At 35.5% G+C, this 263,475-nt stretch overlaps 5 protein-coding genes across 5 annotated transcripts in view; 3 read left to right on the forward strand and 2 right to left on the reverse strand.

Moving 5' to 3' along the window:
- Positions 1-11,482, forward strand: part of LOC142350464 (uncharacterized) — a 61,685-nt gene extending 50,203 nt beyond the window's left edge. The window contains exons 3-7 of the mRNA XM_075402313.1: positions 2,972-3,161; positions 6,090-6,243; positions 6,791-6,797; positions 7,850-8,018; positions 11,209-11,482. Coding sequence (XP_075258428.1) covers positions 2,972-3,161; positions 6,090-6,243; positions 6,791-6,797; positions 7,850-8,018; positions 11,209-11,482 — 794 coding nt within the window. The remainder of the gene's footprint in view (positions 1-2,971; positions 3,162-6,089; positions 6,244-6,790; positions 6,798-7,849; positions 8,019-11,208) is intronic.
- Positions 11,483-27,662: 16,180 nt separating this feature from the next.
- LOC142350925 (uncharacterized) lies at positions 27,663-41,154 on the forward strand. Its single transcript, XM_075402946.1, has 3 exons — positions 27,663-27,845; positions 34,545-34,791; positions 40,870-41,154. Exons 1-3 carry the CDS (start codon positions 27,695-27,697, stop codon positions 41,111-41,113), a joined length of 642 nt encoding a protein of 213 aa, XP_075259061.1. The 5' UTR covers positions 27,663-27,694; the 3' UTR covers positions 41,114-41,154.
- A 20,461-nt stretch (positions 41,155-61,615) lies between these two features.
- LOC142351230 (uncharacterized) lies at positions 61,616-162,591 on the reverse strand. The gene is made up of 19 exons (XM_075403366.1): positions 161,872-162,591; positions 147,043-147,207; positions 144,540-144,692; positions 144,183-144,368; positions 140,130-140,231; positions 139,550-139,691; positions 125,813-125,959; positions 124,846-125,030; positions 109,016-119,126; positions 103,315-103,475; positions 100,426-100,614; positions 78,238-78,465; positions 74,496-74,546; positions 73,815-73,952; positions 73,340-73,545; positions 72,935-73,052; positions 69,672-69,832; positions 61,987-62,077; positions 61,616-61,784 (listed from the first exon to the last, which is right to left on the reverse strand). Exons 1-19 carry the CDS (start codon positions 161,950-161,952, stop codon positions 61,683-61,685), a joined length of 12,717 nt encoding a protein of 4,238 aa, XP_075259481.1. The 5' UTR covers positions 161,953-162,591; the 3' UTR covers positions 61,616-61,682.
- Positions 84,699-100,209, forward strand: LOC142351231 (S-methyl-5'-thioadenosine phosphorylase-like). The gene is made up of 5 exons (XM_075403367.1): positions 84,699-84,848; positions 86,051-86,150; positions 86,485-86,645; positions 96,322-96,549; positions 99,121-100,209. The coding sequence occupies exons 1-5, from the start codon at positions 84,702-84,704 to the stop codon at positions 99,355-99,357; spliced, it is 873 nt and encodes a 290-aa protein (XP_075259482.1). The 5' UTR covers positions 84,699-84,701; the 3' UTR covers positions 99,358-100,209.
- Positions 162,592-182,227: 19,636 nt separating the features above from the next.
- On the reverse strand, positions 182,228-215,163 carry LOC142351134 (transmembrane 9 superfamily member 1-like). Its single transcript, XM_075403230.1, has 12 exons — positions 215,035-215,163; positions 214,376-214,526; positions 210,585-210,689; positions 209,772-209,890; positions 208,869-209,042; positions 195,152-195,223; positions 194,268-194,454; positions 193,169-193,294; positions 192,440-192,643; positions 186,470-186,632; positions 185,962-186,153; positions 182,228-183,053 (listed from the first exon to the last, which is right to left on the reverse strand). Exons 1-12 carry the CDS (start codon positions 215,155-215,157, stop codon positions 182,852-182,854), a joined length of 1,818 nt encoding a protein of 605 aa, XP_075259345.1. The 5' UTR covers positions 215,158-215,163; the 3' UTR covers positions 182,228-182,851.
- Positions 215,164-263,475: the final 48,312 nt, after the last annotated feature.

Raw genomic sequence — 263,475 nt, forward strand, 5'->3', positions numbered from 1 at the left:
TTTGAGAAGTTTCATAGAATGAACAGAGTTTTACCTAAAATGGAAAATGAATGATCTAAGAAAAATCTTTAGAAGAAAAAAAGATCAAAATATTATAAAAACAGTAAAAATCATTGTTAAAATGCCCCACGTGATTACAAAAGACACCAGATAGAAAATAAATTTTCGTTCAAACAACGTATTCTTCCTCTGCTTTAATAATAGTGAACAAATGTTACACAGCAAAGCCGCCTTTTGTGTTGCTCAACTTCAAATTTCAAAATCACGACTTCAATTTGAGATCTTAAATCAGTAAAATGTGTGAACAAATTTTATGAAAACAAACAAGGAAAATTCTCAAATTAAAATTAAAAGAAATGATTGAAAAACTTAAAAATATTCTAACTGAACGGCAGAAAAAAAAACGATGCCCGTCTTTTAGTCTAAAAAATTTTTAACGAACCGAGTTTTAAAAATATAGATGAAAATCAATTTATCGAACTAATTAAAATCAATATCCAGGCATACGTCTTGAATGAAATTACTGACCTCTAAACTCTAAACCACCCAGTGACACAATTTCAATGGTGAAATTATATCATTGGCTTCTAAAGTTGAGAAATCTCAAAAAAATATTAAAAAATTGATTTGTCTCGAGGTCTTTAAAATCAAAACAATTACTTTCTAGGTGAAAAGTTTCGAATAATGCATCTGCAAGACCTTAAAAAATTTCATTTGCCACTTTCGTTCGAAAAACCACAGAAACTTTTAGAATATTGCCAATTTTGTTTTGAGTTTGTGAAACACCTGATATAAATGTCTTCTTGATAAAAACTAGTACAACTTCTTGCGAATTTCTCCACTAACTAGTCTTCAAATAATTCATTTTAAACTGAAAAAATACCAAAAATGATACCAGAAAACTGGACAAAATATCTTTGACTCTGGAAGCCAACAAATTGTCCAGTTCTAAGCCCTAAAAGTTCTGTAATATCTAAGCCAGTTCTAAGACTTAAAATAACAACAAGACATTGGTAACATCATCAGCCTCATAAACAATAAGATGTCTCTGCAAAGTTTTCAGTTACCCATCTAATTGCCCCCAAAAACATTTATAGGCTCAAAAAAGTCGAAAAATTTTGAAAATGATATATTGACAAAAATTGTAATATTAATATCACTATAAACAATAAACAGTCTCCACAGACCATCTGAAAAATCAACTTAATGACATAGTCAATTACATTAACACCTAGAGATCATATATTGTACAGCAAGTTTTAAAAAGTGTTAAGTTTGCTGATATAAATATCCTCAAAGCTATTTCAATTTCTTGCGTTGTAACATTATGTGACCGCAAATGTTGTTCACAACAACAAAATTAAGATCATGCTTCCCAACCATTAAAAAATCTATGATAAAATCTGAATCTCACGCGATGTGTATAAAATGTTATTATGGATTCGGATCAAAATAAGTTGTTAACACAGGCTGGCATGTTACTACTAAGAAACAAGAACTTGAAACAAATTATTCAAAGAAAGGTGAGGACCGTGCTGGATATGGCGGTTCAACAATTAGCTTTGATTTATAAAACCTGGACTCCCGTCCCAGAGTTAAAAACCATGTGAAAATCAAAACTAGATACATCAGTGAGTTGAAATCGGGGCTGAAGAGGCACAAACGCTGAAGAGGCGGATGGAATAGTTTTCTGGAATTAATGGAATGGTTATCATTATTTTAACCACTCCAGCTTTAGCAATTTCTTGGTAATTTGTAATTTTTTTCAAGCTTTCGTTAAATTATTATCATGTTCCAAGTTTATGGATCTTTATGAGGCAGTGAAACTATTTAGAGCTTGAAATAGGGATACTGGATAGTCTCTTGCAACATGGTTTTGAAATGTTTTGAAGATTTCAACGTCTTGAACTTGTTACAATTTGTTTTCAAAATAAAAATATTTTGCAAATTTTTAAAATATCACTTTATTATTTTTTTTACTAACAAGGCCAGAAAAATAAAAGTTGCAGAGTTGAATCAAGCTAAAGCTAACGTCACTAAACCGTGGCTAGCTACTGACGGCGCCAACCGCTCGCCGGACGTTTGAGAGCAATTCGCCCGACGTCAGTCGGTTATGTTTTGATGTGTTTGACTGTGTATAAGCAAAGTTTGATGCAATTCTGGATCTCTTCTCCAATTGCAATAGGGTATTGCTGTCTATGGAAAAATCTCCTCTGGTACGGTGTCTGCCTCTTGCTCAAAGTTCCAGGAGTTTCAAGTTGTAGCCCCTTAAAGACTTCTGTCGTTCACATCAGACTAGGACCAGTTTGAAACACTTTCTCTCGCAAATTCCAGGTTAACTTTCGTTAAAAACTGTCAATCTTTCGAAAATTGGAAATAGAAGTTAAATTCTTCGTCGTCACTTTCTATTGCCTGAGTTTTTTTTTAAAAAAAAGTGTTCTTGAGGATTTGTAATAATAAATTTGAAATTCCTCAAGTTTTTTTCTATGTAGTGCTCATGGTCCACTAAGATCTTGCCTTTTTGTCTGTCTGATTCCTCAGACCAAGAATTTTTGAAATCTACACCTGCCTTTCATCAGAATGATAGCTTCTACCGCCTTCTTGTTGTCAGCAAGATAAGAAGATACACGTAAAATATATGTAAGTTAGCACAAAATACTAGATAAAATGACAAGAAATCCTGTTAAACCTACAAACCCAACTTGGAGTTTCATAGAGTTCCTTATTCGTTTCAGGAATTATTTTAATGTTTCTATATTCCTACTCCTGTTCCTATAACAGTTTAAAGTTTGAAATGAATTGACACAGTTTACATTGAACCCAAACCTTTTTATTGCAAAATTAAAACTTTAGTTGTTCATTTTGAACTAAGAGAGAGAATTTGTTCCAATTTTTTTTTACAAAATTAGAAGTTTGAAAAAATTTTAACAATAAAGTTGAGATATCAGTGCTTTTCTGTTGTACATCCAAGGTCTAATAAATCCTTATGGTAATGAAAAGGATATCATGGCCTACGCATCACCCTCTTTCCCTCACTACATTTTTCCATGCTTCAAAAATTTGAAGTACCGCACAAATTTTACGATGAAGATACACGTGGAATTGCATAAACATGAAGACTTCTTCATTCTGAGTGGATACGAAAACAAATATTCCAAAAGGTGGAGTGGTCATCGGATTCTATTTTTAAAACAATGATTATCATTCTTGAATTTACTCCCGAAAATATTATTAAAGGATTGAGATTACTAAATAATTAAATATTACTAAATAATTTCTTACAATCTAATGGCATGCTTTTGCAAGCCTTAATAAATCATGAGAGCTTCAGAAAACTACGTGTTAAGAGTTTGTCATTGTCTAAATTTTTCTTAAGTTTTCATTATTCAAACTTTAACTTTATGAGTTACCTCCGGGTAAAAGTAAAATTTTTCAAATTATCTTAAATCAGATGATTTTAAGTCCTTGCAAGCTGTTAAGGTTTCTTGTGAAAGCAGAAGTCCACTTTAAGCCACTTTTCAGAAGCGAAAGAAAATTTCTGACAGCTTTGTCGCCTCTGTTTTTGAAATGGTTTTGAATATTTGAATGTCTTGAATTTTAGCAAGATTTTGTTACAATTTGTTTTCCAAATTGAAAATATTTTGAAGTAAAATTTTTTAAGTTATCTTAAGTCAGATGATTTTTAAGTCCTTGCAAGCTGTTAAGGTTTCTTGTGAAAGCACAAGTCCACTTTAAGCCACAAGTTTTCAGAAGCGAAAAAAAATTTCTGACAGCTTTCTCGCCTCTGTTTGTCACTTTACTGGCTACAAAAACGTTAAAGATACAAATTAAACCGCAGTAAATATTTCGTCGATTTTTTCTTCGATTCTGATCAAACCGCGACCTTTCAACAGAGACAGACAGGGTTAGCTACGGTCTGGAAAGTCTGATCGCGGCCCAATCCAGAGTCTGCAATGTCTGATTAGCGCAATACCTACTGTCTGAAAAGTCTGATGAGAACCGGCCCAGACTCTGGATAGTCTGATCTAAACGTAGTCTAAAGTCTAAGTAATTTCGTGCTATGATCTGTATAGTCTCAAAAGTTCCAGAGTCAGTACAGTCTAACCAAGAAAATGAGAAGTCCCCGAAAAATTAAGAGATAATTAAACCACCAAGGGACTGTTTTTTTGGATAGTTCTTCCCAATTATACGTGATGCCACGCTACAGAATTAGTTTTGATAATTGCTGTAAAGTTGATTTTTTTTTGTCTGAAAATGACATTTTATACTGCAGAGCTCAAAAACTATATGCATGAAATGACTATAATTTTTTCTGAAAACGATAAATTACAGCAATGATTACTACAACTCCAATACTTAAACGTTCAAAAGTGTGAGTCGGGGTATCCACAGTGCGGTCGGTATATTGTAGTATTTTTTTATGCGATTTACAGTTGGAACAATTTTTTATCTGACACTTTAACTTTGCGTCCTCAAAAACGGTATAAACAGGTAAAACCCGGGGGGCATATAGTGTATGAGCAGCTCTATTAGAGTTTTCCACCCTAGCAGTGCGCCTAAAAATATGTAATCCACCGAAACTTATTGGAAAAGACAATTTCAAGGTTTGAAGCGCAGTTTTTCTAAATTTTGACCTCATCAGTCAGCCCTACCCTTACTCATCCCTATGCCCCAGCTGGCTACTACAAAAGTCAACCAATCACCGGTCATTTTAGCTCAATTCGACCTATTTTTGTTTGTCGATTTTTAATGGTTCAAGATTTTAGCCGTTAGTTTATTAGACTTTGGCATTATTTGTTCTCAAAAACATATTTGCAAACTTATCGGTTTTGATTGTTGTTTTGCTCACAAAAATTGATGTTCATTACGTGGCCAGTGTCTAAAAAATTGAGTACAGATTCTCGATTTTTTGAGTGTGTGGAAAAGATTGAGACAAGGCCTACATTTAGCTTAAATTTGCTTTAAATTAACCCATTCGGAAGCTGTATCTAATTACTGAAATGAATGAAAGTGTCTAATTGGTGATTAAAATCAGAAATGTCTATTTGGATGCTAGTTATGGATAATGGTTTTTAAATTACCCATAACAGTGTTCACTTACTAATAAAATTCGGTCAATAAAATTTCAGGCTAAATACCTGCTCAAAATATTTTTGTTTACATGAAACGCAAAATTTATTGGCCACATTTATTGGCTTTTTGGACATAATGCTGCTGAAAAAATGGTGCTTTTATTAGTCAATTGTTGATGACAATATTTAAATCAATTCTCTGGACTGCAGATCAGACTTTATTTTCTTAATTCGTTTTGGTAAAAGTATTATTTTAGTATTAATAAGTTTATTGGCTATTTTTGGCAATATGCGGCCAACTGTTTCAAAAATTTGTTTAAGAAAACAGTTTATTGAAAATCCTTTGAGGATTTTTGGTAAATTTTTGGGATTTTGGAAAATCAAAAAGCGGAGACAAAGTAAATAATGAAGCGCATCCAGAAACATTAAAAACGAATTATTTTGATTCCTGGTTGGAGCATGCCGTCAATTAATAAAACGGCAATTGAAATGTACGAAATTAAAATTGATAGAAAACAGTAATTGTACTCAAATGTCAGTTTCCTAGAAAAGTATACTAAAATATTTTTTTAAAATGAGTTCCTGCAGGTTGTTAAAAATAACATTGTGCGAATCAAAATTGCAGAATTAAACTTCCTAAAGCCGAAACTTTATGTATCGTGTCTAAATACGAATTTGGGAACACTCTACGCCACGCATAGTATCCTGGAACATTTTTTTTTCTCTTTTATGATTTATTCCAGACCATCAATTGATTTTTGCATGGAGAATACCCGGAGTATAATCCAAGCGCAAAGATTTTTAATCTTTGTGATTATTAAAAGTCATAGCAAATTGATGTGCACCATTATTTCATCAGTAAAACATATGATAATGTGATCCAGTCTGTAAATACTGATACCAAAATATCGGTTGCATCAGTACTTACCATAGAATAGACTGATCTATTACTGAATGATAATGTTGCTATAGTCTAAATACAGATAAATTTGATAATCACTCCGAACTATCTCGCAGCAAACACTGGCGAAGCTTCGAGTTCCACACTGGCTACACAACCCCTTCTTCGATCAACTTTGCTGTGCTTGAGAAGAAGAAATGGGTTCTGTTCCACTCCATCAAGTACGCATTTCATCACCAAATTGAGTTTTGGGGCAGATCGATTGACAAGGTCAGATTCACAGCTATTATCGACAATGAGACCAAGATACATCTTCAAGGAACTTATATTTATTTCTCTCCTATTTTAGCGAGATTTCGTTACAAAATGATGTACTAATTGAGATGAATTGAGATGAAAAACTTTTTATGTTGTGGTGAAGCTTTTTCACCAATGAAAATGCTTTTAACAGTACTAAAAAAAATCACAGCCCGCGCAGAAAGCGGTGAAAAAAGTAGAAAAAAGTAGAAAAAAAAGTTTTGTTTAACTTATGTATACCCCAGGGAAGCAAATTGTTATTAATAGCCGCAAAACGATAGCTGAGGCTATTATTGGCTTTCTGTTGGATTTTGTTTACAATCCAAAACTTGGATTGTATTGGTGTGTTGTCCACACTTTTTTCGGTTTCATCACGTCAATGAGTAGCCAAAATAGACAAGGTGAAATTAGTCACATTTAAGTAGAAAACGAAGCAAAAATTTGACTAGGTGTTAGGCGTGTTTTTTTGCGAACGACTTTTAAAGTGGAGTGAGAAATTGATGTTTGAAAAATTTTTCAGTATTTCAGTTAGAATTTTTTTCCGCGTGGGTCAATTTCACTTGTTTTCATCTCAAAATTTTTGCTTAAAGGTTCACTGGTCTTTTTACCTGTTTTAGTTTGATATTGCTGTAAAAAATGTTAACTGTCAGGTCATTAGTTAATTCAAATCTTTGGATTGTAATTCAGGCTATGTCCTGCTATGTCTTCTAAATTCATTAGCAAGATTTTAGATACGAAAATATGACGCCACAATCACTTCAAATCTACTTTTTGTTCATTCGCTCATGTAATTTGAACTGAATTGCGTGCGTGGCGTCATTTTCATTCTTAGTGGAGAAAGTTTTTTGTTTATTTGTGTGATTCAATTTTTGGTCACACGTGACTTACCTCACACTCAAAAATGACCTCTTCACTCTGAAATTGACTTAAAATAAAGCGAGTAGGTGTCACTCTAATTGAAGGGTATTTGAGGGCAGCTGTTTGAAACAGCTTTAAGTTAAAAAGATTCTCAATAAATAATATCTCAACGTTCAACAAAAGCATTTTTTTATCTGTTTTTTGCGATCTTTTTGAAACTTCAAATCCCCAAAGCAATTGTGGCTACTTTCTGGCAATCCGCCAGCTATTTCCCAGGTATTTTCTTTTCAATTATGGGGTATTTTTCAACCGGAGACACCGAAAATTTAATACACACACACACACACTCACACACACACACACACACACACATATATATATATATATATATATATATATATATATATATATATATATATATACATATATATATATATATATATATATATATATATATATATATACATATATATATATATATATATATATATATATATATAATCTAAAAAGTGGTACTAAATATGGTGCGTTCAACACCTCCATCAAGTTTTTTTCGCCTCTACTCTAGTAAGTTTTACAGCACAGACAGACACTTTGTGCGTGTGTGTTAATGTGGGTCTGCGTGCGTTTTTATTTGTTTTTGCGTGACTTAGTCTAAGGGAGAGAACTGAAAAAGCCTAGTTTTCAGATTTTATCAAATTCACAATTGGATATTGCGAAGCGCTTCTCGACTCAGAGCTGGAACGAGAAAAGACAATAATTCTGTTCACACATGATGGCAAAGGATCCCATTCGACTCCTGGTTTCATTACTATCAACTCAACCAGTACGCGCCAAGAAGTAATACGAATGGTAATTCACGGAATTATTCATCAATGGATTGGAGGAAGGTATGTTCCATTGTGCTTCCGTGGTATGTTCCGTGTTTCATATCTGGATTGATACTGACAAGTGCAAAAAGTGACAGAATCATATTTCTGATTATGAAATTAAATGAGACTTGTAATAAGATGTGACCCGTGCTGAACTTGGTTAGGCATTACGCCCGGGTAATGACCAAACTTGAACACCAAAAGTAAGTTAGCACACATTCTACAAGGTAAAAATCCAGTTTTTGAAGAAAAAATTATATCTGGTCAAATTTTGAAAAAGTTTTTGCCAATGGTCCTCCACGCTCGTAGTTTTCCTTATATCATGTGGGTATGATACATTATTGAGTTAACAAGCCTATATATTTTTATGAAATATGTAAACAAAATTATTTTAATCAAATTGCTGTAAGAGTCAAAGTAAACGCCGGTAAACAATTTAAAAAAATGAAATGCAGGTAAGAATAATTGAGTCACTTTATTTCCTAATTCAGAAGTAACCCTAAAGTGCTTTGGCATTAAATACTTTGAGAAATTGTGAGTGTGTACGCCCCCTTTGGTACTTCTTCTTATCAAAAATGACAGTTTTCATTAGCTCTTAAAAAGATTTGAATTTACTTAATGCTTTCATCGATCTTAACACACACCACTTGTTCTCAAAAAACATGATTGTTTTTTAAAGTTTTGCGTTCGTTGTTCTTGTTGTTTTGTTGATTATTCGCAGTAATGACAATTGTCATAAATTCTGGGGAACAAATGGAGCTTATTCATTTCATCATTTGTAGCTAATTGATGTAAACTCTTAGTTTATTAGTTTTTTAGGTTTTATAGAAAACAAAATTATTCAGAAGTGATTCTGTTTGTTAATCTAAAAAAATTCAAAATTTAAACATAATTTTTACTTTGTTTTCACTTTATAACAATTTCAATCAAATGCTGATTGCTGCACTCCATCAGTTCTTGCATTTGTTAAGTATTCCATTCGTGGTATTCGTGAAATTTTTAATATATTTTTGTTTGATAGATATGAATGAGACTTAGATACAACTTTTAATGACTTTGACCTCATTTTTTTCAAACACACGAGGGGAATAAAAAACATCGACATTTTTAATTGCTCTTGAACAAAACTCGTAGCAATTATTGTAAACGTGCGTGTCTTTTTTTCTTGCAACTTTTTCGCTTGACCATTTTGCAGTTTTCTTCTAGAAAACTCTTTGACTTCTCAACTGACTTTTTCGCGCTTTCGTTCTTCGCTTTTGAGTGATCTCTATTGCTCTGAAGTAAAGCTTGTTGCTAATATAAAATTGGTTGCAGCATGGCATTCGTAGCGCAGTGGTTAGTGTGCGTGGCCGTGGAGCAGGAGGTCAGTGGTTACAGTCTCGGCAGGGAAAGATTTTTTGCACCCTTACAGAAAAGTTGATCTAGGCTACAGTCCCTGAATTAAATTGCCTCACCTGTCGTTCAAGAGCAATTCTTCCGACATTTGTGGGTTTATGTTTTAAATTGTTGTCGTACGAGGCTTGTATCACTTATATAAGTCCTGTTGGTCTTTTTTTAGGTCACTAATCTCCAAACATGCGATTCACAGAAACTGTTTTGGAAAACTATACTTATGGTGTGAAGGGCGGTTCTCGAAGTTGACCCCACCCCCCACACTAACCCCCAATACCAACCCCTGCACATCGTTAAAGCCGCAAGCGCCCCGTACAGCCAATGACCCCCTCCCATTGTTGCCTCACGCATCCCTGCCCACCCCCCACCCATCTCAAGTTCAGAGCCCCCCTCTGCGTTGACCTCACGCCCCTTCAATTAAACTAAAGCTGGAAAAACTAAACCGTGGCTAGTTACTGACAAATCCAACCGCTCGCTGGTCGTTTGAGAGCAATTTGTCTATAATAGTTGGTTTTGGTTATCTGTTGTTCTTTTATTTTTCTCTACAGAAATCGGGTTTATTGCGTTCATTCTCATATTTTGACCATGTTACGAAATTGGTTTTTGGTTTCCATGACACTCACGTCAATACTTTTATATTTGTGAAAAATTATTTTTCTTGGGTTTTTTGGTGTGTGTACTGCTACATGTTTTGTTGACTGTCGAATATTGTTCTTCTGTTCTTGCTGTTTTGTTAGTTTGTAAGTCAACGATTTATTTTGCTTACAAAATTAACTTTTCAGCTTCTGCTACTTTTTTGTAGATCTTAAATTAGCTAGTTTTTTCTTTGATCAATTCCCTCAATCATCATAAAGTGTACCGTTACTCGGCCAAACAAACTGAAAAGAAGGGAATGTGAAAAGACAAAATAATAAAAGAAACTGAACAAACCCCCTGAAGCCCATTTTTAGATGTCAATTACCTTAGTTTCGTTTTAATGCTATTTGACTTTCATATTAGTTCTTTTATCTTCAAATATGGAAGCAGGAGGAGAAAAACTGAATACCACGACAATATATTCGATCAAAATATCAAGTACGTTTCAGTTCCTTATTAGAAAACAACCAATTTTATTCTGTTTTTTTACTTTTGTGTTATTTTTGTTTTAGTGAAAAACTTTTTCGTCAAATTAAAGTTCAATTTTTCCGAAGTTTGTTCTGATAAAATGAAAAGACAAAATTGTATTATTTTAATTATTGTTATTTTAATTTTTTTAATTATTTAAAAAAAATTGTACGAAAAAATGTTGGCTTGTACTATTTTTTCGCGGAGGTTGAACTTCAAAAACCAGTTACTTCAGAATGGGTTTTCTGAAATTGACAGACTGTTCATTGCGGTTATTTAATAGTTTGGACCGCTTCTTGAGCGACGTCAATATCACTTGTTGAACTTAATACATAGATTTGATTGACAAAAAGAGTCAAATAATTGAACTACCCAATAACACCACAAAAAAACCAAATTAAAAGTCATGTGCATCTGTAAATTCAAAAATTATCACAATAATAAGAACTGCACGTTTAAACTGCTCAATGTTAGTAGGCAATATTACCTAAGTGAGAATTTCCGATAATTTTAACATGTTTCATTATTGTATTTTTGTGAGGTAAAAATTTTCGAACGAGAGGAGAGAAATCCTGGTTTTCAAATACACACAAACCAGAGTCACGAACGCTATTGGGGAGCACAGGGAATGTTAGTACAACTTTTTGGCAGAATAGAAACTGCCTTCAGTTTAGGAATAACATTGTATTAATTTTGAACATTTTTTGTTCAGACTCGCAGCTTCAGATGCAGACAACGATTGGATCATAGAGGGGCTGACGACATTCATACACATGAAAATAAACACCCTCAGTATTGGTTGGGAGAGGGATGGGTTTAATCCTCGAGGTGGCTGGATCATCATTCAAGCCAGCGAAGATGGATCAATTCTCGACTGGTTTTCAATGCACGGGAGTCCGGCTGACCGTTTCTTCTACCCATACGCAGCTGCAACTTACGAACTTCTAGATCAGCAAATGGATCAGGCAACTGCTTCTGATTCTTAGAATTTGTAACTTTGTTGGAAAGTAAAAACTTGCGGGTTCCGAAAATGAAACAGCACTTTTAGTAGGTAATTGAAACCATTTTTATAAAACAAAATGCAGGTCAAGGAATAATAAAATATGTTGAAAATGACACCCATCAAAAAATTCCGATCAACCTTCCGACATACGGGAAGTGGGGAAATGGGGAAATGGCAATAATTGCTTTCCACCACTCATAGATTTAAAACTACCTACAAAAGAAAAACAGGTAAACGTTAAGAGGCCAGGAGTTATAAATGGGCGACGAGAGATCAAAAGCCATCACTTGATCAACGCCGACCAATGAAATCAGCCCAAAATTTCGTATGCTCATCCTCAAATCCTGTCATTATAACCACCTGGTACATTATAACCAATACTGTCATTCGACCATTGTTTTTTTTTAATAAAACGAGGTCTGAACTCGAGTTTTTTTAATCTCTATTGAATGAGGTTTAAAGCAATTATTGTAAATGTGTGCGTCTTTTAGGGCTCGAAGAGGAGTTCTGGTTTTTATATACGTTTTTGTTTAGCTCGCGCGCATTTTTTTAACTAGACCCCGTCTTCGCAAACCATTTCTTCCGAAACTGTGAAGTTTCTTGGTTTTGCTTATCCAAATTACCGTATACCAAATTTGTTTTGGATTCTAAACTAAAATAAGAAATTTCAACATGACGTTTAACTATTTTACCCGGTTTCCTGTAAATTGGTTGTATTAAAATTAGCCATAAAATTTAGTAATACACTGGAGCAAGTTTTAAATAGTCATTTTGGTTGTTTGCAGTTTAAGTAAAATTGGGCGTAACGTCCCCCCCCGGTTCACGAATATGCTCTCATGCTGATTTAATTAATAAAAAATAAGTGTTTATTATTAGTAAAAGTAATGTAATTACTGATACACACCTTATTATTAGTAAAGTGTGTATTATTAGTAAAAAATTGATAGTGCTTAATTGCCCTCAAGCTCAATTTTCAGCAATTATATTAGTCCTGTCATCTTTTTAATGCAATTTTTTGCTTGACAGATTTTTAGTCTGACCCTTTCACTTTTTTACAATTCAAAGAATTTGAATTGTACTGGTGCGCTGTGTTTTTTTAAGATGTGTTCACCCATTTTTCAATGACTTTGATCTTTCGAAACTGGATAAACAGGTAAATCCCCAGCGGGCATTAAGTTTCATTAGAAGCCCAAAGTGAACTTTAGTAGGCTTTCAAGTGCTTAGAGTGGTGCAGCTGCTGGGATAGCCCTAATTTAAGGTAAAAGGTTTTACGATTAGGATTTATTTGGGCTCAAAATGGTGCAATTTTTCATAGGTCTTAGTCTTAGGTTGAAGTTTTTAAAAATTGATGAAGGCTTTTTGCGAGACAGAATTGCTTGCTATGGCCATTTTATGAGCTATATGTTTTGGTACTACAAACACAAACACGCAAAATTATACTAATTTTTGCATTTTTGTTTTCAGGTTTTTTTGAAAATTTTTGTCATTTTTTTGAGTTTTTTTAGCCCTAGTTTTCTAGAAACCACCTCTAGGGTTAGATAAAGGGTTTGATGATTGGTTATTCCATAGTTTATAGTGGCAATGGAATGGTTTTCAACTTTTTTCCATCAAGAATTTTTTTATATTATTTTTCTTATTTTTATATATGTCTCTGTTTCCTTCAGCAACATTTCCTTATAATTTGCAATTGATTTCTTTTTTTTCTTAATTTTTTGATCATTTTCGAGTTAATCGATCTTCAAGGGCCAATGAGTTTTTTTCAGGTCTTGCAGATATAATACTGGACCGATTTCAAAAAAATGGTTTTGAACATATTTTTAAAATAGATATTTTTAAATGGATAAAATTTTGCCTTATGTTTAAAAACTTCAAGAGCTTTAGCAATGAGTATATTTTTGTTTAATTTTGATTCGTTTAGTTACACAATTTTTTTAGATGATTTTTTTGTGCTCTGGCTCTGTCTGTCATTGCTCAATTGATCTGCTGGTCATGTAGAGTACGTCTGAGTTTTTCATTCAATTCTTTGAATTTTTTTTCAGGAATTGTCCTGCTATGTTTTTTTTCCAAAACCGGTAAACCCCGAAAGGCATTAAGTGGCTGACCAGCTCTCTCAGAGCCTTACGTCTTACTAGTCTCTAAGTTTGCGTGTCACAACAACTGTTTAGAGGAGACATTTTTATGTTTTTCATGTCAGTTCTTAATCCTAAAAGTTCGAACACTTCCGCAGCCAATCCCCCCAGTCAGCCCCTCCCCAACACTCTACCCGTCCGCCCTATTCCAACCCCTCTCGTCCAGCCCTCCCAACCCTACCCCGCTTGAACCCCCGTTCTACTGACCCCCTACTGCTATATTCTCTAAGCCCCAGCAGTTTAATACCAAAGCCAACTGGTCACTGGTTGTTTGAGAGAAATTCGTCCGACGTCATTTTTTAAACTGTTTGTCAGTTTTCTGAGGTTACCGGGTAATTTGTATTATTTCGTTCTCTATTTTAATATCAACCATCTCTTAGTTTGTCATTTTTGCTAATAACCAAATTTGATTGAGTAAAAAAATGATGCCATAGAAAAATTGTTTTGTAAATAAATTTTCTTATTATCAAAAGTTTGTGGCCTTTGACGACATCTGGCGATTACAGTTGCCGTTTTGCCTCAAATAACGTTAGGTTTGTTTTCGAATGTCAAGCTTGAATCTATTAAAGTTCTGTAAAATTGGCAGTTTTGTGAAGATTTTTTTTGATGTGCTTCAAAATGCTTATCTTGTCTATTAATACTGAAAAATAGCAATATTAATCAGTAACATCTAGGTTCTATATTTATTTTTACTTCGTAAATTATTGGATCTGTATCTTAATTTTCAAGAGTCTTTGAGTTGTTTTCAGTATTCTACATGTTATGTGTTTAATGATGCAAAATTTTTCACTTCACCGTTTAGCTTTTTAGCAAGAACAATCTAGAACATTTTTCCGGTCGTTTGAATAATGGATGTTGACTTTCCTTCAAAAACAAGATAAACTGGTAGAGCCAGAAGGCGTTGAGTATCTGGGCAGGTCTCCTCGAGCTTTTGTGTACTCCAAGTGTACTCCAAGGGTACAGTACCTAACGGAGGTTTGTAACCCAACTCCTTCTCAACACCACTTTCTGCTACCCCCCCCCCCCAAACGCACTGCGACTGGGCCTAAGATTAAGATAGCTGCAACCAAAAAACCAAACCCTGTTCTATCGTTCGAGAGTAATTCACGATTTGTCGGTTTATGTTTTACCTGTTCTTTGAAGAGTTGAATGTCATAAATTGAACTAACGTATGATAATTTTTCTATAAAATGAAACAGTTGCTCGCTTGTAAACAGAAATTGTTAATGTGTGTGGGTCACATTATGAAATACTATCGACAAGTCACAATAGATTCTGAGATGTTCCAAAAGAACCTCAGCGAATGTCCGTTCACTCAACGCGTGAATGTGAACAACTTCATAAATTTTTGGATGTTGCAGAGAAATATTCCAGTCTTCAGGTTGGTAAAACTATTTTAATAATTTCCTAAAGTATGCGTAAACAAGTTATTAAAGAATGGAGTGCAATTTCTAAAGGTATACGGTGACCATTTCATAAAACATATAAACATTTATTAAAATTATCTCGCAATTATCGAGTGCTCGAGAATGGTTGACAGGTAAAGAGCCCACAACAATAATTCCGAGGAAAATTTGTTGACTTCTCATCTGAAATGTAGGAACCTTGTTGTAAAAGCAGTAAGCGACTGTCGAGGGGTAACTAATGTAAGAATTTATGCTTGCGGTGAAATGATTAGATAAAAAAAACAAAGTTGATCAAAGGAGACTCATATTGGCACGCAACTTTGCCGCGTTTTTAACTAATCTCGAACGAATCTTCAAGCAATAGTGATAGTCGTGCAAGCCTTTTTAGAGCAGAATTTTCACTTTACTATTTTGCTTGTCGAGTGATCTAATTGTTCTAAATTGTTCCCGCAATCACACATGTAAGCAGCTGAAGTCAATTGGCGATAATTTACTGCTAAAAACTAAATAAAAAGTGCGCCGAAATTGGTTTTGTTTTTACTTCATATCCTAATACAACGATCCAAAATAAAAAACTATACAAAAGTCTTTCAAAAAGAACTCTAAATAACTAAATAATCAAAAAAATTTAAAAATTCAAAAATTTTAGTTTTAGTTCAGTGGGGCTGACCTACCAACCCATAATAATGCTGCAACCAAAACCAACCCCATGGATGTCGTTAGAGAACAAGTCTTCCTCTGACGGTTTATGATAGCATTTTAGTTGATGTTCGCCTACGAAAAGGCGTTTAATTCATCTAAAAAGAAATTTTTAACAATTATTGGATCTTTTCCGTTTGTGCCCACCAGCTTAGTGGGAGCATATTACTTGCACCCACAGACGCACACGCTATATCTTTACATAATAATTTACTATGTAATGTCACGTGCTCTGTAACTGGGGTGCGCATAACGTACTAGGGGGGGGGGCACTAACAAAAAAGATCCCGATTATTATTTTTCAGCTGGTCTTTTTTATGCAACTTTTATAATACCATTTTTAAGGGTTCGGGAAAATTTGGCGTATTGAATCCCCATCCCTACTTTAAATTATTCTCTCACTCCATAACCCTTACTCTAACCCCTCCTCCAGTGACCAAACTTAGACCATAAAAATTTTTTGTTTTGGATACTCCTTTCTCTTTAGACATTAAGAACGTTGATGGGACATCCGTTCACAGAACTTTAGCAGCATTTTGGTAATTTTGGAAGTTTTTTCAATTTTTTGCCGTTTTGTTTCTGTTTTTTTTAAAGTCTTTAGTAAAATATCCTGAAGAAAACTTTTTGAGCATAGTGTCGTTTTTAACTCTACAGCTTTGTTTTTGAGCACATTAGACACTGACGATAAGCATCTCTAGTGAACCTTAAGTTTTTATTTTTTTAATGGTTAGTTGTTTTTGATGTTAATCAATTTAGCCCCTGCTTCTGCTTGCCTCTTATGTATCGTGCAAGTTTTTTTGTCAATTCTACATTTTCTGTTATTTTTTCATTTTCTGATGAATATTGATTGACAAATTTGTCATTCAACACGCTGATACGATTAATCTACGCATTTTGGATGTGAAAATTTTTTTCGTTTTCACTATTTACTGTTGAATTCTGCTTTTCTGCTTGGCTAATGTCAAATGGATCTAATGTTTAGGTAGAAGAGTAATTAATTGATCATATATTACTTTGCATTGTATATCAGGAATTCGCATGCCGTGTTTCTTACTTCCTCAATCGAAGATTTCTTTCGCTCCTTTGCAGCTTTGTCGACATTTTTTACGTGAATAATTTTGACTTCTCCAGACTTGTGTCAATCTTCGGTCATTCCGCTCAACGTGTTTTTGATCAACAGTTTTGCCTCAAAGCAATCAAAACTGATTTCTTTTGTATAAAAACACGAAAAAAAAACGAAATCAAATATTCTGAATTAACAGGTTTAAGGTTTATTGGCAACGACGCCAGCTCCTGTATATTCTCATCTAGAAACATAATTACCATATCATTTTTGTCAAGCAATACTTTTTTCTCTTCTTGTCTTTTCATCTTCCCGCAACCTACTGGGTTTGCCTTAATCTTCCTGAAAATGAATGTTTTGCTGATAAGTTCAAATGTCAAAGCATCTCTATCAAGTTCAAGAGAATTGAGAAAGCTTAATGCTACTTTCTGCCGTTTTGTTCAAATGGGATGTTGTCTGAAAGACTCCAGCTATTTGAAAGAGAAAAAGTCTAACCCACGCCCCCGAACACGATATGGCACATTCGCCAATGGTGATAAATTCAAATAAATGCCGGTCTAAAAATAAAAATTGTTTCTTCACAGGAGACGTTTCTTTGAGCATTAAAGAGCAGAAAAAAATTGCAATCATGCAATTGTTTCAATTGTCAGCAAGATTTCCGCTAATGGGATGATACAGCCGGCTCTCATTTTGAAACTAATAAGATGGCAAGAAGGCTTCCATGAAACCCATACATCAAGTATATGCATCCTCATCTTTTTTATAAGGATGTTTAATAGCCGCCCTCATCTTCTCAGCCGGCTATTATAGCGCTCCTGTTTTTTTACAATTCAAAGAATTTGAATTGTATTGGGGCGCTGTTTTTTTTAAGATGTGTTCACACATTTTTCAATGACTTTGATCTTTCAAAACGGGATAAACAGGTAAAGCCAAGCGGGCATTAAGTTTCATTAGAGCCCCAACGTGGGCTTTAGTAGTCCTTCAAGTGCTTAGAATGGTGCAGCTGCTGGGATGGCCTTAATTGAAGGTTAAAAGGTCGTTTTTAGGAGTTTTTGGGCTCAAAATGCTGCAATTTTTCATGTTTTTTTGTGATTTTTTGAGTTTTTGTTTGATTAGTCTTAGGCTGAAGTTTTTAAAAGTTGACCAAGGCTTTTTTCGAGACAAATTTTCTTTTTATGACTATTTTATGAGAAATATGTTTTGGTACTATAAACAGAAACAAGCAAAATGATACCAATTTTTGCAATTTTTTTCAAATTTTTTGAAAATTTTTGTCATTTTTTGAGTTTTTCGAGCTTCAGGGGCCAAGGAATCTCCTTTGAGGTTTGATAATAGGGCACTGCATAGTTTCTAGTAACAACAGATTTGTTTTCAACATTTCAATGTCTCAAATTTTAGCACATTTTTGAGAAAATTTGCAATTTTTTTCAAGGTTTTCTAAAGTTTTTGTCAGTTTTTTGTATTTGTCCATTCTCAAGTACCAAAAACCTATTCTGGTCTGATGAAAGTTACTGCATGGTTGTTAGTTTCAATGGATTTGTTTTCAACAAATTAACCTTTCGAATGTTAGAAATTTCTTGATAAAATTTGCATTTTTAAAAGTTTTTCAAGAACATTTGTCTTTTAGTCAGTTTTTCTCACCTCAATAGCCAGCCAACCTCATCCAAAGTTTGATAGTATGTTATTAAATAGTTGCTAGGGGAAGTGAATGGTTTTCTATATTTTAATTGAAAGAATTTCTATTTTTTGAAATTTGAAAAATTTTCTGAAAATTTTTGCCTATCGCTCTTTGAGCCCATGAATTTTTGAAGGCTTGGAATTGGGTTACCGGATGGCGTCTAATAGCCTCTAGATACACAGAAACGATTCTGAAGATTTTAATATCATGATTTTCAGCCACATTTCATTAAAGTTTGCATTTAATTACATTTCTTAATTTTTGTCATTTACTGAGTTAATCGATGTTCAAGGGCCAATGAATTTTTTTCAGGTGTTGCAGATATAATCCTGGACCGATTTCTGAGACAAAAAATTTTGAAAATATTTTTGAGTTAGTATGTTTACAGGGATCAAATTGTGCCTTCGTGGTAAAAGCTTCAAGAGTTTTAGCAATGAGTATATTTTTGTGTATAATGAGTATAATATCACGATTTTCCGTAATCTTTCATTAAAATTTAAAATTGATTTCTTTTTTTGAATTTTTCGGTCATTTTCGAGTTAATCGATCTGCAAGGGCCTATGAATTTCTTTCAGTTATTGCAGATATAATAGAGGACAGAAACAAAAATTGGTTTTGAACATATTTTTGAAATAGGTATAATTAAAGAGATCAAATTTTGCCTTAGGGGTAAAAACTTGCTAAAGTTTTAGCAATGAGTGTATTTTTGTTCAGTTTTTTATTGTTTTAATTTCTCAGTTTTTGGGAGATAATTTTGTTTCCGTTTTTGCTGGCATTGTTCACGTGATCTGCTGGTCAGTTAGACTACTTCTAAGTTCTTCATTCAATTCTTTGAATTGTATTTCAGGACTTGTCCTGCTATGTTTTTATACTTCGTTGAATAAAAAAATGTTTCGCTTTACCTCAGTTTGCCGCTTTTTCAACATTTTGCGTGAAATCTTTTTGACTTCTCTAGGCTAGTTTCTCTCTTCTCTCTTTCTGCTAAAAGTGATTTTGAACATCAGTTGCTCTGCAAAACAATTGAAAATGAACAGAGTCAGTATAAAAAATTGAAGTCAGAAGTAGAAACGGGATAAACCCAAAAAGCCCAATTTTAGATGCCCGCTATTTGAACGTCGTTCCTATAAGTCTTAGTGACCATCTCTAATGCTTATTGGTATTGATAGTAGCCCCTGTAGCCTCTCTCTAAGAAACAGAAGTACGTTATGTTCAACTACGAAATGCCATAAAAATAAATCGGACTTAAAAAATGTTTTTGTACAAAATTTTTTTTTTCAATATCTTCTATTCTTTCAATCTCAATCATGTTTTTTGAAATCAACGGCGGCTATTTTCCGGCAATCTGCCGGGTATGTTTTTAATTGCTCTCGAACGAAGTTCATAGCAATTATTGTAAACGTGTGTGTCTTTTTTATGCAAAATTTGTGCTTGACAATTTTGACTTTTCGAGTGACTTTTACGCCCTTGACTTTTTGCGATTCGCGTGATCTAAATTCCTCTCTCAATCACAATTTCAAGCTGTTGAACTCAATTGGCGGCAAATTAATACTAAAATTCAAATGAAAAGTGCGCCAAAACTGGTGCCATTTTTTACTTTAAATCCCAATAGTGGTATATGTCAACCTCTAATGTGGTTATTTGAAGCCCACTATTAAACTCCTTAGTCCCATTTAAGCTCCTCTTCCCTCCCCCCCCCCGATTGAAGCAGGTTGCAATTGATTAGAGCTCCCCCTAGTCGTTCGAGAGCAATTCTTCCGACGTTTAGTCGGTTATGTTTGCAAACAAGCAAAACATTAAGAAAGCCCTGCACGTTGTTACCTGAATTCCTCAAAACGCTTAATTCTGACTCAAAACTTCGTTGGTTAAATGAAGATAGATTTTAAAAGTTTCTCTGCTTCCGGCTATTCACTTGACACTTTCAATTGCTCGATAAGTTTCACCTTCAAGAACGGTAGAAACATAGGTACGTTCCACAAGACATCAAATTGAGTCAGAACCACTTTAACTTGGTCACAGTAAATTTCTAAGTTCTCCCAAATTGATGGGACAGCATAAATACATACGATAGAAAAAGATCGATAACTTTTTGAATTTTCTGAGCTTCTTCCAGATTTTTTCAGTTTACCTCATCTTCTCAGCTGGCTATTACAATGGCCTATTTTCTATTATATGAACGAATAAATATTGGTTTCGCTTCACCGTAATTTATGTGTTGTTAAACATTTGCGTGAATTCTGCTTCTGCTTCACTTCTTAAGCTGGTTTGATTGTTCACTTATTCTGCTCATAGTGCTTATAAACAGCAATTGCTCAGCAAAACAATATAAGAGGAACAGAATCAGAATCAAAATACGGAATCAAAAATAGAAACAGGATAAACCCGTAAAAGCCAATTTCAGATTCCCACTATTTGAAAATTTTGCTCTTAAGTCTTAGCTACCGTCTCTAATGTTTATTGTTATTTATGTGAACCCCAGCATCCCCTCATTTAGAAACAAGAGAAAGCATATATATGGAGTGAACTAAAAAAAATGGAAATCAGAATATTTTTGTTTAAAAAATGAATTTTACGCTTTTACTTCTAATCTTCTAATCCCTATCAAGATTATGAGAATCAAGTGCGGCTTTTTCCGGCAATCTGACAAATACGGAATTTTATAAAATGGCTTTTCATTTGTTGTTTTTCAAAGTTTTTCTTGGTCTTTTGCAGGCAAAGTCTTTCTCTTATATCTGTTTTTTCAATTATTTATAATCGCCTCAGCTTCTCAGCAAGCTATTATTGCGCTCCTAAATTTCTTACTTCGAACTAAAATCTTTCGTGTTACTTCAGTTCATAGGTTGTTCAACATTTTGCGTGAAAACTTTTTGACTTCTCTAGGCTAGTTTCGCTTTTCGCTCATCCTGCTAAAAGTGTTTTCAGACAGCAATTGCGCAGCGAAGCAATTCAAAAGGAAAAGAGTCAGCATCAAAAAACAAAATGAGAAGTCGAAACGGGATAAACCCATGAAGCCCAGTTTTAGATGCCTGTTACTCGAACTATGTTCTTATGAATCTTAGTTACCATCTTTAATGCTCATTGGTATTGATACTGGCTCTTTTATTGTCTCACTATGAAACAGGAGTTTGATCAACTGCAAATTGACATCAAAATAGTTCGCAATTTGAAATTTTTTTCCTACAATAATTTTTTTCATTATTTTTTCTTTTCTTTCAATCCCAATCGTGGTTATGGGAATCAACGGCGGCTATTTTCCGGCAATCTGCAGCGTATGTTATTTTCTGATAGTGCAAATTCCGACTGAAAAAAAGCTGCGTCTTTTGCAATATTTCAAGTTTTTTGATGGACTAAGAAGGATTTTTTCAACGCTTACGCTTAAGATGTAAGGAAGACTAGTTTTGATTGCTCAAAACTGTTACTGGCCTCCTTAGCTTATTTAAATCTTGATGTAATTTTTAAGGTTCATTGTTGAAAGAAATTGGTTTGAATCAAAGGCTCTTAGTTGACCATTGTATGTTAATCGCAATTTTTGGGAAAACCTAAATACAGGGGGATAAAAACCGACCACATTTCGATTTAGAGTTAGCGAAAATCGATCACGCATGACAAATAACACTATCTCTAACCACAGAAAATTGTTCATTTTATCTTCAAAATGTTTACAAACAATTTTTTTTGATTAATAGCCTCACAGTGATAGCTGGGGCTATTCTTGGCCTTCTCTCGGTTTTCTACAATTCAAAGAATTTGAATCGTATTGGGGCGCTGTCTTTTTTTTTAAGATCTGTTCACACATTTTCATTTTTTTTTGAAGTCAAATTGGAGTAGTGATTTTGGTCACGCCGAAACAAGAAGTGGAGCGAAAATGCGAGTGGTTTTGCGACATGAAATTTTTTCACTTTAAATTTAAAGTAGAGTGAGAAAACGGTGTTTGAACAAAAATTCGCTTTCTCGCTAGTTTTTTGTTGTTCACATGCGGCAATTTCACTTTGATTTTTACAGTTTTTTTTTCAATTTTTTGGAACGGATTTTTTTCTGAATGGTTTTTCCAATCCATTCATAGTCCATTTTAGTTCTAGTTTTCTTTTTAGTCAATGAAAATTTTTTGAATTGTACGTCAGGATTTGTCCTGCTATGTTTTTTTTTATTTCGTTGTCACGATTATTGTTACGACCATATGACGTCACAACCACTTCAATTCTGCTTTTTGTTCATTCGTTAATGCAATTTCAACTGAAATACCTGCGTGACATCATTTTTCGCTCTTAGTGGAGCGAGTTTTTTTGTTCATTCGCGTGATTAAATTTTTGGTCACACTTGACTTACCTCACTCTCAAAATGACTTCCTCAATTTGAATTTGACTTTTGTTTACTTTATTTGAAAGAGATAAGGTCAAATGGATGTGTGTCACTCTACATGAAAGTTATCTGAGAGCAGCTAATAGAGGCGGCAAAAACTGATACAGATTTTAAAACAAAATCTAACATATCAGCCTTCAATGAAAAGACCATTTTTTTGGTCTGTCTTTTTTACTGTTTTTTTTGGGAATGCAGATCTACGAAGCTATTGCGGTTATTTTCGGGCAATCTGCCATCTATGTTATCTTTAGTTTGATTTTTGCCTCTGTTGGTCTCTTATATGGTCCTATTTTCTACAGCAAATTAATTGGAATTGCTTTTTTTGTAGCAAAAATTATTTTAAGTATTGGAGAAAAGAAATCGAATTAGCAATCATTTATACCACATCTTCAGGTTTTTGAAAACATTTTTCGCTGATTTCTACATTACTATGACAATTTAGAAGACGCTAATTTTATAAAATGTTGTGTTTTGACCAATGTTGTCGTTTTTGCTTGTTTTTCTTTTACTTGTCGAATTTTATTTTATATCCCATGCTTTTTTCATTTTCTCTTGCGTTAGTGATAGGAAGCATTGATTATCAATACTTTAACATCATATTAATTGTTCCGACCACACTTGCGGAAGGAGGAACTATATACTCAAATGGGTTTTTTTTTCTTCAGACAATTTTGAACGATCGATGTATTCATCGTAGAGAAAAGGGAGTGTTATTCATTAAAAAAATCGTCCAGCGTAGAATTCGAAATTGAAAAGATTCGTTGAAATTTGTTTGGAGGAGTTGTGGAGGATTGAACTTTTAAGTGAACACGGGATATTGGGCATGATTTTGTTCACTTTTAGTGTAATTTTTCTGAAAATTAAGAAATTTCTACAAAAATATTAAATTCAAAATTATATTTCACGCCACAAAATAATTCAATTTTGTTTTCCTAATAGACGAAAGATAAAGACTAGTTCTGGTGTCAGCGGGAAGTTTACTATAAAAAATTCGATTTATATTTGGGAGCTCTTTTTTTAGAAATTTTTTTGGTTTTTTTTTAATTCACATAGAGACTAGTCACTTTTCATATCCTCATATCATATCATAGCCTCATATCATATCATATCCACACATATCAGATCATATAACCTCATATCATATCGAGGTTTTATTAATTACAACGCTCATTTACATTCAAATGAAGTCCAATGAACAAAAAATTTGTTTTCAAGGATTCGCTCTTGTTTTTTTTTGTATTCGACTCTCAGTTTTTGTAATTTTAAATGATATTTTGATTTTTTAAGGTTCTACTAAATTTGTGAAGTTCTATGGCGTAAACTGGTTGACTAAAAAGGCAATAAGTATCGTAAGGAGCAATAAGTGAACCTATCTAGTGCTTGAATCAACAGCTAATGGCTATTAGGACTTTGAAAATAAATTTTTAATTTTTATTTTGATTTTAATTTTTATTTTAATAATCATAAACTTATTTTCGTGAACTGTAAGTCAGCCTCAGGAATGCCAGGAACCCCTTTTTTTAACTTATGCCAAAAAGAATCTGTTTAACGGTTTTATATTCTAACTATTTATTATAAGATTTCAATGCAAAAAGATTTCAAAATTTTTTTTATAAATTTTTGAACGCTTCGTATTTTTGGTTCCTTTTGAATTCTCATCACTTTATTCTAATGCTGATGGCTCCAATTGGCTTATGGAAGGCGTTCAATGGATCACAGATAAAAGTTTCGGAGAAAAACTTATGGTTTTAATCGCTTCGACACCTTCTCGCATTTTTCTAGTGAATTTTTAGATTTTGACTGTTTTTGTTGTTGTTGTTTTCATAGTCAATAACTTGTTTTAATGTTTTATCGGTGATTTAAGAATGACAAACATCCTTATTGTTGCCTCCAGGCTTAATTTAGCGTTTTAATGGCTTCCGTTGAAAGCTATTGAATTTTATGGCGTTGATACTGCGGGTTTTCTCAAAAACTTCGTAGTTTTAATTTGTTTCATATTTGTTGTCTTTTAAGTCAAACAACACAATTCCATTGCCTTTAAAAAACTCATTGAAAATTGGAAAGTTTTCACTAAAGAGTTAGTTCTCTAATGTCTTTGACACTTTTCTCGCATATTTTTTTGTGAATTTGCTGTTCTGCCTGTTTTTTTATTCTTCAGGTAGCCGTAAAATGACCGGTCTGATAAGCTTGTAATTGAATATTAAAAGAATGATGTTACTGGAAGCTGTCAATTATAGCGAATCGTCTTAAAGTTTATGATATTATACGTTTATAAAGATTTTTCAAGATTTTCAGTTTTGTGAAGTTCTTTTCTTCAACTTGTAAATTATTTTCATCATTGAGAGGTCCTATCCAATTCCTTGAATTTCCAAAAAAACATGTTTGCTGATGTTATTTTGCAACTGATTTTTTGCTTGTTGGACAATATGCGTTTTCATGCAAGTTTTTTGAGTGGTGTTTTTGTGTTTCCATTTTTTTCTTCTTTTGGCACATTCGGCTACTAAAAGATCCCAACGATTTTCAAACGGGGCCCAAATGAATTAACTTATTCTTGCAGTATATTTTTAGCTGAATTAGTGTAAATAAAAACTGAAAAAAATACACAATATTCAGATAATAGCTAATGTTTTTAATGGCTTCAATAATTCGTGTTTTCGCAAACTGTTTGTAATTTTTTGAGAATTTCTGCGTCTTTTGTCCGTTCCTGTGGCTAAGTCTAACCAAAGACAGGTCCCAGTGATTCCATGAAAAATTTTTAGTAATTTTATGAGGATATGTTTTGTTATAAGCTTTTGATTTTTTAGACTTTTGAATATATCTGTTTTAAAAATTGTTGATTGATTCTTGAATTTCGCCTAACTTTTTCTTCTTGTCGACTTGTTATCTAATCTCATTAAGGAAAACTTCCATCTGAAGTAGTTATAAAAAAAGTTAGTTTATGTAGGTAAGCTTTTATCTGATTGCATTTTGGCGTTGTTAATAGGTTCTTTTAAATTTAGATATTGAGTTCTTGCCGTGAAATTTTTGTTTTTGCTTATTTTGTTGCTTGTTTTTTTTTCTCGTAGTCTTATTAAAAGCAGACCTTTTGAGCGCTGTAATGAGGGATGGCATTATGTAACTTAATTAGTAGTTAAGTTTTGTAACGATTTTTTTTTACTCGAACATCTATTTTTGTTATCGCTTCATTTGGTTGACAATTGAGTCAAAAATGTAGATGAGCTCGGGTCGGTAAATCATGCGCAAACGGACATTAACGAAACTCTTTGTCAGAACTTGTTTTCATTCCTTAGAAGCGTCAAGTTTATATGTTTGTTTGGCTTGCAATGTTCAATTGATCTGCTGCTCAAATCAAAAGTTCTTAAGTTCTTAACTTTTGAATGATTATTGCTTTTTATCTTGCTTTGGTTTTTATTTAGTCGTCTGACGTTATTCTCGTTCTATTTTTGATTAAACAACAGAGAAGCAGAAAAAGTTTAATTTTTCGAATAACTTTGTTTTCACTCTAACACCATTGCTCGAGTTCAATCACTCGCTCTCTCCTTTCTTGGAAGAGGTTTTAGGTCATTTGCATGACTAAATTTTGATCATACTAGACATTTTTTTTTCAACAAAATAAATTTAACACTTTAAAATTTATGTTAGTTAGAGGTCAAAGAAACTCATTTGTGTAATGAAGGTTTCTATTAAAAAAGCTGCACTATAGGGTGAGTAAACAATGAAAAAGTCATATCAACTTATCTATGAATGTTTCCTCCAAAGTTTATGAGGCGGCATTAATGATTTCGTCAGCTAGTATCTCTATCTGTTCTACCTGTATTTAACGGCCCGCATGTCTTTTTTGCAGCTATTTCGGAAATCTGTCGGCTTTAGTTTTCAATATAAATCGCTGCAGAGATTTATAATAGGCTTTATTACCATAAGCGAAGTTGTCCCCCAATATATAAAGCTACAATCAGACCTCTCCGACTGAAAACGAGCCCAGCTGTTGTTTGACAACAATTCATTTGACATTTGTCAGTTAAGTTTGAAGTTTTCTTTTTTCTAACTTTAGGTTGTTACATTTCGATACAACAGCGCATGGAAACGCTTCTCTTTACTACGAATTGAAACAATTGTGCGATGTTTCTACGTTATACGAAGACTCATGCCCTAATGTGGTTAATCACGACACACTTGGGTTTCCCGAAACATTCAGAGTGCAGTTTCGATCATTCCAAAACGAGACAGGAATCCATCTCGGCTTCTTTTCCCTCTTATAGAACTTTAAGTTTTACATAAAACGGTTTGAAAGGTGTTTGAAAGTGCAATCACTTGTATATTGTTGGTACAATAAAGCGTGGGATAGATTAAATAGAAGCCCTACTTGTTGAAAAAATCTTGGCCTGAAAGATGAAGTATTGGAAAAACAAGTTTAAACGTCAGTTCGAGAGTTTATAAAGTTTGGTGTAATATTGTGGGAGACTAGGACTGCAAGTTTTTGGTCCCAAGTCCATATAAGAGATATACAAGTGTATGTTAGAAGTATATATATATATATATATATATAGATTTATTTGCGGCTTTCGTTGCAAGGGCATCGCATCGATTATCTTCAGTTTTTGTCGATCAAATTTCCGGCCTTTGAAGAAGAAAACTAACGCTTTTTAGGTTCAAAATTGACAAAAACCACTGAAACCTGCGAAACATAGATAAGGGCGTTGATCGGTTTGGAGAACAGACAAAAATTGACGATTTCTTACGTTTATTTTAGTTGCAACTCGGGTAGTGTATTAATTTTAATAGCTGACAAAAAGGGAAGAGAAAAATTGCCTGTCCAACAGTCTTCGCGGAACTGGAGGTTGAGCGAAAACCAGGAAAACAGAAAATGGAGGTGAAGAGTTTGAAAAGGGGTTACTTCGAAGATCTCTTCTACATGACATTCACAGGACTCGATGGACACTATGCAATCCCTTCATACGCTACTGAGAACTACGATCGCATGATTAGGACACTTAGAGAGTTGCAACACGAAAGCAGTAAGAAAATGCTCTCTTTGTTTATGTATAGGTTACGTGACTCTGATGAAGTTACTAAAACGTTCTACAATTAATTGAGAGCCGCTTGGTGGTTCTAGAAGGAAGTTGCCACTGCTGGGATCTGGCTTTTTAAATAATGCACGTTCGTGTAGCAAGAGTTCATTAACAAATATATTCTTTCTAGGTTGATATCGCAAACCAAAAACAATTGTGATAAAACGATTTCAAAACCGAAATGTCACCTGGTAAGGTTGTGTCAGGCCATTATGACTTTTGATAAGACCGTTTCAGGACAAAATAAGCACTGATCGACCCTTCTTCAGCATAATCCATCAGTAACAAGACTCAAAAAAATATTTGCCCGGGTCGAGAAAAAAATGGGGGGGGGGGTGTCAGATAAGCAGTGAAAAGTTGTTTTTTTCTCCGCTAAATTCGTACATATTTTTGCGGTGAAATGCGGCGAAATTATGTAATTTCACTGCTAGAGTAAGCAGTGAACTTACAAAAACCCACCACAGTTCACCCCTTACTACAAATTACATGGCCAACACGGATTCCAACCTCTCACCTGCTGGATGTCACCCACTGCGCCACCTCTCATTAAACTCTCATATCCATATTTGTTTTGAATTTAAATAAATTTCTCTACTTTCTGTAAAACATGTGCGTTGATTTTTCGTAAATTCCAAAACTTACGTGAAATTTACAAAACATTTCGTGAAATTACAAAACTTAGAAGTGAAATGTGGTGATTTTTTGTAAGTTCACCGCTTACTCTAGTGATGAAATTGCATAAACTCACAGCTTAAAAAAGTTTCAAAAAGATGTATCATTATTCGTGGGTAAATTTTCCGTTCATCTTTTAATAAATGTATCTTAACTTCTTTGGATAAAAACAATTCGAAGCGCTTCACTGATTCGAATTGTTTTTTAACACGTTTTTCAACACATTTTTCTAAGCGATGAATTATATAATTTCACCACTAATTTAGGCGGCGAATTTGTTTAATTTCACTGCATTCACCGCATATCTCACATAATTTAGACACTTTTTTCAAAGTTGTGAATTTACGTAATTTCACCGCTAAAATCAGCGCTGAAATTATGTATTTTCATCGCTAACAGGCGATAAAGTTTTTTTCACCTCATTCACCGCCTGATTTATGCAATTTCAACGCATTCACCGCTTATCCTACGAAATTTTCCACATTCTCCGCTTATCTTACATAATTTTGCGTTGAATGGCCATGACACCTTGAACTGGGTGATAAGTGAGCAATGCAATCAGTTTTTTTCAATAATATACGCTTCCAATGATCAGGTTTAAGTGCAGAAATACCAAATACTCTTTTGAAGTTGGTACAAATTCTTTTGTTGGGGACGTTGCCCCGAACTTTGTTTCCTCTGAGCAACCCTGGGGTAAAAAAAAAACTGCCAAACCTTTTTTTAGTTCGACTTAACAACCTGGTTATTAGAGCTGCGAAGCTGTTAATTGCCCGGAAGTGAAACTCAGTGTGAATTATCACATGAACAGAGTACTAGCCATCCCAGAAAACAGAATATTTTTAGACTGATTTGACGCTGATTCGCTCTGACACCAATCTCCGGGTGAGCGTAACTATATTGCTGTGCTCCTGTTTTTTTTTAAATCAAAGAGTTTGAATTGTAATCGGCGTTGTCTTTTCTCAAAGACCTGTTCACACATTTTTATAATTTTTGAAGTGAAATTGAAGTGATGATGTTGGTCTCGCCGAAACAGGAAGCGGAGCGATTAAGCGCGTGGAGCGTAGGAGATTAGGCGAAAACTGTGTAAGATTTTGCTTATTTTTGTTGCCGTTAGGCAAAAGTTCTCAATAAATTAAAACCAATTAAAACACTTAACAAAGGTACTGCAATATTTACTACACGTTACTAAGTACTCAAGGACCCCTGAACATTGATGAAAAAGGATTTTAGCTTATAAAAATACAAGAAAGGATTTTTTCTATAGTAAATTTGCAGTCAGTTTAGCTCTGTCCCACAGTTATGACCGCATTTTTTGAAGTTAACCTTGTCATATTTGCTCGAAACTAATTGAACACTGACTTCAAAAAAATGAGACGATAAGATACATGCGCAAAATGATCTTTTTTACATCTTTTTACATCTTTTTACAACCAACAATAATATTGAAAAGACAATTTTGTTGACTGTTACTAACGAAAAAGTGACTCATTTAATTTTTTAAAACAAAAATGGAATTATTTTAAACAGTTCAGAGCTATATGGCAAAGGTAACAACGAAAAAAAATTTTGCTCTAATTGTGGGACATAACTAAACTGAAATGATGCAATTTTGCAATACAAAATATCTTGATATTGTTTTTTCAGAAGCTATTATCACCCTCCGACAATCATTACGGACAACTGAGTACTTTGTAGCGTCAAGCTGATCTTAAAGTAACGTCTCTTAAAACGTTTTTGCTAATTTTCTAGAAAGGGTTAACTGAAATTTTTTGCCTAACGACTATAACGGCTAAAAAAATTGGCTTCGCGTAATCGAGCTTTCGTCTAATACTCCTTCTCCCAAGCTAGTGGAATAGCTGAATATCTTTCATTTTAACTTTAAAGCAGATCCAGAAAATTGTGTTTGAACAAAAATTTTCATTCTTGCTTCTGGTTTTTTGTTCACATGCATCGATTTCACCTTAATTTTTATTCTTTTTGATTGCTCTCGAAGAACGTTTGAAGCAATTATTGTAAAGTTTTTGCGACTGTCTTCAAAACAAAATATTCATTTGTCGCTTTTGCGCTTTTGTTCTATATTTTTTTGGACTTTTTGTGACATTTTTGCAATTAAGTTCTTCATTTTTCAGTGATCTTTGTTGCTCTAATTTTGAAATATTGTTCGCTGCTTAAAAGGATTATGAGCGAAAAAAATCCTCTGTAGCTGAGTGAGTAAGATGGCAAGCTGCAAATCTGGAGGTTCACATTTGCACCCCAGTGGTTATTTTTGCTCCCATAAATCATTTACAACCTATGTCCTATCTAAATTAAATTGCTCTTGTCTGTCGCTCGAGAGCAACACATCCTGTTTTAGTCGGTTTATGTTTTCATTTCTGTTTTTGGATAATTTTCTCAGTGGTTTTCACAGTCAATTCATATTTTATTTAATGTCTATAGTCTTTGTTTTATCAATGAAAATTCTTTGAAATGTAGGTACGAACTTTTCCTGCTATATATTTTTTTTATCTTGTCATCGGACGCTTTTTTGTCTTCATTTTTTTGCTCGGGTAAGTTGGAAAAAACATTTTTTTTTCAAATGACACCTTCTTCTCATAGACGACGTTCCCGCTCGATGTGACATTGTTAACTCTCTCTAGTAAAATTTTTAGATCATTTGCGCGATTAGATTTTGATCAAACATGGATTAGATCAAGTTTGGATAAAATTTGGATTTAGGTTCCTGATAAAAATGCTTCTGTTTAATGAAACTTAACATTTCTTATTAAATTATTGCTTAATATTTCTTACATACTCTTTCGGCTTCAATAATTTTTGCAACTTATATCTGTTGTCGGTTTCTCTCTGTTTTATATGGCTCGCAAGTCTATCTGCCAGATATGAATCAAAGCCGTCCTTTTAAAAGAATAATACTTGATCTAAACAGCCGGTTATTGATTGGACGATTGTCTTGGTAATTCATTTTTCCATAGAAAAAAATTGCTCACAATCAAGCATACTTGCAAACTTGTTGTTAAAAAATTTAATCATGGGCCTCAGTTTCCGTCTGCAAAAAGATTCATTTTCTTTTTTTTTCGTTAAAAGATGATTCAAAGATAAGTTTAAAACACTGTCAATATTATTTACTATTCAGACAAATTTTGGACCAAAAATATAAAAATTTAATGGTAAAATGACAAAAAGAAAGCAATAATTCTTTGCCAGCTTTTTTTGTCCAAACAAAATTTTATCTCATTTGCTCTGACTTTGTAGCAACTATTAATTGCTCTCAAACGAAGTTTATAGCAATTATATTAGTCGTGTCGGTCTTTTTTATGCGCATTTTTTACTTGACCAATTTTTGGTCTGACCCATTTGACTTGATGTCCTCAAAAACGAGATAAACAGGTAGCGCCCAGCGGCCCCACCCACTGCGCTCACCTCACACCCCTTCAATAAAGCTAAATCTAGCCTTAATAGACCATGGCTAGCTACTGACAACGCCAACCGCTCGCCGGTCGTTTGAGAGCAATTTGCCCGACGTGAGTCGAATATGTTATTAGTTTTTTAATCTTTTTGCAAAGCGAAGACGAGTATTGGCATTAACAAGGGTTTTTTGACTGAAATAAGTCTAAGAGAAGAATTGTAAATTCTCTCTTTTCGAGCTACTGCCCCTGTTTTTGAACGTTGACTTCTGTTTTCTGAAACTGACCTTCATCAATAGCTTCATTTGTAACGCAAAAAAAAACTGCTGCTAATATTCAAAGTGGAAAGGTCATTTTTGAAAACTTTGGTCCCACATAAATCCTTTATTCATATCTAAACTACAGATCAACTGAATACTAGAAATACCCTGCCTATCACTCCCCCGCACGACCATCTACATACCCCCTACATTCCCACCTCAACAACCCCTACACCTACCCAACAACTACGCCTTACCTGCCTACCCATTGGACCCCAATCTACACGACAACCTGCACCGACCCGTTCCTTAGTCCCCCTCCCCACGCCTACCCCGCCCCACCACCACCACCGCCACCACCACCACCAAACTATCCGTGACCTCCTATGTAACTCCCCTCATACGTACGCCCCCACCCCCACCCCGCCCCCCATATACACCTACCGCCGGATTCTCAATCAAAATTGGTTGTTTTTTACTATAAGTTGCTGTGTTAGTTTTTTTATATTACTGAAATAGATTTTTTTTCTTCATGTGCTTTTATTGAAGACCTCTTCGAACCATTTCCGGTTTTCTTAACATTTTTAAGTGAAATTGGCTTCATCAATTTTCATCTGAACCTTTTGAGTTTTATTCCTCAAGAACGGGATACACAAGTAACGCACGCAAGGTATTAGGCTCTTTTAGATCCTTACGCCTTGCTGGTTTCTGGGAAAGTGATTCATTAAACTATATGAGCAGACAAATTTTCTTTACCTGATTTTAATTTACCTGTCTTATCAAATTTGACAACCTCAGTCACCCCCTTTCGACACCCCCCGCCAATAACTACCACTCACCCACCTTTACCCCCTCTCCCCCCCCCCAAAAAAATATGTCCAGCTCCCTCCATCTCTCCCAACCTTACACCTTCCCCCCTCCCCCCTCTCGTCCAGCTCTCCCAACCTTACCCCGCCCCTCCACCTCTTGACCCTGCTCAAAAGTTTGACCCCCCAATCTACTCCACTCACCCCCTCCCAATACTATCATCCTTAAGATCTAGATAGCTACTATCTAAACCAACTGTGCCATTCGTTTGCGAGCACTTGATCGACGTTATTTGGTTATGTTTATTGTTTCAATGTTTTGTGTTTGGTTAGTCCAACGATTATTCAATAATTTTTATAGAATATTTTGACTTGCAAAAGCTATTTTCATACTTCGCTAAGTCTGCTCAAAATGATTTAAAACAACAGTTGCTCATCAAAGCAACCTAAAATTCCAAATGTTTTTTCCAAAATTTCATTTCTCGCTAGTCCTTTTTTGTTCGCATGTGGCATTTTGACATTGATTTTCTTTTTTTTTTAATTTTTATGTGATTTTTTAGAAATGGTTTTCCCAGTTCACTCATAGTCCGTTCTAGGTCTGGTTGTTTGCTTGAAAATTTTTTGAATTGTACATCAGGACTTGTCCTGCTATGATTTTTTACTTCGTCGAACAAAAAAAAGTGTTTCGCTTTACCTCATTTTGCCGCTTTTTCACCATTTTGCTTGAAAACTTTTTGACTTCTCTAGGCTAGTTTCTCTTTTATTTCGTTCTGCTAAAAGTGAATTTGAACATCAGTTGCTAAGCAAAGCAATTCAAAATGAACAGATTCGGTATAAAAAATTGAAGTCAGAGATAGAAACGGGATAAACCCATGAAGCCCAATTTTAGATGCCCGCTATTTGAACGTCGTTCCTGTAAGTCTTATTTACCATTTCTAATGCTTATTGGTATTGATAGTAGCCCCTGTAGCCTCTCTCTAAGAAACAGAAGTATGTTCGACTACGAAATGCCATCGAAAGAAATCGGACTTAAAAAATGTTTTTGAAAAAAAAATCCTTTTTTTTTCAATATCTTCTATTCTTTCAATTCCAATCATGCTTATTGGAGTCAACGGCGGCTATTTTCCGGCAATCTGTCGGGTATGTTTTGGATTTAAAACAAATTGAGACCAACATTACAGACAAAAAACAACGATAATCGACACTTCTTACGTCAAATACCGACAAAAACGATGATAACCGAGATTTCCTACATAAAAAACCGACGAAATTCAACAAAATTCGACAAAAAAACGACGCTTCTTGCGTCGATTTCGTCGCATTTTTTCAACTCGGCAGGTTTTGATGTCACTCTTCAGTTTTTTTTTATATGCATGACGTCATTTGTTACGTTTAATTGAGTTTTTAATGAATTGATTATTAATTTTTGCGTAAAACGCTTACCTCACTTTTATGAAGGAAGTTCAATTTTATTTAGCTTTATCAGTTTCCTGATTGGTGTTTTAGAAAAAGTTCCCGCTGATTTTCTGCTGAAGTATGCGTTTAAAAGCCGAAACGGACCTCCCGCGACCCTTCTGATGCATCACCTAAAGTTCATATTGGAAATGTTTGAACTTTCTACTGGCAACGCGATTGAAACTAAATATGCGTTTGAATTGCTCCGGCTGCTACATATTATACATTTGATTGAATACGATGCATCGGGAAGAATTGGCCACTTTCCTGTAATGCGACGGATGCACCAATTTCTCAAGTAAGCTTATGAAATAAATACGCTCCACACAAAATGACCATGAGAAGACCATTTTTGACATATGACCATGTAAACACCATGCTTGACACAAAATACCATTGAAAAAAATATTTGTGGCCCAAAATGCCGGTGAAAAGACCATTCTCGACACAAAATGACCATGAAAAGACCATTTTCGACCTAAAATGACCATGACAAGAACATTTTTGACCTAAAATGACCATGAAAAGACCATTTTCGACATAAAATGACCGTGAAAAGACCATTTTCGAAGACCTAAAACGACCATGACAAGACCATTGTCGACATATGACCATGTAAACACCCTGCTTGACACAAAATATCAAGGAAAAAACAATTCGTGGCCCAAAATGACCGTGTAAACACCACGCTTGACACAAAATGCCAATGAAAAAAGTATTTGTGGCCCTAAATGACCATGCTAAACCCAAATTGACCATGAAAAGACAATTTTTGGCATAAAATGACCATGAAAAGACCATTTTCGACCTAAAATGACCATGACAAGCAAATTTTTGACAAAAATGACCATGAAAAGACCATTTTTGACATAAAATGACCATTAAAAAAACCATTTTCGACCTAAAATGACCATTAAAAGACCTTTTTCGAACTAAAATGACCATGACAAGACCATTTATGACCTAAAATGACCATTAAAAGATCATTTTCGACATATGACCATGTAAACACCATGCTTGACACAAAATATCAATGAAAAAACAATTCGTGACCCAAAATGACCGTGTAAACACCATGCTTGACATAAAATATCAATGAAAAAACAATTCGTGGCCCAAAATGACCGTGTAAACACCATGCTTGACACAAAATGCAAATAAAAAATATTTGTGGCCCTAAATGACCGTGAAAGGACCATACTTGACCCAAATTGACCATGAAAAGACCATTTTCGACATAAAATGACCATGAAAAGACCATTTTCTGCCTAAAATGACCATGACAAGACCATTTTTGACATAAAATGACCATGAAAAGACCATTTTTGACATAAAATGGCCACAAAAAGACCATTTTCCACCTAAAATGACCGTGAAGAGACCATTTTCGACGACCTAAAATGACTACGAAAAGACAATTTTCGACCTAAAATGACCGTAAGAAGACCATTTTCGACGAACTAATATGACCACGAAAAGACCATTTTTGGCCTGAAGCGACCATGAAAAGACCATTTTCGACATATGACCAGACTATGATCAGACTCAAGTGCGCTAGAAGAGGCTATGATCAGACCCAGTTGCTCTTGACGCATTTATGGTAGGACCCAGTTGCGCTTGTAGCCATTTATGAATAGACTGAAGCGGATTCAAGAACAGTTCTGATCAGACTCAAGTGCGCTCGAAATATTCTGATCAGAGAAAGATTTTACTTATGAACAAATCTCTTAATTTTGCTATGATATACTAATTTCATAAAAACTGATGTTTGCAGTATTTAATTCATCTAAGGAAAAATCAATTATAAAACTTTTGCTCAAGAAAATGAAACCCAACTGTTGAGAACAAGGTTTATTTAGTGTACCGTTTAGTGTATACTTCTGAATCAAAGGATAAATTTAGACAGCTTTGCATAAAAAACATTGTGGTGTCTAGTTGATCAAAATTCCCTCTGAAGGGGACCGGTGTTTGCTATCAGCTAGACTTCCTTTTTTTGATCAGAGCTATCGGACTTTAGATGAATTATCTGATCAGAACGCTGCTCTATTGTTGCCTCTTGGCAGAGCCAACATCTCTCAGTAAAAAAACAAAAAATGAAATATAAAGCTCGAAATGGTCCCTGATCAGACCCAATTGCGTTCGAAAACAGTTCTGATTAGGTCCAAGTGCTTTCAAAGAGTTTAATGATCAGACCCAATTCCGCTGGATGCCGCCTCTGATCAGACCAAAGTGCGCTCGAAGAGGTAATGATCAGACCCAAATGAGCTCGAATTGGCCTCTGATCAGACCCAAGTGCGCGCGAATTCGCCTATGATCAGACTTTTCAGACCAAAATGACCTCTGATCAGACCATCTCCAGACCATCGACCAGACTGTAGTGCGCTCGAACTACCATCCAGACCCTGTAATTTTGGTCTGAGAACACACGGGTGTGCACTCGACTGGGTCTGATCATAAACCAATTTGGGTCTGGACCTCAACCTGGGTTGCACTCTAAACAGTTCACATAAAGTTACCTGAAAAGTTTAACTGAAAATACCTGAACAGTGAAGGAAGATATGTCTCACCTGAACTCCACCTGAACACCCCTGAATATAAACTACCTGAAAATTTCAGTTATCACGGCCTGAATTATTACCAGAAATTAGCAGAAACCTACTAAGAAAAATTAATTTAACTGTAGCTGTAAAATCTGATGTTCAACACAGATTGAGGTCCAAACCCAAATTGGTTTAAGATTAGACCCAGTCAAGCGCACACCCGTGTGTTTTCTAGACCAAAATTACAGAATTTGGACGGAAATTCGAGCGCACCACAGTCTGGACGATGGTCTGGAAATGGTCTGATCAGAGGTAGTTTTGTTCTGAAAAATCTGATCATAGGCCAATTTGAGCGCACTTGGGTCTGATCATAACCTTTTCGAGCGCACTTGGGTCTGATCAGAAATGTTTTTGAAAGCAATTGGGTCTGATCAAGGACAAATTCGAGCGCCTTATTTTTTCATTTTTTGTTTCTTTTTAACTGAGATGTAAGCTTTGACAGGAGGTAACAATAAAGCAGCGGTCTGATCAGAGACTCATCTAAAGTCCGATAGCTCTGATAAGAAGAAAGGAGTCCCACTGATAGCAAAGGGCGGTCCCCGTTCAGATGAAACTTTGATCAACTGGAGACCACGACGTTTCTTAGGGAAAGCTGTCTAAAATCATCCATTGAATCAGAAAAATACACTAAACGGTACACTAAATAAAATTTGTTCTCAGCAATTGAGTTTTGTTTTCTTTGGCAATATTTTTATTATTGATTTTTCCTTAGATGAATTAAATACTGCAAACATCAGTTTTTATGAATTGAATATATTATAGCAGAATTAAAAGATTCAATCATAAGTAAAATCTTTCTCTGATCAGACTGTTTCGAGCGCACTTGAGTCTGATCATAACCTCTTCGAGAGCACTTGAGTCTGATCATAGTCTGATTGAGGTCTGGGCAATGGTCTGAACTTGAGTCTGGACCATGGTCTGAAGGTGGTCTGATCAGAACGCCTTTGGTCTGAAAAGTCTAATCAGAGACCCTTTGTGTCTAGAAAATCTGATCAGAGGTTTCTTGGGTCTGGAAAGTCTGATCACGGTTAGTTTCCGTTTGGAAAGACTAATCAGAGGTAATTTCGGTCTGCAAAGTCTGATCAGACAAATTTTTTGGGTCTGGACCTCCAGCTGGGAAGTGAAGCGCCCAGAAATTTTCATAGAAATTCAGGCCAAAGCCATATCTTGAAAATTGTCAGAGTTTTGAAACTCACTCCACGCTCAAACGTTTATCAGAATATTCCACGATAAACACACAAATGTCATTAAATGAATTTATATGTTCGAAAAGAAAATATTGGACAGGCGCAGTTGTAGCGAACCAAGTAATTCAAACTAAAAACAACAAAATGATGGATCAGCAACTCTTTCAAGAACCAATGATCCAAAAAGCAAAGACAAAAAACAGAAAAACATTGGTAATGTTGATTTTAGTTGGAACATTGTTAGAAAACTGGTAATGAGGAGTAGACAATTAGTTCAATTTTTTTTAAAAAAAGGCGCAGGCTGTCAATATTAAAATTTACGAATATTAGCAAATTAATATAGCTGTGGTCATGAAATGGGGGGGGGGCAATTTTGCCATATTTTAATAGTAATCTCGGGTTAAATTTTCACTTAATTATATTTTGCAGGTGTTTCCGCCATTTAATTCACGAATGGAAATTCTACTCAGCAGCATGGGCAACTCCAGCTCTAATAGAAAAGTACGAAAAATTCGTCTAAACTAATCCATTGAATCAGAAATATACACTAAACGGTACACTAAATAAAATTTGTTCTCAACAGTTGAGTTTTGTTTTATTTAGCAATATTTTATTAATGATTTTTTTCCTTAGCTGAAATAAATACTGCAAACATCAGTTTTTATGAAATGAATATATTATAGCCTGAATTAAAAGATTCGATCATAAGTAAAATCTTTCTCTGATCAGACTGTTTCGAGCGCACTTGAGTCTGATCATAACCTCTTCTTGCGCACTTGAGTCTGATCATAGTCTGATTGAGGTCTGGGCAATGGTCTGAAGGTGGTCTGATCAGAATGCCTTTGGTCTGAAAACCCTAATCAGAGACCCTTTGTGTCCAGAAAGTCTGATCAGAGGTATCTTGGGTCTGGAAAGTCTGATCAGGGTCAATTTCCGTTTGGAAAGACTGATCAGAGATAATTTCGGTCTGGAAAGTCTGATCAGACGAACTTTCGGGTCTGGACCTCCAGCTGGGAAGTGAAGCGCCCAGAAATTTACATAGAAATGTAGGCCAAAGCCATATTTTGAAAATTGTCAGAGTTTTGAAACTCACTCCACGCTCAAATGTTTATCAGAATATTCCACGATAAACACACAAATGCAATTAAAAGAATTTACATGTTTGAAAAGAAAATATTGGACGGGCGCAGTTGTAGCAAACCATGTAATTCAAACTAAAAACAAAAATGATGGATCAGCAACTCATTCAAGAACCAATGTTCCAAAAACCAAAGACAAAAAACAGAAAAACATTGGTAATGTTGATTTTAGTTGGAACATTGTTAGAAAATTGGTAATGAGGAGTAGACAATTAGTTCAATTTTTTTTTAAAAAAGGCGCAGGCTGTCAATATTAAAATTTACGAATATTAGCAAATTAATATAGCTGTGGTCATGAAATGGGGGGGGGCAATTTTGCCATATTTTAATAGTAATCTCGGGTTAAATTTTCACTTAATTATATTTTGCAGGTGTTTCCGCCATTTAATTCACGAATGGAAATCCTACTCAGCAGCATGGGCAACTCCAGCTCTAATAGAAAAGTACGAAAAATTCGTCTAAACTAATCCATTGAATCAGAAATATACACTAAACGGTACACTAAATAAAAATTGTTCTCAACAGTTGAGTTTTGTTTTATTTAGCAATATTTTATTAATGATTTTTTTCCTTAGCTGAAATAAATACTGCAAACATCAGTTTTTATGAAATGAATATATTATAGCCTGAATTAAAAGATTCGATCATAAGTAAAATCTTTCTCTGATCAGACTGTTTCGAGCGCACTTGAGTCTGATCATAACCTCTTCGAGCGCACTTGAGTGTGATCATAGTCTGATTGAGGTCTGGGCAATGGTCTGAAGGTGGTCTGATCAGAACGCCTTTGGTCTGAAAACCCTAATCAGAGACCCTTTGTGTCCAGAAAGTCTGATCAGAGGTATCTTGGGTCTGGAAAGTCTGATCAGGGTCAATTTCCGTTTGGAAAGACTGATCAGAGATAATTTCGGTCTGGAAAGTCTGATCAGACGAACTTTCGGGTCTGGACCTCCAGCTGGGAAGTGAAGCGCCCAGAAATTTACATAGAAATTCAGGCCAAAGCCATATTTTGAAAATTGTCAGAGTTTTGAAACTCACTCCACGCTCAAATGTTTATCAGAATATTCCACGATAAACACACAAATGCAATTAAAAGAATTTACATGTTTGAAAAGAAAATATTGGACGGGCGCAGTTGTAGCAAACCATGTAATTCAAACTAAAAACAAAAATGATGGATCAGCAACTCATTCAAGAACCAATGTTCCAAAAACCAAAGACAAAAAACAGAAAAACATTGGTAATGTTGATTTTAGTTGGAACATTGTTAGAAAATTGGTAATGAGGAGTAGACAATTAGTTCAATTTTTTTTAAAAAGGCGCTGGCCGTCAATATTGAAATTTACGAATATTAGCAAATTAATATAGCTGTGTTCATAAAATGGGGGGGGGCAATTTTGCCATAATTTAATAGTAATCTCGGGATAACTTTTCACTTAATTATTTTCTGCAGGTGTTTCCGCCATTTAATTCACGAATGGACAGCCTACTCAGCAGCATGGGCAACTCCAGCTCGAATAGAAAAGTACGAGAAATTCGTGTGCGATGTCTACCACGGAGTCTACTGGAAACGTTGCAATGTCACAAATTACATGCTCCCTCAAAACCAAGGCGTGATTTGTGACCGATATCGGAATAAAATGAAGGAAGAACTGTTGGCTAACGAGTTTAACAAGTTCATTGATGCCAATTACTAGCAATGACATGGCTCAAAATTCCGTCGATTTGTGAACCTCCTGCTCTCCCAACCCATAATTATGAACAATTGTTTTGTTTTCATTAGGCTGTGAGAAGAACAAATTAATGAACGTGCTTGTGCTCTAGCGATGAACTTTGCGATATAATAAGAGATAAGCCTTCCAAGACAAGCAAATCACGATAAAAGTGAGAAAAAGGTTTGTTATAGTGAAAATTCGAAAGTCGATAAAGCGAAAAAAAAAAACATTTGTATTAAGTAGCATGTGCCGTTAGCAACATAATCAAGAGAACGGTGAGAGAGCATAAAAAGCAATCTGAACAGGGTAGTTTCAATTTATTTATATTTTTTTCATGGGGGGTGAGAATTGAAAAGAACATGAGATTTTACAAGGGGATTCTATGAGAAGCTATGATTGAGGTGAAGACAAAAAAAATATTTCTTTCATAAAACAAATTCTTTCATAAAACTTTTTCTTCTGTTTCGCTTAACTATTGAATTTATCTGATGTAATTGTCACTTGATTGTTAATTAATTGTTAACTTTATGAGTTCAAACTTTCGGATTCGCTCTGCAAACGAAATTTTGAGCGATTACTGTACTCTTATGTGTCTTTACTATGCAAAATTTCTGATGGAGCGTTTTTATTCTAGAACAATTTTTTGGCTTACTTGTCTCATCGATCAACTCTTTACTCTTAACTTCTTGACCTGTGCTGGATCGAACCTACGCTTATTCAAAATATAAGCAACCAAGTAATGCTGCTCATTTGGTAGTTACTATAATGAAAGCTTATCGAAAAATGAACCAATTTTTCTCACTCAAAAACCTACCATTGGTCTATAATATACCATAATAACATCATTTAGAGCCCAATAGTGAATTTATTCAAGATATTATCACTTGAAAGTAATTCAACCCACGCCAGTCGTTTGAAAGCAATTCTCCTAAAGTTAGTTAATTTATGTTATTAATAGCCGCCGTCAGTTTCTCAACGGCTATTAATTAAGCGCTCTCTTTTTAATTGCTCTCAAACGAAGTTTGTAAGTTTGTAGCAATTATATTAGTCCTGTTGGCCTTTTTATGCGATTTTTCGCTTGACCATTTTTTTGTCTGACGCTTTTAAATTTTCGTCTTAAAAAAACGGGATAAACAGGTAGCGCCCGGCGGGCATTAAGTGCTCTTAGAGCCTTTCAGCCCTGTTTCAGCTCAAACAGTTTTGGAGACTTATACTTATGGTGTGAAGGGCGGTTCTTAGAGGTTGAAGACCCCCCCCCACTGGTGACCGCCCACTATTGCCCCCACACCACACCCGCGCGCTGATACCCCCACACCCACCCTAATGTTGCACCCCCACACCCCCCCCCCCCCCCCCGAATCAGCCCTCGGTGCAAACCCAATTTTGTTACTAACAATTTTTTTGGGACATGGAAAAGTTTTTCAACTTTTTAATGTCACATGTTGCGGATGCAACTTCAAGATGGCTAAATACGGAAGTTAAGATGATTTGCCGCAAAAAACTTGACTTTATGTCCCACATTGCTAACTGTCAGTTACCAAAAACATGGAAACAAAGCATCTGAATTTGACTTTTTCAATGCTAGAAATAAATTTTCACTACATATTAATGGTAACTAACCGACCTTCAACCTTCTGATGTTACAATTACAGACGCTAACGATTACGTGGTTGTGACAAGAGCAGACAACGATCTCCTGCATGGATTTTTTACTGGAATCAGATGTCACCAAGAACAATTTTTTTTGGAAGTTGGGTTTCAGACGTCACCCCTACAAGAGGTTCTAGTTTTTTTACTGGTTTCAGACGTCACCAGCAGAAGTCCGCCCGAGGTCTCAGACGCCACCTCTGATGTCCTGTTCCCCGGTTAGATCGAGCCAAAAATCTCTAATTTTTTCGACAAAAAGCCACCAAAAAATTGAAATTTGTCCCCCAAAAACCTGTTTTCTGCTACTATAACACCTCGATTGATAAACTTTGACTAGTTTTATTTTTCTAATAGCAAGTAAAAGCAATTTAACTACTTTGAAAGGAAAATTTGGCGAGAAAATGGCCAAAAGTCAGAAAAACGGTCGCAAAATCAGAAAAACCAAAAAATCCATTTTGATTTTCTGATTGCATATTCTAAGGAAATACCAAAAAAGCCTTCGAACTATTTTTTTTTTAGCTAGTTTTCAAATAGCGAGAAGGCCATTCTAGTCGATATGTCATACTGGAGTCTTAGAAACAAGAAATGTTAGGAAATTTTTTCTGAAATCAGAAAAATGAAAAAACCCATTTTGATTTTCTGGCACCATATCTTATTGATTCACAAAATAAACTCTTAAACTATCTCTTTGAGTTAGTTTTGCAGTAGCCAGAAAGCTATTTTGGTCGATATTGTATACTGAGTCATCAAAAACGAGAATTGTTAGAAAATTTTTTCTGAAATCAGAAAAATCAAAAAACCCATCTTGATTTTCTGACCCCATATCTTATTGATTCACAAAATAAGCTCTTAAACTATCTCTTTGAATTAGTTTTGCAGTAGCCAGAAGGCTCTTTTGGTCGATATTGTATACTGAGTCATCAAAAACGAGAATTGTCAGAAAATTTTTTCTGAAATCAGAAAAATCAAAAAACCCATTTTGATTTTCTGGCCCCATATCTTATTGATTCACAAAATAAACTCTTAAACTATCTTTGTGAGTTAGTTTTGCAGTAGCCAGAAAGCTATTTTGGTCGATATAGTATACTGAGTCATCAAAAACGAGAATTGTCAGAAAATTGTTTGTGAAATCAGAAAAATCAAAAAACCCATTTTGATTTTCTGACCCCATATCTTATTGATTCACAAAATAAACTCTTAAACTATCTTTGTGAGTTTGTTTTGCAGTAGCCAGAAAGCTATTTTGGTCGATATAGTATACTGAGTCATCAAAAACGAGAATTGTCAGAAAATTGTTTGTGAAATCAGAAAAATCAAAAAACCCATTTTGATTTTCTGACCCAATATCTTATTGATTCACAAAATAAACTCTTAAACTATCTTTTTGAGTTAGTTTTGCAGTAGCCAGAAAGCTATTTTGGTCGATATAGTATACTGAGTCATTAAAAACGAGAATTGTCAGAAAATTGTTTGTGAAATCAGAAAAATCAAAAAACCCATTTTGATTTTCTGACCCCATATCTTATTGATTCACAAAATAAACTCTTAAACTATCTTTGTGAGTTAGTTTTGCAGTAGCCAGAAAGCTATTTTGGTCGATATAGTATACTGAGTCATCAAAAACGAGAATTGTCAGAAAATTTTTTCTGAAATCAGAAAAATCAAAAAAAACCATTTTTATTTTCTGACCCCATATCTTATTGATTCACAAAATAAACTCTTAAACTATCTTTGTGAGTTAGTTTTGCATTAGCCAGAAAGTTGTTTTAGTCGATATAGTACACTGGAATCTCAAAAAATAAGAAAGATCAGGAATTATTTAAAATTTTTTCTGAAGCCAGAAAAATAAAAAAAAAATCCTTTTGATTCCTGACCTTATATACTGTCTATTTGAAGTTTGAACTCTTATGCTAGCCCTGTGAGTTAATTTTACACTGGAAAGAAAGCTATTTAGGTCAGTACATCGAATTGTGATCTCAATAACGCGAATTGCCAAGAAAACTTTTTTGAAATCAGAAAAAAAAAATTCGAAAAATAGTTTATATTTCTGACTACACATCGCCTTGAAAGCAAACCAAGTTGTCAAACTAGCCCCCTGATTTACCGTGCAATTGCCGAAGGTTGATATTTAGTTGATATATGAGTCAGCCTCAGAAAAAAAAAGAGAAGTTAAAAAGGCCTTTCGAAAAAAGAAAAGAAAAACGGTTTCGATTTTTTCGGACTGCACAAAAAAAACCTAAATTGTGAATCAAACAGTCTAACTCATTTTTTGAGTAAGATTTTGAAATTGTCTCAAAATTTTTCTTTTCGAATATATTATATCCGGAGTCTGGAATTAATAAGAGTTACAGAAAAAAGTTCGAAACAGGTTTCTTTAAAAAAAGAAAACACTTATTACAAAATCCCAAGAACACCTCCGATAAAGAAAGCAAAACACATAAAACAACTTCCCAACTAGAATAAAGCTTTGATTTTTTGAAAGATTTGCAAAACGATATATATAAAACATAGCCTTCAGCAGAAAAAAAAGCAAAAAGTTTTCCCCTGTTAACTTTAAGAACCGTTTAATTTTTTCCTTGTCCGCGGTCACAAACGTCACCGAGAAGAAGTCCCTATTCCCCTGCTGGTCTCAGTAGTCACCAATCAGAAGAACAAATTTTGCACGGTTCCAGTAGTTACCGAGAAGAAATCGATAATTTTTACTGGTTTCAGAAGTCACCATTGTGAAATGAGAAGCCTTTTCTTTTTGGTATCAGTAGTCACCCCATTTAGAAGATTTCAATTATTTCAAGAAGAGCAAAACATCTCTCAAGAACCTCAAGCAGTTCTACACAGTAAAGTCTTTAGTGGGTTTTCCTAAATCAACACAGAGACAACTCAACAACCAACGTTTTTTCTTGTAACCCTCGTTGCCTAGTCGCTCCGCAAAAAAAAGAAAAAAAAAGAAAAAAAATAATATATTTTTTTTCAGCAACCTCCTTTTGGGCCTCTCGTAAAAATAAAATAGTAGGAACTAATTGTTTTTGCATACATTCAGGGAGAAAGCACAAACTAACCATTACAGTCATTGTCCGAAGAAAAAAAACTATTTGAAAACAAAAAAGAAAATCTATTCGTAGCAGTTATTTGGTCCTGCAAAAAAAAAGACGATAAACGTTCGAAAGATTTTTTTTTCTTTTTTAGCAAATAAAATCTACTATATTTAGCACCACCACAACCTTAGGATTTTTGTTTTTGAAAATATTTGCGTCGCTGAACTTTTATAGGAAATTTTTGGCTGATTAACCAAATTAGATTTTGACATCAAAAGTTCGTCGCTCCGGTTTTTAGCCGTTTTCATTTTAACCTGAAAGACAAGCATAACAACAACAACAACAGAGATCAAAGATGTCGCAAAGGAACAACGACGAGTGTCAGTTTGCAGTGAACATGTTTAAATCAACGGAAAGTTCTTTGAAAAGCCAGCTTGATTTGTTGCAGAAGGCAATAGACGATAGAAAGAGCTTCCGATCATTAAATCTACTGATAAGCAGAGCCAAAACGCTGCAAACAGAATTGGACAAGAAGACAGAAGCAGTGTTGAGGGCGAAGCCTCACCAGAGTACAACAACTTCGATTCTCGACAGACAGAAAGCCTTAACATCCAGACTGCAGCAATCCGAACTGGAAATTGACACATTGGACGATGATGGTCTATTAAGCCAGTCCTCAACAAGATTTCGCGATGACGTCACAATTCCTTCTCGCCCAAGCAGCCGACGACTGGATTCAGAACGATCAACACCAACACGCAATGTTATCATTGAAGAAACATTTGCCGAGCAAGCAGCCAGTTCACAACCGAACGACACAACAGTCTTCATTAATCCACCGCCCATTCCTCCAAGACCAATCAAGCCATCACTATTCCTGAACAACCAGCAAATCCAGGATCCTCTTATTAGCCATTTGATAAATCAACAACAAAATTTCCATCAACAGAACAGAAACCAGTTTGTTGACTCCAACTCAACACATCATGCTAGTCATTATCACCCAACGGCATCAAACACCCTAGAACAACCCAATGCTAATCATCAGCATGAAACCTTAATTTTGCCGCCTCTCAACATGTCAAACTTGGATCATCAGTTGAACCAAGAACCCAATTTCCTAACGGCAAAGGATTTAGAATTCAGCGGTTCTCAATCCAATCAAAAGCAGTTTGTTAGCCGCTTCAGTTTATCTTTGACCCCTGAAAGTCAGAGAGGCTTCCGAAACGTCAACGTACCTTGTCTAACCCTTCAAGATGAAGGTGGAAACCCATTCCTTGGCAGAGCAATTATTGACAAGCCTCTTAGTCATGGACCTGAACACGTGACAATAGATCAAAACCCTCACTCTTCTAAACAAAACTACGTTCAGCCTATGCATTATTGCTTCACAAACAATCTAAAACCAACAGAAGCTGCAAACGTAGTTTCGGATGTCCAGAGCTATTGTTTTTCAAAAGAACAAGATGTTCAACTCAAACCTCAAAAGCCTGAAAACAGTTTTGTGCAACGTGTCAGTTCTTTCAACATCGGTCCCAATGACCCTGTAAAAAACACAACTTTGACAAACAGCTTCCCAATTCAGGGTTTAGCAGTTCAAAGGCCTCCTGTTTACCCATATACTACCCCAGCGCAAGCAAACATCCAGTCAGTGCAGAGCGATCTACAACTTCTTACAACGCAGCCCACAACCTCTCAAGAAGCGAACAAACCAGTCCATAGCTTCAATCCGGCTACTCAAACCAGTATGGTGGATATTGGTCAGAACAACACAAACGCTTATTTATCATATCCTTTACCCATTAAGAACATGGCAGCTGAACCCGCTGTAAATCAAAGTCATTCAAACGACGAAATTTCGCAGTTGCGACCTCCCCCTCAACCTAATCTTTATCCAACTAACATCTTGCCAACTTCAAGCGTAAGGCAGCATCAGGCTCCAGTGTTTGCTACAGCTGGACAATTTATCCCCTCAATGACCAATAGTGAACTTCAGCCAACATCTGTCGACCTAAAATGCTCGATCAAATTACCGCCATTAAAATTGCAAAATTTTAATGGTAACCCCATGCACTATCACGAGTGGATAAATAATTTTTTCTCAATGGTTCACAATAACATTTCAATTACTGACACACACAGAATAACCTACCTACAGAATTCAGTGTCGGGTAAGGCAAAGGATCTGATACAAGCTTACTCTTGTGATCCATCCTATTATAATACAGCCCTCAACGAGATAATGAGCCGCTTTGGCGACCCTTCAGTTGTTGTCAACGCTTTTATCAACCAATTAGAGAGCTGGAAATGTAACTATTCTTACAACAAGCACTCCTTCATAGCATTCTCTTCATTTCTAAAGAGACTTGTCCAGGCTTTTCAGAACCTAGATTTTCAAGCCGACCTTCAATCGTCTACTTTATTGAGGAAAGCGAAGGAAAAAATTCCCCACAACTTGCTTCTTAAATGGACTGAATACACCCTGACAGAGAATGTTACAACAACTACCCTCGTTGAGTTTCAAAAATGGCTTGATGTTCAAGCAAGGGTTTATGACAAAGTAAACCAGGAAAATAGAACCAGTACCTTCACTCACAACAAAAACGGTAATTATCCTGCTGTGACAGCACAACAATCGGTTCAAGAACAGTTTAAGCAAACAACTGCAAGACAGTCTCAAAGTTACGATTTAGATCAAGGAAAGGTTAATCACAACGGCTCGAAAAATGAGCAACAGTTTGCAAACAAGCAGACAAATTGTGTTCAATGTCACAAACCGCATTTTGTTGCAACTTGTTCAGACTACCATAAATTGTCCCCTGAAGGTCGATTTCAAACTATCCAGAAAAATAGCTTGTGTACAAATTGTTTAAGTAATCAACATCGCAGAGACACTTGTCCCTCCTCGAAGCGTTGTCAAGTGTGTAATGGTTTTCACCATACAACACTACATAATCCAGCTAAACAATTCAGCAGAACACATGCCGCTTTTACTACCAGCAACGTCCAACAGCAAACTAAAACCTCAGGTCAACAAAATTGGCCATCGAAAGACGACAACAACTCACAAACGCAAAAAAGTATTGAAGCAACTCAGAATAAAATAACACAATTCAAACCCAAAAGCAATCTCAGGTATGGAAAAAATTTCGGAAATAATAATAATCAACAGTCATCGAAACGTGCGAATTTGAATGGACCTTCTACCAGCCAAAATTTCAATGTCAACCAAATATCCAGTACACCGAAATATTGGTTTGAGCAGTTACAGCTGCTGCCAGTATCCTTTATCAAAGAAGATAAAGTATTCGACACGTATGCTCTCATTGACCCCGGCAGTCAGTTTACGTTTTTATTAGATGCTGTTTCTGACTACCTGGAACTCCCACGCGAATATCAATCTTCAACTACTGTTCAATATCTAAGCGTTGATTACGAAATGCCCCTATCAAAAATAAAGCAACCAATAACAGTTTGCCCTTTCAATCAGTTTGATGAAAAGTTCCAAATATCCAGAGCCTACAGCACCCCTACATTAAACGTTAATGCAGCCAATGTCACTGAGCTAAACTATGTTTGCGATGCATTCAATGAACTTCGACACATATATTTCCCAGACATTGCCGAAGGTAAGATTGGAGCACTCCTTGGTGTCAATGCTTTTGCCTTTACGCATCTTACTGAAGTAATTCAAGGCACCAAAATCCGCCCCTTCGGAGTAAAGACAAAGCTTGGATGGACACTTGCAGGAGAGTACCTGAACACACTAGGAAACCGCTCTTCAAAATCTTCTAATAAATCGAAATTATTTTTATACCATGTCTGTCGGAAAAGTCCAGAACAACCCTTGGACAATTTGATACAAGAATTTTGGTCAATAGAGAACGATGGTACCAGAAAAGAAGATATCTGGAGGAGACTGGTCCGGGAATACCTACCGACCTTGATAAAGCGACCAAAATGGACCGAAAACGCCGGGAATTCACTCAAAGTCAACGATGTGGTGTGGATCCTGAAAGACTTTACCCCACGTGGTATTTGGCCTCTGGGAAGAGTAGAAGAAGTGTTCCCTGGACGAGATGGTAACAACAGAGTAGTTAAAGTGAAAACGGCTTACGGCACCTTCGTCCGCCCCGTGTCCGGTCTCGCCCGTGTTTTCGCTGATTAGTTTTTTTGTTGATATATTTTGCGCTCCGGTTTTAGGCAAAGGGGGTTGCATATAGTTTTATTCAATTTAATTTGGGTTTATGAATTCTAACTGGAATTGGAAACAATACTTATTTGGTGGATTTATTCGTGTTTTACCCTCTTATTCCTGTTGCCCCCGTGAAGCATGTTGCGGATGCAACTTCAAGATGGCTAAATACGGAAGTTAAGATGATTTGCCGCAAAAAACTTGACTTTATGTCCCACATTGCTAACTGTCAGTTACCAAAAACATGGAAACAAAACATCTGAATTTGACTTTTTCAATGCTAGAAATATGTTTTCACTACATCACAAATTTTAGCAACTTGTTGATAAAACTTGCTTTTTTAAAAAGTGTTGAAAATTTTTTTTCAGGTTTTTCAATCTCAAGAGCCAAAAAATCTCCTCTAGAGTTCAACAATAGGGTTACTGTATCATTTCAAGAGGCAATGGAATATCTTGCAAGATTTTAACATCACAATTTCTAGCATTTTTTGACAATTTCTGCCAATTCTTGACATTTATAGTCATTAGTCAGGTTTTTTCGAGCCTCAAGAAAACCGCCGTTAGCGTTTGATAATAAGTTAGTGGAAACCTTTTTTTGGTCATGGATTAATTTTCAACTTTTTTATATCACAAGTTTAACAGATATAATGGAATGTTTTTCAAGGTTTTATTATCCCGAATTTAATCATTTTTTTTTTGAAAAAATTGGAATTTTTCATGTTTTTGAATTATTCCTGCACCAGGTGTCCTGGAAACTCCAGTATTGTTTGATAATAAAATGCTACGAAGTTCATAGACAGAGTTAATGGGTTGGTGATCAATTGTTGACGACTCCAGTTTCATAATTCTTGTATAAATTTTAAAAAATTAAGTTTTTGGCCAGTTTTCATCATGTTTCAAGTTTATGGACCTCTATGAGCCAATGAAACTATTTCAGGCTTGATTCAACAGAATGAATCTTAAGATAGTATTATTAATAGCCGCCCTCATCTTCTCAGCACCCTATTATAGCGCTCCTATTTTTTTTACTTCGTCGAATAAAAAAATGTTTCGCTTTACCTCATTTTGCAGCTTTTTCAACATTTTGCGTGAAATCTTTTTCAAATTCTCTAGGCTAGTTTCTCTCTTCTCTCATTCTGCTAAAAGTGATTTTGAACATCAGTTGCTCAGAAAAGCAATTCAAAATGAACAGAGTCAGTATAAAAAATTGAAGTCACAAGTAGAAACGGGATAAGCCCAATTTTGGATGCCCGTTATATTAACGTCGTTCCTATAAGTCTTAGTTTTCATCTCTAATGCTTATTGGCATTGATCGTAGCCCTTGTAGCCTCTCTCTAAGAAACAGAAGTACGTTGTGTTCAACTACGAAATGCCATCAAAATAAATCGGACTTAAAAAAATGTTTTTGTACAAAAATCTTTTTTTTTTCAATATCTTCTATTCTTTCAATCACAATCATGCTTATTGGAATCAACGGCGGCTATTTTCCAGCAATCTGCCGGGTATGTTCTTGAATTTGAGCAAGATTTTGTTTCAATTTGCAATTGTTTCCAAAATTTGTCAAAATTTTTTATCCTTTTCCGAGTTTAACAGCCATTACTGGCCGACGAAATTTTTAGGTCTCGAAAATGGATTACTTGAGCAAACTTTTCAGACAAAAATTGGTTTTGCATTTTTTTACTGCAATGTTGAAAACTTTTTTAATTTCGCCTTTTTTCAGTTTTTCCTAAATGATTTAATTACCAACAATGGTAGAGAACTAGAAGTTGTAGAGTTGAATCCCATCGTTGAAAAAATTTCTATTCCTCCTTCTCTCTCTGTCGGTTAAGGTTTCTTTCCTTATCTTTCTCCTTCACGTTTTATCTCTCTCTTTCTCTCTCACTCTCTCACTCTCTCTCTCTCTCTCTCACTCTCTCTCTCTCTCTCTCTCTCTCTCGCTCTCTCTTTGTTGATGCCGCACTTCAGCTGCTATTATGTGGCGTAATGCCATCATCTCTAATCCTCGTTAACAATGAATTGTAGTAGAAAAGTTTTTTGTCTTAAATGACTTAACAGGCACTTTTTGGGAAACCACTGTTAATTGCCCTCAAAAGCACTGTTAAATGCATTTTTTTGATCGGCCAATTTTTCATCTGAAATATTTGACTTTTGTTTTCAGAAAGGGGATAATGAGGAAGGACCCGTTTGCATTAAGTTCTCATAGAGCCGCTCAGCCCACTAGTCTGCAAGTATGCGATTAAAAGAAACTGTGTTGGAGAGTTATACTTATGGCCTGAAGGGCGGTTCTTAGAAATTGATTTCACAACCCACTTACCACCGCCCCCACATCATTCCGCCCAATTCTCTTTTGCATCCCCGCTGCGGTGCATCCCCATTGCGATCAAACTACGCCCCTTTAATTACTCTAAAGCTACCCTCACTGAACCGTGGCTACCTACTGACGAAGCCAACCCCTCGCCGGCCGTTTGAGTGCAATTCGCCCGTCGTTTATCGATTATGTTTTTACAATGCAAAAACTTTTTTTATTTTGAGGAGCTATCGTTTTTCTAAAATTATTTTGAGGAGCTATGGTTTTTCACGACTTGGAGACGAGTATTTGTTTTCACTCGTTTTTTAAACCTGAAAAAATTTATTCAAACGGTTTTTTGACATAAAAGAAAAAGTGAGTTAAATTGTCGGATTTACAAAGTGTACAAATAATTTCTGTTCATTTTTTCTACAATGTCTGTGTTCTCCACGTTCTAGAAAGTAACATTCTAGAGTTATCTATGAAATATATTTATTTCAGCTCTGTTTTCAGTAGTTCCTTAAAAACTAATGGTTTTATTCCTCCTCAGGCTTCATTTTTTTATTTGCAATTGATTTCTTTTGAAGTAATGCGGCACATTTTCGGCTAGATTTATTCTTGTCTCACTTCTTTAATTGCTCTTGAACGAAAATCACTTTTTCTGCTAATTTCTTGCAGATTTTCATTCCTAGTACAAAAAAAGAGAAATTTGATGGCCAAACATGGCTTGACTTTTGCTATGCCAGCAATTTAATTTTTTCAATTGCATCAAATTTTCTAGTGTCTTTCGTGAACTTGTATTACAGGAAGAAGTATTTGTTCTTTTTTAATTAAATTGATCATTTTCTTAGATGTTTTAGTAGGTACCAGTTACTTCGAATGATATTTTGTCTTGCAAAGACGAATCTCAAATTATGATTTTCTAAAGCTGCAAATTGTTCATTTAGTTTTCATTTTTTGTTCTGTTTTCTTGCATTTCGTTTTACTTTTGAAAAGAGTTCGTCAGCATCTATAAAGTTACTTTCACGTGTTTGGGTGCTAAATTCCGAGACATACTCAATAAAGCTTTTAGAGCTCTAAGATAATTCGTCAATTTTTGCGGAGCATCGAAATGTTCGCCTGCAGGAACCACAGTTTCATGTGATTCTAACGCATCCTTCACTGCTCAAAGCTTTGCCCCGGTCGAATAGTCCTATTCCTGCTACAATTAAGGCGATTTCAAGGCGTGCAGATCTCTTTTTTTCCGATTTCGGTATCGTCTTCGACTCTAGCTAGGAGTTTTTTGGTCTCGTTTGGCATTTTCTGCACTTCAATTTTGGCCTATGACTTTTCACCGAGGATCTTTTTGTAGAGCCAGTTAATATTGAATAGGTGCGTTCTCTTGATGTAGTTTACGGTTGACTTTTTTGTTACAAAACATTCCCGGTGTAACCCATTTGGACGTTAGTCCGTTCAGTAAAAACTCTATTTGTTGTCGAACCGTAAGGTTTTGTCGGGGGAACAGTACTAAAAAGCATACATTTATGAGTTTTCGGGTTATAATGATCCTTGATTCTTCGTGAAATGTTAAAACTTGGTCTAGGGAGTCCCCATTTTTGATCGCAATAGCAAAAATTGGTTCAAAAAAGTGACGAACACTGCAGAACAAAGTATTTTTTCCCGCCTTCAGTGCCAACAATCTTTGAAACAAAATATATTACAAATTTTTTGACTGTGTGGCTGATCTAGAACTTCTTCTGAGATTTTTGGTGTTCAACTTATCAAAAATTTAACAAAATCAGGTTTTTGTTTGTTTGTTTCTCAATATGCTAATTGCGAAATTTACCCCAAAATGAAGGGCATGGTGAGATATTGTTCTATTTGACTGAATGTTAACAAAACGGATAGTAATCCGGAAACCAAAAGACACCTAATAGAAAGATATGTAGACGTTATTATTATAATGCAAGTGGTGAACCAGATAATTTGCCCAGAAAAATTAACAACCTTCACATAAAATCGGAAATCACAATGAGGTGGTCAGACAAAAATTTTATTTTAAACTTTTTAGACATGAATATCTATGAAAACAGCTGAAAAGAAGTTAATTGTGGTACAAGACACCAACCGATACGTGAGTTGTATTGAATATCCGTGGATTTGCACTGAACCAACATAAGAAAATATCGTATTAGGGACTGTTCACCGCATTTTTAGAAGCAACTAACTGCAGATGAGAAAATTCTGACAAAGAACAGAAGGAAAATGAAAATATTGTTAAAAAATCAATATCCTGAGGGTTAGACTTTTAGAATCATCAATGATGCTTTAAAAACAATTTTAGTAAACCTCAACTGAAGAAGAGTGGTGAGAAAGTACAACAGAGGGGACAACAATTAAAGCAAAAAAATGTTAAACCATTATTAAAACTGTAACAACAAACTGCAATTGAAACAAAAAATAGAGAAAAAAACGTTCGAAAAGATAACCATATTCCCAACACGTAAACTACGATCACGTTTACCGTCCCCAAAATCTAACTTGATGGCAATCTGAAATCTAATATGGTCTACGAACTCAGATGTTGTGGATGCAATACCACCTATATTGGCCAAACGTGTCAACATTTGACTACGAAAATTTCGGAGCATCAAAATTTGACTCAGCGGTGAGTCAACATGTTGTGGAATGCTGTTGGGCAAAAACAGCTTTAGTTATAAGAGAATAGACAATTGCCAGAATACCGAAAAAATCATGACCATAGAAGCTCTACACATTAGAAGACGCAAGCAGCAACTGAATGCGCGGTACGAGTAGAAAAACCTGGTATGAACATTGAAAAATAAAGTGCGGAAAACATATTCTGCCTATAAACTTTTTCGAACAAGCATATGCGCAAGGTTAAATCGATCACAAAAAATAAAATCTACCTTTGAAAACTTAAAACGAGAAAGACCAACTTTAACAGTTTTAAAGTTATTTTATTAATTTAACAATTTTAATGTGAAAACTTTTTGGAATTTTAGAAAAATTCGAAAATGTATATAGATAATTAAGACAAGTTACTGTATGTATGCATTTTTGTAAAAATTTTACTGAGCTTTTAAGCTCTTGACGAAGCAATTTATTGAGAAAACGTTCTGTTAATTCAACATTCCTCTATCGGTTTTAACTTTATTTAGCAGTATGGTAAATGTTTGTTAGCAGTTCTTAGTTTTCTGGTGTACTCTACTTTTGTTTGTTTGTGGGGAAGTGCAGGTTTATTGATGTTAAGTATAAATATGGTGTTGATTTGTTTGTATAATTTTGTGAAGAATGTATGAAAACCGGTAGAATGCTTGGATGAGGATGAGGTTGGGGTTAAATTACACAACATTGACATGTATCTAGTTTTTCCGACTCTTTGCCCAAAAATTTTGAGTCATGTCGTACAATATTACTAATCTAACAAAAAAACAGACTATTGTGTGTTGCGAGAATGCGTCCAGTTATGATTGAAAGGGGGCAGTCCACTATTCAAAATTAATTCAACCGAATTGCAGAAAAACAAATGATAAAAAAATTTTTGGCAGTTCGATTGGTGTCGGTGGAATGGAGTGGTGGATTTCATGAGTTTGAAATCTCATGTCGTCAACGAACTTAATGTTGTGGATGCAAGTCAACCTATGTCTCCCACAATTAGCGACATTTGACCACAAGAAATTCAGAGCATCAAAGAAGTTGGTTCACCGGTTGGTCCCCGTTTCTTGCCTTACAAAAACTTGAGAGGTTGAACCCTTGTTTCAATCATTTCATATGTAATTCATGTCGTGAACCATCAATTTTGTTTATTAACAAACAAACAACAGTCTCTCATGAAGGTACAACACAACGCGATGCCGATGTACCGAATTGTCATTATCTCTTTATTTGAACTTCGTGACGATTGCGTTACGGTTCAAAAGCGGTATGCAGACGGTGGTTACACTGTCGGCTCTCTTGATCTCCTGAAAAAGATTTTTGAATCATCGATAAAACATGGTCCTGATTTCGGTTACCATCATAGCGATTGCCATATCCTTGAAAAAGCACAGCACATTTTTGAGCATGACAAAGTGGAAATAGTTGACGGTTGTAGAGTACTCGGTAATGTATAGGTTCTTATAATGCAGGAAAAAAATTTATAGAAATATGACAAAGAGAGCAGAAATTGTTTTTCTAAAAGCAGGCTTTTTATGCCAGTGTTTCAGCACAAAATCTTTATAAATCCTTTATTTCATTTGGCGCTGCATCAATTGACCTTCTTAGCTTGTAAAACACTTAATATTGAAGACCTGTTAACAGAATGTGAAGGATCAATCAACGAGGGGCTATTACCTAATCCATTAAAGCACTCGGCCTACAATCAAAAATAACGGAATTTCAGTTCGTTGCCGATAAAAGAGGGTAGCTTTAAACCTGAAGAACATTTGAAGGAATATGAATAATCGGTTCAACTGTCAAAACCCTTATCCCTATCTCTGCCCGAAACCGATCTAAGCAACCAACAAATCATACATGAAAAAAGGAGAAAGAGCTTGTTATCAAATCCAGAAAGACGAGAATTAAGGGCGAACTGAATAAGATAGGGATTTTCTCCTTTGATTTAGCTAGTGAAGCTTGAGCTCCTGTCATTGAAACTATGTCATTTTGGCTTAACAAAAAGCAATACTATCCGTTCACATTGAAAATTTCACTATGGCACTTTCCCTCTACCTTCCGGAAGGTGGATACACCCATATCAGACATTAAAAACTTCGCAATTCGTCTCTGAACTTGCTAAGTAATGTATGTCATGATATCGATATCGAACCTCATCTTTAGCCGTTGTAGGGGACCCTGAATTAACAACAATCATGATGCAAGATTAGATATCAAGGCTATTTGGGAATTGGGAATTGAATTTCCAACAACATATTTGACTTAAATGAATTTCAACTTGCTGGAAAAAAAGTTACCCTGAAAGCATTAGCGAAGCCTACAAGTGCCATGAATCTATTAGAACAAAAATGAGATAAGTTTAATTGATGTTGCGAAAACAACAATTTGTCCACTTGTCTTCGCAATCACTGATGGAGCTCGACCATCAGCTTCAAAAGCACAGAAACAACTGTCATTAAAGCTCTATGCGCGAAAAAAGGATCGAGGCTGACATCATATCGTATCTAAGGACAAAAATCAGCTTTGCTTTCCTAAGAGTTCCATCCTCTGCATTTTTGGCACTAGGGCATTTTAACGGCGCGAAATTTTTGATGATTCAATGGGAGCTGTGGTTTAAGAAGGGAGTCTGTTAGTTTGACTCATAAACTTTGTTATTAATTTTTTGTTTTATAATGATGTCTGTCTTATGTGTGGCTTTCTTCTCAGCTGATGTTTGTATACACTATAAGTTTACTGATAGATTTAACCAACACGAAATGCTTTAGGAAGACGTAGAGCTGGTAGGGCCTGGGCCAAAAAGTATTCACACAGTAATGGGGAGGGGCATTTGTTACTTTACTTTTTTCTGTCTGTTTGTAGATTTGTTGTAGTACTAATCTCATAAGGTGAATATTTATGAAAAAATGTTTTTTTTTCTGTTTTTTTGGTCCTGATTATTAACCAATTTTAATAGCTGCAGAACAACCTTCATTTATTTGGACATTCATCGACATTTTTGTATTTTCCAAGTTTTTGCAGTCTACGGAGATGCGAGAAACATTAGTTTGTCATCTTCGCAGATATCGCAAATTTTTCATTTGATTGTCATCGTTTTTTGATTTTATTTAAAAAATGGATTGTCAAAATATATTTTTTGCCTGTCCATGAAGTTTTCTGCCGATTTCTGTCGTTAATTTTTTTCTGGTTAGCTTTTCAAAACAGTTGGTTTCACAGGTCTTTTATTTAGATTTTGTAAACAAGAGAGGAAAATTTAATTGGCCTGTTTATGTTTGACAATGTTGTGTCTTTTTTCACTTTTGCTTTGTGTATTAATATGTGCAATAGACTGAATAAGTAAAAAAACATGATTTCACAATGATTTTCAAACTTTCTGAAAGGCCGTAGACAGTGTGCCAGGAGATCAATTACTCGCAAAAGCTGAGGAACTGAAGATTGGTGGTAACTTCCTGTGGGTAAAAGCAAACCACTGCACTGACAGAAAACAATTTGTTAAAGGAAGTGAATTTAAACTCCAAATTATCCCATTTCTTATTGTTGCAGAAGGATCACTATTAGGTACTCTATTAGGTACACTATTAGGTTTTTATTATTTATTTGAACGATCTACTAAAGCGGGTGAAAGTGTGCGAAGCTTTTGGATATGCTGATGACCTTATGTTGGCAATAACACAGCCAGCAGATATCCACTTGGATCTTGAAGCCCTAGAATGCTGGTGCAAAGAAAACAAAACAAAACTGAATGAAAACAAATTCTATATTTTACCAGTAAAAGAGCAACAGAAAAACGAGCATCATTTTAACCCGAAATCTTAATTCTTCGAGAGCAAAAATTGAACAGAAAGATCTTGGCGTGACAATGTCTACCCAACTCTCCCGGAAAACAAATAGCCAAAGGCGTTGTCTTTCTTAATGTAGCGCTTCTGTTTTTTCAAAACCTAGGACAAAATTAAAAGATTTGTGGGATTGCATATCAGATACAAGCCACGCCTCAATGGTGTGGTTTGTAAATAAAACTAAATGCAAAGAAACAAAACTTATCCGAAAAAAGACAATGATTGGATTTTAAGTAGTTGGGAGGAGATTTCCAAAAAGAGGCTATCAGAACTCAAGCATCTGCCTTCGAACTCCATGACATACTAACGGTTATAACATTATTGCAGGTTAATAACTTCAAATTCTCAATTAAGTTAAATGAAAATGCAATGACTACACCACAAATTGAGCTCATGGCAATCGCTAATTCTCGCACGATGAAGTCCGATGCGAAGGTTGCGGGTGAGATCCAGCATTCTACTAAATATTATTAGGAAATGCACAAATAGTGCACTATTGGACATTGATAAACAATTCCTAAGAATTGTTTACTGGAATAACTTCAAAAATTGCAACTCAGAGGTCAACTCCTAATACTGGACCCTGCTCTGCAACCTGGAAACTGCAACACTGTTCAGAAAGTGATCCACTCTACCTAACCTTCAATGAAGGGCGCTAAACAGAGAAGCCTAAAATCTCTCACTCACAAACACAGTGTCTTTTCAGAATAATTGTTGGTGAAAGTTGCAATCAGTATAATGTTTGAGTTCCTCGTTATCTATTTCGGCGTTTCGTTGTCTACGAAGTAATTGGTCGATCAAATACTGATGCCAAAGTTTATTTAAAGTCAATTTGGCATTTGTTGTTCCAAGGTGAGTTGTTCCAAGCTGAGTTTTTCCAAGCTGAGCGAAGTGATCGGTCTTATTGCGAATGAAGTTAGAATCAATTAGTGTGAACGTAATTCTTTTTTAAGCAAAATTTTTGCATGGCAGTTTTTGTTCCATTTTTGTGATTTTTACTCCCTTGAACTCAATTGACGACAATTTTCTAAAAGTCAAATGAAAAGAGCGCCAAATTTGGTGTAATTGCTAAAGTTTGTTAGTGGTTTACAATAACCTCTGACGGACGTCATTTAAAACCCACTTAGTGAATTTAGTTACTCCCCCAACCGATTGAGCAGGCTGCAATAGAATTGAGGTCCCACTAGTCGTTCGAGAGCAATCCTGTCGACGTTAATTGGTTTATTTTTTTCGTGCAAATCTAAGTTATGGTTTTTATGTCGAAACATTGAATGATAATAAACAAACACTTTTTCTGGATAATTTTTTGAAGTCTTCTAAATTGTTCTAAAACCAAGTTTGCGGCAATCATCTTAATCCTGAGCTTGACCAATATTTCGTCTCACGCTTTTAAGTTTGAACCCTCAGAACAGGCTAAACCTGGAAACCTCGAGGGCATTAAGTGGTTGAGCAGCTCTATCAGATCCTTACGCCATGGCGATGCATCTGGCGATTTCGTCCCCACTCATCCATTTTCATAGGCATTTATTCGTATAACTGAGTTGGAACTATTCAATTTTACAGTTTATAAACTACATTTTGTGTTCGAATTGCTCTCAAACAAAATTTGATGCAATTATTTTAGTCCGGCTAGTCTTTTTTGTGCAGTTTTTCATGCTACAACTTTTTGTCTGATCGTTTTTCTTTTTTTGTCATATCATTTGATTTTTCGTCCTCAAAAACAGAAACAGGTAAAGCCTGGAGGGCAATCAGTTCTAGGAAGGGAATGGGATTGAATCAGAATTGAAAGATATCCAACAACTACAGATAAGTGCAACAGTGTTTAAAAAAAACTAGGTTGATATAAGAACAGACTGCTAATGCAACAATTGCCGTAGTTTTCATTGTTTTGAGTTTCACGGCCTATTGCTCATAATTGTATAAAAAAAACAAATTTGTGACATGAATATCGCGCACAACGACGAAGATAATCTAAAATAGTATACAGCGAATATCTGATTATATAGTAGAAGGGTTAAAGAAACCCTCAGTCGAGCTTGATTAAAGTTTACTATCTAAACTCTAACATAATTTTCAAAGATCTACAACGTGAATCTTTATCGTGAAACTTTTTGTGGCATTGTGGGAGCTACAAAGTAGGCAACTGAAAGGTGCGAGGGAACTCAAAAACTACAATATAGCTTTTCTGATATTTGAAATTATGAAGTTGTTTGTTTTTATATTTTTTTTAACGGAAGTAAAAATAAATGCATGTAAATTGCTGCCTTAGTCTAGAAATCGTCGTTTTTAAACGTACGAAAAGTGTCGGTATGTTCGTTTTTAGTTAGGCAAAAACGACCAAAACCCTTACGTTTTTTCTTCGGTATGTTTGGTTTTAAACGTCAGATAATCGTTCGTTTCAAACCACATTAAATCATGAGCAATTGACTTATGTACTTGATTTCTCATGATCATATCCAGACTTTATTTGAAACCATTAATATCTGCGTATTCGTGTACCACGTCCCATCTAGAAATTTCAACAAAAAGCTTCAATTTCTGGTGGCATACTGTGGATATTTGTCAGACATGCCCCATTTTTCATCTAAGTTTTGCTTTGCCTCTAAGTCGGAATAGGAAGCATTCGCAACGATGGATACGTTTTGTGTGAAAGTGTTGTGTCAAATGAATACATTTCTTGAGTGAAAGAATTAAATTTTCCTTCTGCGGAAGGTCATTGGAGCTTCCTGTTATTTCACAGCGATGTCGCTAGAAAACATTCAGGTTGGTCTAACGTTCCTAGACCCCAAATAAATTTAGAACATACTAATAGAGCGATTCTCTGTATCCTAAAAAAAGTATTAAAATTGAATTAAAGAGGAATTTGTTAATGACACAATCAACTAGATTTATAAATGCATTCATTTTCGGGTTTGCTTTTCTTGGTCTTCAGACTTTCGGTTTTTTGCTTGCACGTCGTGTCTGGAACCGCCTGTTAGACGCATATATGCGTAGAAATTAGCCTGAAACAGTGTTAGCCTGAAATTGGATCTAAATAAAGTTGATTAAATAGTAATGATCAAACACGGATAGACAATTTAGACATTATTTTATTGTCTATTGTTTTATTGGGTATTTCATATCGGTCCTGAGTAGAGTTAGAGTTTGCGATATTAATTCTGAAGGCACCAAAAGTGAGTTTTGAACTTTCTGGAACATTCTTACCTCAACTTCTTTGATTCTCTGTTGAAGAACTTGGTTGTCCGTGTCTTTCTTCTTCAGCTCATCATTCAAACTGCTCAACGTTCTGTCTTTCCTGAAGGTCAAATTAAGGGTTAATTGTGTTCTGTCACCAAGTTTTCAAGCTTCTAGATGAGCAGTTTAAGTTTGCAGAATTTTTTAAAGGAAATAAATGCCAATTGCGCTACTAAAGTTGTGATGGAAATAGTTCTGTTTCATCATTTTGTTATTATTTCATGACTTCCTCAAAACTAGAACTATTGAGTATACTAAACAAACAAGGATGCTCGATAATGTGCGTTCGCACATGATGTTCCGACTCGAGCTCATCTACACTTTTGACTTAAATGTCAACCTAATGAAGAGATAATAAAAATAGATTTAAACTACATAATGCCATGCCTCATTACAGCGCAGACGAGATCTTTCATTAAAAACTATGAGAAAAAAAAACAAACAACAAAGGAAAGAAAAACAAAAATTTCACGGCAAAAACGAAATATCTAAATTTGAACGCACCAAGTAACAACGCCAAAATACAATCGTATAAAACCTCAACTGCACAAATTTACTTTGTCAATACTATACAGCAGATGGCAATTTTCCTAATGAGACCAGGAAACAAAGCCGACAAAAGGAAATAATAAGGCGAAATTGAAAAATCAATCAATTTTTTAAACCAAATAATTTCTAAAGTCTTAAAAATCATTAGCTTTTAACAAAATAATTCTTAATAGATTTACTAAACATTCATTATGAAACCAATAGGACCTGTCGTTGGTTAGATTAAGCCGTAGGAACGGACTACAGAAGCAGAAAAACTCAAAAAATTAAACAATTTGCTAAAACACAAATTATTAGAGCCTATAAAATCATTAGCTATTATCGGAATACTCTGTATTCTTCCTTCCATTTTCAGTCATACTAATGCAACTAAAATTATACTGAAAGATTAAATGAGTGCATTTGGGCCACATGAGTGCATTTGGGCCAATCATTGGGATCTGTTATTACGCGAATGTGCTAAAAGAAGAGAAAAAGAAACACAAGTACACCACTAAAATTTTTAAACGCATATTGCCCACAAAAAATTATCAGTTACGACAAGATATCATTGGATATTTAAATTTTTCGAATACAAGAAATTGAATTAGACCTCTCAATGATGAGAATAAGCTACAAGTTGACGAAAAAAACAACAAAAACTGAAAAGTTTAAATAATCATTGAAAATGTATAATATCATAACTTTGAGACTATTCTTTACAAAATGACTGCGTCAGGTAACATCAATCCTTATATACTAATTGCAAGCTTTTGAGACTGGTCAGCATTTTGCGCCTACCTAAAGATTTGAAAAATAGGCAACAGCCGCTTATTCAAAAAAAAAATTGGGCGGGAAAAGTGTCGAGGCCATTAAAAAATAACTTTTCGGTAATGACTATCATCCATTAAATTTTTAACAGCATAAGATTGTTTTTAAATAAGACTTCAAAATATCAATAAATATGAACAAATACATTAAAACCACGAAATTGGTGAGAAAACCGGTAGCATCAATGCCATTAAACTGAATTGCTTTCAGCGAAAGGCAATAAAAGCGCTCGATGGGAGCATAAGAGTTATGCCTCGATGAGACGACAAGGATGTTGGTCATTGACAAGTCATCGATACGATAAGACATTGCAATAAGTCATTGACTAAGAAAACAACAACAAATACAGACAAAAACCAAAAATTCAGTAGAAAAGTGCGAGAATGTGTCGAAGCCATTTAAACCACAAGCTTTTCTTTGAAAACTTTATCTATGATCAATTGAACGTCCTTTGTAAGCCAATTGGAACTAACACTAATAGGATTAATATCATGAGATTTCAGAAGAACCAAAAACAAATCCGAAAATCTTCCAAATGTCCGAAAAATTTAAGAAAACTCGCGCATCGATTTTATTAAACCAATAGTTAGAAGATAAAGCCGCAAATAAGATTCTTTGTTGAATCAGGAAAGAAGGAGTTCAGCTAATTACTGAGACGTTCAAACAGTTCACGAAGATAAGTTTACGATTTGTTAATGTTAAAAAAAATTTTTCGAAAAATTTTTGAAGTCTTAACAGCATTAATTTCAATATCTTTCAACAGAAGTCAACAAAATACGCTCAGTCAAGAGTCGATAGACGGACAAAAATAGTTGTCATGCATCTGTAATTAATAAGTTATCACAAAAGGTCTAATGACTATGAGAACAAAAACAAACAACAAAGGAAAGAAAAACAAAAATTTCATGGCAAAAACTAAGTATCTAAATTTGAACGCACCAAGTAACAACGCCAAAATACAATCGTATAAAACCTCAACTGCACAAATTTTTTTTGTCAATACTATACAGCACATGGCATTTTTCCTTAATGAGACCAGGAAACAAAGCCGACAAAAGGAAATAATAAGGCGAAATTGAAAAGTCAATCAATTTTTTTAAACCAAATAATTTCTAAAGTCTTAAAAATTATTAGCTTTTAACCAAATAATTCTTAATAGATTTACTAAACATTCATTATGAAACCAATAGGAACTGTCGTTGGTTAGATTAAGCCGTAGGAACGGACTACAGAAGCAGAAAAACTCAAAAAAATTAAACAATTTGCTAAAACAAATTATTAGAGCCTATAAAATCATTAGCTATTATCGGAATACTCTGTATTCTTCCTTCCATTTTCAGTCATACTAATGCAACTAAAATTATACTGAAAGATTAAATGAGTGCATTTGGGCCACATGAGTGCATTTGGGCCAATCATTGGGATCTGTTATTACGCGAATGTGCTAAAAGAAGAGAAAAAGAAACACAAGTACACCACTAAAATTTTTAAACGCATATTGCCCACAAACAATTATCAGTTACGACAAGATATCATTGGACATTTAAATTTTTCGAATACAGAAAATTGAATTAGACCTCTCAATGATGAGAATAAGCTACAAGTTGACGAAAAAAACAACAAAAACTGAAAAGTTTAAATATTCATTGAAAATGTATAATATCATAAACTTTGAGACTATTCGCTACAAAATGACTGCATCAGGTAACATCAATCCTTATATACTAATTGCAAGCTTTTGAGACCGGTCAGCATTTTGCGCCTACCTAAAGATTTGAAAAATAGGCAACAGCCGCTAATTCAAAAAAAAATTGGGCGAGAAAAGTGTCGAGGCCATTAAAAAATAGCTTTTCGGTAATGACTATCATCCATTAAATTTTTAACAGAATAAGATTGTTTTTAAATATGACTTCAAAATATCAATAAATATGAACAAATACATTAAAACCACAAAATTGGTGAGAAAACCGGTAGTATCAACGCCATTAAACTGAATTGCTTTCAGCGAAAGGCAATAAAAGCGCTCGATGGGAGCATAAGAGTTATGCCTCGATGAGACGACAAGGATGTTGGTCATTGACAAGTCATCGATACGATAAGACATTGCAATAAGTCATTGACTAAGAAAACAACAACAAATACAGACAAAAACCAAAAATTCAGTAGAAAAGTGCGAGAATGTGTCGAAGCCATTTAAACCACAAGCTTTTCTTTGAAAACTTTATCTATGATCAATTGAACGTCCTTTGTAAGCCAATTGGAACTAACACTAATAGGATTAATATCATGAGATTTCAGAAGAACCAAAAACAAATCCGAAAATCTTCCAAATGTCCGAAAAATTTAAGAAAACTCGCGCATCGATTTTATTAAACCAATAGTTAGAAGATAAAGCCGCAAATAAGATTCTTTGTTGAATCAGGAAAGAAGGAGTGCAGCTAATTACTGAGACGTTCGTACAGTTCACGAAGATAAGTTTACGATTTGTTAATGTTAAAAAAAATTTTTCGAAAAATTTTTGAAGTCTTAACAGCATTAATTTCAATATCTTTCAACAGAAGTCAACAAATACGCTCAGTCAAGAGTCTATAGAAGGACAAAATTGGTTGTCATGCATCTGTAATTAATAAGTTATCACAATAGGTCTAATGACTATGAGAACAAAAACAAACAACAAAGGAAAGAAAAACAAAATTTTCATGGCAAAAACTAAGTATCTAAATTTGAACGCACCAAGTAACAACGCCAAAATACAGTCGTATAAAACCTCAACTGCACAAATTTACTTTGTCAATACTATACAGCACATGGCAATTTTCCTCAATGAGACCAGGAAACAAAGCCGACGAAAGGAAATAATAAGGCGAAATTGAAAAATCAATCAATTTTTTTAAACCAAATAATTTCTAAAGTCTTAAAAATCATTAGCTTTTAACATAATAATTCCTAATAAATTTACTAAACATTCATTACGAAACCAATACGACCTGTCGTTGGTTAGATTAAGCCGTAGGAACGGACTACAGAAGCAGAAAAGTTCAAAAAATTAAACAATTTGCTAAAACACATTGTTAAGCCTATAAAATCATTAGCTATTATCTGAATACACTGTATTCTTCCTTCCATTTTCATCATACGAATGCAATTATAATTATAATGAAAGATTAAATGAGTGCATTTGGGCCACATTTGAAAATCATTGGGATCTGTTATTACGCGAATGTGCTAAAAGAAGAGAAAAAGAAACACAAGTACACCACTAAAATTTTTATTTAATCGCATATTGTTCACAAAAAATCATCAGTTACGACAAGATATCATTGGACATTTAAATTTTTCGAATACAAGAAATTGAATGAGACCTCTCAATGATGAGAATAAGCTACAAGTTGACGGAAAAAAACAACAGAAACTGAAAAGTTTAAATATTCATTGAAAATGTATAATATCATAAACTTTGAGACTATTCGCTACAAAATGACTGCATCAGGTAACATCAATCCTTATATACTAATTGCAAGCTTTTGAGACCGGTCAGCATTTTGCGCCTACCTAAAGATTTGAAAAATAGGCAACAGCCGCTAATTCAAAAAAAAATTGGGCGAGAAAAGTGTCGAGGCCATTAAAAAATAGCTTTTCGGTAATGACTATCATCCATTAAATTTTTAACAGAATAAGATTGTTTTTAAATATGACTTCAAAATATCAATAAATATGAACAAATACATTAAAACCACGAAATTGGTGAGAAAACCGGTAGCATCAATGCCATTAAACTGAATTGCTTTCAGCGAAAGGCAATAAAAGCGCTCGATGGGAGCATAAGAGTTATGCCTCGATGAGACGACAAGGATGTTGGTCATTGACAAGTCATCGATACGATAAGACATTGCAATAAGTCATTGACTAAGAAAACAACAACAAATACAGACAAAAACCAAAAATTCAGTAGAAAAGTGCGAGAATGTGTCGAAGCCATTTAAACCATAAGCTTTTCTTTGAAAACTTTATCTATGATCAATTGAACGTCCTTTGTAAGCCAATTGGAACTAACAATAATAGGATAATGTCATGAGATTTCAGAAGAACCAAAAACAAATCCGAAAATTTTCCAAATGTCTGAAAATTTTAAGAAAACTCGCGCATCGGTTTTATCAAACCAATAGTAAGAAGATAAAGCCGCAAATACGATTATTTTTGTTGAGGTAGGAAAGAAGGAGTTCAGGTAATTACTGAGACGTTCGTACAGTTCACGAAGATAAATTTACGATTGGTTAATGTTCAAAAATTTTTCGAAAAATTATTTTTAAAGTCTTAACAGGCATTAATTTCAATAGCTTTCAACAGAAGCCAACAAATACGCTCAGTCATGAGTCGATAGAAGGACAAAAAGGGTCGTCATGCATCTGTAATTAATAAGATATCACAATAGGTTTAATGACTATGAGAACAAAAACAAATACGGAAACCAATAATTCATTAGAAAAGTGCAAGAAAGTGTCGCAGCCATTTAAACCTTATCTTTTCATCTGAAACTTTTGCTATGCTCCATTTAACCTTTTTTTTTCAAAATCAATGACAGCTATCAATAATAGGATATTGAGATAACATTTCAACGGTAACCAAATATACACAAATATCCAAAAATTTAATTTTTGAAATCTTGTGGCATCGAAGCCATAAAACCAGGAGTTAGAAGATAAAACAGACAATAAGTTCAATAGCTGTCAACAGAAGTCAATAAATGCGCTCAGTCATGACTTGGCAAAGATGTGTGTCATGCATGGTTAGTCAATAAGATATCACTATAAATCTTATGACTGTGAAAACAACAAATACAGGCAAAAACTAAAATTAGTAGAAGTGCGAGAAGAAAGTGTCGAAGCCATTTAAACCATAAGTTTTCCTCTGAAGACTTTATCTATGATCCCTTGAATTTCTTCCCTAAACCAACTAGGAGCTATCTAAATTAGGATAATGTGATAAAATTTCAAAAGGATTCACAAATACAAAAATATCCAAAAAATTTTTAAATTTTTTTGAAATCTTGTGGCATCGAAGTCATAAAACCAATAGTTAGAAGATAAAACCGCTAAACAGATTAGTTTTGGTTGCAGTAGAAAGTAAGGGGATCCTTTCAGTACTGAGACCGACTGACAGTTTACAAAAATAAGTTTATGATCGGTTAATATTTATAAAAAAATTTCGAAAATTTATATATAAAGTCTTAAAGTCATTAGCTGTCCAATCAAAGCACTGAATAGCTTCACTAATGCTCATTACGAAACCCATCGCACTTTTAGTGAACGATTCTATACCATAGGGTTCCAAAAATTCAGTAAAGCCCCAAAAAGAAAGTCAATTTCATTAAAAATTACGAAAGCTCAGATTCGAAGCCATAAATAACGTGTGCGATTCCTTGAAAACGTGTTTTTTGTTCATTAGGCGTCATTTTACATTAAATCAGGTTTATCATTAACCAAACATCGATATGAAAAGTGACCAGTCTCTAGGTGACCTAAAAAATATGAAGTTTTCTAAAAAAAAACAGCTCTCAAATAGAATTCGATTTTTTTTTATAGTAAACTTCCCTATGAGACCAGAACTAGTCTTTTTATCACCTTTCGTGTATTAGGAATACAAAATTGATGCCTTTTGTGGCGTGAATTGTAATTTTAAATGAAAAATTTTTAAATAAAAGATCATAATTTGAAGAAAATTTACACTAAAAGTGAACGAAATCATACCAAATATCACGTGTTCACACAAAACTTCAATCCTCGATAACTCCTCGAAAAACACGAAATTCAAAAAAATCTTTTAATTTCAAATTCTAGGCTGGACGAGCTTTTTAATGATACCAATCACATTTCTGTACGATGAATATATCAATCGGCCAAAATTGACTGAACAAAAAAAAGTCATTTGAGTATATAGTTCCTTCCCCCACAAGTGGGGTCGGAGCAATTATGCGAATCGTGGCATTGCATATTTTTTCCGACAGTATCAATATAAAATTGTCCGTTCAAAAATTTTTACTGAGAAATTGTTAAATAAAACGTGCAAACTCGCTTTGTTTTATCAAGATTTTGTTAAAGATTCTTGTGCAGAAGATATGCAATTTGCTAAAATTTTTGGCAATTAATTTCTGAGTAAATGAAAGAGTAGTCTGAAATGTGGTAATAACAAGAAAAAAGGCAGATGAGAACAGGCCGCTGTGGCCTAATGCTGTTCAGCGGCGATTTCGCTAAAAACACGACTACTACTGTGTTGGTGAAAAGGTAATGAGCACTCACGCTTTCAACGTTTTCTGCATCTTGGCGCTTTGTTCTGTAATTGCGTTTAGTTCTGTTTTGAGATGGTCGTTTGCATTTTGTATCTCTTGTTGCAGGTGTTTTTGTCTATCTTCTAAAGTAGCAGCTGCCTTCTTAGCCATGGCCAGTTCTTGACTCTTAATCTACAAGTAGACAGCAGTTATAGTGACATCGTATGAGTTTCAGATTTGTTTTGCGCTTAGTCGAAACAATTTCTGATCCTGACATAGAATTTAAGTCGCACATTTCAATTTGAACCGGATAACATTTCGTAGTACAGTATTTTATCAATGGTCTTTACATAAAAATTATTTAACAAAGCACATGAGAAATTTTTTTGTTTTTTCAAACGGTTTAATCATTTACACTCAGGTAATATTCGGGCTTAAGGTTTTGGCAAAAATAGGTGGGGAAACATAATACATTTTTTCACTGCTCTATTCTAGAGGAAAATTCGAGTGAAATGTTGCTTTACCGGGATACTAGCAAATGTACTAGAGCTAATCTTAACAAAAAAATTGCATCCGCGGATTGGAGTTTCATGTATCAACAAAACAATGCAAACTCAACTTTTGAAAAATTTTCAATTATGTTTGAAAAAATTCTGAATAGTATAGCTCCCATCAAAATAGGAGAGCCATCATCAAAATCAACGAAAAAGAAATGGTTATCCAGAAAAATTCTGAATCTAATCAACGAAAAGCACAGGCTTTTCAATATTTGGAAGATAACAGCAGACGTTGACACATATAACTCATACAAAAGAATAAGAAACCATACAAACAGACTACTTAGAAGAGCGAGTCACAATTATTCACAGAAATTGTTCGTAAGTCTTCCCGATTCAAAACAACAGTGGAAATTCATTAAAACAAAAATAAAACACGAGGATAAAAACGGCGAAATTTCTAGAATTCGGTTCAACCAAGATATCTTAAAAGACAAAAAAGAAACACAATTAATATTTGTTTTTCTAAATTAGGTTTATACGAAGGCGAGACAGAAAAGATTGAGCTACCGGACTTTGCTTTTGACAAAACTGAGTTTTCCTTTAGACATATAACGAGAAAAGAACTGTTTACTGTAATTGAACAATTACCACAAAACAAAGCAGCGGGTCCTGGATTACTTACTACATGGTCCTTCAAGTGTAGCAAAATGTCTATTGGAACACATCTACAGTTTGCAATAAACGAATGTATATCAAAAAACATTTTTCCTGACATATTTAAAAAAGCATATGTAACTCCAATTTACAAAAAAGGGGATCCACTGGAAGCAGGAAACTACAGACCAATTTCAGTTACACCGACTCTTGCGAAAATTTTTGAAAGACTTTTGCTCCAACAAATGCTAGAACATGTTGAAAAGTATAAAATAATCATTAAAAATCAGTTTGGGTTTCTGAAAAGAAAATTTTCGAATGACAGTAATTTCGTTGACAGAATCAGTGAATAGTTTGTTAGAAGAAAACGAAACCGTTGTTAGTATATTCTTGGATTTAGCCAAAGCTTTTAACTCAATATCTCACAAAATTTTTCTCGAAAAAATTACTAAATATGGATTTAGTACGGAATCAATTGCAATGCTAGAATCGTTTTTGTCTAACAGAAAACAATGCGTAAAGAACGGCATAGAATATTCGAACTGGGTGACAATAAATCACGGAGTACCTCAAGGAACAGTTCTCGGACCTTTAATTTTTTTAATGTATATCAACGACTTCCCTGAAAAAATGAAAAAAAGAGGACGTTTTACAGTTTGCAGATGACACATGCATTATTTGTCATTCCAAATCCGATGAAAATCTCTTATGCGAAATTAACAGTGTACTTGAAAGTACTGACAGTTATATGAGGCAAAATATGCTAACTTTAAACAGAGATAAAACAGAAATTGTGGTTTTTTTCAAAAAATGGTGAATCAAAAATTGAACAATTTCATTATAATGGAATTTTCATAGAGCCAAAAACAAGTTGTCGTTATTTAGGTATAATGATTGATAACAATCTAAATTTTGACATTCAGCTGAACAAAACATTAACAAAAATGGCAAATGCTATTAGGTCAATTTACTTAAAAAGACATTTTCTACCACTAAAAGCAAGAATCGTTCTTTTTAAATCACTTGTTTTGTCCCATCTCAATTTCAGTGCAATTTTTTTTTCAATCTTTGTCGGTTATGTCACTTCAAAGAGTTAATAAACAAATAAATTGGGGAATAAAGGTTTGCCACCTGCGTGCGCAAAAAGTTTGACAGTGCAAGAGATCTATTACTGAAAGACAAAATTTTACCAGCAGAGCTTTTCATTAAAAAAGTTTGTCTTCTTAATTTTTTTGACCTCCTCTCACAATATAAACAGAGTAGTCGAGAAACCAAAAACTCCTCTTTCAGGATTCTTGAAAAGTACGAATTGACCAAAAACTGCAGAACTGTCCAGTTTTTTCCAAAGAATAAGTGCCAATCCAAATGGAGTGACAGGTCACTGATCAGAAATTTTTCTAGGAAATGGAATAATTTGCCAATTGAAATCCGAAAAGAGAAAACTAAAAACAAACTTAAGGAAAAACTAAGCAGCGAAATGGTCAAACTGCATGAACGTGTTCCAATAGATAGACAAGTAAGAGGCTTTAGGAAATTTTTCTACTGAAGTATAAAGACCAAACTATTCATATATTTACGAGGCGATTTTGAAAATGTAAATATTTAACCAAACGTTCTTGTTGTGGTTATAACTTTAAATTTACATTTTTGAAGATTAAAAAAAATAATAATTGCTTGGTGGACCTAAACTGAAATGCTGCAAATGCTCAATATTAAAAAAATTGTGATTTTTGGTGTCAGTTGAATTTTGAAGTACTGCTTTTAAATGTTTTAATTACTTTCAATGTTTTAATTGGTTTAATGTCTACAAAACAAGAGTTCAAAATTTTTGCCCAATTAACACAAAAATTCTGTTCGCCTAAGCGAGCTTCGCCCAGCTGAAGCTCTAAAACAATCTGTCTTGTTCTAGTTTTAAGAACATGGTACAAGCGACAACAGTAAGATGCTATTGTTAGTTAGGTATTTACGTTTGAATCGCACTTCGAAATGTGATTCGTAAATTAAAATTGCATGCCTTAAGTTTTTTTTGCCAGGAGCAGAAAATAATTACGTGGATGTAGAAAATTTTATAACCTCTTATCGAGACTTAGCTGTCCGTGATATGGAAACTTGCACAGCATTCGTTGCCTTTTTTACGTACCTGTACTTGTGTTTTTAGCACATTGTTTTCGTGTTTCAGCTCTTCTTTTTCCAAGGATTCAGTTTCGTTTGGCATTTTTGGCGGTAATCTCATTGGCGGCAGAGACGGTACTCTGAAACTGAAACATAAAGTTTATTGAGTAGTCTTAAAAACAGGTATTACAATTCATTGTCATTTATTGTGATAATCGTGAGTTTTCTGGGTTTCGCTAGTTATAACCTAGAGCATCGAATCTGAAGTTTTCAACCATGCATTAAATGGGGAAAATTATCAAAACTGACACAATGTGACTGCACTATTGGGAATAAACAGTAGCAAAAAAATTAGGTCTGTTAGAAGTCCAATATATTTGTAGTGAATCGTGAATTCGAAATTATGTATTGAACAAACATATTTGAGACTCACGTAATAGAATTTGGTTGATCTGAGCCAATTGGGCTCGGAGCATCCCTTTCACTGGGTAAATTGGGTACCCGTGGACTTAATTGAGCTGGGGAATAGGGTCTCGCATTGGCTTTCGGTGCCTGAAGATGTTGGGAATTGTGCAGTTTGTTCAGGTTCTGAATCTGCTTCACTTTTTCTAAGTCTTCTTTCTGAAGTTGTTCGTAGTCCTGAAAATAGTTTTGTCCAGTTGATTTAAACATTGTTTTGTAGAGATAGAAGCTTTTGTTCTAGAGGGAAATAGCATTAGAAGAGTTCTAAACAATTGTCTAAGAATAGTAAATACAGAACATAGTAGAACGCAGAATCCAATTAACAGAAAAGTAAAAATTTCACCTCAAAGTTGTTGCGCGTTGTATATTCTTAGTCTTGTTTTTCTTATTTTTGGTAAGAATAAAATTTGCTTTTGTATTTAGTATCAAAGTCATGAAGAGCTTACTTGTTTGAGTTTATCAGTTTGCACGTCTCGCTCTCTAATCTGATTGGTGAGTTCTCGGTTGAGCCATAACAGTTTGTCCAACTGTCTTCTCAAGTCCCCTTCCGTATTTCTAACTTGCTCCATCTCGTTCACACGTTTCTGAAAATTTAAAAATTCAATAAATGGGCAATCCAAACGCGTTTTCTAGATTTATATGAAAGCTGTTTTTGTCCAATTTATATGTTCAATTTTGTCCAATGTGCCGGCGAAAAAATCAAGATATTATGCAACGAGTATATCGTATTTCCCTGTGTAAATTACCGTTATCCTGTGTAAGTTATCTGTGTTCCCATTCTACCAAGGTGTCTCCTAAAATGTTATATTTCCAGCAGAGAGCGTACTGTTCGATGCCAATATTGTTTATCGTTGCTTAAAATACTAACAGAAAGAAAGTGTTGGGATTCCGGCATCCGACAGCATTTTAAGAGCCAAATTGAAACGGCTAAAAATAATAGGCCTCATCAATAGGGTGGGTTTTCTATTGAAACAATTTCTTTCCAAGAAAGCTATTAACTTTCATTCAATTACAGAAAAGGAAACAATAATTGTTGTCTTCGTGGTAGAAATTATCCACTGATTTCATTAGTCAAATAATGTTGAGCTGTTTTTAGCATGAAAGATTCTGACCAGGTAAGAACGAACCTGAAGTTCCTGATTATGTTGTTTGAGGTTGTTGACTTCCTTGATATCGTTCTAAACAATGAAAAAGGATCAAATGTTGATGAAAATGGCCAAATACTTGTTTTGCAGTTATCCAAAAAGGACTAGAAATTGTTGAAAGGTCACCCAACCTTTTTTAGCCTCAGGAAACGTTCAAAAGCTACTTTTATTCAATTACATAAAAGGAAACAATAATTTGCTGCCTAGTTATTACTATAGGAATTTATAGGAAACAAGGCGGCTCGGTAATGTGCGATGGCACATAAGGTTCCGAACCCGCCCATCCACAATTATGGCATAATTGTCTACCAAATGAGGAACAGATAGAAAAACCCAAAAATTATTTTTTGTGAATCCCGAAAAAGCCCAAGTCTTTTCCAAAAAATTCTGTATGAACGATAAGATAGCCTTCCAAGCAAATAATTCAGTGGAGTAAATATTAATGCATTAGATGGCTGTAATATCTCAATATTAAGAAAGCGAGTCAAGACGAACAGCAAAATCAAACAACAACAACAACAAACATTAATTACATCAAAAAATTTATGTCCCTCTTAAAAACTAAATTTAATAGCAAAGTCAACATACCGTCGGATAAACCTAAAACTAAACAAAAATAACTTATAAATCACCAGAAAACATATGCAACCAGTCCATAAAATGGTTTGGTAACAATTATACAAAAAAGAACAAAAACAGTAGGTAAAAAAATTAACTTATTTTTTTGAAACAGTTAACTTCAAAGTAATAAATTCCATTAGGAATCAATTAAAATTACCACAAATTTATGATTACCACTGCTTCTATAGAAGGGCATTAGGACCTGTCCTTATTCATTTTTTAAAGCGGCTAAAAAGAACAACAAAGAACAAACAAAATTTCAATTGAAACTTGCCGGAAAACGCTGTCAAAACAGTCAAGCCAAATTTTGGCACACAAAATATATTTGATTGCGCCTTCTTCAAACAGCTATAATGTAGTACGTGGCCATTCATTAGTAACACTAGGTAACAAGTAGACAAAAAAAGCGAAGTGCTAAAGTATGTAATACTTTTGATTTTTTTTTCGAAACAAAATTACATTCAATATCATAAAAGGCATTAATTACAAAAGAGCTATTTAAATCGGGTCGTTTATTCGTGAAAAGGAAGCCCTCGAGACCTGTAATTATCCAGAATGTTTCTTGCATCAACAAAAAGAACGTCAAATATGACAAAAATCAAATTAATTTACTTTTTTTGTGAAAAACCGATGTCGAAGCCAGTAAGGTCATAACAAATTCTTTAGAAAAAAGATTTTTGGACACCAATCCCTTTTATTCCCTTGACACCCAAAAGTTATATTTGACCTGTAATTAACTAACGAGATTAGGTAACAAAAAGAAACATAAAAAAAAACAAAATTGCGAAATTGAAAAGTTTTTTTTTTAAATTTTGGAAAACGATTGTTTTCAAAGTCATGAAAGCCATCAGCTATCTATTAATATCAGAATATCGGTTCTTCTATTCTTCCATGAAAAGCCAATGAAAGCTATCACTATACAGGAAATTTCATACGACCGAACCGACAAATCATAAATGACAGTTAGAGACAAAATAAATTTAAAAAGTCGAGGCCGTTAAAACGATGATATATATCTTTCAGGATTTTAATATGTTCAATTGTGCCTAATTTTGAATGCAAATAAGGTGACATGAGAACTGTCAATAATCTGATAATGTGACAAAATTAGAATACGTGAAAAACTGGCAAATATCAAAACAAACAAAAATCTGAAATCTTGTCGTATCAAAGCCAGAAAACAATAACTTCAGGCTTAAAACTGCAACAGAGATTAAATGTTAAATCAGTAGGAAAAAGAAGCAGTCTTTCTTTGCTGACACTAAGCTGGAAGTTGTACAAATTAAGAAAAAAATAGAGGAAAAAATATTTAAGCTATTATTTATTGAAAAGTCAATTATTTTTAAAAAAAGAAACGACCATAAACTTTCAATTAAAAAACTAAATGCATTAGCTTGGAGCTGCTTAGCAAGCGAATTGGTCGGACCTATCACTCCTGAGCTTTGATTTGATATGTTCTGTTCTTTATTATTAAAAAAAGTTTTTAAAAAAAAAGACCGACTGATTACAACCCGATTTTTTTCGGATTGTAACAGTCCAAGAATGGCCCAAAACTAGCACTGTAAATACTTATTGTCAGTTAGGAACAATTGATTTTTCGAATGTTGTAGATATAGATAATTTGTTAGTTGAAAACTCAAAATAAAATCTGCATTTTTGATAATCAACGAGTAAAGTTAGCAAAAAACGGCAAAGTTTTAACTACAGTGCACTCTCAGCGGACTCTGAAGTAGAAATAGCCCCCCTCTGAGTCTACAAAGATTGTATGAGTGTTGTTTGGGGGTTTACTGTCGGCAAATTTAATCAAGTGGACAAAAGTAGCTTATTTCGTGCTGTTTTTGATGAAAAAGGCTAAATTTTGAAATGTTTATCCAGATCTTTTGACCAAAAAAATGAAATCAAAACATTCAACAATGCTTTTTCATCTTCAAAAATAAAATCAACGATACTATTTATAAAAATTATAACAAATTTTAGCAAAATTGACGAAAATTTAGGCAAAAATTCCGGAAAATGTGAATAAAAACAACGTGAATTCACTCTTCTTTTCTCAGAAGTTTAAACCTCGATAACTCCCTGTAGAAAACGAAAATTAAAAAAAACTTTTTAATTCCATATTCTACGCTGGACGAGCTTTCTAATGATACCAGTCTCAACTCTCTACGATGAATATATCGAGCGGCGAAAATTCACGGAACAAAAAAAAACCCAGTTGAGTATATAGTTCCTCCCCCCCTCAAGAGGGTCGGAACAATTAATCACTAAATCAACTGTTAAAGATTTCTCAAAAATTTATTTGAAAGGCTAATCTAAACACGAACCGCAAAACCATTGACTGTAACTTTATCACTGGAGACTGTTTTCAATTTCTAAGGCTGTTTACGCTCTTCGCGCGACCGAGGCATGGAATCTTATCGCCAAAAAATCAATTGCATCAGTAAGAGTAATATCGTTTGTGCCCCTTACTTCGGAGTTCCTAGATTGATTTAAAAGAAACAACCGAGACGATTCGCGTTTATATCAAAAAAGATGCTTAGAGGCTTGAGGTTTATTGCATTCAACTGTATGTTTTAAACCTTTATCCATTGTTGTCTTCATAATTGGGAATGGTGCTCTTGACCAGAGCTCCGTGGATTTTGTAAAACGTTTTATGGCATGCGCCTTTTTTGTTCAAATTTCCTTGCAGCCCTCACACAAGGAGAGGGGGCAAGTACCATTGCATTATATTTTTTTGAAAAGAAGCTTGTCCCACGCAAAGAGTGGTGGGTGTTGAAAAACAGTTGTGCTATAAGCCTTTAAAGAATGAGACGTGTAATTAGAGAAAACGTGAAAACGTATGTGTAATTAGAGAAAACTTCTATCTCAATGTTGGCGAGGTGGAAGAAGAAAGTTGTTTAACAAAAAAAAGTTCGTTCAATTTTGTATTGAGCATAGTTTATTTACTGAAAAGGTTGACATTCGTGCGCCACAAAAAAGACGCATCTTTTTGTGGCAGATGAATGTTAACCTTTTCATCGCGTGCCTAGTTATCCTCAATGCGTAAATTGGAATAATCTTTTCTGATGAACAATTTCTGTTTGATCCGAATTGTACTATTATTTACCTGCATTGCCTCATTTTCTTGCCTTGCTTCTTCCAGCCTCTGAGCTGAAAGTGCCATTGAGTCTATCTCCTGTTCTTCTTTCTCCTTCTCTCTTTCTGTAAACTCATCAATGGCATCTTGTAACGCATCTCTTTCTGTCTCAGTTGTGGCTTGTTTGTCTTTGAGGTCTTTAATTTGTTTTTCTAGGTTTGACTTCATGTCGCCGAGGTTGTTAATGACGTTCCACAGCTGAAATTAAGCAGATAATGATTATTATATAACTTTTCACTAGCCTGGCTTCATCTAAAAATGCTTATAGGCAGGCTGTAACTTTTCTCGTCTGTCTGGTTGCGTACGTGAAATAAAACAGTTGGCCGTTTTTGCTTCTATTTGATAGTTATTTTAGTGCTTTTGGCGGAACTGATATTCAAGGTTGGTTAGAAAGATAAGTGGAGAAAAATGATTTTTTTATCGGTCTTCAATTGATGAGAAAAATGATCGGTGCAATTAGAGTAATACGATCAGTATCGCAAGAATGTGGAACGGATTATTTCGTCTGTGGCGTGATAGCCGAGAGGTAAGGTGTGTGATTCACAAGCCAATGATTGAGAGTTCAATCCCCTGCCTTCGTGAAGCTGTCTGTGTAAGTATGAGCTATTACTGAACCGTAACTTCAGGTTGACCATAGCCTGACTAATGTTGGCTGCAATGATGGTACCACGTGAAAGTTTCAGACGCAAAAAAAAGTGGCCATCGTCACCAAAAAAATTAGCAATGATGCTCATAAAAAGAACAAGTCTGAAATGTGGGGAATAGTAGGAAAAAGGGCAGCTGAGAACAGGCCGCTAATGCTGTTCCGCTGCGATTACGCAGGAACAAATTAATATTATTATTATTATTAACCTTTAGAAGCATGTCTGTGCACTGGTAAGCATATCTGTGCACTGGTAAGAACACAACAATTTAACTTCTGTGAAAAATTTACCAACGGATATTTGTATTCTTTCTCAGAACATTTAATTCCTTCGGAAAACTAATAAGCAAAATCTGAGAACCTTAAATTTCGTGCGTAAAAACGCCAGAACTGTCATTTGGTTCAATTGTCGTGCACTTTTTAAATGTGCCATAAATATAGAAACAGCTGGAAATGATGGATGCGTGTTGTTCTATTGTTTTAATCCATTTTCTTTAGATGTCAAGTTGTAACCATAAGTCGGCAAATTTTGTCCCATGAAAAGGAGTTCTTCCGTTAGAACAAGTATTGCAAAGTTTTCATCACAAGACTTAGATGTTGAAGTGACAAGTTTTTATTTATGCACTGTGAAATTAATTTTGAAAGCTTCAGTGAAACTTCGAGGCAAAGCATTTCTTGATATGGCCTAAAGACAAAATGAACCGAGAAAATCTCAAACCATGAAACAAAATTTAACACTATTCAAAACGATCTGAAGGCTCAATTATGTTCTAACTTAATTTTAAAGTATCAAAACGCCCTGTTCAGGCTACTGTAAAACATGTAGCAACACATGATCGACGAGAGAAAGCAGATTTTTCTACCGTCTCATTTCATTTATGCAATTTTTGTTTAAATTTGTTACGACTACAGTTCAACTTCTCATTTTAAATTAATTTCAATGTTTGTTATTCGTTAGTCCTGAGCAGATCATTGTAGACCATCTCGTCTTGTTATCTCTACTCTTCATGTTACAGTTTCTATAGTGCCAGTCCTTCTTATCGATCTAATATTGATAAGCTACTGCATACTTCCAAGCAGCTGTTTTCATTACGCAAAGCGTTCTTCGTTAAAATTTTTAGGCGAGCTTTTTCATTCTGAATAAAATTTGATCACAAATTACCTCATCTACCAAATTAATGTTGTTAGCCTTGACATCAATCTAATTAAGTAGAAGTGGTTTTTATTATTAAGAGCCGCACAGCGATAGCTGGGGCTCTTATTGGCTTTATCTTGGTTTTTTTACAATTCAAAGAATTTGAATTGTATTGGGGCGCTGTCTTTTTTTAAGATCTGTTCACTCATTTTCACGATTTGTGAAGTCAAGTTGGAGTAGTGATTTTGGTCACGCCGAAACAGGAAGTGGAGCGAAAAAGCGAGTGGTTTTGCGGCGTGAATTTTTTTCGCTCTAATTTTAAAGTAGAGTGCGAAAATGGTGTTTGAACAAAAATTCGGTTTCTCGGTAGTGGTTTTTTGTTCACATGCGGCAATTTCACTCTGATTTTAAATGTTTTTTTCGATTTTTTGGATCAGATTTTTTTCTAAATGGTTTTCACAATCCATTCACAGCTCATTCTAGGCTTAGTTTTTTGTTTGAATTAAAATTTCATTTCTCATTAGTGGTTTTTTCGTTCATATGCGGCATTTTGACATTGATTTTTTGTTTTTTTTTCTTATTTTTTGATCTGATTTTTTACAAATGGTTTTCCCAATTCACTCGTAGTCCGTTCTAGGTCTAATTTTTTCTTTAGTCAATGAAAATTCTTTGAACTGTACGTCAGGACTTGTCCTGCTATGTCTTTTATTTAGTCGTCAAGATTTTTGTTACGGTCATATGACGTCACAACCACTTGAAATCTGCTTTGTGTTCAGTTGCTCATGCAATTTCAACTGAAGTGCGTGTGTCCAGTCATTTTTCACTCTTAGTGGAGCGATTTTTTTTGTTCATTCGCGTGATTAAATTTTTGGTCACACTTGACTTACCTCACTCTCAAAATTGACTTCCTCACTTTGAAATTGACTTGTATTTACTTTAATTCAAACAGATGAGTTCAAATGGGTGTGTGTAAATCTAAATGAAGGTTATTTGAGAGCAGCTAGTAGATGCAGCAAAAACTTATAAATCAAAATATAACATATCAGCCTTGAATGAAAGACGAATTTTTTGGTCTGTCTTTTTTTACTGTTTCTTTTTGAGACTGCAAATCTACGAAGCTATTGCGGATATTTTCTGGCAATTTGCCAACTACGTTCTAAGGTCTTTAAGTTATTGATTCCATTTAAGGCCCAGACAAATTTTACTCAAGACGCCAAGAACCCGTCCAGGACTTCAAAACATTTTTTAAGTTACAGTTTGTAGTTCGTCATTATTATTAGTTTTGTTGTGCTGTAAAACCTGGTGCAGTTCATTTTTGGCAATGTTGTTAGTCGTGTGCTTTTAGCAGTGGTGATCAAGAAAGACGAATTTTTAAGAAGGGGTTAAGTAAAGCCAAAATCTCCGATAAAGCAGTACTATAAATTGTTACTGGTGGGACAGTTGACGTGCTTCACTTGTGTCGGGGCTTGACCGTGATTTTCAAATTACATCCCACAGCGGATGCTTGGCGTGGCTATGGAAAGTGGTCCGGCGAGGCTCGCAACCTCTAGAGATTTAAAAATGATAAAATTTGTTTCTTTGATTCACTCGATTGCATAAATTGCAAATAATATGCGCTGTCTTGGTTGTAACGGTTATTAATGTATTGTTTTGGAAAGATACCGAACTGCTACGTGACACTGGGCTTGCTTTAATGTCGACTCACTTCGCGCTTACTGCGTTTAACTTTGCACCGCATTTTGGGATTTTCACGATGTGCAAAAGTTTACTGAATCTAAAATCATCTTGAGCATGTGATCGCATATTAATAACATTCTCAGCTATTCAACTGATCAACTCAAATGATCCTAATGGACGGAATTTACACCTTTTGCTTTAAATTGATTTGGTGGATTTTTAGGAAAAACAAAAGCTCAAACTTTAAGTAGTACTCTTTAAGAAAGTCTCTTCTTTGGGTCTTGTTGCTTTTTGTTTATGTAAACTTTTCGATCTCTTTCGAGATATTTTTTTCGATCTCTACCTTTCTATAAAGTTATAAAGTGTGCAGTGAACCGTAAAAATGAGGCCCGATAGTTTGCTGTCGAACGTAATGTTGCGACCCCGCTCTTCCACATTCTCGGCTTAAATATTTACCAGATCAATCAGAGATAGGAAAAAGTCAAAATAATAAAGGTTAGATATTGCTGTTATTTAAAAAAATATTGCTGTTATTTAGAATTATAAGTGTTCTAAAGAAGAAAAAACATTTTCTGAAAAATATTTGAGCTCAGGTCCCAAACCAAAATCCAAAGAAAAGGCGTAACTAGTCCCGACTTTTAATTGTTTAAGGTGTCAGGTGTTGATAGTGATCAAAACATAAGAGGCAAAAATGAAGTCGAAGAGAAACAAAAAAAATTTGGATAAGGAAAATTCCATCTTTAAAATATATCGATATTAAATTGATCGAAACAATACATGTAGAACAAGTTTACACTCCCTAACACCAGCAAAATTCACTCTATCCTGCTAAAAACAGCGAGAAAAAAACAACCAAAGGACAAAAAAAGGAATTTCGCTAAGCTCAGAAGGTTTCTGGAAATTAGTTGCTACAAGTTCACGAAAACTGTGTTAATCCATATGAACCACAAATTTAGACCATAAAGTCTATGAAGGTTCATCTATGCCTCATTGGAGAGTCGAATGGTCCCCTCATTAATGCAGCTCAGTAATGAGAGCTCAGACGAAAAAAAATTCGGAACAAAAATATTCGATTAATTTTTACGAAACCGTAAAAGCAGCATAAAAACAGATTAGATTTCGAAGGAAACATTATATAGCTCCTCGTGTGCTATTTTATGTCGTCAATAGGACATTTCGATGTTGAAAACAGGTGAAAAAAGCAATAATAGCAACAATTACAAAACTAAAAATATCAAAATATTTCATTAAATCGTTAAAAAAAACACTGATTTCCGAGCCATATCAACGAGTATACAATTGATGTTAGTCCGGCAGTGTAATTATTTAAATGGATTTATTATTTACATATTACAACAGAAAACTTGAGTTAATTCAAAGTATGTCGCATATCTCAAAATAAAAATTAATTAAGTTTATAATGTCAACCCAACCAGTAAACAGTAGTTCTAAAATTTAAAGTCACGCCTTGTTGAACAAGTAACCTTCCACAAAAAAGGGTTCATTTTGTAAGCTGAGCAGAAGAAAGTTCTAAGTTGCTTGGGGAAACTTTTTTGTCTTATTTGATTTTAATTTCACTTGGTAGTTCATTCCAATCTAGTATCGCTAATCTAACAAAAGAGTTTTGCATTTTGGCAGAGGAAAATTTTTGGTCCCAGAACATTTTTTTGTCCTTATAGACTCATGAAGATTCCAGGTGATTAAGGGACGTCCCGATGTTGGTGAAAAAGCAGGTCGTAACTGTTTTTTTATTTTCCAAGAGTCTCAGCCATAAAGAACTTTTGTTGGCCATTAATCAATTAAAACAGAAGCATATGTGTGCCATCAGAACACAAGTGTCAGCTATAAAACCGTTTACGGAAAGTTATGAAATAGCAGTAGTCGAATTGCCGCACGTGGAAAAATGATCCAAATTCATTTTGAAAAGACTGCGTTCTCAAATGCTCGTTATGTTGCTTTCTTTACTATATAAGCGTTACTGAACTCTTTGCTTGAATTTGATATCTCATTGAAGTTAAAAAGTCGAAAAAATATGAACATCTTAAAGAAAGATGGCGCCCCAATTTAATACAAACCCTTTCGATTGAGAAAACCAAAATGAGACTAATAACAGCCTGTTTTTTGAGTCGGGCGGTTTTGAAGAACACGATTTTGTTGCTAACATTAAAGTAATTAGGCACAAATATCTTATAAATATATATTACTTCAATGTCTATACTTTATCACAATAATACTTGGTCTACAGTTTAGATAGCCTAATATTAGTCTACGTCCGTGCTGTAGGATGTAATCCAAAAATCGCGGTCCAAAAACGAGGTGCGCTCACTGACCCGTTATTCGGACTTTTTTTAAATTTTTATTCCAATTTGGACTTATTTTGTTCCATTTAGTGTAATATACTATACGCATCCGTGGAAAGTTATTTCCCCTTTCTGATTGGTTAACAAATTTCTCGCTTAAATTCTGTTCAAGAAAACCCTCTTGCAGGGGGAAAATTGTGAAAAGATTCCTAGAACATTATTTTGCCAAAGTTTAACATTTCTGATTAATGGAATGTTTGTAATTTGTACCGTTCTTTCTAACTGTCACAATTCAATCGAAACTGTATTTTGAATTACTCTATCGCGACTATTTTCTGACAATCGTCTAACCATGTTGAATTTATCGCGCCGTTTTAGCTCTTGAGTCACTTTATGTCCCCGTAAATAAGTTGTTACAAGACTTTATATTCTGTCTATTGAATATTTATTACATCGTTTTGTAATTTTGAGCCATTGCTCAAAGTAAGAGAGCGTTTGTAGTTTTGATATTTGGCAAATTTGCGTGATTTCTAACGCACAAAATAAAAAGTGCTCTAAGTAACTTGTATCTAGAGTAGTGCCAAGCTCAACCTTGTCTCTTTTTTATAGAAAAAATAATGACGTTAAGTGTACTTGAAGAAAGTGGTGTGAATCTCAGTGGTGTGTTTTCAGACTGATAATGGCTGATACCAAAGTTCATTCTAGTGTGACGAGAATTGGAATTATCGGAGGCAGTGGTTTGGACGATCCAGACATTTTGCAGGATCAAAAGGTTGTGCAAATAGAATCGACTCCGTTTGGCAGGTCATCGGATGGTCAAGTTACTACAGGAAATGTATATATTATGTTCTTGTATATATATGTAATGTAATTGAAAAAAAAATCGATTTGGCCCATTATGCTCATGAACATCAAATATGACATAATTTTTGGACAAACTTTCAAAAAAAGTTCATTTCAAGCTTTAGTGTTACTTGTACAATTACCGAAACAACTGCCTCAAAAAGTCCACACCTAGTGTTCCAGATAAAACAAACAAGACGTAATTGAACGATGCGAACATTGGGTAAAGATCAGTTGCCAAAAAGAAAATTGAAAAAAAAACAGATTTTTGTGTCGGGGGTTTTATTTCTGTGTTTGTTTGTTTGTGTGTGTGTGTGTGTGTGTGTGTTTGTGTGTGTGCACTTGTGTGGATGTATGTATGGGAGTGGGCGTGTGTGTTGTGTGCGTGTAAAAGAGAGAACGAAAGTGTTAGTCCGGAAGAGTTAGTACCTTTAAATGCTAGACACAAATAGAGGCAGATAGTAAAAACTGTCAGAACTAATAAAAATTAGGAAAATTATATGCGTTTCAAATTGGGGCTTCATTTAAGCAAAATTCAATATGTTTTTCACATCTCGCTGGTAATAAATCTGCGAGATTTTAAAAAGTCAATTGTTTCATTATGCTCATGAAATTTCAAAAATGACTTTCAAAGAGTTTATATCAAAATTTAGTGCCAAATTTGCAACGATCAATAAAATTAGCTCAAAAAGTCTATACCTAGTTATTAAGAAAAAGCAACAAAGACCTAAATGAACGGTGACTAATCTTGATTAAAGCTGTTGCCAAAAATTTTTAAAATTTTTGTATTGGAGTTTGTGTGTGGTCTGTGTTAGTGAAATTTGTCGGTTTCTGTGTCTTTCAAATTGTTCTAAACTTATCTTTCTAGAATGTGCCAGAGAGTTTTCATTTTTGTCTGCCGAAAAAAGAAGGCATATTTTTTGGTTCAAACAGTACAAGTAATTTTTTTCGACTCATACAAGTTGCTTTCGGATACTCCCAACTGTTTATCTGTCAGAAATGTATGGTTGTTTTTGCAACCTTGAGATGTATGTCGGAACATACTGTGTTACGCACAGACTGTGCTACGCCATCTTTTTAAAAGTAAATGCTGTATTGTTGGAAACTGACAACATTTTAGTTTTTCATAAGAACAACCCTATTGACCAAAACTGATGAGCATCACAATTGAGTGTTCTTTTCTTAACAGGTGTGATATCTGGAGTTCCATGTGCTCTGCTGGCCAGACACGGGAAGAAGCACGACCTGCAACCCACGAACGTCAACTACAGGGCTAACTTGTATGGTAGGTTTACTTCTAAGAAGTCTCATATTATTGTTGAATCTTTTTTTGGTGGTTCTTAAATAGGCGCTTTACTGCAGTGAAGTAACGTTACACGAGTGGTTTTGTCTGAACAAAATTCAAACTCAAAATCGGTCATAGTTGAAACTCATTAATTAGTGCGTGAAAATCATTTATCTACAGAGTCAAATTATTTGGTTCTTGTTTCAACAAAGCCCAGCAGGCTTACAGCGCACTGTTTTGAAAAGGTTTGAATGTGTCCGGTCCAGAATTTAGAGTGCAATACTAAGGAATTGTTGTTATAGCTTGTCCAAATTTGCAGACGGTCTTTTTTCAGCCCTGAGGCAAGTCGGCTGTTCTCATGTGATAGTGACTACAGCTTGTGGGTCTCTAAGAGAAGAAAATAAACCAGGACATTTGGTGCTTATTGATGACTTCATAGACAGGACTACGAAGCGACCAGTTGCAACATTTTTTGACGCAAAAAGTGCGGCTGAAGTGAGTTGATGTGACATTACTTGGCGAGGGACTTTTTACATAAAAGTCCCTCGCCTTTCTAATTGCAGATTAGCTTTTGGCGTCCTGTGGATACTGAAAAGTTTGGTATCAAAGTTTTGGTCAGTTATTAACAAAACTAGCCAAATCGTGTGTTACGCACTAACTTTAAAGAGGGTTTATGGGTGTTTTTAGCGTTAACATTCGGAATAGTTAACTAGAATAAGCGTCATTTTACAAGCATTTTTGTTTCATAGTGCGTTTTTAGCGGATTTTTTTTTACATGTGATTAGCTAGTAATTGCTTTTTTGTGCGGTTTAAGCTGCGCTTTTATCCGCCTATTGCCTTGTATTGAAAGAATGGTTAGGTGTGAGTTAATACTCTTCTCTTTTATCTAACTTAGGAGAATACGAAGTTTTTTCGCTGACGCAGAGACAAATCTTATAATCGAATAATTAAATTAGAATTAATGGTTGACAACAGTGGCTATTAGCACAAAATTCATCCCTTATTAATTACCCCCCAAATTACCACACTTACATTCATGGTGATCACCTTTAATTTACTACTTTCTTACTTCTCATGACATCCAATCTTTACTAGCATTTTACTCTGATATTTTACATCTTTAAAAGATCAAGGGTCAATAGATCACACATAACAAAATAGAAAGTTGGGGGGGGGGGACGAAGTTGGTATAAGTAGCACGTGTGAGCTTCCTGTTACATTTTCAATTCATAAATAACCAAAATGTAAATCAGGACGTGGGTTGAGGTGGACTGAGGTACGTATAGCCGGCATGCAATAGGTAGGCGAGTAGTTTAGCTCCCATAAACGGCTTTCGACTAAATTCCGAACGAAGTATACTTTTAATGCGAAATGCTTTTTCTTTCCGTAATTCATTGAATTGTTACTAAGGAATACAAGCTTGATTGTCTACAAAAACGTTTACTGGCTGCTAGAGTTCTAAATCTATTTCTCGTAATTTTCCTATTGTCTATTTTGCCCTCCCAATCTGAGTCTGGAATCCTGTCAACTCCAGTTTTTTCACTCTTTCTATAAATGATCCCTTGTAAGTAACGTTAACATTTACTGGCTGCTAGAGTTCTAAATCTATTTCTCTTAATAGGTGTGGTCAATGAACGGCTTCTTAACTTCCTCGACTACCGCGTTAAGCTCAACTTTAGCTGTTAATGTATATACACACTTTTGTAACTTGATAGCCCAACTGATTGCACCTGAACTATTTTTGTGTTTAAAACAATAAACACTTGTAATTTTTCTATTGTCTATTTTGCCTGCCCAATCTGAGTCTGGAATCCTGTCAACTCCAGTTTCTTCACTTTTTCTATAAATGATCTATTAATTTTCCCTTGTAGGTAACGTAAACAACCTTTTGCCGCATTCCATTGTCGCTTTACAGGATCACAAACGTGCGCAATATCTGGTCGAATTGTTAATGCCAGATAGTTCAAGCATCCCACTATACACCTATAATTACATGATTGCATTTCTCTGCTCGTTGCTGCCTATTTACAGTAAATCTTTTTTTGACAGTTTCAGGCTAACATCGAATTGTGTTTCCAGTGTCTTTAAATCGCTCGTGTTAAATTTATCTAGCGGTGTTTCTACATAAGCCTCTTGACTCAGCAGTATTTTGTTTTCTGTTGGCTCAATTTTTATATTTAAGAAAAACTGAGATCTTCGTAACTGCTAACTTGGAATTGCTCACTTCTTTTTTAAAGTTTTCACAAATGTCTTCCCGCAATCCTAATATCACCAAGTCGTCTACCCAAAAGCACACCATTCCCGCTATACCATTGTCATCTTTCTTCATAGGAAGGCACTCATCTTGAATAGCCTGCGCGAAACCTTATTGGCCAAGAAAATATCTGATTGTTAGGTACCAATTTCTACCTCACTGTTTCAATCCATAAAAACTTTTCCTCTTCTTACAAATTAATGGATGTCCTTGCTCGTCAAATTTTTAAAGCCTCCAGGCCGTTGCATGAAGATTTCTTCTTCAATGTCAGCGTTTAAGTATGCTGTTTCGATGTCCAGTGGTTTCAAATCGGTGTCTCTACTTACTGCGTAGCTGATCAGTACTCTAATTGGTGAAAGGCTTGTTGTTGGTGAGTTTGTTTTGTTATAATGCCGATCTCACATAACAAAATGAAAATTTAGAGGGGACAAGTTGTTATGAGTAGCACGTGTTATCTTCCTGTTACATTTTAATTTCATAAATAACCAAAATGTAAATCAGCACGTGTGTTGAGGTACGTATAGCCGGCATGCGATAGGTAGGCGAGTATTTTAGCTCCAATAAACGGCTTTCGACTTAATTCCGAACGAAGTCTACTTTTAATGCAAAATGCTTTTTCTTTCCGTGATTCATTGAATTGTTACTAAGGAATACAAGCTTCATTGTCTACAAAAACGTTTACTGGCTGCTAGAGTTCTAAATCTATTTCTCGTAATAGGTGTGCTCATTGCACAGCTTCTTAACTTCCTCGACTACCGCGGTAAGCTCAGCTTTAGCTGTTGAAGTAGATACACACTTCTGTAACTTAATAGCCCAACTGATTGCACCTGAACTATTCTTGTGTTTAAAACAATAACCACTTGTATTTTTTCTCTTGTCTATGTTGCCAGCGCAATCTGGGTCTGGAAACCCTGTCAACTCCAGTTTCTTCACCTTTTCTAAAAGTCAACTCTTATTTTTTCCCTTTTGGGTAACGTAAACAAACTTCTGCCGCATTCCAATGTCGCTTTCCAGGATCTTAAACAAAAGAACCCAATAAATTAGCTTAGCTCAGTTCGCAATATCAGGTCTAATTGTTAATGCCATATAGTTCAAGCATCCCACTATACACCTATAATTACATGATTTCTTTTCTCTGCTCGTTGCTACCTATTTCCAGTAAATCTAATTTTGACAGTTTCAGGCTAACATCGAATTTTGTTTCCAGTGTCTTTAATCGCTCGTGTTAAATTTATCTAGCGGTTTTTCTACATAAGCCTCTTGACTCAGCAGTATTTTGTTTTTTGTTGGCTCAATTTTTATATTTAAAAAGCAAGTGAGATCTCCGTAACTGCTAATTTGGAATTGCTCACTTCATTTTTTAAAGTTTTCACAAATGTCTTCCTGCAATTTTAATATCACCAAGTCGTCTACCCAAAGGCAGACCATTCCCGCTATACCATTGTCATCTTTCTTTATAGAAAGGAAATCATCTTGAATAGCGTGCGCGAAACCTTATTGGCCAAGAAAATATCTGATTGTTAGCTACCAATTTCTACCTGACTTTCAATCCATAAAAACTTTTCCTCTTCGTACAAGTTAATGGATGTCCTTGCTCGTCAAATTTTTAAAGCCTTCGGGCTGTTACATGAAGATTTCTTCAATGTCAGCGTCTAAGTATGCTGTTTCGATGTCCAATGGTTTCAACTCGTTGTCTCTACTTTCTGCATAGCTGATCAGTACTCTAATTGGTGAAAGGCTTGTTGTTGGGGAGTTTGTTTCGTTATAATGCCGATCTCACATAACAAAATGAAAATTTAGAGGGGGAAAAAGTTGGTATAAGTAGCACGTGTTATCTTCCTGTTACATTTTCATTTCATGAATAACCAAAATGTAAATCAGCACGTGGGTTGAGGGGGTTGAGGTGTATTGAGGTACGTATAGCCGGCATGCGATAGGTAAACGAGTGTTTTAGCTCCAATAAACGGCTTTCAACTAAATTCCGAACGAAGTCTACTTTTAATGCAATAGGCTTTTTTTCGTGATTCATTAAATTGTTACAAAGGAATACAAGCTTGATTGTCTACAAAAACGTTTACTGGCTGCTAGAGTTCTAAATCTATTTCTCGTAATAGGTGTGCTGACTGTACAGCTTCCTAAATTCCTCGACTACCGCATTAAGCTCAGCTTTAGCTGTTGAAGTAAATACACACTTTTGTAACTTAATAGCCCAACTGATTGCACCTGAACTATTTTTGTGTTTAAAACAATAAACACTTGTAATTTTTCTATTGTCTATGTTGCCTGCCCAATCTGGGTCTGAAACCTTGTCAACTCCAGTTTTTTCACTTTTTCTAAAAATCATCTCTTAATTTTCCCTTTAAGTAACGTAAACAACGTTTTGCCGCATTCCAATGTCACTTTCCAGGATCTTAAACAAAAGAACCCAATAAATTAGCTGCGTGCGCAATATCGGGTCTAATTGTTTATGCCAGATAGTTCAAGCTTTTCACTATACACCTATTATTACATGATTGCCTTTCTCTGCTCGTTGCCGCCTTTTTCCGGTAAATCTAATTTTGACAGTTTCAGGCCAACATCTAATTGTTTCCAGTGTCTTTGAATCGCTCATGTTAAATTTAACTAGCAGTTTTTCTACATAAGCTTCTTGACTCAGCAGTATTTCGTTTTCTGTTGGCTCAATTTTTATATTTAAGAACCAACTGAGATCTCCGTAACTGCTAATTTGGAATTGCTCACTTCATTTTTGAAAGTTTTCACAAATGTCTTCCTGCAATCCTAATATCATCAGGTCGTCTACCCAAAGGCACACCATTCCCGCTATTCCATTGTCATCTTTCTTTATAGAAAGGCACTCATCTTGAATAGCCTGCGCGAAACTTTATTGGCCAAGAAAATATCTGATTGTTAGGTACCAATTTCTACCTGACTGTTTCAATGCATATAAACTTTTCCTCTTTTTGAAAATTAATGGATGTGCTTGCTCGTCAAATTTCAAAGCCTTCGGGCTGTTGCATGAAGATTTCTTCAATGTCATCGTTTAAGTATGCTGTTTCGATGTTCAATGGTTTCAACTCGGTGTCTCTACTTACTGCATAGCTGATCAGTACTCTAATTGTTGAATAGCGTGTTGTTGGTGAGTATGTTTCGTTATAATGCCGATCTCGAACTTGGCTAAACATTTTGGCTACGAATCTTGCGTTATACCATATCTCCCCGCTAGGACCAAAATTAAGGGCGATGTTCCAGCGGCTACCAATGTGTTTATTTCCTGTGTTCTCCACCAGTTCCTCACTTTATTGATTAACTAATGAGTTGTGTTCCATTTTCATTGCTTCATACCAATTTTTATCCCTAATGGCTTCTTCAATAGACTTAGGTAGTAATTATTTGTTCACAATTTCTCGAAGAAAGGCAACGCTGTTCAAATCTCTGTCTCCATCAGGCTGATGCTTGTTGACTATTCCCCATTCATTTCTTTGACTTCAATAAACATTTCTTTTTCGTTGAGGGTTACATTCCGAGATTATCTCTCTTTAAAGATTCTTTGTCATTTGGAATAGCTACGAGATAAGTCTTAGTATTGTCTGAATACCCCAAAAGTATTCCTTTTTGAGAAGTTTTAGCATTCTTGCCTCGAAAACTTTTTTCGACAGGAGCAAATCTGAACAAGCAAATACTTGGATAGTGAATTGTTTTGTGTTTTACGTTACCTCAAAAGTTGTCTTCTGAATACCTGAATCGAAACAAAAGTTTTCAATCTCTGACATCTTGAGTGCTTATGACCAATACGCTTTTTCTAGTCTTGACTGCTCTAGAAGACATCTAGCCATTGAATTCTTGTCTAACGCCTTTTCGTCTACATAATTGTTTTGTCATTTGAGACCCTTTCCCCTGATTCATCGCAAATTAAGGTTCCTGGGTGTCCTCTATCGGCAAAGAACTGTTCAACTTTTTCAGTGGCCGCATCCCTTGACCTCAAAATGTTTGATACCTGCTAAAATCATTCACGAACCCTATTGCATACCTGTAGCCATCGAATGCTTCCGGGTGGATGGGCCCTGATATCTCGGTATGGACAATTTCTAGGACTTCACGTGCTCTTGTTCCTGATTCTTTTGGTACTGGTGGTTTCTTTGATTTATTGAGATGACATGATCCACATTTTTTAAATCGTGCTCGCTTAGCTTTAGTCCTATTGCGTGATCTTTTAGTTTATAAATGTCCTCAACATTGTTCTGGCCCAAGCGCTTATGCTGCAAATTAAGGGGATGTCCACTAGCTAAGTTGCACTGCTCTGAGGTTTTCCTGCAGTCAATGTTGTTCCAGATAAAAAACTATCTTTGCTCAAAAGGCAAAATTGTTTCGTTTTTAGTTCGTTTCTAAAGTTCGACCAAAGAAGACCTCATTGCCTGTTGCTCTAAGTTTTGACAATGATAACAGATTCCTTGTATTGTTGGGCACAAGCAACGCATTATTTGATCTTATTTTTGCTCTGAACCATTGGAATCCAAAACTGATTTTAACTGTTCCTTTCCCACTGATTACAATTTGCTGCTGTTTGCATTAGTGATGGTACCAGAATACTCCGTGTCTATATCTACGAATAAACTTTTGTCCTTAATCATAAGACTGGTAGCACCTGAATCCAAAACTAGCTCATTTGCAAGGTTGTTCGAAAGACGGAAGAAAATTCTTTTAAATTCTTGAATTCTGCTCTTCAACTAAACGTTGCGAGCCCCCTTGAGTGGTTCTCCTGCTTTGACTATCAAGTTTTTTTAAGGTTTTTGTTGCTTTCTACGAATTTTGGGTATATGGTTGTGCTCAACACACTTGAAACATTTCATTGGGGAAGCTTTGGTTTGTTCATGAAATGTTTTCTTACGCCTACTGTCTTTTGCATTATGTCCCGTTTTCGGGCAATTGAAACATTTCCGTTCCTTATTAAAGAATGCACTGTCTGTTTTCGTTTTTGCGTTTTCATTATCGAAGTTTACCAGGTCTCGTTTAATTTTTCTTGAGTTTTCTCGTCTTTGCTGTACTTCACGATTGTTGCAAAATTTTCATGTTGCTTTGGAAGCCCTTCTAGAGTTATTGATACGAACATTCTTTTACTGATTACTTCATTCACTAGTGTGAAATTTTATTGATATCATCTGCTCTGGTGAGACTTTTACTATGCTCTCACTTGAAGGCTTTTTAAGGCTCGTTAATTGTGCTATCATTTTATGTAGCTGAGGTCTCTCGAAACTTTGAAGCGTCTACACAGTACATCCCAAGCTCTAGTGCCATCACCTTTTTGTGGTCTAATAAAAAGAAGTGTTTTGTCTAAAGCCTCTGCTAACTAGTACCACAAAGTCCTCTTCTCTTCTAATTCTTCCCGTCCTTTTTCTATAGCTTGCATGCGTTGCTCCTCCGAATTATTTCTAACGGCTTGCTTTTAGTCTAAATAGGTGGCTTCTCCATTAAGAACGTAGCCAAGTTTTACCGAGTGCTTGCGAGCGTCAAAGTGTTCAGCAAAATACAAGAAATCATTCTCACGCCCGCTGAATACTAATCCTTCTGTTTTTGTGCTCATTGTTAGGTCTGCCTTATGTACTGTTAATTTCCGTCTGAAAAACTTAGTCTCTGACTCAAGCTGTCTCTTAACACTAAGTGCTACCTTCTGACCTAACGGTTTATAATCTATTGTTTACACTGTCGCAACTACTCTAATCAGTTTCTCCAGTCTAGTATTGCTCTAGGTAAATGTTGATTTGTAAAAATGGTATCAATGTTAGGGAAAAGAAAAAACACTAATGAAAAAGAATTTGGTCGACTAATTTAATCTAGAAGTTGGTGTTCTGTTTGTTTTCGGTAGTATCATTGACAAATTTAAAAGCCGGACATTGATCCGGAGTATTGCTGCCGCGATTTAGGACGACGAGGATACCAACACCCTCCGAGGATAACGTACACGAACCCTTATCTTACCTCTTTAAGAAATGTTTTAACACCAACTTATGTGTTTTTCGACCAAACTTGCATCTTACCGAAGCACAGCACACATCATTGGAAAAAACAGTTGTTTAGGCTGAGTTGTTCGCAGCTATACGAAGCAATCCTGTTTCCCCGGCGGCTCTGTTACATAACTTTGCCTCCGCACTCCTTATTGATCCCTCACAACAGCTCCGCTCACTCTTGACTCCACAAGCAGGATCCCTTGCCAAGTTACACAAACTTAGCACACCACGATTGAAGTCTCCCAACCGGGTACATGGTCTCTTGACTCCACAGTTTAAGTCCCCCAACCAGCTACACAAGCTTCTCACTCCTCAAATGAAGTCCCCCAACCAGCTACACATGCTTCTCACTCCTCAAATGAAGTCCCCCAACCAGCTACACAAGCTTCCGAGTCCTGCTCCTTCACGAGCTGCGAAGTCGGCCACTTCTTGACTACAAGGCTTGTCTCTCCTTTTCCTCTCTCTCTCTCTCTTCTTCCCCTCTCAGTGATTTCAGCAACCCTCTAATGCAGCAAAGAGTCACAGCGACAATGTTTTTATTTAGGAGCGGGGTTGATTACCTAACTTAGAAAAGCTCTGGGCCCATAACCATTCGGCTGATGGGAATGCAGACAAATCGTGTAATCGAATAATTGCAATGGCGATTAGCTCAAAATTCAGCCCTGTTTTATTCCTCGAATCAACCCACTTTTATATTCATGGTAATCACCTTTAATTTACTACTTCCTTTACTTCTCATGACATCCGATCTTTACGAGCCTTTTGCTCTGATAATTTACATCTTTGAAAGATCAACGGGCAATAGAGCATATCTAAAAAATTTAAAGTTGGGGATAAAGTTGGTGTAAACAGCACATTAGCTTCTTTTTTCATTCACTCATTTCATAAATAACCAAGATGTAAATCAGCACGTGGGTTGAGGTACGTATAAATTTTCATACTTTAAACAGTTTACATTATTCTTTCAATATTTTTAACGTTAGTTCAAGCTACAAAGTTAAACAATTTTAAGGTGAATTTTCTCCGAGATTATTGTCAACTGATCGCTGGCTTCATTCATGGGTTCTGGTGGTCGAAAAAAACTGTACCTCTGGCTCTGGTAATCGATAGTTCTGTACCTCGAGTTGTATTGGCTCTTTGCAAATTTTTACTGATCTTCACTTTGGGAAATTTCCGGTTTTTGTACGTTTCATGGTGTTGTTTAAGTACATATACATTTCCGTTTTAGCACCTACTTTGTCAGCATAATTGCTTCAACTATTTAACTTCTCTTTACAGTTTTTACCATTCAAACAATTTCATTTTTATCGAACCTAAAAAGTTAAATTTTTAGGCTGCTGGGTACGTAATTTTTTTCAGTAATTTGTCATTCTGTTGTTTTCAATAAATTTAAATAACTTAGGGGTTACAGTCCTAGACGGAAATATGGACCAAGTATGGCTATGAAACTGATAAATCTAAGGCCTAAATTAGGACTAATAAATATATTATAGGAATATCGAACCAAACTATGAGGCGCGAAAAAGGGACGCGACTCGATAATTTGGGCTAATTGAAACCTTTTCCGAGAAAAACAGTTACTTTCCCAAAAGGAGCTATTCGCCATGTAAAAGAAACCGTTAGAACATATTTTTTCAAAGTTAAAAGTTCATTGAAGTCGCAGTGAACTCTAAAAATGATAGTTATGTGAGATGTTGTATGGAAGTTTTGTAAAAGACGCTTCATTGTACCAACGAAAGTGTTGGACCCGTATGGAATTTTCACATGCCTACTTCAAAATGAAGTCGAAATTTTCGTTTGTTCCGAATTGCGTAATTTTGTTGATCAAGATATACAGCTACAGTTCAGGCAGACATAAATCATAGATGAAATTGATTTATTAAAGCGAAAAATTTAAAATTAACTATTTGTTTAGACTGATGATGAACGTATAACTCGAGGAGTTTGTCACCTTCCAATGATCAACATATTCAACAGTAGACTACGATCAATACTCCATAACACGTGCAAGGATCTAGGCTACGAATGCCATAATGGAGGAACTATGGTCACTATCGAAGGTCCGAGATTCTCAACTCCCGCTGAGAGCAAAATGTTTAGATTATGGGGTGGGGATGTTATCAATATGTCCACGGTGCCTGAGGTTGGTAGTATATGTAAACGAGATATCTTGGGAAAGAATTCCGATGTTCTGATGTGGACTTCACTTCCTCTAAAATTTTGCGGAAGGGTCATCATTGACTAAAAAGAAGCACGTGGTCAGTCCCCCTAGGTACAATCGAGCGAAATTGTTTGTATCAGTTGAGCTAGAGTCCTGTCAAATGTGATTTTTTCGGTTGCTTTATGACATTTTGTCTAAACTATATCAGAGGGCTGGTTCAATTGGTCGCGTCAATTTTCAAACTTATGTCCAAAATTTTGTTGATTTTTTTCGAAGGAGCTGAGGCTTTTTTAAATCTCAGAAACAATTTTTCGTTTTCAAAACAATTTTTGTGCATCCCATAAATATAAAAGTACCATATGAAGGCAGGCATGTGAAACGTTGGTTTTCAGTTGTTAATAGCCGCAAAGCGATAGCTGAGGCTATTATTGGCTTTCTTTTGGTTTTTTACAAATCAAATAAATTGTATTGGGGAGCGGTCTTAGCATCTGTTCACCCATTTTCATGAATTTTGAAGCCAAATTGGAGTAGTCATTTTGGTCACGCCGAAACAGTAAATGGAGCGAAAAAGCCAGTGGTTTTGCGGCGTGAAATTTTTGCTGCTCTAATTTCAAAGTAGAGTTAATAACGGTGTTTGAAAAAACTCGCTTCCTCGCTAGCGGTTTTTTGTTCACATGCTGCATTTTGACATTGTTTGTACTGTTTTTTTTTCAATTTTTTCAATCTGATTTTCTAGATGGGTTTTCTTATCCATTCGAGGCCTAGATTTTGTTTAATCAATAAGAGTTTTGTCAATTCTATGTTTTTAAATTTCGTCTACAGGATTTTTGGTCTTGGGTCACACCTGACTTACATCGCTCTCAAAATGACTTCCTCACTCTCAAATTGACTTTTCTGTACTTTAATTCAAAGAGACCAGGTCAAGTGAGTGTCAATCTAATTGAAGGGTTTTTGAGGGTAGCTAATTGAAGCAGCAATAAGTAAAACACATTCTTAGTCAAAATAACATCTCTCCATTTTTTAAAAAAAAGTTTATTTTTTGGTCTGTTTCTTTTACTATCTTTTTGGAACTGCAGATCTACAAAGCTATTGCGACTATTTTTTGGCAATCCGCCAGCTATGTTTTTCAGCAATTTTTTTAATGCTAGTTGTACACAATGAGCGAATAATGAAATGAGGAGGTGTGCACGCAAAATGTTGAAAAAGTGGCATACGTAAGTTATACGAAAAAATGGGGGAAGTCGAAATTTGCTCATCCTGAAAGAAAACAAAACCACTCTATTAAAAGAAACCAATCGCAATTCGAACGCCATACCTTCAATCCATACTGAATCAGAAAAAAACGAAGAGAGAGAAAGAAGCAAAACGGAAAAAAATACGAAAAGAATCAAATAGATCGTAAGAAAAATGAAACCTTAGGTTGTCAATTCTAAGCAACAGAATTCGCCTAACTTCCCTAATAACTAATTGAAATTAGAGTGAGAGCCCTACTCTGCAGATAACATATCCCCGAAGGGCTTTAAAAATCCCCGAAGGGCTTTAAAAAAACAAAATGATTTAATTAAGTTTTCACACGAAACTACGTAAAGTTTATACCAATCAAATCAAAAGGTCACCAAAAACACCTAGAAAAATCGAAAAATTTCGAAACGACTACAAAAACTTCAGAAAAACATAGCCGGCAAATTGCCGGAAAATAGGCGCCGTTGACCTGCTTGGCGCACATTAGGATTGAAACAGAAAAGAAAAAAAATACGAGATAGATATTTGACAGAATTTTTCCAAGTGTCAATTTTTTTTATTTGGTGTGCAAATTTGCATATTTGGTTAGATTCTAAAATTACACTTAATTCAGCTTCTAAACTGAACGCTATTAAGCATAATATTAATGCCAGCGAGCAATCGCTTTAATGAACTTTGATAACCTAATGCACAATGACTTAATGACCGGGCTTTATATGCTTATCCTGTTTCTTTTGATCTTTCGACTTTTACCTTTACTTTCTAGCATATGTGATAATTTCCAACCTGGCTAAAAGATAAAAACTAACATTTTTTTCACCTATTAATCTTTTTTAAAACGGAATGATTGAAATCATTACTCTCTTCTCTGCGCTCTTCAATTTTGATCAACAGCAAATGAAGATCAATTGTTCTTCGCGTGTGGCATTTGAATGTGTCCTGTCCAATATCAACGGTCAAAACAAAATATCATCATTGGTGCTCTTCGAGTCATAAAAACAGAAAACCGTAGTGCTTGATCGAGTCGGAAAGAGTAGGCGTGCAATCATAGCCAGACGTGTAGTGTAGCTGTCGCGGCTGTTAAAAAACAAAGATTGAATAAATGCACGGAATGAGAGGTTGAGTTTCAAATTTTTATCCGTTGGGTTCAAAAAAATTTGAAGTGATTTTACTTTCAAAAAGTTTCAAAACACTGTGCTAAGTACAGACTCATACCAGCGTCCATTCTGGTCTTAATTTAAAGTTGAGGCGGTTATACATGCGTTTTGTTTTGCGTTTTTGGCAGTGATGTTAAATGATTGATTTTTTCAGGTTGTGATTGCCAATGAGTTGGGTTTAATCTACGCGAGCATTGCAATGGTGACCGACTACGACTGTTGGCGCGAAGGCGAAGGAGCACCTTCTATAACTGATATCTTGACAACTTTCAAAAACAACGCTCACAAGGCCATAGAGCTGATAAAAACTGTCATTCCAAAAGTTGCTGAGCAAGATTGGACTCATGATATTAAAGAGCTGAAAGAAAGAGTAAATGGTAATATTATGTAATATGTAGTTAACATAACTCCATTGGAATGTAAACGATTGGACTGTGAAAAGGATTTGAGTTGACACCGAACATCATATTTGTTGTGATTACACTCTTTCATTGGTGTATGTGTTTTTCATTTCTTGCTCATCTTGCCAAAAAAATCAAAATCATGCCTTCTTGCGTATTTAAGAATGCTGCTGCTGAATTATCTTGACAAAATTTTGTTTGAAAAACTGATGCATTGAAGCATCTGCTAACTTTGATTCACTTATATTTATTTGTTGGAGGTTTCCGAACTTTATCATCCAGTCTTATTGGGATCTTTTCCGTTTGTCTGCCCGCCCCCCACTAAGCTCACTAAGCGGCGGGGGGGGGGGGGGCAAACAGAAAAGATCCCTTATTTGCCTAAATTCGTAGAACTGTTGTTGGTCATCAAAACATTGAAACTATTGTTTGGTTACTGCTTGGATTTTAATGTCTTTAGGTAAGATCAGTTAAAACGTTGCCAGGTAGGTCAAATTCAGAACTATTTGGATGCTAAAGGGTTGTTACAGTATTAACAATATTTCATTGTTGTACTCAAAATGCGTCCTCGTTCTCTGATAAATCATAAATTTTACTTTAATTTACTTGCGCCATTAATGTACACGCGTCATTCTGATTCCTCGGGCTCTTGTTTGACGGAATTTCTTTTCGTGTTTTTTCAAAGTTGAGATCATTGTGTCCCATGATAGTCTGTTTTGCTTATCTACTGCTGTAATTTGACTTTGCTGGGACCAAAATCAACCTGGTGCTGATTATCACATCACTTTCAATTTATTTCTTGCTTATAATTTATTTCTTGGCTATAATTTATTTCTTGCTTATAATTTTTTCTAAGAATTACGTGATCAGATTCAAAGCCACAGCGTTCGACTCTATTAAGTAAATTAGTATATTAGAGATTCCCCCCAACCACCAGACGCATATTCTAGTTTTTACGCAGTAACGAGTTCAGTATAACATGGCAGAATTACTAACAGCGTCATAAAAAGCTCTGATATGAAAAAGAATAAATCTAAATTTTGTTGTAGAAAAATGTTTACCTGCTGGATTTCCTCCTTGTCTCGGGCGGCTTTGTCCATAGTGCTCATCTTGTTCTTCAGATACTCCAGATCAAACTCAGGTTCTCTGTCTATTAGCTGGAATAGTGTATGTGTGCCCTTGGCCATCAAAACCAGATCCATCATTTCTTCTGCTAAATTCTGCCTGTCTTGCTCCTTCGCTCCTGGTTTCTGAAAATATGTAAAACCTTAGCTAGACCACTAAAAAATTCATTTCTCATAGGGAACATTTTGCCTGCGTTATGTTTTATCAGCCGACGTGATCTGCTCAGTCAGCTATTTTTGCTCTCCTATTCTTATACCGCTATTTTAGAAAGTTTCAGTTTATTGTTTGGTTTTATTTTTTGGCTAATTGATCATTATATGGCTAAGTTTTTTTCTGTTCTCTTGAGTTGTCTATCAGATACTATTTTTTCAAGGCGGCGAGGATGACTCTTTGACTAACGGAATTATTAGAGCTATATTTTTATGAATCAGAGAACAGAGGAGTTATGGAGATCTAATTTTGGTAGTTGTTTAAAAAAAGTTTTCATGTGCTTAAAAAGTGTTTAAAAAATTCGATAACAGTGTTCATGTGCAGCTTTTTGAAAGCAGTCTTTGAAAGTTTCATTTAAGTTTTCGGCCACAGTGGTTTTTTCTCAATTTTTTCGGACTAGAATTAGTAAGAAGGGGTAGGACCATTTTGACGACTGGAGACATAACTTGTGATGCAATTGCGAGATCTTTTGGTAATTTGTACTGAAATAGGTGATAACAATATTTTTTTGCACAGCTTTTTGCTTCTTGCCTTTGTCTTTGAATGTTAATTTGTGTTTTGATTTGTGTTGTGTACATAGTTGTTGATCCTACTGATACGATATGCCAGAAATATTAATTCTAAAAACCGTTTTTAGGACCTTGCAATCCAAATAGTACTTTCAAGTTTTTTGTTCCCTGATTCCTAACTCGGTTTCTTTTCCTCGTCTTTCTATCGAATTCTGTCTGTCATATGGCAAGTAGTTTTTTTTATTAAAAGTTTTTTAAGTGACGAGGTCTGTTTTGAACATAGTTTGTGAGGCGCCATATAGGACTAATTTTCAAGCATATTTTAATTTTATTTCTGCTTTCTTCAAATTGAGTTTTCGACGTAGTAAATAGTATGTTATTTGTTTAGTTAGTTTTCTTATGAGGGAGTAGTTTGTGTGGGCTAACGTCAATTTTGACTTTTTGTTCGGTTCCGTTTTTTAGGACCTTTCAATCCAAAAAGTATTTTGTAAAAGTTTTGTTTTTAATTGCTCTCAAACGAAGGGTAAACAGGTATCGGGCATTAGCTGCTCGTAGAGCCTTTCAGCTCACTAGTTTTTAAGTATGCGATTCACAGAATCTGTTTTGGAGACTTATGCTTATGGTGCGAAGGGCGGTTCTTAGAGATTGACTCCCCCAACCACTGTTGCCACCCCATCAGACCCCCGGCACACCCCCCCCCCTCTGCGCTCACTTACGCCCCTTCAATTAAGCTAAAACTAGCCTCACTAAACCGTGCCCAGCTACTGACGAAGCCTACCGCTCGCCGGTCGTTTGAGAGCAATTCGCTCGCCGTTAGTCGGTTATCTTCAAAATTTTTGTTCCTTGATTACTTAAATGGTTTTTTTCCTCGGTTTTCTGTCGTGTTGTGTCTATCATAGGGCAAGTCATTTTTTGAATAAAAAATTTTTAGGTGACGTGTTTTGCTGCAATTATAGTTTGGATGGCGCGATATAGGACCAATTTTCAAGCAAACTTTTTAATTTTGCTTTTTTCTGTTTTTTCTTCTATTTGAGATTTCAAAATAGAAAATAGTATGTTTTCTGTTTAGTTAGTTTTCCTATTAGCAAGCAGTTTGCGTGGGTTAAAGTCAATTTTGACTTTGTTCGATTCCGGAGCCTTTTTAATTGGAGTTGTTTTAAAACAGGATGTTTGAACATGGTTTTTCTACCTTTTCTGTTTCGTGCCTTTAGAATTTTTTTGTTTAATCGATAATTTGGAGAATCTGTGAGGCTGATATATTTTCCAATGTGCATTCGATTTGTAGGAAGGCCAGTTTTTATTGAAATAATTGAAACATTTTTTTTAATCACGATTTTTTTTAGCTTTTTAAGGGTTGTATATTGTGTTTCTGACGAGTGATGGGTGGTCATTAATTGAGAACATTTTGGAGGTTATGCTCAAAACATTTGGTGCAACGTTACAAAATCTTGTAAAATTTGTTTAAAAAATGTTGTTGGATTTCAAATTTTTGTCATTTTCTTTCCTCGAATTTTATTTCCTCTATCAGGTGGCAGTGGTTCAAAAACTAGGCTTTTTGCGAAAAATTGTTTTGATGTCAGGACTTGTAAGGAACGATCAGTAAATATGGCAGTAGTATTTGCTTTTCACATTTTTTCTCCGTTATTTGTGCAATGATTAGTATAATTAAGTAATAGTATGTTTGGCTAGGTGATTAGTTCCTGATGTTCTGATTGTATTTTTGCTTCAATTAAAATCCAGAGTATTCGGGCTATGTTTTTTATCATCAATCAAATATGTGCTTGTTGATTTCAAATAGGAGTTACTCAGCAAAACGACCTAAAATGAACAGAGTCAGTTTTGAGAAACGAAACCAAGAATGGAAATTGGATAAACCCATGAAGAACAGTTTCAGATGCCCGTTATTCGAACTTTGTTCTAGTGAGTCTTTGTCACCAGGTGTTTATTGGTTTTGATAATATTCACTGGGTTCTTGAAAGATGGAAACTTCTCCAAAAAAACACTAAAGAACGACTCTATGGAAAGACAATACAACTAAAAAACATGATCTAGCTAATCGTAATGTTAATTTCTTTATCATTAAATCTCTCTTTTGCAGTACCGTACCTCTTTTTGTTGGGATTCGGAAAGTCTTCTTGCGCTCTTTCTTTGATCATTCAATTGATCTTTGAGCATCTCCAGTTGTTTCTCAAGCTGTTCCTTTTCTTTCTTAGTGTCGTCTAGATCTCGTTTCATCATCTCCATTTCAAATGGGTCCAAACCACCGCCTGAAAATAAGCATAAACAAGGAACAGCATCCTGACTTTTGTTGTTCATTTTCAGTTACTTGCCATTGCTGCCCGGGTCGTGAATCACCTCCATTCACAGGCACAACAAGTACGAAATTCGGCCATTTCATGAACAAGAAAAACAGTGAATATTGAGAAAATTTGGCCGCTCGTAAACGTTGACCTTACTGATATCGGTTGTTCAATATAGCAGTGATTTTGAATCAACTCCCCGATTTTCTTAAATCTACATATTTTGCGTTGAATGTAACTCGTTTATGAACAGTTATCCCACTTAACAATAATTTGTTCTAAATTCACCGTTAGTCAAATTGATTACTAAAATAGGTAGCAATTAATCACAAAAAATTATTACATCCCCATCAAAACTAGTTCATGGCTAAAAATTACAGAAAATTGCCGGAAAAATACATTTTTTATAAGACAGGGGAGATACGCACCAGCTGTTCCAATCGATTAAAAACTTTTTAATCCAAAATAACCATAAATTATCCGTGATAATTTGAAGTGCAAGTGTAGCACAGCAAAAGTTCATAGTCCGTCAATTCTATTACACACAACTATGATCAAACAATTGAAAGTATGCTTTGCTCTTCGTTTTTTTAAAATAACATCCCATAAAAGCAGGAGTTAGTTACTTTTAACCCTAAATCGGATCCGGAAATCAGAATCGGAATGTAAAAGTAAGTGTTTTGAATATTTTCAAAGCTTAGCAGCTAAAAGTTTTTTTTAAAGGATCAAAGAGACCCAAAGAGCAGTCTCTCAGTTTTGGAGATTGTTTTTTAAGCTACTGGATTCATATCTGCGAAGCTTTTAGTTAAGAGTAGTTACATTTCGGTACTCTTGCTTTTTGTTTCGTCGTGTGATACTTCTTTGGTTCTACCTTAATTCACGCTGCGTTCCTAAAACGAACGGTTCTAATCATGTACTCATGGCACTCTTTGGTTGCTCTTTTGAGCTCCACGTCAGTTGAAACTTCCCCATATAAATACGCATTTTAAACCGCATTGCGCGAGAATTTGTGGTCATAAATGGTTTACCAGACCCAAAATATTGTTCCTATATAAGGCAGCCAATATGGCCTAAAAGTTAAGTAGCTTTAATTTTTCTCAGAAGAATATTTTGAAAAACTGATTTAGGCTTTAAGGGTGGAATCGGTAAATTTGTCAGCTCAAGTCTAGATCTGTTTCTATTCATTTGCAGCTATGTATTTCAGTCTGCCGGTTATGTTCTTTCAAGCTCTTTATTCATCACTGGAGTAAAAAAAATCAAAATTATCTGTCAATAAATTTCTCAAATGGTGTGCCAACGAAAACGTTGCTGAAACCAATGCGACAAACAGTTGCCTTATTCATAATGTTGCGAGGAAATTGGACAACATTAGCGTGATTCGATGAGAGCTACAACGTGTTGATGGTTAAGCAAGCAATTCAGTTTTAGAGATATTTTTATTTCACTTTTTTATCTTTCCGCAAACGATACAGATCAGCCAAAATTAACTTAACAAAAAAGGGCAGCATAAATAAGTTTGGAAGTTTTAACATTTTTGCTAAAAATTTATTTTAAAAAATTTTAGAAAACGGCATTATTTAAACTGTATTTTGTAAAAATAAAATGTAAGAATGTTTTTGAGGAATCCTTCAAGATTATTAATTAAAAACATACTCATAAAAATTTGTGTTTTGAGAAGGTATTCATTTATCAGCATCCGAGTTTGGTAGCTGTCAGTGTCTGTTTTCTAACTGCCTAAAGGTTGCATTCTCAATCCTCAAAACTACAGTTGTTTGAAACAATGATAGAAACATTATTGATTATCAAATTTATTGTGCAGTGTTAGTTTCACCTAAATGATGTTAATTAACGGACTTATGAAAAGTAAGGAAGGTAATCATCGTTGGTGTAATCCGTAAATTAGAAGTTTCTGTTTTTTCTTAAAACAGGAACCATATTATAGAGACATGAATTTTGAAATACGAAAGAACATTTTTTAACATTGATTTGGATATGCTCGCATGTCTTAATATAATAACCTTACGGAGAAGTCACTGAGAACTTCTAGAGTTTATCGAGCACCGCGAAGTGGTTCCCGATATTAAGACAGAATTTCGAAGCGACTGTTGCAGAGTCAGGTAACCTTAAAATACGAAACGCGCACGTTTTAAAAAAACGAAAGTCAACGGAAGTCAACGTCTTGCTAAGTAGGAACTTCTGGGATTTTGACTTTTGGCACTGCAGACTTTCGGCATTTTAAAATGTGCATGTGAGTAATTCATATTTGTCTTCAAATTTTTGTTCATATTGCCTATAAGCCTACAATTGTTCATATGTATTTTCATTGACAACTAACTCAATAGCAACTTGTCAATCTGTAACTCAGTTGCTGTACAGTCTTTTTTAACCAAAAAATTGCTAATGTAAATCGGAGTTATTAGGTCAGGGAGTGTAATAAAGTATCATATTTGATTCGCAATAGTCATATTCTTTTGGTAAAGCATTCAGCAAAACCAGTAAACTTTTTTTTGCAAACTATTTTGTTTGATCCAAAAAGTGCAATAACAGTTATTTTCCCGTGCGAAGTGCTAGAACAGTTTTCTCAACCTTAGATTAAATTAGGTGGACGTCCTAAAGTTTGCAAGTATTTAATATGTGCTATAGGATTGTTGGTGTTCAATCAGTTTTTGTTCCAATCCACTTAGGTCAGGTAGTGTAATAAAGTATCATATTTGTTCGCATTGGCCATATTCTGTTGGTAAAACATTTAGCAAAATCAGTAAATATTTTTTTGCAAACTCTATTGTTTAATCCAATAAGTGCAATGGTATTATTAGAAAATTTGTGAAGCGTATAATACATATTGAAAAGACTTTTCTTCCACTAATTTATTGAGGTTTGAAATTAACTGAAAATTTGACTGATTTCCGTTGTTTTTGTTCACTTTTTTATTTTTACGTTATTTTTATGTCAATTTCGTTAAAATTATGGCAAAAATGTCAAGGACATTGTTATTAGTTTTACCTCTATAGGTGGAAAAGTGTTGTTGAACTGTATGAATTTCGTTGAGTTGAAGATTGGTTCGAATTTCATTTTTTTCCGAGGAAATACGGAGGTTTCGATTTTTGAAACTGTTTTGGCTAAAAGTTATAAGTAAACTTTTGAAAATTAATCATTTCTTTTTTTTTCGCAAAAAAATTCATCAAATATGCCTATTTGGTCGACTTTGTACTTTTGGACGGTAGTGCAGACATAAACCGGTAATACAACCATTGTTTATTCAGATATGGCCTAACTTTCCGGTATTAGTAACTACGGTTTTCTTGAAATATCATTTTTGCTGTCTTTAGCTAATTTAAACCGATATTCACACGAAAAATGCATAATTTAGTTTTGATATAAAAAGATTTGTTAACTAAAAAACTACTAGGCCATTTCTTCACAACAATCATGCTCTTTAACAGCCGTGCAGCGATAGAAAGGCCAGTTTAGGTCTCATAGTTGATTTGCAATGAAAAAAGTTTTGGTTTGTTTTTTCGGCCTGTCCTTCTAAAATTATTTTCTGCAATTTTTTCATTACAACAACAAGAAGTTTAAAAGTTGTTATTTAAAAGTTCAATTAATAAGGGGTTAAATTTAAATTCAAAAAGGGTGCAATGAAAAAACAGTGTGTTTTTCAGTATAGCTCATGGTTTTTGTGGCTCCGACAAATTGTTTTTCAAAGAAATTTTTAAGTTTTGTCATCTTCTGATATTCTTTTTGTAGTCTTATGACTGAGTCTATATAATCAAATTTCTAATTTTGGTATCCAAGGAGATATTTGAGAAATTATTCAATGGTTTCCGTTGATTCATTGTGGTTTTTTTGAAATATAACACAATAAATATCCAAAGTTTGTCGTTTATTTCTGACATAATGACTTTTTAGTCAATTTAGTTGACTCGTTAGCTTGCACACTTTTTTGTTTTGGAAGAAGCAACTAAGACAAGGCCACTTTTGGTTTAGTTTTCGAATTTTATGGTTTAAAAATTATTGAGATTGTTTTTACAATTTTTGTTCTTTTTATGTTAGTTACAGACCAGAATGATTTCAATCAAACCTCAATTATTGACAAATCAAATTTACGAGCAATTGATGTTCATGGAAGAGCCATGATAATTGCAGCATATCGTTTTTTTTACTTCAACAGCATTTGCGTAAAATTGTTTTGTGAAATTTTGAGTTCTGCCTGCATTCGTTGTTAAATTTCAGTCTTTTGAATTTTCTAACTTACGACACGTCCATGTGGCTTCCTGAGCAGTAAAGAGATAATCTTCTTTACCAATTATATCGAGGCTTAGGGTTCTTTTGTTCGAAAATTTAACCAAAAAATAATTGCTTTTTTGAGATTTGCTACCTTGAACCATTTTTCCGCCACCCTTCAGTGTAATCTCAACAAAAAGAGGACGCATTCTTTCCAGACAATTGTTAATGTGTTTTTCCTGCTTTATTCTTAATTAATTGAGGTTTTTTGGCGTTTATACAACGAGTTTTCTTAACTTTTTCTTTTTTGTTTTTTTTTTTTTCAATTTTGAGGATCTCTTGTGACGACTTTTCCAATCACCACATTGATGGCTTTTTAATGTCTGGTCAAATATCACATTAAAAATTTTGAAAGATGGCGCAATTTTCTCTATTCAGTATTTTTAATGAATTGATCGTGATTTTATAGGGGTTGATACCGTTGTATCAATGAAGCCAATGAATGAGTTCAGTTGATAGCTAATGGCTTTCATAACTTTGATTTTAATTGTTTTCGAAAGTTTACATCGTTTTCTCTAAATTGACCCGCTAGTTTACTGTGTACTTGTTAAGTATTCTCAATAAATACATGGCTCATTTTTTTTGTTAAATGCAAGTCATTTGGTTTAGTTTTGACTTTTTCCTTAAGTGTTCCTTAAAAACTAGATAGACATTGAGTTTTTGCCGTAAGTAAGGCTGGTCGTTATATTTGATTTTGTCGTTTGTCTTTTCTCTTACTCTCGTTAATTTCAGGTTGTCATTGGCTCTCTGATGTTTTGTTTATTTGGTATAGTGGTTTGAGCTTAAAGCGGTTTTTCTTAAATCGATACACAAATTATTTTTGAACAATATGTGATTTGTTGAAATTTTTCTACCTTTTCACCATTTGGCGGATAATTAAATCAAAAACGTGGTTGAACGGAGTCGGAACATTATTTGCAAACGCTCATTTCCGAGCCTCCTTGTTTTCATTAGTATCTTATGACATCCTATGCTTTAAAACGATAGGACATCGCTTAAAAAATCTTACAGGAAATGCATTTTAGAAATACAGGAGAATCTCGGTTTTGACCCTATATCAGAAGTTCAAAGGGTTTCATCAACTAATCCAAGTCATACTGAAATGTTAAAAAATATCCAACAACTGAAATTTATAATAGACACCTGATTTTATCCTCAGAAAAATTTGTTCTCTCGATGAGCCTTAGCAAAGACGGAAATTTCATCTCGAGAGAGTTTGTTTTTACCTGCTGATGATTCGAGTTGTTTTGAGTCTCCCTCTGCGAGCAGTAATGGCCCCTCATCCACTATGTCCTCATCATCTGATTGACCTTCTGGCAAATTTATCTTGACCTTCCGACCTTTGGACTTTTTCTTCGATTCTGAGCTTTCGTCGGATTCAATCAAAGCGGATTTCAAAATTTCCTCCAATTGGCTCGCAGGTAAATTGAAGCCGTACTCGGCTAACGGTTTTAGTAATTCCGGTTTTTCAGTAACCAGTTTTTCGACCAAATTCATGTCATTTTGATCTTCAAACGAACTCGGCAAATCTAAGAATGCTTTGAGTAAATCAGGCTTTTCTCTATGTAACTCCAAAATCTTTTCTAGCAATTGGTTGGGGTCAGCTACGTCGTCGAGGGTTAAAATATCTTGTTCTGAAAGTTTTTCATCAATCAACTTTATTAGTTTTTCTTTTTCTGGTGAACGGTTGACCCTCTGTTCTTCTGGTGTCACCAGTTTCTCAAATTCCCTAAAGTCTTCATTGCTCAGGTCCAAAATATCCTTAAATTCTTTCGGCGAACTTTGATTAGAAATTTTTACAAGTTCTGTAAATTGATTGGGAGTCAAGGTGTTGTGCAGTTCGGAAACTTTGTCGATAACTTCAGGGTCAAATAATTTGGAGTCCATCAAGTTCTGGGCAAATTCATTGTCAGTTTGCTGTACTTCTAGAATATTCTGAATTTGTTCAGGCGTTAGCTCGCATAAGTTATCCAAAGATTGTTCGAATGGAAATTTTGTGCAAATTCCGACTAGGTTCAATGCATTTTCATCACATTTTTTAACCAAATTTTCAAGAATGGTTTCATCAGTTAAATGGTTGAGAATATTTAGTGCAGAATTCGAATCATTCGGATTGCTACTATTATTCAATATTTCCAGGAGTGGTAAAACTAACTCTGGCTTTTTCTGCGCATTTTGCTTCCCAGACTTAACTGCTTCATTTTCAATGGAGGACAGTTTTTCAGTCAATTTCAAAACTGAAACGGGATCTAAGTTTTCAATCGCTTCCATAAGTGCGCCTACTTTTCCAGCGTCATTTTGGTGAGCAAATTCCAAAATATTATTTATTGCTTTTGCATCTACAGAGTCACCACAATGTAATAGCTTGGCGACGGCTTTTGGAAACTCTGCTGAAAGTTCTACAAGTTTTTGGAAGTTTTCCGGGTCCAATGCGTCCTTCAATTCAGTTAATTGATCCAGATCTGTAGATGATGCTTCTTGAGCCAAATTGTCTAAAGCAGAGGGTTCGATCCCCGCCTCGGCCGCTATTTTTTCTAACTTTGTCTGAGCATTTTCAGCAAAAGTTGACGATTCCAATCGCTCAATTACACGAGTTTCCAAATCGGGTCCGTCAGTTTCGGGAATCAACAAAGTTTCGAAATCATCTGGTGAAGTTTGTCTCAAATCTAGCAAGCCTCTGAGTTCGTTGGAAGGCAATTTTTCGGCTGCTTTCACCAATTCTGCGAACTGTTCAGGCGTCAAATTTTGATGCAATTCAATAATTTCTGAAATATTTTCTTGATCAAAACAATCTTTGTTCAACAAATTTTCAGCAAATTGTTTGTGATCATTTTTGATTGCTATCATTTCACCGATTTCAGAAGGATCTAATTTGGAAATATTTTCCAGTATTTCAGTATTTTGTGGTCCTCCGAAGTTTGAACAAATTTCTGCTAAGTTAACGTGACCTTGTTTTTCATCTTCAAGAAGTTTTTGAATACATTCTGTTGGAATTTCAGCTAACGCATTTGTAATCAAGTTCATATTTTCAGGCGTGTAATCATTTTGTTCTGCTAAGTCTAAAAACATTCCGACGAATTCTATATCCGGATCATGATTATTATCACTGCTATCCAAGTTTGCTAACTTAGTTAATAACTTGTTCACTTTCTCAGGTTTATCAGACTTATTCAAAACGTTCATCAGTTTTTCTAATTCCCGGCCGTCCAAATTGTCAACAATATCCAACAAATTTTCTACTGATTGTGTGTCGATTTCGGGACTGTGAATTAGTTTCGCCATTTCTTTTGAGTACACGCTCGATAAGTTGACCAATTTTGCAAATTTTGTTTCGCCCAATTCATCTCTCATTGAGCATAACTTGTCCAAATCAGAACCCGTTGCTTCAGAGCTTAGTGAAACAAAATCTTCACTTAGACCCGCCTCCAAGCCCGTTTCCATGGCAATGTTGTTAAGTTTTTCTGCCGCGATTTGAGCAAACGATTCGTTGTCATTTTTGGGCCCCGAATATTTTTCCCCGACGCATAAAAGCTCGTTGAACTCTTCATTTTCGGTAACAAGTAAATTTTTGAACTCATTCGGCGATGTCTGCCGAAGAGCAAGAATTTCTTGGAATTCTTCCGGATTTGATTGTAAGGCAATTTTCGCAATCTGTTCAAATTGAGCTGGGCTCAAATTCTCCTGCAAGGTAAGTATTTCATTAATTAATTCGGGATCAAACCAACCATCAGTGAACAATTGTTGGGACAGCAAAGGGTTATCTTTAGCTAATTTCATCACCTGGTGAATTTGCTTAGGATCAGTTTTCACTAGGTTGTCAAGATTTTCCTCAGTCGGAAAGTTTTCGCAAATATCTTTGAGAGGTACGTTGCTTTCCTGTTGAAAGTTTAACAATTTCGAAATTTCTTTCGAGGGCATCGAATTCAAGACACTGATGGTGGACGCAAGCATTGTTGGATCTTCAATTTGTTCGAGAGACTCGAGAAGGTTCTGTTTTTCTTTTGGATTTTTGGAGGAGTCCAATTTTTTCATCAAATCAAAAAGTTCTGTCGGGTTGTCGACCTTTCCAGTTAAACGTATCAAGCTGGGTTTCGAATTTTCGTCTTTAAGTTTATTGACTGTTTTGGCAAGATCCTTACATTGATTCACATCAGTTCCATTTTTGGTCAATATTTGGCTCGTTTCGGCGGGATTTTCGCTACATAAGTTCAAAAGATCATTAAATTCCTTTTCCGTCAAATCGTTTTTCTGCTCAATCAATTTGTCAAGAATATCAGGAGACATTTTTGTGCTTAAATCTTTGATTGCTTGAGCAGTTTTGGGTTTGAATTTGTTTTTAGCGGCTATTTTTTCACTGTTGAATTCAGCGGCGCTTTTCAGGTCTGAATGTTCAACTTGAGGAATCCTGAATTTGTCATTTGGGTTCGAAATCAATTTTTTGAACTCAAGTGGGGCCTCGTTGCTGAGAGCTACAAATTTCTTCAATTCATTAGAGTTGTAATTTTTGGCCTTTTCGACGATTTCTTCAAATTCGAGTGGCGTGACTTCATTTTTCAAGGCCAAGATATCTTTCAACAATTTGGGATTAAAATAACTATCACTCAAAAGCTGATTTGTAAATTCAGGAAATTCTTGAGACAGTTTGATTAGTTCTTCAGCCTTTGTTGGTTCAGTTTTTGCTAAATTATTCATAGTTTCTTCGGTTGGAAAATGTTTGCAGATTTCGTCTAAAGGAACTTTACTGTGCTCTGCAAATTTAAGTAGGTTTGAAATTTTTTCAGCTGACAGAGGTTTCAAAACTTCAACCGTTGAATCTAAATCTTTTGAGTCACCAATTTTTGCCAGCGATGTTAGCAAGTTTTCTTTGTCTTTTGCTTGTTTCGGTGAATTTAATTTATCAGAGATGAATAAAACGCCAGGCAAATCTTTAGCCCGGGCGCTAATTTTTAGCAAATCATTTTTGGTGTCATTGTTTTTACACTTATTTGCGACTTTTATTAGTTTCAAATTAGTTTCGGGGTCAATATCACCGCGTTTCAGTATCTGAACTGCCTCAGGTTTATTAGTCTCAACCGTTGTTAAAAGATCGTCGAACTCTTTATCAGTGAATGAACTTTTAAGGTCCATAATCTTGTCCATAACTTCGGGGGGACTATATGTACTGATGTTTTTAAGTTTGCTTATTGTGTGCAGTTTGCAATTGTTATTGCCTGCAAATTTTTCAGCGTTAAATTGGGCTGCATCTTTGAAATCTTTTGGTGTAATCACCAGTTCGTCAAGAATATTGCTCTTAAATTGATCAGGTGACTGTTTTTTTAGAGCTAAGGCATCTTTGAACTCTTGCGGCGAGAAACTTTCAGACAATTTGGTAATTTTCTCAAATTGAGGTTTATTCAATTCGTCATGAAGATTTAGAATTTCGCCCAAAATTTTGGGATCAAACCAATCGTCGCTTAAGATTTTGTTAACAAATTCCGGATACTCGTCAGCTATTTTAAGCAAATGTTTCGCTTGTTCGGGGTTTGTTTTGAGCAAATTTTTAACTTGTTCGTCGTTCGCGAAAGAATTGAGCAGTTCAGCAATCGGAATGTCAGATTTGTGCTCGAAACTGACCAAATTAGAAATCTGTTTTTCGGGTAATGGAATTAATCTGCTCATTAATTCGTCTAGTTTTTCGCTTTCGCTTTTCGCTAAAGATTTCGTTACTTGTTTTTTGTCATTAGCATTTTTGATTGGTTTGTTCATAAAATCAATCGCGCTTTCAAGGTTCGTGGCCTTCGATGCTATGCGGATATAATCATCCTTTATTTCCTCGTCTTTACATTTGTTCAGAGCTTTCAGGAATTCTTTCAATTTTTGCGCATCATTTTCAGCGTTTTTCAAGATTTTAGACGTTTCATCAGGTCTTGAATTTGCGAGATCAAGAATATCTGTGAATTCTTTTGTAGTCAACAAAGGTTTCAGATCTAGAATATGATCAACTGTTTCAGGCGAATGCTTTGATGTCACATCTTTCAAAGTTTTCACGTTTTCAGGTGAAAAATGAAGATTGTTAGCCATTTCTTCAACGGAATTTTGAGCTGAAGATTTCATATCTTGAGTTGTGTCAAAATTTCGGTCCTTTTCAGATTTGAGTTTTTTCAGCCGGTTTTTAATTTCAGAAGGACTCAGTTTTTTCTTTCCCTTCAAACTATTGGACAACAATTTCAATTCGTCTTGGCTTTGTACGCCTGAAAGAAGATCTTTGACAGATTCAGGCTCATAATAAAATTGTTCTAGAAAGTTCAGGAATTCATCGTCATCTAGATGAGCATATAGCTGACCAACCGTTTTGAATTCTACCGGTGCCAAATTTTCTTTCAAATCAATTAATTTTTCCAAATTTTCGATATTTGCATCGCCTTTTTCTAAGCAGTTGATTAAAATATCGTCGTTTTGTTTTCCAATTTCGGCCAATTTGTGAAACTTTTCAGGGTCAAGTTTGGAGTACAGGCTAATCATTTTTTCAACTTTGTTGGGTTCAACCAAAGATGTTAAATCTAAAATATCCTCCAGACTTCCTGTTTCAACCTTGGAATGACCGACATCATCGTTTTCATTGTGTAAACTGTCAATAAGTTTTTCAAAATTTTCAGCTCCGATCTTTGCGCCCATATCCAAAAACTGGGTTTTCTGTTCTGGGTTCAGATTATTTGTCAAGTTGATCAAATCACAAGCAGCTTGCTCTGGGTTTTCGCTCGCTTTCAGGAGGTCTATAGTTTCACGTGGTTTGTCCGAGCTCAAATTGACCAAGTCGACAAAACTTTCAGGGCTCAATTTCGATTCGAGTTCTAGTAGTTGTTCTAAATCTTTAGGACTGAGTTTTTTGCTCAATAGTTTAATTTTGTCTTTTGTTTCTTCGTCAAAAGATTTCAAATCTAGAATTTGGTCAATTTTTTCAGCCATTAGTTCGTCCAAGCTTTCGGATTCCAACACTTGTTCTTTCAAACTGCTCGGAATGGATCCCTTGAACTTAAACGTTTCGTTTGGCCCTGTTTTATCGTGTAATAAATCAGCCAATTTTGAGAAATCGTTTGATAAACTAGGTTGTGAAAAAATGTCTTTCATTTGGTTTAGCGGGTCAGAAATATTCGTTAAAATTTCCTTGACTTCTTCCGGTTTTTCCTGACTTAAATTTACAAAGGATTCGAATTGTTCTGGTTTGAAGTTTGTGAAAATCTCAGCTGCAGATTTTAACTGGATGTCGTCTAAATCAAGATCTGCTTTTAAATGTATGAACTCAGAGATATTTGAGTTACTACTTTTCAAGCACTGTTCGAAAATTTCTGGTTTTGATTTTAAACCATCGATTAGTTCTGAGAATTCAGCCGGTTCGAGAGCTGAAGTGAGCTGAAATAATTTCTTTGAATTTTCAACGGGAATTGATTCAGTTATTTCTAAACAACTGTTTAGATTTTGCACTAATGATTGTTTTGCGTCTTTGTTTGCACAATTTGCTTTGAAGCTTTGGCTTAATTCAGTTAATTCTTCCGGCTCTAAATTTGAAATCACCGACACGAAATTCGGTACAAGCTCTAGTTCGATTAACTTTGACATATCAACCAAGCTTTCGATGCATGCTAAGTCTTCTGGGTCTTGTGTTCTGGTGTTTTTCAGAATATCAGGCTTTAAATCGCATAGTTGCACAAACTTTTCAAAGTCGTCTGTGTTAAGCTGACTCTGCAGCTCAATTAATTTTGTGAAATTTTCAGGCGAGGTTTCAGTGGTCAATGTCTTCAATTGATCTTCTGTTTCTTGAGAAAGCTCTTTAGCTTTAGCTTTCACAAAGTCTTTGCCAAGTTTTTGAACTTTTTCTGAAAATTTCTGCGATGGCTGAATCGAATCAGCATTTTGAGGTCTAACTAAACTTTCAATTCTCTTCGAAAGTTCGTTTTTATCTTCAAGAAGTTCTCGCAGTTGCTCTGGGTCATGTTCGAAGTTTTCCAAGAATTCCTGAAAGTCATCAGGGTTTGAATTGTCCATCAGATGAACAATTTCTGAAAATTCTTGGCTGTTCAACATCGGTTGAATTTTCAGTAAATGGGTTAAAATATTCGGGCTAATATTTTTGGCTGAGATTAGCTCTTTGAGGGTTTCAGGATCTGAGCGTATCATATCTTCAAGTTGCGCAATTTCCTTGGGCTGTAGTTTTGTTAAACTTTCAAAAACGTCTCCAGTTTTCGACGGTTCGCAACATTCTGCAATTTGAATGATACTTTTTAGTTTTTCGGTATCAACTTTCCCAAATATATTGTTATCAGGTGTAAGAGCTTCGTTACTCAAATTGTTCAAATTTTCGAAAACTTGATTAGCTGAACAATTAGCCGTAATATTCAAGAACCGTTCCGTTTCTATTGGGTCAAGATGTTGAGTTGCTTCTAGAACTTTCTTAACACCATCCAAGCTTGAGTTCGGCAAAAGTACTAATTGAGCAGTTTTTTCTGGGTTTTCATTGACAAAATCAACCAGATGATCAAACTCTTCAGGACTCAGACCTTTTTCCAATTCCATTAATTGAATCATATTTTGTGGCGAAAATTTTACGCTCAGATTTTCAAGTTTTTCGACAACATCTGGCGATAGTTGGGATTCATTTTGGGAAAGCAATTGCTTAACTAATTTTGCAGCGGTTTCCTCCGCAATTTCATGCAGTGGTTTTTGCTCATTTTGACTTTCATTTTTGCTTTGTAGAATTTCCTTGAATTCGTCGGGTAAAACTGCGTTTTTGAGCTCTAAAATATCAGCGACGAACTCGGGGTTCAAATCTTCTTGCGCCAAGAAAAGTTTGAATGTCTCTGGGTCTTTTGCTGCCCATTCGACTATTTCAGAAACCATTTCAGGTTTATCGCTATCTTGCAGGTCTGAACACAGATTGAACACTTTTTCAACATCGATAGGACTTGCATTTAGACTAAATTTAACCAAATTATTTGAATCTTGTTCGGTTATTCCCATGTTTTGTGCAGTTTTAGCCACACTTTTTGAAACGTCGTCAAGTAGGGAATCCAAATTATTCCCAGTTTCTGATTTCATATTTTCGGGAATGACCAAGGACGCAAATTGAACGGGCGACTCTTTACTCAAAGCAATTAAGTCTTCAATTTCGGGCACTGAAAATTGGTCGCAGATTTTGGCAAATTGTTCGAATTCTAACGGTTTAAGCTGTTTTTTAAGTTCCAACAATTCTTCAACAATTTCTGGGTGGAAGTCGTCGGATTTCAAAATTTTTTCAGCTAAATCAGGGTTTGCTTGTGTCAAACTTTGTAAATCCATAGCGTTTTCAGCGCTCAATTTCGTCAAGTTTTCAGCTTTTTGAGCGGAAATGCCATCGTGGGGGGATGCGTTTTCTGAATCTTTTACTAAGGAAAGTAAATCCGGACTTTCATGAATTAAAGCAACTAGTTCCGAGAAAATTTGAGGTTCTAAGTCATTTTGAAGTTTAAGCAACGCTTCAAAATCATTCGGTGAAATTTGAGAGCTTAGTTCTTGAAGTTTTGATCTCGTTTCGGATTCCAAATTATTTGAATCGTCCAAATACTTTTCAGAAACTTTTGCGGTTATTTCAGAGAACGGCTTGGTCGTATCAACTTTCAAGTCAAAATCCCAAAGAAAATTTCCATTTCTTCCTGCTTTGAGGCTTTGATTTTCCGGACCCAAATTGACATAATCGCTATCAACAATAATTTGGTCAAGTTTTTTATTCAACTTGTCCACGAAATCTTCCGGAAGATTTGCGTTATTTTGATTTGACGTAAAACTTGTCAAAACTGGATCGTTGAGCAACATTTTGATTGCTTCAGGATTGTTCTTCAGACCTTCTAGAACTTTCTGGAATGTGTCATCATCTACCTTTTCATTTACGAACAAGTTTAACAAATTCGATTTTTCCTCCGGTGATAAATTTGATGTTGTCAAAAGCAACTGTTCTAACTCCTCCGGCTTTAGATTTGGCTTCGACACCAAAGCTTCAAAATGCTTGGGGCTTTCGTCCAAAATTTGTAATAGTTCTTCAAATCCTTCGGGATTAAGGTCACTTGCAATGTCTGTCAATTTGTTCAGCATGTCCTGTGGAAGATTTGACAAAACTGGTTTATTTAGCAATAATTTCATAGTTTCAGGATTGCTTTCCAGGCCTTCTAGAATTTTCTGGAATGTATCAGTGTCTACGTTATTATTCGTGGACAGATTCAAAAGGTTTAATTTTTGCTCAGGTGTCAAATTTTCAACTGTATGGAGCAGTTTTTCTAACTCAGTCAAATTTAGATTTGGTTTCGACATCAGGTCTTCAAACTCTTTCGGACTTTGATTGGCAATTTCTAACAGTTGACCAAAACTTTCAGGACTCATATCGCGCGCAAGATCAGTCAATTTCTCTTTCTGTGGCTGTGACAAATTTTTACCCGTTTTCAACAAACCCTCGAAGTTTTTCAACATTATTTGTCGGTTTTCGGAATTTGAATTGGCTTCATCGCTTTCTGCGGGCAACGTTGCCAGAAGCTTCTCTGATTTTTGCGGGCCCAAAATGCAAATTTCATCCATTAATTCTGGTACTAAACTTTGGTCGATCGTGGAAATTGTATCCAGTAAGGTTTCTACAAATTCGGGAGTGATTTCCGGAGAGGTTAAAAGTTTTCTGAATTGATCCGGGTTTGCCAAACATAATTCAAAAAATTTTTCGAAATCGTCAGGATTTAAACTTTTTTGCAAGTCAACAAACGCCGCAGCTTCTGATGGACTTATTACGTTACCAAGCTCGCCAATTTTGTCTCGAACTTTTGAATCAATTTCCTTATTTTTGATCAGTTCATTCAGCGGATTTGCGGCGTTGGACTTTCTAGAAAGTTCGAAAAGCTTCCTAACCAAATCGTGTCCATCGTTTGTTATTTCGGCGAGGACTTTAACTTGCTCAGGTGTGAGTTCTGCTATTTGTTCGGGGTAATCTCGACACAGATCCGCGAATAGTTTCATCAATTTAGGGTCACCGTGCATAGATGCTAATATTTGTTCAGCTTCGCCGTGAACAATTTTTTGAATACTCTCTAAATCTTGATCAGTTAAAGCGCCTTGACGTTTTAGATCAGCTAGACTTAGTTTCTTACGGGGATCTTTCTCCGATTCGCTTTTTGGTTCAAGTTTATCGAGTATTCGTTCTAACTGATCGGGGCTGGCTTCCTGAATTTTGAGAAACTGTTCCAGCTGGCCTGGCTTTAATTGTTCTTGGAGCTTGACCAGTCGAGATACGTCGTTTGGCGAAACATCTTGAAGAAATCCCACCGACTTTTTCAGTTCGGCAAGTTCCTAAATGTCAACAAGGGTTATCAATATGTACAGTTTTCGTTTTCGAAATTGTCAAACGGGATTTGCGTTTCATGAAACATTTCAAAAAATTCTTTGTATGATTTTCGATAGTTTGTAGATAACTTCAAATTATCGTACTTTCTGTTAAAAATTGAAGTCTCCTCACATCGGTGAACAAAGTTTTTGATTTTATAAAACCTGTGCAAAAATAATAATGAGTATTTCGAATTGCTTAATGGTTTGCAGAGCTTATAGTACGCAGTGCAGTCAATATATGCGATATATTTGATTAAAATTTCAAGCTGCAGCTCTTTGGTTATAGTCGAGTGAAGTTGTTTTCATGGGTTGATCACGGGTGATTTCATAACCCTTGCCTTATTTTTGGGAAAAATTGTGGGTTGCTTATGTTATTTGTTTCACCAGATGCTCACGAAGCAACGCAGTGCCAAGCAGAAAGGAAACCAATTTAAAGGATAGTCGGAAATAATTGAAAACGAAATAGAAAGTAATAAGTACTCAGAATAAATTAGCCGTTACAAGTGATTATATTCAAAACATGGGGGCTTTTTACGCCAGCTGTGCTCCGCACAGGAAGTGTTCCAGTCTATAAAAAAACCGTTTTTTCATGAGAAAAACAAGTAACTAATACGTATAACTTAATTTTTCCCGGCTAACGGCTTCAAAACGTAGCGAAGATAACTCGTTAATCAAAAATCCACAATACGTGAGTCTTCAAACCCTTAAACTGGGCGAAAGACCGACGACAGACAAAGCAACAAAAAACATTGAGAAAAAGGACAAAATCGATATTTGAAAAGGTGACATCAAAGGTAATAACAAAATAACACAAAGGTAACACAAATGTCTCAACATTGGATAGTATCAATCTATTGGCCTGATCAACGACCGAAAGTATACAACAACCATTAATGAAACCACTCAAGGAAAAAAAGTGAAACAAATAACAAACAAATGAAGTAATGATTCAAAAGAATCACTCGAAAACTGTTCGAAAACAAATATTGGTGAAGTAAGAAAAAAGATAAGCTCCTAGCCGAAGCTACCAAATGGTTTCTATTCTGTTTAGCAGGATGACCGCAGAGCAATAAACCGCACAAAAAATGCTTACGTGGTCGATAATATAAAAATTGTTGTGGTCGATAAAACGGGTCAAACAACTCAATAGGTTGAATTTTCAGTTAAAATTGGAACTCAAAAGATACAAAATTTAGCTCGTAATTATAGTAGTTATCTATGCAAAAAGATACCGAGAAAATTTAGATTACCTAAAAAATTTTTACTTGATTGACATGTGAACATATCTTAGTTCCAAATCCCGGAGGTGACTTTCTGCAACATTTCATTGAAATCATAAATAGCCCAAATACAATCGAGTTTATCAGTCGGAGGTTGGTGGATGTTAGTCAGGTTTCTGTGGGTGGGAGAATTTACTTCTGATATCTGATTGATATGTCATAAGATAATGATACCGCCAAAACATCAAAACATTATTAGAATCGAGTTTAGTTTTGTGGTCTTTTCTTATCAACATAGCAACAAAGTTCGTCCCGTAAGTTCTTCTTTCGTTTCTTGAAAATTTAATATCGAAGTTTCATCTTGATGTGAAGCTTCATTTTGATGTGAGGGTCCCAAGTCTGTGTTCTGAAGTTGTAGTTCTGATTGAGATTTGGTCTCGTCCAATGGTGGTTCAGTTTTCACATTGTCGTCTAGTCTCGCAATTTTGTTGTCGCTCACTAGGCTAGACCGTGTTCAGTTTTCGGGCTTTATGAAAGATGTGTTCAAGCGCTTCCTGATGATGAAGGTAGCAGAGCTGTCTTCGTAATTTCATTGACCTTGAATAGAATGAGTTCGCACAAGTCGAAATCTGCTATTGCTGGTAGTCTCACTCTGCGTCCCAATAGAAATTCAAAGGGAGTTTTGCCCCTCGTCTTTGAAGTGTTGCGATGTGTCGTCAGTGCCATTTAGAGGAATGCTCTAAATGACGCTTTCAGATCGGGACTTTACGCTTGAAGTGCCCTCTTCACTGTCTGAACTGCTCTTTCAAATAGCCCATTAGCTCTTGGATGAGGGACGAGTTATTCCATTTTCCTGATTTCTATTGATTCACACCGCTGTTTTAGGTCACAACCTACAAGATCAGGGCCACTATCAGATACTTAAGTTTTTGGTATTCCGAAGCAAAGATATCACTATGATAGGTTTTAACTGTTTCTTATGTTCTATTTCCCACGGTGAACGCTTCTATCCAACCAGAACCCGCGTCAACAATTACTAAGATTTTGCCTTGTTCCTTAACTTCCAAACGTAGGCTTCTGGCCACGTAGAGAGCCTGTTCATTTGACAATTCTTACATTTACTAAAAAAAATGTTGAACGTCTTGGGTAATGCAAGGCCACCATGCTATCATTTTGGCTAAAGCCTCAGTTGCATTTTTTACAGGATGTGTTTCATGCGCTTTAGGCAAAACCATGTGTCTTAGTTTGGGTGGAATGAAAGGAACAAAACTTCTGAAAATGATTCCATTGTGTAAAATCAGTTCATCTTTCTGATGTTAGAACCCTTTTTCTGCTTCTGAACATTGTTTCCAATTGCCGCTTTTGGTTCGTTCCATTACGTCCTGGAAGACTCTGTTTGTTCCAAGTTCTGTTTTGATTTTCTCTTGGGTCATCAAATCACTTTGAGTGAGGTAGATGTTTTTGAATACGAAGCACACTCGATCGTTGTCGGATTTGTCTGCGTCAAAATCCATTCTGCTCAAAACATCCGCGCAGGGTATCTGCTCTCCTGGTGATACATATATAACTGGATGTCATTCTTGCAAAAAAAAACGCCGCTTATAGATTTTTCAGAGGCGTCAGTAGTAACTGTTGTTTTTTATTGTAAACTATATGGCTGTACACATAACTATCTGGCTGTATGGGTTAGCACATAATTCATTTTTTTGTCTTCAAAGACTTTTTGCTGCATTTTGCCCCATGAGAATGGGCCACTTCCAATGCTATTTATGGGTGTCTTTTCTGTTGCAGATTCAGGAATCATTCTTCCGTGAAAATTTGCTAGCCCAACAAAGTATTGGAGTTGTCTGTTGTTAGTTGATGCTGTTGCATTCTTTATTTTTTCAACATGTTTGGGATCTGGTACTATTCCTTCCTTTAAAGTGGAGTACCGCTTTTAAAAAACTAACGCTATCGATTGGTTTTGAGTTAGATTTTTCCCACTAATAGTAAAGTCTTTCCCGCGTAGTCTGACTCTTGACTGCAAGCATTTTCCTGTTGAACTGCTCCATGGTTGTTCCATAGACCAACACATCGTCTTGAAGGACCACAACACCTTTGATTCCTTTGAGTGTTATTTTGATGCAATTCTGGAGGGTTGAAGAAGAGTTTTTCAATCCCCTAGGTAGTAGGCACGTCTTCAACAGTCCCCGAGATGTGTTGATTGTGCAAATATCTTTTGCCTTTTTTTCCAGTTCAATTTAATAATGGGCATCTGAGCGGTCAAATTTGCAAAATTATGAGGCCCCATGTAGTTTGTGGAAGCTCTTCTCCATGTCTGGTATTGGGTAGTCCTCATCCATGACCTTGCCATTGATATACACTTCCAAGCGTACACAAAGTCTCAGTTCCCACTCTTCTTTCTCTGCCAAACCACTGTAAAGAGGTAGAGGTATGTTTCTGGCTTTACAGGACATTGGCTGTGATCCTAGTGTCAACTTCACATGAGCTTTCTAACTCTTCACAGCAGGTAGGTGTTCGGTTGTGATGTTTTTCACAGCGTGTTTGTGTAGAAGGTCTCTAACAAGTAGTCCGAACTCTATCAGAGTGCACAACTGCTAGTTGTTTTTGTGCGTGCTTGCTTTCGTTCCACTCAACGTCACAAGTAAGTGATCCGAGAAGCATTACTTGATGACCATCATAAGCTTCGAGATGTCTTATCTTACCAAGCAACTGAGGTTTACCAATCTCAGTCCAACAGTTTTTGATGATATTACTGTGCTATCTATACCTTTGTCTACCTGCATCTCTACTTTGCAGTTATTTATTAGTTTATATTCCCATGTCGCAGACATGCCAAAGATTTGTTCTTTAGTATAAAACTTTCCCCTCTTTGATGCAGGAGATGCTTGCTCTGAAAAGACATTGTGTCAACGGCGTAAATCATTAGTTGCCCATTTAGGTTGCCTTAAATAAACAACACTATCAGTTTTTATTTTATTCGGTAGAAAATCACCTGAACAGGAAAAACATCGAAAACGAAAGTCAGACCTGACGCACGTTGACAAAAACTTTTTAAATACTGCCTGGTCTTTAAATTGTCACCCCATTTGTACTTTGATCACTCCTTTTTGACCTTGTCGCAGCTTATAAATAGGAGGAGATTTAAAATAGAGTTAAATTTGTTTAGTTGTAAGCGTTCTGATAGTGAAATATCGAGAAAGATGTAAACGTTTTGAAAATTTGCGTCTCGGTTATTTTTTGAGAAGTTCAAAGATTTATAATGTCTCTTCAACAAAGCATTTAGTTTTTTAAGATCTTTTCAATGATTCCACATTTTTATCTCTCCGCAATAGATATCGATCGGTTAAAATTGATCATTCAAAAAAATCCAGGCTAGCATAAAGTCCCTAACCCCCAATTAAATTTGAGGGTCGGAACATTTTGAGGGTCGGTTGGTACTAATTTAATATCACAATACATGTTTTATAAAATAGCCGACAGATTTTCGGACAATAGTAGCCAAATAGACTGTTGAGACTGCTATAACAAGAGACAAAAATAAAGCAAAGGAAAATAATCGAGTAAGTAAGAATGTCAAAGTGAGACCATTTTGTTTTTGTTACTTGCTGCAGTTTTTCTGAAAAATCTTTTTCTTCGATCAAAGTATTAACCTCTCAAGCAATAGGAGCAATAGGACTCTATGTTAGGATAATTCCGGTAAAAAATAAAATTGGCAGTTTTCATCCTATTAGCCATGAAGGTAATGTGTTCGTTTTCAGTCTCTTGTTTTACAACACTTTGAAATTCTAAGCTCTTGTGACTTTGTTATGTCATCTGGTAAACATTGGTTACAGTTTTTGTTACGACCTCTAAGGTTCTTTTAACCTTCAACAGTTAGTTTTTATATTTACGTGGCATCAGCAGCCCAGTCAAACAAAATTGATACTATTTTTATTGCAATATTGACAAAACTTTGGACGCCTTATCATGCTCCTGTTAAACTAAGTGTACATTGCAATTGTTGAAATGGTTTGACAAGCAATTGGTAATAATCATAAGTTCTTGGAACATATGCAAAGATCCTACATAACTTGATCTTTCTCTGACGAGAATTTTATTAATTTCCCATCAAGATGGCAAGTTCCGTTTCACAGGAGATACCAGGTTATGTCGTGCTGGGACCTGACTATGGGTGCTTGTTAACTGTGAATGGGTTTTACTTTCTGATGTACTTTTTTGGGGAAAATCTGATGCGTTTTTCCTATGTCTTGAAATGAAATAATCGACTAGGGGAAACAGTTTTGGTTAAAGTTTTCAATGTTGGTTAACAGGACAAATCTGTGATGGTTGAACTTGGCGTATGAAGAAATTGAAACAAATAGATTGGGTTAAAATGGATCACCTATATATTTCAATTTTAATCGAAGTTTCAAATCTATTTTCAGCTCAAATTTCTCGAAAAATTACATTTGTTCTTCTACCTTTGGCACGTCGATTAAGCCACCGGATGGCAACTTTTTCTGTCTGCTGTCCAAAAGCAACCCTGGATCCCTTCCCATCTGGACCAGTTTGGACTCTATCTTCTCAAAGATCTCCTCATTCAGTTGCTGGCTTCCGGGATCCACCAGTTCGTTCACAAGGATATCACGCTCATCGTTGAGAGATCCTGCAGAATTCATATTGTTAACAACATGATCCTGGCAATTGAGCTACGTTATGCTCCGCCCAGTTATAGAGCACATGACATTACATAGTAAATCATTATGTAATAATACGGCACGTGCGTCTTGGGGTTCAAATAATATGCACCCACTAAGGGGCACGAACGGAAAAAATCCAAAAAAAGCAAATTAAACACGTGATGCTAACAAAGTCTTGATTGAATAGCTGTGATTTTATTAAAACCTCGCAACAGTCGCTAATTTCTCTCCAACCCATTACAGGGCTTCCACAACACGTATATTATATCGGGTATCAAAGATTTTGCAGCACAAAGCAAAATTTTGTAGAGGACCGACGCTTTTCAGCGCTGCATGTGAGCTTTTCGTGTAATATTAATGTGCATCTAACTTCAATTCAGTGATATGTGGGCGATATTTTCAACCAATCGGATGTTATCCATGCTTTGATGCTACGTGACTGATAATCAAATTGCTATAATTCCAGAACCCGGAAACAGTGCGACTGTGACCAGGAATTCAACAAATAAAAATAGCCGGAATTCTATCAGTTCAAATAGCTGTTGAATGCGTTTAATAATAAAAATAATATTGTTTCTGTCAATAAACTACAATTATACTATAAACGATTGCCACTTGTTAAAAGATAGCACCTTCGAGATCGCTGTTAGATCCGATGTAATTCGTTACGTCTCCTAAGCGGAAAAATAGAAAAAATAAAAGCAGTAGATGCATCGGGCCATCTAAAGTGTGTGAACTGGGCACTTACCAATCTGATTGTCTTTTTCCTCGATCTCTTCATTGAGTTGCTCCTGTTTTGTCTCCAGCTGTTCCTTGACCTCTTCTAGCAGCTTTTTCTCCTCTTTCAGTTCACTCTTCTCACTCTCAAGCTCCACAATTGTGCTCTCATTTGAAACTAAATAGAAACTTATATATGATCATAGCAGGTTCTTAAAATCTGGCAGGTTCTTTAAATCATTTTTTGTTTTCAAAGTTAGTTGGGGAAAAGTAGTTAAAAAGGGCCACTTCCTTTTATTCTATGCAAAACAAAGCTAAATAATTTTTAAATAGTTTTGCAGTATAATTAAACAAGGAGGCTCGGTAATGTGCGTTTTCACATATTGTTCCGATCCCGCTTATCCACAATTTTGGCTTAACTGTCTGCCAAAGGAGAAAGAGATTAAAAAAGCTTCCAAAAAATTGATCAAAAATAACTCATCAAAAATAACTGGTGTATAAAACAATTGATTCTCAGTCAAATCACTTAGTAAAGTAAAGAATGTCACATTAGTGGGCCGATGAAATCTGCCATTACTATGACTACGAGACAATACAAAACAAAAAATCAAATAGCAACATCAAACATTTGCATCCAAAACTCAATATCTATTTTTCTGGAAAAAGATTACATAATAATAAAGTCAAAATAACGTCAAATAAGGAAAGAAAGAAAGAAAGAATTTATTTATCAGAATCTCAATAAATACATAATGTTAACACAGCACAAGTTAATAAGACTCGGAAAGGATAGGTAACGGGATCATTCGATCCTCCTTGTCCTACCCATGGCTATTCACAAAATATTAAAAACGTAAACGCAAAAAAACTCAAAAGTTAAAAAATATCTATATTTAAAAAAAAATGAAGAGCGAGAGCAAATTTTTTTTTGAAAAAAATTTAAGATTTTTTAATGTATTTTTAGAAGTTTTTTTAATTTTTCGCAAAAATACCAAAAAATGCCTTATCTCGCATTCTAGAAGAGCCAGAGGGGTAAAATTTTTATTTGACTCTAACATTTTCGTTCTCTGAAACTATTTAATAGGTTTATTTATCACAACAATTAGGCTAAAAATCCAGTTAAACTCATTAAAATCTAATTAAACAAAACAGTTCGTACTTCAATCGAAAAACCATGGCACCAGTCCTTGATGAGACTCAGTAACAAGTAAAAGAAAGTGATCAAAAACGTCAAGTTTAAAAAATTATGTTTACGCTCCTTTTGAAAACAATTATCTAATAATGAAAACTATTAGATATCAATTAAAAAGATTAGGAGCTTTCTGCTCTCTCATACTTCAATATGATGACATTGAGACCAATTCTTGTCCAAAACATGATGTGTTTCTACAAAAATAGGACAAGAAACACAAAATTCCCAATATTTTTTAAAATTTAAAAGCAAAATTAAAAAAAAGTCCACTCCTTTCAAAAACACTTAAATCCAAAGTCATGAAAAAAGTTAACTACCAACTGACAACAGAAACAGGAGTTCAAAGATTTAAAATGTCTTTTCAACAAAGCATTTAGTTTTTTAAGATCTTTTCAATGATCCCACATTTTTATCTCTCCGCAAAAGATATCGATCGGTTGAAATTGATCATTCAAAAAAATCCAGGCTAGCATAAAGTCCCCAACCCCCAAATAAACTTGAGGGTCGGAACATTTTGAGGGTCGGATGGTACTAATTTAATATGAAAATACATGTTTTATAAAATAGCCGACAAATTTTCGGACAATAGTAGCCAAATAGACTGTTGAGACTGCTATAGCAATAGTCAAAAATAAAGCAAAGGAAAATAATCGAGTACGTAAGAATGTCAAAGTGAGACCATTGTGTTTTTGTTTCTTGCTGCAGTTTTTCTGAAAAATCTTTTTCTTCGATCAAAGTATTAACCTCTCAAGCAATAGGACTCTATGTTACGGTCATTCCGGTAAAAAATAAAAAAATACTATTGGCAGTTTTCATCCTATTAGCCATGAAGGTAATGTGTTCGTTTTCAGTCGCTTGTTTTACAACCCTTTGAAACTCTATGCTCTTGTGACCTTGTTAGGTCACCTCGTAATTATTGGTTACAGTTTTTGTTATGACCCTTAAAGTTCTTTTGAACTTCAACAGTTAGTTTTAATGTTTACATGGCATCTGCAGCCCGGTCAAACAAAATTGATACTTTTTTTTGCAATTTTGACAAAACTTTGGACGCCTTATCAGGCTCTTGTTAAACTAAGTGTACATTGCAATTGTTGAAATGGCTTGATAAGAAATTGGTAATAAGCATAAGTTCTTAAAACATATGCAAATATCCTACATAACTTGATCTTTCTCTGACGAGAATTTTATTAATTTCCCATGAAGATGTCAAGTTTCGTTTCCCTAGGAGATACCAGGTTATGTTTTGCTGGGACCTGACTATGGGTACTCGTTAACTGTGAGTGGGTTCTACTTTCTGATGTACGTTTTTGGGGGAAATTCTGTTGCGTTTTTCCTATGTCTTGAAATGAAATAATCGACTTGGCGGGAAACAGTTTTGGTTTAAGTTTTCAATGTTGGTTAACAGGACAAATCTGTGATGGCTGAACTTGGTGTATGAAGAATTGAAACAAATAGATTGGGTTAAAATGGACCAAAAAAGACGTTTCTTTGTTCATCCATAGGAAGCCGCTAAGACTTGCAATTGTTCAGAATTTTTCTTACGACTAGAAACGTCACATAAAGACAAAAACGAAAAATTTCAAAAAACTCAGATAGAAGGCGAAGTTGAAGCAGCTAAACCATATAATATTCACTGAAAAGCTGCTCAGTTCAATGGCTCCCTTTTTTAACGCTTATAATGTGATATCAGTCCCGTTAATATGTCAAGCCAAAAAATAACCTCAAAAATGGGAAAATGTCAAAAAATCAGAAATTTTAGTGAAAATCCGTAGTTTCAAGAGAAAAAATCATTACTTAAAACGTGAAACCGCACAAAATATTAAATTTTAAACCATTAGAAAAACAATGCGACTTGTCTCTTTAAGCTACTAGTTGAGCAAAAAAAAGAAAACTCGCAAAGCCGAGAAATCCACTCTTTATTTTGAAAACATGTATTTATCAAAGTTAAAACGACCTTTTTTTGAAAGTCCAAACTCTTTAAAATACCAATTAGACCTATCAATAATATGCTTCAATTTGATTTATTTTTTTCTGTGATTAACGTACAAAAAAAAGCAAAAAAGTGCAAAAAGCATCGACTGATTACAATCCGAATTATTTGGGATTGAATTCTTTGGGATTCAATTCTTCAACGAAAATGAGTCAAATTATTGCATAAATGACTATCACATAAATCAGTCAAATATTAATAAAACTTTACCAGCAAAACTTAGTTCGAGGACGCCGCGCAAAAACCGAAATTCAAATTAATCTTTTTTTGTACAATCTACGTTGGACGGGCTTTCTAATGATACCCCTTTATGCCCTCTATGTTGAATAAATCGATCGGCCGAAATTGACAATTGACTGAGCAAAAAACGGTGGCGGTCAAGCAAGCCGATAGGCAAAGAAGCTGTATATTAAAAAGCAAGTCAAGTAAGCCGAAACATTTGATGATACCCGTGTTTTAAGTTGCGCCCGGTGGGCGATAACCGGCCCGCGGTTTCCGGATTCAATCCCACAGCGTATGAGAGGCATGGGCATGGAGAGCGTACCCACGAAAGGTCTAAAAATTGACGTTTTTATTTCTTTGGTTCGTTGGAATACATTAAGCATTATAATACTATGCGCAGTATTGATTTTAACGGTTAACAATGTATTATTTTCGATAGATTACATAACCATTACAAAACTTTGAGCTTGCTTTTATGTCGGCTTACTTTGCGTTCACCAAAAAAAACGTTTGAGAATATAGTTCTTCCCCTACTAAAGTGGATCGGTACAATAGAAATCAGCTGTTTTCAAAGAGCTGCTTTTTGTTAAGTGCATTTTATTCTCACTTATGTTTCTGAATGATAGTAAAATTTAAAAGTAATGACGTATTGTCAGGAGCTAAACTTGCAAAAGTGAACACTTTAAAGCTCATGACGGAATTTTAAGACCTTGTAAGCGTTCAATTCAAGTCACTTGTAATTTTATTTGCAACAAGTGGGACCCGCGCAAAAACAGGGCTCCATATTATCCTTCATAAGTTGTATTGGATTTTTAGATCAAAGAAAATAGAACCACTATTGTAAAATTATTTTAGCAAGAAGATTGTGGCTTTCATTTTAAAGGTTCCATTAACAACAATTGTCCATCGTGTTCTTCACAGTTTGAAAACCATATTCAAGAAAAACGTTTATTTTTTGTCCTCGTCCTTTATCAAAGCGACATATAATGTTAAGAGTTTTTTGAAGATTAGTTCAGGATTTTATAGTTCGATATGAACAAAATTTTGATTAAGTTAAAAAAATTAAATCTTCGCTAATGAGTTTTAATTATTAGCGACAAACAATGAAAAAATTGTTGAACAGGCTTTCGGTTTTGCCTTTCGTACGAAGAATTCGATTTTCGCAGTTTTGAGGTTATGAATTTCAGTTAGTCACCTCCTTGTCCTTTAAACCTACGGAAATTGTTTTCAAATTAGAATATATGGTTTATGATATAAATTCGAGATTTTGAGAACAACGGAGTTGATAAAACTTTACAGTTCTCTGGTTCAACAAAAAAAAAACAAGCACATCTTTTTATCTTGCAAGTGTTATGATTCCGATTTTCCTATGAAATGATACCCCTCAAATAATAATAAAATACCGCATGTCACTTTGAGAACACACAGAACAAAACACACAGATTATGAACACCATTTCACTGATATCGTTGCAGTTTTACTTTTCAAAAATTTGGTCTAGAAGAAATGAGGTCTAGAATTAACGCTTATTTGATTTCACTTCAGTTTTTTTAGGGCCCTGGTGTTATTCCTACATTCCGCTAATCCTAATCAAATAAATTTATTCTTAATAGGAGATGAACACTGTTAAGATTACATGTATGATTCAAAACTTCAAAAATAGATTGACTTGAAAAATTCTCTTTTTTGTCCCGACGCTATGTACTCTAATGAACTATATAGCCAAACTCGCTTTTTTCAAACTAGCTTTTTTGTTCAGCCAGTTTTGGCCGATCAATATATTCATCGCAGAGGGTTGTGAGAGGAATCATTAGAAAGATCGTCCAGCGTAGATTATATAACTAATAATTTTTTTTAGTTTTGTATTTTCCAAGGTATTATCGAGGTGTGATTTTTTTTGAATATTTGTCTGATTTTCGTTGTTTTTTCATACTTTCCGTAATTTTCAGCAATTTTATGAAATAGAAGAGTATTCCTGAATTGATTTATACAATATTTTGGTTGAAATTTTGGCCAACTTTTTCAAAACAGCCTTTTTTCCATAAAATTTGCACGAAATAAGTTTCCTTAGTCCACTTTGTTTACACTTGCCCGATTAGCACGCCTAAGAACTGCTGACTCAATCTTTGTGAAGTTCAGGGAGAGCTAGTTTTACTGGCGTTTCCTTTGAGTGTGTTCTTGAATTAAAACTTTGCCGGTCTTTTCCCAATTTAGCTACATAATTATTCAAAATATGTACTTCTTTTTGATATATTGACTTTTGTGTCAAAGCATCCATGCCCACAACATTCACAACATTTATGACTTCCTAGATGAAGAGAAGCATTAGTAAGACTAGCTTTGATCTAATCATTGTTTTTTACAGACCCAAATAGTTCAGATTGTAATCCGTCGCACTCTTCTTTAAATTTTTTGCGTTTTCCACTTTTCTCATGATAATTACAAGGCAACACAATTTCAACCAAGGCTTACCAATAAGACGTCCAAATGGCTTGCCAAGGAGTTTCAAGCAAAAACACGCCCATTTTTTTTATTTCGAAAGCTTACGGTCGTTTTGACTTTAAAAAAAACTTGTTCTCAAAACAGACAAGGGATTGTGGAGCTTTGCCACTTTTTCTGTTGTCTGGTTAACTTTTAGCTCAAAGACAGCAAAAGCAAGTCGAATTGTCTTTCTAATGGATTGAAATTCAATGTTGATTTTGGCTAAACAATTCAAGTAATGGTTTTTCGGCTTTGATACTATGAGTTCTCACAAAAAACTACAGTTTTTTTTTCATTTCTCATCTTTGAGGTTCTATTTTCTGCCTGGTCACTCTATTGACAGGTCAGAAATAAAGATATTGAGGTATAAAAGTACGCTTTAACATTTCAATTTTAACTGAATTGATAATGGTTTTTATGGCTTCGACTCAGTCTTCTAGAAGATCTTTTTCGAAACTTTTATTTTTGTTTTTATTTGTCGTTCTTTTTGGAGTCATTTAAAAAATTTTGGATGAATGCAGGTCTTAGCGGCTGCCTCTAGATAAAAAACTTAACTAGTAAATTCAATTGATAGCTAAAGTTTCTCATGACTTCGAAATGAAATATATATTTTTAAAAAAAAACATAGATCGATGTATTAAATTTGCAATTTGCTGTTCTTTTATGCCCAATTCTTTTGTACCTAGTCTCATTAATTAACGGTCGCCCTTGAGATTTTTAGTGTTGATCAAAGGCATAATTCAGCCTATCTAACATATCTAGTGATTGTTTTGTGTTTTAGCGGCGTGTACTTTGGTTTTTCGCAAAGACCATTAAATTTTTGACATTTGACAGTATTTCTCGTTATTTATGTAGACGTATGACATTTCGAATTTTGACATATCCTAATGTTTTTTTGGAAAAGTAAATCAAACTTTTTTATCATTTCAGTTGAGAGCCAATGTTTTTATGACAATGAAATTCATTGATTTCGAAAAAAAAACAAACGTACTTTTTAATTTTTTCCGGTTTGTTCCTGTTTTGTCCACTTGTAACCTTGCCTCCTTATACAGAAATCAGTTTTCATATTTTGGTGTTCAAAGAAGTTTCAACTGATTGTATTTTTTAAACGAAATAAATCATAATTTTTGACGGCTTCGACACGGTTTTCTCGCAAAATTTAATTGAATTTTTGTTCGCCGTAGGTATATTTTAATTTGTTTTCGTACTTATGTGTTCGACATATTCTGGATAGTGCTGGTTCTCAATGACTTTATATTGAGATATAATTAGGCTTTAACCTCCTAAAAATCAATTGAAGTCTAACGGTTTTCATTATATGAACTTAGTTGTTTTCAACAAAAAAGAATAAACGAACTTTTTAAACACGGCCGGTTTTGATCATTTTTGTCTATTCGTTACTGAGTCTCATCAAAGACTGCTCCCATGTTTTCCTAGTGAAGTACAAATAGTTTATTTATTTGAGGTTTTGTTTGACGCTATTTTGAGTTTATTATTAAGCTGACATTGAGATCTGTATGCAAAATAATGTTTGTGGTTGTTGTTTGATTTTGTTGCTTGTTTTGTCTCGAGTCTTTGTAAATGCAGGGCTCACCGACCCTCAACTGTGGCATTTTATTCAAACACAAATTATTTTTGAACTGTTGAATATTTGAAGTTTTCTACTACTTCGTCAATTGCTGGACAGTTGAGCCAAAACTTTGGATTAGCGGGTTTGGTTCATTATGTGCAAACGCACATTACGATCCTTCTTATTCTTTCTGTGTTTTCAACAAATGTCATTCTGTTAGTTTTTTGCCGAAATATAACTTTTTAAAGCGTCGGTTGTCTTAGCTAATTCAAACTACAGTGAACTAGAAACCATCGTTTTGATATATGCAAGATAATTGTTCCGACCCCTCTATATAATAAAATGTTTTTCTTTGTTCAGCCAATTTTGAGCGATCAACATAATCATCGTCGAGAAATGTGAGTGGTATAATCAAAAAACATATCCAGCGTAGAATATGAAATTAAAAAGACTTTTTGGAATTTCGTTTTCTAGAACGAGTTCTCTTGGTTTAAACTTTTGAGAACATTAGACCGAATTGCGCTAATTTTATTCACATATTCCAGAATTTTTACCTGATAATTCGTCAATTTTACTAAATATGGTAAAAGTTGATAACGATAGTACTGTTGATTTTATTTTGAAAGTCAAAAATATCGTTGAATATTTTGATTTGATTTTTTTGGCTACAGTTTTTGCTAATTCATTCAAAAATCAGAATTTTTATCAAAAATTGCCCAAAAAAAGCTTCTGTACTCCACTTTGAGTAAGTTTGACGTAAGCACATACCCCATTACAACTAACATAATCTTTATAAACTACAAAGCGCTAGTCCTAGCTCCACTTCCATTGAGAATAGTCTGGATTTAAAATTTTGCCATTTTTTTGCTAATTTCACTCTATGATTAAGAAAGATGCAGCATTTATTGTTGATATTTTAAATAACACTTTATCTAGATTTATGACGTTCGAAACGATTGAGTGTTCTTAATGGACGAACAGTTTATAAAAAATTTTAAAAATTTTGGATGAATGCAGGTCTTAGCGGCTGCCTCTAGATAAAAAACTTAACTAGTAAATTCAATTGATAGCTAAAGTTTCTCATGACTTCGAAATGAAATATATATATTTTTAAAAAAAACATAGATCGATGTATTAAATTTGCAATTTGCTGTTCTTTTATGCCCAATTCTTTTGTAACCTAGTCTCATTAATTAACGGTCGCCCTTGAGATTTTTAGTGTTAAACAAAGACATAATTCAGCATATCTAACATATCTAAGGATTGTTTTGTGTTTTAGCGGCGTCTACTTTGGTTTTTCGCAAAGACCATTAAATTTTTGACATTTGACAGTATTTCCTGTTCTTTATGTAGACGTATGACATTTCGAATTTTGACAGATCCTAATGTTTTTTTGGAAAAGTAAATCAAACTTTTTTATCATTTCAGTTGAGAGCCAATGTTTTTATGACAATGAAATTCATTGATTTCGAAAAAAAAACAAACGTACTTTTTAATTTTTTCCGGTTTGTTCCTGTTTTGTCCACTTGTAACCTTGCCTCCTTATACAGAAATCAGTTTTCATATTTTGGTGTTCAAAGAAGTTTCAACTGATTGTATTTTTTAAACGAAATAAATCATAATTTTTGACGGCTTCGACACGGTTTTCTCGCAAAATTTAATTGAATTTTTGTTCGCCGTAGGTATATTTTCATTTGTTCTCGTACTTACGTGTTCGACAAATTCTGGATAGTGCTGGTTCTCAATGATTTTATATTGAGATATAATTAGGCTTTAACCTCCTAAAAATCAACTGAAGTCTAACGGTTTTCATTATATGAACTTAGTTGTTTTCAACCAAAAAGAATAAACGAACTTTTTAAACATGGCCGGTTTTGATCATTTTTGTCTATTCGTTACTGACTCTCATCAAAGACTGCTCCCATGTTTTTCTAGTGAAGTACAAATAGTTTATTTATTTGAGGTTTTGTTTGACGCTATTTTGAGTTTATTATTAAGCTGGCATTGAGATCTGTATGCAAAAAAATGTTTGTGGTTGTTGTTGGATTTCGTTGCTTGTTTTGTCTCGAGTCTTTGTAAATGCAGGGCTCACCGACCCTCAACTGTGGCATTTTAATCAAACACAAATTATTTTTGAACTGTTGAATATTTGAAGTTTTCTACTACTTCGTCAATTGCTGGACAGTTGAGCCAAAACTTTGGATTAGCGGCTTTGGTTCATTATGTGCAAACGCACATTACGATCCTTCTTATTCTTTCTGTGTTTTCAACAAATGTCTTTCTGTTAGTTTTTTGCCGAAATATAACTTTTTAAAGCGTCGGTTGTCTTAGCTAATTCAAACTACAGTGAACTAGAAACCATCGTTTTGATATACGCAAGATAATTGTTCCGACCCCTCTATATAATAAAATGTTTTTCTTTGTTCAGCCAATTTTGAGCGACCAACATATTCATCGTCGAGAAATGTGAGTGGTATAATCAAAAAGCATATCCAGCGTAGAATATGAAATTAAAAAGACTTTTTGGAATTTCGTTTTCTAGAACGAGGTCTCTTGGTTTAAACTTTTGAGAACATTAGACCGAGTTGCGCTAATTTTATTCACATATTCCAGAATTTTTACCTGACAATTCGTCAATTTTACTAAATATGGTAAAAGTTGATAACGATAGTACTGTTGATTTTATTTTGAAAGTCAAAAATATTGTTGACTATTTTGATTTGATTTTTTTGGCTACAGTTTTTGCTAATTCATTCAAAAATCAGAATTTTTATCAAAATTGCCCAAAAAATGCTTCTGTACTCCACTTTGAGTAAGTTTGACGTAAGCACATACCCCATTACAACTAACATAATCTTTATAAACTACAAAGCGCTAGTCCTACTTCCACTTCCATTGAGAATAGTCTGGATTTAAAATTTAGCCATTTTTTTGCTAATTTCACTCTATGATTAAGAAAGATGCAGCATTTATTGTTGATATTTTAAATAACACTTTATCTAGATTTATAACGTTCGAAACAATTGAGTGTTCTTAATGGACGAACAGCAATAGCAAGGCTGGTTTTGGTCCAATCTTGACTGTTACAATCCAAAATAAATTCGGATTGTAATTTTTTTCTTTTTAATTAAAGAACAGAACAATTCAAATCGAAAATCATTGCAGATAGGTTCATTTGGCCTCCTAAGCAGTCGAGAATTAATGTATCTATTTTTTTATTCGAAACAATATGGTTGTTTTAACTTTTAAAATTGTTTAATTTTTAAATTAACAAAGAAAGTATGCTCCTTCAATAAATAAAGTACGCTCCTTCTTCCTCCTCTTTCTTCTGAATAAAAGTTTAATCTTTTTATCGCTCTTACATGTTAAGTAATGGTTTTTGAGCTTTTGATAATACTAGATTTTACCATTTTTATCTTTTTAGGCATTGGGACATTTTTCTCAATTTGTCACATTGCCACATTATTGACAGTTCACATGTTCCTTTTTTGGCGTTCAGAATAAATCACAATTGAACATATAAATTTTTTTCAAGGAATAGATTAAGGTTTTAACGGCTTCGACAACCTTCTCTAAGAAATTATTTGAACTTTTTACATTTGTCTTTAACTGTAGTTTTTACTTTCTTTTTAGTCGTATGAAATCTCCTGGATAATGACAGGTCTCAATGACTTTGAGGAAGAATAAATGGGCCTATATTCTGATTTTAGTAGATAACTGATGGCTTTCATGACTTCGAAAACAATTGTTTTTAAGAAAAAGACAATTTTTAACTTCGTACTTTTGTTGTCTTCAGCCTATTTCTTATCTAGTCTCGATAATTATATGTAACATATGTCATTATTGTGATCGAAAGAAGGTGCATGTGTAAGGTGTAATAAACCACAATTCTAATTTAAATAGAGGGCTGGTGGGTTTCATGACTTTGAAAACAATTGTTCAAAGAACACCTATGGTTTTAACGGCTTCGATTCCCCTGTCTCGACGAGTTTAACTGAATTGTTTATATTTGTTTTTACTCTCTTCTTTACCTCTTCTTTGTAGTCGCTTGCAATTTCCTGGATTTTGACAAGTTTTTTTGGCTTTCTATGAGGAAAAAAAGAGCTTATGTTCTGATTTGAGTAGATAGCTGATGGCTTTCATGACTTTGCAAACAATTGTTTTCAAAATTAAAAAAAAAACAATTTAACCTGGCATTTCTGTTTCTTTTGTCTATTTGTTACCTACTCTTATTATTTACAAGTCGCAAAGTTGAAGTGTTCATAATCCAATGTTTTTAAAGATTTCATTATGAATTTACTGGCTTGGACATGAGTTTTTCGCAAAAAACTAAACTAATTTTTGAGTTTTCTATATTTTACGTTCTTTTGTAGACTTAAGCCATATTCTGAGTAAATACATGTCTCAAGCGCTTCCTTTGGACGAATAAACGAACGGATTTAATTGTTTCATTTTGTAGCTAATGGCTTTCCCGACTTTGAAAATAAATGTTTTCGAAAAGTACATAAGCATTTTGCCCTTTTTCTCTATTTTTGTCTACCTGTTTCAAATTCTCAGAAAGGGGAGGTAATTATTGGCATTCAAGGAAAGCTCAATTGAACATATTTGCACTAGCGAAATATGGCTTTAGGGCTTCGACGGCGTTTTCTCGCAAGTTTTATTCGAATTGTTTTGTTGTTTCTATTTGCTTTTCATTTGGTAACTGCATAAAGAATTGAATAATGACAAGTTTTGTTGAACTCCCCTAGGAAATTGTTATAATGTTGGATGTTTTTGATTGCTCTCTAATGGTTTTCATTAATTTGAAATTATTCATTGTTTTTTTAAAAAATAAGCCATTTTTTTTTTAATTTTGCTTCTTTTTTGTGTATTTGTTACCAAGCTTTATTATGGATTGGTTCCACATCTTTTCGAGTAAAATTATTTATTTAGTTTCAATTTAATCGGAAGCTCTTTTGACCTTGTTAATTTTAAGTTTGTTAAAGTAGACGTAATGTTATGGATGTAGTTATTGTTTGTGGTTATTGTTGTTTGATTTGGGTGTTCGTCTTGACTTGATTTCCTAATAATGGCTGATTTCATCAATCTAATGCGGCATTTTATACTCCACTGCTTTATTTGCTTTGGAGGCGATCTTTTTGTTCATACACATTGTTTCTGAAAAATACTTGATTGTTGGGGGTTTTCTATCTGTTCCTGATTTGGTAGACATTTATGCCAAAAAAGCGGATGAGCGGGGTCGGAACTTTATGTGCGAACGCACATTACCGAGCCTCCTTGTGAGTTATAGATTCAAGTTATAGTTTCAAGATAATCTGGAAAGGGAAGCAATTGGTTTCAGTTTTTCGTTTTCTCTTTTTGTGATAAAAATTGTTTTCTTTTGAAATAGCCTGTTTTCAGGTTAACAAATAGCAAAATTGAAATAATTATACGTCTCAATGAAAATCAAAGTTACATAAATTTTAAAATCAAGCTGTAGCCTTATTTAATTTCTTTTTAAGGTTTACCTTTTCATTTCTCCTTTGAAAATATTTTTTCTTTCAAACTTTTCTATTCAAGTTTTCTAGTCAATTTCTCTAGTGAACTTTGTCAAGTTATAATCTTCATTAATCAAACTCAGGGCCTGGTAAATACAATAATGAGGCTAAGATTTTTTTCTTTTTGATGCCAAAAAGGTGAAAATTGGATGCAGAAAAAAACCCGCCTTGCACATATGTTCCACATTTTTGAAAAAAAAAATATTAGAGAAAGTCAATGTTGAAGCTGATTTTTTACGACCTTGAAAATTGAAGGTCAGCTTTATTTTTACATAGTTCTCAGAAAGGCAGTGGGTGCGACAATCCTGTTCCATTTGTTTCAGTGCGGTTTCTTACAGCTAATTATAGTGTTTGATGGGTGCTTACTAACCGTTCATAAATGTATCTAACTCTAAATTTGAGTTGAAATAATTCAAAACAATATGTAAAACTGATTAAAGTCGTTTTTAATGGGAAAATTTTGACATAGGGCGTTTTCTTAAATGCACGACAGGTGTCAAGTCGCTACGACTATGATCGTGGGGCGTTTTAAATATAATGTCGGAAAATGCGCTGGAAAGCGCTGAAAATGCTCTTCCGCTTAATCAAACTTTAGTTTCAGCGCTTCGTTCTGACTCTTTGAGCATTTTCAAGCTTTTTTAAATAAAATTACCTCACAATTTCCAAATTACTCTTTGCGGACGCGCGCTCATACCTTGATGCGGGCCCTCAAACTTGAGGAGTTGTAAGAATTACGGATCAATTCTATAACCTGGAAATCAATATAACAAATATACCTAAATCGACTTTGAGTTTCTCGATGGTGTCATCTGCCGTTTGCAATTCTTCTTCGAACTGCTTCGTCTGTTGAGTGACGAGATCTAACTCCTGTCTAAGTTGCTCAACTCTCAACACAGGAACACACGTCTCCTCTTTCACCTGAGCAAACGTAGCAGTGATGACAAATTTTCAAGGATAACTTGCCTTATAATTGCCTTGAATAAGATAATATCAATTTTGCATGTTTCAAGCTTGTTACATTAAACAAACGTTTTGTTAAATTTGTTACTCTAGGTAGGCATGAAAAATATATTGTGGTGACTACAATCATACAGCTACCATTCAAACATGTACAATTGTTGAGCATATATTATATTTCAATAAAAATTACTTTCATAATTAGGATTTTAATTAATGAGCAATATCTTAATAGAACAACATAACAGAAAAGCATAATAGAACAACATTCCCCCCCCCCCCCCCCTATTTTGCTATTTGGGAGTGAAATACCTTCTGAAGATTTTCATTTTCAGCGGTCGAGGAGGGAGGGGGTAACTTTTTAATTACAAGATGCTAGCAGCTAAGATTCGAACTGACCTTGAGCTCAACTTGAAGTTCCTGAATTTCCTCTTTGTGTTCCACAATATCCTGCTGGAGTTGTTTGTTATTTGTGTGCAACTCAGACACTTGATTGTATAGCTAAAAGACAGTAATTGACAGTTGCAATCAAACTATTCTACACAAACCTGCAAGAGTTATAAAGTAAAAACTAGTTTCCCTACTTTTTTGTTGCTAGAGTTATAAAGTAAAAACATTGACATTTTTACAATTTCTGCAGACTAGAATGGCTGAAGACTTTTCTAAGATTTAGACCTGAATTAGCGTGTTAAAGTCAGCAAGATCATGCTTAAATTCTGTGAATTTTAAATCAAATTTCTGTTTTCAAGTTATTGAAATTATAGGTTTTGCTATAACTGGTGTTTGTAAAACTGAATTTGTTGCTTCTAATTCTACTGATTGGGGGACAGATTTTGATTATGGACATTAATTCTAGTTAAAAGTGAATTAAGCAAAGTGAAAAATTACCTTGACAAGAATTGTACAAAGTTGAATGATCTAGAAATATTTTTTCAACATTAATAAATCTAGATTAAGAATCAATTTTTACTTGCAATTTTTAGCCAAGTTTTTGTTCCGACCCCACTTGTGGGGTGGGGGAGGAACTATATACTCAAATGGGTTTTTTCTTTGTTCAGTAATTTTTGGCCGATCGATATATTCATCGTAGAGAAATGTGAGTGGTATTATTAAAAAGCTCTTCCAGCGTAGAAATCAAATTGAAAAGATTTTTTTGAATTTCGTATTTTTCGAGTTATTGAGGTTTAAAGTTTTGTGTGAACACGTGATATTTGCATGATTTTGTTCACTCTTAGTGTAATTTTTGTTCAAATTAAGGTTTTTCTATAAAAATGTTATTTCAAAATTACATTTCACATTACAAAACGAAAAAATTTTGTGTTACCAGAATACCGATAAAAAAAGGCTAGTTCTGGTATCGTGAGAAAATTTACTATAAAAAAAACTCGAATTCAGTTTGAGAGCTGTTTTTTAAGACAACTTTTCCTATTTTTAATTTTAATTGTTATTTAGTCACTTAGAGACTAGTCATTATCATATCGAGGTTCCTTTATTGACAAATCTCATTTACAGTCACATCATAAACAATGAACAAAAAGTTCAACTTCAAGGAAACGTTCATGTTTTTTTGTCTTCGACTCTGAGTTTTCGAAATTTTTAATGAAAGTTTCATGTTCTTTTTGAGATGTAACTAAATGTTGGGAGCCCTATGGCATAAACTCGCTAACTAAAATGCAATTGGCTTTCTAATATGTGTCAGGTAAACTTTTATAGTGCTTTGAGTGGACAGCTAATGGCTGTCAAGAATTTTGAACCATAAACAATATTAAACATATTTTCACGAACAGTAAGTCAGTTTCAGTAATGGCAGGAGACAGGACCCCGATCATATTTACTGAAACCAAAACTAATCTGGTAAGCTGTTTTATCTGCTAACTATTGGTTTTATGACTTCGATAATACGAGTTTTCGTAAATTTAAAAAAAATTCAGATTTTTTTTTAAATTTTGGTTCCTTTTGAAATCTTATCTCCTTTTGTTGGCACTGGCAGTCCCCATTGGCTTGATAAAGACCTCCAATGGATCCTAGATAAAATTTTCAGAGAAAAAAATATGGTTTAAATGACTTCGACACTTTCTTCTGAAATTTCCGCTGAATTTTTTTTGGCTCTTGCCTGTTTTTAGCGTCGTTTTCATAATCATAGGACTCGTTGTGATGTCTTATTGCTGATATATTGATGATAAACATCCTGTTCTGCCCATCCTGGCATAACATTGCGTCTTTTTTACTTCCGTTGAAAGCTCTTGAATTTAATGGCTGTTGAGACTTTGATAAACTATTTTTTAGAATTTTTTTGGACATTCAATAATCTTAAACTTAAATTCGCGAACCTTAAGTCAGTATCAGTAAGGACATGACCTCCTTTTTTTCTGCTGGAACTACAATGAATATTGCTAGTGGTTTTATTTTCTAACTACTGATTTTATGATTTCGAGGACTCGAATTTTCATAATTTTTTAATTTTTGTAATTTTTTTGTAATTTGGGTTTCCTTTGAAAATTAATCTTCTTAACCTCATATTGATAGTTCTTAGTGACTTAATAAAGGAGTTCAATGAATCATGGATAAAGTTTGCAGAGAAAACTTTATGTTTCAAATGGCTTCGACGCTTTCTTGCACTTTTCCACTGAATTTCTCAATTTCCACTTCAGCTCCTATTGGCTTAAAGAAGACGTTCAGTGGATCACTGATAAGTTTTTCAGAGAAAAGCCTATGGTTTCAAATGGCTTCGACCTTTTCTTCTCGCACTTTTCTAGTGAATTTTTGGTTTTTCCCTGCTTTTGTTGTTGTTTTCATAATCATAAGACTTATTTTGACGTCATATTGATAACCCAAAAATTATAAACAACCTTATCTCGTTATTGAGGCTTAACTTTGCGTATTTATTGATTTCCGTTGAGAGCTATTAAATTTAGTGGCTATTAAGACCTAAAAAAAAATTTGGACACTAACATTTTTCATGAACTATCAGTTAGTCTCGGCAATGACAAGACCACACTCCGGCATCGGAAAATAGTTCGGGAAGCGGTTTTATCTGCTAAATATTCGTTTTATGGCTTCGATGCCACGAGTTCTCATAATTTCAAAAAAAAATTTCGGATTCTTTTTGTAATTTTGGTTCCTTTTGAAATCTTATCTCATTATCCTAATATTGATAGCTCACATTGTCTTACAAATTAAACGTCCAAAAAATCATAGATAGAGAATTCAGAGAAACGCGTTTGGTTTAAATAGCTTCGACACTTTCTTCTCGGACTTTTTCTACTGAATTTTCGGTTTTTGCATATACTTGTTGTTGTTTTCATAATCCTAAGACTTACTGTGATGTCCTGTTACTGACTTATGATTGACAAACATCCTTGTTTTCTTATTATGGCATCACTTAGCGTATTTTTTGTCTTCTGGTCAAAGCCATTGAATTTAACGGCGTTGATTTAACGGGTATTCTCAAAAATTTCGTGGTTTTATTATTTTTGTTCATACTTGTTGATCTTTTGAAGTCATATTGTTAAACATTAGAAGAATACCATTGCTGCTATAGATTTATTTCAGATTACAAAATTTTTTACTATATTTTGTTTTCTTTTCCTGGCTTCGACACTTTTCCTCGCTCAATTTTTTTTGAGTTTGCTGTTTTTGCCTTTTTTTAAAATTCTTCTTGTAGTCGTAAAATGCTGACTGGTCGCATAGGCTTCTAATTGAGGATTCAATGTATGATGTTGCCAATGCACTCAGTTTCTAGCGAATAGTAGTAAAATTTACGATGCTGTTCGTTCTAAAAGATTTTTTTACTTTTAAGTTTTTGTTCTTTTCTTCAACTGGTAAATTATTCTCATCCTTGAGAGATTCCATCCATTTTTTTTAAAAATTCAGAAATTATTTTTCCATTGATATCATGTCGTAACTGATATTTTGTTTGTTGGACAATATGCATTTTCATAAAAGCTTTGTGAGTGATCAATATTTGTGTATATTTTTATCTTCTTTTATCATAGTCGCTGAAAAATTTTTATTTTGCTTATTTTGTTGTTTATTTTCTCGTAGTCTTTCAAATGGCAGATCTTTTGAGCGCTGTATTGAGACATGGTATTATGCAACTCCTCTAGTAGTTTGATTTTGTAACAATTTCAAACGTCTATTTTTAATTATCTCATCATTAGGTTGACAATTAAGTCAAAAATGTAGATGAGCTCGGGTCGGAACATCATGTGCGAACGCACATTAACGAGCATCGTTGTTGAAAATATAATTGCAACTCGTGGCCAAGAAGTGCAAGAGACTTTTAAGTGAAGAAAGCGACAGGATCATATCGCTGAATCACTGAATCAGTACTGATATTACATTGGCAGCTCGTCTTTCCTCGCTCATTAAGTGCAGTTCTTACGTTTCTTGGGAATACGGAAGCAACTTCGGATCTGAGCTTAAAACTCTAGGATATAAAAATCATCTTACCAAATCGCTCAAATCCTTCTGCCGTTCCTCGCGAGATTTCTTCTGTATTTTTTCACTGATTCCCTCCACATCAATGTCTACTGTCTTTCCAATCAGCAGACACAATTTGGAACCAGCCTCGGCCGAGAGTGAAATCCTCATCAGCTCGTCTACCATATCTCGTGGGTCGTGAACACTTGTCAGATCCTTAATTGAGAACTTTGATCTAATTCAGATTAATGAGATCTGATTAATAAATTCTGATTAATGAGACTATTTGTACTGAAATTGAATTGGCATTAGGTCCAGGCGGGCAAAGGATTTTGGGGTTGAAAATATATTTTGTTATCTTCTTCAATCAATGAAAGTAATTCTCACCCTGCGCATTTTTTCAGCCTGTTCAGACTGGCTCTGCCTGAGCTGTTCCTTAAGTTTGACAATTTCTTCTTCTCTCTCCTGGATTGCTAACAAGTTGGCCTCATGTCTGCTGGCGTCCAAAGCTGCCAACTCCGCTTTCAACTTCTCATTACCCTAAAAATCAATTGATATATATTTTCACAGCTGAGGAAGTGAAGCATGATAATTATTGAGTCAAAAAAGTATTTTCACGAGCAGCTTTAGTCAAAATATAACCTTGTCATGACAATTTTTGGCTGAGCTCTTTCTGTTGAAGAAACTAATCAAAATTAATGTAAATTTACCTTAACAGAGCTATGGTTAACTCAAGTTAAGGTAAAAATTAAAGTAAAAGTTACCTCAATTTTACCTTAATTTGGGTTACGGTAAAAATTTACCTCAACTTTTTCATGTAATTTTACATTAACTGTCTATTTTGTAACGTATCGAGTACCAAAACAACCTTTTTAGTATATTTTTTCCTTTACTGGAGTGCTATTATTTTTTTTATTGAAAGACAAAATTTTATGGCACAGAAATCAACAAAGAAGCAAACAAAACACGTCATTAAACAAAATGAATTTAACATCCTATCAGTGTCCTCCGATAGTTCGGGGTCCTTCTCGGAGGCAGTACTGATGAGGTGTACCTTGTACATGCTAAGCTGAGATTAACTTACATATTACAATTAGTTGGTCGATAATCTAACTGTAGGATATATTCACGGCATTAGCTCACACCTTTTTATGCTTTCAAGAAAATTCCATTGTGGTTGGTTTTATATGAGCTTCTAAGGTAATTGTAAATGAAAATTTTTTACCTTATTTAGATAAGATAGTTTTGCATTAACTTAAATCTGCCTTCTTACCATAATGTTCGCTAATTTTTCAAAAAATTACCTTAACACACCTTAATTTTACCGTAAAAGTTGTAGGAGAAGGGGGGTCAATCTCTAAGAACCGCCCTTCGCATCATAAGTATGTCCCCAAAACAGATTCTTTGAATCGAATAATTGAATACTAGTGAGCTGAAAGGCTCTAAAAGCACTTAACGCTCGGTGGGCGAAAAATCAAATGCGTCAGACGAAAAATTGGTCAAGCGAAAAAATGGTCAAGCAAAAAATTGCATAAAAAAGACCGACAGCACTAACATAATTGCTACAAACTTCGTTTGAGAGCAATTAAACATTAAAAGTAAAAAATTTTGAAAACTTTTCGAGTTTCAATTTTTCTTCAAGAAACGAACAGTTTGAAAAAAATCTCTTCGGCAATCGATTGAGTTTTTCAACAGATTTTTATAGGTACCACTTTTTTATGTCTCCGCAAAAGATATCCATCGCCTAAAATTGACTAAACAAAAAAGAGCCAGAGTAGCCTAAAACTCCTGATCACCTTATAAACATGAGGGTTCGAAGAATTTTTAAGAATTGTTTAGAATGATAATTCATGTTAGATAACATAGTCAGCAGTTTATCGGATAACAGCTGCGAAAAGCACCGTTGAGGCCTGTTATAACAACCAATAAAGCAAAGGAAAACAATTGAGATAAACAATTGAATGCAATTGAGAAAACAATTGAATAACATAACAGACTAAGCGTCGGAAGAACTGCTCTCGAACGACTAGTGGGAGCTCTAATCAATTGCAGACTGCTTCAGTCGGGGGAAGGGGTGAGGGGAAGTTTAAATGGTACTAAGAATTTCAATAGTGGGCTTCAAATAACCACATTAGAGGTTAACATATACCACTATTAAGATTTAAAGTAAAAAATGACACCAATTTCGGCGCACTTTTAATTTGACTTTTAGTATTAAATTGCCTCCAATTGAGTTCAGCCGCTTGAAATTGTGATTGATAGAGAATTTTAGATCACGCGAAACGCAAAAAGTCATGGGCTTAAAAGTTACTCGAAAAGTCAAAATTGTCAAGCGAAAATTTTGCAGAAAAAAAAAGACACAAGTTTACAATAATTGCTATGAACTACGTTCAAGAGCAATTAATAATCCACGAGTATATTGGTAACTGACATCCAATGTATTAGAACAGAAGGAAAAGCAATTAGCGCGCCATGTTCAAATTTAAATTCCAAAAAGTAGCTTAATGAAACTGATAAGTGATCTGCTGCTTTCTTTATCTATCCTTTAACTTGAACAATATTCAGGTTTTGATTAGCCTGTATAAACAAACTGTCCCGGGTTGAAGTTTCTTTGATTTCATACAAGGATCATATATGATTTCATACTGATATACCTGATTTTTTAGTGCGATCCTAGTATGAAACCAAAACAAATCATACATTATCAATGTATGAAATCCAAGTTTTTATATATGACGCCAGCACGATCGAACCCATAAAGAAATCATAGATGAGCCATTCATGAAACGTAAGAAACAACTCTTAAAAAAACTATGATTCTTGTATGAGGTCAAAGAAACAATATGCGTTGCGTTTTTCTGCTCTGATAAATGTCCCAAAAGCAGCTTACGTTAATAATGGCCTCTAATTCTGCTATTCGTTCCTCAAGGCGTTTGTTCCTCTCGACCAGTTGACTCTTTTCCCCCTCCAACACCTCCTTGAAGTCTTGGATCTCATCTGTAATTCCTTCCAATATTGATTCCTTCTCTTGGCTCGCCGCTTTCCACTCCTCCACCTGAAATTAAACCCAGAGTTAAAAAATTAGGCACAACAAGAAATGCGGCGAAGACAAAAATGAGAAGTTTAAAGTTGAAATACTATCAAAATGAAATAATTTTCTATCAAATTCTACAGGATAGTATAACTAGATATCTTTATTGATGAATTTTATCACTGTTTCTGCAATTTTTTTTTGCAAAAACGGGTAAATTAAATCTTGAGGTGTCAATTTTTCAGCAGCGAGACATATTCAATTAATTCATATTGACCCCATAAACTACTTTGAACTTTAGTTGTGAGTCTCAGAGAAGGGAGTCGAGAAGCAAAAAAAGGCTTCCTATTCACAACAGCTAGCTAATACGCGAGCTTGAGCTAACTAGCTTGAGATAGATAGATAGCTTGCAGCCATGAAAAATGATATTTGTTGCAATTTACCCAATTTAACTAGCATCAACTGTTTCGCTCGACCACTTCAAGTTACCCTTCGTTACACTGGTCGCCTTAGAAACGCTTTTTTTTCAAAATATTTTTCATTATCTTAATTGATATGGATTACAATAGTTGATGTTAATTAAACCGGTTTTCAGGTGTCCAAGCTTCAATTTTCACTTGTTGTAATTTGACTGTTTGTTATAGTTTTTACGTTGGTTTTCCGTCATCTGAAAGAGCGACCCTTTTTAACCATGTCGATATGGCAGCGTGCAAAATCCAGAATATGAAGTGCAGATAAAGCGCAATGGCTTACGATACCAGAAAGTTACCTTGCTTCGTACTCTACCAGTTTTTAAATAGTTTCATAAAACATACAAAGCGGTCTCTTAGTAAAGTTTGTCAGATGAAGACTGAGCATTACTCAAAAGATTAGAATAGATTAAGATTAGATCATAGCAAATAGAGTTGCAAATCGCGAAACTTACCCTCAGAAATATTTTCTGATAGAGAAGGAGAACTAGACCAGTTAAGCCAAAAGTAGATAAAACGCGAACAAGGAAGGGTGCATGTTAATATGTATACAAAAAAATTCTGACCAAGTTACTGATTTGATCAATTGGCAGTCATCGGCAGATTCTTTTGCTAACATGTTTTCTGCCAGTTAAGCTTCCATTTATTGCATCAATGCTTTTTCTTTAGTGTTTCAAAAAATAAGCCACGATCACAGAAAGGCCTAAATTTTTACAATAACGCATTATTCATTTCTGGAGCGTGAAAAATTAGAGAGAAGAACTTTGATTTTGAGAAATTATTTTTCTTTTTTTAAAATTTAACTAAAATAAAAAACCTTGACTATGTAGGAGCCAATTGTTTTCTCCTAATAGGGCCATTTGTAACCCGAAATTGTTTCGTTTCTTTTCAGAAATATGAGAATACATAATAATTCCGATTTATATAAATATCTGACTGCGCTTTTATTTGATTCAATCTGTGTGAAAATTAAAAAAAAATAACGATTGAAGTGAAAAAACTTCGGAAAATTCTAATACTGAAAAAAAATCGATTTATGACAATTTTGTGATAAAATTGATTCAGCTCAACAAAAGATTCCCACTGAAAACTTCTCTTTTAGATCCCAGAACGCTTAAACCAATGAAGTTTTTCGCGTCGTGAAAAATTCAAATTAAATATTATTACACCTCAATGATAAATCCAAAAAGAAAGGTAGTGGCCGAAATTTGGGAGGTTTGAAGAACAAGGCCAATGGCGCGTTCATTTGTTTGGTTAGTGAAGTAAAAAGACAAGGTAATTAATAGAACACGGTGTCCGGAATATTAGCCGACGTGAATATTAGCCGAATAAGTCAAAACTAGGCCTATTAGAAGAATTATTTGCTAAGAGAGTAAACAAAACTAGGACGCGCAATTATCTTACAAGAACGCCATTTTCTCACTCAAATATTTTGCAGTTTCTAGCGCAGATTGAACTGAAAAGTGAGCTTTAGCTTTACCAAATCAAAGCGCATGGGCGGACAAAATTTAATTGTTGAAAACTTTTTGTTTAAGAAAAACAAAACTACCCCCAATTCTGTCTACTTTAAATGCGTAGTTACTACCTGCACATCAAAACTTTTTATGAATGGGAACCTAACAGCGACACAAAATCGGCCGAATCCACATAATCATGACTCCCAAGAAGAAAAAATCGAGGAAGAAAAATTTAGACGAAAAGATTGGAATCAGTTTCCCGCAGTCCGGCTACACCACTTTGCCAATCTTACAACGAAAATTTACAGGAAATGGATCACAAAATTTTTACCACCCCAGTACGACAAGATTCGACGTGGATTGAATTACAAACGATCACAATGCATGCCTCCACCGACAAAAAATTTGCAAGAAATTTTGATACCGGAAAATTGGAGATTAACGAAAATCAAAATAAAATCTTTTGCTTCATCAAGACGAAGGAATTTTAATTTTTGTGGCAAAACAAGGATTGGAATTTTTGGTTAGATCGAAAAATGTTCTTTCAGATGGAACATTCAAAATTGCACCAGCACAACTTTCTCAAATTTATAAAATTTTTGGAACAGCTGGGAGCAACGATGAATGGATAATTGCAGTAGTATGGGCGCTTTTGGGTTCAAAGTCATAAGAAATTTACAAAAAATTTTTCAAAATTTTGGAACAAAAATGTTTGGAAAAATTTTTGGTAAATTTTGCTCCGGAAGCATTGCTGACTGACTATGAAACTGAAATTATTAGTGCTTTGGAAACGATTTTCCCAGTTTCGATTCATTATGGATGCTGGTTTCACTTTACAGAGTGCATTTTTCGAAAATTTCAGAAGCTCGGTTTTTCACAAGCCTATGCAGCAGACAAAAATTTTCAAAAAATCTCGAAAAAAAATTTTTCTCTGCCATTTTGCCCGAACACGAGATGGTTGCCGCCTTTCAGTACTACAAAACAACAATTGCGGACATGTTTCAACAATATCCTAAGCTCTCATCTTTTTTTGATTATGTATACGATTTTTGGTTGAAGGGAAACATTTCAATGGAAATGTTTTGTGTTTTTGATAAGCCGCCAACTCTCCCGACTACAAATTATTGCGAAGGTTGGAACTCACAGTGGAATGCCGAATTTCAGCACAAAAACCATTTTATCAAAACCTGCCGATCAGGAGTGCAAATCTCGGCTTAATCTCCGTCGGCTATCTCGTGGCGAAAAACCGGTGGACAAAAGCGCAAATATGAAGAAAGAAACAAGAAAATAGCTCGTCTCAAACATTTGTATCTGGGTGGTAATTTGTCTGTTCAGCAATATTGGGATAGTATTTCTGATATTTGTCGAAAATTGTAAAGGTTTTTTGTTGAATTTGTTGATATTCTATGAAACTCACAATTTTTCGGCTAATTTTCCATTCGGCTAATTTTCCTTTCGGCTAATATTCACGGCACCATAGAACACATCTCTTAATTTATTGATGCTAACACTGAAATTGCAGTTAAACGAACAACAGAGAAAGTAAAAACAATCCTTCAAGAGCAACATAAAATGATAAATGAACAGTTTTCGGCCGAAAAAGGAACAAAACCTAAAATATTTCGTTGGAGAATTTGTCGGTATAACGATCTTTTCAGTTAAATGTCTTATTTTGGAAGTAACAACAAAGTTTATGACCCAAAATTATTTAGTATGTTTTACTTGTAAGTTATTTAGTATGTAGTCAGTTTTTCTTGCTAAGCACTTTTCAAGCATTTTCTTGCAGTTAAATACATTGTATTTTCCCTCAGATTGGGAGGCAAACATTGCGCAACAGCACAATTACTCTGTAACAAGAGGAAAACGTTTAAATCAAATACCCCTGCCAACAGAGGTTAAAATTATAGCCTCATCAGGAGTTCCCGACATCAAGTGTTGCACTAGCGCGATTCGATGCTGCAAAAACGCTTTTGAGAAGTTGACTAGTTCATATGCCAATCTCAAATGTCAGGAATCTTGCCATTGATGCACCATCCAAAACCGTTGCACCCAGGAAACAGCCAAAAAGAAGCTAAAAATGAAGGGAGTGACTCAAAAGCAGCAACTGAGAGTGGAATTAGTCGTAACTGCAGTTTTTTGTATTTTTTATGTCAATTTTGTTCATTGTTTGTTTAGTTTGTTTCGAAATTTTGCTATCTTAAACATTAAATGTGTGTCACTTAATTGAGATGATTCATTTTGTTCTTTTAATATTTTTCATTGTTTTTTTTAAGTTCCTTCAGTTAATTTTTATTTCTCATTTTGTTAGATGTTTAAAACTCATTTCATGAGCTAATTGAGTATTAAAGTGGCCAATGATATGGTGCATTATCAAGTAGAACTAAGGAAACAAACGCGAAATATTATATATCAACTTTCTATTTAAATTCTGAATTGTAGTAAAAGGTGAAATAAACTCTGAGCGAAAAAAAAACGATTTGAAAGCGAGGTCTTTTATCAGTGAATTCTGCAAATAATATGAAGTATTCATGAATGTTTAAACATTCAAATTTTTCAGAGCTCAATTTTCACTCTCCAAGCTTTCCCTTAATTTATCAAATCCGAACTCGAACTGCAATATTTTAGCGTAAGTAAATCGAGGCAAATAAAAATTTTAAAAACAAAAATTTTGCTCGAGAAATTGGGGTTTATATAACTCATATCAGATGTATCTCAACGTGCCAAATCGAACTTGGTAACTTCACGTTAAGTATAATAAAAAATTTGAAATTAATCCGTTAGATTTGACTAAACTGCTCTCTTGTTAGCAGCCGAGAAAGAAGGAAGACGCTGCAATAGAGTTACTAGGGTATCGCAATTCTAGATAGTTACAAACTAAACACAAGTTACGTGAGTAGCTTTTCTGATGGTGGCCTTTTTTTCGCTTTTGTTCATCTGCTTTGCAATTTTAGCGTTTGAATTGTTTTCTTTCTCTTTTTTTAAAAAACAAAACGAATTACAACACAATTGAAAATTTATTTAGTTATTGTCGCTTTGCTCGCGAGAATTCAGGTGTAGAGAGTAGGAAAAAACATAGATCTATGGAAATTGCACGGGTCGCTGAATGCTCTATTCAAAGTGAAAAACATAAGATTTTCATAAGTTTTATCCGAAAAACTAGATGCTGGAAAATTAGATTAAAACATAGATAGTAGAAAACTTAGAATATTTGAGAAAGTTATTTATTCTGACAATTGTCAACGTGAGAGCAGATCTTGATCTGTTTTAGCATCTCTGTCAGTTACATTTTTCCTCAGACGTTAAAAAAATGTGTTTTATTAGCTGCATCATTTTTTGTCATTTTAACCACAGAAACTGCAATGATCAATTATTGAACAGACAGTGAGTTTAACATAAATAGTTAGAGAGAAGAGATTGGGGCTTTTTTAAAGTGTTGTGATAAAATTATTTATTTTTCAAATTTTGAATTTGAATTTGAATTTGAATTTCTCCTGTTAGTTTATAAAGCACGCAGAAGTTGTGGACACAGCAGAATCCACTATGAAAAATCCATAAATCCAAAATTTCATCAGGAGTGGACGCTTGCAAATACTAACGTATCTTAATTAAGCGCCCAGATTTTATTTAAAAACAAGTTTTTTTAACGTATCGTTTTGAATGATCAAGCTATATTGAAGTGCATTGACTAGTTTTTTAACTTTTATACAGGACATGGTCTCTTGTTCAAGCTGAGGTAGTATTTTTTGTTTCAGTAGAAAATTTATCAAAATTCTACCGCGATAACCCAGAGATGTCCGAGTTGAAATTCTTTTTGACGTTTTTGTTTGTATAATGCGAGTGGTTTTCGAGCGAGTATTGTACGAAAAATTTTGATTTGCGGTCAAAATCTCATTCATCATTTTGTTTGAATGTAACCCAAAGTATGATTTAAGGCTGAATGAAAGCAGATGTTTTATGTACAATTCACAAATAGTCAAAATTTTGAACTCGAATAAAGTATCAAAGATGGAGTCACTTGGTTTCTTTCTAAAGACAATTCTCAAAATTTTCTTTTGTAACCGTTCAATTTTTTGAAGCTTATTCAACGTTGTTCCACCATAAATAAGAAGTCCATACTCAAAAATTGGTACCACTGTAGTTTTGTAGAACATCAAAACGGTGTTGCGACTGCAAGTTCTCCTTAGCCTTGCAATTATTCCGATCCACTTCTTTAATTTTAAACAAATGGATTCCACATGTTTTTCGAAAGTTAAATTCGCGTCTAAAATTACTCCTAGATATTTGTAGGTATTGCACTTCTGAACTGGGCAGTTCTGAATGTTTGTGTTTGCTTTAGTTTCAAAAAAATTCATTACAAAAGTTTTTGACTCGTTTAAATCCAATTTATTTTGATGTAGCCAATGTGAAACTGAATGAATTTCAGTAATTAATTCTTCATAGGTTGGTCCGCTTTTGAAAAGGAGGCTGGTATCATCGGCAAAAAAATACGGAGTGGATAATTTACAAGCGTCCACAAAGTCATTAAGGTACAGTATAAATAATACAGGACCCAGAACAGAACCTTGAGGAACTCCATTTTTTACTATTAGTTCTTTCGATATTCTATTTTTCCATATAACACACTGTGTTCTTGATTTGAGATATGAAGAAAACCAGCTTAAAACCTGACCCCTAATTCCAAATTTTTCTAATTTTTTCAACAGCAGCGAGTGATTAACAGTGTCGAATGCCTTTTTCAAATCTAGGAAGACCGTGGTGCTATTGTTCCCTTTTTCTTTTTCCAACCTTATGTTTTCCACTACATTTACGAGTGCATCAACTGTTGATCTCCGATTACGGAAACCAAACTGATTTTCACCAAGAATTTTGAATTTCTCTATGCAGTTGAGAATTTTTATTTTCATAATTTTTTCAAATACTTTTCCAAAAGACGGCAAAATCGAAATTGGTCGATAGTTATTGGCATCAGTTTTTGATCCCGTTTTGAAATGCGGTTGGATAGTTGCTCGTTTTAGGCTATTTGGGAAAACTCCGCTCAAAAAAGATTCGTTGATATAATTAACTAAAAATGGGGCTAAAGTTCTATCAAATCTCTTAATGAAGGTGTTAGTGATCAGATCCACACCATGCGCAAAAGAATTTTGTAGGCTGGCTATTTGTGAAAGCACTTCTACTAAATTTGTTTCATGTAGCATCATAGATTGTTCTTCAGCATAATTAGATGAAGGAAAGCTTATTTGAGGTATTTTGCTTACTATTTCATCTGCAACATTTACAAAATGTTTATTGAAATAATCAGCTATGCTACTGGGGTCATCAGTTCCAATATTATTGAAAACAAGGTTATAACTCACATCACTTCTGTTCCTGCTTATCAAATTGTTTATGATTTTGTACATTTTCCTTGAGTACCTACCACAATTTTGAATTTTGTTTTGTATGAAATGTTTTTTTGTGTCGTTCATGATTTGAGTGCTCTTGCTTTTCAGTTGAGCATATCTATTTTTATCGATGTTGTTTTGTGTTCTCAACCATTTTGTTCTTGCATTGTTTCTCTTCGCAAAAAGATTTTTTATTCGATTTGTGACCCATTTATTCCTATTTTTCTTTTGTTTTATTTCAACCAAAGGCTGGTGTTTGTCGACTACAAAATGTAAACAGTTACAAAATGCGTTGAAAGATTGATCCGTATTGTTGTTCTGAAATATGATTAAATTGTTTTCCAGTTCCTTTTTGTATTTTTCAAACAGTATTTTGTTGTTTAAGGCAGACATACTGCGACGTTTAGATGCTTTTATCTTGGGTTTAATCATACTTTTTGTTAGACTGAAAAATACTGGATAATGATCTGTGATGTCGTAACCGATAGAATTTACTATGCAAAGATTTTTGTTAATATTTGTCAGAAATAAATCGAGGGATGATTTTGTTGTCGACGTTTCTCTAGTTATACCCGAATCCATAAGGTTTATACCGTTACTAGAGATAACATCTTCAAATCTCTTTTTTATTGGAGTCAGAGATAGCTGATCTATATTGAAGTCTCCACATATAATAAGATTTTGGTTCGCATCCACCATAGTCTCAAGATAGCTGTCAAATTCAGTCAAGAACTGATTTTTATTGAACCCAGGGGGAACATAGTATGTAATCAAAGTATAGTTTTCGTTATTTGTTCTAATTTTTATACCTAGGCTCTCATAATAGTTCGTTGGAAAGCTATCTAACAGAAGAATATCCTCCCTGCAAAACATGGCTACTCCTCCACCAATTCCCACCCTGTTTTTAGCAATTATTTTCTGATAACCTGATATATTGAAGTGTTCTTCATGAGAACCCTCTTGTATCCAAGTTTCAACAAGGCAAATCACAGTTGGTAGGGACTCAAATGTTTGCAAAAAAACCTGAAGTTCCTCAAGGTGTTTGTTTAGAGATCGGATATTAACAAGCAAGACTGTGAATGTTAGTTTTTTGATGCATAACTTTTGTTTTGCTGAAATGAAACACCGTACATATTTTGTTTTTTGTTCATTGGTATATCATTTCCATTGTTTGTTGCGTCCATATCAGGCGAAAAAGCATAGGTTCTTTTGTTATTCATGAATGGAGTACCATTTTGTACAGTTTGCAAACTCTTTTGTTGTCTCCTTTGATAATCCGGTAGCTCGCTGATGTCATCAACTGGTTGATATCTTTCACCATCAAAAGCCCATAAGTGTGATTTCTTAATCTTATATTGAATGTCCAGTTCTCGAGCCTTTTTTTCAATGATAACATCCTTTTTCGCCAGTCGTTCATGAATGAAAATAGGATTCCCCATCAAATTTCTCAGACCTCTTAACCATGAAGCACGTTTCAGAATTATGTCCCTTTGTTGCAAATACAAAAATTGAACAATAATAGGCGCAATGTTTCCAGTTTTTAGTGGGTGGGCAATCGAGATTTCGTCGGGATTCAAACTAACCTGTAAGATGTTGTTTACTATTTGTAAAATTGGTGCGAGTACATTACCATCAGCTGGGATGTCGATGTTAGTAAAAATAAGAAACGGTCTGTTTTGATATCTTTCTACTGCTGTTAAACGTTTTTCTAACTGATAAATGTTGTTTTCTGAAGTAATTTGGTTATTCTCAAGTTTTTCGAGACGATCCGTAAGATTTTGTATGACTAGATTTTGCTTTGTTACAGTATTTGTAAGTTTTTCAATAATTTGTTTCAGTTCGGAAATATTTCCTGTAGTAAAGTTCTCTTGGTTGGCCATTTTGATAATAAAGCAACGTGAATTTCAAAGATTTTGAATGGCATAAAAATAGCAAGAAAGAGCAACTGCTTTGTTTCGCTTTGTTTCGTTCTGAAACATTTTAGTTTGAAACATGACGAAAAAGTAAATATTTTAAATTTGCCCAGACCTTAATTGCATGGAGAACCGTGGCCAGTGGCAATACCTTCAGTAGTGAATTGGTGTGATATCCAGGGAAGGTATCCAGCATTAGCGGATGATTTTGAAAATCTTTTATTTCTGCTTGTATTTGCTGTTCCCTGATCCCCAAAATTTCTTGAACGCCTTCTTAATGGGATGCAACTATTTGCTTGTGCTGTGAACTGCCACCTCCCTTACGAAAACTGAATCTAACTAGTTTGTGGAAATAGACAAGAGATTTTGGGGGGACTACAACAGCTCTTTATTTTGTTGCTTCTCCACTATCATATATTATGACAAAAAACAAATTGATCCCCCTAGTTGTGATATATTCACGGAGGGTAACACAATTGAGAAGAACTGCTGAAATTTGCCGTCTTTGATCAAAACGACAGTGTTTTTCACCGCGGAAGTGAGGGGTCAGTTTCTAACAAATGTTAGTAGAAAACGGTGTTTTTGAGAAACGACCTGCCATAAATAGACTCGAAATGTGTATAATTTGAAAAAGCTGACTAAAATTGAGAATTGCTTAAAAGTGCTTTTTCGAATTTAAAAGTTTACATCTCCAAAATAATGTTTAAATTCCAATGTTTTTGTATCTCAAATCAGGGCCAGGGGTTAACGTTGTCTTCTAATCACACTACTACCGCACTAAAATCTACATGCAGCAGTTTTTGCTCACTATGCGATATTTTTTGCTCAAAAAATTTTATCTGCAGTAAATTCGAGAAGAAAGTTGTGAATTTTTGAAGTTTTAAACGTGTTCACATTCTGGTTTTCTCAGCTTACACAGAAAAGTTTGGTAGGCTGCTTACCTCATTTACTGCTTGCCATGCTGTTGCGATTCGAACTGTCCAATTTTCATGGACAAAAAAGTCAGCTTTTTAAAATCAAAGTCTGCTACACATCATGCATTTAAAACAAAACAATACAAAAAATAAAACTTACAAGGCGTTTTCCATGAAGAAATTGTATGAGTTGGTTGAAGAAACGAAACAATATGTGTGGACAAAAAACGCAAAAAGATTAAAATTGAAAAACTGAAATTCTATGTTGGTGTAAAACAAAATCAAATGGACGGAAAAGTTGCATTTTCGAGAACCTATTTTTCTACAACATGGTGCTCCTGTGCATAAGTCAAAGAGTGTCCTCACTTGTTTTAAAGAAAAGGAGCAAGAGCTTTTGGAATTGGCAACACATGGGCATTATTTAAGCAATAATTACAATGACAGACATATCTTTCGGAAATATTGGGAGAAAAATTGTCCAAAATTGACTCAAATGTTGTTAAAAGGTGAAACCAAACTGTAAACTGTATACGAGATATTTATAAAATGCTCACACGTAATGATTCGTTAATATAGAACTGCGGTGAACGCAAAAACTGTTTTTTTTATTTGTTTATCTCTGGCGCCTTTTAAAATCATACGGGCGTGCGGAGCTTTTTGGTATTATAGTGTAAGACATCTAATGGTTTTTCTTAAATTCGTGCGACTTTTTATTAAATAAACAAGGAGGCTCGGTAATGTGCGTACGCAAATAAGGTTCCGACCCCGCTCATCCACATTTTTGAGTCAATTAGCTACCAAACAATGAAGAAATAGAAAACCTTCAACAACATATATATCGTTCAATAAACAACAAATGGATTACCATAATGCCAACCTAGAGGGCCGATGAACGTCGTTGATAATAGGACTACTAGAAATCACAATAATAAATATCAAACAACAAACACTATTTACGACCAAAACTTGATGGCTATAATAAATAAAATCATATCAAAATCAAACTCGCATCAGATAAAACCTAAACGGAACAATTTAACCTAAAATTCATTTAAAATAATATGAGACCTGTCCTCAATGCGACATCAAATACGTTTCCAATTTTGAAAACAATTAATTTTACCATTATTAATGTCGTTAGATGTCCACTGAAACCCCTAAAATGTTCTTTTATATCTCTAAAGGAAGCAATTAAGATATGTCATTACTCAATGCTCAATTGCGCCAAGTTTCAAAGCCAATGGAACCTAAATTTATTGTTATAAATTAAAAAGGAAACAAATATCCTTTATAATGTAAAGTTGTAATTTATGCAATCTTGTAGTAACAGTAGTAGGAAAGCCGAGAAACAAATGTTTGAATAATAATTTGACAAGTAAACAAAATGAACTCATAAAATAAGCAATTATGCTCAAAAATTAAAAAAAAACTGGGTAACGCGTTGTATAAAAAGAAAGAGACCGTTAGTTGAACATGGAAACATTCCGAACATTCATTTATAATCCACAAGAAATCGGTTTATGCTTGTTTTTTTATTGACATTCCGCCCGAAGTTGAGGGATATAAGATAAAAAAAATAGTGGTTACCAGGTCGACAAAAAAGCGAGCAAAGAGGTGGTAAATTCAAAAATACGTTTCCAATTTTGAAAACAATTAATTTTACCATTATTAATGTCATTAGATGTCCACTGAAATCCCTAAAATGTTCATATATATCTCTAAAGGAAGCAATGAGGACATTTTTATTACCCAATGCTCAATTGCGCAAAGTTTCAAAGCCAATGGAACCTAAAATTAGTGTTATAAATTGAAAAGAAAACAAATATCCTTTATAATGTAAATTTGTAATTTATGCAATCTTGTTGTAATAGTAGTAGGAAAGCCGAGAAACAAATGTTTGAAGCTAAAAGCGTTATGGATATCAAATTGTAGTTCACTGGAAACGGCATGTGACCTGTGTTTACAGACACAGAGCTACAAATTGACTGTAAAACCATTTAACTAAATGACGAAGCTCAAAAACCCAAATCTGTTGTCCAAAACAAACATTTCCAAGAATCATAACAGACTTTAATCTTCAACAAACAGCATTGAATTAGGTTGCAATATCTCTGGAAAACAATTGGGCCTGTTATTTATATGACTAAGTCACAACCCCACAAAAAACAACAAGTATATAAAGAAGCCAAAACTTCAAACAATTATGCGAGATCACACTATTGAAGGCACTATAATTATAAAACGACAACTGCAAGAACTGTAACTTTTCAATCTATCTTCATTTTAATTTCATGGAGCCTTTTTTTTATAAAAGGACTGCGAGGAGAAGACAACAAAAGAAACCCAAAAATTGAACAGTATAGAAATCTCGAAAATTTTTGTGAAATTATTGGTCGAAGCAACAAGTCACAACGTATAACCCAGCCCAAAAAATATATGAAACAACAAAAGTATCTGAGACTTCTAATTAGTGAGATCAATTTTCATGTTTACGTACATGAAACCAAATAGGATACAATTATTTTTTTTTCCTAATTCAATTTTAAAGTCGTTGAAACAAAGAGCTATCAACTGTACTCTTTAACTAGGTTGAGTTATACGTCCTGTTATCAGTTATATGGATTTAAACAACAAAAAAACATAGGCAAAAACAAAAAAAATCCATTTAAATTTTGCGAGATAACTTTGTTTTAGCCCAAAAAGCATAAACTATACAACTAAAACAATTAACATATCCAGATACGCTTTTTTGCAAAACAGTGCATTTTCCCTACTATGCTTTTCTTCGATTGGAATTGTTAATAATATAATAATTTGACAAGCAAACAAAATGAACTCATAAAATAAGCAATTATGCTCAAAAATTAAAAAAACTGGGTAACGCGTAGTATAAAAAGAAAGAGACCATTAGTTGAACATAGAACCATTCAGAACATTCATTTATAATCCACAAGAAATCGGTTTGTGCTTGTTTTTTATTGACATTGCGCCCGAATATGAGGGATATAAGATAAAAAATAAGTGGAATGTTCAAAAATTAACCGATAATTTCTTTAAAATATTATATTCAAAGTCAAAACAGACAATAGATAACAACTGAAAGCATTGTCTAGATTCATTTATATCTCCTGAGAAACAACCAGAACTTTGACACAATAAGTCATTTAACTACAAAAAAGCTAACAAATGAAATTAAAGTTCAAGAAAAACATAAAAAAATTTTTACGAAAATAATTGGTGAGAGCCACAAAAACCATGAGCTATTTCTGAAACCGTAATATAATCTAGTTGGACCTCAATTTTTGACATAGTTTCTGTCATTCATTGCGCCCTGATTTTATTTTCTCGTAAGTAAAAAAGTTTACATAAAAAAACCTTTACATAGCGGAAATATTTTGAAAAGAAGCCGCGCTCGATTAAAATCTAAAAAATTTTTTCTCGTAAGCATCCATGGCGAGATCAAGATCAAACCAGATGTTACTGCGTGTCTAAAACAATACTCATTTTTTGAAATGGTTGCGAATTAGTTCAATTTTTCAACAAAATTTTTCAGATTGTCGAAAATAAAATTGTATTTTGTATAGTTATCGAGTTTTAATTTGCAAAAAAATTGCAAAATATTAATTCCAGAAGACTCTCAAAGCCAGCCGATGTAAAACTAGCTCATGGGTAAGCTTCAAATTTATGTGACCACAGTTTTAAGGTATCTACTTCCAGCAAATTTAAAATAAGTGGGCTAAAAAGCAAATTTGGTCCCGAAAAATCGAATTTTGAAAAATTTAGCAAAAATTCTAGCGAAAAAACTCAGATCGAAGAATTCAGCAACCCTCCTCTATCTTTAGAGATAAAATCAATAACACTACAGCAAAAAAATGGAACAAATTTTTAGCGAAATTGACGAAAATTAGGTCAAAAATACCGAAAATGTGAATAAAAACAGACGTATTACGTCAAATAACTTTAACTAATAATTAACGTCACAAAACTTTAAACCCCGATAACTCCCTATAAAAAACGAAAATTGAAGAAAATCTTTTTAATCCCATATTCTACAATGGACGGGCTTTTTAATGATACCACTCACAACTCTCTACGATGATTATATCGATCGGCCAAAATCGTCTGAACAAAAAAAACCCATTTGAGTATATAGTTCCTCCCCCACTAAAGTGGGTCGGAACAAAAAGATACATTGAGTTAATAAAGCATATAAATGGAGTAAAAAATGTTTAAGTTCGTATGCTTCTTTCACCAGCCATCTTTTAACCAAAAATTACTGGGTTTGAAAATTTTTCTGATGTTGAACATATCATGTTTGTCTCTATCGGAATTTTTGTCCAATCTAAGTTTGCATTAAGGTCCAAGCAAATTAAAACATGATTGTTTCTCAAGTAGAAGAAAAGTTAATTAACTTCTAAGACGTGTCAATGCCCAACACAATGTAATTCTTTTTCTAATAAGTTAGTGATAATGAAAATGTTAGTATATCAGTTATCTGAACATTCCTTAATTTTGGTTAATTTGTGGTTAAACTTGTGCTTAATTTTGCCCACCTGTTCCTCAAGTTCGTTGTTTCTGTAAATCAGTTCCTCCAATTGAGTCTGAAGCTCTTCAGCGCTCATGGAGGGCGCCATCTTTATTCTGTTCACACCTCTTTTCCCGCTTGTGCTCGATTTTCTTCTGCTAAGGCTCTGTTTTCAATATAACTTCTCAATTCTCGTGGTACGTGTTTTCGTTGGCACAATGAGCGTTAAAAAATTACCGCTTTTCAGCGGTTTTTCCGGCAATCTTTTTCTGACTACTTTTTGATTTCAATTATAACTGAGCTTTATTTGCTATTTGCAAATAATTCAAACCAAACGTGAGTTTTTGAAAAAATTGTGTGGTTTATTTTGTCTGTGTCACAATCAAGCAGTTCAAATTTGATCGGTATTTGGAAGCTTTTCGTTCATTTACCCAAATGTGTCTAATTCATTATTTTTTTGTCAATAACTTTAAATAATTCAAATATTTAATTTCGAGAACATAATTAATCTCTGGAAACGCACATTTTGCGTTATCGGGTTTTCTTAAAATATTAAGGTTTGCGTTCAAGATAATTTTGTAGAGAATCGATAATAGTCAGTAAAACACGGTTTTAAATCTGAAGAAATTAATCAGCAACTATGATTTGGCTCAAAAAGTGAGAAAAACTTTAAGAAACGTTATAATATTTTTACTTCTATCACAGTGTACTAACACGCATCAAGTTTTGAAAAGTAACACGTGAAAATTTATCTATTAATTGTAAGAAAAATCTTACAATTCGTTCTTTTTTTCGTTTTGTAATGATAATCAAATCAAGTTTACAAGCAAAGAACCAAGTTGTGTTTTTACTATTCTTGTTCATTGTAAGCTTAAGATTAGTCTTCTATATTGAAGCCGTAAGTTTGATCATAGTGGCCTCAACTATTGGCTCAAAAAGGTGTATCATAACCTTGAAAGCGCGGAGCATGAAAATAAGAAGCTCCAATAGCAGACTGAGAGAACTCGTAATGCTCAACTTTATCTCAGCTGGAATTTTTAATCGATGATTTTGAAATTCAAGCCACGTTTTGCTAACTTTTATTGAAAGAGAAAATATACTGAAGAATTGTTTTGGGTGATTTGCGTAAAGGGCAGTTTCAGAAATGTTGTGGAACGGATAGCACCTCTCTTAAAAATGCCACTCAAGAGTTTTCGTTTAGCAGAAAAAATTGGTTAAAATCAATAAATTCCCAGGAGTTTTGAAGGTGTTCTTCACTTCTTTTGTCCCAATCTGCTCATCCCGGCTGGTGGAAGCTGAGGTTGAGTAATATTGAAATAAGCTAAGCACTCAAACAACATATGTATATCAGTAACAAGGAGGCTTGGTAATGTTCGTCCGCCCATAATATTCCGACCACGCTCATTCACGAGTATGGCTTAATTGTCTACCAAATGAGGAAGAGATAGAAAACTTTCAAAAAATCTCACACGTTGATAAAAAATATCAGACATATTCTAGCTTATGTGATATTGAAAAACATTTTTTATTATGGATAGAAAAAAATTAGATTTTGAATACTCCGTTAGAATTTCTCTAAATTACCAAAACAAAAAATCCTAATTTTTTATTTAGCACTTTTAGACGCCCTTAGGTAGCGTGTACGATAAAAATCTGCTCTCCATACTGAAAAGCATGGCATAATTAAAAGTTGAGGCTATTTACGCGACATCGTTGATTTGTTCGAAAGCATATAAAAAATCAGCCTTATAGGAAAAACTAATAATGGGCTATCAAAATGGCTTTCACTGAACTGCGTACGGTCCCGAAACGGGATTCAATTTTAAAATAAAGTTGTCCTGAATGAAGTGTGCAATCTACGTTTTTCGGTACTGTATTGAATTTTCTATGGGTAAATAAGCAAATTTGTCTGAAACTGGATTGAACTGAATTTCAAAATCTGGATCTAAAACAAAAAGAAAATCGAGAAAAAGAAGCCAATATTTCTCTGTCAGTTAAATTGGCTTCCTAGGTTGACTCTCTGTCAGTTAAATTCCTAGGTTGACCTTTTTTTGTGCCCGCTATCAGCATTCAAGGCAGAAAGTTGAATATGGAAATTAGATTTTAGCAATCGTTGCTTTTTGTACGCAATAGAAGCCTGGATTTTTTGGCTCTTGTAATTTTTGATTTGAGCGCCTGCATGCAGTTTCTGTTGTTCCTGTAGAAATCGGACGAAGCCACTCTACTTCAATTAGAAGAAAACAGGCAAAATTGAATAACATTTTGAAATAGAGGGTAAAAAAACAAAACGCGGCACATTGCCGGAAAATAGCCGCCATTGATTCCCAAAACCCCGAATAGGATTGAAAGAACAAAAAAATGAAGTTTGACTTCTGTACAAACAAATTTTTAAACTACTGAATTATTTTGAAGTCATTCCGTGGTTAGACATACTCCCGTTTTTTAGTGAGGGGATACAAGAGCTTTCATCAATACTAATGAACACTACTATACATGGTAACTAATACTTATAAGAAAAAAGTTCGCGTACCGGGTATTTTAAAAATGGTCTTTATGGGTTTCTCCGGTTACTATTCTTGATTTCATTTTTATGACTTCAATGAATTATAGTTGCTCAGCTGAGCATCTTCTGTTCAAAAGCACTTTGTGCGAAATGCAAAAAACTAGCTTAGGCATGACTAATTAATTTCACGAAAAATTTCAAGCCGTGACTCACGGTCAAGCAAATTTTTTTTCGGGAAGTAAACAGACAAAGCAGGAAAATGCTGCTACAATTGAAAGAATTTTCAATAACTTAACAAAAGATGAGCTAGGAAAATCACTCAGAAAAAAAGTAAATCAATTTAGAAAAATCAAATTGCCTTCTATGAACAAAAACTAACAATCGAGGAAGCAAACTTTTTGTTCAGACGTCATTTTTTCACTCTACTTTGAGGTGAACAATTCACACCAAAAGTCACTCGGTTCTCTGCTCTTCTTCCTATTTTTGCGTGACTAAAATCGTTTCTCCAAGTTCACATCAAAACTTATGAAAACATGTGAAAATATCTGTTGAATTGCCATAAAAATAGGAAATCGAAAAATAGCGACACTCAATTTACAGCCTAAACAATAGAAGACTTAATAAATTGTATTTCACTAAACTCGGCCTAAAATTTGCGCAAAAAAATTGAAGAAATGCTATGCAAATAGAATTATTTTAAAGCCCACAGCTCTCAAAATATGAAAAAACGCACTTTCAAAGAATTACTGGAACAAAGGATTTCAAATACGCAAAACTAATTTGAAGAACATTTAACTGACGTTATCTTTTGCATTATCGCTCCACACATTACTGTTGTATCATCAATTGGTGGGCTTAAAAACCAATGAACACTTCGCCGGATTATTTGCGACTGCCCAATTTATTGATTTCAAAACTGACCAGGTTTCTTAACATTGATGAGTTCTTAACTGTGACGCATTCAATTTTGGACAGTAAGAAATTTTTTACGGGAATCAAAAGACAAAACAGCATGAAAGCTAATGTAAAGGTGTAGAGTAAAAACAACACTCTTTCGGAAGTTAATTCTCTTTCGTTTTATATAGCAACGTTCAAACAGGCAAAAAGTATTAGATAGCAACGTGTAAGCAACGATCAAGGCGACTATAAATCATCACGAAGCAACGTATAAGTATTGTTCGTACATAGCAACAAGTGTTTTTTAGACGGCAAAGTCTTTTTGCTCATTTAACTGGTATCAGTCTATCTTTGATACTTGAGATCAAAGCTGGTCACCATTCTATTCAAAACAGTGCAAAAAACCGAAAATTATTAAGTTCAAACGAGCCTTACTTGATGGCTTTATTTATTAGGTTTAACGAAATTATGTTAATTGCACTTTTTCCGAGCTTTGTACGTAAATTTGAACGTATTTTATTCAATTCGATTGCTTATTTAAATACTGGATTCTGATTGGCTAATAATCTCTCGCTTTAAATCTATTTAGTTACTAACATCCTCCGGCCCAGAAGAAGATGCTGGGAGAATTGGGACTAATTTTACAAGCGGGCGAACGAGCGATCCGGAGGACGTGCGCAATACGGCGGAGCGTGCGACGCTGTCAGAGCCGTAACGGAGTTCAGTGATCCGAGCAGTGGGGTAGTAACCTCTTGGGTTTGTCTCTTCAACTACCCAAACCAAATCACCGGTCTTAAGGTTATGCTCGGCAGGCGTCTGCCACTTGGAACGTCGGTTCAGCGCCGGTACGTATTCTTTGATCCAACGAGACCAAATGGCGTTAGCGTAAGACTGCGCGCGGGCGTAACGTTTACGGTGATCAAACTCATCTACACCAATGATGGACGGGAGACTACGTGCTTGGTTACCGAGGAGAAAGTGATTGGGTGTTAATGCGCCTAGGTCGGATGGGTCGGCGCTTACGGGTGTTAACGGACGTGAATTAAGTGCATGTTCGACCAGACAAAAAGTGGTACTTAAAACCTCATCTGTGAGGCGACGTGTTCCAAGGATTGTGTAAAGTACGCGCTTGAAACTACGTACTAGCCTCTCCCAGATGCCACCTTGGTGTGGCGCACTGGGCGGATTGAACCTCCACTTGATGCCTTTGTGGGCAAGTTCGACGGCGATGTTGATGGTATTCCACTTCTCAATATTCTCGCGTAGTTCTTTTTCCGCGCCAACAAAGTTAGTGCCATTGTCTGACCAAATAATGGCTGGTGTACCCCGACGGGAGACGAACCGCTCCACTCCCATTACACACGAACTGGCGTCCATGGACGGAACGATTTCAACATGAACGGCACGAGTAGTTAAGCATGTGAAGAGGAAACCCCACCTCTTCTCGGTAGTCCTGCGTACAGTAACGTAAAACGGGCCGAAGTAGTCGACCCCGGTGTTCGTGAAAGGAGGAGACTGGTATGCGAGTCTTTCTACTGGGAGGTCAGCCATAATGGGTTGAATAGTGGCAGCGCGGAACATCCTGCACGTGAGGCAGTTAGATTTAATGCAACGTAGTGAGGACCGTAATTTAAGGATGGTGTAACGTTCTTGTACTTTTGCCCGCAGGTAATCAATACCCTGATGATGATTTTTAACGTGCGTGTGCCTGAGAAACAACTTTACAAATGCATGGCGTGCGTCCAGAACGATAGGATGTTTTACATCAAAGTCAACTTCGACCAACCGCTTGATGCGGCCTGCCGATCGGATTAGACGGTTTGGCCCAATAAAGGGAGAAAACGGGGCAATACGGCTACTCCGTTTAACGGGTTTGTTTTCGAGGAGATCTTTTCTCTCCGCATTAAATGACTCCCCTTGTACAAGATACTGGAGATGACGCTCGGCTTCGTCAAGCTCCGTGGGGTCTATGATGCTACCATCGACGTTACGGTAACATTCGTGAGAAGGTAACAATCGGAGTGCGTACGCTGTTATCCGTAGCAACTTCTGATAAGAACTGTACTTATCGAAGGCAATTAGTTGCGGGGGCGGTTCCTTAGTTGACTTGGTTACGGATGCGGCCAATGATGTATTTGTTTCATCAGTTTCCTTTGTTACTATACCGAGTTTGATGTTATTAACTACTTCAGTGCTTGGTTCGAACGGGAATTGCTTGGTTCTTAAGAAATCTGGACCTCTCACCCAGCTACTTGATTGCAAAACCTCAGCGGACATACCACGAGTGCCGGCATCTGCCGGATTATCGCTTGAGGCAACGTGGTTCCATTCGTCAACGCTAGTGTGTTCTAAGATTTCGCAAACACGGTTTGCAATAAATATTGGGTGCTTGGTTGCAGAGTTAAGCCATTGCAAGACAGTAGTGCTGTCAGTCCACATGAAAACCCTGTTGACTTTTACTGTGAGAGCTCGACATATATCTTGTTTCAATCGAGCGGCCAGTAGCGCTGCCTGTAATTCCAGCTTTGGAACAGTCATGACCTTCATAGGTGCTACGCGAGCTTTACCCAGGACAAACGCAAGCTCCGTTTGGGGCCCACTCGAAGTAGTTACTCGAGCTCGGAGAAATGCAACGGCACTGAAAACTTCTTGGGAACTATCGCCAAACATGTGTAGTTCCAGGTGTTCAAAGTTTCCGGAAAAGTAGCTCCTTGGTATAGTGATTGCGGCAAGTTTGGGTAGTTCTACACTCCATTCGAGGAACCTTTCAACAGTGTCTTTTGGTAATTCTTCATCCCAGTGCTGCCCGCTGACACGCCAGATGTCCTTTAGTAACAATCGGGCACCAACAGTAAATGGTGCCACTAGGCCGATGGGATCAAACACCTTTGACACCAGGCTCAATACCAAGCGTTGTGTTAAAGACTTAGTTACTGTACTGGAGGTACCCCGACTCACAACTAGAGTATCATTGTTGTGATCCCATTTCAACCCAAGCACGTGCGAAGAATCCTCCTTAGATGAGGCAATTACTTTTGGTTCGGTAGACTGAGTTGACCCATCAATTCGATCAGCCAGATTTGGTACATTGCTTACAAACTTAGTAAGCTTGAACCCACCTAGATGGAGAAGATGCACCAACTCCTTCGATCTTTTGAGAGCCCTCTCGGGTGACTCCACCGAATCCAAGTAATCGTCCATGTAGAAGTTTTCTAGGACGGCTTTGGTTGCTTCCGGGTACTGATTAACATTGTCTCGGGCCGTGCGTTGCAGTGCATAGTTAGCGCATGTGGGTGAGTCTTTAGCCCCGAATATATGGCGCGTGTATTGATACACTACAACATTTGTTGTGGGGTCCTCCCGCCACAAAAAACGCAGTGATGGCTGGTCACAGTCAGGGACACCCACTTGGAGGAACATACCCTCGATATCTGCGGACACGGCAAATTGATGTCGACGGAACCTAAGTAGTACATGGATTAGGTTTTGGAGCAGGTCGGGGCCAGTGAGCAAAGATTTATTCAAAGAAGTACCGTGGAACTTTGCTGCACCATTTAATACCCTACGCACTTTCCCCGGTTTGTTCGGATGGATTACGGGATGATGTGGTAGGTACCACTCTCTATCCGACCGCTGCTCTACTTTGTGAGCATCAGGGACTGTAATTAAGTAACCTTTTTCCAAATCTTCACGGATGGTATTAGCATAAGTTTCTTTCAATGCTGTATCTCTCGATAGCCGCTTTTCGAGAGACTTGAGCTGTACCAGTGACGAAAAGTAGTTATTCGGGAGCTGGATGTTGTCATCAGCCCATAACATACCGACATCGTATCTTTGGCCGTTATGGAAAGTTGTTGTTTTAAGTATTTCTTGCGCGCGAGCATCCGCTGCGGATCGTGGGTCAGCCTGCTTGTACGCGCCGTACGATTCCATATCGTACCATGACTTTACTTGACAAGCCAGTTCAAAATCCTGCTCAATATTGGCTTTGAAACACGTCGAGACTAAACTTGAACTTGACGGGAAAGGGCCACTTAGAACCCAACCTATGGGCAAGTGGACAGCGAAAGGTGAGCACTTTTCGTCGGCTGAAAAATACTCTAACGGGCGGATGGCATGGTAGACATCCTGTCCAAGAATCATCTCAATGTCTCCATAGCTATATCTAACTGGATCTAGAACTGCCAAATGTGGGTAAGTTTCTTGCATGGACTTGACGTCAATGATGTCGGAACCTACGTTTAATGTATCCCTCACGTAGGGACGCACTGTGAATGCTTCGAAGTCTTGATCTTTATGAGGTGTCACAGTCAATTGAACCACCTTAGTGTCTATGAGTTCTTCCGTATTTATACCCTTGACGGTCAGTTTTAATGCGGTACCCTGCAAACCGAGTCTAGCTGCGAGACTATCGGACACCCAAGAGTTACTGCAAGCGGTATCGCATAAAACCAACGCCGTAGTACTAGTGCCAGAAGAATTAGTAAGTTTCAGTTCCGTGACCTGAAGGAGGCCTTTGACATCCGTCACGGAAGACAAAGTGGTTGTTTTGCTTGGTTGCTGTTGACCAGTAGATGGCCTACTTGTACCTGCGTTCGACTTCGAAGTATCGATGTTGTTGTTTGTTGAGGGTTTAGCTGGAAAAACCCTTTCAGCTCCATGAAGTAAGGTGTTATGGGAGCTGTTGCAACCATCTTTCCTACACTTACGGGGACTTGGGCATTGCCTAAACATGTGTTTATCACGCAAACAAGAGAAACAGAGCTTTGCCTCAGCCACGACCTTGGCTCTCTGCGTGGGGGTCTTTTCCTTAAAGACACGGCATTCCCACAACCGGTGGCTGCCTTTGCATACAATGCAACTAGAGAATGATGTTGACGGAGATCTCTGTTGCGGCTTAAGGTTACTCTTCTGTTGCGTATTTGCAGCAAATGCCTTTGAAGCAACTTTTGATCTGGTTACTGAGTTGTTGGTATCCTCAGTCCTTGCTTTAAGTGCGGTATTCTTCATTAAATCGTGCGCTTCGGCCTTCTCTTTTAACCAATCGTTGAAATCAAGAAGAGTAGGTTTCACCCAATGCTTTTTGACCGTGAAGAGGGACCATGACTCCTTCATATTGGGTGGTAGCTTCTGTACGGCAGTGTTGAGAAGCGCAGCACTCTTTAAATCCGAATCATATGACAGTGATTTAAATACCCCGACAAGACTTGAAATGCACCCCGAGTAGTTAATGATGTTATCGCTATTGTGCATCTTCAATGGTGGAAAGCTGTTGAGTTTGTCCAAATGTGCACTTACGACCGCCTGTGGTTGGCCAAATTTACGTTCTAAGGTCCTCAGTGCGTCTTTGTACATTGCGCCGCAGTAGGCAAACTCAGCTATAGCTGTTTTAGCTTTACCTGTTACGAGGGTCTTAAGGTATGTCAATTTTACATCATCAGTTAAGGACTGAGAGTCAATTGCGCTTTTAAATTGACCATACCATTCGTGCCACTGTAGAGGATCCCCATTGTATTGGGACAACTTCCATTCGGGTAGTGGGTCATTCCTCTTGCTAGATAAGGCGTCAGTGAATGCCTTAATCAAGCTTGCATTTTCAGATACTGGCGCTTGAGGCGTGGGATGCGGTGGGCCTCCCCAACACAAAGGTATCGGAGCAGTATGCCCGTATGTTGGATCTATAACCGGCGTGACAAAGGGTGGTGCGATGTTAGTAGTTGTACTAAAGGGGTTAACAGGGATGCTACAAGTTGCTGCGTAGTTGCTATTTGGATTATGTTGTGCACTCATTTGCAAGATGGGATGGCTGATAGCGGGGTTAGCTGTGCTTGGGGGTAGGTACGGTTGAACATTTTTGAAGACGGTTGCATTATTTTTCACCTGATTTACGTTTGTGGGGTTATTCTGAGGAAATCTCCACAAGTTTAAATCGGGGTTACGATTAAGGGGAAGTTTGGGTGCGGTAGTGCATGGTAACAGGCGGGCTTGAGGTGAATGGACAATGTTTTGTTGTGGAATGTTGGGGACCGGTAAGTATGTTGCTGCGCTCGCTGGAATGGGCGACGGAACCATGGGAGGCTGAGGATTATATAATTGTTGAGGTGGGAATACGGGAGGCGGGTTCACGAGTGGGTTTAGAGGTGGAGGGACCTTATGCGGGGAATGGGCAATAGGGACTTGTGTTTGGTGTGGAATGTTACTTTGAGTTAGATTCTGTTGTTGCTGAACATGAGGCATTGACATATGTAATTGACAAGGCACACTGGAGCTTTTCGGACCCACGAATTGATTTACTTGTGGGTTTGTTGAAAAATCAGGTACAAAAATGGAGTTCGTGGGTGCCATAACGGGTGTTGGTGGCCGGGGAGGTTGCATAGGTGGTTGAGGTGGTGGGATTTCGACATTTTGTACGTCGACTGGTACTTGGTTCACTTGGTTCACCTTACCACTGCCTGAGGGACTATGTGCTCGCTCAACCCCTTGATCACTGAGTGATTGTTGTAGTTGAGCCTGGAGGTATTCCCGATACAAAGCTTCTTGCTGAGCAATAGAAATTGCAACTCCTGGCCGTGTGTACTGAGAAAGCATTTCAAGGTGATTCAAGTTACCGGCAACATTATTTGTGTTTTCTGGGGGATTACTATGGGCAGTATCTTGAACAGGGGGGTCAGCGGTTGCTGAACCAGGCCGAGAAAAATTTAACTCACTTGCAGCAGTCAATGAATTACCTGCTGGAACCGAATTTACCCAATCCTGAACAAGTCTCTGACTTCTATCTGATCCCCTATCTTTAAGCAAATTCAGTTCACTTGAGTGGTGACTAAACAATGAATGGTTATCCATTAATTCAGCCTCATCTAGTTTAGCTGCGGCAACACGCTGGCGGTGGTCTTCCTCTAATTCTTGAAGTGCCATCTGCTCCATTTGTATTTCAAGCTCCTTTTTTCTCATGGCAATTTCGTGTTTTTGTTTAGCGAGGCGCATGGCAGCTTGTTCTTGTTTCTCGGCCTCTTCGCGTTTTAGTTTTGCCATTAGAAAGTCATGTTTGCGCTGGCTAGACATTGACGATGCTGTTCGACGTGAACTTCTCTTAGACTGCTCTTGAAGATTAACGTCCTCATATACGGTGTCTCGGTGGGCAATATAGCTTCTAGCCGCAAGCAATAAATTATCATTGTTCTTAGTTACATCATCCAACCATTGCTCAAGGACAAGGTAAATTGATTCTGGGTTCTCGGCTTTACTGGCCAAGTCAAATAGTTCTTCATTTTTCTCCACCAGTTTACTGAAGACATCCTTCAACTTAGAAACCAAGCGTTCAACTTTAACCCTCCTGTCTTGACGATCTATGGCATCTGTGATCCTGCTGTTCGGCCATGATATTGAAATGGCTAGTTTATCAAGGTAGAGTAACCTTCAACCAAACACGTGGAATGCGGGTTATACCGAACCCAAATGACGACGACTTGATAATCAAGACGTCGAAGAGCAGAAAAGAAGTTACCGAGTAATGAATTACTCGGCGAAAGTGAGTAAGGAATTATAGAGTGCGTCTGACGTGCTTGAAAGCAACGTGAGACTAAACAGGAACACAGGCAACCGGGAAAAGAGGACAGGGTGGACGAAGCACAACGAAACGGGAAACGAAGCGGACGGGGCGGAAAGGACGGGCGAACGGCGCGCAACGCAACAGGGAACGGAACGCAACTGGCGAAAACGCGGGTAGTAAACGGGCGACGCAACGGACGGGACGGAAACGCTGAACGAGCGACGCACGAAGAATCGGGAAACGAGACGGACAGAACGGAGGCGTTGAGCGAGTAGCACGCAACGAAACGGAAAGGCGGGTCGGAACGGGCGGGAGACGATTACGCAGCAAGCGGGGAGGTCGGGAACCACTATGCTAGCAGACCGCAGCAACAAACTCAACCAAACAAACTAGCCATAACTCCAGAACAAACTTAAGTCACACCCTAGGAAGGAGGAGAGATGCTACTGCAAGAGACAAACTAGCACAAGTCATTATGGGGCTTAATATATACAAATAACGAACTAATTTACGGCAAAGCTGTAGTATACTAAATGGATGAAAAGAGCAAGAAATTTACTAGCCGTAACTCTAGAATAAACTTAAGTCACACCCTAGCAGTATTCAAACCTAAACAACCGATCAGCATACCAACAATATTAAACAAACTACAGCAAAACTTAAGTAATATGCAGCGCTTTTGTAGTCTATGAAAGCTGGAAAAGTGAAGAAACTATCTAGCCGTAACTCCAGAATAAACTTAAGTCACACCCTAGAAGGCAAAACCCTAAACCAACCAACATTCATACAGTTACACGCAAACATACAGCAGCAAAAATCAATATACTACAACAGGGAGTCCAGTAAATTAGTAAACTCGAAAAGTCGAAAAACAATCCAGCCGTAACTCGAGAATAAACTTAAGTCACACCCTAGAAAGCTGTAAGACCTGAACAACAAACCAGCATACTAGCATACTCAACATACTACAGCAAGAACAACAACATACTTCATCACATATGACATACTATATCAAAATCCGGAAAAGTAAACCTAGGAAAAGAAAAGCAAAGTTTTGGGAGAGCGACGTTATCGAAAGAAAAAACGGAAAACGGAGAATTGTAAAAATGAAGAACGAAAAGAACGCGGACGAAAAACGGTATATAAACGAGCGACGAGAAAAATTATGCGAATTCGATAATTTTTTGTAGGCCGGAGGTTGTGAAAATTTTCACAACTTTTTCTGTGTAATGAGTTTCACTCAATTATCGAGCCTTCTGGTTGAAAAATCAAAATTTCGACAAATTTGTCAAAATTTTATGCCTTTGTCCAATTTTTTCAAGTTTTGGTCAATTTTTTGCAAATTCTTGATTACGGAACGATAATCCAGTAAACTATACGGTTTTATGCCTGAAAGTACGGTTTATCAATACTCGATATTGATATTCTATGTTTTTTCGAGTTGCATCAAAATTGACCAAAAATTTTCAAAATTGGACATTTAAGCATTATATTCTCTCATTTTTTTCTATTTCAGAGGTTATTTTTGATATCCGAACCGACTTGAACACTTTTTACAAATTTTCGATAATCCGACCAAAAATTTTCAAAATCGATGTTTTTTCGTCTCAAAAATTATGTTTTTAAGGTTAATGGTGACCAGTAACAATTCTACCTAGCAAACGATTGTAATCCGTTAATATTTGACCAAAAAAATTCACAGGTTGGGTTTGCCGTCTAAATCAAATAACTAAAGAATTATGTCACAAGAATATCACGAAAAGAAATAAAGGTTCCGTCTTACAGTTTTGAAGGAATCCCTATTCAAGTTTGTCAGTTTGTTAGAAGCTGATTCTGGGGCCAATTTCCGCACAACGGGGCAGCTGGAGGTCCACTCTCTCTTCAATTCAACGTCGTCTGCATTCTCCGATGGTTTCTTTGAACTGAACTATTCATGTTTCATTGCTTCCAACTGCTCGTACGACACGGCCACACATGGCACGGGCATGGTTTTAGCAAGAGATTCAATCCAGCGCTAATGTAGACATACTGAAATTTTCCGCCAACAAAAAAAATGACATTGAACTTTTTTACAGGTGTCACATAGTGATGGATATCTCCTTTTCCAGCCTCCATTCTAGCTCCCTGGCTTTTCTTAGTCACTGGTTTCCACGGAGGGGGAATCACCCACTGAGCATACATGTTCTCCTCAATCTGCGCATTTACTGCACTTCTTACGTGCTCAAAGTGCTCGTGTCTAAAGTAGCCTCCACTCAATGCAACAACTCCAAACTGTTTGTTCCATATTGTATTTTTCTTCACATTCTCGTGTCCCTTGTGGGGCGCCAATGTAAAGGTGTAGAGTAAAAACAACACTCTTTCGGAAGTTAATTCTCTTTCGTTTTATATAGCAACGTTCAAACAGGCAAAAAGTATTAGATAGCAACGTGTAAGCAACGATCAAGGCGACTATAAATCATCACGAAGCAACGTATAAGTATTGTTCGTACATAGCAACAAGTGTTTTTTAGACGGCAAAGTCTTTTTGCTCATTTAACTGGTATCAGTCTATCTTTGATACTTGAGATCAAAGCTGGTCACCATTCTATTCAAAACAGTGCAAAAAACCGAAAATTATTAAGTTCAAACGAGCCTTACTTGATGGCTTTATTTATTAGGTTTAACGAAATTATGTTAATTGCACTTTTTCCGAGCTTTGTACGTAAATTTGAACGTATTTTATTCAATTCGATTGCTTATTTAAATACTGGATTCTGATTGGCTAATAATCTCTCGCTTTAAATCTATTTAGTTACTAACAGCTAAGACATCAAAGCGACATTAACCCAATGGCAATTTTACTTAGCCGTATTGTTCTTTTAACCTCAAAAATTTCAATTTAATCGAGATTTCGTTTTTTTATAGCGTGAAAGAGAACTACCCTTTGAGTGTACAAAACGTCAGCAAATATATCCAACTACCAGCAATATGATCCTAAACTTATGACAGAACACTTCGCGATTTTACGATTTTATTCACTTGCAAGGCTTATCAGAAGAATAACTTGAGACGTTTGAACTGATTTTCTATGTCAAAAGGCTTTACTTATCTGATGTTCACTCAACTCTTCACAAACTCTAGCATCTTTTAAGGACTTGGCGGCCCCTTTCTCCAATAAAAATTGCGATTTCTCCTAAGCCATTGTCTCTATCACAAACCGGCTGCAATGTACAAATTACAAGTTACCTAATCATCCTCATCAGAATAACATTCTTGAATAGATATTGAAAACATCCAGTAGGTTGCGGAATAGATTCCCATAAATATTTCCTATTAGGATTGAAAGAACACAAAAAAAGAAGAAATTTATTCATTTACGTAAACAATTTACGATGAACAAAACTAGCCCAGAAAGATCAAAAGATTTCATGCAAAAAGGCAAAATCTGCAAAATGGGGTAAAGCAATTTAAAATTTTTTTAACGACATGACTAATTAATTTCATGAAAAATTTCAAGCCGTGACTTACGGTCAAGCAAATTTTTTTTTTCGGGAAGTAAACAGACAAAGCAGGAAAATGCTGCTACAATTGAAAGAATTTTCACTAACTTATCAAAAGATGAGCTAGGAAAATCAATCAGAAAAAATGTAAATCAATTTAGAAAAATCAAATTGCCTTCTATGAACAAAAACTAACAATCGAGGAAGCAAACTTTTTGTTCAGACGTCTTTTTTTCACTCTACTTTGAAGTGAACAATTCACACCAAAAATCACTTGGTTCTCTGCTCTTCTTCCTATTTTTGCGTGACTAAAATCGTTTCTCCAAGTTCACATCAAAACTTATGAAAACATGTGAAAAGATCTGTTGAATTGCCATAAAAACAGGAAATCGAAAAATAGCGACACTCAATTTACAGCCTAAACAATAAAAGACTTAAAAAGTTATATTTCACTAAACTCGGCCTAAAATTTACGCAAAAAAGTTTGAAAAAATCCTATGCTTAGAGAATTATTTTAAAGCCCACAGCTCTCAAAATATGAAAAAACGCACCTTCAAAGAATTACTGGAACAAAGGATTTCAAATACGCAAAACTAATTTGAAGAACATTTAACTGACGTTATCTTTTGCATTATCGCTCCACACATTACTGTTGTATCATCAATTGGTGGGCTTAAAAACCAATGAACACTTCGCCGGATTATTTGCGACTGCACAATTTATTGATTTCAAAACTGACCAGGTTTCTTAACATTGATGAGTTCTTAACTGTGACGCATTCAATTTTGGACAGTAAGAAATTTTTTACGGGAATCAAAAGAGAAAACAGCATGAAAGCTAAGACATCAAAGCGACATTAACCCAATGGCAATTTTACTTAGCCGTATTGTTCTTTTAACCTCAAAAATTTCAATTTAATCGAGATTTCGTTTTTTTATAGCGTGAAAGAGAACTACCCTTTGAGTGTACAAAACGTCAGCAAATATATCCAACTACCAGCAATATGATCCTAAACTTATGACAGAACACTTCGCGATTTTACGATTTTATTCACTTGCAAGGCTTATCAGAAGAATAACTTGAGACGTTTGAACTGATTTTCTATGTCAAAAGGCTTTACTTATCTGATGTTCACTCAACTCTTCACAAACTCTAGCATCTTTTAAGGACTTGGCGGCCCCTTTCTCCAATAAAAATTGCGATTTCTCCTAAGCCATTGTCTCTATCACAAACCGGCTGCAATGTACAAATTACAAGTTACCTAATCATCCTCATCAGAATAACATTCTTGAATAGATATTGAAAACATCCAGTAGGTTGCGGAATAGATTCCCATAAATTTTTCCTATTAGGATTGAAAGAACACAAAAAAAGAAGAAATTGATTTATTTACGTAAACAATTTACGATGAACAAAACTAGCCCAGAGAGGTCAAAAGAGTTCATGCAAAAAGTCAAAAATCTGCAAAATGGGGTAAAGCGAATTAAAGTTTTTTTAACGACTTAACAAAGATATCAGGACCAAACCTGATATGCAGTTCAACGAATTGAACAAACTGAAAACAACAAAATACGCCTGTTTAAAAACAAACAAATACTGCAAAAACACCCAGAATCCAAATTAGCTTCTAAGTCACGCAAAACCATTAATTGCCTTTTGAGGGGTCACGCAAAACCATAATTGCCTTTTAAGCAAAGGCCACTACGCATTATTAGATAACAGATATCACTTTTTAAAAGATTTAGTATAGATAATGATGAGAAAATTAGCACATAAAAAACAATCATGACCAGCCCTGATATGCAGCTCAACGAAATGAATAAACTTAAGACAAGAAAGTAAGCCTCTAAAAAACCAAAAAATACTGCTAGAACACCCAGAATTCAAAAATTCACATTTTTCAAGACAATTAGATTCTAAGTCACAAAAACCATCAGTTGCCTTTTGAGGGGTTAAACCAAACGCGACTACGCATTATTAGATAACATATATCACGTTTCAAAGGAATTAGTATACCTAATGAAGAGAATATAAGCAAAAACACAAGACAAGTTTTAGCACTTGAAAAAATTTTGCGTGAAAATCTGTTAACGTTTTTCACTGTTTCAGTTAAAAAGTAATCAAAAAAGACTTCAAAATACTCAGTTTTTTGCTCCAATTTCTACTGCAGTGTGATCAAATCACAACGACAATTTGACTCATCATTGGCAAGATAAGGTCGAAAAAATAGTGATTAGATCTTTATAAAGACATGCTCCAACACAAAATCTTTGAATTGTAAGATTAAAAAATAGTTCCGCTGTAATAGCTGGCTGAGAAGAGGGCAGCCATTAAAATAAGAATATTGGTTTTTTTCAATTATTCGCTAAAAAATAATAAATTAAGAAAAAAAATAAACGAACATTTTGAGGCGAGTTGCTCTCAAAAGACCGGCTAGCGGTTGAATTCAGTAGTAACCAACTGGGGCTTAGGGATGCCAGATAGCACTAGGGGGTCAAGCGAAGAGGGGGGGGGGGGTCAAACAAAGAGTGGTCCAAATTGCCTGATGGAGGAGGGTGTACGGAGGTATTGTTTTTCCTTTTTTAGGGGGCGGGGGTGATTAGAAGGACGAACTTTCAAAATCAAGAACCGTCCTTCACACCATGAAATGAAATTGTTCGCTGAAAAGTTTCGATGAATGAAATATTTGACAGAGTAGTAGAGTGTAAGGCTCTAAGAGAGCTGCTAAGCAATTTAATGCACTCCTGACACTACCTTTTATTTCCTCCTTTGAGACGAAAACTTAAGAGAGCCAAACGAAAAATTGTGAAAAAAACCCACAGCAGCACCAATAAAGTAGCCACAACCGTCGTTTGGGAGCAGTCAATAACTTACTGAAAATCTCAAGAAAGGCATGAAACATTTATTTTGATTCCAGGCAAAACAGATTTCACATCTTTTAAAACAGTTTGAGTTGGCAAGCAAGGATAACTTCAATAAAAATCGGCACAGCAAACGATAGCAACATAACAGACAAATCAACAAACTAACACAATTTTAAATGATCAGGAACGGATCTCAAAATCGACATCAGAGCCTTTGGAGGTACACATTTGAATTTCAAAACGTTTTCTTAGTTAAATAATTAAACGCCAAGATCTCAAATCAAGCATAAAAAATCGTGAGCTCTCGAAAAACCTCCCATTTTTTTTTGGAAAAGCATGGTAGTTGTGAGGAAACGTATTTTTCAAACACCAACGAAATGCCATTTTATTGAGACGTCCTTTATTTCAAAACACGAACAGATTTACTAATTTAGAAAAAACTTCAGTGTCAAACAAATAACATCAAACAAAAATTCTCATTACCGCTATTATGTATTTCCTAAGATATCTTTTGGTTTTAAGGAACCTAAAAGCAACTAGTTCGATTTTTGACAGCACTATTATCAAACAGTTAACACTAACGTTTAGAACACCTGGCGTGATTTAGCTGCAACAAAACTAACGCACCCAGCTGTAATAGTTCATTTTACATTTTTCTTTTCAAAAGTTGCAGATTTTTGGCCACATTGAGAAAGCCGAGTTGGAAGAAACTACTCTTTCCGGTTGCATTAGTGACAGAAGAAGCAGACGATAGAGGAGAGCTATCTGGATAGGACAACCCAAATGATTGGTAGAGGGCAACCTGATTGCATAGGAATAGAACACAGAGAAAAATTAAAATCTGCAGGGAAAACATATGTCTAAGACCAGACACGGCACTAATTCGGATGTTTTCTGCAGATTAAAAACTAGCGTATAAAACCATGTTCTCTTGCATTGAAGTTGTTTTTTGGAAAAACAGAAGACTCTAGGCAATTGAGAGACCTAAAAATTGCAAAGAATCAGTTTTCAAGATTTTAAGAGTTATTTTTGAGAAAAGTTCTTCTTATTTCATAAGAACTAACTATTGTAGTAAATTCAAAACCACTGAGACCTAAAAAAGGGGTTTCATGAACTAAAAATTTGTTGTCAGAGATTTTCCCCAGTTGATCTATAGTAACAAGCGAGAGTAAATACTTAATACAAATGTTCATGAATTTTGAAAATGTTCATGATTGTGAAAAGAAAACTTCGCTTCTCTCGAAGGTTTTTGTTACTTCTGTCTGAAAATTTTTCACTTCCCTGAATTTTGAAATTGCTCTTTGAACCGGCATTTTCTATTCTGTGAGCATTTCTCTAAAGATAAAAATTAAATGGTTGATTCCTCATCGTTAGACCTCTCAAACACAAACCAAGTTTTTTTGACAAATTTTGAGTTCAAATAAAATTGACTGCAATTTCTTTAAAAAATTACTCCACAGAGTGAAAGGGCTATAACAAATTTTTCTGAAAACTCATTATCCCATGCACTGCTAAATAAAAGACTAAGGACAACAGAAACATGCATTTACATCTTTACAAAAATGCCGAATGCTAAAAATGTCATAAATTAGAAAACTACTCATTTGCTGTAAATTGCGTTTTTAAATATGCTTAACAATAAAATTGTATTAATTAAATCTGGCCGGTAACCCAAATGTCAAACATCAGATTTGTCAAAATTTTTTGAAAAACTTTACCCATCCATTTCCCCAAGAAATCCAATTCTAGTTTTCTAGGAAAAAGAAAATCTAAATGAAAGGTAACGAACCTTGAGTAAAGACCAGTTGCGAAAAAGAAAATAAACAGACTAATGTCGGAAGAATTGCTCTTGAACGACAGCGGGTGGAAAAACATTTGCCTCCCCCGGGATTCGAACTATTAACCTACCAACCTAACCATATGCACTGCCCACTCGGCTATCAGGCTCTTCGTTTCCTATGCTGCAACAGGTTTTATATTAGCAACAAGCTTTACGTTGGAGTGAGAGCAATAGAGATCACTCAAAAATAAAGAACGAAAGCGTGAAAAAGTCACTTGAAAAGTCAAAGAATTTTCTAGAAAAGCGCAAATACGGTCAAGCAAAAAAATTTGCATAAAAGAGACCAACACCTTTACAGTAATTGCTATGAACTTCATTCAAGATCAATTAAAAAATTAAGATATTTTTTGGTGCTGGGGTTGGTATTTGTTTGTGTGTAATGTGTTGTGGTTTCTCGATATCTGTAATTTTTCTCCAATTCATAGAATTTGCTTTCGGATACTCACAGCCACATCTATGACAGTATTTAATGTTGTTTGTCCAACCTTGAGTTACGTTGGAACCTTCTTTGCTCCGCACGGACTCGCATGAGCCGTCTTGTTTAATCCCTAACTGACTGTTCTGCAGAAATACGGTTCAAGTCGAAATTGAATTGAAGACTTCAATATTCAACAATAAATTGATCCATACTCAATACATGTGCACTCAATATACATTTACACCAGCGAGAAGAAAAATAAACATGAACCAAAGATTTATTTCGACATCAAAAATCTGTTTCTTTCTTATCACTACGAATGCAATTTTAATCTACGACCTGCACCTTTCAGTAAAAATTTTATTGACAATTAAACCGATTATTTTTCTTAACTCATTCTGACGTTTTAAAACGCCAGTTAGCTTTCATTATTCTAGCTTTTCGTAATTAAATACGGATTTTATCATTCAAATGCACTGACTCTTTTTCTGTCAAATAGAAACAGATCCTTGATAGACACTCTAATATAGTAGCACAATATAGTTTTACAAAGAATCGAAGAGATCATATACAAATTAACTACATTTGATATGTTATAAGCTAGTAACGGTTAAGAGAAAAGAAAACTGGCGATTTATTATTTACTATTTATCTTTAATAAGGTTTAACATTTCTCAAACGTTTAACCGATGAAAGATTTCGGATATTGTACTTGAAAATGTCTGAATTAGTTCGATATTTCGTTTGAATTGCAGAATAATTTCATCCCAGGCAAAATAAACAGTGCTTCATGACATTTTGACATTAGTAATCAGAAAAAACTATCAGAAAAAAATGCAACTCCAAAATCTTTCATCTCAGAAATTCAGCTGAAAACTTCACAAAACCCTTAAAATTTTTCTTTTGAAAGTAAATTTTCGTGTTGAAATTTTTGAAGCAGCAGCTGATGTTTCATTGTTTTCGTTTATTTTGACCACGAGGAATCTCTGATTCGCCACATTTTGTGATTATTTCGACATTTAGTTGTTTCTTTCTTTCTCACAGCAACTGAAAGTATTTTCACAGCAACTCACAGCTCCGTAAGAAGTCATGACTGTTTAATGGATAATTCAACTTAGGTTCTCCTCAAATCCGTGGTTTTAAGTTTCAATTTGCTCGGAAGTCAAATCTTGGGTTAATTCTCAAAAGTTGCTAAGTTCAGGTGATAATTTTACAGGGCACGATGTTGATGTGGGTGAAATTTATCGATTCAACGATTACTTGTTCTTTGTTGCAAACTTTGGATTTTGGAATACTTTTGTTGCTTTTCTGTGACGTCAAGTTCCCTTTGTTCCAGCGATACAGCAAAAAATTCCTGGATAATTATACAAAACGTGTCTATATTTGTGTTGATGTCGGCAAAACTATCACTCAACATTTTATGTCGTTATTCCTCGGGTTGTATATGACAGAATGTAACTAATCCATCTTCAGATTTCTGTAGATATACTTGATAAATTTGAGGGAAGAGAAGAATGAAACGGTTCCGAGGGTTAGGAAGAACACGTAACACAGGAGGAGAGTGTATGCGAAATATTCGACAGTCTGCAGCATTCCGGTCATTGGACTTTTGTTCCAGTAATAATACAGGGCGTAGATAAACACGAAGACGCCAGTCGCTCTAAAAATCATTCAAAAATGGATGCCCAGAAGTCCCGTGTTTTCGATCCCAAAATCTTTAGATTTAAGACATTTGGCCAAATAACCAACTAACGACGGAAGAATGCTCCATCGTGTTTCTCTAGATCAAAAATTGAACCAGTTCGACAAAAAACAAAGTCAAGCAAGGTTGAAAACGCTACAATTTCGTTTGAAAGAATTTCGTTCGTTAAAGGATGAATTGTTCTCATAAATATTAACTCATTCAAAAACTCATTAAAATTTTCTGAAAACAAAAAGAGAGTAATAAGAATCCCTGGCCTGATTTCAAATACAAAATTATGCGAACTTATGCCTCATTAGGAAACAAACATAGCCGGAAGATTGCCGGAATAGCTGCGAAATAGACTTGCGTGCTGTAAAATACAGATGGAAAAAGATACAGAAATGAGTTGATAGAAGTTGTCGCCGCTGCCTATAAAACTTTCAAGTTTAATTCAAAGGAGGTTGTTTTGTGTGCAAAAATTGTTTCACTGCCGCGGCTCGAAGGGCCCATCTCCTAATTAACAGCCAGTCGCCTTAACCACTCTGCTGTTGGACCATACAATCTTTTTTCTCACAATCAACTTTGTTTTAACAACAGACAACTTCTGAATAACCGCAATTTAGGTCACGCAGAAAGCGCGAAATCAAGCGCGAAAAAAACATTTAAGCAGTGACGAGACAGAATCTTCTAGAACAAATGTAAAACGAAAATGGAGCTTCAGACGACGAAAAAAAATCTCAAAATCACTTTTTCACATTGAACATTACCAGCAGTTCCTAATTACTCTACATTACAAACGAAGCTACTGTTAAAGTCCAATGTTCGAAAACAGAAGTAAACAGTCAAAAACGGAGGTAAATGCTCGAACAGAAAGAAGTCAAAATTCAAGTCATGAACAAACATGCTTTCTGCTAAAAAAAACTGTAGAATCTCAATACTCCTCTTCGAGTCGTAAAAACCAAGAGCACCGCAATATAGCTACGCTCAGCTTACAGCTTCGCAGCTATAATAAGATCCTGTCAAAAAGGAGACTGCCAAAAGACAGCAAAATAAACAACTGCAAGCAAAACAGAAAAACTAACCATAGCCGGCAGATTGCCGGAATAGCTGCGAAAAAATAGACCTGCGTGTCATATAATAGAGATAAAAACAGATACAGATCTAAATTGAAAAAAAAATCGACGCCGCTCAAAAAACTAGGCTAAAAAACATTCAGCGATAAATTAATAAAGCTTGTTAAAATTCATTCCGCAGAAGCCTCTTATTAGGGACCTTTACTGCACATATGAGTTCCTTTGACCTTAAACAAATTCAAATTAAACTTAAGTTTTGAAGCGCAAAAGTCATTTTATTGAGTGAGGTAAGTCAAGTATGATCAAAATCTAATCACGCAAATAACCTAAAAACTTTCGCTAAAACGAGTGAGAAATGACGTCACGCGCGCAAATTGCCGTTAGTGAGAGGAAGAAGTCATTCAAAATTTGACTTTTTCAGCTTTGCTGTGTGAACAAATGTAAAACGAAAAAAGAGCGTCAGACGACGAAACAAAAAAAACCAAGAGCACCGCAATATAGCTACGCTCAGCTTACAGCTTCGCAGCTATAACAAAAAAGTGCAAACTAACGAGTCAAAGTCTAGGGAGCCCTTAACAAGGATTTAGGACTATTTCGAATCAGATCTGACTCAATAGCAACAAGATCTGTCATTAATGAGACAAAGATAAGACAACAAAATGAAAAAATAACAGCCAAGGTCAAATATCTCAAAATTATAGAAAGCAATAGCTATGAACTAAAACGACTATTTAGAAGCATGTATTCCCCATTAGCAACCAACGAAACCTTTCATCGATGAGACTAAGTAAAAAGACAACAAAAATACACATCTTTAAAAAGCTACGAGTTTCATTTTTATGAAGTTTCTCAACAACAGTGGAAGAGGTGTGAGCGGATGGTAGGAAAGAGGCGTGAGCATGGAGGGGGGTGGGCGGTGTGAGCAGGCGTGGTTAAGTGTAGGATGAGGTGGCGGGTACAGTGGGGGATAGGGTGACGTAGTGGGGGTTTTAAGGGTGAGATAAAGTGGGCGGTAGTCAAACTCTAAGAACCGCCCTCCACATTATTAATTCATGTCTCTTAAACATTTTCGATGAATCGCATACTTAGAGACTAGTGAGCCGTACGGCTCTAAGAGCAATTAATACCCTCCAGGTTTTACCTGTTATCCCGTTTTTGATAGCGACGAGTCAAATGGTCAGATGAAAAGTTGGCAGTATGAATAATTACATTAAAATACCAGCAGGACTATAATAATTTTGTTTGAGAACAATTAAGAACTGAAATCCTCAAAAATTTAGTATTAAACAGTATCAAAACACGCCCAGTACAAATACTAAAGCATCTTCAAACTCAAGCTGAAAACAAAAACAACACGTCTCACTTGAAAAAAAAATCCAACAATTTTTTGCCCTAAAAACAGCGGCATGTACAGAAACCACTTTTCCCTCTCCACTCGACATTTTTTCGTTTCAATTCCTGCTTCAAATTCACTCCGCCAATACTCTTCCATTCGTAAAAATCAGCGCATCCAGGTCTTTTGGATTGTAAAAAAAATAAGAGAAGGCCAATAACAGCCCGCTGCCGCAGCTATTTAAATATAATATATTTAATATATTAAAAAAATATTATAAAATATCCACAGACCACATCACAGACTTCCTCACACTGCAAAGAACTGGGCCTTCTCCATCATAGCCCCTATCACAAAAATTAGGCCGTCATTATATATTACGGCAATCAGGGGTTTTAGGTTCAGCTCTAGTTCAGCTCAACTAAAGAGGGAGGCTAGAATGGAAACGAGCCGAAGCTATAAGGATGAATTGACCAACCCGACATTGATGATAGACCTCCACCACCATCGGTAGTCTTCAGCTGAGAGCTGAAAGTAAGTGAGGGTGACCCCAATTGCCCCACTCACAAGGAGCAGGAGGAAGAAGGAGAGGAGGAGAATACCGTAGAGAAAGTACTGCTCCCTCCCCCACACTGTCTCGAACACGTAGTGCAACTGAACTGAGATTGAACTGAAACACAAACCACATCAGAAATTATTTAAAACAATATCAACAAATCAGAAAGTAGAGCTCCGGTTAATTTCTATTATGACAAAAATTGTCATTCGTTTCCTTAAAAAGGCCATTACAGTAGCGACTTTGCTTTAAAAAAACTATTAAACCAGTGTGACAGAATTTGGACTTCAAATCATAGGTGCAAACAAATTATATATCATTTCGTACAGTGACCTACAATTGAAGTTCAGTAAAAGTGCTCAAGTTTGTTTCCAGTTTAAATTGACCTTTTTTCGAAATTGTTTAAAAATAATCAAAAAAATTATTTGACCTGAAAGAAATGAATCCTCCGATGAACATTTGGAAGGGAGCTGAGTTGTACCAGTTGGTGGCAGGGATCTCTCTCTTGATGTTCTTGGTACGACAGGGCGCATCGAAGGCAGGTGCCCAGTTCTTCCCAAATACACCACCCACAACAGTCAAGGGCGCTCCAACTACAAAAGGAAGCTCAATTTGTACCACAATCAAGGTAAAATTAAGGAAAAATGTCATAGTTTACATAATCGCGAGTAATCATTTTTTTAAACGTCAGCAATTTAAATTCCCAACAAAATTTGAATCAGATGAAAATGAAAACATCCAAAGACTCCGGAAAAGAACCAAATGTTTGGATCCTGCTACCCTTGACCTCACACTTTACATCTCTGGAATCGATGCGAAAAATTAAAAAGTGGTTCAAAAGTGAAAACCGCTGCTCAAAAGACCAGATTCTGCAGACCAAGCTGTTCATAACCTGTTTCTGGTGTTCTGAAAACCACTTGACAAGCAAATTTCCTTCTGTTCTCACACGAAAAAAAACTAGTGGTGAAGATAACCGACTAACTTCGTGAGAATTGCTCTCAAACGACTGCCGAGCGGTTGGCATCGTCAGTAGCTAGCTACAATTTAGGGAGGCTAGCTTTTTTAGCTTAAATGCTGGAGTGTGGAGTGAGTGCGGCGGGGCGCCGAGCGTGCTGCGTCACGGGTGGGTCGATGTGCAGGTGTGGGGCACACTCTAAGAACTGCCCTTCACACCATGAAATTGTCTCCGAAACAGTTTCGGTGAAACGCACACTTGTCATCTAGTAAGCCGAAAGGCTCCGAGAAAACTGAATGCACTCTGGGCATCACCTGTTTCTCCCGGTTTTGAGGACTAATTCCCGTCAAAACTAATATAATTTCTACAAACTTCTTTTGAGAGCAATCCCAAATCTGCATATGAGGTATAAACAGTCCTTCGTCGAAAAGAAAACAATACAATTACAATTGCTCCGTCGCACTTTCGAGCGGCAGGAAGTTTACGTAGAGAGAAACGTATCTTTGGGAAGCCCTTCAAGCTAAAAAAAATGTTCAATATAAACCGACTAACGTCGGATGACTCGCTCTCGAATGACAGGCGGGGGCAGTTAAATTAAGAGGGGGCTGGTGTAACTAAGAAATGTTTTAGGGGTGCAACATATCAACCCCGCAGAGGTCCGAACAACCGACCTCCAGACCAACTACACTACACTACACTGAATTTGATAATTTTAATCTCACAGTCGGCTTTATATTAGCATCAAACTTTTCTCAGAATTAGAGCAACTTATTTTACTCAAAAATAAAGAACTCATGCGTGAAAAGGTCACTCAAGACGCCAAAGAATTTCCCAGAAAAAGCTCAAAATCGGTCAAAAAATCTTTCATAAAAAACTTTTTACACTTTTACAATGATTACTTCAAACATCGTTCGAGACCAAAAAATTGTTTTGCAATATGACCATTCTTTTAAGGCAGTATCAGGAAGTAAAGCTTCTGCGAGGTACTAGTTACCAATTTGGCTCCATTTTGACACTTAGTCACATTTTTTAGTCTTTTTGATGGCTTCATCAGTAGCTAGCCACGGGTTAGTGAGGCTAGCTTTAGCTCAATTCAAGGTGGCGTGAGGTGAGCACAGCGGGGGGAGAGGTGCACCGGGGTCTGCTGGGATGGGAAACAGTGGGGGGTATGTAACGGTGGGAGGTAACTTTGACTGCATGGGCACCTTACGGCCTACACGATGTGCAGGGGTGGGGATTGGGTGGGGGGGGGGGGGTGAAGTGAGGGGGGGGGGGGGTGTTGTGGGGGTCAATCTCTATGAACCGCCCTTCACACCATAAGTACAAGTCTCCAAAATGGTTACTGTGAATCGCATATTTGGAGAATAGTGAGCTGAAAGGCTCTAAGAGCACTCAATGCGCGCTCGGCGCAACCTGTTTATCCCGTTTTTAAAAGACGAAAAGTCAAATGGGCCAGACAAAAAATCGGTCAAGCGATAAATCGCATAAAAAAGACCAAACAGGACTAATATAATTGCTACAAACTTCGTTTGACAGCAATTAAAACAAATCATTCCGCAGCTTACCTAATAGACTATATATTACTTGCTATCATTTTAAAATTGACCTTTGCAAATGTTCCGATACAAATAGAATGCAATTATTTGGTACTATCTTCTAGGAGTATTATTTGGGACCATCCTCTGTGAGCATTTTGTAATTCGGGAATCTTTCGTCCGGACCAAAAAGATAATCCTTTATTCAGTTTCTTCTTTGTAAAGAAAGGTTGGGTCATCTTATCGCTACTGTTAGCTGATTTCGACAAATTTTCGCAATTTGAAGTAATGAAAGTGACCACAAAACTTTTAAGGCGGGAAAATTCAAATAAACAGTAAACATAGCCGGCAGATTGCCGGAATAGCTGCGAAAGAATAGACCTGCGTGCCATATAATAGAGAGAGAAACAGATACAGATCTAAATTGAAAAAAAATTGACGCCGCTCAAAAAACCAGGCTAAAAACATTCAGCAATAAATTACTACAGCTTGTTAAAATTCATTCCACAGAAGCCTCTTATTAGGGACCTTTACTGCACATAGGAGTTCTTTTGACCTTAAACAAATTCAAATTAAACTTAAGTTTTAAAGTGCAAAAGTCATTTTATTGAGTGAGGTAAGTCATGTATGATCAAAATCTAATCACGCAAATAACCAAAAATCTTTCGCAAAAGCGAGTGAGAAATGACGTCACGCGCGCAAATGCCGTTAGTGAGAAGAAGAAGTCATTCAGAAAATTTGACTTTTTCAGCTTTGCGGTGTGAACAAATGTAAAACGAAAAAAGAGCGTCAGACGACGAAACAAAAAAACATAGCAGGACAAGTCCTGACGTACAATTCAAAGAATTTTCATTGACTAAACAGAAAACTAGACCTAGAACGGACTATGAATGGATTGGGAAAACCATTTAGAAAAAAATCCGATCCAAAAAATCGAAAAAACAGTAAAAATCAAAGTGAAATTTCCGCATGTGAACAAAAAAACCACTAGCGAGAAAGCTAATTTTTGTTCAAACACCGTTTTCTCACTCTGCTTTAAATTTAGAGCGAAAAAATTTCACGCCGCAAAACCACTCGCTTTTTCGCTCCATTTCCTGTTTCGGCGTGAGCAAAATCACTACTCCAATTTGACTTCAGAAATCATGAAAATGTGTGAGCAGATCTTAAAAAAAAAAACATAGCAGGACAAGTCCTGACGTACAATTCAAAGAATTTTCATTGACTAAACAGAAAAAACTAGACCTAGAATGGACTATGAATTAATTGAGAAAATAATTACAAAAAATCAGATAAAAAATAAGAAAAAAACAGAAAATCAAAGTCAAAATGCAGCATGTGAACACAAAAAACCACTAACGAGAAATTAAAATTTAATTCAAACAAAAAACTAGGCCTAGAATGAGCTGTGAATGAATTGGGAAAACCATTTAGAAAAAAAATTCGATCCAAAAAATTGAAAAAACAGTAAAAATCAGAGTGAAATTGCCGCATGTGAACAAAAAACCACTACCAAGAAACCGAATTTTTGTTCAAACACCATTTTCGCACTTTACTTTAAAATTAGAGCGAAAAAAATTCACGCCGCAAAACCACTCGCTTTTTCGCTCCATTTCCTGTTTCAGCGTGACCAAAATCACTAGTCCAATTTGACTTCAAAAATCATGAAAATGTGTGAACAGATCTTAAAAACATAGCCGGAAGAATTCCGGAAGCGACTCGAAGCACCAAAACTACACAAAAAGCTGAAGCCATTACCTTTTGTATTAAACCATTAACTCATTACCTCCCCGGGTCTGATCTAAAAATCGGTGAAATTTAAACCACTGTCACCAAGAGAAAGAAAATGCAGCAAAATCTTATTATTGAAAACGTTTGGTAACGTTAAAAAAATCTGAAATTTTTAGGATGATCAAAAAAACTGATAGCCTGACAAAGCTGACAGGGCCATCAATTGCCCTTAGATAATTAATGATTCTAATCTCAAAAAGATCGCGAAAGCAAACGGCAGATAAAAACTTTTCAAAAAAGACAGGAAAGTGAAAATTATTAAAAAGAGTGCTCAAACTTAAGAATCAGAGAACCACTACAATTAGATTTCTAATCAAGGCAATTAGGACAAAAAATAATACATGATTCGTCCTTGTTGTTTATATGCTAGACAACATGATTTCATACTAATTCAAAAATTAAATTAATCATAGAAAAACAAAAGTAACAGAATAATATTCAAAGGCAAACAATCGTCTAAAAACAATACCAAGCCCGGAAGAAAATTGCAATGAATAGTAATAAGTCAAAATGTTGGAAAAGACTTTCTAGCAAACTCCCAGTACTGCCTTATTTTGAATTAAATCAATTGCAAACCGAAGAAACCAAGATCTAAGAAAAAGCTGAATTCATTCAATTTTTTAAAAACTGAAAAAATCAATATAACGAATACAAAAAGAGGTGCCACGACAAAACTAGAATGATACAAACGCGAATGTGAAGAATATGGACACAATGTTAGGAACACCGTAACAAAAAGACCAATTCTTAATTTTTGAAAGTAAAAAATCAAATTTAAAAAAATCAAGAAAAACGAGTACATTTCATTGATCAGCATTCGAGACATAGAAAAAACAACGAGTCATTCGAGACAAAAATCCAACTTGCTGAACAGAATAAAACAAGAAAAAGCAGAATTGAGACATACGAAACAATGAAACATTTTGCAAAAGAGTGGTCAAAAAATATTTAAGACTGCATTTATGAAAAAAAATTATCTGTTTTTTCAAAAACTTAACACCAAAAAATGATAAAAATGAATTTTTATTGAAACGAAATTAAAGTCTCTCATGTTCCCCAAAAAACTATTTCTGGTAATTAAAAGCAAAATACAAACAAAAAACCGAAAAAAATTGGCAAAAAACTACGAAAATCGGATTAGCAAATAAACATTTTTATGAAACAAAATTACATCGAGGTAGAAAGAGGAATTGAGTATATGAATTATCAGAGGGAAATTGCCATGTTAACTGATTTTTGACAAAAAACAGCTAAAAGATCCAAAAATGAAGAAATTAATAGAAAAAAAGCCAAAAATTAACTAAAAAATCAAGAAATATGTGCCAATCTCGCATTTGAAACGCGATTTCAGGCTATGCAAAATACTGTGCTATCAATTTCCGGGGTTTACATTTCAACATAGCATCGATTAAAAATTATTTCTACAAAAAACCAAATTACAAGCAAAAAAACTAGGCCACTTAGACGAAAAAACGGCTAAAAACGGTTATCTATATGTGCCATTCAGTCAAAAACTACTTTTCAATGTCAAAAAGTCATTCACTAAACGCAGCGCATGATCAAAAAACTTTTCTCGCTCAGAAAAAATTAGTTCACACTGCAATTTTACTCGCTTTCGCTTTTAGGTCAAAACATCGTCTGAACGAATAGTACTTCCGGTAAAAAAAAAAAAACCTTAAGAAAACCAATACTCCTCTTCGAGTCGTAAAAAAAAAAGACAGCGCCCCAATACAATTCAAATTCTTTGAATTGTAAAAAACCAAGAGCACCGCAATATAGCTACGCTCAGCTTACAGCTTCGCAGCTATAAAAAAAACTTCATCAACTGCCTTTCCAATATTTTCAATGGATATTGAAAAAATGAACTGGGGAAACAGATCTTCAGTTTTAAGTCAATGTCGGAACCCAAAAAAGTTGTTTGATTGATACAACCTCCCTAAAAGCGTTCGTGTAGAACTACCCAGTAATTTAATTCAATTGAATGCAGTCCTGGATTATTATGATTCTCTAGACGCGTTTAAAAAATGCATAACAGAGAAAACAACACAACTAGATCATTTAGGCCATTCCAAATGTTTATAAATATTTCTGTCGTAAAATATTGTTGAAATTAAAAACTCACTGAATAGAACAATGAATGCAATCAGCATCACAGTTGAGAAAGGCAACGCTTGAGTGCTCTGGTATGCCCAGTGGAATGAGTTGACTACACTCCAACAGAGGAACATTGGGCCACTGAAGACAGCACACACCAGCAGAAGATTGTGCACCCATTTGGATCCAGCCATCTGGACATAGTGAGTCACTGAGACAAAGCCGGAGAGAACTAAAATACGTGGAGAGAGAGATTATTAACATATTTCAAATATATTAACAAACTTATCACTCATAACCCTTTCAAGATTGCTAGAACTGAATTGCGGTGTTATGTTAAGCAAATTCGATCCTTTCAATCTTTATATATAGTCTTTAACAGCAAATTTATCACAAATATCAGCATCTGACCAAAATAACTCACTGCATTCGCACAAATTTCTTGAACGACAGCCAAGGGGTTGACTTTGGTTGCACCTAACTTATGACTGGACTCAGTGGCCGAGGATACGTTTTTTTTAGGGCGGGGGATTTTTTTGGGGGGGGGGGGGGGGTCGTCCAAACCTCCAAAAATTGCACAATCCAAAATCGCCAGTCAAACCTCGGATTTCTGCTTCTTTCTTTCAGCTAAAGATGTAAAGATGAAATGCATTTTAAGACAATGAGCAATGAGTCAAAATTATAAATATGCTTTTCAGGTGGACAATCCCTTGGCTGTCGTTCGAGAGCGTGTATGTTAGTAGCGAACGATACTCACAGCAAGTGACAGCGTAGAGCAGGACAGCTGATGAGTACATGGTACCGTGTTTGTGAACTTTGAACATGTCAAAGGCTGCCATCGTAATAACCCCACCAGCAATTGTGATGAATTGGGTTCCAACTCCTAAAACAAACCCCCATCTTACTGGCTAATTTATTTCATAAAGAGACTTCAACTTCTTCCGTTTTTACTCGTAAATTTTAATCAGATTGTGAGCAAATGAAAGAATGCTTTCATGAACAAACTACTGAGTGTTTTTTTAACCAAGATTGCCCCATTAACAGCCTAATAAGAGCTGGGACCACTAATCGCTATATAAATACAAACTATAAAAGAGAAGATGGACCTTGTGCCGTTTACCGTTCCAACAGTTATCAGAAATAAACAGCAAAACCTCTATATATTGAGCGCATGCAAGCAAAAGCGTGCTTCTAATCAGGTTAACTCAAGATACTCTTATGGTTTTCAGAAAAACTGCGAGATAGCATGCAAACCAAAATATAACCTTTTTCAGAGAGAAGTATTCAAAGAATGTGAGTCCGAGTTGATGACTTTCGAAGCTATCATGGCAACCGTTCGCAAATCAAGACATCCGATAAAGCAGTGTAGCTTTCTCTGGTCTTTCCCGCAGCCAATACAAATTACCCAATGTGCCAAAATGCCAAATATACGCCAACATGTTACCCTATTGTTAAGTCATCGAACGAATAGTTAGTATATTGTCTAAGTGCCATTAAGTCTATTATTCTAGTTGACATGTAACTGAGGGCGGAATGACAAGAAATTCATTTTAAAAGCCTGGCTAGATGTTTCTTTTCCCGTTTTCTCAGTGTTGTGTGTCGATATTTGTTTTGGATCTTGCGATAATTTGAAACCCGCCTATGTACGAAGTTCATGTAAGAGTCGGCGATAAGCATTCTATTTGATTATTGTAGTTACGGACTAATGAACGGTCATGCAACATGCCCAAAGCTATGCACCCCTCAAGTGTCTAAAGAAACTGCTTGATGGTGTGTGTCTTATTGGCATGAGAATCTCTTCAACTTCATGATTGCCGAAGTCAAGACCACGGAGATCATAACAGTTATTCACATACCGATCATAGCACACAACAGACTCTTCGCAACTGGGAATCGGAAAACGTCAGCGTGGATCATTTTCCACCCCACTTCGGCGTCATCGAAATCCATGTCATCGTGGGCCGCCAGGGAACCTCCTCCTCCACTAGACAGACCAATGTCCTCTTTGTTGTATCTGGCGAGATCGTTCCGCAGAATTCTCATCTATTGTAAATTGATAAGATACCAGTTAGTTTATAGTTGATCAAAAAATTGATCAATTTTTTCTCAATTTAGCTCCTCTCCCAGCTTAGTGGTCATATAACGTAAGACGATTACAGTAATATAATGGAGGCTAAAATGGGAAAAGAACTAAAAAATTACCCAATAGCGTCAAAATAATATTTCATGTCAGATAGGTACTACTTTTTGCTTGCATTTATCACAGTAATGACCCCTTAAAAACATCAGTTAAAATCGAAAATTACTATTTTGCCTTCTATAATATTGTAACAACATTTTAAGGTTCCATGTTTTATTAGAAATTAAATTTAAGTCAAGCTTCACACATGGGTTTAACATAGACATGAACATTCTCAGCCTATTCTAAGAGTGGACTCAGAATGCTACCCAATTTACGTGCCTGCTTTCATTCACATTTTTATAACAGATTAATTACAAAGCCTTATCGGGTAGTGTTGTAAGTACAAAAGCGTACAATTTCCGGGTCTCAAATTTCTTCAACTGACCAAGAGATCTTTGCCGATGGATTACAAGTTATGTTTCAAACGAAGTAGGTGAATCTATTTACAAAAGCATACAGCAAATTACAGTAAATCATATTACCTCAAGAACAGATTCGTTATTAAATAAATTGGCATCAAAGATTATTAACCAAATTGGGATACTCAATTACACTGACCAGAATGATGAAGACAAATCCAATGAGCAGCAACACCAGAACAGTCGAGTTGATCACACTTAACCAGTGAACCTGAAACAGTTTTTGGGTTGCTTTTAGTAATATATCAGAGACGCAAAGTTGTCTCAATGAACCAATAAATACTCGACAAATTCGCGGCAATTTAATTAAGAATAACCCAAAAAGGTGAGAAACTGAGGAAAGTGCAACCAACCCCAGCGCAGCATAATCTAACTGTTGTTATTAAAGTTGTTTAAACCAAAACCTGAGCCGGAAGTTTGTCCTATATTTGGGGCGAAATAAAAAATTTAACCCAAAAAAAATTAAGTTGATTTTCACCCATACTTAATTTGAAATCAAAATTGAAACATTAAAGTTTGCAAGGAATAAAACTACCAATACTTGAAATCTAATAAAAGAGCAGAGAGTCAATTCTTGAGTAAGGCAAGTCATGTTTGATCACAACTATTTATCTTAAAAATTGCTCAGAAGAGAAAACAATTGACGGCACGTTCTAACAGTAAAACTAAGAAACTCAGTACATTTGTCAGAATTAACGAACAACTTGAAGTTAAGAACTGACACAAGAAACAGCTATTCCAAGCGACGTAAAAAGAGCTAAAAACTTGCACACAGAACAAACTTTTGACAAAAAGAAACAAATATGAAAAATGATCAACAAAAACTTTGAATAGCGAGACTTTTATTGGTATAATAGTTTGGTTCTTGTCCAGCCAAATTAATAAAACAAACATACCCGACTAACGTCGGGCGAATTGCTCTCAAACAACCGGCGAGCGGTTGGATTCGTCGGTAGCTAGCCACGGTTTATTGAGGCTAGCTTTAGCTTAATTGAAGGGGCGTGAGGTAAGTGCAGCGGGGGATGCACCGGGGGGGGGGGCACCTGTGGGAGGGCGCTTTTTGGCTGCACGGGGCCCTTACGGCCTGAACAATGTACATGGGTGGGTATTGGTGTGAAGTGAGAGAGGGCTGATATAAGTGGGGGGGGGGGGGGTAACTTCTACGAACCGCCCTTCACAACATTAAGTATCCAAAACAAATTATGTGAATCGCATACTTTGAAGACTAGTGAGCTGAAAGGATCTAAGAGAACTTGCTGCCAGCTGGGCTTAATGTTTACCCAGTTTTAGAGGACAAAAAGTCATATGGTTCAGACACGAAAAATCGCCAAAAAGCCAAAGATTGCATAGAAAAAGACCGGCAGGAGGACTATCAAACCAAACAATCCAAATACTATGGATCACAAAAGACAGAGCCCCAATACAATCTAATTCTAAGAATCTTAACACCTGTTGGATTTTTAACACCTAACGCAACGAGAAAAAGTTTCGGCGATGAGATCATTGAACCAAGCCAAAACAGGATTACACCATTGAGAATTCATAAAAAAAGACAATCAGAACTAAATGGTTACCAACCCAGCCGAAAATCAATGGATTTCGGAAAAAATAACTGAATTCCCGGAGCCACAAATTTTTGTATTATCGGAAACAAAACTTCTGAAGTTAAGAAAAGCAAAAGGTAAGATCAAAATTCAAAAAATCAGCGGGCTCAGTATTTTAAGGGAATAACTGAACAATTTGAAAAACTGTGCAACATCAGTGACATTATTAACTGTTGAAAACCTCAATCTAAAACGGACCGATAAGAAAAAAAAATGAAACCAAAAAATTAGATTGCAAAACAAAATACATTCGACTTGTCGTTTTTTGGCAATTCGAACGATCTAACGAGAAGATTTCCTTGTGAGTTTCATTGATGAAAAGAATTCAATTTATTACAAAACTTAACAGAAAAAGAAACAAAAAATCAAGTCACAAAAAACAAAATCTAGCTCCAAGAAATTTCTCAAAATCCATATCAATTAAATTAGACATAAACATAAGGGTCAAAAATCGGTCAAGCCAAAAATTGCATAGAAAAAGACCGGCAGGAGGACTATCAAACCAAACAATCCAAATACTATGGATCACAAAAGACAGAGCCCCAATACAATCTAATTCTAAGATTCCTAACACCTGTTGGATTTTTAACACCTATCGCAACAAGAAAAAAATTCAGCAATGAGAGCATTGAAGCAAGCCAAAACAGGATTACACCATTGAGAATTCATAAAAAAAGACAATCAGAACTAAATGGTTACCAACCCAGCCGAAAATCAATGGATTTCGGAAAAAATACTGTGAATTCCCGAAGCCACAAATTTTTGTATTATCGGAAACAAAACTTCTGAAGTTAAGAAAAGCAAAAGGTAAGTTCAAAATTCAAAAAATCAGCGGGCTCAGTATTTTAAGGGAATAACTGAACAATTTGAAAAACTGAGCAACATCAGTGACATTATTAACTGTTGAAAACCTCAATCTAAAACGGACCGATAGGAAAATGAGACCAAAAATTACAAAACAAAATACAATCGACTTGTCGTTTTTTGGCAATTCGAACAATCTAACGAGAAGATTTCCTTGTGAGTTTCATTGATGAAATGAATTCAATTTATTACAAAACTTAACAGAAAAAGAAACAAAAAATCAAGTCACAAAAAACAAAATCTAGCTCCAAGAAATTTCTCAAAATCCATATCAATTAAATTAGACATAAACATAATGGGCAACAATTGCGATTAACAATTTCATAAGGTGCAACATTTACTATTCCCCACAAGTATCAGCACTGCATTACAATGAACGGAATAACAACAAACTAAAAAGCTGCAAAAAGCTAATAAAGGCTCAAATCTTAAAACTTTAAATCAAAGCAAATGCAAATAAAGATCACAGAGGCAAATTAATCATATTCGCGAGAAAGAAAAAGGCTCTAAAGACTACAATGTAGACGATATTGATTAAATGTTTCAAGGTGGTAAAAAAAGCATAAAGACCTCAAAATAAATTCAGACACTAAATTTTGATGATCTTTCTAAGTGACCTTACTGCTGAAATAAAACAGTTAAAACCGAAATCAAATATTCAAGACATTGAACTACATTGCCAAAAACGAACAAAAAATATCGAAATAGAAAAATTGTGTTGGATATCACTATTTAGCAAAGAAGAAAAAGGTCGCATAAGAAACCGAGTACTTAGAGTTTAAAAACTTGACTCTTTTTGCAACTTTCTCAAGTTCGGGTGCATTTTGTCGAAAATAATTTCCAGCTTGCGCAGATCAAATGAACAAATATGTATCAATTTTGTAAATTTCGAGACTGTAAAGTTAAGTCTTCCCGAATTTCGAAGTTGATAGAAATTGGCTTTCGCAGTCCGATTAAATCAAAACATTGAAATCAAAATCAGTTTTTACAACTTTGTCAAAGAGCAGTACATCTTTGTACTTCAGGAACAAACTGAACGGCAACAAGCCAATTTTGCGCCACCTTTCAACAATGTTTTCATTCAAAAAACCATTCCGATAATCGCTTTTGAAAAACTCCAATCTCTTTAAATCAGCCTTTGAAGGCGCCCAGATATCTGTGTGCAATAAGCCCGAAATAATGAATGAGCATAATTTTTGTGGACCTGTATAAACTTTAGGCAGTTTTTTAACACAGTAGACTCCAATATGTCTTCTGAAGCTTTAACCAAACATACATGTCTTCTCCATTTCACATTCTCTTGAAAAAAGCAAGATCAAGCGCCAAACGAACGTCCAAAACTGAGAGAAGCAATGCTTGAATTAATAAATGGCATTTACCGTATACTGACTGAAAAAAAATGTTTCAGATCCAAAAAAAGCAAACTTTGTTTAAATACAAATAACTAAAAATTGAGGCCTCTTTACTCAATCTGCACTTGAGGCGTGACGTGTGGCGGAGGTCAAACTCTAAGAACCTCCCTTGACACCATGAAATTGCCTCCAAAACAGTTTCGGTGAATAGCATACCTGGAGTCTGATAAGCCGAAAGGCTGTAAGAGCTCCTCAGCTATTTAATGTCTTCCGGGCCCTACCTGTTTATCTCCCCTTGGGGACGAAAAATTAAAAGTCCGACAAAGTATTGTTCAAGCAGAAAATCGCATTGAAAGACCACAGAACTAATGTAATTGCAACAAAAATTGGTTTGAGAGCAATTAAAAATGGTACAAAAATGACTCAAGAAAGCCAACACTCCTCTTCGAGTCGTTAAAATCCAAGAGAAAGCCAAAAGTAGATCGCTATTGCGTCAGTGCATATTAGCCAATGTGTTGAGGAGCAGCTTTCAGACACTTCAAACAGTGGTGACTTAGAATGTTTTCGGCCCGTGATATTGGACATGTTCTTTACCGTTTAAAGCCTCCTATGAGATAAAGAGGCCTTTAAAAATGCGCCATTACTCAAAAAGTCCTAAGAGGCTGAATTGACGGAACCACATCCTTTTTAACAACCGCATTGGGAGGGGGGGGGGGGGTGGTAACTTCTACAAACCGCCCTTTACAAATTAAGTATCCAAACCAAATTATGTGAATGGCATACTTGAAGACTAGTGAGCAGAAAGGATATGAGAACTTGACGCCAGCTGGGCTTAATGTTTACCCAGTTTTAGAGGACAAAAAGTCATATGGTTCAGACACGAAAAATCGGTCAAGCCAAAAATTGCATAGAAAAAGACCGGCAGGAGGACTATCAAACCAAACAATCCAAATACTATGGATCACAAAAGACAGAGCCCCAAAACAATCTAATTCTAAGATTCTTAACACCTGTTGGATTTTTAACACCTATCGCAACGAGAAAAAAATTCAGCAATGAGAGCACTGAAGCAAGCCAAAACAGGATTACACCATTGAGAATTCATAAAAAAGAAAATCAGAACTAAATGGTTACCAACCCAGCCAAAAATCAATGGATTTCGGAAAAAATAACTGTGAATTCCCGAAGCCACAATTTTTTGTATTATCGGAAACAAAACTGCTGAAGTTAGGAAAAGCAAAAGGTACAATCAAAATTCAAAAAATCAGCGGGCTCAGTATTTTAAAGGAATAACTGAACAATTTGAAAAACTGTGCAACATCAGTGACGTTATTAACTGTTGAAAACCTCAATCTAAAACGGACCGATAGGAAAATGAAACCAAAAAATTAAATTACAAAACAAAACACATTCGACTTTTCGTTTTTTGGCAATTCGAACGATCTAACGAGAAGATTTTCTTGTGAGTTTTATTGATGAAATGAATTCAATTTATTACAAAACTTACCAGAAAAAGAAACAAAAAATCAAGTCACAAAAAACAAAATCTAGCTCCAAGAAATTTTTCAAAATACATATCAATTAATTTACTCATAAACATAAGGGGCAACAAATGCGATTAACAATTTCATAAGGTGCAACATTCACTATTCCCCACAAATATCAGCACTGCATTACAATGAATGGAATAACATTAAACTAAAAAGCTGCAAAAAGCTAATAAAGGCTCAAATCTTAAAACTTTAAATCAAAGCAAATGCAAATAAAGATCACAGGGGAAAACTAAGCACATTCGCGAGAAATAAAAAGGCTCCAAACACTACAATGAGAATATATTGATTAAATGTTTCAAAGTGGTAAAGAAGCATAAAGAACTCAAACCTCAAAATAAAGTCAGACACTAAATTTTGATGATCCTTCTAAGTGACCTTACTGCTGAAATAAAACAGTTAAAACCGTAATCAAACATTGAAACCATTGAACTACATTGCCAAAAACGAACAAAAAATGTCGAAAAAGAAAAATTGTGTTGGATATCACTATTTAGCAAAGAAGAAAAAGGTCGCATAAGAAACCGAGTACTTAGAGTTTAAAAACTTGACTCTTTTTGCAACTTACTCAAGTTCGGCGGCATTTTGACAAAAATAATTTTCAGCTTGCGCAGATCAAATTAACAAATATGTATCAATTTTATAAATTTCGAGACTGTAAAGTTAGTCTTCCCGAATTTCGAAGTTGATAGAAATTGGCTTTCGCAGTCCGATTAAATCAAAACATTGAAATCAAAATCAGTTTTTACAACTTTGTCAAAGAGCAGTACATCTTTGTACTTCAGGAACAAACTGAACGGCAACAAGCCAATTTTGCGCCACCTTTCAACAATGTTTTCATTCAAAAAACCATTCCGATAATCGCTTTTGAAAAACTCCAATCTCTTTAAATCAGCCTTTGAAGGCGCCCAGATATCTGTGTGCAATAAGCCCGAAATAATGAATGAGCATAATTTTTGTGGACCTGTATAAACTTTAGGCAGTTTTTTAACACAGTAGACTCCAATATGTCTTCCGAAGCTTTAACCAAATATACATGTCTGCTCCATTTCAGATTCTCTTGAAAAATTTTCTTGAAAAGCAAGATCAAGCGCCAAACGAACGTCCAAAACTGAGAGAAGCAATGCTTGATTTAATAAATGGCATTTACCGTATACTGACTGAAAAAAAGGTTTAAGATCCAAAAAAGCAAACTTTGTTTAAAAACAAATAACTAAAAATTGAGGCCTCTTTACTCAATTTGCACTTGAGGCGTGACGTGGGGCGGAGGTCAAACTCTAAGAGCCTCCCTTGACACCATGAATTTGTCTCCAAAACAGTTTCGGTGAATAGCATACCTGAAGTCTGGTAAGCCGAAAGGCTGTAAGAGCTCCTCAGCTATTTAATGTCTTCCGGGCTCTACCTGTTTATCTCCCTTTGGGGACAAAAAATTAAGTCCGACAAAAAATTGTTCCAGCAGAAAATCGCATTGAAAGACCACAGAACTAATGTAATTGCAACAAAATTGATTTGAGAGCAATTAAAAATAGTACAAAAATGACTCAAGAAAACCAACACTCCTCTTCGAGTCGTAAAAATCCAAGAGAACGCCAATGATATTGGCCATGTGATATTGGACATGTTCTTTACCGTCTAAAGCCTCCTATGAGATAAAGAGGCCTTTAAAAATGCGCAATTACTCAAAAAGTCCTAAGAGGCTGATATTACGGAACCACATCCCTTTTTAACAACCGCATTGGGGGGGGGGGGGGTAACTTCTACAAACTGCCCTTCACAACATTATAAGTATCCAAAACAGATGATATGAATCGCATACTTGAAGACTAGTGAGCTGAAAGGATCTAAGAGAACTTGATGCCAGCTGGGCTTAATGTTTATCCAGTCTTAGAGGACAAAAAGTCATATGGTTCAGACACAAAAAATCAGTGAAGCCAAAAATCGCATAGAAAAAGATCGGCAGTAGGACTATCAAACCAAACAATCCAAATAATATGGATCACAAAAGACAGAGCCCCAAAACAATCTAATTCTAAGATTCTAAACACCTGTTGGATTTTTAACACCTATCGCAACAAGAAAAAAATTCAGCAATGAGAGCATTGAAGCAAGCCAAAACATGATTACAGCATGAAAAAAGACAATCAGAACTAAATGTTTACCAACCAAGAAGAAAATCAATGGTTTTCGGAAAAAATAACTGAATTCCCGAAGCCACAATTTTTTGTATTATCGGAAACAAAACTGCTGAAGTTAAGAAAAGCAAAAGGTAAGATCAAAATTCAAAAAAACAGCGGGCTCAGCATTTCAAAGGAACAACTGAACAATTTGAAAAACTGTGCAACATCAGTGACATTATTAACTGTTGAAAATCTCAATCTAAAACGGACCGATAGTAAGAAAATGAAAACAAAAATTTAGATTATAAAACAAAATACATTCGACTTTTCGTTTTTTTGGCAATTCGAACGATCTAACGAGAAAATTTCCTTGTGAGTTTCTGATGAAATGAATTCAATCTATTACAAAACTTACCAGAAAAAGACAAACAAAAACTCAAGTCACAAAAAACAAAATATAGCTCCAAGAAATTTCTCAAAATCCATATCAATTAAATTAGTCATAAACATAAGGGGCAATAATCTCGATTAACAATTTCATAAGGTGCAACATTTACCATTCCCCACAAGTATCAGCACTGCATTATAATGAACGGAATAACAACAAACTAAAAAGCTGCAAAAAGCTAATAAAGGCTCAAATTTTAAAACTTTAAATCAAAGCAAATGCAAATAAAGATCACAGAGGCAAATTAATCATATTCGCGAGAAAGAAAAAGGCTCTAAAGACTACAATGTAGACGATATTGATTAAATGTTTCAAGGTGGTAAAAAAAGCATAAAGAACTCAAACCTCAAAATAAATTCAGACACTAAATTTTGATGATCTTTCTAAGTGACCTTACTGCTGAAATAAAACAGTTAAAACCGAAATCAAATATTCAAGACACTGAACTACATTGCCAAAAACGAACAAAAAATGTCGAAATAGAAAAATTGTGTTGGATATCACTATTTAGCAAAGAAGAAAAAGGTCGCATAAGAAACCGAGTACTTAGAGTTTACAAACTTGACTCTTTTTGCAACTTTCTCAAGTTCGGCTGCATTTTGCCAAAAATAATTTCCAGCTTGCGCAGATCAAATGAACAAATATGTATCAATTTTGTAAATTTCGAGACTCTAAAGTTAGTCTTCCCGAATTTCGAAGTTGATAGAAATTGGCTTTCTCAGTCCGATGAAATCAAAACATTGAAATCAAAATCACTTTTTACCACTTTGTCAAAGAGCAGTACATCTTGGTACTTCAGGAACAAACTGACAGGCAACAAGCTAATTTTGCGCTACCTTTCAAGGTTTTCATTCAAAAACCATTCCGATAATCGCTTTTGAAAAAATTCCAATCTCTCTCAATCAGCCTCCGAAAGCGCCCAGATCTCTGATGTGTGGAATAAGCCCGAAATAATGAATGAGCAGTAGAACTTCTGTGGATTTGTATAAATTTTAGGCAGTTTTTTCAACACAGTAGACTCCAATATGTCTTGTGAAGCTTTATTCAAACATACATGTCTGCTTCATTTCAGATTCTCTAGAAAAATTTTCTTGAAAAAAGGGAAAAAGCAAGATCAAGCTCCAAACCAACGTCCAAAACTGAGAGAAGCAATGCTTGATTTAATAAAAGGCATTTACCGTATACTGACTGAAAAAAAGGTTTAAGATCCAAAAAAGCAAATTTTGTTTGAAAACAAATAATTAAAAACTGAGGCCTCTTTACTCAAATTGCACTTGAGGCGTGACGTGGGGGCGGAGGTCAAACTCTAAAAACCTCCCTTGACACCATGAAATTGCCTCCAAAACAGTTTCGGTGAATAGTATACCTGGAGTCTAGTAAGCCGAAAGGCTGTAAGAGCTGCTCAGCTATTTAATGTCTTACGGGCTCTACCTGCTTATTTCCCTTTGAGGGCGAAAAATTAAGAGTCCCACAAATGTTGAAGCAGAAAATCTCATTGAAAGACCACAGAACTAATGTAATTGCAACAAAATTTGTTTGAGAGCAATTAAAAACAGTACAAGAATGACTCAAGAAAACTAACACTCCTCTTCGAGTCGTAAAAATCCAAGAGATAGCCAAAAATAGATCGCTATTGCGTCAGTGCATATTAGCCAATGTGTTGATGAGCAGCTTTCAGACACTTTAAACAGTGGTGATTTAGAAAGTTTTCGGCCCGTGATATTGGACATTTTCTTTACCGTCCAAAGCCTCCAATGAGATAAAGAGGCCTTTGTAAATGCGCAATTACTCAAAAAATCCTAAGAGGCTGAATTGACGGAACCACATCCATTTTTAACAACCGCATTGGGAGGGGGGTTTGGGCAACAGTGGGGGGGGGGGCAACGGTGGGAGGGAGGTTTTTGGCTGCATGGGGGCGTTAAGGCCAGGACGATGTGCATGGTTGGTGATTGGGGGGGGGGGGGGGGGTGGGTAAAGTCAGAGGGCGTCTGACGTGGGGTGGAGGGGTTGTGTGTGTGTGTGTGTGGGGGGGGGGGGTCAACCTCTAAGAACCGCCCTTCACTCCATAAGTATAAGTCTCCGAAATAGTTTCTGAATCGCATACTTAGAGACTAGTGAGCTGAAAGGCTCTAAGAGCACTTAATGCCCACGGTGCGCTTCCTCTTGAGGACAAAAAACAAATAGGTCAGACAAAATCGGTCAAGCAAACAGTCGCATAAAAAGACCAACAGGATTGCTAACATACTTGCTACAAACTTCGTTTCAGTGCAATTAACAATGCCACAATCCAATAAAAAAACAATTACCGTTGATTTCCCTTTCTTTTAAAATCTGTATCAAAAATGCGAGCGAACCAAACTTCAATTCAGAAACAAAACAATAACGGAAATTCTGCCTGCGTGGGAACTTGACAGATGACACCTTCACCAGACAAAGATATCGAAGAGTAACTAGAAAACCATGCAAAAGGTTATTCAAAAAAGCAGCTCTTACGTTCGAGGTTAACTTACCGGAGAAGAAAATCTTACACCAACAATGATCAATACGGATTAGCTATATATATTCTGAAAGTTCAGGTAACTATCACAAAAAGGAAAACTATTTGGAGCAAGCCGTATTCACACACAAGGAAATTTCGTACACTAATGAGCAAAATATTCCATTAAAAGCCGGCCAAACATTTAAAACGCGCCTGAAATTAGTTTAGAACGGCATGAATTAACGTACAGACTTTGTTTTAAAAGTCTGTTAGCAACAAAAGGCAAAAAGCAAAACCACAAACAGTAAAATTAAAGAGATTCTAACAACATTTGACGTATTTGATACAAAATAAAAAAGCCAATAAACGTCGGGCGAAATGCCCTCAAAAGATTTGTCAAGGGATAGCTTTGTTAGTAGCTATCAAGGCTTTAGGGAGACTAGCTTTTGCTTGAGGGGTGGGGTGAAGGTCGGGGGCGTGCATGAAGTGCGGTGGGTGTAGGGGTCAAACTCTTAGGAAGTAGGGGTCAAACTCTTAGAAACGCCCTTCACACCGTGATTTTATGCCTCAAAAACAGAGCATAAAGAATCGCATACTTAGAGCTAAGTCAGCCAAAAGGCTAAGTCACATGCGAGCGTTACTTATTTATCTCGTTTTTGAGGACAAAAAGTCAAGGGTGCGGCGAAAAATCGGTGGAGCCAAAAATCTCAAGAGCAATTAATATCAGTCAAATGAATCTGAAACAAAGGCCCATTTATCCGTACGTTTTCGAAATGCAAAATAAATATAACAGACTACCGTTGGACGAATTGCTCCCAAAATTGGGTGGTGGTGGTGGGTGGGTGGGGGTTATGTTATTTTAACCTGTGCATGTTAATTTGCTGAGCAAATACCTTTTATATGCCAATTGAATACGCTCAGCGGAGAAAAACAGACTAAAAAAGTCGGTCAAATTCGTTTCACCTAATATTTTGAAAAAGCGGCAGAGGTAGACGAAGCAAGACCAAATTGCTTCTAAAAACACCAAATAAAAGAAGGAACGCAATATAAACCATCTGAGATGGCGCCGTTATTGATGATGCAGTTAAACCAATTTTTTAAACAATTGACGGCTAGAAATTTATCATGGTCACAAAGTGGGGGAAAAATGACTTGCAAAGATTCTGATTTCTCAGAAAGTGTGCAATTGGTCGTTACTTTCTTCCGTCTTAGACACCTAGAATTACCCTGAAACTGATCTCCAGGTAGCACAAAAACTTTTCATTGATTTCTGAACATTCTAACAGGTAAATTTTGAAAATTGTTTTACTTTTTTTTGCTCAAATGTTTTAGTCTTGGATCTTATTCTATTGAAACTGCTTGATAGTCAGAAAACTTTTACACTCAGCTTCACGAAATCCTGGATTCTTCTTATCTGAAAGCTATTTAAGCACAAAAGTAGACAAAAGGCGACAAGGTCAAAAATGTGGAAACTTTATGCCTCGATTTTCCCTCAAGAAATCAAAATATTCTCGGTGCGGATTATCTCTGTACTCATGGCATCAAATTTATAATCACAAAAAGACTGAGCACGGACGAATTGATCTCGAACGACTGTCGAGGCGAGTTAACTTAGGAGTGTTGTACAGGCTACAGAAACTTCTATGGGTCCAAAAAATTCTAACAAGGGTGAGGTTCTAAGACCCGATCTCCAGGCTAGAGTCGGTGACATTAACCACTAAGCTACAGGGACCATGTAGTCCCTCAGAACAGCCTTTGTTTCAGCAACAGATATAAATTCTGATGCGAGCAATTTCAATCACTCTAAAATTCAAAAAGTCAAGCTGAAAAAGAGTGAAATCAAAAGATTGTTCTTGAAGAAAACGGTCCATTCGAAATTTGCATAACAAAGACACACCTTTAAAATAATTGCTTCAAAATTTGTTTGAGGGAACTGGAAAAACATCAAATAATAAAATGTACAAAAAATGCTGGTAAAATGTACGTAGGAAAAGTGTAAACATAACCAACTAACGTCGGGCGAATTGCTCTAAAACTACCGGCGAGTGGTTGCCTTCGTTAGTAGCTAGGCACAGTTTAGTGAGGCTAGCTTTAGCTTAATTGAAGTGGCGTAGGTGAGCACAGCGGGGGGGGGGGTGCACCGGGGGCTGATGGGGTGGCAACAGTAGGAGAAGGGGGGTCAATCTCTAAGAACCGCCCTTCGCATCATAAGTATGTCCCCAAAACAGATTCTTTGAATCGAATAATTGAATACTAGTGAGCTGAAAGGCTCTAAAAGCACTTAACGCCCGGTGGGCGAAAAATCAAATGCGTCAGACGAAAAATTGGTCAAGCGAAAAATTGCATAAAAAAGACCGACAGCACTAACATAATTGCTACAAACTTCGTTTGAGAGCAATTAAACATTAAAAATAAAAAATTTTGAAAACTTTTCGAGTTTCAATTTTTCTTCAAGAAACGAACAGTTTGAAAAAAATCTCTTCGGCAATCGATTGAGTTTTTCAACAGATTTTTATAGGTACCACTTTTTTATGTCTCCGCAAAAGATATCCATCGCCTAAAATTGACTAAACAAAAAAGAGCCGAGTAGCCTAAAACTCCTGATTCCCTTATAAACATGAGGGTTCAAAGAATTTTTAAGAATTGTTTAGAATGATAATTCATGTTTGATAACATAGTCAGCAGCTTATCGGATAACAGCTGCGAAAAGCACCGTTGAGGCCTGTTATAACAACCAATAAAGCAAAGGAAAACAATTGAGATAAACAATTGAATACAATTGAGAAAACAATTGAATAACATAACAGACTAAGCGTCGGAAGAACTGCTCTCGAACGACTAGTGGGAGCTCTAATCAATTGCAGCCTGCTTCAGTCGGGGGAGGGGGTGAGGGGAAGTTTAAATGGTACTAAGAAGTTCAATAGTGGGCTTCAAATAACCACATTAGAGGTTAACATATACCACTATCAAAATTTAAAGCGAAAAATGGCACCAGTTTTGGCGCACTTTTCATTTGACTTTTAGTATTAAATTGCCAAGTGATTTCAGCTGCCTGAAATTGTGATTGAGAGAGAATTTTAGATCACCCGAAACGCAAAAAGTCAAGGGCGTGAAAGTCACTCGAAAAGTCAAAACTGTCAAGCGAAAATTTTGCATAAAAAAGACACGTTTACAATAATTGCTATGAATTTCGTTCAAGAGCAATTAACAACAGTGTAAAAGTGAGACCATTTTGGTTTTAATCCTTGCCAAATGATTTGATAAACTTTTTTTCTATTTCATCAAACAATATAGAACTCAGCAGTAGGGCTAAAGCAGTAGGGCTAAAGCAGTAGGGCTATGTTATTTGCATTCTATTGACTTTCAATTACATACGTAAACTTAAAATACTTAAGTTCGATAGAAGCCATTTTTAGTTGAAGTTAAACCTCAATTTATCTACCTCTAGGGACTTTGGGAAGAAATGACCCCGGCTGTGCTGTTCGAGCTGGACTCTGTCCTTGAGTGTCTTCTCAGTCTCCACCCAGTACACAGAGTAGGAAAACTGCATACTACTCACTGGAGTGTTCTCGCTCAACTCTACTGGTTTATCGGTCGACACACGCGCCGCTATTACCTGAAAATTGTTTCTCAGGTAATTGTTCAGTTAAGTCTGGGGATGGGGGTATATTCGGAAGTTGTCCAAAAACGGTTTATCTATCCGCAGCACACGCAAACAGGAGCTATTTTAATCCAAGAACTATGCTACATAATCTGCATAAATTTTTATGTGGGCCCTTATAGTAGAGAAGTGGACGTTGATGGCATTGTTGTGAGAGGGGGTGAGGGGGAGCCGGCTTTGATAACAAATAGATTCGGAAATTTATAAATTCTGTGTCAATTAGATAGATATTGGTTTCACGTTTTGATATAACTGTTCAGAAGTTTTCCGAATTGGAATCTTACATTACGGTGAGCTTGTTTTTCACCTCGCTCAATTTCATTGCAAAAATACTTTTGAGAGAATGAATGTACTGGCGACGATTAATGGCTAAAAGACTCCAACTTTTTCGACAAACAATTTTTAAATCAGATGATCGACACAAGCCTGACTAAGAGCAAAAAATCTATTTAGCTTGATTTAAAGCGCGATCTATAAGATCTATTTATTATTGCTGTCTTCAAAATATTACAGATCGCAACAGTGTCCAAAATCAAGTCGTGTCCGTGCACTTTTGGGCCATTCATGACTACCATAATATACTTACGTTAATGGGGTCTATAGGTCCCAGCTCCCTTACACTGGTGGTGGGGTGGGGTTAACGTCAAAGATAACTTTATGTGAAAGATAACCAAATGTACTAACATTGTTGGAATTATAGCTGAGTAGGAATCGAATGTGTGTATTCAGTTTACACGTGTGCTTGTGAGGCCAAATATTCTGCTCAACGTATTCTCCCAAGAATCCACGCAGGGGCAAGTCGTCTGAAAAGGCATTCAATGTATAATTTGATTAGGGGGGGGGGGGATTTCGTAACATTCTCGCATTTACCAAACTATTTATATTTGTGTAAAACTATTTGTATTGTTGACGTTAAAACCTTATTTAAAACTTAACAAATTTGAGAATTTTTCCTTTTCTCTTTATGAGTATATACTATTATTAGTATAATTAAATGATGCTTTAACACCCTTTCGTCATTTATCGATTGCAACGGCCATTACTCTTCAAAAATTCTATAAACACCATTATCATAAGATATGAATTTCCACAGGTTTTCAATAGGAAAGGGGAATAGATCCCTCAGGAATAGAAATTGGATCAAGGCTAACAATATTCAGGCAGTGCAACATTTGCAGAAATTCAGCGAATACATTACAGTCAGCAGTTTTAAATTTGACCTACCCAATGAAAATATTGAGTCAGATATTTAATGTCAGAAATGCCACAGAGAGCTTGACTAAACCTGTTCACGATAGACCTGTTCAAGCTGTTTAACTTGCACATCATTCTGTAAGTTAGAAAAACGCATCATAGGATGGATTGGCCTTTTAAAGAACTCTTTTAAATCATTGATTCATAATAAGACGACAAGATAGTTTTACTCACGTGTATTATATGAGATGAAGAATTTTTGCATGTGCATACTGCCATAGTATGTAGCCAATAAACTCTTACCAAGATAGAATTCGAAGTAATACTCTTCTTCGATAGCCTTGACTAGACTGTTGACTTGGTCGCCAGAAAGAGGTCGCTCGCATAGCACCACATTCTCACTGTTGGCTGAAACAAACACAAGAGGAGCATTAAAATTTCGGAGCGACAAAAACCATATTCTTAATTTTTCAAATTTTTCTCATGATTTTGCACTAATGGGACTGTTTAACGTCATCTGCGTCACTTTTATACGGACTGATTTCCAGGGATTACATATGGTGCATAAGAGTTTGGGTTTGAATCGAAATTTTCTAGTCTACTCACAAAGCAGATTTGTTATTCACATTAAAATTTTAACCTAAAACACCCCACAAGTTTGCAACTGTTAGTCCTTTAGATTAAAGCCAACTGTTGGTTCCTACTAAAAAATATCTGCATTGATGAACTTGTAAAATTTCGATTTGCATGTCCTGTTTGTAGTGCGTCCCAGTTCGCTTATCTCAATGAATTCATTTTAAAAAGAGCGCTCGAGTATTCATTAATATTAACAAAGCAAGAGCTCCAAGACTTTTGATATCTCATTCGATTCGGACACCTGAGAAATTAGCACGCAGCTTGCCGGATAATAGCCGCAAGATAGCATACACAATTTCCTGAAAAAAATCACTTCAAACAAACGACAACAATTAAAGCACGAAAATTAGTAATACCAATTCTACTTAAAACTACTAGTTAAATCTACTACTACTATCTTGCTTAATTCCAATAGGAATGCATACCTCTCAAAAAACTAGCACAGATTAGGTGAACTGAAAACCTACGAGTCTGTGCGTTGTACAGAATGCTCCAGCACACCTCTCAAGGTTGTAAAAACTACCATTCCTGTCAGAGAAACCGTTGGGAGTATCTGAAAGTAACTTATAAACATTGGAGAAAATTACTTGTATTGTTTGAACAAAAAAACACATTCTAGAGAGATAAGTGTGGTGCAATTTGAAAGACACAGACATAGACAGACAAACCTTAAAAAAAACCACAAATACAAACATTAACACAGAAGAAAAAACATCTCTTGTTGGCAATTGAACTTTACTCAAGGTTCGTCACCGTAAAATTAGGTCTTTTATAAATAACTCGGCTTTGAGTTCTTGAGGCAAAATTGTGTCGGTAATTGTAATTTTGGCACAAAAATTTGGATTGAAATTTTTTGATGTTTTTCGAAAATTTTTTGTCATTTTTGACCTTTCATGAGCATAATTATGAGAAACAGTTGTCTTTTTAACATCTCGAAGATGTGCTACTGGGACATAACGCAATAACATAACCTACTACAGGACGGATTGCTCTCAACTAGCTTTAGTAGTACCCAGCTTAATTTCAGAAGCGAAGCTAGCCTTATTGGGTGAGAGCGTGGAGGTGGGTAAAAACTTACAAGTTGCTCTTCAAATGAATTTCAGAGCTATACCTCTAACTAACGAGCTTTACCAACTTTCTCGTTCTTTAGGACAAAAAAGTAGAATCAATCATATCAGACGCAAAATTGATGAAAGAGAAATTGGATCAGAGAGAACGGGACCCAAATAATGTTAATAATCGGCTGATAACCTAAGCAGAATTTCAGAAAGTCGTCCTCGGTCGGACACATGTATAATATAATTAGTATTAATTCTATTAGTAGGTGACTGTGGAGCGGTGACATTTCTGCATCAACACCGTTATGTGAGATATCTGATCACAGGGTTGGGGGGAATCAGGAGCGAGGTGCATCGTCATTTGTGGGGGATAGGGGCAAGGAAGGCAGATTTCTCTGTGCAATGCGACATGACAATGAATAATGAGACAGGACAGTAAAAAAACTACCACAACGGGCATAAAAAAATGTTATTACTATTAGAGAACAGATAGCGTATAAGTCAAATAACCATTAGCTGTTCTCTGATGAATTCAACAACTAAAACTGGAACAATTGAGCATGGGTCACCTAAAAAGGTTCATGAAAGAGATAAGAATCAGCGAAAACAAGTGAAATTGCGGAAAGTGAAAAAAAAACTTACTCCCGCAAAATGAAAATTTGTTCGAACACTGTTCTTGCACTCCGCTTGCAAAGCAGTTTGAAAAAATTGTTTCCTCACACAACTCGCTATCCACTCCTTTTCTCCAGCCTGACAAGAATACTAACTAAACACTACTCTAGGTTGACTTCTCGTTGACCAAAATTTGCGAACGGATCTTTAAAAAGTATATACGTAAGCTGTCCGGAAGCAAAACCGGAAGCATTTGACTGGATCACACCATACGAAATTTTGCATAAAACAAAATAAAAGCATCTTACTTTTTGAATGAGAAAGAGAACATAGCTGTCAGATTACCCGAAAAGAGCTGTAATGGATCGTCTGAAACGATAATAAAAAATACCGACAAAAAATTATTCGATAATAAATGTGGAGATGTAATATTTTGATTAGCAATCTGTATAACTTATTGCTGCTTCTATTAGCTGCTCTTAGAAAACCTTCATTTAGAGTGACACACAAGCTCAGTTGACCTTAGCTCCTTAAATTGAAGAAAAGTCATTTCAGAGTGAGGAAGTCACTTTTAATAGTGAGGTACGTCACGTGTGATCAAAAATTTTAATAGCAAGAATGAATGAAAAAATCGCTCCCCTAAAAGTGAAAAATGACGTCACGCAAGTTAAAATTGCCGAACGAATGAACAAAAAGAAAATTTGAAACGATTATGACGTCATATGGTCCTCACAAAAATCTTGAAGACAAATTAAAAAACCTAACAGGACACGTCCTGACACAATTCAAAGAATTTTTATTGACTAAACAAAAAACAAGAACATTGTTCAAACACCATTTTCTCACTTTACTTTAAAATTTAAGCAAATCTATTGCAGTATGCTTCAGTCGGGACAGGGGTTAACTAAATTTACTAAGGATGGCTTCAGATTTCATTCGAGGTTAGAAGTTATATACCACTATAAACACTTTAAAAAATTAAAGTTAAAATGGTACCAATTTTGGCGCTTTTCATTTGACTTTTAGCAGTGAACTCCCGCCAATTGATTTCAGCTGCTTGAAATGTTCAGTGATAGAGAAATTTAGACCGCTCAAAACGCAATAAGTCAAGGGCGCAAAATTCACTCGAAAAGTCAAAACGGTCACGCAAGAATTTTGCATAAAAAGACCAACACCTTTACAATAATTGCTTCAAACCTCACTCGAGAGCAATTAAACAATCTTATTGAAAGGATTACAGGATTGTCCAATATTTCAAATAAAAAACAAGGCGGCATGACAAAAACAAAAATTAATGTTGGAAGACGTTCTATCTGAAAAGATCCGTACCTTCCGTCAAAATGAAAAAAAGCAAAACAATATTTTCTTATCTTTATTCTTCTCTCAAATTACTGGGCTGTTGTTTTTGCTTAAGTAGTCTCTTGAAACAAAAAATACTAAATTTGACAGTGATAACCGTCACAAAAGAGGCCCAAATCAGAATCAGAAATAGGCACAAAGTTGACTTATTTTTTTCAGAAAACAGTATCGCAGTCAAATCAAATCATCGAAAAAACCGCAATAAAACTAATTGCCGCCAAAAACTTTCCGTAAACTGCAGAGACGCGTCTAATACGTCAAAATGAGATAGAAAATGACCGTAAAATTCATCTTAAAAACATTTTCACGAGCAAAATTGATTTTTATATCGTTTCACTGACATACTATGATTACCCAGAACTAAGATTTCTTTCATGCTTGCAGATTACGCTGTAAATGACCATCAACGTGATAAATGAAAAGGCTAACTTTTAAATTTGATATCAAATTGAGAGTAGGCTAGTCTGTCTCCTTTTAGCACTTCTCCTAGCGACATGCTCCTGTGTTTGACTTTGTCTGGTTGGCACAGAGGAAGTGTGTAGAAATGATACGTCTCATCTGGATTGTTGTATGGTCCCACCTGAAAAAAACTCATAAAAACAGCCCGCCCAAACACTGAACCCAAATACGGTGAAAATTGGAGTCCGCAGTACTACCAGTTCTGCGTCTTCAAAAAGCATTTGGTACTTTTTCAAATCTGCACTTTTTGTATTTTGTAAAGTTGCATTAGATTTACAGCAATTATGATGAGGGGTCATGAGGGGTATCCGATCACCACATTTGTCTAAATGTAGTCAATCCAATTTTCTCACACGCGTGACACTGACAACAGCATCGTATAACCCGTAAGCAGAAATCTGACTCAGAAAAGTGCTTGCGATGTTTTAATCTCATTGGTTTCTTTAAATCAATACGCGCGATTTACTGTTCTGCATGCACAGAATATAATTTCTCTCTAAAATAGTTGGAAATAGACGGCAATGTGAGGAGATTACGTTATAACCATTAAGCTGGGGAGGGGGTTTATTATGGAAAAAAACCCAAAGGTTCTCACTCATACGACCCAGCGAAATCTATTCGATACAAACCTTGTTAACAAACAGTTCAACTTTATCGCCTTCTTTATACTGTAACACAGGATCACATATCACACTCAAACTCCATACTAGCAGAGAAATCACTCCACGAAAAACAGCTCTGCGTTCGGTCATTATATAAAACCTGAAAGATAGAATAGTAACAATTAGCCTAATTGTTGTAACAAACTTATTAAAAAGATTAGATATGTTTAAATCCTTGCAACCCCACTCTCAAGGGAGAGGTTTTAGAGGCAAGCTACGAATGGTTTGCTTTATCGGAGCTAGCTGTCTGGATAACACAAAGAATTCCCTATCCTATCGCGAACGACAAAATCTATCTCAACGACTTTATTGCATTAGAGGGCTCAGTTTCAAGTCCGCAAATTTGGAGCTGAGGAAAGAAGAATTCAAAGATCTCAATTACTTGCTGACAAGAGGAAAATTGAAGACAGCGAACGACATTGTTTTGTGGCACGATATTGTAAGCAACTCTATCAACAGTCACAAGTGTAACAGAAATACTCATTGTCACATCGATGAATTTCAAGTAATCTTGAACGGATTCGGTTCCCGAATATCTGATGTGGCTTACGCTAGAAGATGCGGTGCCCTGAATTACTTCAAGCAGCTGAAGAACAAGAAGTATTGGGTTAATAACGAGAAAATTTTTCTCTCAGATCGTAAGCAAAAGTGTGCCGACACTGTAAGTGAGTTGCGAAAGGTTCACCCCTGCGTGAAATTAGAGTTTCACCTTTTCGACATTCTCAACCGTCATCAAAAAATCTCGAACAACTCATATTCCAAAAGAAGAAACAAAACAAACAACACCGGCAGTCGTCAAAGGAAGGCAAAGAAAAGTTTTATGCTGTTACAAAAGATGTCCTGTCTAAAGATCAGCACGGATTCTGTCAAAAAGAGGTCTACAACAACCCAGCTGATAATGAAATTCAGGGCTGAATGAAATCTATTCCGGGTTGTACCAAAAAACTATTGCCTCCACAAAAAATAGTTTATAAACAATCAAATTAATAATCTAAATTATGTGAAAGAAACCGATTTGTCAAATTAAAATTACTTCCGATATTTAAAACAAACGTTTTCGGACTTTACGTTCATCGTCAGGTTAAAACTTTTACAAATTGTTAAAAGATAAAATGAATATGTATTTACATTTGTCTGAGACCACACTAGTAGTAATAGAGTGAGTGATAGTCCCCGGGGGGGGGGGGGGGGGGGTGAGGACCCCCATGTATTAAGATAGGGTATAGCGTATTTTTCGGGATTTGGGTCCTCCCTAATGTATTAAGATAGGGAATGAATTAGCATGTATTAAGATTAGGTATAGCGGTCTTAATGTATTAAGATAGGTTGCATGTATTAAGATTAGGAATAGAATCTCCATGTATTAAGATTAGGAATAGAATCTCCATGTATTAAGATTGGGTATAGCCGCCATGTATTAAGATTAGTTATAGCCGCCGACATGTATTAAGATTAGTAATAGCCGCCGACATGTATTAAGATTAGTTATAGCCGCCGACATGTATTAAGATTAGTTACAGCCGCCGCAATGTATTAAGATTAGTTATAGCGGTCGACATGTATTAAGATTAGTTATAGCGGTTGAAATGTATTAAGATTAGTTAAAGCGGTTGACATGTATTAAGATTAGCTATAGCGGTCGACATGTTTTAAAATTATTTATATCCGTTGACATATATTAAGATTAGGGGTATTTTTTGAAAAATTGTTGAGATTTTTGTACATTTTTACGTTGTTTTTTCAATAATTTCTAATTACTCTCCTCTGATTGGTTAAAAATGACAGCTTTTTTGAAAAAATTGAATTGAAAAAGTTATAGATAACAGACACAGTACAAATTATGAGCACCAAAATACAAAATTACTCAATCATTTACAATAAATTGTATAAATTTCAATGAACATCAAGGTACACTTAGCCGAGTGGGTTAATAAAGTCGACAAAAAGGAAAAACTTGCGTAGCTAACTGAGTAAAAGGTACAAATGTTAAAAACTAATGTCGACTTTATTGGGCACCAGCTTTGTGTATACCCCAGTAATCAAATTTACATATAATTACTAATAAAATTTAGTACATGCACATCATGAACATTGTTCAAGTTTGTTTGTAAAAATTTAAACAGATGAAAAGCAGCATAAATAGTGTAGAACCCACACAAGTTTTCCATTTTCTGAAGTGGACTCTGTATCATTTTCTGATACTTTTTATTCAAAAATTTGTAATGTGTGATTGATCGTGCTAGAGAATTCACATAGTAATAGTTTCTATTGAGGCGACCAATCATTATCCAATGTTCACCAGCTTCACTGCTTGGAGAAGTGTTGATGATTGCAAAAGTAAATTTGGGCAAATTTGGGACAAAATCTGCTGGAAAGGATCCAATATACCGGAATTTAAGCTCTGGAATACGTCCAATAATGTCACGAAGTGAGGTGTTATCCATGACAAATAAGTTTTCTTTTCTTTATCTCACAAGCTCCGTTTGTACAAGGATTCCTGACAGAGCAATCAAGTTGAAAACTTTCGTTCTGTTGAGAGAAGCAACAATCTTTGGATTTTGTGATTTTGTCAACCGTTTCGTTCTGGGTGCTGGGATGAAACAAAACAATAATTATAAAAAGTCCAAGGAAAATTAGCAAAGGAATATAAATATATATATTTGAAGTTAGTCTACCCCAGTTCACATCCACATCCATTAGTTAATTAACAATTGATGTAGAGAACAACAACTAGATAGAGAGGTTAAGCCCACAAATGTTCCAACAAAGTACATAAAAATGAAAAAATGATGAAAAATTATTAGACATTTTTAGCAACAGTCCCAAACTGATCAATTTTGACAGTGGACATCCTTTCTCCCAGAACAATGATTTCTGTTACGTTTCTTAGTGAACGATCAAAAAACATTTCCAATCGAATACTTTCACCACTGAGTTCAGGATAATGAACATTTTCGCCAGCATCTTGAAGTGAAGTGAGATCGAATACAAGTATGTAGTGGTTCTGAAACTGATGATTCGGTAACGCAGGAATTTCCTCGTTAAAATTCATTGCTTTCATTGTTGTTACGTATGCTCTACAGTCATTAATTGTATCAAGCGATACAATAGCTCTACCTCCGCGAACAATTCTAAGTTCTCGCAAACCAAATTTCTGATAATGGAAAGGATTTTCTTGAAAATGTCCTGTGAATGCCGAATTGGTGTTCATCGCAATAGCTACTCTTCTGATTGGAGCATTGTTAAAAACATTTTCCTGAATAAACTGGTTCTGTCCTGAGGGAATAATAAATGTACGTGCAATGGTTTCCATAAAGTTGTAACAAGCAGGTTGATGAGTTAATTGGTATTTGATAGTCTGGTGATACACTTCGTTAACAACCACGCGTCGTGTAAATAAGGAACAGTCAAGAACCTTAAGGGAAACGTGAGGATTGTAGGAAATCATGTAAAAATTAGGTCTTGCACGAATCAATTTCAATCTTACTTTTGTATTTGGAAGCAGTAACTTTTCACATTGAAACAGGTCAATAGCTAATTTACCGTAGTAAGTGCTTCCATTTTTCAGCAGAAGTTCTTCCTCTCGGTCTATAAACGGGCTCTTCTCATAATCACTAGGTTCTTTTTCAAATTCGTATCCATGACAAGCCAAAATGCCTTCATTATTTCTCGTTGAAGCGTTAAATTCATTGGAAATTAAAGCTTTGTGTCCATAGAGACCATTTGAGTTGTACACTTGTTGATTGTTCAGATACACTTCACAGTTGGAGAAGAGTGAGTGTAAAATATTGTTGACATGAGTTAGATAATGTAAATCGTCATCTGTGAAAGACATACCCATATCTGGTTTTCCATGCTCATCTTTTTTCATAAAGTCATCAAACAATCTTCCCTTTTGTAGTCCAACTTTGATTTGAAGGTGGATATCTCTCATATCAAGATAGATGTTTCTATCTGTTTCAAATTCAAATTCAATGCTGCTTTCATCCAGTGAAGTACTAGGATAAACTTCTTGAACATGAGAAGACTCAATTGGTTCCAAAACAGGAATTTTGTCAAAAATCTCCAAGCAAGAGTTTGTAAAGTGTCCATATCGAAAATTGGAATCGTTTGTTGATCTAGAATTCATTTTAGATTAGCAAATATATCTTTTCTCGTTCGACGACGTCGACTGATTTTTGGAGGTGATCTACGAATAATGCGACGTTTTCTTGTTTTTCCTGCACCTAGCTGTTTACGTAAAGTTTTCTTTCCAACATCAGCAGCGACAGATTTGAGTTTTTTCTTCCCAGTCAAAACATTTCCAATTTCAGGAGCAGCCATTTCAATTAAATCAGCTCCCACTCTTTTTGCTGCTGGGACAACATATCGTCTCAAAAACGGAATTGCTGTCCTCCCAATTGTTTGCGCTAAAGCTCCAAATCCCCTACCCCTTTGTCTGGCATATCCGCGAAAATACGGTAAATCACTATCAGCAACCATTTTTTACAGTCTTAATTCTAAAAATGATTTTCAGAAGTTTTTCTAAACATTAGTACTGCTCTAGTTACTCCAACAGAGTTGAAAGGTACTTTTTCACCATAAGAGTCTCGGAGCTCTAATTTTATGCTGTGGAATGAATTTTTCAGAATTTTTTTAAACTGTAGGTTTGGAAAATTTTGATAATTCATGTATTGGCCAGTTGAGATGATGTCTCCATTCTTAACCTTTGATATAAAAGGAATGCATCGTAAAAGAGCAGCTTCTGTATCACCCACAATGTTGTATTCAACAATATCACTATATATCATCAATGTATGTATTCGTACAATGTCATAAGGAAACTTGGGAAAATGTGGACCAGCACCACTCATGAAAACACCCATCCCATAAACAGCTTCTTCACATCCAAAGACATGACAAAGATCAGCACTAAATATAACAAGTAAAGAATTCTCATTGGGAAGACTCAAAGAAATTCGCTGTGTAATTTTGTTAACGTGTAATCTGATTCGTGTTTTTTCATACTTTTCTCGTTCTTGAACTTTTTTGTTCATTTCGTTTACAATATCAGAGATCGAAGGATATAGACCTGGATCAAGTGTGTAATAGTCTGATGGTTTTGTATTCGGTGTTGCTTCATCTAGATAGAAAAATTTCCCTTCCGTGATGTTTTGGTACAAGGAAGGATAAGATAGTTCTGTAATTGCAACCTCCCATTCTCCTTCGAGAATAATTTGTTCCGGAAGAAAGTTTGTAAAAGAACTATTTATATCCGTTGACATATATTAAGATTAGGGGTATTTTTTGAAAAATTGTTGAGATTTTTGTACATTTTTACGTTGTTTTTTCAATAATTTCTAATTACTCTCCTCTGATTGGTTAAAAATGACAGCTTTTTTGAAAAAATTGAATTGAAAAAGTTATAGATAACAGACACAGTACAAATTATGAGCACCAAAATACAAAATTACTCAATCATTTACAATAAATTGTATAAATTTCAATGAACATCAAGGTACACTTAGCCGAGTGGGTTAATAAAGTCGACAAAAAGGAAAAACTTGCGTAGCTAACTGAGTAAAAGGTACAAATGTTAAAAACTAATGTCGACTTTATTGGGCACCAGCTTTGTGTATACCCCAGTAATCAAATTTACATATAATTACTAATAAAATTTAGTACATGCACATCATGAACATTGTTCAAGTTTGTTTGTAAAAATTTAAACAGATGAAAAGCAGCATAAATAGTGTAGAACCCACACAAGTTTTCCATTTTCTGAAGTGGACTCTGTATCATTTTCTGATACTTTTTATTCAAAAATTTGTAATGTGTGATTGATCGTGCTAGAGAATCCACATAGTAATAGTTTCTATTGAGGCGACCAATCATTATCCAATGTTCACCAGCTTCACTGCTTGGAGAAGTGTTGATGATTGCAAAAGTAAATTTGGGCAAATTTGGGACAAAATCTGCTGGAAAGGATCCAATATACCGGAATTTAAGCTCTGGAATACGTCCAATAATGTCACGAAGTGAGGTGTTATCCATGACAAATAAGTTTTCTTTTCTTTATCTCACAAGCTCCGTTTGTACAAGGATTCCTGACAGAGCAATCAAGTTGAAAACTTTCGTTCTGTTGAGAGAAGCAACAATCTTTGGATTTTGTGATTTTGTCAACCGTTTCGTTCTGGGTGCTGGGATGAAACAAAACAATAATTATAAAAAGTCCAAGGAAAATTAGCAAAGGAATATAAATATATATATTTGAAGTTAGTCTACCCCAGTTCACATCCACATCCATTAGTTAATTAACAATTGATGTAGAGAACAACAACTAGATAGAGAGGTTAAGCCCACAAATGTTCCAACAAAGTACATAAAAATGAAAAAATGATGAAAAATTATTAGACATTTTTAGCAACAGTCCCAAACTGATCAATTTTGACAGTGGACATCCTTTCTCCCAGAACAATGATTTCTGTTACGTTTCTTAGTGAACGATCAAAAAACATTTCCAATCGAATACTTTCACCACTGAGTTCAGGATAATGAACATTTTCGCCAGCATCTTGAAGTGAAGTGAGATCGAATACAAGTATGTAGTGGTTCTGAAACTGATGATTCGGTAACGCAGGAATTTCCTCGTTAAAATTCATTGCTTTCATTGTTGTTACGTATGCTCTACAGTCATTAATTGTATCAAGCGATACAATAGCTCTACCTCCGCGAACAATTCTAAGTTCTCGCAAACCAAATTTCTGATAATGGAAAGGATTTTCTTGAAAATGTCCTGTGAATGCTGAATTGGTGTTCATCGCAATAGCTACTCTTCTGATTGGAGCATTGTTAAAAACATTTTCCTGAATAAACTGGTTCTGTCCTGAGGGAATAATAAATGTACGTGCAATGGTTTCCATAAAGTTGTAACAAGCAGGTTGATGAGTTAATTGGTATTTGATAGTCTGGTGATACACTTCGTTAACAACCACGCGTCGTGTAAATAAGGAACAGTCAAGAACCTTAAGAGAAACGTGAGGATTGTAGGAAATCATGTAAAAATTAGGTCTTGCACGAATCAATTTCAATCTTACTTTTGTATTTGGAAGCAGTAACTTTTCACATTGAAACAGGTCAATAGCTAATTTACCGTAGTAAGTGCTTCCATTTTTCAGCAGAAGTTCTTCCTCTCGGTCTATAAACGGGCTCTTCTCATAATCACTAGGTTCTTTTTCAAATTCGTATCCATGACAAGCCAAAATGCCTTCATTATTTCTCGTTGAAGCGTTAAATTCATTAGAAATTAAAGCTTTGTGTCCATAGAGACCATTTGAGTTGTACACTTGTTGATTGTTCAGATACACTTCACAGTTGGAGAAGAGTGAGTGTAAAATATTGTTGACATGAGTTAGATAATGTAAATCGTCATCTGTGAAAGACATACCCATATCTGGTTTTCCATGCTCATCTTTTTTCATAAAGTCATCAAACAATCTTCCCTTTTGTAGTCCAACTTTGATTTGAAGGTGGATATCTCTCATATCAAGATAGATGCTTCTATCTGTTTCAAATTCAAATTCAATGCTGCTTTCATCCAGTGAAGTACTAGGATAAACTTCTTGAACATGAGAAGACTCAATTGGTTCCAAAACAGGAATTTTGTCAAAAATCTCCAAGCAAGAGTTTGTAAAGTGTCCATATCGAAAATTGGAATCGTTTGTTGATCTAGAATTCATTTTAGATTAGCAAATATATCTTTTCTCGTTCGACGACGTCGACTGATTTTTGGAGGTGATCTACGAATAATGCGACGTTTTCTTGTTTTTCCTGCACCTAGCTGTTTACGTAAAGTTTTCTTTCCAACATCAGCAGCGACAGATTTGAGTTTTTTCTTCCCAGTCAAAACATTTCCAATTTCAGGAGCAGCCATTTCAATTAAATCAGCTCCCACTCTTTTTGCTGCTGGGACAACATATCGTCTCAAAAACGGAATTGCTGTCCTCCCAATTGTTTGCGCTAAAGCTCCAAATCCCCTACCCCTTTGTCTGGCATATCCGCGAAAATACGGTAAATCACTATCAGCAACCATTTTTTACAGTCTTAATTCTAAAAATGATTTTCAGAAGTTTTTCTAAACATTAGTACTGCTCTAGTTACTCCAACAGAGTTGAAAGGTACTTTTTCACCATAAGAGTCTCGGAGCTCTAATTTTATGCTGTGGAATGAATTTTTCAGAATTTTTTTAAACTGTAGGTTTGGAAAATTTTGATAATTCATGTATTGGCCAGTTGAGATGATGTCTCCATTCTTAACCTTTGATATAAAAGGAATGCATCGTAAAAGAGCAGCTTTTGTATCACCCACAATGTTGTATTCAACAATATCACTATATATCATCAATGTATGTATTCGTACAATGTCATAAGGAAACTTGGGAAAATGTGGACCAGCACCACTCATGAAAACACCCATCCCATAAACAGCTTCTTCACATCCAAAGACATGACAAAGATCAGCACTAAATATAACAAGTAAAGAATTCTCATTGGGAAGACTCAAAGAAATTCGCTGTGTAATTTTGTTAACGTGTAATCTGATTCGTGTTTTTTCATACTTTTCTCGTTCTTGAACTTTTTTGTTCATTTCGTTTACAATATCAGAGATCGAAGGATATAGACCTGGATCAAGTGTGTAATAGTCTGATGGTTTTGTATTCGGTGTTGCTTCATCTAGATAGAAAAATTTCCCTTCCGTGATGTTTTGGTACAAGGAAGGATAAGATAGTTCTGTAATTGCAACCTCCCATTCTCCTTCGAGATTAATTTGTTCCGGAAGAAAGTTTGTAAAAGAACTTAATGTATTATTTGGATAACAATCAAAGAAAGCATTCGAAACCAACTCTACAGTAAAAGAATTCATATCTAAATGATACACTTTGCAAGCTCTTGTTCATAAAATTTGCCTAGAATTTCATCACCTTGTTCTCCATGAAGGTTATAGGTTGGTGGTTTTAAAGTCGCAATTTTAACAATTTCAAAAATTTCACTTGTGAATTGAGACTTGTAACTTTTTCTAAATGGGATATCGTACTTGGATATTCGAACTTTGTCTCCAATTCTAAAGCGTGGTTTTTTGTACTCAATAATAGGGTTTTTGTAAAAAATTGACAAAAAATCTGAATTTTTAACGTTTTTGGGTGATTTACCTATAGATCTGTTAACTCTTGTATTCATAGTGTTAACAAAACTATCCATTTTGTGAACGTATTTATCGCCGTTTTCCTCCATGTAGCGATAAATAATGTTTTTTAAAGATCTAATTGCTCTTTCTGCTACAGCAGCTTTTGTTTCACTTCTTGTAGAGTAGATTTTGATGTTTCTACTCTTGCAAAAATTTTTGAATTCTCCCCCGAACTCAGTACCTTGATCAACCCAAACTCTATCAGGTTTAGTGTTCTTCCTTAACATTTTTTTAAAGGCAGCTACAGCATCAGAGGCATATTTTGACTTCATTGATTGAACACGGACCAGGCGAGAAAAGACGTCAACACATATCAATAAGTATTTCACACCGTTATTAAATTCAGACAGTTTATCCATAAAAGCCAAATCAAGGCACCAAATCTCATTGATACGTTTTGCAAAAGCAGGTAATCTTTTGAAATGTCGAATTGCTCGTCTAAACTTAGTGTAAGAATTCTTTCTGTATAAAAAATCAGTAACCTTCTTCTTTGACAACCCACTAGCTTTCTGAAGGTTTTGAATTGAACCATATGCGGCTTTTCCTTCCCTGTACAACCTCTGTAGCTTGGCTTTTTCAGATTTGGAAAGGGATCCAGCTTCCTTGTTCTTTGCTTTTGGCATCTTTGTTTAAAATTTTATGTGGATTTATGCCGATTGCGTCAAGAATTGTGTAATAAATATCGGGACATTCAACGTTTTTCTTCTTCAGAGCGTATACAAAATCGACAAATGCAACGTTTGTATCTCTTCCGTCTAACAAAATGGAGTCAGATAGGGATAGTTTAATGCGAGGTGAATTTAAAATTTCATTGATAAGTGATTCGTTGCTAGAAGACTTTGTTTTAGCGTTAACTTTTCTATAAACAGTTTCCAAATTTTTTGGAACCGAATCCTGTTTTTCGTTATATTTGTCCAATTTTTGAGGTGATAACCTGATTTTTTGATCATAAAGTTTTTGAGGAATCAAAACAAACTGATCCATTTCAAGAGAGACGATTAATGATTGACGGAGTTAAAATTGATATAAGACTGATACCTTTTTTGGAACTCAGAATCTGTCTTCTTTTACTGAGGCTTGTTCTTTTTAAAATAAGAAGATGAATTTCTTCTCTGAACTTTAAAACTTCTTGTTTTTGAATTTCTTTTAGCTCTCCTCTTAGAAGGTTTACTATGCACTCGTTTAGAAACTGGATAAAGTCTTTGGGACAATTTTTGAGAAAAGTTATTTTGAAGCTCTGGGAATATTTCTGGAACGCGATCAGAGTAGAGAGATGTTGTGTGCTCATCGTTCAAAAATGTAATCTGTTGCTTGCTTTGAGGTAGGAAAAATAAAGATGGTGTTGAACCACTGTTAGTACAGTATCTCAGAGAGTCGACTGTTTTTGGAGTCAAGTCAATAAGTAAATGACCATAGGGAACTGAAGTTGCTGTGGTATACCAGTCTTTTAGTTGAGATCCCAATCCCAACTGTTGACTGAGCGTGTTTATTTGTAAGACGTCTCTGGGTGATTTGAATAAAACAATATGGGTGTTCTGTAGTTCAATATCCCTTCCTAGTCGACTTTGATGAAAGAGATTGTGCTTTATGTACACTGTACTTAAACCTTTATGTCTACCAGCAGTTGCTATTTTTACAAATTCTTTAGAACTAGAAATTTCTTCACAAGAGTCATCAAAAATAAGTAAATACTTTGTTCCATTATTAGGTAAATTTTGTATCAACTCAAAATCAACACCTTGAACGAACTCAATGTGTTTTATATTTTTTGACATTAGTCCGTAAAGAGATTGATAGTGTTGATAAAAATAGTAAATTTTGTCAAATTCTGGTTGAAAAGTTCCAAAAACTAACCAATCACGGATGAGTTGGGATTTCCCAGATCCACTTGGTCCAACCAATGAAATAAAAACTCGTTCCTTCGTGGAAATTATTTTGTTCATAATTTTGGAGAAGGTAAAATATATCCAACTGTACTCGACAAAATGGCGATCCAAACTGTTGTCTCCTCACAAGTCTCAGCTAATGTAATTCTTACGATACAACAAGCTAAAATCAATAGTATGACAAAGAACTGGGACAAAAAACTACTAAAGACCGGTTACACGTCTGTCCAAAACATTTCCAAGATTGACGTTCTTGACTATTGTCATCAAAGACAAAATTACCTAATTGAAGCCCCTTATCAGTGTGATCAGTCATTTATACGCTATCTTCTTCCCTAGGGATAAAGGAACTGTGCAACTGAATTGAAACGTAAACAAAGAAAAAAATGCCAAAAATTAATAAAAAGATAAGTGAACTAAACATAACACACAACCAAATTATTGTTCCCTCAGATGAATCAGTGAGAAAAAGCATCAAAATTGAAAAAAGTACCAAAGTTAGGAGCAAGACTATGAAAGAATAATAAAGTATGGGAACACAGTATTTGTAGATATTTTTTGACCAACTCATTCTCTTATACTAATTTCAGAGGAAAAAAAAATTACAAATAAAAATGATAAATTACAATCACAAATACAAACATTAAATATTATCAAAAAAATTTAAAGTCCATATCCCATAAACGTAAGCCTTCTTTTCTGCACAATGAAGAGTCTTCTTGTGTCGATAGGGTAGTTGCTGCAATTCCATTCAACATCCTTGTTTTCTAATAGTTTGGAAGCCTTCGGACAACCAAGATCATCAAGATTTTCCACATCCTTACACAAGTAGGGTGATAAAATTTTGCATTTTTCAAGTCCTTTAGCAAAGTACTCTGTTGTTGGTGAGCAATGTTGATGTATAATAAAAGCCAACTCAGAATAATCAAGCTTTCCATGGTTCCAATTTATACCGTGCATATTTTTTGTATTCCATTTTGCTTGAAAAGTCGGCTTGTAGTCTTTAGGTGGGAGAAAACTGTATCCAAGTACAATTCCGTCCTTAAAGACTCCCAACTCTTTGATAATTTTTCCTTCTAAGCATTCAATATCTAGTACAACGAGAGGCATTCTTTCTTCTGGGATGATTTTTCAAAAAATGATCAACAGTCTAGCATTTTGAAAATACGTGGATGACAAATTTTTATAAAGATACAAAAGAACAGACCAGTAATGTGACCCAAGAGACATGAGCTCGGAAATTGAGGTAACATGTAACAATAACCCGGTCCTTGGTTTGTAGTTGCTTTAACCGCTCCAGCAGAATCGTGTAAAATTGCATGTAAACGAAACACTTTCGATCTTGCTAGGAAAAAGTCCAGAATTGAATTACCGTATCCAATAAGTCCTCCGTGGGGGAAGTTTTGGTCAATTTCCTCCAAATTAATGTTTTGATCCCAAATTTTACATGCAGCCAGGAAACAGTTTTTTCGTTTTTCGTTGTTGGGAAACATTGGAAAAATACTACTGTAACAATTAAAAATGTTTAGAAGTGTGACAATATCCATCAATTGTTTTCTTTATTTATCTAAAGTGATACTGGTCTTTTTGAAAGTCTCTACATAAGAAAGAAGGTCAGGAAGATGTTCCAATAATTTTTTGTATTCCTCCTTTTTTAGTTCAATTTTTGTCAAAAAACTCCATTGAACTCCGTTCCAACGATGTTGTGAAATGGAAATTTCGTGTTTATCAGATTGATATATTAAAGTAGTGCGTCGTAATCCGTTATGAATAACCCACTTTAGTTCTGAAAAATTGGACTCACTGTCAAGTTTATCAATTTTGGGAAAATTTAGAGCTTCAAGAACTGTATAAGAAGACTTTTTTAGTTCGTAGTGAAGTCTAACGTGGAATACTTTAGATTTATTTCTTAGACTCAGAAAAATATTTCTGGAGGAACCAATATTCCAACTCATTTTCAGTTTGAAAAAAAGAAAAATGATTCAAATAGTATGAATTAAAAAGACAAATACATTATAAAATTACACATTTATTGAAATGTACATTGTTGAATATTAGAAAAGTCCTTCAGATTTTGTATCAACTCCTTGAATTCATCCAGAGAGTAGCTGACATAAGTCACTTGTTTGAACTCGTTGTTCTCCTTTCGACTAAAAAGTCGAATTTGTACATAAGTTGAAGCTGGGTTGTCCTTGATGTATTGGAGGAAAGTAACATAGAGTCTGCGATTTCGTCCAATGCTAATCTCTCTCACTTTGTGACACTGTTCCAGCACGTGTTCCATTCCTATGTTTTTGTCGAATTGGGTTTGGTTTTCTCTCATCTCCAGTTCTCCATTGAGAAGATCCTCCTTGAGGAAGCAGAATTTCTTAAACTCATAGTCTCCAATTCGCAGTTGCTGGTACTTTTCAAAAGTTCCAGAATTGTCTTTTCTAAAGACTTGGAAGGTTGGTTCAGTATAAAGTTGTCCGTTTCTTGAAATCTGGGACATAGTAAATCTCCCAAATCTTTTTGAATTGGAACCAAAGTCCATATAAAAAGGAACCGAATCAGTCCCTGGTTTTGGTGAGGATTGAGTGTACATTGAAGGAGCACTCGAAAGAAAAGGTGATACTTTAGAGAGAGACATTTCAACAACTTGAGCTTAGAGTGAAAGAGAAAATAAATGATGTATTTGTACGCAATTCCTCTCAATAACTTAAAATTTCCTTTTATGGTAATGACGTCATGTATACCCATAAAAGGTATGCTAAATGACGTTATTTCCTTATAGGGTAATCTATTCGGAAATCTTGAGGTTCGCAAATTTTTTAACCAGAATTTCAAACGGATCCTGGTGTTTAGCTCGTCTGTGTTGCATTAAAGAAAAATAGTGCTTGAAATATTTTGAACAAGTATAACAACGAATTTTTTTAGCCTTCTGTTTCTTGAACTGTATCATTTCGAAAATGAGTTTTTATGGAAACAGAACTTGTTATCTCTAAAAATAGAAATTACGTTACCGTAATTCTTGTTTCCATATATAGGTTCTATAGTGTTATCCCGATATAGAAATGGCAGCAATAATGTGTCAGGTTTTACCTCAATTTTACAGAGATTATAATGACAAGACATTATTCATTTCTGTATCAGTTAAGGAGTATAAACCTTATCTACTCACTAAAAAATACTCCGTTGCTACTCATAATGACAACTTTTGTCCATTAAAGACCTGTCACTACCACATTATTCTCATTTCATCCTCAGTGAAAGAGATACTAGAGAAAATGGAAAATTTGTCTTATGTTTATCAAACAGTTGATTGCTTGTACACACTCTATAAACATCAGTTCTTTGGTTCCATTATAGAAGAGTCAGGAGTGGTCTTTACTCAGTTAACCAGAGCGGTAGAGCACAACTTGGAGAATAAGTACGTGGAAAAAGTGCCCAGTATCTCCAAAAAACGATTGAGTAGAAAGAAGTTCAAGCGTCACCTTCTACGCGCTGAGCAAAGAAATGCGAGTACTCAAACCCTTGGATCATCTTTTCTAGATAGGGTGCATTCCCTTAGAAATTCAAAGTATGAGAGTGAACTTATAAAGATTGTTGATTGTTTGTTAGATGGACATGGCATAATTGATAATCCTCTTTTGTATCTTGAAATTAGAAAATAAAGTATATAATTTCTTGCTTGTGATTTGTATTTACCTTTATAATTTAAATTAACTTATGTTAAAAATCAATTTTTCAAAAACTTTTCTTAAAAATCGAAAATTCAAACAAATTTTATTAAATATCGAAAAAATTTTCAAACTTTTCTCCTAAAAATCGAAAACTTTTTCAAGAATTTCTGTTTAATATCGAGTTTTGAATTGAAAAAGTTTTCTTAAATGTCGAAAAAATTTTCAAAAACTGTCATTTAAAAACGCAAAAAAATTTCATTTTTCTTCCTTTTACGGTATGATTTTGCGCAAATAAAAGAAATTTTCTTTACATTTTAAAATGACAACTTTCGAACTTGTTTTGTTTCAATAAATATCAATTTTTAAAACAAAGATTTTTATTAAAAATCGAAAAAGTAATTTAGTTTTTTTCTTAAAAATCAATTTTTAAACGATCGCTTTTGTTAAGAAACTGAATTTTTATCAAAGTGTTCCTAAAATTTGGACAGAAAAAAATTGCTGTGTTTTTTTTTCAACATAGCTTGCATAGTGTTTGTAGTAAAGAAAAAGTTCAACTTAAAAAGAAATGAATTAAAACAAAAGTATAAATACATCACAAAGAATTCAAGTATAAAATATACAATATCAAACTTATTCAAAAAGAGTTCTCACAACGTGATCTGGCAAGTTTTGAATTTCATTGCCAAATGGACGGACTCTTTCAACAATTGCTGGCGGTTCGGTAGGTCGAACACTGATGGGAGCTATCGGAGCCTCATCAGTCAGCACAATGGGGTTGTGAGCTGTTCCGTCCTCTATGGAGGGGGTTGTCATTGACGGTGTAGTTGACATATCAGTCGAACCATAATATTGAGCTGGATCGAAGTTTTCCAGATCATTAAATGACCACGTGGTGCTAGTATCAACACTCAATTCGCTTTGTTCACTGCTGCCAGCATTGCTCACTATCTGGAGAAGGCTGTTTTGCGGTTCTGGACTGGATACTTGACTTGTCTCGGGTGTATTGAACCAGTTGTTGGGAATCTGTCCTTCCTCCCATGGAAATGTGTACTGAATGCTTCCAGCAACGTAGTTGTCGGGAAAATCTGTTCCGTTAACGTGAGGGTAGTGATGCCCACTGATCACAGCAACTTCGTGACCCATTGCGTGAGTTCCAAGCTGATTCTCCGTGATTGGAACCTGTCCCTGATGATATGTGTCAAACTGTTGTCGCTGGTGCTCAATAATGTGCCACACTGTGATAGGCAGGTTTAGAATTGACTCGTAGAGACCATTCGACAGGTCTCTGATGCTGATCCGAGCAGTCTCCTCTGTGAAAGAAACTGAGTAGAGAAGGCTGTTGTTCTGCACTGTAAATTCCATTTCTCAATGAGGTGAGATTAGATGAGAGTTTATAGTAGTTGAGACAGAGGTGATGTTGATTTTAGAGAATAGAAAGCAAGTGATGCCGGGAGAATTTTTGAGCTCTATTTATACTAAACTCCAACCAATGAGAACAAAGTTTCCAAAAAGGGTAAAGTTTAGCAGAAAAAGTGACGTTATTTTCCAGAAAAGGAAATGTCTCAGTTGTAAAGTTACCAAAGAAGGAATCAACTCATAGAAAATCTAACATTACTATCCGAAACCCGTAAGCTCAAAACTGAATAGTGGCCAAAAAGGTACTTTTTACACGTGTTATCCTAGTTAACAGCCAAAGATGGATAAGTTAGAGGAAATGAGTTGACGTAATTGATCAAAAAAGTCAAGCTTTGATAAATTCTCTCCATCTCGTTAAATCTCAAATCGATCTCGGAAAATGTTCCAAATTTGGAACTAAATTTTTGTATATAAATGTTGGGGAGTCGTATTCCAAATCGTAGTCTTACCCCCTCTGCATTGTAGTCCTTGTAATAATGAAAGAACAGCGCACTCTGCAGAGATGAAGTAATTGTTACTGGTTCAGGAATTGGGATATAATTAGATTGAGACAAATTTCTGTACTGTTCCATTATCTCTGGGACATAATTCAAAATGAAGAGCATTTCATACTTGTTGATGTGTAGTTCTGACGATAAATCGAAAGATTGTTTTGTTATGTAGTCATCATACTCGAATTTTTTTATAGAAAAGGTTGCATATTCAAATCCTTTACTAAATCGGATAATTCTGTTGTTTTGAGTAAAAACGTCCAAAAAATTGTAAAAGAAATAAGAGTCAACATCAATTTCGTCTACTCTGTAAGCATCAGCGATTCCTTCCTTTCTTTTGTAAATTTTTTCCAAAAGTTGTAAGTGATTTTTGATCAACATTTTTCACAAATGAATACGGTATCAAGTAAAACTCTGTTAATATAAAAGAAAATTAAAATAGAAAAAGCAATGCATAAAATGAAATCGTTTATCTTGAGAATTAGATTTCTAAAGCTGAAGTCTGATTGGGTGGGAGGTTCTATTACAACAACATTAAGTTGTACAACGTAAACTTGTTCTTCAATAGTAGATGGAAATTTTTTCTTGATCTCTCTCTTGTTGTGTTGGAAGCACATTCATTCACTAGTTTCTATTTTCAGTAAATCTAAAATTGATCTCAGGCAGTAAATTTTATCAATATTTGAGATACAAAATTTTGGACTAAATCTATACAGAATACTGTAACAATTGTGAATTTTTAAAGAATAGTTTTCTTGTTGTAATTTCTTTGGAGAAATAATCTGAATGGAAAAATTCAAGTAAAGTTTAACAAATAAGAGTGAGAAGAAAATGAGAAAAAAAAATGTTAAGTTCGAATTTTTTGCCACGGAATGAATTTGTACATTTAAACTGAAAGCTAGTTAATTATTTGCAGAACTGTTACAATTAGAATCATATCAATCTTCTAGAATGTTCTGACATGACGCCTGAATCTAAAAATAGAAATGACGTCATTTCCATATATGGAAGGGATGAGTCATCATCGAGTACCTCAAAGTTACATAGCAGCTTTAAATCATTATACTTTCTGTTTTTCAGATTCAGTTGCTTCGCAATTTACCTGAATTTTACTCAATTCAAATTGAACTAACATAACAATGCCTGCTCTCGATAGAAATCTCCCAGTGAAATGCACAAAGTGCGAAAAAATGGTGGTGAAGAAAAATATGGCAAGACACAAACAGTCTTGTGATAGTGGGACTTTATCATGTCCCAAATGTCCCAATTACTATACTCAGAAGAAGGAAGACTTGAATTATCACCTTGCCAAGCATCATGCCCCAAAAGATGTTAAGCTTAGTACTGTGTGTACTGTGTGCTTGGAAGAGTTCCCAAGTTTTTATTCTCTTCAACAACACAAGAGGAGAAAGCATGGAACTTCGACAAAAGTTGGGACCAAATCGAGTGAAAAGCTCAAAGAAGTCCTAGAATCAGAGGAGCTAGACCAGAACAACGAGCAATTGCAGCAGGAACTTAGTGCTTGCCAGCACTTTTTTGATGATACGGAAATGGAGAATGGGAGACATCGAGTGTTCAACTTCAAGTTGTCCAAGCTCGATCCCAATGAGATCAACGAGAAATTAAAAGAAGTTTTCGAAAAATTAAATTGTGCTGCCAAAGTGAATCTAGCTCTTGGTTTTATCCTGCGCAAGGTGGACACAGATGAGTATCGATACTTTTATGCGCATGAGAACAACACTTTCTTTGAAAAATCTCATTTGCTCTGCTCAAAAGGTGACTTGGTCTCTCTTCAAGACAGAGTAGAGAAAATGGATCTAGTGGAGACGTGCGCACAGGAGAGGGAAAATACAAAGTGGCGATTTGCTTTGACTACTAACGTAACAATATTTTGCGCTCTCCTAAAAAATATTCCAATGGGATGTATCGATGCTGTTCTTCCTGAACAGTTACTTAGACGACCAGATGTGAATTGTCTTGTATCGAATGGTTACGGCGAGACCTACAAAGATTATCTTTGCCTGTTCAGAGCTATAGCTGTTCACTTGTACGGATCATCTGAGTTGTAAACGAATGCAGCAAACTTGTTTAGTGCCTTTCTTCATGAATCCGGACATGATGCAATCAACTTTAGGGGAGTATCAATCGATCATCTCGTGTTTTTTGAAAATGCGATAAAGCATAACATCTTTATATATGATATTGATATAGAAGAAGGAGAATTCGTTGGAGAACTTGCAAGAAGAAGTGTTCAAATGTACGAAAAGAACATTAATTTACTGCGATACAACAACCATATATGCTACGTGGATGATATTAACACATTCTTTAAACGATTCCGTTGCCCCAGTTGCGATACATTTATAAAGTACGTAAGTAATTTCAACCGTCATGTAAAATCCTGCAAAGACAGAGTACAGCATATTTATCCAAAGAGTGTGTATGCTCTGCGAGAAACCTTGTTTGATAAACTCGATGCATTCGGAATTTCTTACAATGATGATCAAAAACTGTTCAAAAACTTGACTATTTTTGACTTTGAATCTATCTGCGTTCCCACTGAAGAGCTAAAAGATACAAATACAACTACTTGGATTGGAAAACATGAACCAATATCTGTCTCCATTTCCTCCAACTTGATTGAAGAACCTGTGTTTCTTTGCGACAAAGACCCTAAGAACCTGATTGTTTCTTTTGTCGAAGCTCTTGAGGAGTTAGCTAACAAGAGTAAAACCGAAATGCAAGCAAAATTCGCATCAATTCAAGAGATAATCAATAGTCGGGTCAAAGCCATCTTTGAAAAATTGAACGAAAGGAAAGGTCGAACAAATCCTGCATTTGATTTTGAAGATGAGTGTATTGAGGAGGAGGAGGAAGCTGATATGTCTACTCAGTTCCTACAAATGCAGAAAAATCAACTTTTGGACTTGCAACAACACTTTGAGCGTTATATCAACACATTACCTGTATTTGGATTTAACAGTGGAAAGTACGATTTGAATCTCATCAAATCCTACCTTCTACCTTATCTCATTCATGAACGGGATATTCAACCTACAGTTATCAAAAAGGCAAATCATTTTGTTTCCTTCAAGTTCGGTGACGTGCAGTTCCTTGACATTCTAAATTTCCTTGGAGGAGCTACATCTCTCGATTCATTCCTCAAAGCTTACAAGACCAGCGAGACTAAAGGTTTCTTCCCATATGAATGGTTCGATTCTCCAAATAAAATTGACGCACCTTTTCTACCCCCCTATGAATGTTTCTTCAGTAAGCTGAAGGATCACAACCCTTTGGAGAAAGAATTCACTGACTTTACTAAGTTGCTGAACAGTGGACTATCTCAACAAGAAGCTCTGAAAAAATTGAGACTGAAAGAAGTTCCTCCATCTGGAGTCGATAACTACAATTACTTGAAAGTGATTTGGGAGGAAGAGCAAATGTCTACATTTAGAGATTTTGTCAAGTGGTACAACAACAAGGATGTTGTTCCAACACTAGAAGCAATGCAAAAAATGATGAAATTTTATCACAACAAAGGAATCGACATGTTAAAACTCGGATGTACACTTCCCAATTTAGCAAACATTTGTCTTCACCAGTCAACAAACCACAAATTCTTCCCATTTGTTGAAAGTGACAAGGATTTACATGATAAAATACGCGAGGACATGACTGGTGGACCTTCTATTGTGTTCACAAGAAAGGCATTAGTTGATCAAACCTTTATCAGGAATTCAGAAAATATTTGTAAATCTATCGTGGGTATTGATGCTAGTCAACTCTACCCTTTTTCAATGTGTCAAGAAATGCCAACAGGAATTTACACACGGTGGGAACTCGACACAAATTCTCAAAAGTTCAAAGCTCGAACCAATAAATTTCGAACATTTGAGAACATGGTCATGTCTTATCTCCAATCACAACGCCCGGAATGCATAATTGAAAGCTATTATACGACCGGGAAACAGAAAAAGATTGACTGTTTTAGCGTGGACGGTTTTTGTGCTCATTGTGACACAGTATTTGAAGCAATGGGTTGTTATTTCCATTTTTGCCCATGCCAAGAAGATCGAGCAAGCCTCTCGGAGGAGGAAATGCAGAGAGGAATCAGAAAAAGAGAACATGATGAATTGAGAAGAGACTATTTGAGAAACAAAGAATACAATATTGTTGAAGTCTGGGAGTGTAAATGGTGGGAACGTGTTAAAGAAGAGGAAGATGTTAGAAATCACGTGAGGAAGAACTTTCCCTTCAAACTACCTATGAAGCAAGAGTCTCTTTTAGCGAAAATAAGAGATGGGAAAATGTTTGGATATGTACAGTGCGATCTCGAAGTTCCAGACGGATTAAAGTACAAGTTCTCTAATTTTCCTCCTATTTTTAAGAACTTTAATGTCAGTCGAGCTGATATTGGAGAATATATGAGAGAGTATGCAATTGAAAACAACCTACTCAAACAACCTCAACGAATGTTGATTTCGAGCTTCAAGTTGGAAAATGGGACAATCATTACACCTTTACTCAACTTTTATCTCAGTCTTGGTCTGAAATGTACAAAGATTTATAGATTTGTACAATACACCCCCAAAAAATGCTTCAACAAATTTGTTCAGTCAGTGGTAGATGCTAGAAGAGCGGGTGATGAAAATCCTGACTCTAGCGTTGTGGCTGAGACAATGAAATTGTTGGGTAACAGCTCTTATGGGTATCAAATTATGGACAGAAGTAGACACACAGAGACCAAGTACTTGAATGATGAGAAGACGCACAAAGCAATCAATGGGAAAAGGTTTAAGCGTCTGAACAATGTGTCAAAAGAAATTTACGAAGTTGAGCTTGCGAAATCGAAAATTGAGCATCGAGAACCTATAATAGTTGGTTTCTTCATACTTCAGTACGCAAAATTACGTATGTTGGAGCTCTACTATAACTTCTTCGACAGATTTTGCGATGTGGATAAATTCGAAGAGTTAGAGATGGATACAGATTCTCTTTATTTAGCGCTAGCGCACGAGAACTTGTATGATTGTATTCGACCTGCTAAAAAGGAAGAATGGGAGACTTTGCGAGAAAAGGACTGTGATGATTCCTTCAGAGCAGATGCCTCACACAACTTTTTCCCTAGAACATGTTGTTCTAAACATAAGAAGCATGATAAACGGGAACCAGGTCTTTTCAAGGAAGAATTCAGATGCACCGAAATGATTTGTCTCTGCAGTAAAACCTATTGTTGCTACGATGCTAAGTCGGACAAGTACAAATTCAGTAGCAAAGTTCTGAACAAAAGAACTCTGGAGGAGACTGGAGATGGACCAATGGAAAAATATCGTCGAGTGATGGATGGAATTATCAACCTTACTTCGACAAATAGAGGTTTCAGAACAATAAATCATTGTGTTGCTACATATGAACAGACAAAGAAAGGTTTATCCTATTTCTATCCCAAGCGAGTAGTTCTAGCTGACGGTATCCATACCGAACCCCTCAAATTGTAGAGCTTTTATAATAACTTTTATTATTCTCTAACATGTGATCTTTTTATTATTTTGTCTTTGTCAATTTTTATAATTATGCTTTAAACTTTATACCAATTTAATGTAAAATATCAAGTGATTTTGTATTTTGATGTGCATAATTTATACTGTGTCTGTTATCTATAACTTTTTCAATTCAATTTTTTCAAAAAAGCTGTCATTTTTAACCAATCAGAGGAGAGTAATTAGAAATTATTGAAAAAACAACGTAAAAATGTACAAAAATCTCAACAATTTTTCAAAAAATACCCCTAATCTTAATATATGTCAACGGATATAAATAATTTTAAAACATGTCGACCGCTATAGCTAATCTTAATACATGTCAACCGCTTTAACTAATCTTAATACATTTCAACCGCTATAACTAATCTTAATACATGTCGACCGCTATAACTAATCTTAATACATTGCGGCGGCTGTAACTAATCTTAATACATGTCGGCGGCTATAACTAATCTTAATACATGTCGGCGGCTATTACTAATCTTAATACATGTCGGCGGCTATAACTAATCTTAATACATGGCGGCTATACCCAATCTTAATACATGGAGATTCTATTCCTAATCTTAATACATGGAGATTCTATTCCTAATCTTAATACATGCAACCTATCTTAATACATTAAGACCGCTATGCCTAATCTTAATACATGCTAATTCATTCCCTATCTTAATACATTAGGGAGGACCTAAATCCCGAAAAATACGCTATACCCTATCTTAATACATGGGGTCCTCACCCCCCCCCCCCCCCCCGGGGACTATCACTCACTCTATTACTACTCACACTTAAAACAATTCAAGGAACTCTTCTAAGAAATTCAATCGAAAATTTTTCCTTATATACAATATTTAGCCTATTTACAACTCATATTTACATCTGTTATCAATTTAACTAAAAACATTCCTATTCCGGATTTTTCGATTTTGGCCATGTTCTTGTATTTATAGGGTTATTCCGAATTTGCCCTAAACTTAAGTATCCCTCTTGTGGAGGTTTTCCAATTTTCGTTTCGTCATGCACAAAATGTTTTTTGCCCTATGTATCCTCGTCTAGTCCAAATTATAATTTGAACTAATATTTTAACGTGAGTTCCCGCCCGTTATATTCATCGCGTGTGTTTAGTGCCGGCTTTAGCATGCTGATGTATATAGCTTCGATAATCATTAGTTTTTCTGCTGTCTGACAGGCGTCCAGAATTTTCCATTCAATGTCATTCGTGGCGCCACTACATTCAACCCGATGTTGAACCACCTGTGAATCCTTCTTTTGATGTTCTGTTATCCTTGCGGTAATATGCCGGCTTGTTTGCCCAACATGGATGAATCTGCATCCATTACATTTAACCACGTGGGATTTCTGGTCTCTATCGAAAGATGATTTCAGGGTGGGGATGCTTGATCTTAATTTCCGCGTTGTAAAAACCACTTGCAATTCGCATAATTTCTTCAATTTGCTTGGAAAATTTTGAGTAAGGTTGCCTCTGTATTGTAGAAAAAACGTTGGTTTATCATAGGATTCAGTCTTGCTTTTTTGATGCTCTTTTGGTGTTGTTCACAATTGGTCTTTACCGCCATTTTGATCTTTTCTAGAGCCTGAATCAGTTTTTTTTGAAGACAATTCCTCTGGATATTGATTTTTGGTCCAGCAGGTTTTGTTCTTTTCACGAGCCTGATCGAAGGCCAACCAATTAGAGGTTGCATTAAAAACCTTATGAACCGTCCCTTGATTTTTTCTTACAGCTGCGAAAACTCAGTATTATTCCAGTGTCAGTTGAATTTTGGTGATATTACTTTGGCTGCTCACGCTTACGTTAATTTTAAGAAAAACCGAAATCTAATTTATGCTCTATATAAATCAATTAGTAGTTTTATTCATCCAACCATTCAAATTGTCTTCCCATACTTCAGTTTTCCTGTTGATCACTTCTGTAAAGATGGTATACATTTCTCTTTCTATGGTAACCATATGTTTGCTTGTTCTTTAACCCGAGTGTTTTAATTCTTCACTCGTTAGTTAATCCTTTGTTTTTAGACTAACAGTACCAACAGTCCCTTATTTATATCCCTCAAAATATCTAAATCCTCAAAATGTTCAAACTATCTCAGAGGTGGAGGGTTTTGATGTTACTCATGCACCACTTACCAGCAGGTAAAATTTAGCGGACTCAGCGCTAGGCATGAACTTCGTTAGAACTTCCGCGGCGTAAGCAGCGAAACAAAAGCAACTCTAATGCCTTCAGGGGCAACACTTCTAAGCCATGCAGCGGCCGATAACCAGACATCGCAAGCTTCTTGGCAAGTCTGTCCTGAACCCTGCAGTTTTTGGCTGAACCTCAAGTAAACCAAAAAAGAGCCTAAAAAGAACATCTACAAACAAATTACTCATTGAAAAGCAATCCTCAGGCCTTAACTTCACCAATACCTCGAGTGAAATCCTGTTTCCCACTTTAAATGATTCTAAAGCGGAAACGGTAATGTATCGCACAATGGTGATGCCTCATCTCATTCTTGCAAGTAAAAGAACAAAGGATGACAACTCAAATAACAAAACCATCACAAGATGGTTAGATCATTGGATAAAATGCCACATAGATTGCCTGTTTCTAGAAGCAAAAACAATCCAAGAACTGATGAGCAGAACTAAAACAAAACGATCTGTTGATGAATACAAAAAATTTGATAAACACATGTCAACAGGAAAAATTTCCCATGCCATTATAAGTCTTACAGATGAAGGAAACGGGTGGTGTCCTTTCTTTAACTGACAGTCTTGACAAAAAAACAGTCCTTGATGCCTTACGTGAGAAACATCTGGAGCCACGCAAAACAAATATGAATTATCTAGTTAGTAATGAACATCCAAATTGTTTGCTATCAATCCATATTTGAATAACTCAATGCCTCAATGGTTAAAAAGTTCGGCATGAAGACCCTTGGAAGCCACGGCCCTTTCGGTCTTGATGCCACCGAATAGCGAAGGCTTTTGACATCCTCCAAGTCGTCCTCAAACGATCTATGCAAGACGATTGCTAAACTAGCAAAACGATCTGTTGATGAATACAAAGAATTTGATAAACACATGTCAACAGGAAAAATTTCCCATGCCATTATAAGTCTTACAGATGAAGGAAACGGATGGTGTCCTTCCTTTAACTGACAGGCTTGACAAAAAAACAGTCCTTGATGCCTTACGTGAGAAACATCTGGAGCCACGCAAAACAAATATGAATTATCTAGTGAGCAATGAACATCCAAATTGTTTGCTATCAATCCATATTTGAATAACTCAATGCCCCAATGGTTAAAAAGTTTGCCATGAAGACCCTTGGAAGCCACGGCCCTTTCGGTTTTGATGCCACCGAATAGCGAAGGCTTTTGACATCCTTCAAGTCGTCTTCAAACGATCTATGCAAGACGATTGCTAAACTAGCAGTACGCATAGCTACGTCTCATTTGGTAGTCAGCAACTATGTATGGGTAATCAGCAACTGATGGTAATCAGCAACTATGTATGGGTCAAAAAGTAGGAATTTAACAAGCAGGTCATTCATTGAGAGCTGCTTTTGAAAACCACAGGTTCGGAGGCGATCTTGCTCATCGACCCAAAAATAATTTATTATTAGTCTCAACCGTGACCTTGCCTTACAAAACATCTAGAAATGATGCCCTTTTCTATATCATTCCATATGTATTTCATACCGTGAGCCATCAAATTTGATTGTTAACAAACCAACAATATTATTATTGGAGCAAGTTATTGGAAGAAGTTATTAATAGGTTTGTTTGTTTATTAACAAACAAACCTATCATTATTGGAATAAGTTCATTACACCACGCACTACAATCAAGAGACCCTCAACTACAACAAAAAGCAGAGACACTATCACCAAACGTCTACAGTGACACTGATATTTGTGTACATCCACTTGCAAGAAACTCAAGGAAATAGCTACAGAACATCATCAAAGATTTCGATTACGGACAGGAATTTATTGTGTGGCACGACGTTATAAACAACACTATAACAGATCATCCTTTCGACCCCCAAACTCCCCAGTCATCTGCACAACTGCTGAAAAAAATTCGGGCTTTGAAACAAATAGTAGGTGTTGTATATTGCGAACGAGAGGGTGCACCCGGCACACAGTCAGAGCTGAAAACTCTGAGCATACTGGTTGTCAACGTAGTCAAGGATCTGATATATAACAGTAAACGAAAAGACAGCTCACAGAACAACGAGTACAACGAGCTTCACCAGCAACATTCCTTAGAAATTCACAGTCTCGAAACGGCATCAATAACGGCATCGACCTCAATAGACACTTAAAGAAACGAAAGAAGCCGAACAAGCAACAACGAAAAGCGAAATGACAGAAACTTGAAAAAACTCAGGACATTGAATAGTTTATAGTACGTTTTCGTGAAAAGACTGGTTTTAAATGTCCTGGCTTTGAACAAAACTTTGTATCGACTCCTCTTCTGTTGTTAGGAGACTGAATTTAGTTGTCCAGACTCCTAGCATTAGCTATCTTCCTGCCCCTTGTGTCTTTCTTTATTTATCCCTCCTTAACAATGTCAAAAAATGCAATACGTGTAAAAAAGTTATAAATCAAACAGCGCCAAGATACATATGCGTCGCCTGTAATGTTCATATGCACTTCGAGCCAAGTTGTACTGGACTTAAGAAAATTGCAGTTAATGGTCTCAGTGAAGCGGCTCAACTGGCAAGGATTCTCTGTGTAAATTGACTGAATAATAATGAAAGAGAGCACTTCATGAAATGTCGAACGTTTGACAAGATGAATGAAAAGCTTGAAACAGTATTGCAGGAGGTCAACGAAAAATTGCAGACAATGGAAGAGAGAATATCAGCAGTCGTTGATACAAGAGAGGATATGAGGATATTGGCAATAAAACTGCATGCGAAAAAGTAGATAAGAGCTATCCGGAGGCTGTTGCCGTCAAGCCACGAAATGTAGGTGCTACATCCAAAGCACACTCCAAAGAGCCGCCTGACTCGGATCACAATATAAGAAAAAAACATTCGAATATAAGGAATTCCAGAAGACCCCGGCCAATCCAAAGCTGAGAATTTTGTCCCACTACGAATGAAGTGAGCGATGTGTTAAACCGAATAGTAGTGACAACCCAAATAACGGAGCTAAAGCGACTTGGTAAATCCAACAGCACTTGAAAACCAAGGACACTAATTCTGACGCTTCCAACTGAACGTGAAGCCAAAATAGTTTTAGCAAAAGCCCACGAAAAAAGAACAGTTCTAACTGAGAAAGATGTGTTCATTTTACCAGCCTTGTCAAAAGAAGATGCAATTAAAGAAAATTTGTGTCTGAAAAAACGAAGAGAAATAATTGAGGAATATGTTCCCCGCGAAAAACTGAAAATTCGAAACCTTGAGTTGTTCAATGATGGCAGGAAAATTGATTTAGGAGATAACCATGAAAGATGGTGACTAGGTTTCATCCATATTCTTCTAACTAATACAAGATGCCTAGCAAGCCTGGAAATAAGATCGAATTTTGCTAATGCAGTAATGCTCGAGGACTATAACATTATTTGTGCTTGCGAAACATTGTTAAACGACAACATTTCATCATCTGAATTACTCTCAGAAAACTACACCATATATAAATTAGACAGAAATCAATATGCGGAAAATAACACTCACGGAGGGGCAATGATTGCCATCAAAAACAGCCTAGCATCTGAACAACGTAATACTGACCAACCCGACTGTTCACTCACCTGCAGACTAGAAATTAACAAAAGATGTGGGTACAGATACACACAAGAGGACTTTGGAACACTTCTGTCAGCCCTACCAAAAAACAGCACAGCAAAAATCTGTGGAGATCTTAATTTTCCGAACACAAGCTGGCACAACTTTTCAAGTGAGGACACTGACAAACAGGAAGTACTAAAACTCTTTGAAAACAATGTTTTTCTTCAAAGTGTTGGTTTTAACACCCGCGAAAACAACAAACTGGACATTGCCTTCTATCAAATTTGTTACATGCACTCCGCTCTTGACGAAGAATTCACAAAAACATTTAACTGCTCAGATCACAAGGCAATCAGTCTTCTAGTTGAGTGCCCTCATACAGAATTAAACCAACTTTGAAAAGTTTTCGAAGTTTTGGAAGAGCTGATTACTCGGAAGTAAGCGAAATGATCAAAATTACTAACTTCAAACCAGTGTGTTACACAAACATAAACAACATGTTCGAAGAGATTTACGACTTTTTCGACAAGGTAGCACAAGCAACGATTCCCAAAAGGACGAGGCATAGGCAATCTCTGCCACCTCTGTTTAAACCAAGTACGTCCAATTTGATGAAAAAGTTGAACACTCAACGTAAACTCGTATCGAACAAATCAACGTCATATCGGAAAAACATCATAAAGAAAAATCAAAACGTTGTGACAGAGGCCGTAGAAATAGATCGGTGCAAAAAGCAAGAGAAAATAATGAGCACCAGAGACACCAGTGTGATTTTCAAACATCTCAACAGTCTTAAAAAGTCACCAAACCTCCCAAAAATTTTAATCAATGGTGGAAGAACAGCATCCAACATTGATGACAAAGTAAACTTATTAAAAGACTTCTTTCATTCTGTCTACACTTCTGAACATTCCTTTAGCATAGGAGACATCAATTCTATGAACCCAACTTTAACAAACTCCTGTATATCAAAGCAGTAAAATAATCGAATAAAATCGGAGCTCGACATCACTAAGACTAGGGGCCCTAACAGTTACCCCCCTATCTTCTACGAAGAAACAGCGCAACCAATGACTGATGTCTTATACCTAGTCTTTAAGAACATAAAGCGCTCGAAAAAAATTCCCGACCAATAGAAAATCGCATCAGTCACCCCCTATTTATAAGAAGGGCGACATGAGGCTGGTCACGAATTATCGTCCGGTTTCTCAACTGAATATCGATAGTAAAATTTTCAAAACATGCATGTACGAGCCACTATATGAACACTTTGAAAAACACTTGAGCAAGCATCAGCATGGTTTTGTTCGAGATAGATCTTTAACTACAAATATGCTTTCCTTCCTGCAAAAGTTTTACGAGGCAATGGACAAGAACACAAGTGACAAAATAGTTACCTTCTACTCTGACTTCTCCAAATCATTCGACAAAGTACCGCATAAAGAGTTACTCATAAAAGTAAGTCAAATTGGTGTGGGCGGATGCTTCCTCGAAGTTTTGTTTGACTATCTGCACAATAGAAGACAATTCGTCAGATCTGATAACACAAGCTCCAGGATTCTTGAAATCACCCAAGGATTCTTGAAATCCCCCAAGGATCTCTTCTTGGACCCCTTCTGTTCTGTATACTCATTAAAGACCTCCCAGATGTCCTAAAATTTAGCAATCTTTACCCGTTTGCCGATGATCTGAAGATCCTCTCAATAGGATACAATGACACCGAATTCCAGGAGGACATAAATGCAGTACAAAACTGGGTAGCGACAAACAAAAAGGGAACTTGCAGTCGACAAGTGTGCAATACTAAACATAAGAGGGTCAAAAGAAGACTTTGAACTCTTTTATCAAAATTTGAACTCTCTGCAAGCAGTCAAGGACCTTGGTATAAATGTCAGTAAGACACTGACATGGTCGGCTCATATAAACGCTAATCTCAAAAAAGTAAACATAGTCCTTTACTTGATAAGGAGGAATGTCGCCTTTGCCATGAAATCCTTCATAAAACTGGGATTATAAAACTCGCTGGTTCTGCCAGTCTTGTTATACAGAATCAACTGTACAACGCCCTCAAAATCTGATATAGGCAATCTTGAAAAACTCCAGCAGAAAGCAGTTAGGTGAATAAAAAAGCAAAACGAGCCCGAGCCCTACGAGAATCAACTGATACTTTTGAACATTTTGCAATTACCAATGTACATGCAGTTTAACGATCTCCTCACCCTCTCAAAGCTTACTCAAGAAGGAAGAGACGATATTGAAATACCTGAAATAAACAAAGTTCGAGGAAGATCAAGAGAATTGTACACGCTCAGAAAAGTAAGGCTCGACAAGGCGCCAAACGATTTCGTTTTCAAAAACTGCAGACTAGCAAACCGAATCGGCATTGAAATAATTTTTATGGAACCGTGAGGACTGAGAAACCAAATACTAAACTTGAGGTGAAAGTTTCTTAATAAATCATTCAACACTCAAAATATCTGCACGTGGCAGCTGTGTTGCGATTGTCACCAATGCAGAAATTTACGGACAGTTCTCTAAAAGCAAAACTCAAGTGTCTGAACGAGACCTCGACAAGCAGTCGTAAATTCCCAACAACAGCAACAACAACAACAACATTAACAACAACAACAACAACAACAACAACAACAACAACAACAACAACAACAACATCAACAATATCCTCTCAGGAAGGTACAATCCAAGGCGACCCCCTTGCAATGTCGCTGTATTGAATCGCCATTATCGCCTTAATTGAATTTCTCGACGACTGTTTTACAGTTCAAAAGTTGTGTGCGGACAATGACAACGCTTTCGGCCCTCCTGCTAACGTGAAAAAGCTTTATAACTCATTGAAAAACATGGTCCTGCTTTGGGTTACCATCTTACCAAATGCCATATCATTACCAAAGAACATCTTTTCGAACAATTAGGGCATATTTTTGATCACGACGAAGTGGAAATAGTTGATCTTTGTAGAGTACTTGATAGTGTAATAGGTTCTGATGATGCAGAAAAGAAATTTGTAGAAAAATATAAAAAATAGCAGAAATTGTTGTTGAAAAAGCTGGCCGCTCATGCCAATGCTTCACCTCAAAATGTTTACAAATTGTTCATTTTATTGGCTCAGCATAAAATGACCTTCCGAGCGCGTACAACACCTAAAATTGAACACCTGTTAAATGGATGTGAAAAATTAATCAACGATAAGTTATTACCTAATCTGCTAAAGAACCCGTCTACAATGAAAAATACCGGAATAACTTTCGTTGCCAGTAAAGGAGGGACTGAACATCCTTAAACCTGAGGATCCTTTATACAAATATCAACGATCAGTTCAACTGTTAAGTTTATTATCCCCATCTCTGCCCGAAGCCAAACTAAACCATCAACAAATCATACAAGAAAAAAGAGAAAGAGCTTGCTATCTATGCAAATAAGACAATAAATAAGAGCGAATTGAATAAGAACGAGTTTCGCTCACCTGGCTTAGCCAGTGAAAAGGGAGTATAAAGCTGGTTAAACGCTATGCCATTGAAACGTTATCTTTTTATCCTAACAAAAAACGAGTTTCGGAATGGAATTGAACTTCGCAATGGCTGGGACCCAGTGAAGATGCCATCACTACGCATATGCCATGAAAACTTCACTGTGGCACATGTCCTCCACTGTCCGAAACGAGGATACACACATATGAGACACACATAATGCACTTCATGATTCATTTGCCAATTTGATAACTGATGACTGTCAAGTTGTCGAGATCGAACCTCATCGTCAGCTGTTGCAAGTGGAAACTTTTGCTCTTAAACCAAGGACAACTGATGAAGATGCAAGATTAGATATCAAGGCCAACGGACGCTGGGAATAGAGGTTGATTAAAACCTTTATTGATTAAAAATTTTTCAACCCGCTGGCAAAAAGTAGTCCTGAGAGCAGTAGCGAAGCCTAAAAGTACCATGTGTCTAATAAAAGAACAAATATGAGCAAAGAATATCAAAAAGCAACAATTTGTCCTCTGGTCTTTGCATTCATTGGTGGAGCTGGCCTATCAGCTTCAAAAGCGTTGAAACAACTGTCATCAAAGCTCTCTGCGCAAAAAGTCGACAGCTACGCTGACATCATATCATATCTAAGGGCAAAAATCAGCTTTGCTCTTCTGAGGAATTCCATCCTCTGCATTTTTGGGTCAAAGATGCTTAAGCGGCGCGAAAATGTTGCTGCTTCGATGTGAACTTTGGTTGAAGAAGGGAGGCTGTTAGTTAGACTCATCTACTTTTGTCATCAGTTTTTGGTTTTCTAATGCATCCGTCTTTTGTTTTACTTTTTCAGCTAGTGCTTGTGTTATCATTTTATTGATAGATTCAAACAATATGAAATGATTTATCTAGACGTAGTGCTGGGATGACCCCTGGCCAGTCAATATTCACCCAGTGTTGGGGAGGGGCCTTTCCTAATGTTCATTTCACTCTTCCTTCACTCCACCTAGACTTCCAGAAGGCTTTCGATGTAGTGTGCCATGAAAACTCTTCAAAACTTTTTTACTACGGTTTGTTCAGGGGTTTTTACGCTCTAATTGAAAACTATCTGACTAATAGAAGAGAGAGATTCAAAGTGGAATGTTTTTTTATCCTAAGAAATTACTGTTCATAGTGGTGTCCCCCAAGGGTCCGTACTCGGTCCTCTTTTTTCATCCCGTTTATAAAAGATCAGTCTAATTGCCTAAGGTCCAAATGTGTTGGCTATTCCGACGACTTTAGACTTGTATCTGATAGCTCAGTAACGCTTCAAATTGACTCGGCTAGGTTTTGGAATTGGAGTAACGAGAGTTTTATGCAACTCAATATTTCCAAATGTAGCCTAACTGTCTTCTAGGGTGAGTCTGCAGTTCGCATGCGGGGCGTTAAAGTAGAAGAACGTGCGGCTCAGAACAACTTAGGCCTCATGGTTCAAATATCTTTAATAGGCCAAATTTCGTTGCGGTAATGCCATCAAAGTTTTCCAATTGATTAGACGTAATATCTGTGACTCAGCAGACAGTGATACACACTTGATTCTCTACAAGAGCTACATCGTAACAATTTTATCCATTGGATCAGTTTTGTGGAAAGCGTATAAAAAGGATCTAAAAATTATTGAGAGTGTACTTAAGAGAACCTTTCATTGGATTCAAGATACTGTCCCATTGGCTAAAAAAAGACTCCAGAAAATGAAGCTAGTTCCTGTGTCGCTCTATCCTGAGGTACACTTTCTACTAACCTTTATTTCCAGTGTCAAGTTTCGGCTAAACTGGAAATCGAAAGCGGAAATTGTAAAGATTGATAAGAGAAGGTCATCAGCACAATACAAAAGCAAGAAAATAAAAATTAATGGGAACAAGAAAGAGTTTGGCTTTTGACTGCGAGCCACGACTTTGGCTAAACTCTTTGGACAGCGCTTTGTGTTGGAGACAACCAAGCTCTGTAATTATAAAACAAAACTTTCGAAGGCGAATCTGAGCTACTTTAATCGCAGTTTCAACTAGCTGGATATGTGTTTTTGGCGATTCACTTGCACTTATGCTGATTGTAGAATTATCAAAAAACTCGAACTGAAATGGCTGATAAATTTGATTTGGGAAGATAAAAACTCCGCTTGTTTATTCTCTAAATCTTGTGTGATTATTATTGTTATTATTAATATTTTTATTATTATTATTATTATTATTATTATTATTATTATTATTATAATTATTATTATTATTATTATTATTATTATTATTATTCTTATTATTATTATTATTATTATTATTATTATTATTATTATCATTATTATTATAATTATTATTATTATTATTATTATTATCATTATTATTATTATTTTTATTATTATTATTAATTTACTGGGAAGTACAAGACGATTTGCTTTCCACTGAGAGCAGGTCTCTGTGAACCAGATGTAACTTGCAGTAGAGTGTTCCCAAATTATATTCAAATGCTCTGAAAAAAATTCAAGCTTCTCGGACAAAAGCTGCCGAGATCTTCTGCCGCCGAGATCTTCTAAAAGACCTAGGTATGCATCTATTTGACTATCTTTTAAGAAAAATGCAAATTGACTCTAGACTGAAAACAACAAATTTGGTGTGAATTTTGAGAACGTTCACCTTAAACTTAAACTATAATTTTTTGGTCAGGTCAGGTTTTCTGGTCGACAGTCGTTTCCTTTGAGACCAGCTTTGTCGCGCCAATCCACATGTCAAATGATTGTGTGGAGGTGAAACCGATGCCTGTCTAGTCTTCATTTGAAGATGTTTAGACCGGGGCTGGACGTAACCTCTTCTGTCAAATTCTTCTAGCTTTTAGACGCTCCTAGTCAAGCAGTTCCGTCTTCTTTTGATTCTTGCTTTTTTGGCATCACCTTCTTCCGCATTCCTCTTGAGATACTGGCGTTAGGCTCAAACAATGTTCCACTTGCATTGCTATTGTAGACAAGATTCAGTGCCAATAGTCTCGATTCTTAGTCCAATACTCTCAATTGGCTGACTAATTTTGTGGCTCTCCTCAGGACATTTTAAATCAGGTTGAAATGTTTTCTCATGTGCGGGTACCAAACTTTATTGCAATGTTCGAGATGGGGTCAAATTACCTACTTGTAAAAGCTGCTGAAAATCTCTGCTGTGACGTTGCAAAAGCGTTTTTTGTTAGGGCAATAATTCCATTGGCTGCTCAAGCCTTATTGATAAGCTTGTCAAAGTCTAATTTATTCTGTATCCAGACACCCAGATCATTTTCCGCGTTGTCTATTTTGAGATTAACATTAAGGGCGTACACGGTTGTTGGCAAAAACCTGGCGCTGATGATTGGCAAATAGACGCATTTCTCTTCGTGAAATTGTATAAGGATTTATCTCAAGGCGTTTGAGATCCTCTTGTAGAATTGTTTGGTCGTTCGTTGAGCTAATCCTATGGTAGAGCTTAACGTTTTTTAGAAGTCTAGGTAAATCTCGTCAGTGTCTTACCCTTGGTCCAAATTGTCAGTCCATTGGTCGACTGCGTTGAGGAGTTGGAGCTGTGTCCATTTGCCGGCTAAAAATCCAAATTGCTTTTTATAAAAAATTTGACATAATTGCTTCCCGGAAATTTCTCTCCGTGATCCTGTTGCTCACTGATGTCAGTTCTACAGGCCTGTAGTTGTAAGGGTTAGACATTTTCCGTTTCTTGTAGATAGCCAATTCTACCGCCTCCTTCGGGTCATTTGGTATTATACCTCTCTTCCATGAGAGCAGAAATATATGAGACCATGGTTCCTCAATGTAACTCCTGACTTCATAGAGGATTCATGGCGTTATCAAATCTGGAACTCCAGATTTAGCTACATTCAGATGGTCCAATTTCTTTCTCACACTTTCAACCGAAAACTTACGTCTGACTGCAGTGGCAGCAAGTCCGGGTGCTTCGTCGTTCGAATTGCTTGTGAAAACCGATGCAAGTAAATCTAATAGCGTTTTGGCTCATTCTTTGTCAATCGCAGTAAGTGTTCCGTCAAGTTTCTGCCGGCTTGGCATTGCTTCCATTTCTCTGATCCTCCTGTTTACGTGGTTCCAAAGGTTTTTGGGATTTTTCGTAATCCTCTTCTTGTGTTGCAGAAGAGACAGTGTTTATGGGTTCAGGAGGCCGACAATTGCTTCATCTTACCTTAAATATTGGCACGAAGCGTTCTATCAGTTTGTGCAATTCGCCTTTGATTAAACACCGACCAAGGTTCATATTAATGTGGTTGGTCTCTTGCAACCAACACTTTATAACTGATTCTGGCATTCCATTCTAAATAGCGTGCTTTTTTCAAGTTTGAACGACCTTTGTTTGTTTCTTGATCGACAGATATCGCAAAGTCGACTTTGATAACTACATGATCACTTTCGTCCAAAGATTTTTTTATATTGGGTGCTACTCGGAGTTGGTGTTGCATCAAAGATCAGGAGGTCTATTAAAGAAGGCTGTGTAAGTAGTGTTATCCGAGTATGCTCCTTGATATGTTGGGTGAGGATATCAATCTCGCACTGTTTCCATCAAGCTGTTCTGCTTCGTATATTCTTCAGCTCGCATGAGTTCTTCGTCCCATTTTCGCTTTGGATAAACGAAATCGCTGCGGATTATGAGCTTTTTTGTGACAGTTTTTTCATTCAAGGTGATTAACAGTCAATTTAAATCCCCGTTATCCATCTCCAGAAACTAGCGCCTCGGTATATTGATGCGAATACTATGTTGTTTCCAGAGATTCGAATCTTGGCAGCTTGCCAATACATTAATTTCGGTTTTTTTCTATGAATTTTTAGTCAAGTTTCGAGCTTAAGTACATGAGAACCCCTCTACCTTGGCCTTTTAGGTTCACGCTGCTTCTCTCAATGCTGTAACCTTCAATTTTGTCCCACAATTAGTTCCAAGGCACTTTGGTGTTTTTCGGTTTAGCTTCTTGGATTGCAAATATATCTAGATTTTCTTCCGCCTTGTAGATAGCAGTTTTCAATTCCATATGTTTATCATGAGTTAGTGTGTTGGCATGAGCTAACCAAAGCGTAAGTGAAGGATTCCACTTTCGTTTACAGAGCTCTTCTATGATTTGATACTGTTGACTTTGTTGCCCTTGACGAGGTTCAAGTACGTTTCGTCTTCCTTCAAGTTCTTTCTCTCTGTATGAGCTTCCGGATTTCTGTCTTTGAAGCTCCTGTCTGGAATGATCCGCAACTGCTTCAGTGAATCTTCCGCATTAGCGAGCCTTTTGCGATTTTTCATTCACTTCCGTATCATTTTTGAAGGTCACCTGTATAGGTCTTGCTTGACCTGCGTCATCGATTTCTTCGGGATTTCTGCCCAGCCCGAATTGTTTCTTTACAGTTGCATTCGATTTCTCAGTCTGAACCAAAAACTTCTGGATTTAGCCCTTATCTTGCATGAGTTGCTCTTCCCCTGAGAGCTTTGGATACTTGTTGGCTCTGAAGATAATCACGTCTTTTCGCCTTCGCTTTTCCTCCTCTTCTTCTCATTTTTATTTTCTTCATTTAGCTGAAAAATAATTTTTTTGAGCGGTTTAACCTGAATTTTTTCCTGAACAGTCCACACCGATCCACTAAACGTTGTCTCTCTTCCAGTTGGCTTATTAAACGGAGGAGGCCCCACATGAATTTGTAAAACTCCAGCGTCATTGTTTCTATCTTGCGCATGGATGCGTCAAGGTATTTCCTCATTTGTTGTGAGTAGGAATCACTAACGTTGTTTGACTTCTCTGTATCGATCATTTCCTCTTTTGGGGGCGCTTTTGCTTTTTTCCTGGCTACATGTGTTTTTTCGGCGCTTGTTCGCTTTTGTTAGATGAAATTGGCGGAGCGCATCTGTTTGTTTTACCTCTATTCTTGTGCTTTATCCGTGCTTTATCGCTCTTCTGGTTAATACCGGGGCATTTCTTGTTCATAAGTTTGCAAAATTGATGTCGAATCGTCGAAATGGCATTAGCAATTCGCTATTTGGAGATTAATTTTGCATGAACTAGGCAGAGGTTGTTGAAATTATTGGGGTCTTTCTGTTTTTTCTTGGAAATCTGCTTTTCTTTCACGTCAATAATGATGATGACGATGTGAAGTTCTCTCAGTTGACGAACGATGTGAAGCCAAACCAATTCGTCTCACGTTCAGGATAGCAGATAATGTGTGCTAGATTCTCTTGAGAATCTTGAGCAGCTTCCACCTGGGTCAGGTCTCTGACTTCTTTATGAAATTGTACGATACAGTATTGCCTATTACGTCGTGTCATAAGAAAATGTTGTTCCGAATTTTCAAACAGCACTGGTCATTGAAGTTCTAAGGAATCTTCTTGTATTTTACTCGGGGGTTCAGATTTAAGTCACCCAGTGGAAAAGCCTTCCTTGCAATCTCTTTCTGTTCCGGAAATCTTTCGTTGTCACTGTTTCTCGGTTCGGGAGCGTTCCGTTAGGATCAGGCGCCAATAAGATACACCATGAAATTAAATTTTCACCCGTTCTTAGCTAGAGTCGAACGGGACTTTTCCTCTGTTGTTCGGTTATGTCAAAATACTAGCTCAGTGCTATCTAGAAACAAATCAGTTTCAAAAGGGGAAAGTTTCAGCTATTTATTAAGTTTATCACAAGGATTAGGCTCTTTTATCATAACAAGTGTACATGAATTGTGAATGATAGCTAGTACCGCCTCATCTCCATGAAAAACAAACAGAGTACGCGAGAGAAGAACTTACACATCGGAGAAGTAAGTTTATCAATCGGCTGAGCAAATAAAGACATGACATTGAAAATTGGTTCAAGACATTGCATTGAGAAAAAACTATTGACATTTGCAAATGCAGGGTTTTCTGAATATGCAGTCGGAATATTTTTTCTAATTGCAATAGCTGCAGAAATACTGGAAATTGTTTTAACCATGAAGACAGGGATTATCCCCACATCTGTGGCTCTATATTCACTACAACAACGAAGACAACAATATGAAAAAGCGTGCGATCCACCCCAGAGACGGAACAGTTAGCCTACACTATAAAACATCACTGCAGCGATTTAATATTGACCGCAAAAACACTACATAAACATTACATAAATATGCTAGGTTTTAGAGGCAGCATTAAAAAGTTGAAATAACCTCACACTAATCAGGAACCTAGCTTTCCCTCTCACACAACAAAACTATAGGTATTATAATCCTCAGTTGACAATTTAGTACTGCGGCATTCTCTGAGGCAGATAATTGGAAGAAATGCAAAACCTATCTTCGTTCTATTGTGTTATTGCTTCCAAGTTTGTATTGTATTTTCTTTCACAGAATTTTTACTACCAGTTGCTTTATAGTGCGTGCTGCAGAGGGCCCTTTTACTCACATGCATGAAAACAGGCTGTGGTCAAAATTAACTTTTTTCAATTTCTCAAAAACAATTGTTGTTGATGATATACTTTTTAAATGACTCGTAATTTTTCTAAGCTTCCTTGGCTTTTTTTGGACAAGACTTGGCCAAAGGAATAAAAATTGTTGAAGAAAGTCCTATTGTCGAATAAAGTTCGGCTGAATAGTAACATTATGAAAGAGAATTGCTACTAACCTAATGAACTAAAAAAACTGAATTAGGAAATTCCCTTCCCATCACGTGGTGAAATTTGACTGCTCTTGGGCCCTTCCAGAATTACGTCGGCATAAAACATTTTGTATTTCTCCTATTTATCAATAAAATTAAAATATAACGGACAATTTTCAGTAGAGAAAATGTAAAACCAAAAAAAGACAACCGTTGAAAAGAAAGAACCAATGGACAAAGTAGATTAGTCAAACTAAAATACTGCAATCTTCTGCAACAGCTCCAAGTGAAACATAAACAATCTCGCGCCCCTACGTGCCTTAGAGCCTCAAATCCAGAGGATAAAAATGTTTAGGCGAGCAAAGCGGATGTATGTCCCTGTATATGACAAGTGACTGTCCCATCGTCAAGGTGAGACCTTCGATGTTTGTTGTTTCAAGGCTTTTGGAGCTGATGGGACAGCACCACCAATGCACGCAGTTTTTCTTTTTTGTTCTTTTTTTTTACAGATTTGTAATACTTGTAGGCTTCGCTACTGCTTCCGGGTCAAAATTTTGCTAGCTTGCTGAAAAAATTGAAATCTTTGAAAGTTTTGTTGAATCTAGATTCCCGAAATGAGTTGGCTTTGATGTAAAATCTTGCATCGTCATCAATTGTCGTTAATTTGTGAGCAAAGATTTCTTTTGCAGCGGCTGAAGAAGAAGTTCGATTTCAGCATAATGATATTAATCCCCTAAAATTTTTCAAAGGAATCGCGAAGTTCATTGTGTCTTATTTTGGTGTATCCTCCTTTCGGACATTAAAGGGCGTGTGCCCCAGTGAAAGTTTCATTACATGCACGCAGTGAAGGAATTTTTTCCGTGTTGCAACCTTAGCAAAGGCCAATACCACCCTAGCAAAAGCGAGGAGTTCAACTCAACAAGTTTTTCCATAAGCTGAGTCAAGTAAGCGTTTCTTCATCTTTTTCACTTCGCTCTTAGTTATTCTCTTTTGCTTTTTGATATCAAGCCATTTAACCTTCTTTATTTCATAATTGAATTGCTGTTGTTTTAGTTCGATTTCGGGCATTGATAGCGATAAAGGATGGAAAGTTGAATTGGTAGTTTGTATCCCTGAAATCGGAATAGATCATTGATTTGTCTCTAACACTCTTTTACCAAGTCTTCATTACCAAGTCTTCATTCTTAGGGGCTGCAAAAACTAAAAAGCGCGATCTATAAAAAATTGATTGAGTGAACGATAAATAAACAATTTGAGGTGATACGTTGGCAAAAATTGGTCAAGTTTTCAAACAAAAAATTCTGCTGTCTTAGTATTAGCTTTTAAAAATTTTTTTCTGCCTTATCAGCACCTATAACATTAACTGACAATCCAGAAATGTCAACTGCCTCCAATTCGTTATCAAGGACAACCCAATCGGCAAAAAAAAAATTTAGTTGTAATGTTATGGCTTTTGGCAAGGTAGTAACCAAAAGCAGCAACACATTTCTTGGGAAGCAAAAAATGTGTTTAGGTTATCGAGAGTGCCGACAAAGTTACGATTGTTCGCATACCGCTTTTGAACTGCAAAGCAATTGTCAAGATGCTCAATGAAAGGGAACACAGAATTCCCAAAACTTTATTATTAAAACCAGCTCCTAACGAATTAAAACAAGCAAACCGCAAGAATCAATTTGTCCATTTTCACACAAACATAGTTGTAAATTGCCACATAACGTATTAATGTCTTGTTTAATACACTTATCAATAGTTTTCTCATTAATTCAAATAAGAAACTCACCAATTCGTCTCCTTTGTACACCGGGCTCTTATCAAAAGCTCTCAGCTGACATGAGTTATACCGAACAAGGGTCGTGAAATTAGGCATTGCTTGGCGAATTGCTAGCTTAGCTCTGTTTTTGAATAGATCAGGCATGTGTGACTTGAAAGATCTCAGAAGCTTTTGCCATTCTTTGGCAGCAGGTCTTGAAGGGCCATAGCTCCCGTGCGTTATCATTGCAATTGTCTAGAAAATGAGGCACTGAGGTTTTGGAAAGTTGACTGGTGGTATGGCAAAACGTTTGATTGGTCAATGCCAACTATGTAGCTTAAATCCGCTTTGCTTGGTTTTCTCGCGTAACACATCAAGCGATGTTTTCATGAGAATTTTATCAGTTAGAAAAAGGTCACCACCTTTAGTTTCTTCAGGAAGATCAATTCGAATTGCGATGCAAATTTTCCTGTCGACATTTTTGGTTAAAACCTTTTGTAATTATCGACACAACGTTTTGCTTTATTTCTACTCAATATTTTCTGGATAGCTTTTGATTCTGAAAACATTGAGTCAATGTCCCATATTATCCATTGATCTAACCGTCTTGCAAAGATTTTGCTGTTTTAGGCGTCAACTTCTGTTCATAATCTGGCAACAATGAGATGAGGCATCACCATTACGCAGTACATTGCCGGTCTTTTATTAACGTCAAAGAAATTAGCAGAAAAAAAATCAAGTTTACTGTGAATTTAGAGCCGGTCCTGTTTCTTGGCAGCGGAAAGTTTTTTGCTTTCAAATGAATAACTTGTTCCTTCCTTAGCATTGTTTCTCTTAATACTCTATTAGCTCTTAATTCTCTATTAGCTTTTTCTGTTTTAATCAAAGTTAAACTGATAGAGCTGGTTTCAGAACAGGCTACCCTCAAAGCTTGAGACATCTGGTTTTCACCATTTGCGTGGCTTAGAGTGGTCTCTGGGTTGATTAGTGTTGCCCGCGTTCCGTTGCTTAGAAATTAAAAATTCTGATGTTGTTTCCATCTAACGTTGAGTCGGCTACATTTGACGTGTGATTGCTTGGGAATTAGTGGATTGGATAAAATTAAAGGAAGTCTGTGAGTTGTCTAAAAAAAAGGTTAATTAACGGTAGAAGAATTTAAACATACGGGTTTAACCACAGCAAACAATTGTTTAACATAAAAAGATAAGAAATTGACATCTCTACAATAAAGATCAAATCGGAGATTAAAATAAGGGGACATAATTTGAACGGATGGATAAAAACTAATAATTAAATTATTATGGAGCATAATTTAGGTTAATGATAGGATTTTTTACAATAATAACAATTATTTTTGAAGTGAACAGCTTCTGGGACGATGAAGATGAAAATAGAATAAAATTTGTCATTGATTGTGCATATTAAATTTTTCCAGTTATTAGTTATTTGAAACGTGCTTTGCATTTGCGTTATAACCATTTGCATTAAAACCAGCAATTATAGTTACAATTTGTAAATTTTCGGCTCTATATTGTTGGAGGGTTCTGGTCAGGTGAGCCAGGGTAGCACCACTGAAGATCTGTATTGTCGCGTTCGTCTGATGGGCCTCCAGGTACTTTGTCTGTCACGTTCCAATGATTAATCTTTATGAGAAGCCTGGAGTTCTCGGTTTGAAACCTGGGGTCCGCATTTTCCTAAAGAAAACATTATGGCAGAGAAAACAAATGACTGATTGGATGCAAGTTTTCATTGTTAATTGCTAAAACAATTGAAAAATCTGAAATGGAAAAAGAAATCAACCTGGTGATGTTGAAGAACAACGACATGCTCAGGGTGCGTCCTGTCGCGGGTGTTCTCACTGGATGGCAAAAACGAGATCTAAAAATCAACTTTTTAAATAGCAGACGCTATTTAATAGGTTTATTGCAACAATTAGGCTAAATATTATGATAAGATTTGTTAGAAAAATTCTGGGCCTTTTTAAAAGAATAACGGTTTCAAACTTTTTTCAAACTTTTTATTTTTGGAGAGATACATGCCTGTATCATCGCATGAAAATGGAAATTCGGAGCAGTAAAACTTAACAACAGCTCAAAATTTTACCGCTTAAGGAAGCTTTTCATAAAACAGACCCTTTCAAACAAAACAACGGTCACTTCGTTACACAATTTTGACAATTTATGACTCCTGTATTCAAAAAGTGAAAAAACGTCAATTGCAAGAGAACCCCATCCAATAAAACGGTACTTGATCCGTTTGCGTGCGGCAAGTTATCTTTACATGCATAAAGTTTATATATACATGCATAAAGTCGCAAGACATTCCTCAGATATCACAGAGCATCATGTAAAAAAACAATGATATGATCTAAAATTTTTTTCTATCGGGGATTTATTCTAAAAAATGTAAGACAACCATCCCTGGTTGACTACTGTTTCAATCTACGACGGGGCCCCGCGTCTTGAATGCGCGCAAAAGAGGCAGAGTTTGGAGCCACACAACCACAAAGCTATTTTTTTTATGTGCGTGACTCATGCTTCATTGTAGATGACTCTATATATGCTGTAACAGTCAGAAGCATGCACCCGACCGCGCTCTTGGTTTCTAGTGCCGAAACTTAACGTTAACATTCATTACTCGACTCAAGCAGAACTCAAGCAGAACTGCCCAGCACTCTGGTTTCATTGTTCTCCAACGTCTTAAGTAAAGGTGATAATGAGGAACCCCGCGCCCCTAGTTGAGACATCTTCGGTTTTTAAACGTAAGAAATTGTCGGTATTGTTGGTTTTTTCTAGCCAAAAACGACGAATGCCCTTACGATTTTTTTGTCGGTATTGTCGTTTTTGTTCGGTATTTAATATAAGAAAGGTTCGGTATTGTCGTTTTTTAACGTAAGAGAGATTCGGTATCGTCGTTTTTTAACGTAAGAGAGAATCGGTATTGTCGTTTTTAAACGTAAGAGAGATTCGGTATTGTCGTTTTTTAACGTAAGAGAGATTCGGTATCGTTGAGAGAAACATTGAGAACTATCATATTTTGAGTTTTCCTGCCACGAATCCCCCTGGCAATCCCCCTCCCCAAAAAAACCGCCTGGCCCCGCATTTCGGAACTGTTCCCGACAGACATCAAAGAACAGATCGAGAAACTTATAAGTTTTATCAGCATCAAGCAAACTTTCTTGTTCTCAGCAGAATCAAAGGGGGACAAAATTCGGTAAAAAATATTACAAAAATTTGAAACCAATTCGCTGAAAAAGCAAATTTTGCGAGCTGATAGTTGTGTGGAAACTCTCAGCGATTGGTCGGCGTCCAAAACTTTGACAAGACGTCTTCAACACTTATAAGTTTTATCAGCATCAAGCAAACCTTCTTGTTCTCAGCAGAATCAAAGGGGGACAAAATTCGGTAAAAACTATTACAAAAATTTGAAACCAATTTGCTGAAAAAGCAAATTTTGCAGCAAAAAATAACGAAAATATAGACAAATATTTTGAAGCGTTAGAAAATGTTGCAACGGAGTTGAGTAGCGTTTTTGATATTGACATTGTTATTTTGAAAAATATACTGGAAACGAAAGATATCAGCAATGATGGAGAAAACCCATCAGTCAGTCATGGTATACCTAAACTTGTCAGAAATATTCGGAACTTCTACATTCATCTTGGGCTTACGGTGTCAAAAACTGAAAAAAAACAAGGAATTATCAACCGAAACTTTGGAGAAAATTTTGATCACTATGATAACAACAATTTTTTTGGTTTTCATCCAAAACAAACATTTTTACCTCCAACTCATTATAAAGTTGGCTGATGGTTTGTTGAAATATAGAACAATGCGACTTTTCTTGATATTTTTATTTTCAGTATACTTAAGGGAGAATATCACACTGAAGTTCATAAGCGCACATTTGAAAAGTTATTATCCCAACAAACCTAATGTTTGTTATTTTTTTTTAAAAACAGTTGATTCATACCTTTTTGTTTTCACCGAAAACTGTTAGTTTTTTGTTCACTTGTACGTCTCATGCTGTCAGGGGACATTGAATTGAACCCAGGGCCTCATCTGGAAAATTTGATTGAGTATTCAAGTTACTTAAAAAACAGAGGAACAAACCACTCGCCTTTATTTTTCCTTATTAATTGTCAAAGCTTGAAGAACAAATTTGAAGAATTTGCAATTTTTTGCAAACAGTTCCCATTATTACGTTTGTCGCTATAATTGAAACCTGGTGGGACACTGATTGTAATATTGAAAATAACATTTAAACACATCGCATACTTTCTTTGGGAAATGTAGATCAGACAAAACAGGGGCTTCAAAGGGCGGAGGAGTAGGTATTTTTGTCCCAAAAAGATTAACCGCCGATATTAAATCAAGCCTTGAAACGATTGATGAGAGTTTTTTTGAATCCATTTGGTTTGAAATAACTGACCCTTTGACTGAAAAATTACCTGATAACGTTTCTTATTGCCCAAACAAACGTCTTGGTGAGTAATTTCTTGATCAGTTAAGTACCGAATTATCGGGAGCATATAGCATTACAGATAACGTTATTCTGCTGGGAGATTACAAATTGAATTATCTGAACAAGGCAGAAAAAAGTAAACTAAACAATTTTGCGCCAAATTCAGGATTAGAAATTGTTAACCTAAGGGATGCAACCAGAGGTACGGATAAAACATTTACACTTATTGATCAATGTTTCATTTCAAAAGATCAGATAATTGCCTACAATGTCACAACCACCCCTTTTAACTCCGACCTTTATCTTGTTTTTTTTCGAATCAGATCTCTCTTTGAAATCTGAGAGTGACAACATAATAACGATGAGAAATTTTCGTCTTTTCTCACGTTCTAAATTTAACAGAAATCTTGCTCTCGCCGAATAGTGTAAAATGTACCAATGTGAGAGTGGCAACGATATGTTTGATTCATTCCTCGGTTATTTTGAGAAAATTGTTGAAAAACACGCAACAATTCAGAGTGTTAAAAAAGGGGAGAAATTTATAAGAATTTTATGCCCTGGTTAACACAAGAATTGAAACATTTGATTGCAGAAAAACATTTTTTGTTCAATGAATGGAAAAGAATTCCTGACAGCGAGACGTACAAAGATTTTAAGCGCTTAAGAAACTTAGTTAATAGGAGACTAAGGAAGGCGCACAAAAATTTTTGCATGAATTTCTTCCAAAACTTATTATCAAATAAGGAACAATGGAAATTCATTAAACAAAACACCAGTCCGAATGAAAGAATTGTCAAGGTTGATGAAATCAGATTAGACAGTGGTGAATTTTCAAGGGAACCAAAAAATATTGTCAATTGTCTGAATAGATCATTTGCTAATCTAGGTGTTTTCAAAGGTTTGGATATTGCTTGTAAATACCCTGATAAACTTAATATACATGAAATCACATTCAGAACTGTCATTAAAAAAGAACTTTATTCAGTCCTTGAATCGTTGGACGATAACAAAGCAGCAGGACCTGGTGAAATCTAAATTCGACTCAAAAAGTTTTGCAAATTAGGCAAAGATTTGCAAAGTTTTGCTATAGGCATACATCTACAATTCGCCTTAAATGAGTGCATTAAGGAGAAAATTGTCCCAACTAAAATGAAACTAGCCTATGTAACACCAATTTTCAAAAAAGGTGAAAAATTAGATAGCACAAATTATCGACCAATTTCTGTAACTCCGAGTTTTGCAATTTTTTTAAGCGCCTCCTTCTCAATCAGATGATGGAGTTCATTGATAAGCATAAAATTATAAACAAAGAGCAATTTTGATTTCAGAAAAAAGGTTTGCAACAGATGCAGTTCTAGAACTGGTTGAAACAGTTTCGAGTAATTTAGATCAAAGCAAAGAAACTGTTGCTAGTTTTTTAGACCTTGCAAAAGCGTTTAATTCCATTTCCCGTAACATTTTCCATGAAAAATTGAAATGTATGGGTTTTCCCAGGAAGCGAAAGAATTACTGTTTTCATTTCTTGCCAACCGGAGACAAAAGGTAAAACTTAATGGCATAATCTCTGACCACTCATTTTTCTTTTAGATGCGAAAGATTTCTCATTTAATATAAGCACAACGGTAAAGGTAATTCAATTCGCAGATGACACAGGTATTGTCTTTTGTGGACGGAAAGGTAGCCTAAAAGTCATTGAAGCTCTACAAAAAACAGAATAATATGTACAGATGAACAAACTAACTTTGAATACAAACAAAACCAAATTACTTTTTTTCTCGCGCGATAATTCAGATTTCAGATCTATTTTTTTTTGCAAAAACGAAGTTCTCACAACACAAAACTGTTGCAGATATCTTGGTATTCAAATTGACAGGAATCTTAGTTTCGAGGAGCAGCTGAATAAAACCTTGAAAAAGATGGCTCATGCTATAAGATCAATTTACCTTATAAGACATCAAGTTCCCCTGAACGCGCAAATTCTTCTTCTAAAATCACTTGAGCTTTCACACTTATCATTTTCGGCAATCCTTTTTCAAAATTTATCTGCAAAAAACCTAAAACGCCTTAACCGACAGATTAACTGGGGTATAAAGGTGTGCTTTCTACGCAAAAAGTTTGACAAAGCAAGAGATCTGCTAATCCAGACAAAGACCCTACCAGCTGAGCTAATAATAGCAAAAATTTCGCTAATCAAATTTCGTTATGATGTCGCTAGAGCAGAAAATTCTGAAAACTTTCACGGGTATCTGAGTCTTCATCAAAATACTCGAACAAAACAATTCAACATTAGACAAAATGCCAAAACCAGCTTTGGAATGAATTCGATTGTTCGTCAATGGGTACAAAAATGGAATGAGTTAACACATTGGCTTCGGTTGGCAAAAAATGAAAACATTTTTAAGAAAACTTTGAATGATTTCTTGATCTCACAACATGAAAAAATTCCTTTGAATAGTAACGTAGATTTTAAAAGTTATTTTTATTTTTAGGAAGAAAACAATCGAAAGAAAATTTTAAAATGTGATTCTTTAGAAAATTTGTTGATGTTTACTATATTATTATTGTTTGAATGATTTGAAATGTTTTTTGTTTCAGGTATATTTAACCGTATGGTTATAATTTAATTTACTTGTTGCAAAAAAAAGAAGAAACTCTAGCGGATGTCGTGATGTTTTGAAAACTTTCAACAGTTTCATGGAGACAGGAAAATTATTTGCAGCAAATACTTGCCTAAAAGTTCCCAGCAATGAACTTCTCTCCGAAAGACAAAATTAATAGAAAACCTGTAATTGAATTCGTCGATAAAAACACCAATAACTCTCTGAAGCTAATCAAAATTAATTTGTTCACCAAAAGCGCGCAATGCAATTCCATATCATATCTCTATTTGAATGCAGAAGCGCAACGACAAGAAGCCACCGGCTGACAAATTACGTCGCCAACAACTGGAGCCTCACTCTCACAAGCTGTAAAGAAAAAACAGCCCAAATTGGGAAAACAGTATCCCAATTTGTCATCAGGTCAGCAATCGAAACATCTCTTGGTGAACTGTTGAACATCGAGCTCAAAAAATCACATTTACATTTGTGAATATGCAGCCATTCTTTCAAAGGTAGAAAACAATCCGAAAAAATCTTGAAAACTTATATTAAATTAATTTGTGCAAA

The sequence above is a fragment of the Convolutriloba macropyga genome, chromosome 12 (assembly GCF_964194025.1).
Source record: "Convolutriloba macropyga chromosome 12, txConMacr16.3, whole genome shotgun sequence".
Lineage (NCBI taxonomy): Eukaryota > Metazoa > Xenacoelomorpha > Acoela > Convolutidae > Convolutriloba > Convolutriloba macropyga.

What these genes read in the sequence shown, in the direction of transcription:
- LOC142350925 (XM_075402946.1), top strand. Translation starts at nt 27,695, where the DNA reads ATGGAGGTGAAGAGTTTGAAAAGGGGTTACTTCGAAGATCTCTTCTAC. An exon ending in AGAGTTGCAACACGAAAGCA is followed by an intron (nt 27,846 to 34,544) that starts GTAAGAAAATGC and finishes TTGGTGTTTTAG; the next exon opens with AAAAAGTTCCCGCTGATTTT. An exon ending in CGGATGCACCAATTTCTCAA is followed by an intron (nt 34,792 to 40,869) that starts GTAAGCTTATGA and finishes TATTTTCTGCAG; the next exon opens with GTGTTTCCGCCATTTAATTC.
- LOC142351231 (XM_075403367.1), top strand. Translation starts at nt 84,702, where the DNA reads ATGGCTGATACCAAAGTTCATTCTAGTGTGACGAGAATTGGAATTATC. An exon ending in CATCGGATGGTCAAGTTACT is followed by an intron (nt 84,849 to 86,050) that starts ACAGGAAATGTA and finishes GTTCTTTTCTTA; the next exon opens with ACAGGTGTGATATCTGGAGT. An exon ending in ACGCAAAAAGTGCGGCTGAA is followed by an intron (nt 86,646 to 96,321) that starts GTGAGTTGATGT and finishes CTATTTGTTTAG; the next exon opens with ACTGATGATGAACGTATAAC.
- LOC142351230 (XM_075403366.1), bottom strand. Translation starts at nt 161,952, where the DNA reads ATGGCGCCCTCCATGAGCGCTGAAGAGCTTCAGACTCAATTGGAGGAA. An exon ending in AGAAGGATTTGAGCGATTTG is followed by an intron (nt 140,232 to 144,182) that starts GTAAGATGATTT and finishes ACTGTCTTTTAG; the next exon opens with CTATACAATCAAGTGTCTGA. An exon ending in GGAAAAAGACAATCAGATTG is followed by an intron (nt 125,031 to 125,812) that starts GTAAGTGCCCAG and finishes TGAATTCTGCAG; the next exon opens with GATCTCTCAACGATGAGCGT.
- LOC142351134 (XM_075403230.1), bottom strand. Translation starts at nt 215,157, where the DNA reads ATGACCGAACGCAGAGCTGTTTTTCGTGGAGTGATTTCTCTGCTAGTA. An exon ending in GATTTGTCTTCATCATTCTG is followed by an intron (nt 194,455 to 195,151) that starts GTCAGTGTAATT and finishes AATTTACAATAG; the next exon opens with ATGAGAATTCTGCGGAACGA. An exon ending in GCTCTACGCTGTCACTTGCT is followed by an intron (nt 192,644 to 193,168) that starts GTGAGTATCGTT and finishes CACGTATTTTAG; the next exon opens with TTCTCTCCGGCTTTGTCTCA.